Source organism: Emys orbicularis, chromosome 8 (genome assembly GCF_028017835.1).
Source record: "Emys orbicularis isolate rEmyOrb1 chromosome 8, rEmyOrb1.hap1, whole genome shotgun sequence".
Classification (NCBI taxonomy): Eukaryota; Metazoa; Chordata; order Testudines; family Emydidae; genus Emys; species Emys orbicularis.
Window position 1 is genome coordinate 64,724,244 of NC_088690.1, and position 288,358 is coordinate 65,012,601.

General features: G+C 45.4%; 2 protein-coding genes across 4 annotated transcripts; one reads left to right on the forward strand and one right to left on the reverse strand.

Annotated features, from left to right (window-relative positions):
• Positions 1-41,725: 41,725 nt before the first annotated feature.
• Positions 41,726-188,144, reverse strand: KIFAP3 (kinesin associated protein 3). 3 transcript variants are annotated; one of them, XM_065409644.1, is made up of 21 exons: positions 188,113-188,144; positions 178,934-179,065; positions 177,352-177,506; positions 174,220-174,275; positions 173,579-173,720; positions 172,773-172,872; positions 171,651-171,775; positions 171,074-171,172; positions 169,059-169,237; positions 166,432-166,594; positions 137,584-137,684; positions 132,650-132,758; positions 130,384-130,496; positions 128,994-129,159; positions 128,339-128,464; positions 127,800-127,898; positions 125,179-125,264; positions 103,987-104,176; positions 93,816-93,915; positions 50,196-50,245; positions 41,726-41,856 (listed from the first exon to the last, which is right to left on the reverse strand). In XM_065409644.1, exons 1-21 carry the CDS (start codon positions 188,142-188,144, stop codon positions 41,726-41,728), a joined length of 2,454 nt encoding a protein of 817 aa, XP_065265716.1. The 3 variants fall into 3 exon arrangements, with proteins under 3 accessions (XP_065265716.1, XP_065265719.1, XP_065265717.1); XM_065409647.1 differs by lacking the exon at positions 50,196-50,245 and adding an exon at positions 175,102-175,104 and having other exon boundaries at positions 41,748-41,856; XM_065409645.1 differs by lacking the exon at positions 50,196-50,245 and having other exon boundaries at positions 41,748-41,856.
• A 40,089-nt stretch (positions 188,145-228,233) lies between these two features.
• NTMT2 (N-terminal Xaa-Pro-Lys N-methyltransferase 2) lies at positions 228,234-251,389 on the forward strand. Its single transcript, XM_065410110.1, has 4 exons — positions 228,234-228,387; positions 233,649-233,824; positions 247,110-247,359; positions 251,115-251,389. The coding sequence occupies exons 1-4, from the start codon at positions 228,234-228,236 to the stop codon at positions 251,387-251,389; spliced, it is 855 nt and encodes a 284-aa protein (XP_065266182.1).
• Positions 251,390-288,358: the final 36,969 nt, after the last annotated feature.

Genomic DNA, 288,358 nt, shown 5'->3' on the forward strand with positions numbered 1-288,358 from the left:
TGGTAATGTCTACACTTACCAAGGACTGATGCTGCTGCGATCGATGCAGTGGGGGTCGATTTAGCGGTCTAGCGAAGCCCTGCTAAATCAATTGCAGAGCACTCTTTGGTCAACTCTGATACTCCACCAGAATTAGAAGATTAAGGTAAATTGATGGGAGAGTGTCTCCCATCGACACAGTGCGGCGTAGACACCACAGTAAGATGACCTAAGCTATGTTGACTCCAGCTATGTTATTCACGTAGCTGGAGTAGCGTAACTTAGATCGACTTACCCCAGCAGTGTAGACAAGGCCTATGTCTCAATCTCACCCTACAGGGTAATTCAGTTTCCATTCAATCTTTGGAGTCTCTGCCAAAAGGTGGCCCCCTGGTGATGGTGATCTGTCATGTGACTAACTGCCTATTGGATCTTCACCAAAGGCAACAACTGATATAGCTTTAAGTCATCTGACAGTCATGACTTTTGGTCCCCACCGATCTAAACCTGATTTTAAAAAATACAAAACAAAAAACCCCAAAACAAATCAGGAATCTCGAGGTGAGGGGCTCCTCTTTCCATCACCAAATCCCCTGAGCCAACTATCTCCCTAGATCTAAATATTTCATTAGGTAAAGCTACAATGAAAATTAAATGGAATTAGAAAGGTCTGCTACACCACCCTGCTGGTGCAGTACTGACAAATGAAGGAGTTCCTTAATCTCTTTGGTGTTGTCTTATATACTTGGTATATCAAGCAAAATTCACCTCCACTGCTGCTCAGCTGTAGCAGGTGCATCATCACAAAGTGTTGACAGAACGGCAGTCGCAGGAGACACCAGCACTGAAGGATTGATTGGACACAACTTTTAGTTTCTACCACCACCACCCCAATTCGCCTCTTTTTGTATTTGTAGCTTGCTCTGACACGCCTTAGAACTGAATGTATTTTCCTCCTGACTGCTTCCCTCCATCTGGCTAATGTTGGCAGGCAGGCAAACCTAATCCTCCTCCCCCCACCACCATATTTATAGTGGAGATAAAGTTAACCTGAATTTTTGTTTTACTTCCTTGCTTGTGAACCAGCTCCAGAAGATAACAGTGGAACACACGCAAATATTCTTCTGGGGGGCAGAAGCCCTTTTAAAAGTACTGGTAGGATAGGCCTGTGCTCTATAATCAGTGTCGTGCTGGCAGGCTACCTCAGGCTATGAGCAAACCTTTCTCCATGATATACCCAAAACTTTGGCCTCTCTTAAATTATCAAAAACTAAAATATGTAGAAATGCCGGCGAAGGGAAGGGAAATCATGTCTCATCTTCAGGCATCTAACTTTTCTAAGTGATTTTTAACTTGTTCTTTTCTTATTTTATCTGCTAAACCTACCCCCTTCCCATTAGCATTCACGATGTTAGGCATTCCCTTCAGACTTCTCGGTGAAGACCGAAACAAAGAAGTCATTAAGCATCTCTGCCATTTCCAAGTTTCCTGTTACTGTTTCTCCCTCTTCACTAAGCAGTGGGCCTTAGTGAAGAGGGAGAAACAGTAACAGGAAACTTGGAAATGGCAGAGATGCTTAATGACTTCTTTGTTTCAGTCTTCACCGAGAAGTCTGAAGGAATGCCTAACATAGTGAATGTTAATGGGAAGGGGGTAGGTTTAGCAGATAAAATAAGAAAAGAACAAGTTAAAAATCACTTAGAAAAGTTAGATGCCTGCAAGTCACCAGGGCCTGATGAAATGCATCCTAGAATACTCAAGGAGCTAATAGAGGAGGTATCTGAGCCTCTAGCTATTATCTTTGGAAAATCATGGGAGACGGGAGAGATTCCAGAAGACTGGAAAAGGGCAAATATAGTGCCCATCTATAAAAAGGGAAATAAAAACAACCCAGGAAACTACAGACCAGTTAGTTTAACTTCTGTGCCAGGGAAGATAATGGAGCAAGTAATTAAGGAAATCATCTGCAAACACTTGGAAGGTGGTAAGGTGATAGGGAACAGCCAGCATGGATTTGTAAAGAACAAATCATGTCAAACCAATCTGATAGCTTTCTTCGATAGGATAACGACTCTTGTGGATAAGGGAGAAGCTGTGGATGTGGTATACCTAGACTTTAGTAAGGCATTTGATACGGTCTCGCATTATATTCTTATCGATAAACTAGGCAAATACAATTTAGATGGGGCTACTATAAGGTGGGTGCATAACTGGCTGGATAACCGTACTCAGAGAGTTGTTATTAATGGTTCCCAATCCTGCTGGAAAGGCATAACGAGTGGGGTTCCGCAGGGGTCTGTTTTGGGACCGGCTCTGTTCAATATCTTCATTAACGACTTAGATATTGGCATAGAAAGTACGCTTATTAAGTTTGCGGATGATACCAAACTGGGAGGGATTGCAACTGCTTTGGAGGACAGGGTCAGAATTCAAAATGATCTGGACAAATTGGAGAAATGGTCTGAGTTAAACAGGATGAAGTTTAACAAAGACAAATGCAAAGTGCTCCACTTAGGAAGAAAAAATCAGTTTCACACACACAGAATGGGAAGAGACTGTCTAGGAAGGAGTATGGCAGAAAGGGATCTAGGGGTTATAGTGGACCACAAGCTAAATATGAGTCAACAGTGTGATGCTGTTGCAAAAAAAGCAAACATGATTCTGGGATGCATTAACAGGTGTGTTGTGAGCAAGACACGAGAAGTCATTCTTCCGCTCTACTCTGGTTAGGCCTCAGCTGGAGTATTGTGTCCAGTTCTGGGCACCGCATTTCAAGAAAGATGTGGAGAAATTGGAGAGGGTCCAGAGAAGAGCAACAAGAATGATTAAAGGTCTTGAGAACATGACCTATGAAGGAAGGCTGTAAGAATTGGGTTTGTTTAGTTTGGAAAAGAGAAGACTGAGAGGGGACATGATAGCAGTTTTCAGGTATCTAAAAGGGTGTCATAAGGAGGAGGGAGAAAACTTGTTCACCTTAGCCTCTGAGGATAGAACAAGAAGCAATGGGCTTAAACTGCAGCAAGGGAGGTCTAGGTTGGACATTAGGAAAAAGTTCATAACTGTCAGGGTGGTTAAACACTGGAATAAATTGCCTAGGGAGGTTGTGGAATCTCCATCTCTGGAGATATTTAAGAGTAGGTTAGATAAATGTCTATCAGGGATGGTCTAGACAGTATTTGGTCCTGCCATGCAGGCAGGGGACTGGACTCGATGACCTCGCGAGGTCCCTTCCAGCCCTAGAATCTATGAATCTATAAAAAAAATTTCAAGGGCATCTGCTCAGCACTGTGGGGATCAGAAAGGAATTCTTGCCCCACCCCATGTATATTATTTTGCACAGCTGGATGATTGCATTATGGTAGTTTTCGCCTTCCTCTGAAGCATGAGGCACAGACTATTGCTGAAAGCAATATACCACACTTCTTGACCTCTTGGTCTGATTTTTATAAGGCAAAGCTTCCATTCTGGCTTCTCTCTATTAGTCTGGATATGTTTGGGGAGATTTTTCGGTTATAGGTTCTTGGTTTTCTTCTCACTTATTGCTTCAATTAAAAATTAGTTATCTGGTTGCCTTGAAAAATATGGTGCATTACAGTCTAAATGTTTCATATTAAATGGATAAATTCTTATTAATTATGCAATAAACCAGTTGTGCAATCCATATAGTCAGTGTGAACTTTGGGAATGAATTTTTTTTTTTTTTTTAAACAGATGTAGCTAGGTATGAAAGTGTGTCATCCGAAGCTAGAAGCCCAGCAGGGGGCACCCACAATAGTGGGGTATTGATTTTATACAAATCTTACATAAACACTATCATCTTTTTATGCCTGGACAGCAATGGAGAGATGGCTGTTCTATAATTAACAGATAGTTAGAATCCTGCATATGCTTCCCAGTAGGATGTATCTATTTTAATAAAGGTCAGATGTGGGGACTGAACTGTTTGTCTCTCTTTGAAAACTGGAATGTAGTACAGCTTCTTATCTCTCTTCTCTGACACACAGCCCACCAGCTTGTAGCAACTAAATGGATGCAGGATGCCATGAAGGAGATGGACTGAAAGGCCACTTTATATGCAAAAAGGGGCCAAATTTCAGATCATGCTTATATCTGACATTAAAGAGAGTGAAACACTTTCTACAGAAACAGAAAAATTCACTTTCAAACAGGAAAGTACTTCTTTTAATGGGGGACTCAAGTAATTTAGGACACTTGTTCCTTACCTTCAGCAGATGGCTGGTAGTGTGTACGTGCGCATGCACAGGAGAGCGTGGGGACTGAGTCCATTGAATTCAAGAATGGTGCCTATAGAATAGCTCCTCAAATACCTAAACAGTCCTCAGTTAAACAACCTCACTGTCTAAAAGATCTCTTGCACACATTTCATGGGTCCAGACTTGTAGGTTTAATCCTGAGAAATTATGTTTTTACCTAAATTTGACATTTGAACATTAACATGCAACAAGCTGTGGTCATCTTGAATTGTGTTGGAATGTTTCATGTAACCCTCTATTGGGGGCTGGGGAATGGACAGATTTCTATTACCTAACCACAAATAATTTGAGCACACTGTCTTAATTGTCATCAGAGCTGCCAGTCTCAACATTAGCTTCAACTTGGGAGTGATATGTCCCTCCCTGGATCACCTGAATCACTTGGCATCCAGATTGACAATGGCCCTATTACTTTGGGATCTGATAGCTAAACAAGACTGCTACCATGTCAAATCATTACAGAGAGCTTATCAAAAATTGTTGATTTATTTGAAACAGTTTATTCAATCTGATAATGACTTGATTTTATTACCGACTGATTTTATATTAACCCACTTTGTTCCAATTGAATTTGCTTATATCTACTTTATTTTATGTTTTTGCTTAAGTAGTTGGGCCTAGATTTTTTTTAAAGGTATTTAGTCATTGCTCCATTCAGCGTTTCAACACCTAACTGACCTAGGAGCCTAAGTCTCATTTTCAAAAGTAACTTTAGGCACTAAATCTCTTCGTATCCTACGTGCTTAGGTCACTTTTGAAAGTGAGACTTAGGCTCCTAAATCAGTTAGGCATTAACATGTTAAGGGGGCAAAAATATCTAGGCCTTAGTTAATAAAATAGATACAATTGGAAATCTGTGTGGTTTGGATTTTTTTATCCTCAAAGACATCAAGATTCTGGACCTGAGGGATAAATACAAGAGGCATCTCTGTGGCCCAGCTAGCGGCGGTCCACACAACTGCTCTATAGTCCTCTCGTAACTGGTGCCTGAACAAAAACACTGTTACCTTTTGAAGGACAGTTGATTACATATTGATTATTTCTTTCAATAAGCAATGTTGGTTCCAGAACCACCTTGGAGGTCATGGGGTGGTGGATACCAGCTGATCATCCTAACAGCTGACCAATTCTCCACAAAAAGTCTATGCTCCCCACACGGCACAAATTTAAGATAACCTGTGTAATTCATGTGCGGCTTTGCCATTTAAGAGTAATGCAGACATTTCAAATTCATGCTGATAATACCCCACACTTCAACACAAAAGAGGCAGATAAACACATTTCTTTCTCCAGGACTGTCAAAGGAGCATCTTTTACAAGCACTAAAGACATTTCTTTTTGTTTGAGTCCTTCATAACTAAAAACCTGCAGCTAGCAAGCTGTGTGTTCATCCTTTAGCTGCAAAGCCAGAACCACTGAGTACCCGTAACTTTCTACCTTTGTGGTAGAAGGGGATTGCCCAGTGAATCCAGCTTCTTGAAATTCTTGCTTTTGGACAGATCTAATTTTATTACATGTCCCTCCAGCCAATTGTCTCCTGGCAGCTGACACAATAGGCTGCATGTACTTCATGTCACTGCCACCAGAGTCAGGAGAGCTCTTCTCTCACCTGACTAAACACCAAGCTCACTTCATGGACTTAGACAAAAATGCTTGGCATGGAGTTTTAGGGAAAAAGTCATATGTGTAAACATCAGCTCCCTTCATCCAAGGGAAAAGCACTTTTGAGACTAAGCATAGTAGGGGATGAATGAGTGGAAAAAAACAGGATATTTCATATCTTGGTTTCACTGATCAGTTTACCATAGAAAGAGACGACCATCTTCAACAAATCAATTCAAACAAAAAATAGTGACACAGAACGTCATCACCTTTCATGCAAGGAATTCCAAACATATAATTGCCCCATGGAACATTCTCTCGCACCCCAAGATAGAGATACTGAAACAGAAGCTAACCAACCTTTTTCTGGTGAAGGTCCCCATCCCCCTTTGATGGATTGGGTGCCCGTTCACACTGCGTTACCCATATCATATCCTGGCACAACTACAACCTCTCCATTTTCCTCTGCCCATTCACTCATTCTGGCTCTTTTCCATCTTTTTTCCTCCCCACCTTGTTTCCCCTTTTTTCCATTTTCTTGCTCCCTATTCCCTGCTTGCTTCCCACCTTTCCCTTTTCACCAGAAGGCTGTATAATCCTTGGGATTGAGGGTTGATTTGTAGATCCATGGAGGTGGGCATCATGCCCTCTTGTGGTGGAGCCAAGTAAAGAGTAGGCTGCTGCCTGAGTCTGTAGCCCTCTACATATGAACTACCACCACAATCAAAGATGCATTCAGCGCTGCCTTGGGAGCAGATGAGTAAGGCGTCATGCAACTTTATCTCCACTCATCCAACATTATGCAGCTTTCCATTCATCCCGTCCTCCACCCTGCAACTTCTTAAACTAGTCTGATGCCCTGCCCAGGCTAGTGCAGTGTTTCCCAACAGCAATCATCCCAGTGCCTCTTTTGGGTGTAGTGCACAGAGTGAATTTCTAAACTTATCACTCACTGCATGGGTCAAACTGCCATCCTGCAGTTTGCACAGACAGCTCATGAACAACCTTACAACCAAATATAGTATGTGAACAATGGAAAATGGCATCTTTTGGCAAGAAAGGAAATTTCCATTTCAGCCTTCCTTGAGGACAGCTGAAACTTTGGAGGTTGGGGATTGGAAAAGATATGTTTTAAAGTTATGGAAGGTACTTTGAAAGCATCCAGTCTGCCCATTACCCAGTTTCAAATTACAAATTATTTATTGACAAGTCACCCATAACAATTCCAGGGTACCGAGTGAATGTATACCCGGGAAGTATTGTTCCCCAGACTGGATTTTTGGTACCAGGGGATCAAATATCTGTGCTGCCGAGTTATAAATAACTTTAGTCATCCAGGGGCCTGGTAAAGTCAAGGGGAGTTGTATCACAGCCCAAGCATATTTGTCCCCACAAAGCACAAAACTCCCACAGGGTGACTGAACTGCAATGTCATATTTGCACTAGAAATAAACACCCATTGAAACCCCCTGACAAGAAATAAACATTCATTGAGATCTCCTGACAAAGTTGCTCAGACCCAGCAGGTGCCCTTGGGAAGGAGGTCAGTGCACCTGGCTCCCGTGATCTTGCCTCGGTGCCATCACAGGGACATGGGACGATATCCCACCCTGTGCCCCAAAGTCACCTGATAGACTCGTGGGTCCTGGCAAGCTGCCACTGGGATAGCCCAGGGAGAGATTAGTGACCTCTGGGGGCAGCCAGCCAGTGAGCTGCCAGGCAGAACCCTAGCCCTGAGCGAGGAAAGGATCTACCTCCTATCACACACCCGCTACCTCTCCCACCGATAACCCCTGCCTCTCCCCCACATTACCCCTCCTTAACCCTGCCCCCATTAACCCCACCTGCCCCACCGATAATCCCTGCCTCTCCCCCACATTACCCCTCCTTAACCCTGCCCCCATTAACCCCACCTGCCCCACCGATAACCCCTGCCTCTCCCCCACATTACCCCCTTAACCCTGCCCCCATTAACCCCTGCCTGCCCCTCCCTTCACCCCCACATTTCCACTCCCCATTACCCTCTGCCTGCCCCATCAATAACGCCCCCATTCACCCACTCCCTAACCCTGCCCCCATTACCGCCTGCCTGCCTCATTGATAACCCACCACCCTCCCCCAAATTACACCTCCCTAACCCTGCCCCCATTACCCCCTGCCACCAACGGCCCCCCTCCCCGGCCCCACTGGCCCCGTGGTGGGAGGGGACACGGAGCCCCCCTCACCTGCCTTGCCCGCTCCGCTGGGGGAGGGGTCGGGGCTCGAGTTTCCACGCCGGCCTCAGCCCCGCCGACAGCCGCCGCCTCTCCCCACAGAGCCGCCGCCCGCCTCTCCGGCTTCCGGCCCCGCGCCGCACCATAGAGTCACTCCGCCGGCGGTAGGAACGCCTCCCGGACAGGCAGAGCGGCAGCGGCCATCTTGGGCCGGGGTAGGGCGGCGGAGGCACAGGGCGAAGTTGAGGCTGCGGGCGGAAGGGCGGAGCCCTGCCAGCGCCTGAGGCTGGAGGCGGCCATTTTGGATAGGGGCAGGGAGGCAGGCGGGGGAGAGGGGGAGGGGGTGTATGGCCGGCTTCAGGGCTGCACCCAGCTCCTGAGTGACGTAGGCAGCCCCGCTCCCCCGACCTCAGCATCCCCTCAGGGGTCGCTATGGTCACCGTGCGGGGAGACCGCAGTGCCTGCTGGCCATGAGCTGGAGGGGGCAGCAATGCCCTGCACCTCCCCCGGGTGACGTGACGTGACGTCACCCCCCCCCCCCGCAATGTGGCTTCAAAGGCGGCGCCCCCACAGCAGCCACTGCCCAGGGTCCTGGGGCACATCTGAGCCCCCCAGCACCAGCCACTCACAGCAGAGCTGAACCAGCACCGTCGCTTTAGTGCCCAATGACCCCAGGGCGGGGATTCCCACACTCTGCAGGGGTGGGCAGGCCTGATGAGAGAAATTAGTACATCATGTTCACTGGGCCCCACCACCTCCCGTTTCACCCCATTTACACAGACATTAGTGGGGGAACTGACCTCAGGCCCCCAGGACGAGAGTCCGCTCTCGTCAGCCTTGGGTGCGGGAGAGCAGTTTGGTGGTCCAACAACAGCTGTCATGGCAACAAATTTGTTTGACATCATGATCAGGACATGAATTTTGCATCCATTGTTCCACCTCTGGGGCAGCCTCACATGAGCAAATGGTGTCACCTGAATCCTCATTGAAGAGGAGAGCAGCCTCCAGGCATAGCAGAAAACAGTTGGCCTATAGCACTGCTGTGCTGTTTTGAGTCAGGTTTTGTAGAAGTCCACCTAAAATCTGTCTGGGCCTAGGCTTTCACATGCCCCAGAGATTTAACGTTGTTGTCTAACGTCTTCATTCCATAGTGTCCAGCATATCTGGCTTCTGTCAGGAAGCTTTGAACTGTAGTGGCAAGGTCAGGGGGTTCCCTTTGGTTAACTGTAAAGTTTTATATAGTAAATCTGGTGTTCTATGAATTTACAAGTCCCCCATTACTATAGTATTTGAACATCTCTCTACCTTTAATGTTTATAATCTTCACAACCTGCCTGTGAGGCAGGGCAGTTCTATTATCTCTGTTTTGCAGATGGGAAACTGTGGTACAGAGTGACTAAGTGACTTGCCCAAGGTTACACATGAAGTCTGTGGTAGAGCAGGGAATTAAACCCAAGTCTCCCAAGTCTGAGGTTTATGTTCCAGACACTGTCCTTCATTCTTCTGGAAGGCTGAGATATGACTCCCTAGGAATTCTGATTATCAGTTGTGGACCAACTCCCTTACCCAGACATCTGAAAGGGTGTTAGCAGTGAGCACCATTCTACCTGCAAATGCAAAAAACAAACACCTACTAGAGGGGAATTGCCAAGGGAGGAAGGGGGTTGACCTGGCTTCAGTACAGTTGGTTGGAGGTGAAGGGAACGAGGATAGGAGAAGGCTGACAGTGGTTCCTAAAGCAAACTCAGAAGAAGGCGGAGCCTTGAAAATGCAGGATACACAGATCAGCATAGAGCTAGCAATAATGCAGATATCCACTTCCTTGCTGTTACACTCAAATGCAGAATCGGAACTCTCTCTGATCTTGTGACATATTATAGAATTCACCTCCACAGCTAATAAATAGCCAATTAAATATATACTAGGGCTGTTGATTAATCAGTTCACTCACGCAATTAACTCAAAAAATTAATCGTGATTAAAAAAATTAATCGTGATTAATCACAGTTAATTGCACTGTTAATAGAATATCAATTGAAATTAAATCTTTTTGGATGTTTCTACGTTTTCAAATATATTGCTTTCAATTACAACACAGAATACAAAGTATACAGTGCTCACTTTATATATTTTTTTATTACTGTAACCCTTCTGCCCATCAGAGTTAGCAGCAACAAGGGCCGGGTTCAGTATCTAGGGGTTCCTTTTCAATAACACAATGCAAAACCGGCTCAAGCCCCCACCCAGTGACCTGGGACAATTACATACCACCCCCCGGGGCGCCTCTAAGAGGCAATATTTCCCCTCTCGCAAGCACAGAGTGTGAGTGCAGCAAAAGCCTTTTAATAAACGAGGGAAACCCCACAAACAGGATGCATAACACAAACCAAGAGCAAAAGACCCACCTCCAAGTAAGTTTGGCAGTGTCCTTTTCCCATCAGGGTCTTAAGTCCAGCAACCCAACAGTCACCCCACCCACGGTTTCTGCCCTTGGTCAGTGCAGCCCCAGAGTTCAGAAGTTCATCTGCAGAGCTTACCTTCCAGCTTGAGTGGAAAGGCGGGGGAGGTAAAGGGGCACCTTACATGCTCCACTGCTCCGGTCGATGGCCAATTGCCATGCCTCTCTGTGGGGTTCTGCTGCAGTCTTTACCACCAGCCGCACCTCTCCGCCAGCCATCCTGCTATCCGCACCACTCCACCAGCCATCCTACTAGCCACTCACCAACATGTCTTCAGGCCCATCCCCGCTTAACACAGCTCTCAGTAACTTCAGCTCTTTAGTGATGTCAGCTGTTAGTAGGGGAGCCTCAGTGCTGGCACACTCAGAACCACTAGCCCAAATTAGGTCTAATGCTTAGACCTAGGAATCAGTGATTTCAGCTCTGCAGCACATAACAAGACTCCTAATGGAGTCTCAATTAGCCCTGTTATTACACCAGAAGGAGGGGAGGGATGGGCTGGGCTGGGATGAAAGTGGTGTTTGGTGCCCAAGCTGCCAGGTACACATGCCAGTGCCCCCAACCTCTCTCAATTCACTGGGAACCCATGTCCCTTGCCTAGCGAGTGCTACTTAGTTGAGGACAAGTCCCTCCATCATAAAATGCCAAGTACAGTTCTACTGTCCTTGATTCACATAACCAGGATAACAACACTTTATTACTCCTGCCCCAATAACAAAGAGACTGGGGATCCCACAGCAGCCAAAGTGAACATATGGGCAAGTAGTCCCATCGTGCCAGGCAGGGTGGGTGTGCCCATGCAAACGAGATCAGCCCCTGAAGTCCTTTTCCACAGTTCACCACCAGAGCTCATTCTGACTCTGCTTACATTACAAATATTTGCACTGTAAAAATAATAAACAAAAGAAATAGTATTTTTCAGTTCACTTCATACACGTACTCTAGTACAATCTATTTATCGTGAAAGTGCAACTTACAAATGCAGATTTTTTTTGTTACATAACTGCACTCAAAAACAAAATAATGTAAAACTTTAGAGCCTGCAAGTCCACTCAGTCCTACTTCTGTTCAGCCAATTGCTAAGACAAACAAGTTTGTTTACATTTGCGGGAGATAATGCTGCCTGCTTCTTATATACAATGTCACCTGAAAGTGAGAACAGGCGTTCGCATGGCACTTTTGTAGCCAGCATTGCAATGTATTTATGCGCCAGATATAACTTAGAGAATTTTTTCACTTCAAGGTCCCAGAAACAAAGACAAGGTTTTCATCTCGAGGCCAAAAGACCAAAAACATCAAAACACTTGATCACGGCCTTGGATAGACCAAGAGACTACTGACACTTGACCAGAGCTCAGAGAGCCTACACTTTGATCTTAGAACATTGTATGCCCCTTCATGCTTTGGCCACCATTCCAGAGGACATGCTTCCATGCTGATGATGCTTGTTAAAAAAATAATGCGTTAATTAAATTTGTGACTGAACTCCTTGGGGGAGAACTGTATGCCCCCTGCTCGGTTTTACCCGCATTCTGCCATGTATTTCATGTTATAGCAGTCTCAGATGATGACCCTGCACGTTGTTCATTTTAAGGACACTTTCACCACAGATTTGACAAAATGCAAAGAAGGTACCAATGTGAAGTTTCTAAAAATAGATACAGCACTCAACCCAAGGTTTAAGAATCTGAAGTGCCTTCCAAAATCTGAGAGGGACAAGGTGTGGAGCATGTTTTCAGAAATCTTAAAAGAGCAACACTATAGAACCTGAACCACCAAAAAAGAAAAGCAACCTTCTGCTGGTGGCATCTGACTCAGATGATGAAAATGAACATGCGTCGGTCCGCACTACTTTGGATCATTATTGGGCAGAACCTGTCATCAGCAGGGGCGTATGTCCTATGGAATGGTGGTCGAAGCATGAAGGGACATATGAATCTTTAACACATCTGGCTCGTAAATATCTTGCAACACCAGCTACAACAGTGCCATGCAAACACTTGTTCTCATTTTCAGGTGACATTGTAAATAAAAAGCAGGCAGCGTTATCTCCTGCAAATATAAACAACTTGTTTGTCTGAGCGATTGGCTGAACAAGAAGTAGGACTGAGTGGACTTGTAGGCTCTCAAGTTTTACATTGTTTTATTTTTGAATGCAGGTTTTTTTGTACATAATTCTACATTTGTAAGTTTGACTTTCATGGTAAAGAGTTTGCACTACAGTACTTGAAATGGAGGAATTGAAAAATATTATTTCTTTCATTTTTTACAGTGCAAATATTTGTAATTAAAATAAATATAAATCAGTGTTTGAAAATGTAGAAAACATCCACAAATATTTAAATGGTATTCTATTATTTTTTAACAGCACGATTAATCACATGATTAATTGCAATTTTTAAAATCACATAATTAATCACGATTTTTTAAAATCGCTTGACAGCCCTAACATATACACAAATTTATATATAGGTAATTTAACTCCACCTGAGTTTGGAATTCAGGCTGTGCATATGAATGTTTGTGAGGAACTGGATGTGTGCATTGTGGCTGGTTAAATAAATATTTCTATTATGGGGGTATGCACAGACCACAGACAATATCACAGCCCCATTTTTCTGAGCACTGTGCAAACATAGAAAAGATACAATCGGAAATCTATATTGTGATCAAACCAGAAGGGAGTGTGTGGTGGAGCTGAGGAGTCTGTGAGCATGTTTGGGTATTTACAGTATTTGGCTGGTATGGAACATGAACGTAGACGTGAATTGTAGCACAATTGGTGCCTTCCTGGATTTGTAGTGTTAGTATTGGTAAGGAGTGCAGTTGAGCAACTCTGAGGCAGGTCTACACTACACACCTAAATTGGTATAGCTCAGGGATGTGAAAAATCCATACCCGAGTGACGTATACTGACCTAACCCCCTTTGTAGACAGTGCTATGTCAACAGGAGAGCTTCTCCCATCAACATAGCTACCGTGTTGGCATAGGAGCATCTTCACTAAAGTGCTACAGTTGCACTGCTGTAGTGCTGTACGTGAAGACAAGCTCTAAGTTAAAATTTTAGGGAGCAGATGAGGCCACTAAGGTTCATTATAGAAGAATATTGTCTCAAGGTAGAGTTTTGTTTAGCCAGTATAGTTATACTAGCAAACCTTTCTAGTGTAGACTCAGCTTATACCAGCGAAAGAGTGCTTTTACAATAAAACTTATACCAGTTTCCCAAACAAAAAAGCTGTACCAGCAAAAGTTTTTTTTTTTTTTTTGCCAGTATAACTGCATCTATGCTAGGCTTTTTGCCAGCATAGAAATGGTGTGAAAATATCAGACCCTTAAGCCACTTGGCAAAAGTTTCAAGTGTAGACCAGGCATAAAAACCCTCTGTTGCTACAGAAGTGGCCAAATGAAACTCAGGCATTTATTTTAGAAGGAAGAGACATCAATCATGCAATGAGAATGTTCTTGAGCCACAACTTTACCTTTACTGGAGGAATACTGGTACAGGAAAACAACAGTGGCCCCTAGTCTCAGGGGTTGATCTGATTGGCATTTAGAGAACAGCCCTATGTGCTATAATCTATAAAAGCAGAGCTGTTAGAAAGCATAGATCTCTATGAATCAGCTGGGTTCTAGGTTCATTTATTTATTTACCTGTTATCAGTGAATTATGATGAGGCCTCCTATAGTCTGACTGCTTGCTAAGCTTCTGTTCACTATAATCTAAACTTTATTGCTAAATGTAACACTTACTCATACAATAATACCATGGTGTTTAATCAGTTCAATTCAGTGAGACTTTATTGGCATGACACGGTATGCAAGTGTTGCCAAAGTGTAAAAAAGAGGCAGAGCCCTCATTTCTTTGTTAGAAGTAGCAGAGAGCCGTCCAGGATATGGCTACATATTCTGTTTGAGGCTTGATCCTCTGTGTTCATTTCTGATCTGCTGGCAGGTTGCTGCATAGTGTGATGTCATCTCTCTTTTTTCTCCCAGGGTCAGGAGTGCCGCCAGCTTTTCTGCTGCCCTAGGCGGCAGAAGGTCCCGCCCCGAAATGCCGCCCCCCAGAGAGGTGGCGGAAGGTCCCGCCGCCGAAATACCGCCGCGGTCGCTGCCCCCCAAATTGTAGTGCCCTAGGTGACTGCCTAGGTCGCCTAGTGGGTTGCGCTGGCCCTGCCCAGGGTCAGGAGTGGTTTTTCATCATTACTTTTTGATGGGACACTTTTTGACTCCTGATTACTTGAGGAAGTCTCTTTTCAGTCATATTTCAGACACTGATGCAGAAAGTGCCTCCTGTCTCAATTTCTTCTGTCTCTCATTGGTAGTATAGTCTATCTTCTGTGGGTATGGATAGCAAGATAGTTGAGGACACCAGATGGTGAACTTTTTCAGAGGTTATGTTAACAATAATTTCTCCCATAGGCCAGAATGGACCATTATGACCATCTAGTCTGACCTGCATAACACAAGCCATAGAATCTCACCAGTAATTTCAGCATCATGCCCATAACTTCTAGGCGGGGTAGAACATCTCTTTAAGAAAGGCCAACAATCTTGATTTAAAGACTTCAAGTGATGAAGAATCTACTACATCCCTAGGTAAATTGTTCCAGTGCTTAATTACCCTCATTGTTCAAATTTGCACCTTATTTCCAGTTTGAATTTGTCTAGCTTCAATTTCCAGCCATGCGATCTCATTACACCTTTGTCATCTAGATTAAAGAGCCCTCTGCTATCAGAAATCTCTTCCCCACATAGGTGCTTGTAGACCATGATCAAGCTTTTGTGATTTTTGTTTTGTTCAGTCCAATGCACTTCAGAGGAACAAGAAATTCATGGTTGTGGTTTGAGTTGTACCCAGCAGAAGACAACAGAACTTGCATGGGCCTTTAACAGGAATGGCTTACCTGCTTGCACACAATGTACACGCTGCATTCAGCCTCTTCCCAGGCTTTCTAATCAAACTCTAGCTTGGACCATACCCTGTAGATCACTAGACTGGTGTACAAAGTTTGCACTGATAATTCATATCCTCTATTTACTCTTCCGTTGCTCTCTGAATTACGTCATGGGCAAAAGAGGTTCCCTGCAGGGGCTGCTCTAGCTATAGGCAAAGCAGGCAGCTGCCTGGGGCAGCTGGTGCAAATCTGAGTGACACTGCAAGCCAGGTCACAACGCCACTCACTCAAATTTGAGTGAATGGCACTGAAACCTGGTGCTTGCCCCCCCACCCCACTTCTACGAACCATCAGAAGGCTCATCATGCACCCCAAGAAAGTCCAAGACCACCCACAGTTGACAACCTCTATTCTAGAAGGTTGAAGATGGCACAATGAAGTTTTGCCTTGGCGGCAGATTGTTGAGTGGCCTCTACTCCCTAGTCTAAATTCCCCTTCACCCTATGTGAAAACTAGTTTTGCCCATGTCATTTAGGGGCTTGAGGAATAGGTGTCTCCCCTCCTAACTATATATACAAGCTTCCTCTGACTGCCTTTAGTGAGCCAATTTCCTTCCCCAGCTTGCTTGTCAGGACTGTGTGTATTCAGTCTCCCACATAGGCACTGCAGAGTGGCAGGGAGTCTAGCAATAGCTGCTAGACTAGTCTAAACAGTGTGGGTGACTAGGTGAAAACTACATGCACAAGGCAGGTGGTCTGTGTGAGTTTCCCCCCATAAATACTATGCATTTTCTTTAGTGACATAATGTGTGTATCATAAGGAGATCTTTTCAATTCCATTAAAACTAATAGCTCTCTGTGTTTCATAGTAAAATGACTCAGGGGAGAGATTTCATTAGAGTATTTTGGACAGAAGAATGAGCATTAAAAGGAATTACTATAGTACAGTGGGAGGTCTGGGCTTTTCATACCTCAAAAATGTTATCCCTGTTCCATATAGCACGGGGGCTTTAGGATGTGGTTTGCTCAGTCATTATGAACCTAAAATATAGTATAAATCAAGGTACACACCAACGCACCCACCCCCCCGGCCTCGTCTAGATTAGGATTTAAAGGATGTTAGCACATGTAACTAAGATGTTCCAAACTGTGCTAATACCTGGGCTCCCCTCTAGGCATTTAACGCGACCAGTTTAACATGTCAGAGTATACACTGCCTTGTCTGCACTAGCCTTTTAGAATGTGTTTGCTGGCAACATGCCTTATATCCTATTCTAGACAGTTTTCAATCTGTGCCCAGAACTCAGATGTGGCCACTGCTGGGAAGCAGACCAAGGGCTGAGATCCAAGAAGGTATTTATGTGCCTAACTCCCATTGTATTGACCTGTAAATGAGCACAGCAAGCATCACACTTTGCTGCAGCATCTGCAGCAAATCCATAGTCAATAGGAATGGTCAGAGCCATTTGGACAAAATAGTCAGCTTGAACCTTTACCCAAAATTCACACTGCTTCCTGAAGAGAGAAAGTATCAGGGGGGTAGCCGTGTTAGTCTGTATCTACAAAAACAACAAGGAGTCTGGTGGCACCTTAAAGACTAACAGATTTATTTGGGCATAAGCTTTCGTGGGTAAAAACCTCACTTCTTCAGATGTATAGAGTGAAAGTTACAGATGCAGGCATTATATACTGACACATGGAGAGCAGGGAGTTACTTCGCAAGTGGAGAACCAGTGTTGACAGGGCCAATTCAATCAGGGTGGATGTAGTCCACTCCCAATAATAGATGAGGAGGTGTCAATTCCAGGAGAGGAAAAGCTGCTTCTGTAATGAGCCAGCCACTCCCAGTCCCTATTCAAGCCCAGATTAATGGTGTTAAATTTGCAAACGTATTTTAGTTCTGCTGTTTCTCTTTGAAGTCTGTTTCTGAAGTTTTTTTGTACAATGATAGTGACTTTTAAATCTGTAATAGAATGACCAGGGAGATTGAAATGTTCACTTACTGGCTTATGTATGTTACCATTCCTGATGTCCGATTTGTGTCCATTTATTCTTTTGCGGAGGGACTGTCCGGTATGGCCAATGTACATGGCAGAGGGGCATTGCTGGCACATGATGGCATATATAACATTAGTGGATGTGCAGGTGAATGAGCCCTTGATGGTGTGGCTGATGTGGTTGGGTCCTCTGACGGTGTCGCCAGAGTAGATATGGGGACAGAGGTTTGCTACAGGGATTGGTTCCTGGGTTGGTGTTTCTGTGGTGTGGTGTGTAGTTGCTGGTGAGTATTTGCTTCAGGTTGGGGGGTTGTCTGTAAGTGAGGACTGGCCTGCCTCCCAAGGTCTGCGAGAGTGAGGGATCATTTTCCAGGATAGGTTGTAGATCGTGGATAATGCGCTGGAGAGGTTTTAGCTGGGGGCTGTATGTGATGGCCAGTGGTGTTCTGTTATTGTCCTTGTTGGGCCTGTCCTGTAGTAGGTGATTTCTGGGTACCCGTCTTGCTCTGTCAATCTGTTTCCTCACTTCCCCAGGTGGGTATTGTAGTTTTACGAATGCTTGATAAAGATCTTGTAGGTGTTTGTCTCTGTCTGAGGGGTTGGAGCAAATTCGGTTGTATCTTAGGGCTTGGCTGTAGACAATGGATCGTGTGATGTGTCTCGGATGGAAGCTGGAGGCATGTAGGTACATATAGCGGTCTGTAGGTTTCCGGTATAGGGTGGTGTTTATGTGACCATCGCTTATTTTCACTGTAGTGTCCAGGAAGTGGGTCTCTTGTGTGGACTGGTCCAGGCTGAGGTTGATGGTGGGGTGGAAATTGTTGAAGTCCAGGTGGAATTCTTCAAGGGCCTCCTTTCCGTGGGTCCATATGATGAAGATGTCATCAATGTAGCACAAGTAGAGGAGGGGCACTAGGGGACGAGAGCTGAGGAAGCGTTGTTCTAAGTCAGCCATAAAAATGTTGGCATACTGTGGGGCCATGCGGGTACCCATAGCAGTGCCACTGACTTGAAGGTATAAGTTGTCCCCAAATCTGAAGTGGTTGTGGGTGAGGACAAAGTCACAAAGCTCAGCCACCAGGCGTGCTGTGGCCTCATCAGGGATACCGTTCCTGACAGCTTGTAGTCCATCCTCATGTGGAATATTGGTGTAAAGTGCTTCTACATCCATGGTGGCCAGGATGGTGTTTTCAGGAAGAACACCGATGGATTGTAGTTTCCTCAGGAAGTCGGTGGTGTCTCGAAGATAGCTGGGAGTGCTGGTAGCGTAGGGTCTGAGGAGAGAGTCCAAATAGCCAAATAATCCTGCTGTAAGAGTGCCAATGCCTGAGATGATGGGGTGTCCAGGGTTTCCGGGTTTATGGATCTTGGGTAGCAGATAGAATACCCCTGATCAGGGTTCTGGGGGTGTGTCCATGTAGATTTGTTCCCGTACTGTAGCTGGGAATTTCTTGAGCAGATGGTGTAGTTTCTTTTGGTATTCCTCAGTGGGATCAGAGGATAGTGGCCTGTAGAATGTGGTCTTGGAGAGTTGCCTGGCAGCCTCCTGTTCATAATCCGACCTGTTCATTATGACTACAGCACCTCCTTTGTCAGCCCCTTTGATGATAATGTCAGAGTTGTTTCTGAGGCTGTGGATGGCATTGCGTTCTGTACGGCTGAGGTTATGGGACAAGTGATGTTGTTTGTCCACAATTTCAGTCTGTGCACATCTGCGGAAGCACTCTATGTAGAGGTCCAGTCTGTCATTTCGACCGTCAGGAGGAGTCCACGCAGAGTTCTTCTTCTTGTAGTGTTGGTAGGAGGGTTCCTGTGGGTCAGTGCACTGTTCAGTGGTGCGTTGAAAATATTCCTTGAGTCGGAGACGATGAAAGTAGGCTTCCAGATCACCGCAGAACTGTATCTTGTTTGTGGGGATGGTGGGACAGAAAGAGAGTCCCCGAGATAGGACAGACTCTTCTGCTGGGCTAAGTGTGTGGTTGGAAAGATTGACAATGTTGTTAGATGAGTTGAGGGTACCACTGTTGTAGCCCCCTGTGGCAGGTAGGAGTTTAGATAGCTTACTGTCCTTTTTCCTCTGTAGAGAAGTGAAGTGTGCATTGTAAATGGCTTGTCTCATTTTTGTAAAGTCCAGCCACGTGGAAGTTTGTGTGGAAGGTTGGTATTGTATGAGAGTCTCCAGTTCTGAGAGCTCATTCTTGATCTTCTCCTGTCTGCTGTACAGGATGCTGATCAGGTGGTTCCTCAGTTTCTTTGAGAGTGTGTGGCACAGTCTCTCACCATAGTCAGTGTAATATGTTGATTGCAATGGATTTTTTACCTTCAGTCCATTTGGTATGATGTCCATCTGTTTGCATTTGGAGAGGAAGATGATGTCTGTCTGTATCTGTGCAAGTTTTTTGTTGAGGTTGATGGATTTCCACTCCATACGGCTAAATTTAGTGCCTTGCATGGTGTCAAGTATCAGGGGGGTAGCCGTGTTAGTCTGTATCTACAAAAACAACAAGGAGTCTGGTGGCACCTTAAAGACTAACAGATTTATTTGGGCATAAGCTTTCGTGGGTAAAAACCTCACTTCTTCAGATGTATAGAGTGAAAGTATAGAGTGAAAGCCCTAAGATACAACCGAATTTGCTCCAACCCCTCAGACAGAGACAAACACCTACAAGATCTTTATCAAGCATTCGTAAAACTACAATACCCACCTGGGGAAGTGAGGAAACAGACTGACAGAGCAAGACGGGTACCCAGAAATCACCTACTACAGGACAGGCTCAACAAGGACAATAACAGAACACCACTGGCCATCACATACAGCCCCCAGCTAAAACCTCTCCAGCGCATTATCCACGATCTACAACCTATCCTGGAAAACGATCCCTCACTCTCGCAGACCTTGGGAGGCAGGCCAGTCCTCGCTTACAGACAACCCCCCAACCTGAAGCAAATACTCACCAGCAACTACACACCACACCACAGAAACACCAACCCAGGAACCAATCCCTGTAGCAAACCTCTGTCCCCATATCTACTCTGGCGACACCGTCAGAGGACCCAACCACATCAGCCACACCATCAAGGGCTCATTCACCTGCACATCCACTAATGTTATATATGCCATCATGTGCCAGCAATGCCCCTCTGCCATGTACATTGGCGAAACCGGACAGTCCCTCCGCAAAAGAGTAAATGGACACAAATCGGACATCAGGAATGGTAACATACATAAGCCAGTAAGTGAACACTTCAATCTCCCTGGTCATTCTATTACAGATTTAAAAGTCACTATCATTGAACAAAAAAACTTCAGAAACAGACTTCAAAGAGAAACAGCAGAACTAAAATACGTTTGCAAATTTAACACCATTAATCTGGGCTTGAATAGGGACTGGGAGTGGCTGGCTCATTACAGAAGTAGCTTTTCCTCTCCTGGAATTGACACCTCCTCATCTATTATTGGGAGTGGACTACATCCACCCTGATTGAATTGGCCCTGTCAACACTGGTTCTCCACTTGCGAAGTAACTCCCTGCTCTCCATGTGTCAGTATATAATGCCTGCATCTGTAACTTTCACTCTATACATCTGAAGAAGTGAGGTTTTTATCCACGAAAGCTTATGCCCAAATAAATCTGTTAGTCTTTAAGGTGCCACCAGACTCCTTGTTTTTGAAGAGAGAAAGGACTTCTTCCCCTGCACCACCCTCTTCTCTCAGATTGGCAGATTCAGATGGCAATGAGCTGGATCATCAGTGCTAGTGCCTGAGCTAGGCACTGCAGGGGCTGACACATTGGCAACAAGATGATTGTTACCATTTAGATCAAGCAGGGTAATGGGAAGGGAAAGGGCCAAGTACAGCAGGTGTTCACACCCCTCATATGTCTCGTGCGTTGGCTACATAACAAAGTGGGACATCAAATAAGGTCCACAAGTGTGGACTCCCTCAGATGAAGAATGCAGAGGTGGGCAGCTCAGAAGCCTTAAAACAAGACTGGATAAACAGTGGTGCCTAAAAGTTAAGCACAAAAACTAAAATCCAGGGGAGTTGTGGGAGCTCAGCACCTAAGAAAATCAGGACATTTATTCAGGTGCTTAAGTATAAATTTAAGTGCCTAACTTTAAGCATTCATTCACATTTGAAAATTTTGGCCTCGGTGCATATTTTTGCAGAGTAATGATGGAAACACCTTTCAGCAACAGGCATGGGATGATTTCTACTTGCACTATGTACTATGGCTACAGAATGGAATGGAAATCTATCAACCTCATGAAGAAACTTGCACAAATACAGACAGATATCATCTTCCTTTCCAAATGCAAACGGATGGACATCATACCAAATGGACTGAAGGTGAAAAATCCATTGCTATCTACATACTGCACAGACCACAGTGAGAGATTATGCCATACACTATCAAAGAAACTGAGGAACCACCTGATCAGCATCCTATACAGCAAACAGATAAACATCAAGAAAGAGCTCTCCAACCTGGAGACTTTCATAAATAACCAACCCTCCACACAAATGGACTTTACTAAAATAAGACAGGAGATCTACATTACACACTTCACCTCTCTACAAAGGAAAAAGGACCGTAAACTGTCTAAAATCCTACCTGGCACATGGGGCCACAACAGGGGTACCCCTAACTCACCCAGCAATATCGTCAATTTATCCAGCTACACACTCAACCCAGCAGAAGAGTCTGTCCTATCTCGGGGACTCTCTTTTTGCCCCAGCACCCCCACGAACATGATACAGTTCTGCGGTGATCTGGAAGCCTACTTTCGCCGCCTCCGACTCAAAGAATACTTTCAAGATAACACTGAACAGCGCACTGATACACAGCTACCCTCCCACCAACAACACAGGAAGAAGAACTCCACATGGACTCCTCCTGAGGGTCGAAATAACAGTCTGGACCTATACATAGAATGCTTCCGCCGACGTGCACAGGCAGAAATTGTGGAAAAACAACATCGCTTGCCTCATAACCTAAGTCGTGCAGAACGCAATGCCATCCACAGCCTCAGAAACCACCCTGACATTATCATCAAAGAGGCTGATAAAGGAGGTGCTGTTGTCATCATGAACAGGTCTGACTACCAGAAGGAGGCTGCCAGACAACTCTCCAATACCAAATTCTACAGGCCACTTTCCTCAGATCCCACTGAGGAATACACTAAGAAACTGCACCATCTACTCAGGACACTCCCTACACTAACACAGGAACAAATCAACATACCCTTAGAGCCCCGACCGGGGTTATTCTATCTACTACCCAAGATCCACAAACCTGGAAATCCTGGACGCCCCATCATCTCGGGCATTGGCACTCTCACTGAAGGACTGTCTGGATATGTGGACTCCCTACTCAGACCCTACGCCACCAGCACTCCCAGCTATCTCCGTGACACCACAGATTTCCTGAGAAAACTACAATGCATTGGTGACCTCCCAGAAAACACCATCCTAGCCACCATGGATGTAGAGGCTCTCTACACAAACATCCCACACACAGATGGAATACAAGCTGTCAGGAACAGTATCCCTGATGATGACACAGCACAACTTATTGCTGAGCTCTGTGACTTTATCCTCACGCACAATTATTTCAAATTTGGTGACAATATATACCTCCAGACCAGTGGCACCGCTATGGGCACCCGCATGGCCCCACAATATACCAACATCTTTATGGCTGACCTGGAACAACGCTTCCTCAGCTCTCGTCCACTCACGCCCCTTCTCTACCTACGCTACATTGATGACATCTTCATCATCTGGACCCATGGGAAGGAGACCCTGGAAGACTTCCACCATGATTTCAACAGCTTCCACCCCACCATCAACCTCAGCCTGGACCAATCTACACGGGAGGTTCACTTCCTGGACACCACAGTACAAATAAGCAATGGCCACGTTAACACCACCCTATACCGAAAACCCACCGACCGCTATGCCTACCTTCATGCCTCCAGCTTCCACCCCGGACACACCACACGATCCATCGTCTACAGCCAAGCACTGAGGTACAACCGCATCTGCTCCAACCCCTCAGACAGAGACCAACACCTACAAGATCTTCACCAAGCATTCTCAAAACTACGATACCCACACAAGGAAATAAAGGAACAAATCAACAGAGCCAGACGTGTACCCAGAAGCCTCCTGCTACAAGACAGGCCCAAAAAAGAAACCAACATAACTCCACTGGCCATCACCTACAGCCCTCAGCTTAAACCTCTCCAGCGCATCATCAGTGATCTACAACCCATCCTGGACAATGATCCCTCACTTTCACAGACCTTGGGAGGCAGGCCAGTCCTCGCCCACAGACAACCCGCCAACCTTAAGCATATTCTCACCAGCAACCACGCACCGCACCATAACAACTCTAACTCAGGAACCAACCCATGCAACAAACCTCGATGCCAACTCTGCCCACATATCTACACCAGCAGCACTATCACAGGACCTAACCAGATCAGCTACAACATCACCGGCTCATTCACCTGCACGTCCACCAATGTTATATATGCCATCATGTGCCAGCAATGCCCCTCTGCTATGTACATTGGCCAAACTGGACAGTCACTACACAAGAGGATAAATGGACACAAATCAGATATCAGAAATGGCAATATACAAAAACCTGTAGGAGAACACTTCAACCTCCCTGGCCACACAATAGCAGATGTTAAGGTAGCCGTCTTACAGCAAAAAAACTTCAGGACCAGACTCCAAAGAGAAACTGCTGAGCTCCAGTTCATTTGCAAATTTGACACCATCAGATCAGGATTAAACAAAGACTGTGAATGGCTATCCAACTACAGAAGCAGTTTCTCCTCCCTTGGTGTTCACACCTCTACTGCTAGCAGAGCACCTCACCCTCCCTGATTGAACTAACCTCGTTATCTCCATACTGATTTATACCTGCCTCTGGAGATTTTCATTACTTGCATCTGAAGAAGTGAGGTTCTTACCCACGAAAGCTTATGCTCCCAATACTTCTGTTAGTCTTAAAGGTGCCACAGGACCCTCTGTTGCTTTTTATGGCTACAGAGTTTGTGGTGTTCTATAACCATGTGGCTATTATGGGGAATTGAGTTTCTTTCTTGATTGCTGGCTGCTCTGTGGTGTTTTGGACATATTGATTTAGATTGCTGGCTCTTATTGCTTGCCTGCACTACTCTGAGGCTGAGATACAGGTGTTTGCATCACCTTTTGCCCTTATTTATCATGTTTATCACTGTAATATCTAGCGGGCAACCGTGAAGAGGACCCCATTGTGCTAGGAACTGTACGCACACATAGAGAATAAGACATTTCCTGCCCCAAAGAGCTTACAATTTAAATAGACAAGACAAAGGGTGGAGGCTGGAGGAAAAGGTAAGTACATTGAGTGAACAATGAGATGGCAGCAAACATCATGTTAGTTTTGTAATTGGTGGGTGTTTATTATTTAAATCCTTTCCCTGCGGTTATATTGTGAGGGGATTAGCTAGATGGAAATATAGGAAAAGACAGGGCTGGAGATTGTGAGGGAGCGACTGAAGCAAAAGCCCGTTGGCACAGGGCGAGAATGTTCAGCATGAAAATGACAGAAATCAGTCTGATGACAGCACTGTCCATTGGTCCCTGCTTGAACCATGGTCCCTTTGTGCAGCTGCTGTGCCAGCTTCAGGCTCTGGCTGGCTCCTCCTTGCCATTTCTTTCCCAATCCCATATGGCTGAGGGGAGGGAGACAATGAGTAGCCCCCCCCCCCAACTCTAGGTCCAGAGGTGATGGGGAGGGGTTACCATGGCAGGGCCTCATTTTACCCTCTCCCCCTGGTGCAGCCGTGCCTGCTTGAAGTGCAGTTGATATCCCTCTCGATTACATTTCTTCTCCATCCCTGCTGGGTGCTTGATTTTTCTCATTTATTGTTACATTTTGGTAAATTTCTGCTGCCATGGTCATGTGTGTAGTTCTCAAATCATTTCTGTTTCTTACATAAATCCCTTATATCACCCTAAAGAATTTTCTTGTTATTACACCCCTTAATATATTAACAGACAGGATTTGAAAAGCCTTGTCAGCTTTTACCTGCCAACAATTTCAACAGAATAGGACAGTTGCCTGTTCCGTAACTGGCATTCTTCGAGATGTGTTGCTCCTGTCTATTCCACAGTAGGTGTGCATGCTCATCATGTGCACCGGTGCCGGAAGTTTTTCCCTTAGCAGTACCCGTACTGGGGGAGCACCATGGCAACCCCTGGAGTGGCGCCTGTATATTGCGCTATAAGGGGAGCCGCGGGCTCCCCCCACCCTCGGTTCCTTCTTGCCGGACAACTCCGACAGAGGAGAAGGAGGGCGGGGTGTGGAATAGACAGGAGCAACACATCTCGAAGAACGCCAGTTACGGAACAGGTAACTGTCCTTTCTTCTTCGAGTGACTGCTCCTGTGTATTCCACAGTAGGTGATTCCAAGCAATATCTGTTGGAGGTGGGTAGGAGTTCACGATGGTTCGGGACGAAGTACTGCCCTGCTGAACCCGGCGTCATCCCTAGACTGGGAGACGATTGCGTAATGCAAAGTAAATGTGTGAACTGTGGCCCAAGTGGCCACCCTACAAATGTCCTGGATGGGGACATGGGCGACGTAGGCAGCTGATGAGGCCTGAGCCCTCGTAGAGTGTGCCCTGATGATTGGTGGTGGGGGAATCCCTGCCAGATCATAGCACGTGCGTATGCATGAAGTGATCCAGTGGGAAAGCTGCTGGGTAGAGATAGGCTGCCCCTTTGCCCGCTTGGCCGAGGCAATAAAGAGCTGAGAGGATTTCCGGAACGGCTTAGTCCGATCCAGATAAAACACCAACGTCCTACGCACATCGAGCGTGTGGAGGCGGTGTTCCTCGTTAGAGGAGTGGGGCTTAGGACAGAACATGGGAAGAAAGATGCTCTGCTCCATATGGAAGGCAGAGACCACCTTCAGGAGGAATGCTGGGTGTGGGCGGAGCTGGACTTTATCCCTATGGAAAACCGTATAGGGGGTTTCTGAGGTTAAGGCCCTGAGCTCCGAGACACGTCGGGCCAACATGATCGCCACTTGGAAGGCCACCTTCCATGAGAGGTGCGACCAGGAACACGTGGCCAGGGGTTCAAAGGGGGGCCCAGTGAGACGGGACAAGACCAGGTTGAGGTCCCATTGCGGCACGGAGGGCCTAGTGTACAGGAACGAATGGTCAAGACCCTTCAGGAACTGGGAGGTCATCGAGTGGGAGAAGACCGAGTGGCCTTGCACCGGCGGGTGAAAGGCCGATACGGCCGCCAGGTGCACCTTGACTGAGGCAGGTGCCAGTCCCTGGGCCCTAAGGGATAAGAGGTAGTCCAGGATAAACTGGAGAGGTGCAGCGGAGGAGGACACTCTCCGCTCACTCGCCCACCTGGCGAACCTGGACCACTTCGCCACGTACGTCCGACGCGTGAACGGCTTCCTGCTTTCCAGGAGGACTCGCCTTACCTGCTCCGAACACCTGTTCTCCTCCTCATTCAGCCAAGGAGCAGCCACACTGTCAGGTGGAGAGCGGCCAGATTGGGATGGAGGAGGCGCCCCCTGTCTTGGGAGAGGAGGTCCGGGCAGAGTGGTAGCGCCCTCGGGGGGGGGAGGGGGAGGGCCGCTAAGAGGCGTAGGAGGGGCCCGTACCAGTGCTGGCGGGCCCACACCGGGGCTATGAGAATGAATTTCGCCTTGTCCGTTTTCACCTTCTGAAGGACCTTGGCGATGAGGGGGAATGGCATAGAGGAGCTGGCTCGACCAGCTCAGGAGGAATGCGTCGGAGATCGCGCCTTCCCCCACCCCTCCCTGGAGCAGAACCGGGGGCAACGCCGGTTCTGTCGGGGTGCAAACAGGTCGATATGGGGAACTCCCCACTCTTGGAAGAGCCGGTGAGCGACCTCCGAGTGGAGCGACCACTCGTACTGGGGGGAGAAGACCCTGCTGAGGCGGTCTGCTTGTGTATTGCAGACGCCCGGGAGGTGAACCACCCTCAGGGAGATATCGTGGGCTATACAAAACTCCCATACGTTCAGGCCTTCCCGTAGAGGGCTAGGGAGCGAGTCCCGCCTTGCCTGTTGATATAGTACATTGCGGCGGTGTTGTCCGTGAGGACTCTGACCACCCTGCCGCGGAGGTGCGTGAAGAAAGCTATGCACGCCAATCGTACCGTCCTGAGCTCCTTGACGTTTATGTGAAGGGACAAGTCCGGGGTTGACCACGTTCCCTGGGTTTGCAGGTCCCCCGTGTGGGCTCCCCAGCCGAGGTCCGAAGCATCGGACATCAGGGCTATGGACGGGTTGGCCTCCCTGAAGGGAACCCCTTGCAGCATATTGCTCAGGCAGGACCACCATAGAAGGGAACCCAGTATCGGGGACGGAACCGTGAGAACCTTGTCCAGACCGTCCCGAGCATGGGAGAATTGGGAGGCCAGCCATATCTGGAGGGGCCTCATACGGAGTCTGGCATTGCGGACCATGTAAGTGCACGCCGCCATGTGCCCTAGAATCCAAAGACACGCCCTCGCCGTGGTCACCGGGAAGGCCGTGACCGAGGCGATGAGATCCCTTAGGGTCTCGAACCTGTCCAGGGGGAGAGAGGCTGTGGCCCTGGAGGAGTCTAGCAGGGCCCCAATGAACTCTATGCGCTGAATGGGCACTAATGTTGATTTGGTCTCGCTCACGACCAGGCCTAGATCAACGCATGTCGACAGGAGCAGCTCCACGTGGGACTCCACTTCGAAACGCAACTCCCCCTTGAGGAGCCAGTCGTCCAGGTAAGGGAAGATTTGTACCCCCTCCCGCCTGAGGTAGGCCGCCAGCACGGACATGCATTTCGTGAAAACTCTGGGAGCCGTGAATAGGCCAAAGGGAAGGTGTGCAAATTGGTAGTGGTCCATCCCTACCATGAATTGGAGGAAGCATCTGTGCCCCTCGAAAATATGGATGTGAAAATATGCGTCCTGAAGGTCCAGGGCCGTGTACCAGTCCCCCAGGTCCAGGGAGGGGATAATAGAAGCCAGGGACACCATGTGGAACTTGGAATGGGTTAGGAACCTGTTCAGGTCGCACAGGTCCAGAATGGGCCTGAGACCCCCTTTCGCCTTCGGGATCAGGAAGTATCGGGAGTAGAACCCTTTGCTCTGGAACTGAACTGGTACCCTTTCCACCGCCCCCAGGTGAAGCAGCCGGTCCACCTCCTGACGCAGGAGGCGGACATGGTCCGGATCCCCCGGGGCCATCATGGAGGGCGGGTGATTTGGCGGGGGTGAGGTGAACTGCAACACATAGCTCTTAGAAATGGTACTGAGGACCCACTGGTCCGAAGTTATGCGGGACCACGCCTTGAGGAAGGCAGACAATCGGTTGCAGAACACAAACTTTATTAATCGGGGGGTCTCCCTGGCAACAGGACTGGTGCCCCCCTGCCAATAGTCAAAACCGCCTCTTTCCCTGCCTCTTGCCCTTAGAGGGTCCAGGCTGTGGGGCAGAGCGGGACTTCCACTGAGACCGACGCTTTTTATCTCTGGGTCTTTTGTACGGGGGCTCATATCTGCTCCTCGCAAGTTGAGCCGCCAGAAGCAATTTGGCCTTGTCCTTAGCCGGAGGGACGTAGAGGCCCAAGGTCTGCAAGGTGGTGCAGGAATCCTTCATTCCATGCAGCCTGACGTCCGTCTGGTCCGCTAAGAGCGCCTTGCCATCGAACAGGAGGTCCTGCATCAGAGATTGGGCCTCCGTCGACAGCCCAGACAACAGGAGCCACGATGCCCTGTGCATGGCGATCGCGGAAGCCATCGAGCGGGCCGCCGTGTCAGCAGCATCGGACGCCGCTTGCAGGGCCGCTTTAGCCGCCGACGACCCCTCTTCCACCAGAGCCTTGAAGTCCTTCCTGTCCCGGTCCGGGAGGAGGGGCTCAAATTTAGGCAGAGACTCCCACAGGTTGAAGTAGTACCTGCTCAGTAGGGCCTGGTGGCTGGCTACCCGAAGCTGGAAACTAGCCAACGAATAAAATTTTCTGCTAAAGGAGTCCAGTCTCCTGGTGTCTGTTTTTGGGGGTGGGCGCAGGCTGGCCCTGATGCTCTCTGTGGTTTACCGATTCCACTACAAGCGAGTTGGGTGCCGGGTGGGAATAAAGATATTCGTGGTCCTTCACCGGCACAAAGTATTTCCTCTCAGCCTTCTTCGAGATTGGGGCCAAGGATCAGGAGTTTGCCACAGTGAGTTCGAAATGTTGGCAATACCTTGGTGCAGAGGCAGGGCCACGCGGCCCGGTGCCGAGGGAGACAGGACGTTAAAGAGGGAATCAGACAGACCCTCCATCTCCTCGGCCTGCAGCTGGAGGTTGGATGCCACCCGCTTTAGCAGGTCCTGGTGCGCCTTGAAGTCCTCCTGCGGGACTGATGGCGGAGACGCCGCTATGGTGTCGTCTGGTGCCGGGGAGAGGGCCTGCATGGAGCCGGGCGCCTCGGTCGGTGCCGGGGTGTCGAGACTGAGATCAGAGTCCTGGCGTGGGTCCGCCGACTTGTGACCCGTCGACTTGTCCCATGGGCAGCCGGAGGAGGCCGATAGAGCCTGGGACGCTCCGGCGACCGAACGGGCCTCCATTTGGGCTGGCACCGATGGAAATGGTGCCCACTGGCACCACTGTCCTTGCCATGGGGTCCCATGCCTTTGGGTTGGCTGAGTGTGCGATGGCAGTATGTGTCCTGGCGGAACGGTGCGTACCGAGGATGGGTGGATGGGTTCCGAGGCCGAGGTCGCCGAAGAACGCTCGGTGCCCCAGGAGCGGTGTCTGTGACGTTGTTTCCCTCGGGACCGGGATCTCGACATCGAGGAGCGGTACCCACGCGACAAACTGCTTCGGTACCCGTGATGGCGATGCGAAGCCCAGTGCCCTGATGCCGAGGTGCCCCGTGGGGAGCCTCTAGCATGATGTCTAGTGGAGCGGGAGCTGGAACGGGAACGCCGACGTCTGTCCCGTCGAGAGCGGCTCCGGTACCCATGCCTCGCAGGTGAGCGTTCCCGGTGCCTATCTCGGTGCCTATGCTCGCTGGCAGGTGGCGTAGAGGGTCCCCGTGACTCCCGTCCCAACGGCGGCTCGGACGGTCTGGCCAGCATCGAGGGTGGCCGGGAGCTATCAGAAGAGCGGCCGCTGCGCGCAGAGCGGTGCAGGGAGCAATCCTCGGTGCGGGAACTGCAGCTGCCCGGAGAGGTCTGGTGGACACCCAAAGGAGGCTTGCCTCGCGACCTAGGGCCCGTATCCATTTGCAAGCTCGGGACGGGCAGAGACATAATGTCCTTCGCAGCTTGCACCGCCTCTGGCGTTGACGGCATCCGTACGGTGGGGATGCTTGGGCCGACGGTACCGGGCTGCTCCGCTCCACGCGAGTTGGAGCTCTTGAGCCCGGGGGGGACCGAGGGCTGCTCAGTACGGGACCAGCCTCCCCCTTATCCTTATCACGGCGGCGTTGCGAGGCTGGGCCCTTCCCTTGCTTTTTGGAGGGAGAGCAGCGCTGACTGGTCGAAGGGGCCTCGCTACATACCGACAACACGGTGACCGGCGCCGAGTCCGATCTGCGTACCGGCGTTGGGGCCAGCGCCAACTCCATCAGGAGAGTTCGAAGTCTGAAGTCTCTCTCCTTCTTGGTCCTTGGCTTGAACGATCTGCAGATCTTGCAACGGTTGCTAATGTGAGTCTCAGTCAGGCAGCGAAGACACTCAGCGTGAGGGTCGCTCCTGGGCATAGAACGGCGACAAGAGTTGCACGACTTGAAGCCTGGGGCACGGGGCATGCCCTGAGCCCACTCTAACAACTGAAGGACGATCCACAAATGGTACCACTAAGGTCGAGAAGAAGGGCTACAGCAGAGCTGGAGCACAAAGTTCTGACTACCTGACTGGTGGCAAGAAGGAACTGAGGGTGGGAGGAGCCCGCGGCTCCCCTTATAGCGCGATATACAGACGCCACTCCAGGGGTCGCCGCGGTGCTCCCCCAGTACTGGTACTGATAAGGGAAAAACTTCCGGCACCGGTGCACATGGCGAGCATGCACATCTACTGTGGAATACACAGGAGCAATCACTCGAAGAAGAACTTTGTGTTAATCTGAAATACTTTCTAACTTGAATACTTGCAAAGGTAGCCTTCCAAATGTGCTCTGAGTGCAAGACAATGCAATGTAGTCTTCCACAGTCACTGCCAGCCACTCCAGTGTCTCTTCTGCTGTTCAGAGCTTTCCCAAAGTGATCCAGTGAAAACCTTGGACCAGGGTCCTGTCAGCTTTTGCTGCTGCTTCTGGGAGGCCTGTGGGGAGCAGTCATGCAGAGTCAGGCTTTAAGGCCAGTTTTACTACACTGTTTCTTGGGAAATTTCATGGGCAGGAATGGAGCTATTCACCCAGGACTAGGACCTAAAAATAGATGCTGGTAAAGTATCAGATATCCCATCCCCTTCTACAACAGTCAAGAGGATTTGGGTAGAAAGGTAGAGAAAATGCTCTTCCCTTTCTAGCAGCCAGAGGTGTTTGGGAGTTTCAAAACTGATCACATTATTATTTATATTGTGATAGTGTTTGTAAGTCTCTAATCAGAAACCATAAAACATAGACCCATTAAGAAAGGTTGAGCAGCAACAACTTAATAATAATCTGATTTATCACCCAGGCGTTTTCCTTTGATAATTTCAGTTTAATTCTCTGGCTGTGTCATAAACATTTCTTCAAGTCCCACATATGGTGGATGACACTATAAGTAGAAGAGAACGAGTGTTGTCTATAACACCCACAAGTAACCTAGGCAGTTCCAAGGATATTAATAAAGATAACTCCCTGCACAGAGGGGTTTAGAACCAAGTGCTTTTCTACACTCAGAGTTGTTCCTGATTAATTCTATCTGTAGACGCTCTTACTCCAGAATAAGGGTACGTCTTCACTACCCGCCGTATCGGCGGGTAGCAATCGATTTATCCGGGATCGATATATCGCGTCTCGTTAAGACGCGATATATTGATCCCCGAACGCGCTCACCGTCGACTCCGGAACTCCACCAGAGCGAGCGGCGGTAGTGCAGTCGACGGGGGAGCCGCGGCCGTCGATCCCGCGCCGTGTGGACCCCAGGTAATTCGATCTTAGATACTTCGACTTCAGCTACGCTATTTGCGTAGCTGAAGTTGCGTATCTTAGATCGATCCCCCCCCCCCCCAGTGTAGACCAGCCTTAAGAGTGCCTTGTTCTTGTTTAGATTAACTCAATTTGGAATAAGTGTCCACACATGGAGTTAATCAGGAACAACTTCATGTGTAGACAAGACCTAGGGCATGGCTACACTTGCAGATGTAGAGCGCTGTGAGTTAAACCCGCCTTCTGAGAGCACAGTAGGGAAAGCGCTGCAGTCTGTCCACACTGACAGCTGCTTGCACACTGGCGTGGCCACATTTGCAGCACTTGCAGTGGCACTGGGAGCGGTGCATTATGGAAAGCTATCCCACAGAGCACCTCTTCCCATTCTGGCACTGTGGCTTGTGGGAAGGGGATGGGGGGTGCAGGGCACTCTGGGTCCTGTCCCAACGCCCCGTGATGCATTGGTTTGCATCCCAGTATTCCCTGTGCTTCCGTCCACATTTGGTGCCATCTTTCAAAGTTATTTGTACTGCGCACTCTGTCTTCTCTTTTGGTCTGCAGGAATGGAGCCTGAACTGCTGAGGAGTATGCTGACGAGTCTCGCCAGCATGTCATGTTTGGCAGTCGAGTTATTCCTTAGGATCGAAAGTGACAGTGAGGGCTCCAACGATATTGACTCGAGTAACGCATACGACACGAGTTTGCTTGTGGCATTCACAGACATGCCCACCACCGTGGAACGTCACTTTTGGGCTCGGGAAACAAGCACTGAGTGGTGGGATCACATCGTCATGCAAGTCTGGGATGACGAGCAGTGGCTGCAGAACTTTCGGATGAGAAAAGCCACTTTCATGGGTCTGTGTGAGGAGCTCGCCCCCACCCTGCAGCGCAAGGACACAAGATTGAGAGCTGCCTTGACGGTGGAGAAGCGGGTGGCTATTGCAATCTGGAAACTAGCAACTCCAGACAGCTACCGATCGGTCGCTAACCAGTTTGGAGTGGGAAAGTCGACCGTTGGAATCGTGTTGATGCAAGTTTGCAGGGCCATTAATTGCATCCTGCTCAGAAGAACCATGACTCTGGGTAACGTGCAGGGTTACCAAGGGTTCTTTCAACCCAAAGCTCTTGGCAACTTTTACTCTGTGTGAGGTGGTGTCAGGAAATAAATCAGGGGAGACACGGCCGTCCGACCGATAGATGGCTGGCACAAACAGGACAACACAAGAGTGCTTTCACTTAAAGCTAAACTTTACTTCATCTCAAGCACTTACAGACGTCCACAACAGATTAGTAAAACACCCCCAACCCTTGATAATTACCAAAGCTGAGTGTGGCTCTTGAGTGACACAGCGGCAGGATGCTGGTGGCCAAATCTTCCGTCTGCCGGTGGGGACCGCAAGATGTATCCAGAGGGAGAGTCCCAAAAGAGTCCAACTACCTCAAACTTTTCCCCCTTATTTATACATTAGTAATAGAATGACATGTCCCTTAAAGAAAACTTGTTAAGTAAGCAGTTTCAATGGTCAAGCAAGAGGTTCCTTCTGATTATTGATTAACCAGGTCTGCGTTTTTCCAGAGTTTGCAGCCTTGAGACCCCAATAGACCTTCCTGGGGCACATCCTGCTCTTTAAAAATGCATGTATCAGCAACTTCAACACAATTCTTATCAGGAAGGACGCGAGGTCAAGCTGCCCTTTCTGTGGCACCCCAACCTCCCCTCCCCTCCTGCCTTGGTCAAGCTGAGACTGCTGAATAGGCTGCTTTTAACAATAAGCCATAGTGATTTCAGGCACTTTGCTGGTTTGCCAAAATCTCCCCGTACAGCAGGACATTGTGGATGGCTTTGCACAAATGGGTTTCCCTAACTGCGGAGGGGCGATAGATGGCACACATATTCCAATTCTGGCACCAGCCCACCTAGCCTCCGAGTATGTTAATCGGAAGGGGTATTTCTCTATGGTTCTCCAAGCGCTTGTGGATCACCGTGGGCATTTCATTGACATTAACGCAGGCTGGCCTGGAAAGGTGCATGACGCACTTATCTTTCGGAACACTGGCCTGTTCAGGAAGCTGCAAGCTGGGACTTTCCCCCCCAGACCAGAAGATCACCATAGGGGAAGTTGAAATGCCCATTGTGATCCTTGGAGACCCCACTTACTCTTTAATGCCGTGGCTCATGAAACCCTACACAGGGAGCCTGGACAGCAGCCAGGAACGGTTCAACTACAGGCTGAGCCGGTGCCGAATGACTGTGGAGTGTGCTTTTGGCCGTTTAAAGGGCCGCTGGCGCTCTCTGTATGGGAAGCTGGACTTGGCCGATGACAGCATCCCCGCGGTTATATCTGCATGCTGTACCCTCCATAACATTTGTGAAGGGAAGGGTGAAAGATTCACTCAGACATGGAACTCAGAGGTTCAACACCTGGAGGCTGAATTTGAACAGCCAGAGAGCAGGGCTATTAGAGAGGCCCAGTGTGGGGCTGCAAGGATTAGGGATGCCTTGAGGGAGCAATCTGAGGCTGAAAGCCAGCAGTAATGTCTGGTGCCCTGCACAGGAGTGAAGTGCAGTGGTTCCAACGTTAGTAGGAATCTGTGTTTGCTATGCTGACTTGCAGGGCCTGTTTCTTTCCCGGGCTAAGTTATCTTTTACTTTATGCAATAATAAAGAATGTTTTCAAAGCCAAAAAATCCATTTATTGAAAAGAAAAACAACTGCTTGGGAAACAGAAAGGGCAAGGGGGTGGGGTGGGGAACGGTACAATCACAGATTTGCATATGTCCTGTCTGGAGTGCTGGGCAATGAGTGCTGCACTTCAGAATGGCTATACTGCATAGTGATGGGGGTTGAGTGCAGTGGGTAAGGGTCGTAGTTTTCAGGGCTGGGTGGTGAAGCTACAGGTGTTGGAGGCAGCTGGTGGCGATAAGAACCCAGATGTTGGGGAAAGTGGGTTGGAGGGCACAAGAGAAAGAGTTTTGGGACAAGGGCTGCAAGGGGCTGGGGGGGGACGGGGACGCGGTAGTGCTCCGCCTGCATGGCTACGAGCGCCTGGATAGAGTCTGCTTAGCGCTCCATTATGCTTATCTGTGCTATTCTGCTGGAGCACCGCACTTTTGTGCCAGCGCTCCTCGTTCTGTTGGTGGATCCTCCTTTCACTCTCCCGCCACTCCTGCACTTTTTGATTTTCATTACTTGAATGCTGCATTACTTCATGCAGCATGTCTTCCTTGCTTCTACGTGGCCTCTTTCTGATTCTTTGGAGTCTTTCGGCCAGTGATAACACGGATGGGTGAGATCTCAAGGTTGCATCTGTAAAGGCAAAAGGCAAGGCAGCATTGTTCACACCAGATAGAGGAATGATTCCCCCATACTTAAGGGCAAGCACAGTCTACACAATAGCATAATTTGCCCGTCCCAAAGCAAACGCACATAAACCCACAGGAGCCCCAAAATGGTAAGCACAGGGTAAAAAGTGACTGATTGTTTCACGGCTGTAGTGTCCTCTGGGTTTCTGTGCCTTGGGGAGAGACAACAGTGGCAGGGGGCCCCTATACAGAACACCGTCCCCACATTTTCCACAGGAGTTTGTCCTGGAAGATATCTCTCTGCTGAGGGTGACCTGGGAAGCAAGGGAGGTCTTCTACTGCAATGTGGCTTCCGCCCTGGCCCATATGCAGCTTGCCTGTGTGCAGCAATGGTCTCCCCACCCCTCACGGCACAGTGGCGCGGACAAGTTAGCCTTACTGGGACAAGGACCACAGTGACTCTCCCGAGAAACCTGCGCAAGCGCATTGCCCAAGTTCTGGATGAGACCTTTGAAGAGATCACTGAGGCCGATTACCATGATGTGAGAGAGCACATCAACGCCCTAGCTAGGCATGCATGCAGCCCTAATCCTCCTCGCCCCAAGAGCCTGCACCAAATAACTTCCTTCCCAAAATAAAAGCCATTTACTGGGAACCTCCTCTGGTGTTTGGCCTTCCCCAAGCACCGGCCGCCACGACTGGCTACCTTCCTCCTGGTTTGAGAACAGCTCCTGGCTGCATGCATCTAGGGATTCCGGGGTGTCTTCCTCCTCCTCAGCACCCTCGCTCCCGCTTTCCTCCTCCTCCTGCCTTGTTGAACTGGGCTCTGAAGTGTCCATGGTGGTACTCGGAGTGGAAGTGGGGTCACCCCCAAGTATCGCGTCCAGCTCTTTGTAGAAACGGCAGGTCGCGGGGTAGCACCGGAGCGGTTGTTTGCCTTGTGGGCTTTGCGGTAGGCATTCCACAGCTCCTTCACTTTAACTCTGCACAGCAGTGCGTCCCAGTCATGGCCCCTTTCCATCATGTCCCTTGATATCTACCCAAAGGTATCGTAATTCCTATGGCTGGAGTGCAGCTGGGACTGGACAGCTTCCTCCCCCCAAACACTGATGAGGTCCAGCACCTTGCCATTGCTCCATACTGGGGATCGCCTGGCGCGTGGAGGCATGGTCACGTGGAAAGATGCGCTGAGAGCACTCCATGCCTTGCTGAGCAAACAGGAAGGGGATTTTCAAAATTCCCAGAGAATTTAAAGGGCGAGTCTGACGGTTGGTCACCTGAGGGCAGGGCAGTAGAGTTCAAAGTGATGACCAGATTGGCTAGAACAGGCATTGTGGGACACTTCTGGAGGCCGATCAAAGCGCATTAACAGGACAGGTCGTCCACACTGGCGCTGTGGTGCTCCAGCGGGGGCGCAGCAAACGTTATTCCACTCGCTGAGGTGGAGTACCAGCAGCGCTGTAGCCGTGGCATCATAGCGCTCTACGTGCCTTGCCAGTGTGGACGGGTAGTGAGCCAGTGCGCACGGGGCTCCTTTATTGCGCATTAACTCGCAAGTGTAGCCAAGCCCTTAGAGTCTTTGTATCAGGCTTTCAACATGGAGCTTTAAGTAGGGAGAGGTGTGAGAGAGAAAATAGGGCAGACAGGGGAGAAGACCTTGCAGAATAAGAAGAAAGAAAAGAGAAGACCCTGAAAATCAAACGTAGGAAGAGATACACAATGAACAAGAAGTAGGGCAGAGCCAAGCAGAGCAAGAAGGTAGACTGTAAGCTCTTTGGGGCAGAGTCAGTCTTTTTGTTCTGTGTTTATCAAGCGCCTATTATTTTGGGGGCCATGACTGGGTCTCCCAGGTACTAGCAAAATACAAATAAACCAAAAGCAAGGGAGATGGAAGAAGTATTAAATAGGAAGCTGATTGATAACACACTGCAATTAAATACACTACATCACGATAAGCACACAACTGATTTATTTCTTTACATTGCTGGGGTTGTGGCTTTAGTGCAGAGGTATCAAACATACAAACTACAGGTTGCACAGACTGTTTGTAGCTCACATGGCATATTCAGGATCAGCAGAATCTCAGCTTTCATTATTAAAAATAAAGTTTCTTGCTTTCAGGGTTCTGAAGAAAATCTTCCAACTGCAAACCCAATGTTACTTGTACAGTATTGTCTGTGTCTGCAGAGAGCTTGAAACACTGTCTCAGAGATGTGATCTTCTCTGCCTACTATTAATCTCACTGTAGTGTTAACTCTGCAAACTAATGAGACTTTAGACACTAGTATTAACTATATCTTTGTTTAATTTAGCAGTGGAATGGGGTAGGAATTGACCCCAAACTGGAAGATATTACAGGGAAAGAAACACTGGGAAGGAAGGAGGAGCAACCTAAAGCCAGGGAAGAGGGAGAGAAAGAGAAAGGAGGATGAGAAAGCAAGAACAACAAAGGGCAGAAATAGCAAGGCTCCTAATGAGGAGCAGAATTTTCCTCCAGTTGATGCAGAATATGCCTCTAAGGGACTGAACACAGTAAATAATGAGAATAACTAAAAAGTTAGTTTATAGGCCAGACTCCCAAATCTCCCACTGACCTCCATGGTTGATCTGCTGTGGGTTGAGAACATATGAGGTCATGCATTTTTACATGGCCCAGAGACCATAATTAAAAAGGGATTTTGTCTCTCTCCCCAGAATGATTTTGACACCCCTGCCTTGGTGAACGTAGCAGCATAGCTGTTTTCCATCCTGGCTAGCAAGCTCAGTCCTCGGGCGAGTTTTTACCAAGCCCTGCTTGTGGATAATGATTCCTTTCCCTTAGTTGCTCTTAGCCAAGCTGTGAACATTTAGTTCTTTCATTCTTTTCTCATAAAATTTCCAATATTTGATATTAAAATGCAGCCAGAGATTTTCCATTGCTATTTATTTTGGGACTGATCAGATGTAGTACAATTACAGGCACACACCATACGCCAGGCCTAGCTATAGTCCTTGTTAACCTGAAACTCTCAATTAAATGCAGTTTTAGTTTCCCTAGTACTGTGCGGAGCCTTTAAGAACCCACTCTTAACTGCTTTCAAAGCAAATTCAAAAAGGAGGACAACTGCTTTGAAAAATGTAATGCTAGTTCTCTGAAGATCTTTTAAAATAACAGAGGTGAATGCAGAGTTCTCCAAATGAAAAGCCCGGGTGTGTGCAGTTCCAGGAGTTTCCCTTGCAGCTGTAACTATGTCTACATCTGAGATATGGCAGGCAGATGTGGCATGGCCTCCGTGCACACAAACATGGGCCCAGATCAGTAGGAGGGATCTAGAAAGGGGCAGTATTGTGAACAAAAAGGCATCAAGAGTTTAATAGATTTGTTAAAGGTTGCTTTAGAAATGTACAATAGATTTGGAGGATTAAAAGGGGGTTTTAGTTGTAGCAGCAGCAATGCTAGTAACTGTCCCATCTCCAAGAATAGCGTTGGAGGCAGCATCTGGGAGGAAGTCTGGTTTGGTATTATGGCTGTTTTTAAAGTCCCTTCCATTCTCTCTCACCCACAGATGCATAGAATGCTATGTGTAGCTTGACTAACTGTAACTGATCACATGAAGTTTTGAAACATCACACAGGGTTTTTCAGGCAATGTCATATTTTAGGAGAGATTTTGAGGTACACATGGCAGTTAGATGCCCAACTCCCTAACTTTCCTTTGTGCCTTTGAAATCTTTCCCTTGGCATATACATTGGTCTTAGGTGAGTGAGTTTAATAATACAGGACTTGGATCCCAGTAAATCAAAAGGGATGAGATTGAAAAAACATTCTGTAAATCAAACAGCCACTTTTAAAAAAAGGGATTTTGAAGTAATTCTTGTTTTGGAAAATGAGTTCTTCAGACACCCTCTTCGCCATCAGTCTGACATGATGTGGTGAGAGAAAAGGCAGCTGGCAGCATGCTCTCCCACACCCACTGGGGACAGGGAATCTATTATAGGATTCATGCTAGCCCAAACAATGCTGCACTCACCCTAGACTAGGGCCTAGATTTTTAAAGGTATTTAGGTGTTGCTGTGTTCATCACTGCAATGCCTAATAATTTAGAAGCTTGAGTCTCATTTTCAAAAGGGATTTAGGCACTTACAAGCCTAAATCCTATTCAATCACTTTTAAAAATGAGACTTGAGCTTCTATATCAGTTAGGTGTTGCAACATTGAGTGCAGCAACCTTTAAATAGCTTTAAAAATCTGGGCCCAGGAAAACAATTGTATCACTGCAAGTATGTTAGTTTCAAGTGGAGACCTCTTGGCCCTGTAACTGCTAGTCAACAGTTTACAGTCTGTGCTTGTGAGCTAATGGGGTGGTTCTCAGGTTTTGGGATGGTGCAAAATTGGGTTGGACAGCTTAAAAATCATGCTCTAGCGTAGGTCCATAGTTAGCTACTGCATACGTTGTTTTAACACTGCACAGCCTCATACACAAAGGCTAGATGAACTCTGTTAGAACGTTAAAGCATTCTTTTTAAGCATGGTTTCTAATTGTGGTCATTTAGATAGTGGAGATGGCTCTTACTGTAACTGTAGTAGGCTGTAACTCAAGGGTGGGCAAACTACGGCCCGTGGGCTGGATCCGGCCTGCGGGATCGACACCCCCATGGTACCACAGGGCTAAGGCAGGCTTCCTGCCTGCCCTGGCCCCGCGCCACTTCCGGAAGCAGCAGACACCGCCCCTTTCCCATCCCCCCCCCCCGAAGCTGGGAACGGGGAACTGTGGTCAATGGGAGCTTCGGGGGAGGTACCTGCAGGCGAGGGCAGCGCATGGAGCCCTCTGTCCCCCCCGCCCCAGGGGCCGCAGGGACATGGTGCTGGCAGCTTCTGGGAGTGGTGCAGGACCAGGGCAGGCAGGGAGCCTGCCTTAGCCCTGCTGTGCGCCGCTGCCACCCCGGAGCTGCTAAGGTAAGTGGTGCCGGGCCGAAGCCCGCACCCCACCCCCTTCCTGCACCTCAACCCCCTGCCCTGAGCTCCCTGCCACACCCTGCACCCTTCCTGCATCCCAATCCCCTGCCCTGAGCCCCCTCCCGCACTCTGCACCCCTTCCTGCACACTGCACCCCCTCCCACACCCCGACTCTCTCCCGCACCCCAACCCCCTGCCCCAGCCCTACAATCACGGCCCTGCATGCAATTTCCCCACCCAGATGTGGCCTTCTGGCCAAAAAGTTTGCCCACCCCTGCTGTAACTGTTTGAAAATTGTTTCAAGCTCAAGATGAGTGAATCTGCATCTACCCTCCAATGTTACAGCTGTAAAGTGCCATACCCTCTGGGCTGTGTGCTGTTGGGATGCTTGAATCCAGTGCTGTATTTCAGTAACAGTATTCCAGCCATTGGATGCCAGGCACTAGGCATTTCCAGTGGGTGGCTTACTCAACTACTTGTACAGTACATGTACATCACTTAAAATGCTCCACAAGAGGCAATTACAAAAATCCCCCATGAACCAGAGAGAAAAATGGAGCTCAGGCATTCATCAGCACTGATTGAATGGTTTTTCTTTTTAATAGAAATTAAATTACTTGCTTAATATACATAATGTAATGTTTACTTTCCAGTCTAGTAGCTTTTCAATACTTGCTTTCAAATCACATGGCAAACACTGTACAAAAATTATAATAAAGAGAGAAACTGAGGGGTGAACACAGTCTGTGTTTGAAACGCTAGAACCAGAAAGGGTTAGGTTTATCTAGAGCTAACACATACCAAAGGATACATATCACGCAGACCCATTCCAGTATAACCATGCATTACCAGGGAGTGCTCTAAAGTCAGCTACATACAACTGGTTTCTAATGGAGCAGGAAGACAGCACCCTAACGTATGCAGAGGGCTGCTCTATCGGGTACCATAGCCATAGTAGAAAGATTCATCAGGACGGTATCCATACGCAGTCGCAGGACGGCCAGGAATACCAGCTGGCTGACCAAATCCATCCACTCCAATGCTGGGGGGAAAAAAAGAAAAGAAAAGAGAAACTGGTGTTGATACTTGTGTTTCACATACAGGAAGTGTACTTTAGGGCTGTTGCTCTCAAACTTTTTCCATAGTGTAGACCACATTAAGAGGTACTATCTTGAGCACCACCCCTCTTTGGACTCGAGATTCTCCCAGTCATGATGAGGTAATATCTCTGTAGAGATTAAGGCAGCCCCTGAAAAGGAAAAGTAACGCTAGGAAAGTATTTGATGGATTGCTGGAGTCTTTTAATAAAATGTTACCAGTTGGGAACAGAAGAGCCTGCATCACGTGACTAGCCAACATTCTGTGGACTACACTTTTGGAACTTCTGGTCTAGTGGGCAGTGCAAGGGACTGGGTAATGGGATTCCTAGATCCTGCTATACTATTAATTCAGTAGCAAGTCACTTCACTATGACTCAATTTCCTCGTCTATAAAATGAGGATAATACTTCCCTGTCTGAGAGGATTTAAATATATTGTTATAATCCAACATTGTTAAAAAACTGCTATTGATGCAAAGCCCTCTGCTAACTGTATACAACAAACCAAATAGTCAAATTATCTTCTGACCAATGGAGAGAAACCCCAAAGTTATTGGGGAAATACCAACTGGAAATATGGCACTGATTATATACTAGGTCAGAAATTCACACCATGGTTTCTGACATCCAAAGGGCAGATAGAGGGCTTTAGTACATGATAAAGCCTATGTTCTATCCGGACTGAATGTTAATTTGGTCTTCATATACAGTATCAATTTTCACCCTCTAGCTGTCCCAAAGCAGTGAGTTAGATACAAAGGTAACAAATATTCCACATTCTGAGGTAGGAGATAGAGGCAGAGGAAAAAAGTGAATGTTGGCCAGGACACTGGATTATTAGACTCATAGACTCATAGACTTTAAGGTCAGAAGGGACCATTATGGTCATCTAGTCTGACCTCCTGCATGATGCAGGCCACAAAAGCTGACCCACCCACTTTCCCTTAACTCAGCTGTTGAAGTCTCCAGATCGTGATTTAAAGACTTCAAGTCGCAGAGAATCCTCCAGCTTGCGACCCCTGCCCCATGCTGCGGAGAAAGGCGAAAAACCTCCAGGGCCTCTGCCAATCTACCCTGGAGGAAAATTCCTTCCCGACCCCAAATATGGCGATCAGTAGAACCCCGAGCATACAGGCAAGATTCTCCAGCCGGACCCTCATTTTACCAGCGATGGCACGTTATTGCCTAATTGACTAAAATCACGTTATCCCATCAAACCATTCCCTCCATAAACTTATCTAGCCTAATCTTGAAGCCAGAGAGGTCTTTTGCCCCCACCGTTTCCCTCGGAAGGCTGTTCCAAAATTTCACCCCTCTGATGGTTAGAAACCTTCGTCTAATTTCAAGCCTAAACTTCCCCACGGCCAGTTTATATCCATTTGTTCTCGTGTCCACATTAGTACTGAGCTGAAATAATTCCTCTCCCTCCCTGGTATTTATCCCTCTGATATATTTAAAGAGAGCAATCATATCCCTCCTCAGCCTTCTTTTGGTTAGGCTAAACAAACCGAGCTCCTCGAGTCTCCTTTCATAGGAAAGGTTTTCCATTCCTCGGATCATCCTAGTGGCCCTTCTCTGTACCCATTCCAGTTTGAGTTCATCCTTTTTAAACATAGGAGACCAGAACTGCACACAGTACTCCAAATGAGGTCTCACCAGTGCCTTGTATAACGGAAGCAGCACCTCCTTGTCCCTACTAGAAATACCTCGCCTAATACATCCCAAGATCGCATTTGCTTTTTTCATGGCCACGTCACATTGCCTACTCATAGTCATCCTGCGGTCAACCAGGACTCCGAGGTCCTTCTCCTCCTCCGTTACTTCTAACTGATACTTCTAACCCCAGCTTATAACTAAAATTCTTGTTAGTCATCCCTAAATGCATCACCTTACACTTCTCACTATTAAATTTCATCCTATTACTATTACTCCAATTTACAAGGTCATCCAAGTCTCCCTGCAGGATATCCCGATCCTTCTCCGAATTGGCAATACCTCCCAACTTTGTGTCATCCGCAAACTTTATCAGCCCACTCCTACATTCGGTTCCGAGGTCAGTAATAAATAGATTAAATAAAATCGGACCCAAAACCGAACCTTGAGGAACCCCACTGGTGACCTCCCTCCAACCTGACAGTTCACCTTTCAGTACTACCCGCTGCAGTCTCCCCTTTAACCAGTTCTTTATCCACCTCTGGATTTTCATATTGATCCCCATCTTTTCCAATTTAACCAATAATTCCTCATGCGGTACCGTATCAAACGCTTTACTGAAATCGAGGTATATTAGATCCACCGCATTTCCTTTATCTAGAAAGTCTGTTACTTTCTCAAAGAAGGAGATCAGGTTGGTTTGGCACGATCTGCCTTTTGTAAACCCATGTTGTAATTTGTCCCAATTGCCATTCACCTCAAGGTCCTTAACTACTTTCTCCTTCAAAATTTTTTCCAAGACCTTGCATACTACAGATGTTAAACTAACAGGCCTGTAGTTACCCGGGTCACTTTTTTCCCCTTTCTTGAAAATAGGAACCACATTAGCTATTTTCCAGTCCAACGGTACCACCCCCGAGTTTACAGATTCATTAAAAATTATCGCTAAGGGGCTTGCAATTTCTTGCGCCAGTTCCTTCAATATTCTAGGATGAAGATCATCCGGTCCGCCCGATTTAGTCCCGTTTAGCTGTTCAAGTTTGGCTTCCACCTCCGATACGGTAATATCAATGCCCCCTCCTTTATTCCCCTCTGTCCTGCTGCCTCTATTCCTAAGCCCTTCATTAGCCTTATTAAAGACCGATGCAAAATATTCATTTAGATATTGTGCCATGCCTAGATTATCCTTAATCTCCACTCCATCTACATTCTTCAGCGGTCCCACTTCCTCTTTCTTTGTTTTCTTCCTATTTATATGGCTATAAAACCTCTTATTGCACACTCTTTGGCATTATGCCATCTTTCACACTTGCACCTGAATAGACAGAGATGGACAAAAAGGACCTCAGTGTAGTGTCTGACTAGAACCACGGGGGGAAGGAGCTGAACTTCTCACACAAAGACATTAAAGGGCTAGTGGCCACTAGTGCTTAAGAGTGGGGAAGAAATGCACTTTATTACTGCTGCCATTATCCTACACATACTGAACACAGTTGTTGTAGACCACAACAGCATGAACCTGTAATGGAATGGGATACCCAGGACACAGAGACTGGTAACATCACAGGCCCTGATTCAGCAAAGCACTTAAACACCTTTAACTTCAAGCCCATGCTTGAGCTAAACTGGCATCATGATCAACAGAGCACTGAGAAGACCATGTTCCCGCACTTTATCTCCACACAGAGACTGCTTCCAGCAACATGAAACCGTGCAGGACCTAGAGACGAACATGAGGAGTTTGGTGCTTGACCAGTCAGGAAACCAGTGTACCTAAAGGATGCTACAATGATAATCCAGAGAATGGAGGATTTAAGAGTGCCAGACCCGCTTCCCCAGGGAATGGCCAATAGAATGACAATGACAGAGAATGGCCAATAAGCCAAACTGCAAAGGAGATGATTCCTCTTGAGATAAGCCACCCGAGAGGTTACAGCCAGATATACACCTAAAGGCTTTGTTAGTATGTCTATACTGGTATACTACGCTAGTAAAGCCCTCCTAGTGTGGATGCAGTTTATCCCAGCTCCCCTAAGCAAAATAAATTATACCAGCAATTTTGCCAGTATAACCACGTCTACACTAGGGGCTTCTGCCGGCACAACTGTATCAGTCTGGGATCACACCTCTTCATGCTTCTGACAGACAGCTATGCCAGCATGAGTTTGTATTGTAGACCTGGCCTACTAGTGCTCTGCCCCAAATCAGGATGCAGTGGTTCTGAGAGGAGCTGTTTGTTTCTCCCTGAACCAGGCGTGCTATTGTCACACTTCATTAATTCACCAAGGCCCTGGGGAAGGCCTGTAATGCCATGCTGAACAAATTCCTCAGCAGGGCTAGGAGTCAAATAACACTGGTACACGCGTACACACTCTAGTGTCCTGTCTGCTTAGGGTGGGGGCGAGCTAACGAGCATGCTCTGCGGCCTGCACTGGCTCCCCCTTCCTTACTGGAACCACTCCAAAGTTCTGGTATTCTTTTACAAAGCCCTTGGGGAACGGGCATTAGATCTTCTAGACTGCCTCATTTGCCAGGTCTCTCTGCAGCAGCTGCGGTCATCCAGCAGACTACCAGGGAGCACTAGGTATGGGCTTCTCAACAGCAGGTTTGAGCCAAATGAGGGTCATACCCTCACCATCTCCAGTCCCCAAAGAATCAAAGACAATCAAACACTGCACTCAAAATTAACAACTCATGATTACAGTCAACGTAGGCCAGAGAATGGATTTCCCTTCCAGCCTCTCCCTCCTTTCCCCAGCATATAGCACCTTGATCCTACTGTGACAGGCCCTTGGGAAAGAGCAGGGGGGAGGGATAGCTCAGCAGTTTGAGTATTGGCCTGCTAAACCCAGGGTTGTGAGTTCAATCCTTGAGGGGGCCACTTAGGGATCTAGGGCAAAATCAGTACTTGGTCCTGCTAGTGAAGGCAGGGGGCTGGACTCGATGACCTTTCAAGGTCCCTTCCAGTTCTAGGAGATAGGATAGGATATCTCCATTAGACGGAGGGCTCTTCTCAGGCCTAATTTTCTGTGTACAGGTCATAGAGTGACTGAAAATAATAGACTGACTAGTCCATTTTCAAGAGGAAAAAGTAAATAAACTGGGGAAATGGTGAAAAGTAAAGTAGATTTTCAGCTTTCAATTATGATAATCTCAGGAGTTACTAACATACTGTAGGTAAGGGAAAATGTGTCTGAATACGCCTGATTCTCCATCCGTTATGATAATGTAAATCCATGGATGTCAGTGGCATTACACAAGTGTAAAACTGGGGTGATAGAGTAGAATCAAGTCCATACTTTTTGTTAACGAGTGTCCCTTTAAGTCAGAACTTCAGTTTAGGAATACTTTTTTTTTTTTCTTTCCTTTCACAAATTCTCAAAATATTGACTTATCCAGTTCAAGTTCTAGAGTCAAATAATTTATAATTTAAAAAAATAACTTGTTATATTTTGCAGTGTTGGTCCCAGGATATTAGAGAGACAAGGTGGGTGAAGGCTCAAAAGGTTCTCTCTTTCACCAGCAGAAGTTGATCCAATAAACGATATTCCCTCACCCACCTTGTCTCTCTAATTTGTTATAGGAAACTCAGTTCTTCATTTTATTTATTTTTTACAGTGGTGTTTTGTCTGTGATTGATGTAACATCAGTTTTCGATAATTTACTATTTATTGTTGTGGTAATAACTAAAGCCCCATCACATTTGTGATGGTGACTCACATTCCTGAAAATTTTAGGCTGGGAAGACACTATATATATGGCAGGGGGACCACACTATGGCCAGCTGAAGGCTGAAATCCAAAGACCACACCTATTTTGCATAAAACAGAATCAGGTGCAGCCCCTTTCAACTTTAATGTGGTGAAATGGGGAGAGGAGACTGCAGGCCCCAAATGGCTACTTAGTTCAAGACAAAACTCAGCATCCTCAGACTCAGATTGCCTATGGGCAGATTCTCTTAATTAAATACAAAAGTGGCTACACCTAGCATTGCAGAAATGTGTGGGTTTCTTCTGGCCTTTGTCCGCCCTAATACAGTATAGGATACCAAAAAAAGGTGTGGAATATTGTGCTGGCCACAAGTACTATTAACCACTAGATGGCACTCTCTCCTCATTACAGAATATTGCCAAGTACTTCCAACTATTTCCAGTTTAGTAATCCTTATTTAAACAACTTCTAAATGTATCTAAATGGATAAAAAGCTAGGCAAAAAAACATGGTTTCAATTACATTCTCAGCAAATCAATTTCCCCCCCTTTTTGTAAATGTGTAAGTAATTAGGTACAGGTCCCTACAGGTTAAACTTTGAGCAGCATCAGTTATTTCCAAATGGTTCCGACATATGGTAGTGTCCTGAAGAAAAATGCAAGAGATGGATCAGCTGATAACTACTTCAGACACTGCATTAAAAAAAAAAAAAAAAAAGAACAAAAAATTATATTAAACTCACCACCCTCCAGAAAATGGTGCATTATCTAAATATTTTCCTTAGGTAAATGAATCCTTGTCTATGCCTCAGAAAATATTGGTTTTGCTTTCAAGTGAGTTTAGTGCTCTTGAAAATTCCCAGCCTACCCACTTGGATGATTGGGATTGGTGGGCAGAGTCCACCTGAATGAAAGCCTCCCTGTCCCTCCATCCCCTCAGCTGAGGGAGGGGCCACAGAACCCAGAAAATTGAGTACCAGGGACAAAAAGTGAACAATCAAGGGGCGGGGATGGCTTGCCAGCACTGCAGACTGACGTTCTGGTGGCACCCAGAACAGCTAGACCAAGAGCAATGACAGCATAAGCATGCCCCATGCCTGCGTTCTGCCGCAATCTTGACCTGGAAAGGCCACCTTGATGGTGGAGAAAGGAGTTTAGTATCTATGTCCCACGGAGTCTTTCCACACCTCTGCCAAGGATGGAGCCAGTTGTGATGGTGGGGTTTAAGATGTCCACTAGTGACCGGACTCAGGGCAGGTCTTCACTACAGGGGGGGGTGTCGATTTAAGATACGCAAATTCAGCTACGCGAATAGCGTAGCTGAATTCGACGTATCGGAGCCGACTTACCCCGCTGTGAGGACGGCGGCAAAATCGACCTCCGCGGCTCCCAGTCGACGGCGCTTACTCCCACCTCCGCTGGTGGAGTAAGAGCGTCGATTCGGGGATCGATTGTCGCGTCCCGACGAGACGCGATAATTCAATCCCCGAGAGATCAATTTCTACCCGCCGATTCAGGCGGGTAGTGTAGACCTAGCCTGAGATAACTTGCTTCATGGGTTCTTATTTCTACCTTAGACCATAGATCATCCCATGCTTTGCTGCACATTGGGCTACCCACATTTGCCATCCATGCCTGTCAACTGCCTTTCTCTCCAAATCTTCCCATTTCATGTTGAGATGCTTGATGTGGTTCAGAACTGTTTGTTTCTATGTTATTCGCGGTCTTCCTCTCTTTCTTCTTTTGTTTTCTGGCTTCCCTTCAAGGGTGGTATTTCGTAAGCATTCTTTTTCCAGCACAGGTCCCAGTCACTGATGTCTTCTTTTGTAGATTATTTGTTAGAGGGTGCCTTGTCCAGTAATTTTTCTGACTTCTTCATTCGTCTTCCTATCTCTATATGTTATTCCCACTATTCTTCTCAGACATGTGTAATGAAATGCATCCAGCTTTTGCGTATCTTTCTTGGTAAGTTGCTCTAGGTTGTGATGGCGATAACAATTGCTTTTATTTCTACACTAGCAATCAAATTCAAACTTACTCTTAACTAAAGAACTGGGGTTAGTATTATTGATACAGCACCTAAAGGGATGCTGGGCACTATACAGACCCCTGTTCTGAAAAGGCAGTGACATATCTTAATGAAATCAAGCAAGTAACCCCAATCCGCCACCTCCTCATCCCCCTAAAAAAAAAAATCCATCATTTTCACTTCCCATTACACAGTTCAAATTGATACCTAATGGGAGCTCATTCATACCACATACAGTTATCTAATAGAAACCAATTGCACAGCATTGTAGTGAGTCTGGAGCAAGTGAGTTTCTGAAATTGCCCTAATCTGTAAACTGTTAAGGCATCTTTCTCTTAAAAATTCTTTTACTTGATGGTAGACGTTAGTGACTGTGCTCACCATACAGCAAAAGCACCACTGGTTTCTCACGGATGGTTTACCAACAAGTCTGGGACTTATGGAGTTAAACAGGGAACACATCTAATTATTATGTAATGCTAACCTCAGCTGCTGGTTCATTTTGAGACCCTTTAAAATATGAACTGTGTATTTTACCCCTATGCACTCTCTTAATGATTTGTTTTTTTTAGACTGAAATCACTTCCAGCCATCAGTTATACTCGCAGTCTCTACACATGCACTTCTCCAAGCACAAATATTTCTTTTTCCTATTGGTCTGCCAACCCCTGTCAGAGCAAATTTCACTTTAAACTAAATGCAATGATACTTAAAACCTCTTGGATTACTCAGGCTGTTGGCATGATCTATGACCTTCCCAGAATGACAGCTGAACTTTCTAATTTGCTTGTACGGCTGGGGAACCGAAGAACACATGCCAAGGGGGAAAGTGTTCCTAATGTGCATGAGTGAAGAGAGATTTCTTAACAGCTTTATTTATTGATATTTACCTTGATTCATAATGTACAAAAATAATGTGCCTGTCCTGGGTCCATGGTGCCTAGGAGACATTTTAAAATACAATCAAACAAAACTAGCAATGTCACCCTTATCCAAGCCAGGAAATGCCAGGCAGTATCTCCCTTCCTCACATATACCTGCTCTCATTGTACCTGTCCCTCGCTCAAAGCCTGAGAGAACAGACAGGCTTTGTAGTAGACCTGGAAGATTGGGCTGTTTCAGACCAGGGGTGAAGGGGGAACACCCTGTGCCAGCGCTCTGATGGTATTCCAGTTCATGGGCCCGCACTGGCTGTAACTCTATGGTGCAGGCAGAGAACAGGGCTCTCTAGGTTCTTCCACATTAGGAAAATTAGTACCCGTATTACAAAAATGGTGCACAACTGCTCGCTGTAGATTTTCATGACAGTGGTAAAGACACCTCAGCCCCGTTCAGAGCACTGGTGCTGACAGTTGCAGTAATATGGGTGCTAATTTCTCAGGTGTAGGCAAGCCTTCAGAAAGGCAGCTCTCAGGGCATTTGGGACTTTATGGGTCAAAAGTAACACTTTGAAATCTATCTGGAAATCCACAGGTAGCCAGAACAGAACCCAGAGCACCGGCATTGTGCGCTCCCAGCAGGAAATACTGCTGAGGACGCAGGCAGGCTCACTATACACCAGCTTCAGTCTCATACTGTATTTAAAGATACCGTATAGCCCCATGCAGAGTGCACTGCAATAATCAAACTGTGAGGTGACACAGGCATGGATGAGGGAAGCCAGGTCCACATCTGAAAGAAAAGGTTGCAACCTCCTGATGAAGTGGAGATGGACATAGGCCTTCTGGTGACTGCTGATACATGACCCCACAGCAGGTGGGGAAATTGTATTTCAGAACTTGAATATGGATTTAAGGGATTTTTTTGGTCTCTGTTTCATGTTTGGCACCCACAAATGCAGGGACAAAAAGAATTGGCCACTGAAAACAGGAGGTCAAGATCACATACAGTGTTAGTGTCAGAGCCAGGATTAGAAGCCAGGTGTCTTCAAATCCTAGTCCTACTCTGAAGACCAGCCAACCCCCACTACCTACATATTTTGCATGAATCAGATTGATGCAAGACCCACTTGTAATTTTAAGAGGCACTAAACTAGTCAATGGGAACACATTTTAAAAAGATCTCCATTTAGTACAAGTGCAAATGCTTATCCCTACATGCAAGGTGGGGCCTTGAACTTCAGTTGAGCAAAGCACTTATGTATGTGCAGAACTTCTCACTCACGATAGCTCCACGGACTTCTGTGGGACTACTCAGATGCTTAAAGCTACTCATGTGCTTAGGTGCTTTGCTCAACTGAAGTTCACTTGCATGCATAACTATGCAACACATATGTACGCACATGGGATCCGATCTTGCTCCCACTGACTTATAACTGTGATCTGGCAAAACTTCCATAGACGTCAATGGAATGAGGATTAGGTCCATGTTTTTGGGTGTGCAGGATCCTTTGAAAACTTGGCCTCAGTGCTGCCCACAGACATAGAGCTCCCTCTTTGAGAATCATTTGCATACCTTATGATGATGAATATTTTAAGAATACAGTTTAAAATGTGCAAGGTTCCCCCCCCCCCCCCAGCCACACAACTGGTATTCACAATAATCTTATCCTCAGAGTCCTATCATTTCACTTCTGAAAGAGACTCTATTAGTCAGTGACAGTATGGTTGATAACATATGGTACTGTTACTGTTCTAGCCATCCTGCTGTAAAATCCTATGCCATAAAACTTTGGAATGCATAAACTGTATCAGGTTCCTGTGTATAACAGAGGATGAATTATGTTCAATACATGGTAGAAGACTGTATTTTTCCCTCATGGGGTACCCAAGCCATGAAAATGAAACACCACTCACCATAACTTTGAGACATAAGCCCAGCATTATAATACATAAATAATACATAATAAATCTAAATTGTATCATACTTGAGTGCCAACAAGAGACAGGACTGGATAGTGTTTAAGTCTGTATTTTCTCTCCTCTCTTGGTAGCTCTCATTTTTAAGTGTTGATGAAAGGTATTAGATTGAAAGCCCAAGAGCCTTTATCTGCAGGTAAGATACTACAAGTTTCTCAGTGTGCTTCCCCCCCCCACCCCCCCATGACCACCTGTAGAGTTGGGAGGATCAATCAGTAGCCTGAGGCCATTAGTTCCCTGGACTTTCTGCTGAGACTGCCAATCAAGTGCCAGCTAGGATGATCATTTTGTGATGGACCCCTGTCCACTAAGTAATGGATCGAGGCCACTATGCTAATGTCACACAGGTCACTTAGCATTCAGATGGTAGCTACTCATGGTTGCTTGGACTCTGGTAACCAAAGAGACGAAAGATTCCATAGACCCACTATATAATAGTCTGATGCAGCTACTTCTCTGTTTCTCCTTAATTGTCCACTAATTTGTTCTGCCCTTCAGCTTGTGACAGCAAATCCTGGGAGACAGATTAGAAATTTTTTAAAAAGTCAGAGGTTTTTATATGTAATAACATATCCTGTAACTATAGTCATGACCTGTAATGGTATGATCATTGCATGATAAATCACAAATATTTTAAATTCTGTATCTCATGGCCCCACCTTCCTTCTTCCCCTTCTGTTTATCTTTCCCATACTTTGTCTCTCTCAAACTCAGCTTGGATGGAAGCTTTGGGGCAGGAACTGTGCAGTTATTGCTACATAAAGTACCATGCATATCTGCATACTATTAAATATTAATTACACAAAGAATTATATTAACATTAACGTTGCAAAGTCAAGCACTCAAAAATTAGGAAATGCCAGAATTGAGGTTTTCTGTGCTCCCTTGTGCATATGCTTTTTGATATAGTCTCTAATTAATCACTAGACCCACTAAATCGACCCCCGCTGCATTGATCGCAGCAGCATCGATGCCTGGTAAGTCTAGACATGGCCTGACTTACAGCTGTAGCTGTGAGTGCTCAGCACTTCTGTAAATCAGATTAAGGGTCTCAAGTCAGGTGGCCAAAGTTTGGTGTAAGTGACGTGCCCTGCATCACACAGGAACTCTGTCAGAGGCAGGGATGGAATCTAATGCTCTAGGGTACCGTTCAACTGCTTTAACCATGAAACCATCCATTCTTTTTCTGCAGTCTCCTGCCTCATTCACTATAAACTTTCCAACTTCTGCAACAAATGAGGCAGGGGTCCTATAGACATCCTCCTTAACTACACAGCTTTGATTTCTCCTGAGTGAGCCAGGGGCCCTGAAGGAAAAAGTAGTATGTGATCATGTAATTAAAGACTGTACCATAATGCATATGCACAAGAAGTCTCAATTAAGGTTGCAGAGACCTTAATTCCAGCATGTACTAATTTCTGAGTGCTTGATTTTGCAACTTTAAGGTTCTTTTAATGTAGGCTGGTGGGTGGCTGTTTTTCCCCCCATGTATTATTTATTATTCAATTTAAAAAAAAAATTGAAAATACAAATTCCATCATGTGGCATCACAGCCTCCTTGCTTGCGGTTCAGGTGCCTTGACCTGCACCCGGAATGGCCTGCAGTAGCCCAGAGCTGCAACTGCATGGAAAGTCCTGTTCAGCTCTAGGCCGGAGCATGCAAAAAGTGGAAACTAGGTCAAATTACAAATAGGGCTGTCAAGCGATTAAAAAAATTAATTGCGATTAATCGCACTATTAAACAATAATAGAATACCATTTATTTAAATGTGTTTGGATGGTTTCTACATTTTCAAATATATTGATTTCAATTACAACACAGAACACAAAGTGTACAGTGCTCACTTTATATTTATTTTTGATTACAAATATTTGCAATGTAAAAAATAAAAAATAGTAGTTTTCAATTTACTTAATACAAGTACTGTAGTACAATCTCGATCATGAAAGTTGAACTTAGAAATGTAGAATTATATACGAAAAATAACTGCATTCAAAAATAAAACAATGTAAAACTTTAGAGCCTACAAGTCCATTCAGCCCTATTTCTTGCTCAGCCAATCACTCAGACAAACAAGTTTATTTACATTTGCAGGAGATAATGCTGTCACTTCTTGTTCACAATGTCACCTGAAAGTGAGAATAGGCATTCGCATCGCACTGTTGTAGCTGGCATCACAAGATATTTACATGCTAGATGCGCTAAAGATTCCTATGTCCCTTCATGCTTCATCCACCATTCCAGAGGACATGCATCCATGCTGATGGCTTCTGCTTGATAACAATCCAAAGCGGTGTGGACCGACGCATGTTCATTTTCATCATCTGAGTCAGATGCCACCAGCAAAAGGCTGATTTTCTTTTTTTGGTGGTTCGGGTTCTGTAGTTTCTGCATCGGAGTGTTGCTCTTTTAAGACTTCTGAAAGCATGCTCCACACCTCAGCCCTCTCAGATTTTAAGAATTTGAAATGCCTTCCAAACCTTGGATCGAGTGCTATAGCTACCTTTAGAAATCTCACACTGGTACCTTCTTTGCGTTTTGTCAAATCTGCAGCAAAAGTATTCTTAAAATGAACAACATGTGCTGAGTTATCATCCGAGACTACTATAACATGAAATATATGGCAGAATGCGGGTAAAACAGAGCCAGAGACATACAATTCTCCCCGAAGGAGTTCAGTCACAAATTAATTAACACATTTTTTTAACAGGTGTCATCAGCATGTTCTCTGGAATGGTGGCCGAAGCATGAAGGGCATACGAATGTACAGCATGTATATCTGGCATGTAAATAACTTGCAATGCCGCCTACAGAAGTCCCATGTGAACACCTGTTCTCACTTTCTGGTGACACCGTAAGTAAGAAGTGGGCAGCATTATCTCTTGTAAATGTAAACAAACTTGTTTGTCTTAGCGACTGGCTGAACGAGAAGTAGGACCAAGTGGACTTGTAGGCTCTAAAGTTTTGCATTGCTTTGTTTTTGAGTGCAGTTACGTAACAAAACAATTCTACATTTGTAAGTTTCATTTTCATGATAAAGAGATACAGTACTTGTATGAGGTGAACTGAAAAATACTATTTCTTTTATCATTTTTACAGTGCAAATATTTGTAATCAAAAATAAAGTGAGCAGTGTACACTGTGTTCTGTGTTGAAATTGAAATCTATATATTTGAAAATGTAGAAAAACATCCAAAATATTTAATAAATGTCAATTGGTATTTAATAACAGTGTGATTAAAGCTGTGATTAATCATGATTAATTTTTTGAGTTAATCACGTGAGCTAACTGCGATTAATCAACAGCCCTAATTACAAAAGATGAATATAAACAAATAACACAAATATGCAGGGACAAAATTAGAAAGGCCAAGGCACAAAACGAGATTAAACTAGCTAGACACAAAGGGTAACAAGAAAACATTTTACAAATATGTTAGAAGCAAGAGGAAGGTCAAGGACAGGGTAGCCCCGTTACTCAATGAGGAGGGAAAAACAACAGAAAATGTGGAAATGGCAGAAGTGCTAAATTACTCTTTTGTTTCAGTTTTCACCAAAAAGTTAGTAGCAATTGGACATCTAACATAGTGAAAGTCAGCGAAAATGAGGTTGGATCAGAGGCTAAAATAGGGAAAAAACAAGTTAAAAATTACTTAGACAATTTAGATGTCTTCAAGTCACCAGGGCCTGATGAAATACATCCTAGAATACTCAAGGAGCTGACTGAAGAGATTTGAGTCATTAACGATTATCTTCAAAAACTCATGGAAGATGGGAGAGATTCCAGAGGACTAGAAGAGGGCAAATATAGTGCCAATTTATAAAAAGGGAAATAAGGAAAACCTGGGGAATTACAGACCAGTCAGTAACTTAACTTCAGTACCCAGAAAGATAATGGAACAAATAATTAAGCAATCAAAATTTGTGAACATCTAGATGATAATAAGGTGATAAGTAACAGTCAGCATGGATTTGTCAAAAACAATTCATGTCAAACCAACCTAATAGCTTTCTTTGACCGACTAACAAGCCTTGTGGATAGGAGGGAAGTGGTAGATGTGATGTATCTTGAGTTTAGTAAGGCTTCTGATACTGTCTCGCCTGATCTTCTCATACACAAACTAGGGAAATAGGTGGGTGCATAACTAGTTGGAAAACCATTCCCAGAGAGTAATCATCAGTGATTCACAGTCAAGCTGGAAGGGCATATCAAGAGGGGTCCCACAGGGATCAGTTCTGGGTTGGTTCTGTTCAATATCTTCTTCAATGATTTAGATAATGGCATAGAGTACACTTATAAAGTTTGCGGGCAATACCAAGGTGGGAGGGGTTGCAAGTACTTTGGAGGATAGGATTACAATTCAAAATGATCTGGTCAAACTGGAGAAATGATCTGAAGTAAATAGGATGAAATTCAGTAAGAAGAAATGCAAAGTACTCCACTTCAGAAGGAACAATCAGTTGCACACATACAAAATGGGAAATGACTGCCTAGGAAGGAGTGGATCTGGCCATTATAGTGGATCACAAACTAAACATGAGTCAACAATGTAACACTTTTACAAAAAAAGCAAATATCATTCTGGGATTTATTAGCAGGAGTGTTGCAAGCAAGACATAAGAGGTAATTCTCTATTCCATGCTGATTAGGCCTCAACTGGAGTATTGTGTCCAGTTCTGGGCACCACATGTCAGGAAAGATGTGGACAAATTGGAGAAAGTCCAGAGAAGAGCAACAAAAATGATTAAAGGTAGAGAAAACATGACCTAAGAGGGAAGATTGAAAAAAAATGGGTTTGTTTAGTTTGGAGAAGAGAAGACTGACAGGGGACATGATAACAGTTTTCAAGTATATAAAAGGTTGTTACAAGAAGAAGGAAAAAAACTGTTCTCTTCAACCTCTGAGGATAGGATAAGAAGCAACAGGGTTAAATTGCAGCAAGGGCAGTTCAGGTTGGACATTAGGAAAACTTCCTGTCAGGGTGGTTAAGCACTGGAATAAATGGTCTAGGAAGGTGGTGGAATCTCCATCATTGGAAATTTTAAAGAGCGGGTTAGACAAACACCTATCAAGGATGGCCTGGATAATACTTAGTCCTGCCATGTGTGCAGGTGACTGGACTAGATGACCTCTCGAAGTCCCTTCCAGTCCTACGATTCTATGCTCAGTGTGAACAGACTCTTCAGGTAATTTAGCCATTAAAATCTGTCCCAATCTCTACACTGAATTTGTGTGAACTGCAATTACCATTTGTAATTTTTCAAAGGTTTATAACTTGGCCAGATTAGAGTGGGTTTTCACAGGGACAATAAAACGCATATCCCTGACACAAAGGGCCTCCCCACACTGCTAATTTGAAATCCCTGCTCCAAAGCATGGGGGTGCTAGAGCTCTTTAAAGAAAAGGTCACCAGAATTTATTTCAACATGGGCAAAACAACATTTTTATTTAGTCTTGTTCTCAGAAATGACTAAATCATTTTGGCCGAAGTTTTCAAAAAACATTCAGCCTGAGGCAGACACCCAGCATGGAAAATTTCGGCCCAAAGAGAAATTCTGGCAAAGTTATAAGCCACTGAAGACAGGGTCTTATAATGGGAAGTGACAAGCAACCATAAGAATAGGCTGCACTATCAGCCCCACCTATAATAAGGAGCCACATCATCTCCCCTACTTTTCTGCATGAATGGGTAGGACAGAGGGCTGTAGTGAGGGAGGTAGAAGAGAAACTCAAGCAGCATTACCCTCCTCCCCTGCCACCAGATCCCACGGAGGTCCCCCATGTAAATGTGTGTGGCTTAGACTCTACTCACTTTGGGGGCAGGACAGAGTCCCATCTTATGCTCCTACTTTGCCCCCAAACTTGCAGTGTTCCCCATTGAAGTGAATGAAGTCTATTACAGATATCCCACCGATGCTCAACCTGGGCCTGACTCACCACTTTTATGCTGCTGTAATACCGATGATTTCAATGACATGACACTAACCAGCCCCCTATCTCCTCCCTCAGAGGCAGCACACTGAGGTGGCAGCTAACCAATGGCAGCAGGGGTCCTGAAAGAGCAGTAAGCTAGGAGTCTGGAGGACCCCACTCAAATATTGCGGGTCCCCAGTGCGCACATATTCCAAATGCCACAACCTTGTCCAATTCCTGGAGAGAAACCCCCTCTCTGGTACACTCTTGGGAACTCCACAAGTTGTAACTCTCCAAGTGTCCAGAGTACAATACCTGTTCCATGGTGGAGGGGGTGATCAGAGCCTCTGCACACACCTCATTTTGGTGTTACCCACTGAAGTCAGGGGTACGAGACACCCCTGTTGCCGCCACCTCGAACAAGCGACCAAAGCTTCAATTGACATTACTTCTCCAATGTTACAAGATAGAGCAGACAGCCTGGAGTTTAGCTAGTCATAGATGCGGTTCATCCATTTTCCAGATCAAAACTCCTTCTGGATACAATACAGTGGATCAAAGAGACCACTAATGTAACTGACATACGTTAGCAGTCATAGCAATGTGTGCATGCATGTGTTGATGGGGATTGTGTGAAAATACACTCAGTTCTAAAAAAAGAACAGGAGTACTTGTGGCACCTTAGAGACTAACACATTTATTTGAGCATAAGCTTTCGTGGGCTTTAGCCCACTTCATCAGATGCACAGAATGGAACATATAGTAAGAAATATATATACATACAGAGAACATGAATTTGAATCTATTTCCCCATGTTAAGTATCCTCACACCTTCCTGTCAACTGTCTAAAATGGGCCATCTTGATGATCACTACAAAAGTTTTTTTCCCCTCCTGCTGATACCTCATTTTAATTAATTAGCCTCTTACAGTTGGTTTGGCTACTTCCACCTTTTCATGTTCTCTGTATGTATATATATTTCTTACTATATGTTCCATTCTATGCATCCGATGAAGTGGGCTATAGTCCACGAAAGCTTATGCTCAAATAAATTTGTTAGTCTCTAAGGTGCCACAAATACTCCTGTTCTTTTTGCGGATACAGACTAACACGGCTAATACTCTGAAACCTGTCAGTTCTGAAAGCATCAGTGAGCTGCTGGGCTGGACTTCTTGGGCCAAGCTGCCAGAGCATGGTTGGGAAGTCTCAGCTGGAGGAAGTGAATGATCAGGCCATTAAACAGAAATGTTTTATTAGCTCTCTCTAGTGGTACTGCAATCCTGATTGACAGGCACAGATTCACACAAAACTCTGCAGCATTACCTGTTATTCTCCCCCTTTTCGCCAAGACAAGCTACAACAAATCCTAATTAGATCATGCCTGTGCTGCCAGAGAAAAGAGTGCAGACCTGTGCCTGTGTGAATGTAATGGGCTCATGAATGACACCATGCTAGTCACAATGGCCCTGGAAGAGCCATTTTAATTACTGAAACGTTATATTGTGTTGCCTGCTGAAAAAAAAATCCACAAACTGACTGTAAGAAATCACTCTAATAAAGATCTGTCACCAGCCAGAAAGATTTTATTACACTATGCTAATTTATTTTCTCAGAGAAGGACGAATTGCATTGAATATTCGGCAGCTTTTTGTGGCCCCCTTTTTAGGTGCATACTCAGGGTGGAAGGTATTGAGGGAAGGGTTTATAACTAGGCAGAATCAACTGGCTAAAAATCCTGATCATGTGGCTTTGAAGAGCAGACCCAGAACTTAGTATGAACTCTCTTTAAATATGGTTAATGTCGTCAGCCCTAATTGTTAAATCAGCCAAAAGAGAAAGATGCTGTGTAAAGCAACCAGACAGAACCCATAACTAATACCTCACCAAGCTATTTACCATGTGACAGAATCCCTTCCACACTTGGGCACACTTTAGAAAGCACAGATTTAAGTTTCATGTATTGACCTAATACAGGGCTGACTTTATGCCCTAAGCAAAACAACTGACTTCAGTGGAGTAGAGTGGGAGGTATGAGACCATTAGATTTGGCCGACTAACCTTTGAACGGAGGAGGCGCATCAGAGAAACCTATCAAACCTATTCCTGTCACTCATTAAAACAGGTTAACCCCAAGGAGGCCATATGTCCGGCTTTCACAACACTGGATTAAATGGAGTTTCCAGATGCCATTTGGCAAAAAGTCCAAGAGCATCTTAACAAAATTCTCTTGTTCCAGCCATTTAATTATAGGCCAACAGCAAAATCTGAGAACTGTGGAAAAATGAGCATTGTCTGCGACATCCAAGTCCAGCTACGTATCCAGGGAAAAGAGCTCTAGAGTTCACTGCTGAGAAGTGATTCTTAAATGTTTCACAACTGAATGGTCTTAAAACAAAAGCTCTGAATTAAGAAATTCAGAACCCAGTATGTCTTGTTGAAAAGTAGCATAGCCTATTATCTCTGCTGAGTGATGGAAGATGGTTCAGTGGTGAGGGGGTAGCCTGGGACTTGGGAGACCCAGTATAAATTCCCTGCTCTGATACTGATTCCAAGTGACCTTGGGCAAGTCATTAGACTCTCCGTGCCTACGTGCCCCCATCTGCACAATGGAGAGAACAGCACTTTCCCTACCACACAGGGGTGCTCTGAGGATAAATACATTGAAGACTGTGGGTAGTCTACACTGGCAAAGTTACAGCGCCGCTCAGAGAGCGCTGAAGGGAAATCATTGTTGTTTGTTCATACTGTCAGCTGCCGGCGCAATAACATGTTCACACTTGCAGCGGTATTCGGAGCGGTGTACTATGGGCAGCTATCCCACAGAGCACCTCTTCCTGTTCTGCTGCTAAGAGTTGTGGGAAGGTGGAGTGGGTCACGGAGCATCCTGGGTCCTATCCCAATGCCCTGTGATGCATTGCTTCGCATCCCAGCAATCCCTGTGCTCCCATCCACATTTGGCGCCATCTTTAACTGTTTGTGTACTGCACGCTCTGCCTCTTCAGTCTGCAGGAATGGATCCCGCACTGTTGACCAGTATCGCTCTGACTAACACGTCTTGAGTGGCAGTGGAGTTATTCCTTAAATTACAAAGGCAAGAGGAGTGCAACATTGATCTCGCCACACGTAGTAGCTACGACATGAGATTGCTTGTGGCATTCACAGAGGTGCTGACCACAGTGGAATGCCGCTTTTGGGCTCAGGAAACAAGCATTGAGTGGTGGGATCACATCATCATGCACGTCTGGGATGACGAGCAGTGGCTGCAGAACTTTCTGATGAAGAAAAAGCCACATTTATGGGACTGTGTGATGAGCTTGCTCCAGCCCTGCGGTGCAAGCAAATGAGAATGAGAGCTGCCCTGCCTTTGGAGAGGCGCGTGGCGATTGCACTGTGGAAGCTGGCTACTCTAGACTGCTACCAGTCGGTCGCTAACCAGTTCGGAGTGGGAAAGTCGACCATTGGACTCGTGTTGATGGAAGACTGCAGGGCCATTAATCACATCCTGCTCCGAAAGACCGTGACTCTGGGCAACATTCATGACATTTTGGATGGCTTTACACAAATGGGATTCCCTAACTGCAGAGGGGTGATAGATGGCACGCATATTCCAATTCTGGCACCAGACCACCTAGCCACATTAATCAGCAGGGGTATTTCTCTATGGTTCTCCAGGCACCTGTGGATCACCGTGGGCATTTCACGGATATTAACGCAGGCTGGTCCGGAAAGGTGCATGACGCACACATCTTTTGGAACACTGGCCTGTTCAGGAAGCTGCAAGCAGGAACTTTCTTCCCGGGCCAGAATATCACCATAGGGGAAGTCAAAATGCCCACTGTGATCCTGGGAGACCCCGCTTACCCCTTAATGCCGTGGCTTATGAAGCCATACATGGGGCACCTTGACAGAAGCAAGGAGCGGTTCAACAACAGGCTGAGCAAGTGCAGAATGACTATTGAGTGTGCTTTTGGCCGTTTAAAGGCCCGTTGGTGCTGCCTATATGGGAGGCTGGACCTGGCCATTGACAATATTCCTATGCTTATAGCTGCGGGCTGTATGCTCCATAATATTTATGAAGGGAAGGGTGAAAGCTTCACTCAGGGGTGGACCACTGAGGCTCAGCGCCTGGAGGCTGAATTTGAAGAGACCAGGGCTATTAGAGGGGTGCAGCGTGGGGCCATAAGCATCAGGGATGCCTTGAGGCAGATATTTGAAGCTGAAAGCCACTAATATTTGTTGCTATGCTCAGGAGTGCAGAGCTTGTAATGCTAGGTGCAGATGATGCACTATGAAGGTTTAAGAAAATTACCTGTTGCTTTGCAGGGCTCTGTTTGCTTTCAATTAATAGAATAAAGATGGCTTTCAAATCAAAACAATTCTTTTATTAAAAAATTGTGTCCACTTTGTGCTCCATAACATTTAAGAGCCACTCCGTGGCTTCATTCTGGCATGCTGCGTTCTCCTTTCGGTCCCTCTTTTTGCTGTCCTGCCACTCCTTCAATTCCTGTTTTTCGGCCGCGGAGTGCATCATGACCTCAAGCAGCAAGTCGTCCCTAATTCTTCGTGGCCGCTTTCTAATTCTGTGCAGCCGTTCAGCCGGCGATAACAAAGAGGGAGGCTGGGCTCCTAAAGTCATATCTGTGAAGCCAAAACGAAACATTTTACAGAAGCAGTATTGTTTGCAACACACAGACCACTGATTCAGTGATTTTAAACACAGCCACTATTCACATACCTGTCACTAACTGGCTGACCCCAAGCAAACACACATGAGCCACAAGACCCCCAAAATGGTGAGTAGCCACAGGGGCAGGGGAAATCAGTGTTCCCAGACCTTACTGTACACTGGGCACATGGCTCTTGGGGAGAGACAGCACTGTAGGGGGGGGACAGGATGTGATCATTATGGAAGATATCTCGCTGCTGAGGGTGAGCAGGGAATCAAGGGAGGGTCTTCTCCAAGACTGTGGTTTCCTCCCTGGCCGTTATGCGGCTCGCCCGTGTGCAGCAATGGTTCCCCACGCCCAGAGACGGCAGAGTGGCGTGGGGAAGTTCCCTTAATGGGGCAAGAAACAAAGCAGCTCTGCCAAAGAACCTACAGCAGTGGATTGCCCAGTATCAGCATGAGCGTTTCCTGGAGATTTCTGAGGCAGATTCCTGTAAGTGAGGGAGTCAATCAACATCCTGTTCCACTGCTCAGACTAGGTATGTGGTGGTACGTTCGTCATACAGACACAAGCCTACTTTCTGCAACCGTCCTGTCCCCAACAACTTGCTTCAGTGATTCACAAAATCAAAGCCACTTACCAGGGGCCTCCTCTCCTGTTTGCGCTTTGCCAAGATCTGACAGCTGTAACTGGCTAGCCTCCTCCAGGGTAGAGAAGAGCTCCTGGCTGCATGTCTCTCTGGCCTCCGAGTCGTCCTCGGCCTCCGAGTCCCCCTCCCTCTCCACAGCCTCGTCCAAGATTTCCTCCTCCTGGCTCAGTCCACTCTCGACTGGCACGTGAGCCGATGAAGTATCCACAGAGGACTTCACAGTGGAGGTGGAGTTGCCACCAAGTATCGCGTCCAGCTCTTTGTAGAACCGGCAGTTCGTGGGCGCAGCACTGGAGCGGCAGTTTGCCTCCCGTGCCTTGTGGTAGGTGTTCCGCAGCTCCTTCACTGTGACCCTGCACTGCAATGTGTCCCGGTCATGGCCCCTTTCTGTGATGCATCATGAAATCTGTCCGTAGGTATCATAATTCCTATGGCTGGAGCACAGTTGGGACTGGACAGCCTCCTCTCCACAAATGCTGATGAGGTCCAGCAGCTCAGCATTGCTCCAAGTGGGGAATCGCCTGTTTGGAGCAGACATGGCAACCTGGAAAGATGCACTGAGACCAGTGCACGTGTCATCAAGCAAACAGGAAGGGGACTTTCAAAATTCCCAAGGAATTTACGGGGTGGGGATGACAGTTGGTCACCTGAGGACAGGGCAACAGAGTTCAAACCAATGACCAGAGAGGCAAGAACAGGCATTGTGGGACACCTCCCGGAGGCCAATCGCAGCGCTGTAATCGACCATGGTGTCCGTGGTGCTGTAGCCCTGGCACAGAAAGCTGTTCGCCTCTCGTCGGGGTGGTTTTTTTTACAGCACTGCAACTGTGCAGTTTCTGCGCACTAAGTGGCTTGGCAGTGTGTACCCCTCAGGAGTTACAACGCAGAAAGTTGCTTTACTGCGCAGAAACTTGCCAGTGTAGACAAGGCCTGTGAGGCGCTCGGATACTATAGTAATGGAGAGACAATAAGTACCTAAAATAGATCAGCCCAAGGTAGATTTGAAAACCCCAATCTGATCCTGCTGTAATATTTTTAAACACCAGAAAGACTAAACAACAACAATTTACCATCATGCAAAAGGACAGTCAACAAAATTCAAAAGAACCAATGTATTCACAAATATTGGCTAAATACACAGAGTAATCTGGCACCAAGCACAATAATGCCTGAGCAAATCTACAACCACTTTCATTTGAGGATTACAAAAGTATTTTACAAAAATTACTTCACAAGCCTCACAGTTCCCCCTTGTGATAAGTGAGCATTACACCCATTTTACAGACTGGGAAACTGGTTCAGAAGCTAAATGATCTACAAAGGTCACAAACTGAGTCAAAGCTATAACAGAATCCAAGAGCTCTGACTTTCAAGTCTGAGCTCCACTCCACAGAAAATGCTCCCCTTCCAGTTGGCTCCGAGAACCGTCATCCCACCAAGCAGAGGTATCCATTTCTAAAACTAATAAAACAGTAGGACAAAAAACATGAGAAGCAAGGGGGGAGTTCCCCAAAATGGCTAAGGATAGGCCAAAATATTTCATATCAATACTGAAAATGGGTGAAGTTCATATCCCAATATTAAACTAGTATTACAGCTGGTCTGACCATCTCAATGGACTCCACTAATGGCAGTTTTATGCTCAGTACGGCAGCCTCAGGGAAACAAAGGGTGAGATCCTCAGCTAGTGTAAATGAGTGTAGCTCCCTGTACGTTAGTGGAACTATGCTGTTGGGTAGAACACGGAATCTGGCTCAAGTTTTTAATTCAAAGTTTTACTTTTGACTAGCTCTTCCATTTTCCACATGCTTCTCACCACATGTGCTGGATTATGCACAAGATGCCCTGAGCAAGATGTGCTCTTGGTAGGAAAGGTTCTGGGAATGCAATTTTCACTGTCAGGAAGCTATCCCTGTTGTGCAGTTGGTGTATTCTGAACTCCCATCTCATTTACACATTTACTGCAACTCCCAGGGACCAGACACAGCTGATGCCCCAGGATCAGAGCTATGCTGAAAAGTGAGTGGAGAAAAAAAAGCAATTCTCCCCAGATATGTTTTGAAAATGGCTCCCTAAGAGAATAATGCCATCATGTCCCTAGCTAACAGTGTTGTCCCCAGTTGTCAGCACCAAGGAGCTGGCAGCCTGGTGCCAGGGGCTCCTTGCTAGCTAACCAGTACATCACAATTAGTCTTTCCTATCACATGAGCCCTGCTACAGCATGACAAAACATGGCATGAAAAGATTGGAAGACAATCGAAAGCCCAGAAAAATGCTGAAAAAAACAGTCAGTTTTGCTTTGACTTACACTGCATGTGAAGAAGAGCTTTAAAAACTGCTTTCTGTACGTAACCATTACCATGGGATTTGTAGTATTCAGTATTTGGAGCATGCAGCAAATACTGTGAGAACGTTATTGATCATACAGATCACGGACCAAATTCTACTGGCTACACACCAGGGCAGGCTCCAACAAAGTCTGACCCAAGTCATCCAAAATTTTAGTGTAGTTTAAATGAATAATTGACACCAAACTTTGCTCGTCCAGAAGTTATCCCTATTCTGAATGCTTTTTAAGGGAACGTATCAAGGATGAGATGTGCACACATGGAATTTTTTCTTGACTCCAGGGCCCTGGATCTTTATTATGCAGGAATCTCAGCTTTAAATACATAAAAAGGTTTCTCATTCTCATGATTGTGCAGAAAGCCTTGAAAATAGTAACCCCAGAAGACAAATAAAAAGAAATCCAAATTTATTAATTTAAAAATCTCATGGTATCTAAAAACTAATATCACTATCTTGGGGCCTGGCTCACATTTGAATACCTCAAGGTTGGCAAAACAAACTCCAGTAGTAAAATTCTACTACCAATAAAATTCTGTCGAAAACTGAAATATAATTAATTTGGTATGTGAATTTGAATATCATGCACTGAACATGCGCTGTAACCTTGAAGAAATATCCTTACTAACTTACTGCACAAAAAGGCTGGGCTTTTTAGGCCTAAATTTTAATTTTTAATCCTGCGAGCATGCTTGCACATAACACCCAAAACCCCCTTTGGTTTATTACAGTTTTAAATCTTTCTTCCAGGTCTGGCCTTGCAACCACTTGTCTTGGTAAAATAGGTCACTTAAAAAAGGAAAGCTCAATAAAATGAATTACAAAGACAACAAGATTAAACTGATTGTACTGTTTTTGTACAGTGCAGCTGAGTTCTGCAAATATGCTGCTGGCTGTGGTTTGGCATTTAACAGCATGCGATCAGTGAGAAGGAGGAAATTTTATTCTCATTAACTGTTGCAGATTTACTGCAGTGAAAAAGGGCTATGTAACCTGAGTAGTGACAGAAAAGAGAGATCAAAGCCACAGTCTGGAAACTAAATAAACCTTCTGGCTACTTCCTGCTAGGAAAATTCACTCTGGCAATGTAAAACAGAGTCCAGTTAAGAACTACTCTCAATTTTATGAGCTGTCACAGCAGCTCGAGTGGTTTGGACTAGTCAAGTTTAGAACATTATATTTCCTTGGTTTTGTCTCAGATACTTCTGTAAGCAGTTTGATTTTTTTTTTAAAAGGAGAAAAATAAAACTAAGAAATTCTTTTCTTTTGGTGAAAATGAAGGTCAGAGCTAAACTCATTAAAACCAGGCAGGTCTTCATTTGCACATTCCAGTTTTATTTACTACATTTTAATATTTTACTTGGAGATTTATAGGCAATGTACATTTGCTTTAATAACTCTTCCACATTCTGTTCACTTATTGTTTAATGTAAGTGCAAATCAGTTTACAGAACCCAGATGGCTTGTAACCCAGGAGCCAGTCTATTCCTTGCAGCACATCTGGAAGGGCTATGAGCAGCAGACAGAACGTGGGAATTAATTAATGCTACATTTCAAAAGAGACAGACCCAGATTTGGGGAGGGCTGTAAGACATTCCAAGGGACTTGATCTTACTGCTACAGTGTTCTGATATTCTTTCAAATTATTAATAGACAACTAAATCTTATTGGTTAAGTCAGTCAGAATGTAGGTGGAATACAGTAGACTAAGTAGTAACTGAAAACAGTTAAGAGCCACCACAAGTCATAACTGGCCCAAACAATCCATTGATCTAAGAGCTGAAATGGATTAAAAGCTCAATGCCAAGTCTCTTCCCAAATGGAATCTGCATCTCGCTGAAAAGATTACAAATTACAATATTCATGACCAAGCTATTTCATTTATTACAATGCTACTCAAATTATTCAGAGTAATAAACAAAACACATAAAACAATTGCAATATGACCCCGCACGATTATGGGCCATACAGTGTGGTCCAGCAGATAGGGCACTGAACTAGGCGTCAGGAGTCCTGGGTTGTATTCCAGGCCCCACCACACAGACTTGGGCCTGGTCTACACTACGAGTTTAGGTCGACTTTAGCCGCGTTAAATCGAATTAAGCCTGGACACGTTCACACGACGAAGCCCTTTCTTTCGACTTAAAGGGCCCTTTAAACCGGTTTCTTTACTCCACCTCCGACGAGGGGATTAGCGATAAAATCGGCCTTAGGGGGTCGGAATTGGGTTAGTGTGGACGGAATTCGACGTTATTGGCCTCCGGGAGCTATCCCACAGTGCTTCATTGTGACCGCTCTGGACAGCACTCTCAACTCAGATACACTGGCCAGGTAGACAGGAAAAGCCCCGCGAATGTTTGAATTTCATTTCCTGTTTGCTGAGCGTGGAGAGTACAGGTGACCACGCAGAGCTCATCAGCACAGGTAACCGTGATGGAGTCCCAGGATCGCAAAAGAGCTCCAGCATGGACAGAACGGGAGGTACGGGATCTGCTCGCCATATGGGGAGATGAATCAGTGCTGGCCGAACTCCGAAGCAGTAAACGAAATGGCAAAATATTAGAAAAGGTCTCCAAGGCCATGAAGGACAGAGGCCATAACAGGGACGCACAGCAGTGCCGCGTGAAAATTAAGGAGCTAAGGCAAGCCTACCAAAAGCCAGAGAAGCAAACAGAAGGTCCGGGGCTGAGCCGCAAACATGCCGCTTCTACGCGGAGCTGCATGCCATTCTAGGGGGTGCAGCCACCACTACCCCAACCGTGTGCTATGAGTCCCTCACTGGAGAAACACACAGGGAAGCGGGTTCGGGGTACGAGGAAGATGAGGATGAAGATAATGTAAATAGCTCACAGCAGCAAGGAAGCGGAGAAACCGGTTTCCCCAACAGCCAGGATATGTTTATCACCCTGGACCTGGAACCAGTAACCCCCGAACTCACCCAAGACCCTGTGGGCACACAGGGGACCTCTGGTGAGTGTACCTTTGTAAATATTACACATGGTTTAAAAGCAAGCGTGTTTAATGATTAATGATTAATTTGCCCTGGCAATTGCGGCCAGTACAGCTACTGGAAAAGTGTGTTAACGTGTATGGGGATGGAGCGGAAATCCTCCAGGGACATCTCCAGAAAGCTCTCCTTCATGTACTCCCAAAGCCTTTGCAAAAGGTTTCTGGGGAGGGCTGCCTTATCCCATCCGCCATGGTAGGACACTTTACTACACCAGGCCAGTAGCACGTAGTCTGGAATCATTGCATAACAGCGTGGCAGCGTATGGTCCCGGTGTTTGCTGGCATGCAGACAACATCCATTCCTTATCGCTCTTTGTTATCCTCAGGAGAGTGATATCATTCACGGTCACCTGGCTGAAATGGGGCAATTTTATTAAGGGGACATTCAGAGGTGCCCCTTCCTGCTCTGCTGAACAGAAATATTCCCCGCTGTTAGCCACGCGGTGGGGGGGAGGGGTGAAGTGATCATCCCAGAGAATTGGGTGTGTGGGGGAGGGGAATTAGTTGGGTTTGTGCTGCACGTTAACCCTGAAACCGCAGCCCCTCCTTTTACATTGCAAACCCATTTTAAATGGCCAACCCAACGGGTGCTTGGTATGGTTAATGAGAGCAGTACTGTTTTAAACCATCCCCACATGTTAACAAGGTTAAAAAAGCCAAAAGACTGTCTTACCATGGCTGCTTGCAAGCTGAAATCTGTGGCCTGGCACTGCGTGAGTGATCTCTCACACCAAACCGGCAGGCCCTCAATATAAGAGGAAAAATGCGACCTTGTAACGAAAGCACATGTGCTGTGTGATGTGAACAGCAAAATTTAATGTGAAAGAGTGTACCCATTGTTCTCTAAAATGTATCTTTTTTAACCACCTCTCCCTTCTCCTCCACCAGCTGCAAATCTTTCTCCTTCACAGAGGCTAGTGAATATTCGAAAGCGGAAGCGAAGGACGTGTGATGAAATGTTTACAGAACTACAGACTGCCTCCCACGCTGACAGAGCACAGCAGAATGCGTGGAGGCAGTCAATGACTGATTATAGAAAAGCCCAATATGAGCGAGAGGAGAGGTGGCGTGCTGAATCGCGGGCTGAAGAGGAGAGGTGGCGTGCTGAATCGCGGGCTGAAGATGAGAGGTGGCGTCAGCTTGCACACAGAAGGCAAGAGTCGATGCTCCGGCTGCTGGAGCATCAAACTGATATGCTCCAGCGTATGGTTGAGCTGCAGGAAAGGCAGCAGGAGCACAGACCACCGCTACAGCCCCTGTGTAACCAACAGCCCTCCTCCCCAAGTCCCATTGCCTCCTCACCCAGATGCCCAAGAACACGGTGGGGGGGGCCTCCGGCCACCCAGTCACTCCACCCCAGATGATTTCCCGAGCAATAAGTGTTAAAGTTTTAAAGTTTTAAACTGCAGTGTGTCCTTTTCCTTCCCTCCTCCCCCACCCATCCCGGGCTACCTTTGCAATTATCCCCCTAGTTGTGTGATGAATTAATAAAGAATGCATGAATGTGAAGTAACAATGACTTTATTGCCTCTGCAAGTGGTGCTCGAAGGGGGGAGGGTAGAGGAGGGTGGGGTAGTTGGCTTACAGGGAAGTAGAGTGAACCGGGGGGAGGGAGGGGCGGAGGGTTCATCAAGGAGAAACAAACAGAAGTTTCACACCGTAGCCTGGCCAGTCACAAAACTCGTTTTCAAAGCTTCTCTGATGCGCACCGCGCCCTGCTGTGCTCCTCTAACCGCCCTGGTGTCTGGCTGCGCGTAATCAGCGGCCAGGGGATTTGCCTCAACCTCCCACCCCGCCATAAATGTCTCCCCCTTACTCTCACAGATATTGTGGAGCGCACAGCAAGCAGCAATAACAATGGGGATATTCTTTTCGCTAAGGTCTGAGCGAGTCAGTAAGCTGCGCCAGCGCGCTTTTAAACGCCCAAATGCACATTCCACCACCATTCGGCACTTGCTCAGCCTGTAGTTGAACAGGTCCTGACTCCTGTCCAGGCTGCCTGTGTACGGCTTCATGAGCCATGGCATTAAGGGGTAGGCTGGGTCCCCAAGGATCACGATAGGCATTTCAACATCCCCAACGGTTATTTTCTGGTCCGGGAAGAAAGTCCCTTCCTCCAGCTTTCGAAACAGAACAGAGTGCCTGAAGACGCGAGCATCATGTACCCTTCCCGGCCAGCCCACGTTGATGTTGGTGAAATGTCCCTTGTGATCCACCAGGGCTTGCAGCAGCATTGAGAAGTACCCCTTGCGATTTATGTACTCGGTGGCTTGGTGCTCCGGTGCCAAGATAGGGATATGGGTTCCGTCTATCGCCCCACCACAGTTTGGGAATCCCATTGCAGCGAAGCCATCCACTATGGCCTGCACGTTTCCCAGAGTCACTACCCTTGATATCACCAGGTCTCTCATTGCCCTGGCAACTTGGATCACAGCAGCCCCCACAGTAGATTTGCCCACTCCAAATTGATTCCCGACTGACCGGTAGCTGTCTGGCGTTGCAAGCTTCCACAGGGCTATCGCCACTCGCTTCTCAACTGTGAGGGCTGCTCTCATCCTGGTATTCTGGCGCTTCAGGGCAGGGGACAGCAAGTCACAAAGTTCCATGAAAGTGCCCTTACGCATGCGAAAGTTTCGCAGCCACTGGGAATCGTCCCACACCTGCAGCACGATGCGGTCCCACCAGTCTGTGCTTGTTTCCCGGGCCCAGAATCGGCGTTCCACGGCATCAACCTGCCCCAGGAACACCATGATTTCCACATTGCTGGGGCCTGTGCCTTGTGAGAGGTCTAGGTCCATGTCCATTTCCTCATCACTCTCGTCGCCGTGCTGCAATCGCCTCCTCCTCGCCTGGTCCTGGTTTTGCTTTGGCATGTCCTGGCTCTGCATATACTCCAGGACAATGCGCGTGGTGTTCATAGTGCTCATAATTGCCGCGGTGATCTGAGCGGGCTCCATGATCCCAGTGCTAGCTATGGCGTCTGGTCTGAAAAAAGGCGCGAAACTAGTATCTGACGGATCAGGGGAAGGAGGGAGGGAGGGAGGGAGGGGCGAGTGACGACATGGCGTACAGGTACAGGGAATTAAAATCAAGAAAGGTGGCTTTGCATCAGGGAGAAACACAAACAACTGTCACACAGAATGGCCCCCCCCCAGAGATTTAACTCAAAAGCCTGGGTTTAGCAGGCCGTTGATTTGACGGAGGGAGGGGGGAAGGAAATGAATACAGAACAAATCTATTTTTTACATCTTAAGACGACGGTGCAGCATGACTGATAGCCCTCGGCATTTTCTGGGCGCTTGGCAGTTAGCCTTCAGGCCTATTGCACGATCTGCTGCTCAGGGAAGACTCAGCTAACGTGCGATGAGCCAACAGGGCGCGTGGCAGAAAATGGCATACTACGACTGATAACCATCATCATCAAGACAGTTCCATAGGACTGAGCATGTCTGCCCAGGTGCCCATGATTGACAGCCACTGCTGTACGACGAGGACGGTTACCAGTCGTAATAAACCATCTACTGCCAAAAGGCAAGGGGGCTGGTGCAATGCAGCCCCACGGCTGCCAGCCCCACGGCTGCCGGCACCCAGATCGCCAATGAAGGCTACCAGTCATGCTGCACCGTCTACCGCCAAAAGGCAGTTAGCTGCTGCTGCTGTGTAGCAAAGCAGTCCCACGGCTGCCGGCACCCAGATGACATATGGTGACGGTGAGCTGAGCTGAGCAGGCTCCATGCTTGCCGTGGTATGTTGTCTGCACAGGTAACCCAGGTAAAAAGGCGCGAATCTATTGTCTGCCGTTGCTCTGACGGAGGGGGAGGGGCCTGACGACATGTACCCAGAACCCCCCGCGACACTGTTTTGCATCATTCGGGCATTGGAATCTCAACCCAGAATTCCAATGGGCGGCGGAGACTGCGGGAACTGTGGGATAGCTACCCATAGTGCAATGCTCCGGAAGTCGACGCTAGCCTCGGTACTGTGGATGCGGTCCGCCGACTAGAGCACTTAGAGCATTTTATGTGGGGACACACACAATCGGCTGTATACAACCGATTTCTATAAAACCGGCTTCTATTAATTCGATCTAATTTCGTAGTGTAGACATACCCTTGGATCAGTTACTTCACTTCTCTTTGCCTCTTTCCCCTTCCACCTTTTGTCTGCCTCTCTCTAGACAATCAGCTCTTAGGTGCAATGACTGTGTAATAAGGTGGCACCTGTGCTTTTGAGGTCAGACTAGATGATCTAATGGCCCCTTCTGACCTTTCCTAAGTGCTTGTCTACACAGGAAATTTCACTGCATTAGGACACCACTGAGTTGGTTCTTTCTTGTTTGGATAGCACCAAACTAGAGTCAGTACTGGGGACCTGATCCTGCAACGAGCTCTGTATGGTCAGACCCCTGGGCCCTTGGGGAGCCCCACTGACTCATGCAAAGATTCTTGTAGGATCAGGGCTCTGGTCTTTAAAAGGCTGTAAAAACATCCACACTGTAATAACATGGTTTGGTCCTATCCATACAGGTGAGAGCAAACTGTGTTATAACATGATCAGGGCACTATTACCAATTTCTATCAATGACTAACTTTAGCTTCATAGACAGGCTCTAAAATCTAAATCAGAAGCCTACTACATTGACAATATAACAAGATCACACTAGATGCCACATCTGAAAGATCCCCTTCATAAATCCAAGATAGCCTGAATTGTCACACTGAGTACAATTCAATATCCACTGAAATCAACGGGAGTCTTTCCATTAACCTTTCATGAGACACACTCAGAATCCCAACAATGGACCAAGTCCCTTGCTGGTGCTTCTAGGAACAGGCTAGCTGTTAATGTCACAAATTTACAATACCCAGTCAGACCTAAGGAAATATGAAAATGTGTCAAACTTAGTGCGGCCTCGTGATCCCACTCAGCCGATCTTATACTAGAATATGTTAAATATGTATTTGACTTTAATGTTAACACTAGAGTATTTTTCCAGGATAAATACCTTTTACTCCAGAAACTTCACTGGTTCTGGGCCTCTCTTTAAGGCCTTTTTCTTGTTCATTTGAGTGGGATTTACAATTTGCTAATGCTGATGTGTGATAAACTAATAAAACCTGGCTACAATGTTATGGGCCCAATTTACTAATAAAACCTAATTCAGTTCTCCTTGGGAACTGCAAATTGAATAGTGTCCAAATGTAGAAACTGAATATCACTCTGCTGAATGCATTTCAAGGGCAAAGAGGTGTCACTTGTTAATCAAGTTTAAATGAAGCAAAAAAGGTAACATGGAAATGTAAAAAACAAACACCACCATGGTAAAGTCATATAATTAATATAGCTTTAGTTTATTCTATCCAAGGACAATTTTTTTAAGACCATTAATACATGCAGCCCTACACCCCACCTGCAAGGCAGGTAAGCATTAGCCCTACTTTATAGATGGGGAAACAAAAGGCACAGAGAGCGTATGTGACTTGCCTCAGAGCCTACAGATTCACTGTGTTGTCTCCTCCTGACTCCCAGTCTTAGGACTACAGTATAAGACCATCTACCACCCCAGTTTACAGCTATGCATCATCCCTCTTTCTCATGTGGTAAAGGAGGCTTTAGTTAATGACGTAACTACTCTACATGCAAGATTTCCACAATGTCCACAGCAGCAGCATAGGAACAGAGGCCATTTTTATATTTACTTTCTATTTACATGCAGATTTTAGCAATTTATAACAATCTACCCTCTTTAGAAATTAAGGGAGGGATTTTCATAAATGCTCAGTGTTGGCTTAACTCCGCTTCCACTGAAATCAACTGAAGTTTTATCACTGACTTCAATGGGAGCAGTTTGAGGTCATTGCTTTTCAAAATCTTAGTGCCTTGGCATTATTTCATAGATCTTAAGGCCAGAAGGGACCATTAGATCATCTAGGCTGACCTCCAAAACACAGGCCAAAGAACCTCACCCAGTAATTATGAGACCACCCCACCCCCAAAGAAAAGAAAATGCATGCCTGATCTTAGTACAACTGCTTGCATCCACAATCATGGCTACTGTTATTCCTAATGGACAACAGGTACATCAGACTATCGCTGGTGCAGATCCGGCTTTAAGTCCGGCTTTGACCACAAGTGCTTGTTAATTTTAGGAAGTCTACAATACACAAGACCATGTCACCAAACCACATCCAACGGGGCAGCCTCTGCTTAGGAAGGCTGCCAGTCAGGCCTGCAAGTACACTGGCTAAGCTGGGTGTGGCAGCTTGCTTTGCCTGCCCATACTAAACCAATGTATTAGCCCGTCACTTTCAGAAGTAACCTGTAACCTTCTGGTCAGTTGCTGAATTGACAGGAAGAAGACCCCAAGGGGAAAAAAAAGTAATCAAACTCAAAAACCAGAATATGACTGAAAAGTCAGTGCGTCAATAGAGTAGGCTTTACACACAAAAGATAAAACCATTTTAGAATGATCCCCCTTCCGGCCTCCATGGGTGTGGCTCCCCTGCTTCAGAAACTGATTCTGCAGGACAGAGACTGAAGCAGAGCTCCTCCTTAGAGGCCAAATCCAAACTATAGTGCTGTGTAAATGTATGGTGCAAGGAAGGTGTGACTGTCCTGCATAAGTCTAACAAACAAAAGAATATAGCTACAACTGCCAGGGCTAAAAGGAATTAAATGTGGGGGATATTTGTGTATGCACATGTAGGGATGTACTATTTAGTTATCATTTTCAAAGCACTTTTACAGACATTTAATAAGTGACTCTTTACTACACACCCTTAAAAAAGGAGGCAGAGTTTAAGGGTATGTCTATACTATGGAGACTACACCAGCATAGCTATGTCACCGTAGCTATGCTGGCACAACCCTGTAATGTAGACACAGCCTATGTCAACAGAAGGCGTTTTTCCCTCTGTGTAGAACGCCACCTCCCATTTACCTTGATGGAAGAATTCTTCAGTCATCATAGCTGCGTCTACACTGAGGGTTAGAGGTTGGAATAGCTATATTGTTAGCGGTGTGGATTTTTCACATCCCTGACCCATGTAGCTATGTCAACCTAACTTAAGTGTAAACCAGGCCTGAGCGAAGTCAGTGCTGAGTGGAAGAGTTTCTGGCTCCCAGTCTTCCACATGATCCACCAGAGCAAGGGAAAAAACAGAGCTACAATTCCCTGGCTTTAAATCTAGGCAATCGTCCCACTTAGGTATTGGGATAGATGGCCACCCCATGAAACTACATTTGTTTGACCCTCACTGCTTTGTGGGAAGAGGCTACAGTTAGACCTCTGTTAAAAGGACATGTTAGTGCACATACAGGATCAACATGTATACAGAAATCCTTGTCTCAATGAAAAAGAAAGGGAAGGCTGTGCACTGGCAGCTCTACTACATTCTGTCCAGGGTTACAGGAGCTTGTATTTGAGAAAGGGGTATTTCAAAGTTTTTCTGAAAGAAAAATTGAAAGCTTGGGCTACTTTCAGCATTCCTAGTTGTTATTTGTCTAACATTACAGATAGCTTAGTCAGAATTCCCAGTTTCTCAATATTTACAAGCAACTGGCACTTACTAAACACTAAGTTTGTGCTATACCTAAGCTTCGTCAGGATAAGTTAAAAAGTTGTCTTTTCCTGCAGGGAAAAAAAAATCCTGTGGAAGTCTCAATTACAAGATATTTAGCTATGACAATTTTGCCTGGAACCAGAAAGTCATTAATCTCTAGTGCGTTATTAACATATGAATGCAGATAAATGAACAAATGGCATATAATCCTGAACATATCTTTCAGATGTCTTCTCTCTCCTTCAACTGAGACACTGCATTGTCACCATATTAGTCAAAGGTGAGTTTTTTTTTGTTTTTTTTGCTGCTGCAATAAGCTCTTAATACAGAGTGAAAGTTTTATCAGAACCAAGAGTCCTGAATTTAGATTTAACAACATGAAAATTTCCAATTTCTGCCTAATGCTCATCAGTTTCTGGAAGATGGTATTGAGATTCAAAGCTGGAAATCTAAATCACAAAAGGGGAGATTACTTACCCGTAACTGGAGGTTATTAAAAATGTTTGGCCCCATCTGTATTCCGCTATGGGTTACGTATGCACACTATGCACCCGGAGCCGGAGAATTTGAAAGTAGTGTCCACTGGTCTGCCCATGTTCACCTTGTACTTTCTACAAAGGGGATAAGGGTGGGACAGATCAACCTCCTCTCCAGTTCCTTCTCTACCACGATTCAAGAGGCGATCCAAAGCAGAGGAGGAGGAGGGCAGGTAGAGACATACAGATAGGGACCACGCATCTCAAAGAATCTCCAGTTACTGGTGAGTAACCTCCCCTTCTTCGAGTGATGATCCCTATTGTATTCCACTGTGGGTAATCAAGCAGTAGTTTAATAGTAGGATGCGAGGATATAGATGACAGGGCTGAGTGAAGGACAGCTGTTCCAAAGGAGGCATCAGCAGAGGAGTCTTAGACTATGGCATAGTGTCTCGCAAAGGTGTGAATGGGGACCCACATGGCTGTTTTATAGATATCAAGGAGGGATACCTCCTGAAGCAATGCCATAGTGACTGCTTGTGCTCTCATAGATTGAGCTCTTACTCTGGGGGGAGGACGACACAAGGGGGAAGGTTCAATAGTTGATAGAGTAGACTGCAGCCAGAGATCCATTTGGAGATCCTCTGGGTAGAGGTTGCTTATCCCCTGATTCTTTCTGTTACAGTGATGAATAGTTTCTGGGACTTCCTGATTGGTCTTGTTTTGTGTAGGTTAAAGGCCAAAGCCTGCCAGACATCAAGGGCATGGTGTCTGTTGCTCTGAGGAACTGAGAGATTTAGGAAAGAACACAGATAAGTGAACTGATTGGTTCAAGTGAAATTCCAAAAGAACCTTGGGGGCGAATTCAGGGTGTAAACGTAACAAAATTTTATCTTTATGGAATACAGTGCAAGGAGGATCTGCCATCATCGATCAAAGCTCATCACCCTTCTGGCTGAGGTGATGGCTTCGTGGAGAGAAGGGACATGGAGCAGGAAGCTAGAGGTTCAAAGGATGGCCTTGTGAGTGCTGAGAGAACAAGATTCAAATCCCACTGAGGGGCAGGCTTGTGAATAGGTGGAAAGGTTCTAATTAGGCCTTTCCAAAATCTGGTGATCAGTGGGTGAGTGAAGATTGGGTAACCCTGGGAAGGAGGATGGCATGCACTAATCACTGCCAGGTGGACTCATAAGGAGCTGATGAATAGGCCCGATGTCTTTAGAGAAAGGATATATCTAAAATGAGAGGGATATCTGCATTTTCTGGGGGGGAAAATGGTCCTTAAATGCTCCCAAGAAGAAAAATATCTTCACTTAGCCAGGTAACACTGTCTAGTGGAATCCTTCCTTCTATTAGAAAGTATGTCTCGTCGGCTGTGGAACATGAGTGTTCTAAGGATGATGCCCATCCAAAAACCAAGCCCTGAGGTGAAGTTAATAGGGATCGGGGTGCTTGATCTTGCCATGGGTCAGAAACTCACAAAATGTTGGGAGGGCGATTGGTAGTCAGGAGGACATGCACAGGAGATTCAGGAACCAAAACTGTCTGGGCCAGTAAGGGGCAATCAGGATAATCCATTCCCTGTTCTGCTGGATTTTGCATAGAACTCTTGTCAGAAGCAATAGTGGAGAGAATGCATGGTTCAGGTGATCTGACCAAGGAAGAAGTAGAGCATAACCTTGGGAGTGGTAACCTAGGACTCCTCTTGAGCAGTATGTGATACATTTTCTGTTCGTTATGGAGGAGAATCCCTGGTTGGGGTTCCCCATAGATTAAAGATATTGCATAGTACCGAGTCATGGATTTCCCACTCATGGTTGGCTGAAAAATGCCTGCTGAAGGAGTCTGAGTGTATTTCATTTTCTGGGAAGGTAGGTGGTTGATAGGTTGATTTGGTTGCTGATGCACCAGTTCCACAAGCTAACTGCTTCCGCACACAGGCAGACAGATCTCACTCCTCCCTGCTTGTTGAGTAGAAAATGGTCGGCATGTTGTTCGACAGTATTAGGATGTGGTGAGCGCATATGAACGGAAGAAAAGCCTTGCATGCCTTCTGGATTGCTCGTAACTCCAGAATGCTGATGTGCATCCTGGACTCTCAGGGTATCCAGGTGCCATGTATTGTATGGCTGAGCATGTAGGCTCCCCAACTGAAAAGAGATGTGCTTGTGGTAATGGTGCTGTCTGGAGAGGAGGGAAGACAGGAGATGCCCACACATACCTGTCGAGGATTTGTTCACCACAATAGGGAAGAAACCACCTTGGCAGGAATTGTTACCATGAAGTTCATCGGGTGGTAGTTTGGAGAGTATAATGACTGAAGCCACGCTTGAAGGCAATGACGATGGAGTCTTGCGAATGGAGAGACATGAGTGCATGAGGTCATATGACATAGGGGAGAGAGGCATGTCTTGACCGGTACTCGAGGGCTTTTTGTGATCTGGGCTATAATATTGTTCATGGTCTGAAATCTGTCTGTGGGCACATATACCCTTGCAGGGACCAAATCCAGGGTGGCCCCGATGAAGTCCAGAGACTGTGGGGGTGAGAACAGATTTGTCGGCATTTAGACTGACCCCCCAGGGAAGAGAGGAAGTGTAGCATCATTATAGTCGATGCATGGGCCTTCTGGCATGACTTAGCAACAAGGAGCCAATCGTCAAGGCAGGGGAATACAAAGAGATTGAGGTGTCTGGCATGAGTTGCCACTATCGAGAATACTTTGGTGAAGACTCTGGAGGTGGTTGCCATGCTGAAAGGGAGTATTCTGTACTGAAAATTATTGGAGCCCACCATGCATCTGACGAGGCATCTGTGAGCAGGATGAATATCTACATGAAAGTATCCAGAGCTGTAAACTACGTGTCCTTTTCTAGGGAGGGTATTATAGAGGCCAATGTAACCATATGAAACTTGTAAAAAGCAACAGAGGGTCCTGTGGCACCTTTAAGACTAACAGAAGTATTGGGAGCATAAGCTTTCGTGGGTAAGAACCTCACTTCTTCAGATGCAAGTAATGGAAATCTCCAGAGGCAGGTATAAATCAGTATGGAGATAACGTTCTCCATACTGATTTATACCTGCCTCTGGAGATTTCCATTACTTGCATCTGAAGAAGTGAGGTTCTTACCCACGAAAGCTTATGCTCCCAATACTTCTGTTAGTCTTAAAGGTGCCACAGGACCCTCTGTTGCTTTTTACAGATTCAGACTAACACGGCTACCACTCTGACATATGAAACTTGAATTTGCAAATTAAGTGGTTGAGGTGGTGGAGGTTGAGAATTGGTCTCCCTCTGCCCTTCTTTTTGGGTATAAGGAAATATGTCAAGGAAAAGCTGCTCACTTAGTATTGAGGGGGAGATGTTCTATTGCTCCTTGCTCTAATAGGGAGTCCACCTCTTGCTTGAGAATTGTCTCGTGAGAGTGATCCCCAAAGGGAGAAGGGGAAGGGGCTTGTGGAAGAGATATGGATGCAAACTCAATCGTATAGTCAGAATGGATGATATTCCGCACCCACTAGTCTATTGTTATTGCACTCCAGGTGTTGAGAAAGAATGCTAGAGGACATCCAAATAGCATGTGAAGATTGGGCAATGTTGGGCTTAGCGACTTGCAGCACTCAAGGTCCCATCAAAAATAGTGCCTCATCGGGGGTTGAGATTAGATGCCAAGCCTGTTGCTGAAGGTGCAGGGAAGTGGGTCCTTTGAACCTTCTGCCTTGTGTGTGTGAAAATCTGAGTGCCTCCTTCTAGGGGAGGCAAGGAGTGATTCTCTAGCAGCCCTGATCGACTCTGCAGTGGGGTGCTGGTCCCAGGGTCCTTAATGTGGCCAGTAGGAAGTGTCTAAAGGGAGATATGGAGGTCCCCCATGGCATGGGGTGCCAGCAGCTCCAAGCTCAATGCAGAGGTTGGTCCCAAGCTGGTGTAAGTCTTTTGGATGGCAGAGGATATGTAGGGTGGTTCAGAGTCTTCTGATGAAGAGAAAGTGGATTCCTGTTCCAGGGGTGGTACAGTCGGTGACGCTGAAAGGAAGTTGTATTTCAAGAAAGGAAAAGGCGATAAACTTCTCCAAGTGGTCGATTCTCCAGGTGGTGTTATGACATCTCTGGAAAGGAACGGACCCGATCGAGGGGATTCCAGATCCAGGAGTGCAAAGATGTCCTGTGGAGTGGCATGGGACCCAGTTCTCATCGCTGTGAGAGGGGATGTCTCTGCCCAGACCATCGGAGCCTGAAAGGGTGCTGTTGAAGATGGTGCCACAGATAGGTTTTGAACCGTCTTCATCAGTGACAATGGATCCCAAGGTTTGGGAGGTGTCGACGAGGACAGTACCGACGGGTTGTGTTCCAGCACTGATGGAGCCCGATGTTTACATGGGCTTTATTGTCAAGCCTCTTGGGCTTGAGGAGCTGGGCTTGCTCAGAGCCAAATCAGACTTTTTTGCAGTGGATTTCAAGGAAGACTTATCCCTATGAGAGTGCTTCCTGTGTTCCCGAGAAGATCCTGCCAGGGGATTTATGGGGGTAGATTCTCTGGCACCAGTGTTGGACTTAGCAGCAGGAGACTCACTCCTTGCTGAATCAGGTCAATGTAGGAAGGGAGGGGTGGAGAGGGAGGAGGGTTCCCTGGGCGGGTCCGATTGAGGCCTCATGACCTTTTCCATGAGGTGTTTTCGAAGTCAGAGTTCCCACCCTTCTCAGGTACAGCTGGGGAACAAACAGCAGATACCTTGCCTTGTTGCAATGTGAGCTTCCCCGAGGCAGTACAGGCAGAGCTGGTAGACATCACTGACTGAGAAGGATTGAGGGCAGGAAGTGCAAAGTTTGAAGCCTGGAGTCCTGGGCATAGTCCAGTACCCGTACAGGATAGAGGAGAAAGGGTTCCCCCAAAATATTAATCTAACACTAAAATCTATGAAAAATACTGTAACTATAAACTGTACAAGATACTAAAAACTATTTAGGAAGCTAAATCTTATCTTAAGGGATGAAGCCGAAGCTACAGACACAGAAAGATTCCGACCCAGGCCATGCAGCGGTCAGAAGTAACTGAAGAGGCGGTCAGTCCACCCTACCCTTTATCCTCTCGGTCAGAGACACGAGGTGAGCCAGGGCGTATGCACGGACCAATGGATACTACTTCCAAATTCCCTGGCTCCAGGCACACAGTGCGCTTGGGTAACCCATAGTGGAATACAATAGGGACCAGCACTTTAAGAGGAAAAATCTATTCGCAGCAAATGAAAAAACCTGGATACAAGCTGTTAAAACAACTTCCTTCAGTCAAAATCCGAAGAAGTGGGTTGTAGCCCACGAAAGCTTATGCTCTAATAAATTTGTTAGTCTCTAAGGTGCCACAAGTACTCCTGTTATTTTTGCGGATACAGACTAACACGGCTGCTACTCTGAAACCATTCCTTCAGTCATGTATTTTCAGTTGAATGGAAAACACAGCCCTGAGATGTTTGCATTCTGGCCCACCAAAGCTTGGAGGAAAATGTGCATGCAGCAACTCTAGGTTTGTCACTATTTTATTGTGCTATATTAAAAATATTCCTTAAAAATATGCACCATGCACAAGGACATAATTCCATAAAAATGCTTGTATATCTGGGTCTCTCTTATTTAATCAAGTCCCTGCCATTTCAGGGGCCTCTGTCTTTGGTGCACCTCAGCTCCTCCTGTTCTCTGCCCGTGGCTCACCATACTTTATTCTTCTGAGGAGTGTAACACTTAGGGCACATCTTCACTACAGAGCTAAATCGACACTGCTGCAATCGATGCAGCAGCATCGATTTAGCAGTCTAGTGAAGACGTGCTAAATCGATGGGAGAGTGCTCTCCCATTGATTTCTGTACTCCACCTCCCTGAGAAAGGATAGTTACCTGTTCCGTAACTGGCATTCTTCGAGATGTGTTGCTCCTGTCTATTCCGCAGTAGGTGTGCATGCTCGCCACGTGCACCGGTGCCAGAAGTTTTTCCCTTAGCAGTACCCGTACTGGGGGAGCACCGCTGCGACCCCTGGAGTGGCGCCAGTATATCGCTCTATAAGGGGAGCTATGGGCTCCCCCCACCCTCGGTTCCTTCTTGCCGGACAACTCCGACAGAGGGGAAGGAGGGCGGGGTGTGGAATAGACAGGAGCAACATCTCGAAGAATGCCAGTTATGGAACAGGTAACTGCCCTTTCTTCTTCAAGTGATTGCTCCTGTGTATCCCACAGTAGGTGATTCCAAGCAGTATCTGTTGGAGGTGGGTAGGAGTTCACAATGGTTCGGGACGAAGTACTGCCCTGCCGAACCCAGCGTCGTCCCTAGACTGGGAGACGATCACGTAATGCGAAGTAAATGTGTGAACTGAGGCCCACGTGGCCGCCCTACAAATGTCCTGGATAGGGACATGGGCGACATAGGCAGCTGATGAGGCCTGAGCCCTCGTAGAGTGTGCCCTTACAATCGGTGGCGGGGGAATCCCTGCCAAATCATAACACGTGCATATGCACAAGGTGATCCAGCGGGAGAGCCGCTGGGTGGAGATAAGCTGCCCCTTAGCCCGCTCGGCCGAGGCAATAAAGAGTTGAGAGGATTTCTGGTACGGCTTAGTCCGATCCAGATAAAACGCCAACGCCCTACGCACATCGAGTGTGTGGAGGCAGCATTCCTCGTTAGAGGAGTGGGGCTTGGGACAGAGCACGGGGAGGAAGATGCTCTGCTCCATATGAAAGGCGGAGACCACCTTCGGGAGGAACGTCGGGTGTGGGCGGAGCTGGACTTTAACCCTATGGAAAACAGTACAGGGGGGTTCTGAGGTTAAGGTCCTGAGCTCTGAGACACATCGGGCCGACGTGATTGCCACTAGGAAGGCCACCTTCCACGAGAGGTGTGATCAGGAACACGTGGCCAGGAGTTAGAATGACCAGACAGCAAACGTGAAAAATCGGGACATGGTGGGGGGTAATAGGAGCCTATATAAGAAAAAGACCCCAAAATCAGGACTGTCCCTATAAAATCGGGACATCTGGTCACCCTACCAGGAGTTCAAAGGGGGGACAAGACCAGGTTGAGGTCCCATTGCGGCACGGGGGGCCTAGCGTACGGGAACGAACGGTCAAGGCTCTTCAGGAAACGGGGGGTCATCGAGTGGGAGAAGACCGAGTGGCCTTGCACCGGCGGGTGAAAGGCCGATATGGCCGCCAGCTGCACCCTGACCGAGGCAGGTGCCAGTCCCTGGGCCCTAAGGGATAAGAGGTAGTCCAGGATAAACTGGAGAGGTGCGGCGGAAGGGGACACGCCCCGCTCACTTGCCCACCTGGCGAATCTGGACCACTTCACCACATACGTCCGACGCGTGGACGGCTTTCTGCTTTCCAGGAGGACTCGCCTTACCTACTCTGAACACCGATTCTCCTCCTCATTCAGCCATGGAGCAGTCACGCTTTCAGGTGAAGCGCGGCCAGATTGGGATAGAGGAGGCGCCCCCCGTCCTGGAAGAGGAGGTCCGGGCGGAGCGGCAGCGCCCTCGGGGGGGAGGGGCGTTAAGAGGCGTAGGAGGGGCCTGTACCAGTGCTGGCGGGCCCACCCCGGGACGATGAGAATGACTCTCGCCTTGTCCACTTTCACCTTTTGAAGGACCTTGGCGATGAGGGGGAACGGGGGAAAGGCATAGAGGAGCTGGCCCGACCAGCTCAGGAGGAACACGTTGGAGATCGCGCCTTCCCCTACCCCTCCCCGGAGCAGAACCGGGGACAACGACGGTTCTGACGGGTTGCAAACAGGTCGATCTGGGGAGCTCCCCACTCTTGGAAGAGCCGGTGAGCGACCTCCGAGTGGAGCGACCACTCGTACTGGGGGGAGAAGACCCTGCTGAGGTGGTCCGCTTGCGTATTGCGGACGCCCGGGACGTGAGCTGCCCTCAGGGAGATATCGTGGGCTATACAGAACTCCCATAGGTTCAGGGCTTCCCGGCAGAGGGAGCGAGTCCTGCCTTGCCTGTTGATATAGTACATGGCGGCGGTGTTGTCCGTGAGGACTCTGAGCACCTTGCCACGGAGGTGCGTGAGGAACACCACGCATGCCAACCGAACCACCCTGAGCTCCTTGACGTTTATGTGAAGGAGCAAGTCCGGGGCCGACCACATTCCCTGAGTTTGTACGTCCCCAGTGTGGGCTCCCCAGCCCAGGTCCGAAGCATCAGGTCTATGGACGGGTTGGCCTCCCTGAAGGGAACCCCTTGCAACATATTGCTCGGGCAGGACCACCATAGGAGGGAAGCGAGTATCGGGGACGGGACCGTGAGAACCTTGTCCAGACCGTCCCGAGCTTGGGAGAACTGGGAGGCCAGCCATAATTGGAGGGGCCTCATACGGAGCCTGGCATGGCGGACCACGTAAGTGCACGCCGCCATGTGTCCCAGAATCTGTAGACACGCCCTTGCCGTGGTCACCGGGAAGGCCGTGACCGAGGCGATGAGATCCCTTAGGGTCTCGAACCTGTCCAGGGGGAGAGAGGCTGTGGCCCTGGAGGAGTCCAGCAGGGCCCCAATGAACTTTATGCGCTGAACGGGCACTAATGTCGATTTGGTCTCGTTCACGACCAGGCCTAGATCGGCGCATGTCGAGAGGAACAGCTCTACGTGGGACTCCACTTCGAAACATGACTCCCCCTTGAGGTAAGGGAAGGGAAGATTTGTACCCCCTCCCGCCTGAGGTAGGCCGCCACCACAGACATACATTTCATTAAAACCCTGGGAGCCGTGGATAGGCCAAAGGGGAGGAACGTGAATTGGTAGTGGTCCATCCCCACCATGAATCGAAAATATGGACATGAAAGTACGCGTCCTGGAGATCCAGGGCCGCGTACCAGTCCCCTGGGTCCAGGGAGGGGATAATAGAGACCAGGGACAGCATGCGGAACTTGGAACGGGTTAGAAACCTGTTCAGGTCGCGCAGGTCCAGAATGGGCCTGAGACCCCCTTTCACCTTTGGGATCAGGAAGTATCGGGAGTAGAACCCTTTGCCCTGGAACTGAACTGGTACCCTTTCCACCGCCCCTAGGTGGAGCAACCAGTCCACCTCCCGACGCAGGAGGCGGATATGGTCCGTGTTCCCCGGGGCCATCGAGGATGGCGGGTGATTTGGCGGGGGTGAGGTGAACTGCAACACATAGCCCTTGGAGATGGTACTGAGGACTCATTGGTCCGAAGTAATGTGGGACCACGCCCTGAGGAAGGCAGACAGTCGGTTGCAGAACACAAACTTTATTAATCGGGGAGTCTCCCTGGCAACCGGCCCGGTGCCCCCCTGCCAATAGTCAAAACCGCTTCTTTCCCTGCCTCTTGCCCTTAGAGGGTCCAGGCTGCGGGGCAGAGCAGGACTGCCACTGAGACCGATGCTTCTGGTCTCTGGGTCTTTTGTACGGGGGCTCATATCTGCTCCTCGCAGGTTGAGCCGCCGGAACAGATTTGGCCTTGTCCTTAGCCGGAGGGACATAGAGGCCCAAGGTCTGCAAGGTGGTGCGGGAATCCTTCATCCCATGCAGCCCGACGTCCGTCTGGTCCTCAAAGAGCGCCTTGCCATCGAACGGGAGGTCCTGCATCAGCGATTGTGCCTCCGTCGACAGCCCAGACAAGAGCCACGACGCCCTGCGCATGGTGATCACGGAAGCCATCAAGCGGGCCGCCGTGTCCGCCGCATCGGATGCCGCTTGCAGGGCCGCTTTTGCCGCCGCCGACCCCTCTTCCCCCAGGGCCTTGAAGTCCTTTCTGTCCCAGTCTGGGAGGAGGGGCTCAAATTTAGGCAGGGACTCCCACAGGTTGAAGTAGTACCTGCTCAGTAGGGCCTGGTGGTTGGCTACGCGAAGCTGGCCGACGAATACAATTTTCTGCCAAAGGAGTCCAGTCTCCTGGCGTCTTTATTTTTTGGGGTGGGCGTGGGCTGGCCCTGACGCTCTCTGTGGTTTACCGATTCCACAATGAGCGAGTTGGGTGGCGGGTGTGAATACAGGTATTCATGGTCCTTCGCCGGCACAAAGTATTTCCTCTCGGCCTATTTTGAGATTGAGGCCAAGGAGGCGGGGGTTTGCCATAGGGAGTTTGAAATGTTGGCAATACCCTGGTGCAGAGGCAGGACCATGCGACCCGGTGCCGAGGGAGATAGGACGTTAAAGAGGGAATTGGACGGACCCTCCACCTCCTCGGACTGCAGCTGTAGGCTGGAAGCCACCCGCTTTAGCAGGTCCTGGCGCGTCTTGAAGTCCTCCTGTGGGACCGAAGGCGGAGGCGCTGCTATGGTGTCATCCGGTACCGGAGAGATGGCCCGTACGGAGCCAGGCACCTCAGTCGGTGCCGGGGCATCGATACCGAGGTCAGAGTCCCGGCGCATGTCTGCCGACTCGTGGCCCGCCGACTTGTCTCGTGGGCGGCCGGAGGAGGCCGATGGAGTCCGGGACGCTCCGGCGACCGAACGGGCCTCCATTTGGGCTGGCACCGATGGCCATGGTGCCCACTGGCACCACGGTCCTTGCCATGGAGTCCCTTGCCATTGGTTCGGCTGAGCACGGGATGGCAACATGTGCTCCAGCGGGATGGCACGTGCCGAGGATGGGTGGATGCATGCCAAGGCTGAGGTCGCCGAAGAACGCTTGGTGCCGCGGGAACGGTAGGAGCGGCATCTGTGGCGTCGTCTCCCTCGGGACCGGGATCTCGACGACGACGAACGGTACCCATGCGACAAACTGCTTCGGTATGCGTGGCGGTGACGCGAAGCCCGGTGCCTTGACTCCGAGGGGAGTCTCCGGCGTGGTGCCTCGACGACCGGGAGCTGGAACGGGAGCAGTGACGTCTGTCCCATCGAGAGTGGCTCCGGTACTCACATCTAGCAAGTGAGCGTTCACGGTGCCTCCCTCGGTGCCTCCGCTCGCTGGCGGGGGCGTGGAGGGTCCCTGCAACTCCCGTCCCGACGGCGGCCCTTCCGGTCTGGCCAGCGTCGAGGGTGGCCGGGAGCTGTCCGAAGAGCGCCCGCTGCGTGCCGAGCGGTGCGGGGAATCGATCTTCGGAGCGGGAACTGCGGCTGCTTGGAGAGGTCTGGTGGGCACCCAAAGGGGGCTTGTCCCGCGACCTAGGGCCCGAACCCGATTGCGAGCTCGGGACAGGCAGGGACATAATGTCCTTCGCAGCCTGCACCGCCTCCGGTGTCAATGGCATCTGTACTGGTGGGGATGCCTGGGTCGACGGTACCGGGCTGCTCCGCTCCACACAAGTCGGAGCCTTAGAGCCCGGGGGGGGGATCGAGGGCTGCCCAGCGCGGGACCAGCCTCCCCCTTGTCCTTATCACGGTGTTGTTGCGAGGCCAAGCCCTTCCCTTGCTTTTTGGAGGGAGAACAGCGCCGACTGGTCGAAGGGGTCTCACTACGTACCGACGATGCAGCGGTCGGTGCCGAGTCCAATCTGCGCACCGGCGTCGGAGTCAATGCCAACTCCATCAGGAGAGCTCGAAGTCTGAAGTCTCTCTCCTTCTTGGTTCTTGGCTTGAACGACCTACAGATCTTGCAACGGTCGGTTATGTGAGTCTCACCCAGACAGCGTGAGGGTCGCTCCTGGGCATAGAGCGGCGACAGGAGTCGCACGACTTGAAGCCTGGGGCATGGGGCATGCCCCGAGCCCGCTCTGACAACTGAAGAACAATGTACAACGGTACCACTAAGGTCGAGAAGAAGGGCTGCAGCAGAGCTGGAGCACAAAAGTTCCGACTACCTTCACTGGCGGCAAGAAGGAACTGAGGGTGGGGGGAGCCCGTAGCTCCCCTTATAGCGCGATATACAGGCGCCACTCCAGGGGTCGCAGCGGTGCTCCCCCAGTACGGGTACTGCTCAGGGAAAAACTTCCGGCACCGGTGCACGTGGCGAGCATACACACCTACTGTGGAATACATAGGAGCAATCACTCGAAGAAGTAGTATAAGTTAAGTCATTGGCAGACCATCCCCTGGTCGACACTGCGATAAGTGGATCTCGCTACATTGACTTCAGTTACATTATTCCCGTAACTGGAGTAGCATAGCTTAGATCGATTTACCACGGTAGTGTAGACCTGGCCTTAGATTCAATTCTGGTTGTTGGCTTGGTGTGGGGGTGGCTGGGTGGTGCTAGTGGCCTGTGGTATGCAGGATGTCTGATGATCTAGTGGTCTCTTCTAGCCTTGACCTCAATGACTATGGAAACACAGGTCTTTCAACCGGATGTCAAGCTCTCAAACTAACTTACCTGAAATGCACCATCTTTAGTTCTAGGCTGCTCTTCCAAAATGTACTGGATCCCTATAATCAGGGCTGTCACATTGCTAAGATGCCAACTTCTTAGCTGGGTGACCTGCCACATGTTAATGTGGACTGAGAGTTCCTTTACAATGGCGACACAAGTGAATAGATGCTGTGCTGTCCTGACACTGTCTCCTCCAACCTGACAGGCACTGAAATTGACAAAGGTTCTGCTTGCCAAAGCTTCTGGATGGAGACAGAGACAGAGAGGCCAGCAGGTGACCAACCCAAAATACAGCGGAGGTGGTGATCCAATTTTAGTCTATGAGCATTTACAACATCCCTTCAAAGAGTTTTATACTCTGACATAGGAATTGATCTATCTAGCCCAGTATTCCTGTCTGTGACAGTGGTCAGTATCAGATGCTTTAGAAGAAAGTACAAGAAACCCCATGACAGTTTATGCCCTTAACATTTTTCATCCAATCTAATGGATCTGTGGCTGTCCTTATTCATATTTATTTCTTGGATTTACATTAGAATGAGACATGCCTGTCCTATGCTTTAGGGCACACAGGCCAGGTGTCTATAAGTATCTAATCCAGTTTGGATTCCAGTGAAGCTCTCGGCTCAATAACTGAACCTCAGCAGCTGTAGGTCTGCAGCCCCAGTGTCTCCCGTAACAGAGCCCAGACCACAGTAGTTGAGTACTGAGAGGAAGTCACTTGTTTTATAGTGGCTATTTGTTTGGCTGCGCTCATCCTATGTGGCTGCAGCATTGGGCCCTGCTTTGACTTACAAGTTTCCTCTTGTGTTTTCTCATGCAGTACTGATGAAAATTTATTGATGATACTCCAGAGGCAGAGGCTGCCCTTGACCCTCAGCTGGAGTGTGCTACAGCCTCAAACTGTTGTCAGATGAATGCTGCTTTGCCTCTGGTTGCTCTCTGTAACGAGGCTGGTCTAATGATTTGATACAGCGCAGCCGGTGTAGGTTGGGTCACCTTCTGCAGTTATCAGATACTGTTTATGCTGGAAACTTTTGGTGCAGAGGTGGCAGCTTGAGCCCAGCTGTGCCCCTTTGAACATTTCATGGTGGGCCCATTTCTTTGGCCATGCTGCCACCAAATCCCTTGGGCCAGGTGTAACTGTTGGCTACCACAACTCACTTAAGCCCTGGTAGGGCCTTCCTTTGCAATTACACCATGGGCACCGATACCAATTGGGCCTGTTATCATGCGTGCAAGCGCTCATTAGAGGTGCAAAATCATGGAAAAATGAACCCTTTGTATCTGATTTGTACGGTTTATATAGATTACAAATTTGTTGAGGCAAGGACTTTGTCTATGTCCTGTACACTTTTGTACAGAATGCTGTAATTGTAGGAAATAACAGCCTCATGGTAATAGGACATGTAGAATTTTAAGAGTCTCCGTGATATTACTATAGAAAGGAGAAGGAAAATGTGGATTCTTAACAGCCAAGTGGTATTGACTCAGTTTCAGCTTAATGTTGTCACTTGCTTCAGATTTCACAGGATGGTCTTAATTTTGATAGATCTGGACCCTTCCCTCAGCACCCCCCATCAAGTGAACTGAACTCTTCCTATTCATTCTAGAACATCTAAACCAGTCAGAAAGTACAACAAATAAAAATATATTTCATGCAAACAGACTCAAAGCACATGGAAATATGTAGCATTTCAGCAGCTGGCCATTCCTTCTCCTAGCAACTAAACACTGACGATTTAAAAAAAGAAAAGTTGGACCGTTATAATATTCACATCCTAGTTGCTAAACTAGTTTATGAAAACTATCCAATAATTAGTAGAAAAATGAACCATTTTTATAACAAGAAACTCTGGTTTATTAAAAGCTGGAACTGGTGTCTAAAAAAATAAATAAATAAATAAAAATTCTTAACATAAGGTTCTTGTTAGCTTTAAAATGCAAGCATAAAAATACTACAGAATTATGTTATGGTATGGATGAAATGTACACTATATAATACATGAAAAGAACCCTGACTAGCTGCTATTATTTTTAATTAGGCTCTATAGCAAATATGGCTTTACCTTCCAACACCAGTTAAAATTTGGGGAGGCTGAAATCTCCAAACTCATGGGACTGGCAATTCTGTTGCTCATGCCTCGGAGCACTAATGCATTTTACATTAGCTCTAAGCATCAGGAAATCCTGGCTCCTGGTGCCAAGAAGTTCAAAACGATAATGACACGTCTGAAAACTAGGATTCTCTGTCCAACTGCCTGTGTCTATGCTAGCAAACAATCCTGACCCTCCTTATTGTAAATGGGACAGAACATTTCTAACAGGACATGCTGTTTCCAATTAGGTTGTCTCCCTATATGGCGGATAATTCCAGGGACAATCATATTGAAAAGCACTCCCAGAAAGAGAATTCTAATTGGAAATCAGAATGTATTTGCCTGCGCCCTGCACAAAGGGCTGTTACCAAGTTTTGCAAGTTGTATTTATTCTTTTCATTTAAATGGGTCCCCAGACTTTAATGCGTTGTGGTTACGAACAAGGACGTTCTACAAATATTTTTTATTTATTTTATGTATTTTACCATTCCTTTTAGCTGGAAGGAGACCAGATTCAAAGCCTTAAAAACTTACATTTTTGACAGAAGGTTGAAACTCAAGGTTCAGCAATCTAATGTAGCTCAAGGATGCTCAAACTTTCCTCAACCAAGGGCTTCATTGGCAAAGTGACAGGATATTGATGGGGCTATTCCTAGTTTCCCAAAAACAAAGCAGACCGCAGACATCTTCATCTTTAATAGGAACATGCAGCCATTGGGAATTGTCTCCCTCTGACATTCCATCTAGATCCCAGATGTTCAAGATGGATAATTGCACCCTGTCATCTCCAAGGGCCATACCTCCATATTAAAGTTGAGAATGGCTGTGAACCACACTCCATGAGTGCGTCTACCCTCCAATCAGAGATGTGATTTCAACTCGTGTAGCACATCCAAGCTAGCTTTAATCTAGCTAGCTTGGGTGTCACAGCAGTGAAGCAGCAGCAGCACGTGCTTCTGTGCAGGCTAGCTGCCCAATTACCCAGGATTCCCGGTGGGCTTGTCCATGGTACTACAGCTTCACTGCAACAGGTACCCGAGCTAGCCATATTAAAGCAAGTCAGGTATGCCTACATGTGCTGCATGCAATCATGCCCCCTGATAGTGGTATAGACATACCCTAAGACTCCAGGGGTTGCACCTGGCTTCCTTTTTCTTCAGTTTCTCCATCACACATGGGCTTTAATAGACAAATACATTTTAAAATAAATAAATAAATCACAACAGTCTATCACAAGTGCTTTCACTTTTAAAAAATATATAGTAAAGAAGTCATCACTACGTAAGAAAGATTTTGCAAAACAGTCTTAGCAAAGCCAAGCTTGGGAAGTCATTTAATTGTCAACCCTTGTGTGTGCTGGGCTTGCTGACATTTCTGTGGTGAGAATCCCTCCCCCAGTCAAGCTGCAAGGAAGCAGAAGAGGCTAGCCCTGAACTGGAGTGCTCCTTAAAGAGCAATGTCAAAAAGCCATGCAGGTTAGGTTTCAGATAGGAAGGTGTATAAAGGGGAAAAAACCCACATGCTTTCTAAGAGGTTCTCCTTGGGAAAGGAGAGCAATTACGTAGTCCAACTCAACTGTTTCTCAACAGATGATTTTAGGTAGTAATCACAGAATTACCCAAAACAGATTACACCACTGCCCTACATGTTGGGATTTGTTCAGACTTTACATAAAGCTACTAAAGTTATTAGTTATTATTGGGGGGGGGGGGGAAATAAAAGTCACAAAAGGGTGGAAGCATGTCTCAATAACTTCTTGTAGAAGGGAATTCCACAGGATTACCATACATTGTATGAAGTATATCCTTCTATTGGAGCGCACTGTCACACATGCCTATCTGTCATAATTTGGCATACATGTCACATAAAATAAAGCCTTTCCTAAACCCTACAGATGCCTTGAAGGACAAGGAAGGATCATCTTCTCTGAAATGAGAGTTTTCCTATTTAACCTTGTGAGCAAAGTCAGTCCAGAGATCCAAATTGGAACAGCTTGCTAAGATGACATAGGAGAAAAGGTCAGAATAGAAGGGCAATTTAAACAAATGTCTCCAATAGCTCCAGGAATCTACTAGTCAAGCCAAAAGGCAGACGTCTTTCACCCATCCACAAGATTTTCAAAGCATATGACATCATCAATCAAGCTGAGTGTTAGCTGGGAAGATTGAGTAAAATCAGGAAACAATCCTGACAGCTGAGAAACTTATTTTTAACAGCTTAAGAATACTGGAAACAATTCTGCTAGTTAATCAAATCCCCTAGCGTCTCCTTAGACATTTCCAAACAATGATGCCTGAATAGTGTTTGAATAATTGTCATAACATGTAATGAGTTGTGTGCTCTAGTTTTCTATTCCATTTTTATTGCCTTTGGAAAGCTATCAGGAAATACTATGCGTACATTAATGTGTTAAAATAAATGTATAATTCAAAAGGCAAACTGGATCCTCCAGTGTGACAAAACACCATGAAGTTTTGATCTATGATTTCCATAAACCTGCTTTCTTGATGTAAATCATTCCCCTAAGTATGCTTTTAAAATGTAACCCTATTAAAGCTTGTGTTTTGGAACGGAAAAAAAGTTACTCAAGTTGAAAAAATGTAAATCAAGCATTAAAAAGAAACCGGAATGAGTAATTTTCTGATTACATAAATTCTTTCCAAAAAGAGAGCTTTACCTGCTGGAGAAGGGATGTTGCCCGACTAAGTCTCCATTTTGGAGATGATAATCACTGAAGAAATCTGGACTCACTGCTCCATCGGGGGCTATCATGCCATCTATGAAGAGACGAGAAATGTAGAGGTTGAGAGACAGTGGCATGTTGGGGGTGCCAGAAAAGCAGGCCACACAGCGAGTGCTGCTTTATCCCAGGCACACTCCAGTCAGCAATCTGTGTCATTTTAGGAATCAATGACAAGCAGCAACAAACAAGGCCAGCTCCTGGCTCAATAAGACAAGAAACTCGCCAGGGCCTGAAGTAGACTTCACCATTCACAGCCCAATTCACAGCTCCTGTGATGGGCCACAGCTCAGAGCTGTATCCCTCACATCTTTGCCAGCAGGACTGGAAGAGATGTAGAAGGTCCAATCCTGCCCATTCCATCACAGCAGTGGGACCAGAGGAGAAGTAAATAAAGAGCCAAACACCAACTTCCAGGTCAGTGGAATAAAAATGGCGAGGCAACCTATGGCTTGATTCCTCACCCTCTCATTACCCTTCCCCACCCTCTTGTTGAGGCTGTTCATGGAGGCAAGTTCATGACATGATTTTCCCCATCTTCCCAGTAGTTTAATGCTTCATAAGACTAGCCTAAATACAAAATAATTTTCATATGACAGGCTCCTGGGGAACTCTAGGAAATGGACAGTTCCTTAGCTAACAATAATTTCTCTTTGTTCCTTTTACATTCACCATTGGCAAAAGTAGTTGCATGTGTTTATAAAGTCACTAGGACTCCTTAAAGGAATCACAGCCTTACCTGGTTTATAGAAGAGAGCAGGATATTATGGGCTAAGCTTTACTCTCAGTTACACCATCAATGTGTCAAAATCCCCAAATGAGAAACATGTCAGACAAGTCTATGACGAATGGTGACAGTTCCATCACAGAAATGCCACTTGGCAATACAGCCATTCACAGGCACCAAGTTAGACAAAATTCTGAGTGATATTAAGAGCAGCACTGCTCTGACTATGACAACATATCACCAGAGTTCTTGAAGCACTTCAAGGCTTGTGCTCACCAGTGGCTGGCACAGTTCTTCACCTGTGTGATCAACGAAAAGCAACTTCTGAAGACATGGTGAATATTAAAAATCATTGCTCTCCTGAAACCAGGGGAAAAGCCTACATAATGTTGCAAATTATCGACCCATATCTCCATTGTCTGTGCCATTCAAAGTTCTGAAGCATCTCATCCTTCCCCAGAAACAGACTCAATACTCAGCGTGGATCAAGCAGGCTTTTGGAAAGGTTGGAGCACCTGCGATCAAGTGCTGTTTTGACAACATTGATCAGAAATTGTCTTCGGAAAAACCTCAAGACAGGAGCCATATTTCTGGATCTGACAGCAGCATATGACATGATGTGGAACACATGGCTCTTAGTCAAATTGTCAAGAGCATTCCCAGCATGGGTAATCAACATTGTTGATCTTTTCTGCAACAGAGGTTTCCATATGGGAGGCAGAGTTCGCGTGTGGAAAAGAAACCAACAATTTACCACAAGGCTCTGTACTGGCACCGATGCTTTTCAATCTGTTCACAAAATAACCTTCCGCTCACCCTGTCCTGCATGTTCACATATGCAAATGACATTTGCTTAGGCGTCCAAGCAAGGTCATTCCTAGAACTTGATGTCCTAAACTCTGACTTGGGCCAAATACTGTAGTCAGTGGTGTTTACAGCCAAGTATGATCAAGACATTTTCGAGTGTGTTCCATCTTCACAATGCCAGAGCAGACCAAGAACTGAATATCTTTCTCGATGGACATCGCCTGAAACATGAATTCCACTCAATCTACCTCAAAGCACCCTAGATAGATCTCTCACATATCTCAACCATCTGAGGAAAACTGCAGCTAAGGTGAGGACACTTAACATTCTAAAAAACCCTGGCTGCCACTTCATGGGGAACAAACTTTCAAACTCTCCAATCATCCAGTTTAGCCCTATGTTACTCTGCAGCAGAATACTTTGTTCTGGTCTGACCCCATTCATCCCATGTCAAGTTGGCTGACACACATCTACACTCAACCCGTGCATTGCAACTGGGATGATTCAACCCACACCAGTACCATGGTTCCCTATGTTAAGTAACATCACTCCTCCATACATCTGCCATGAGGATGCTACAGCCTGAAGATTAGGGCAAACCCGAGCCTACTGCTATACACAGACCTCTTTGACGAATCCAAGAACGTGCTTGTTGTCAAAGCATCCGCTGTGGGCCCACCTACGCTGCCCAGATTTCTCTGCAATGTCAATGTGGTGTGAAGAGTGGTTTCTGATGTCAACTGCAGACCAATCTCTTATAACTGAACCGACCATGTGTGTACCTGGCTTTGATTTACCACACCATTCATGGGTCCTTCTGAATCAATTTTGAGTAGGCCAGGCCCAATGTGCAGCCAGCCTTCACACCTGAGGCCAACAAGAGGATCCCACATGTGGCTATGGCCAAAGACAGTGTCACACATCACTGACGACTGCCCTCTGACCAGATTGGATGGTGGTCTGAGGTCTCTAAATCTGGCTGATGAGGCTGCTGCAAATTGGTTTGGCAAGCTCCGCACCTGATAAGAAAAAGCTGCACAGTGTAAATCCAGAGTCACTTCACTGCTCCAGATTTATTTTAGTTAAAATGAAAGCACTGTTTATCATTATCGCTATTCTTACACTCTTGGTACATTAGTTGTTAATAAAAAGGGCACAGTTCATTACCTGGTAAGAAGTGCCAGGCTTTATTAGAGAAAACAAGGCTATCTCCATTAAAATATATAGTAACAATGAGAGTCTGAGGCAGCGTTTAAAAGTGAGTCCCCAGCCTTACAGATCAGAAAGCATTCCAATAAAAAAAAAAAACCCAAGGAAGAAACAGATGCATTCTGGCTGATACTTTAATAGTTTAACAGACGACAGAGAGATTCCTAATGACTAGGAAGTAACAAATGCCATTCCACTTTAAAGTAAAAGAGATAAGATCCAGGGAATCACAGGCCACTTAGCTTAACCTCTGTGGTTTCAAAGCTACTAAAGTTGCCTAAGCAGGAAGCAGTGGAAAGTTACTTACAGACACAGGGGCTTAAAGAGGACGACTCAGGCATTCAAACAAATCTCTCTTTGCATTACAAATTTACCTGATTTTTTTTTTTGAAGATAATGTAGCGACAAATGATAAAAGGAATAGAGCTGACACATCTAGATTTCCATGAGACATTTGATGAGGTGCTACAGAGATTCATTTAGAAGATAATAGCGTATGGGAAAGTGATTGAAGACAACATAACAGATTGTAAATGAAAAATGCTAGCCATGATCAGACAGCATTTTTAGAAGTGTAAAATGCGGTGGAAGAGTGTACTAATTGCATACATGTGTGTACAGCATGAAATAAAATAGAACCTGACAAGAAAATATTCTGACAAATAAATAATCCTGTCTTTTCACATTGTTCAGATGGAGGCAAAAGGCAAATGTACTATATAGAGCAGGGATCAGCAACGTTTGGCACGCGGCTCGCCAGAGTAAGCACCCTGGCGGGCCCGGCCAGTTTATTTACCTGCTGACGCGGCAGGTTCGGCCGATCGCGGCCCCCACTGGCCGCGGTTCGCCGTCCCGGACCAATGGGGGCGGCGAGAAGCCGCGGCCAGCACATTGCTCGCCCGCGCCACTTCCCGCAGCCCCCATTGGCCCGGGACGGCGAACTGCAGCCAGTGGGGGCCGCGATCGGCCGAACCTGCCACGTCAGCAGGTAAATAAACTGGCCCGGCCCGCTAGGGTGCTTACCCTGGCGAGCCGCGTGCCAAACGTTGCCGACCTCTGATATAGAGTAAAATATTTCAAAGGAAAACAGATTTAATTGTATTAATACTTATATTAAGTCTCTTTCTCTCTATTTGAATTGTTAAACAAAAAAATAAGATGGAACATAAGCATCTTTGCACTAAAGGTATTTTCAAATTTTAAATATGCAAATTAAGTAATTTCATATTGTAAATATTAAGTTTTATGTTAGATTTTTATCTCAGAACCAGGATTGTTAAATATCTAAATACTTTTTTCATCCTTATCAATGGAAAAAGCATTACATTTTAACTTTGATACTGAAGTAACCACGCACTGCTTAAGGTTTCTTCAGTCAACCGCACTAGCATTCAAACCATAAAGCTCAGAGTTATGGACAACAAATGCATGAATTTGTAGGAAAATAAAAGTACAGTGTCAGTTGAATAGAATGCTATTACAGGTTAATCAATATCGGTTATTACATATATTCAACATAAGTTTAGAATGTGTACATTCAAAGCTGAGGGAACATTGAACTCATGGAAAGTTTCTTTAGAGTCTTCTTTAGATTCTGATGTAGGCGTAGTCATTTTATGTGGTGGTGTTGATGCAGCACCACAATAATAACTCATGTTATTTGTGATTTGAAGAATTCTTACTGGTTGAGAGAGGAGATGAGTATTTTGCTTCGGCCAATCAGAGAGCAGGTCATCCATAGAAGTATCATACTTAACTTTCATAAATAAGCTGGTTCTGACCGAATGAAGTTTTGATTTTTGAACTTATGAACAAATAGTCCTTCAGAAATCTATATAACTGCAAAAAAAGATTCCAGTTGGTATAATAATCCATAGTCTTTTCAAAGTTATACTGTGTGTACGTTGACCACATTTCAAAAATATAAATTTAACAGAGTTCAAGAACACACCCTTAGTGGCCCTTGCCAGAAGGAAACTGAAAAGTGAATATGTATTTTGAATATAATCACTTACTCTTCTATCTTAAAAAAAACAACCAAGACTTCTCAAACATCTGCAGAACATATAATTGGAAATCTGCCCTTCCTCCCCTGGTCAAACATCAATTCCAACACAAAAATCTTTGTTCAAATAATGTTACGTCTGTAACACGAATGATTGAAAGCCAGGAAATTGTTCTCACCCACAACTATTTCAGATTTGGGGACAATTTATACCTTCAAGTCAGCGGGACAGCTATGGGTACCCGCATGGCCCCTCAGTATGCCAACATTTTTATGGCTGACTTAGAACAACGCTTCCTCAGCTCTCGTCCCCTTACACCACCCCATACCAGAAACCTACTGACCACTATACTTACCTACACGCCTCCAGCTTTCATCCAGACCACATCACATGATCCATTGTCTACAGCCAAGCTCTAAGATACAACCGCATTTGCTCCGATCCCTCAGACAGAGACAAACACCTACAGAATCTCTATCAAGCGTTCTTAAAACTGCAATACCCATCTGGTGAAGTGAAGAAACAGATTGACAGAGCCAGAAGGGTACCAAGAAGTCACCTACTACAAGACAGGCCCAACAAAGAAAGTAACAGAACGTCACTAGCCGTCACCTACAGCCCCTAACTAAAACCTCTCCAGCGCATCATCAAGGATCTACAACCTATCTTGCAGGACGATCCCTCACTTTCACAGACCTTGGGAGACAGGCCAGTCCTCACCTACAGACAGCCCCCCAACCTGAAGCAAATACTCACCAGCAACTACACACCACACAACAAAAACGCCAACCCAGAAACCAAACCCTGCTACAAACTACGGTGCCAACTCTGTCCACGTATCTATTCAAGGGACACCATCATAGGACCTAACCACATCAGCCACACTATCTGGGGCTCGTTCACCTGCACATCTACCAATGTGATATGTGCCAGCAATGCCCCTCTGCCATGTACATTGGCCAAACCGAACAGTCTCTACGCAAAAGAATAAATGGACACAAATCTGACATCAGGAATCATAACGTTCAAAAACCAGTAGGAGAACACTTCAATCTCTCTGGTCACTCAATAACCGACCTAAAAGTGGCAATTCTTCAACAAAAAAACTTCAAAAACAGACTTCAACGTGAAGCTGCAGAACTGGAATTAATTTGAAAACTGGATACCATCAGATTAGGCCTGAATAAAAACTGGGAGCGGTTGGGTCATTACAAAACCTAAACTTAATTTCCCCAATACTAATTTCTCCCTACTGTTACTCACACCTTCTTGTCAACTGTCTGTAATGGGTCACTCTCTTACAACTTCAAAAGTTATTTTTCCTCCCTTGGTATCCTGCTGTTAATTGATTTATCTTGTTAGACTGACCTCACACTCGGTAAAGCAACCCCCATCCTTTCATGTATTTATACCTGCTCCTGTATTTTTCACTTCATGCATCCGATGAAGTGGGTTCTAGCCCACGAAAGCTTATGCCCAAATAAATTTGTTAGTCTCTAAGGTGCTAAGGTGTGTGGTTTTTTGTTTTGTTTTTAAGGAAATTCAAAGTTACTGGTCACACACTGTCCTTAAGTCATGTTACCGGGAAAAGAAATGATCCACTGAGACAAGCAAAGGTCTATTATAAAACTCTGGAAAGGGGAGATTACAACGGGCATGCAAAGTACAAAAAGCTTTGCTATAATAAGAGATCCTTGTAACATCCTATCAGGGATCGGCAACCTTTGGCGTGCGGCCTGCCAGGGTAAGCACCCTGGCGGGCCAGGCCGGTTTGTTTACCTGCTGCGTCCGCAGGTTCGGCCGATCGTGGTTCCCACTCGCCGCTCCAGGCCAATGGGGGCGACGGGAAGCGGTGGCCAGCACATCCCTCGGCTCAGGCTGCTTCCCGCAGCCCCCTTTGGCCTGGAGCGGCGAGCCGTGGCCAATGGGAGGGTGCTTACCCTGGCGGGCTGCGTGCCAAAGGTTGCCGAGCCCTGTCCTATGAATTGCTCAAAGAGTTTGTCATATAGGTTCAGTGCAATTAGATAAAGTGTTCAAAAAGGAAAAAAAAAAATCTATAAAGCATGAATATTGCTATGGCTAACATATATCATCAACTCTGTACATCAGCACAATATAGTGCTGACATACTTTGAAAGTTACCATAAAACTGGCATTGGGGGCTTCGATATTTATTTTCTCAATAACTTCAGATAAAATGTATCCAGTTTACAACAGAAAGGTTTTTGGGTTGTCTTTTAAATTGTTACCCTTCTTGCAAATTCTTCTTGTGATCTGAAACCCAAACTGAGCTCATGCATCATCAGCAAAGGACTGCATATTTATATAGAAGGTAAGATAACCAGGCTTCCCCTCCCTGCAAGAGCTTTTTCAGGGATATAAATCTTCAGGCTCCAGGGTGTTAGCCAGCCTCTAACTAAACAGGGTTAGGAAGAAACTTCTCCTGTGGGAAAGTTACTCTAAAACTGCCTCCTGCAGGGTGTCTTGCACCTTCTTCTGAACCAGCTGGCAATAGCCATCACTGGAGACAGCACACTGGACTGGATGGACTGGTCAGATCCAGTCCAGCAATTCCTGTGTTTCTAACTAAACTGCAACTGCAAAATCTTTAGTGATGCACGAGACAGAAGAGAGTCCGTTTAATCTCCCAGAACTTTTGGCTGGGCATTACTGATATGAGTAAAAATTAGAAAGCACTTATTTTTTCTTTAAAACCTCTGACTGCATACACATAGGGACCAGGTCTATTGAGTAAGAAGGTGCCACTTTTACATCATTTTTTGTGACCACAGCCACTCTAATTTTCAAGTGACAAAATACTTTTTCTTAAGGAAAAAATTATAAAAAATGGAAACCAGAAAGTGTAAAAAGATAGCTTTTAAGCAAGGTTTTACTCAGAAGGAAACCACAGGAATCCCTAGGATATATTCTCTGTGTAGGACATTTATATCAAATCAGTTATTTGCAGTGTTGTAGCTGTGTTGGTCACAGGATATTAGACAAATGAGAGGGGGTGAGGTAATATCTTTTATTGGATCAACTTCTGTTGGAAACAAGCTTTAGAGTTTACACAAAGCTCTTCTTCAGATCCTGAAGTCAAAATATGATTTTTCTGGCTGCCAGCAAAGCAGGGATCTGCACATCCAGATGGGTTCTTTTTAAGTCTTACATCACCCTCAGAAACAAATACGTCATAGTTGGATCTTAACTGACACACAAGGCAAAACAGAATCCAGCTTCAACTCCCATAGCTGCATTGCTCCAGGAGGTTAACAGGGATAAAAACTTATTTGGTTTCATTTGCAAAGCAAACCAGCTATAGGCACAAGAAGAGGGTGTGAGGCATAACAGAAAATGTGGAAATGGCAGAGGTGCTTAATGACTTTGTTTTGGTTTTCAACAAGAAGATTGATGGTGATTGGACATCCAACATAGTGAATGCCAGTGAAAATGAGATAGGATCAGAGTCTAAAATAGGGAAAGAACAAGTAAAAAATTACGTTAGATGTCTTCAAATCACCAGGGCCAGATGAAATGCATCCTAGAATACTCAAGGAGTTGACTGAGGAGATATCAGAGCCATTAGTGATTATCTTTGAAAAGTCATGGAAGACGGGAGAGATTCCAGAAGACTGGAAAAGGGCAAATATAGTGCCCATATATAAAAAGGGAAATAAGGACAACCCGGGAAATTACAGACCAGTCAGCTTAACTTCTGTACCCCTAAAGATAATGGAGCAAATAAAGCAATCAATTTGCAAACACCTAGAAGATAATAAGGTGATAACAGTCAGCATGGATTTGTCAAGAACAAATCGTGTCAAACCAACCTGATAGCTTTCTTTGACAGGGTAACAAGCCTTGTGGATGGGGGGGAAGCAGTAGATGTAGTATATCTTGACTTTAGTAAGGCTTTTGATACTGTCTTGCATGATCTTCTCATAAATAAACTAGGGAAATGCAACCTAGATGGAGCTACTATAAGGTGGGTGCATAACTGGTTTGAAAATTGTTCCCAGAGAGTAATCATCAGTGGTTCACAGTCATGCTGGAAGGGCATAACGAGTGGGGTCCTGCAGGGATTAGTTCTGGGTCCGGTTCTGTTCAATATCTTCAGCAATGATTTAGATAATGGCATAGAGAATACACTTATAAAGTTTGTGGATGATACCAAGCTGGGAGGGGTTGCAAGTGCTTTGGAGGATAGGATTAAAATTCAAAATGATCTGGACAAACTGGAGAAATGGTCTGAAGTAAATAGGATGAAATTCAAAAAGGACAAATGCAAAGTACTCCACTTAGGAAGGAACAATCAGTTGCACACATACAAAATGGGAAATGACTGCCTAGGAAGGAGTACTGCGGAAAGGGATCTGGGAGTCACAGTGGATCACAAGCTAAATATGAGTCAACAGTGTAATGCTATTGCAAAAAAAGTAAACATTCTGGGATGTATTAGCAGGAGTATATTGTAAGCAAGACATGAGAAGTAATTCTTCTGCTCTACTCTGCGCTGATTAGGCCTCAACTGGAGTGTTGTGTCCAGTTCTGGGCGTCACATTTCAGGAAAGATGTGGACAAATTGGAGAAAGTCCAGAGAAGAGCAATAAAAATGATTAAAGGTCTAGAAAACATGACCTATGAGGGAAGATTGAAAAAATTGGGTTTGTTTAGTCTGGAGAAGAGAAGACTGAGAGGGGACATGATAACAGTTTTCAAGTGCGTAAAAGGTTGTTACAAGGAGGGGGGAGAAAAATTGTTTTTCTTAACCTCTGAGGATAGGACAAGAAGCAATGGGCTTAAATTGCAACAAGGGCGGTTTAGGTTGGACATTAAGAAAAAACTTCCTGTCAGGGTGGTTAAGCACTGGAATAAATTGCCAAGGGAGGTTGTGGAATCTCCATCATTGGGGATTTTTAAGAGCAGGTTGGACAAACACCTGTCAGGGATGGTCTAGATAATACTTAGGCCTGCCTTGAGTGCAGGGGACTAGACTAGATGACTCATCGAGGTCCCTTCCAGTTCTAGGTTTCTATAATTCTATAAGATCGGGGCAGTTTTACGCACATATGTATGAGCCTGCTGAATAAGCTAGTGTGAAGTAGATAGCCTATTTCTCCTACTCTCCACTACATTTTCAAGAGCTCCTGTAAAGATCTGCCAGATCATGAATGTGCTGTTCAGAGTTCCGCAATAATGCAACACACACTACAACATAACATGAGGTAACATAACCATACCCAGCTAGTGTAAGTCACCACAGCTACACTGCAATCAATCAGCTGAGAATCTGGTCCTATGTACGGATATGTTAAAACAGGAGGTGTGGACACATGCTGAATATATTCTATCATCTTACCTGAATTATAATAAAGGTCAGGTCTTTCTAGAATATCCCCTTCATGGATGTAGGGCTCAATGCAGTCATCCCCATACAGGTACTGCTCACTCTCGTCCATCTGTCGAGACTCTACCATCTCCAGCCACTGAGAGTTGTGCCATCGGAATTTCTCACTCTGGATCTTCTTAGCCCACTCCTCATCATATTCCTGTAAAAAATGCCAAGCAGGTTTTTGTAGGTAAATGCGAGTGAACTTTATGTTAGTGAAAGACACAAGCTTGACAGTCTTGGAGACTGAAGTCCTTTGTTTAACTTGACGGTGCATTGACTGTATAAAGCAACATGTTGCAAGTATCATGTGACACATTAGCAAACCAGGTGCCAGCTCTTGCCAAGTCTGTAGGCATCAGCTGAGCACTGACAAATTCATAGCTGGAAACCAGACCAGCTCACCTATATATTATTGTTCAAGATAAGTGTTAGACTTGTAAGAATGTGTTTAGTCTCTATAAAATGCTTGTATGTTGCTGCATGCATTAATCTTACTTTTATGTCTGAATCCCATGCTATAAGATAGCTTTACAACTGTAAAAATGCCTACTCTGAACTTGTGAACCTAGGCATGAAGAGGGGCTCCCCATCCACCAAAAAGGACTATCAAGACTAAATGGGCCACTGTAGAAAAACTTCGTTGATTGCACCATCTACCCATGGAGAAGTTGCATGCAGGAGCCCTTGTCCCATAGTGTCAAGGCTGATTCCCCACTCTGGCACTTCAAGTGCAGAAGGTGGGGGCTCCGCAAGGATTTAAAAAATTAATACTGGCGACTCCAGGCTTGTATTAAACTCCCAAGGTTACAGCTTCTCTCTGGCCTTGGATGGGTAGATGCTGCCACCACCCAAGTGCAAAAAACCCCTTTGGACCCAGGAAGGAGCACTTGGGAATTCCTCCCTGTGGTGTACCCTCAAGTCCTTTCACCCTCTCCCCTCCGCTCCCCCCCCCCCGCCCCCCAGGAAGAGCGGAGAAAGAAAACAAAGGAAATCAGCTGTTAGAATCACAGAATATTAGGGTTGGAAGAGACCTCACAAGGTCATCTAGTCCAATCCCCTGCTCAAAGCAGGACCAACACCAACTAAATCATCCCAGCCAAGGCTTTGTCAATCCGGGCCTTAACCTCTAAGGAAGGAGATTCCACCACCTCCCTAGGTAACCCATTCCAGTGCTTCACCACCCTCCTAGTGAAATAGTGTTTCCTGATATCCAACCTAGACCACCCCCACTGCAACTTGATACCATTGCTCCTTGTTCTGTCATCTGCCACCATTGAGAACAGCCTAGCTCCATCTTCTTTGGAACCCCCCTTCAGGTAGTTGAAGGCTGCTATCAAATCCCCCCTCACTCTTCTCTTCTGTAGACTAAATAACCCCAGTTCCCTAAGCCTCTCCTCATAAGTCATGTGCCCCAGTCCCCTAATCATTTTCGTTGCCCTCCACTGGACTCTCTCCAATTTGTCCACATCCCTTCTGTAGTGGGGGGGGACCAAAACTGGACCCAGTACTCCAGGTGTGGCCTCACCAGTGTCGAATAGAGGGGAATAATCACTTCCCTCAATCTGCTGGCAATGCTCCTACTAATATAGCCCAATATGCCGTTCGCCTTCTTGACAATGAGGGCACACTGCTGACTCATATCCAGCTTCTCGTCCACTGTAATCCCCAGGTCCTTTTCTGCAGAACTGCTGCTTAGCCAGTCAGTCCCCAGCCTATAGCGGTGCATAGGATTCTTTCTTCCTAAATGCAGGACTCTGCACTTGTCCTTGTTGAACCTCATCAGATTTCTTTTGGCCCAATCCTCCAATTTGTCTAGGTCACTCTGGACCCTATCCCTACCGTCCAGCGTATCTACCTCTCCCCCCAGATAATTAAACAACATACGCACAAACCTCTTAGGACACCAAAAATCCAATCCTGTCCTTAAAAAGGGTAAAAACAAAAAGGAAAAATACATCTGGAACTTAGACTTTTTGCTAGACAAAAAAAAATTATTACAAAAATTAAGCATCAAGATAGTTCTCTTGAGGTTCAGCTTAAAAGTTACAAGCAAAACAAAAGCACCTGGGGTTAGCACAGAGGAGTCCACAAGCCAATAAGAAATAAATAGAAATAAACCTAATCTCATCTTCCTAGACATTCCCTAATTTACTTACATATTTGGCTGGCTCATTACAGAAGCAGCTTTTCCTCTGCTGGAATTGACACCTCCTCATCTATTATTGGGAGTGGACTACATCCACCCTGATTGAATTGGCCCTGTCAACACTGGTTCTCTACTTGCGAAGTAACTCCCTCCTCTCCATGTGTCAGTATATAATGCCTGCATCTGTAACTTTCACTCTATGCATCCGAAGAAGTGAGGTTTTTACCCACGAAAGCTTATGCCCAAATAAATCTGTTAGTCTTTAAGGTGCCACCAGACTCCTTGTTGTTTTTGTAGATACAGACTAACACGGCTACCCCCTGATACTTTACATATCTGGGGTTTCAGATAAGCAATGACCGTTTTTCATACCTGGCTTAAAGCTTCTCACAGCCTAATTGCCGCCCTGTTCCCTTCTTCCCCGGAGAACCACAACATACAGACAAAGGGAAGTTTTTTCCCATTTTTAAAAAGTTCTAGCCCTCCCATTGGCTCTTTTGGTCAGGTACCCGCTCCTTTCCTTTTACCTGTGGGCTTGTTAAATCCTTTACAGGTAAAGCAAGTAGAGAACAGCTACTAAGAGGAATATTATACTAACTGGCTGGGTGTCCATAAAAGGAAGCTGCCCCCGGCCTTCATTTATCACTCATAGGTTTGAACTTTGGAGGAAGGACATATAAAGATGCTCACAAGAAGAAATGGTTCTCTTTGCTATTTGGATTCTTATAAAGGCTGGAGCTAAGAAACAAAAGCAGAGATCCCCAGGCTCAACGTGGGTTAACACTAAAATGGACAGATTACAACATCTCTGTCAACTTTTGGAACGAGACTCATTTGTGCTTATAGGTTGCCTGCTTTAACCTGAAAACAACACATTTCTTTTTCCTAGTTAATAAATCCTTAGTTTACCAGAGGATTGGCTCCCGGTGTTGTCTTTGGTGTGAAATCTAAGGTACAAATTGAAATGGGGTAAGTGACTGGTCTCCTGGGACTGGAAGCAACCTGAATATTTTGTGGTATAAATGACCATTTATCACTAAGTCCAGATTGACTGGGTGGCAAGATGGACTGGAGTGCCCAAGGGGACTGTGTGTGACTCCATGGTAAGACTGTTACAGTGATCCAGGAGGGTCACATTTGTTACTGGGTTGGTGAAATCTAATTATAAAACATACCACCAGTTTTGGGGGGGTCTGCCCTGCTTTTTGACAGTTTGCTCTGAGGTTGGCGCACACGGTCATAAATCATTCCAGGCAGCGTGACATCATATATTATTATTCTCTTTCTCCACAGCAGGTACAGCACAGGTGGCAGCAGTACAAGTTTCCCTTAACCCTCATTGCACCATGTGAAAGAACCTTGTTTAGGAGCAAGACAGTTCAGTCTTCACAGTTTTTGATTAACCTGCTGACAAGGAGCCAGTCATGCCAATTGCAATGGAGATTTTTGTGATTATTATAATAAAAATGTATAGGGCATATTTGCTCAGTGTTCCTGTTTAAAATTGACTAGAAGGGAGTTAATTACTGGAAAACAAATAGAGGTTCAAAAGATTTTGATAAAAATTACCAATACATATTTTGCTGCACCCTAATTTGTAAGCAATTTTCTGTTTAGCATCCCTGGAGTCTATTCCAATAATTTAAGACTCATTTGCAATCTGTGGCCTCACTGTACAACTGCTTTCTATGTTTAATACTGGGTGTCCAACAAAAACAAACAGCAATACTGATTCTAGAAGATGAGTCCAAGATACAAAGTTCAAGCCTGAACTGAACTTCAAGTTTGGAAGTTTAAGAGCAGCCCTTTATGGAACTGAAGGTCAGTTATTAAATTTGGATCTGGTTCAAAATTTTTTTGAAGTTTGGTGTGTTCAGATTCTGAGCTAAGATTCACGATCATCTCTAGATTATTTAATGAAAAGCCTAGTAAAACTTGATTTCCTCACAATAGTAATATGATTCCCAAAGCTGGCTACACAGGAGGATTACAAAAAAGTGACAGTCTACCGATGCTGAAGTTAGCTGCAAGATAGTGCTGGTTTAGAGGAAGCAACAGAACAGTCTTGTACACGTCTTCCCCTACAGTGTAAAGCTGGCTTTACAAGTGCCCTTTCAATGCCAACATGTTTGTGAGAGACAAAGTAGATGAGGTAATACACCTCTACCTCGATATAACGCTGTCTTCGGGAGCCAAAAAAATCTTACCGCGTTATAGGTGAAACTGTTATACTGAACTTGCTTTGATCCACCGGAGTGCGCAGCCCCGCGCCCCCGGAGCACTGCTTTACCACGTTATATCCGAATTCGTGTTATATCGGGTCGCATTATATCGAGGTAGCGGTGTATCTATTATTGGACCAACTTCTATTGGTGGAAGGTACAAGCTTTTGAGCTGAAGAGTTCTTCTTCTGGTCTGGAAAAAGAAATCATAGTAGCTAAGCTAAATCCAAATTGGGACAGATCGCGTCTGTGGTCATTCTTCAGTGATAAACCGCAAGCTGAAACTTGCTAACACTACTGGAAAGAGAGGCCTCGTGGCAGACTCAAGAAATGTGTGTGCGCATTTCCAAAGCCAGCTATCACATCTGTGCACAGGTTCACAGCAGAGTCTAAATGATACACAGTGGTTAGCACCCATCTTAACAGAGGCCTGTCAACTGCAACATACATGCAGCAATAAAAGAAGATGATAAATAATATTGCATGACATTCCTTCTCCGAAATGGAAGCATGTCCTAATGAGTCCTCTCCACACTCTAACAGCCTGATTCACTGATTTCAATAGGTGCTGGATCAGTCTCTAAGGGTACGTCTACAGCAATTAGACACCCGCTGCTGGCCTATGCCTGCGAGGTGGGAGGGTCCCAGAGCTCGGGCTCCAGCCTGAGCCCAGAAGTCTACACAGCAATGAAACAGCCCCACTGCCCGAGCCCTGCATCGGCTGGCATGGGCCAGCAGTGGGTTTTTCTTTGCTATGTAGACATACCCTAAGAGAAGAGACGTGTTCCTTCCGCCACATCAGGTGGCTCTCTGAAAACAACCAATCAACTTACCTTGAGCCTCTGAGGCTTCATGGGGAGTTTACCACTGTGCAACATCAGAACCATTATTCCACTGGAAATTGAGAGGTTAGACCTTTGTTTTACTTGGAAGAATGGCAGTTTGTTTCTCTTGGTATGAGGCCGGACATGGACTTTCCATTCTAATACAACATCAATACAAGCACCTGCCTGCATTAGCCTCTACGGACATATCTGTGGTGCAAATTTGCAATTTGTAAAATATACATCTAAGATTTTTATCTGAGTCTGCATGTAAACTAACCACACTGGAATTCTCCTCCACTTGGGGAGCAAGAGATCAGGATTTCAACCCAGGTCTCTCACATGGCTTTGTGTGCATATAGCACTGTGGTCACCAGGCGGGATCTCAAAACACTTGCAGTCCCTGATGGCCTCAATCATGAGACCCCAAGACTGCAACCTGAACTCCTGATCGCTGCATAAAAATGCCACATACTTAGGTGAACGAGCACTGGGCTGGGCTGAGTTCTTCCTTCTCGCCCCCCTCTCACTTTTAATTAAAAGAAAAACTAGAACTAGCAGTGAAAAATAAACTCCTTGGAAAAGGTAAACTCATCTCTAAGAAGATTTATAAACTGACCTGTGAAAAATGAAAGGGTGTAACTTTCAGTGATGACATCTGACCAGCATCTTGGAAACATTTCCTTTGCTGTGTCTGCGTGGGCTATCTATTATGTCAGCCCTCAGCATGCTTAGGTTCCTTTCAAGCTTTAGAGAAACACCTTGTAACTGCCAGAGACCATTCTGTAAATCCCAAGAAAACTATTCCCAGAAACGATGATTACAAGAAGGGGAAAAACTAAACAAATAGCAAATCAGATTAATTTGTAGGAGAGTTGAATACTTTTTACACTGGCTTGTTTACTTTCAAAAGGTCCCAACAGCCATCACCATTGCTCCTAAGTTCCCAATTGCAGATTTAGCAGGGTGCACATAGAAAAATCTAATGCCTTCTAAAGAACATTGATCTTTGGGGAGACTCACTTGCATGATTTTTTAGTTCAATTCCACACTATCATCTGAGCTGACTGAATTCACCATGCCATTTATAAGATGTAACAGGGGAACATGTGGACTTTTATTAATCATCCTAAAGATATCATCAATTTAAATTCCCCCAACCCTGACTACCCCCTTATTGTAGTAAAAAAAGAACATTATAATCTCTTGGTATGCTTCTTTCAGAAGAAGTTCAACACTCCACATGTATTGCAACAAGTTCCATGAGATGAACTACATGCTACCCTATATACTCCTCTTTAAACCTCAGAGTAGACAAAAGCTGGCAGATAACTGGTGAATTAAATTGGCATGGATTTTGTTGTTTCTTGGGTGAACTGTGTGCGTTTTTTAATCATCTAAACCCCACTTTTCCCCACCTGCCCTCAGGTAATTTTGGTGCTTTTCTAATATTTTCTAATATTTTCAAAATCAGTTTAAGTCTATTGACTTGGAATTACCATACCAGATAAGAGCAAAGGTCCATTTTGTCTAGGATCCGCGTTGGGCAGTGGTCATAGATTTTAAAGCCAGAAGGGACCGTTATGATCATTTAGAGAGAAAATTCAGTACCATAAAACTAGAACTAAAGAAGAAAATAGGTAACAAACTAAAATAAATATCAAGGAAAAGCAACTCCCTGCAAACCCAATAGTCCTAGTGTCTACAATGTCCTTGAAGGGATTAATTTTGAGCCATTAAAAGCCTTCTTTACTTGAAGGGCATCTTCTTTACCCAGTGAATTCCCTCAGAAATGAAATACAAAAACTATGAAGGTTATGGCACAAACCAACAGCCACTAGGATGTTCTAAGTGAAGTCTGTCAGTCTTCTTGAATATCAGACCATTGGGTAAGCAGGGGTGAAGTCTGTCTCTCTGATGTTTTTCAAATGCTGCAAGTTTAGTTATATAATGAGAGGAGTGCTTAGAGGTTGATTTTATTCTCCTCTGAGCCCCCTAGACATCACTATCTTAAGCATTCGGTTTCCATAAATCCTGGAGTGTCATGGAAGATGTATGGTTTGATTCTGCATGGAATGTGCCATCCTTTTTGAAGTCCTACATCCAGCTTTGTTTACTATTGAACCACAGAAACATTATGAAGCGTTAACTGGCCTATTATCAGAGCATGCCTGTTCCCTATCAGGGGTCCCCTTTGTCACTGGCTTCCGTCACACCTTGTATCTGATTAACACACTATAGGATAACATAGAGCTACACAAATCTGTTTTGTGTTCTATCAAGCTGATGGAAAACAGATTTTCCTTTTCACTTTAATGTGGCTGCCCTCTAATTAGGTCTTTAATATGGTTCATTTAATGTGATTCCCTGTACTAAATTAAAACTGCTGTATAGTAAATTGAATCCTTGTTAAGGTTAGGATTGTAGCTGGTAAAGTGATACATTGTGTTGACTGTTGCCTGAATGTACACTTGCTGCAACAAAATGCATAGTCTACATAAATGGTTAGATTAACAGCCTATCAGTCATTGCTTAACAGGATAGAGTTTTTCTGGTTAGCTATCTTTAGTGGCGTTTCTGTCCAGTCCCTAAAACAAACTACCTCCAGCACATAATGGGCCAAATCCTGCCCTCAGTTACATCTGTGTAACCTTCAATGATTTCAATAGGCTTGTACAGATGTAACTGAGAGCACAATTAGGCTCACTATTGACAGAAACCAGCTTTTGCCATGGCCTGTAATGTAAAATCAATGTAATGTGCAGTAAATGTAAATTAGATGTTGGAAAAGATGCATCTGTTTTAAATCTGAGCACAAGCTATCTCCCATCTTTCCTTAACTGCTTTGTGATGGTCTCCGAAATGGTCCTCTGCAGAACAAAACCACCACGATAAATATTTTCAAAGCAATAGACAAGAGTCCTATATTATATATATATTGCCTCTTAATAAAAAGGAACCGTGTATAAAAAATAAATATAGAGCAATAAAAGATCCCAACTGCTATGGCAACCAGCTCAAAAGGGAGAAGTGTTGCAGTAACTTCTGCCCTGTTTTGTTTTACCTTGTGTTCAAGGAAAACTACTACAATCAGCACTTTAGAGACAAGCCATAAAACTAACAGATTTTATCTGCTAGCAGAAATAACCACTATAGTTCAGCTTGTCTAACAGTTTCTATTCTAACCCCCAATTTTCAGTCCATAACAACTTTCTGAAACATTCACAGCTTTCCAAACTTGATCACTCCCCCGAGGTGGGTGAGTCTATGTGTTGTCTAATCCCATACACATACACAGAGTTCAAGCAAACTTGATCAGCTGATTTCCTTAGGAGGAGGAAAGAGAAAAACCAAAATTTCTTCTCCATTATGATATGTCCCAGGCTAAATTCAGAGGGGTGGGGCAGCTGTGACTCACTGTCCATATGTGATGATAGAAATAGGGGTTCATTAGCGGGTCTAGGTTGCCTGGCCTGTCATCCATATCTTCATACTAGAAGTTGAAAGCCTGTGCTGTTGCACGAATGTAGTTTGTAAAGTAATGTGTAAAAAAGCCAAAAATGGCTGAGAACTTAAAAACTGGACAGAACAGACTAAATCCCACGGATGATTGAACCTGGTGATATTCTAAACAAAAAGAGCTCTGTTTCCACTGCTTCATTATGACTCCACAGATATTCTAGGCTTCAGAGTGAGGTTTGGAGTTATTGTGTGTGCTGGATTTTTTGTGTGTGTCTGGGTATGCATGTGTTAGAAGAGTTGTGTTGATTTGTGTGGATAGTAGTTGGGAGCACTGGTATGGCAGCAGCTGGTCAAGTTATCCACCATCTGTGCAGTCTTCCTCTACAACCAATGAAACTGTTGCACACAAATTAGCTGTAAAGGAGATGATTGGTTGAGTTACCTCTGATATCACAATGGTCCAGGACTCTTGGCATAGCATAGATACATGCCTTATTGTAGCTGGGCAATTCATAGGGCCAAAATGGCTGAGAATTTAAAAACTGGACAATAACAGATCATGAAACCCAGTCATGATTCAATCTCGTGATATTCTGAACAGAGAGAGCTCTCAACCATGCTTGTCGCTGTTGCCATCACTTCACACTGCCTCAGTCATTTTAGGCTTCAAAGGATACAAAGAGTGACATTCTTGGAAACTTATTATGTAGCCTGAGAAGCAGGGACACTGGGAGCTGCTTGCAGAAAGCAAGCAAAATGATTGTGAAGGCTGCAGCAAAGAGATGAGGGAGTGTTAATGGAGAGTGCGAGGGTATCCCAATTCTTTTTCTGTGCCCTCCCAGCTCTGTTACCCATCTTCACAGCCAGGTGATGGCCTCCCCAGCAGACCACTCTCCATATCCACCACCAAATCAACAGTGGATCATCACAGTGGTTGCAAGCCTAACAATGCACCAGTGGGTCACCGATAAGATTGATTCCAACAGTGAAGCTCTTAGTGCTTCTCCCCAAGCTGGTCCAACCATTTTTCTTGCCATTTCCTAGCATGTTGGAGGGAGAGAGACATGGAGAAAAGCAGGTGGACTGCCTTGATGAGTGAAGGCAGGAATTCCCCTCCTGCATCCAATACTGCACCCTGCACTGAAAGAGGAGGCCGAGCTGGAACCAAAGCAGCTGACACTAAGATTAATCTCCCTTGAGGCTAAGCTCACATTCTAAGCAAAACCCTCACCAGATCCCTATAGTCTGCGCTTCCTTGCTTCCCAGTGAGATCTCAATGACCTCTTGGAACAGTGGGAATGCTTCTTTTTCTTGTGCAGCTCCGACTCAAAATCCCAAAAACACTCTGGAACCATTCCTAAGGCTTCTTAGACTCATTTGGGACCTGACATGGTGGATTGGTCCCTAGTTCAAACAAAGCTGTTAGTGAAACTGACCAGATAACGTGGAAGGGGGAAAACTGAGTGGTCCACAATATGGACCCTAACACTATATTAGTTTGATTTACACAAAAAATTAAAAGTAACCAAGAATAAATAAGAAAACAATTTAACTACATAGCAAGCCCTAATACAGCGAGGAAGAGAAAAGGAGGAGGAGCCTGACACTTCAGAGACCTCTCTCTTTAGTGATGGAAAAGGAACTGGTATGGGGTTGAGCCCACTGATCTTTAAACAGCCCTGATCTGTTTGATGCTATGAGCAAGTATACATGTGGTGCCAATTGCCACTTCTTTCCAAAGGCTTCCAACACAGGTGTCAAGAGTGCATGATCGCCGAAAAGTGGGGTAGCTAAAACAGTCAACGCTCAATGGAAAACTTAAGATCTATTAGTCTGAATCTGACAGAATGCACTATACATGCAGCTCATCTCAGTCCCCAAACTGAGACAGCCAGTGTGTGTCCAGATTATGGGGTTAGTAAATTAGCTCTTTCACACCAGGACTCAGCACCACATCCAGAAATTTGAAGCTATTCAAGAACAGCCAGAGACTAGTTTTCCTGTTGATGAAAGAGGTCGTTCACATCCTCCAATGCAGACTGCCCATATGACTCCATAGTACATACCGTACTAAAGCAACACATCTGTTTCAATTCACCAATGGCGGAATCAAGCCAAGCTGTATTAAACAAATCATCACTAGTGTAACATTTCCATAATTTCTGTGACAATTACTTTACAGCAGAAAGCATATTTCCCCCAAGGCTTGCAAGGCCTCTAATTTTCCTCAATGTTGTTTCAATCACACTATGTGCAGCTTCTTGATGACTGAAAAACGTGTTTGTCTCCTTAAAAAGAAATTAGTTTTAAGTATCAAAAATTTCTCTCCCCACATTTATTTTCTGATTTCTCATCATCATAGCAACTTGCTTATGTTAAATACATACGGGCAAAAAGTCTGCACAATTATTTAATTAATTTTTGTTGTTGTGAATTTAGTACTGATGAAGAAAGCTGGCCTGACAATCCTGGAGACTGAAATCTTCTATTACCTGCTACACAGGCACCTTACAGGCTCTGGCAGTGCAAGCAAAGTGCATAACCAAGTGTGCCTTGATGCTGATCTGGATGGGTGGCTTTATGGGCTGCTCCACCATGGCGTCTGATCTGGGTAGCACATCCCATCAGGACCTCTGATGTTTTGGCCCCTCCAGCCTCATTGCTGCTATTCTTCCTTCACCAGTGTGAGATAACCTCCACCTGACATGGATGCTCAGGACTTCAGAGAAGCCTCCATTCTGGAGCAGAGAAAAGATGATGCCATCATGTGGTGATTCCTCCTGCCCCTCTTGATACGTGGGTCTCTACTGCCCAACCTCTCAAGGAAAATACAGATCAGTGGGTTTCAGCTTTTCTGTACGGGCACCAGGGAGGAAACTGTCTATGTAGGAGCTAACACCACTTCTAACTGGCAAAGTAGCAAGTGTCTGAAAAAGAGGGGGGCAGAGAGCTCTCCCAATATATACCAGTAAGATCCGTTCATCCATTTGTGGCAAGCTTCTGACAATAGAAGGCACTGGGAACTAGGGATAAGTTCCCTGCCATCGGCACACTCCCATGGCTACTGTGGGCTTCCCACAACCTCTTCATCACCAACTCATCTTGGTGCTACTGTTCCTCTTCTGGATCCAAGGTCTCATTCAGCACTGCCAGCATGCAAGGTGAGCCACTCTCCCATCCACCCTCACAGCACTTTTCCTTTCCTCTCCCTCAGCACTTCACAGGAATTACATCTGAAAACATGCATCAGTAACATTGAAATAAAATCTACAGAACATGGAGTTGTGTTTTCTTGCATCTTTTTTCCTTTTCTGTCTCTTTATTCCCCTCTCCATCCACCAGAACATCCCTTCCATGCCAATGCTAGTTGAAGAGAGAGAAGGGATTTATTCTCTACACTGTCAATAGGCCTCCTCTGGCTGCCCTGAAACACTGGAGTTGTGCTCTCAAGAACATGGGGAGACATCTTCTAGACTGTAAGCCTCCTCTTAGTTTCCCCACAGTAGAGGAGATTTCTGGGTCATCAGCCCATGGAGAGTGGAGAGTCAGGCCTGGTCTCCACTAACGAGATAAGTCAATCTTAGTTACACTAGTTAAGTTACGAATGATACATAAAAAACGGTTACTCACCTTTGTAACTGTTGTTCTTCGAGATGTGTTGCTCACATCCATTCCAATTAGGTGTGCGTGCGCCAGGTGCACGGCTGGAGAATTTTTACCCTAGCAACACCCTGTGCGGTTTTGGATAAAAAAACGGGAGAAAAATGTCCTGGCTGATATGGAAGGCCGACATCACCTTGGGAAGAAAGGCTGGGTGAGGCCAAAGCTGCACCTTATCTTTATGGAAGATTGTGTAAGGTGGTTCCGAGGTAAGGGCTCTCAGCTCGGAGACCACGCCGCGCCAACGTGATAGCGACAAGGAAAGCCGTTTTCCAGGAGAGGTAGTGGTGGGAGCAGATGGCCAGCTGCTCGAACGGGGGGGGGCCCTTGAGTCTGGAAAGGACCAAGTTAAGGTCCCACATGGGGACTGGCTGTCGAACCTGGGGGTAAAGACGGTCCAGGCCCTTGAGAAACCTGCCAACCATGGGATTGGCGAAGACAGAGCAGCCATCCACACCCGGGTGAAAAGCCGAGATGGCCGCAGGGTGAACTCTGACAGAGGATGCCGCCAGGCCCTGCTGTTTTAGGTCCAGGAGATACTCCAAAATTAGAGGCACGGGCGCCTGGAGAGGGGGCATGTTGCGCTGAGCGCACCAGCATGAAAACCACTTCCACTTAGCCATATATATGGCTTGAGTGGAGGGCTTCCTGCTGCCCATCAGTACTTGCTGCACAGATTTCGAACAGAGAAGCTCTGAAGGGTTTAGCCACATAGCATCCATGCAGTGAGGTGGAGCGATAGTAGGTCAGGATGGGAGAGGCGACCGTGATCCTGAGTAATCAGGTCAGGAAAAAGAGGCAATGGGACTGGAGCGTCCACAGAGAGCTGCAATAGCGTGGTGTACCAATGCTGCCTGAGCCATGCCAGAGCCACAGAATCACTTGCGCCCTGTCCCTGTGCACCTTGAGCAGGACCTTGTGTACAAGGGGGATCGGGGGGAAGGCGTAAAATAGTTGACCCATACATGGGAGCAGGAAGGCATCCGAGAGCCCGGGGAGCTTGGAGGGAGCAGAAAGCTGGGCATTTCCGATTGCTGTGGGAGGCAAACAGGTCGACCTGGGGAAACCCCCACCTTTGGAAGATGGGGTGGATGACAGCTGGTTGAAGCAACCACTCATGGGAGCGGAAGGACCTGCTCAGATGGTCCGCCAGCATGTTCTGGACCCCAGGTAGAAAGGACGCCACCAGGTGAATGGAGTGGGCTATGCAGAATTCCCACAGTTGAACGGCCTCCTGACAGAGGGGGGAGAAGCGGGCCCCTCCTTGTTTGTTGATCTAGAACATGGTCGTGGTGTTGTCTGTGAGGACCACCACACAATGACCCTACAGCTGCTCCTGGAAAGCTTGACAGGCAAGGTGCACCGCCATCAGCTCCCGAACATTGATATGAAAGGAGGGCGCAGACGGAGGCCATAGGCCCTGCATCTGAAGGTCCCTGAGGTGGGCGCCCCGTCCCAGGGCTGATGCGTCCATGACCAGGGACAAGGAGGGCTGCGGGCTGTGAAAAGGGACTCCTTCGCATACCACCTGGGGATTTAGCCACCAGCGGAGGGAGGCCAGCACCCGCTCCAGGATGGTGACCACCAAGTTCAGGCTGTCTCGACCTGGACGATAGACTGATGCTAGCCAGGCTTGTAACGGGTGGAGTCAAAGTCTGGCGTGGCTGGTCACGTATATACAGGAAGCTATGTGGCCAAGAAGACTCAGGCAACTTCTTGCCGACAAGGTTGGGAAGCGCTGAAGGCTCCGGACAAGGCCCACTATAGCCTGGAAATGATCATCTGGCAGGAGGGCTTTGCCTGCATGGAGTCCAGAACCACCCCGATGAATTCTATTCTCTGGGTTGGCTCTAGGGTCGACTTTGCCACATTGAGGAGGAGGCCCAACCGAAGAAACGTGTCCGTGACCAAGCGGAGGTGGGACTGCACCTGTTCTCTGGTGTGTCCCCGGAAAAGCCAATCGTCAAGGTAAGGATATACCTGCACCCACTGTCGAAGAAGGAAGGCCGCCATGATGGCCATACATTTGGTGAACACTCGGGGGGCCATGGAGAGACCGAAGGGGAGGGCCGTGAACTGATAGTGTTTGCGTTTGACCACAAAGCGGAGGAAACGTCTGTGCACCAGATGAATCGCTATGTGGAAATACGCATCCTTCATGTCGAGGGCAGCGTACCAGTCTCCAGGGAAGGTATAATGGTGCCCAAGACCACCATGCGGAACTTCAACTTTACCATGAACTTGTTGAGTCCGTGCAGGTCCAGAATGGGCTGAAGCCTGCCCTTTGCCTTGGGGATTAGGAACCTCCTTGATCGCCCCCATGGCGAGGAGCGTCTGAAACTCCTGAATAAGGAGTTGCTCGTGAGAAGGGTCCCTGAAGAGGGACGGAGAAGGTGGGTGGGAGGGCGGGGAGGAAGAGAATTGGAGACAGTATCCTGCTTCCACCGTGTGGAGGACCCAGCGGTCTGTGGTTAGCTGAGACCAAGCACAGTGGAAATGGGATAAATGATTCAAGAAAGGTGGAGTAGGATCCTGAACGAGGTCCAGGACACCGTCCTTGGGGGTCCCTTCAAAAGGCCTGTTTTGAGCCCGACGAAGGTTGGAGGGCTTCCTCCTGCCATTACATCCCCGCTCCTATAGAAATCCTGCCTCGGCCGAGGAGGAGGATAGGAGCGTTGTTGCGGCTGCTGGGGTTTGAAGGGTTTCTGCTGGGTAGCCCGTGTGTGCAGGCCCAGGGACTTCATTGTCGCCCTTGAATCCTTAAGGCTATGTAGCCTTGAGTCGGTCTTTTCCGAGAACAGGCCCTCTCCATCAAAAGGGGAGGTCCTGCAGTGTTTGCTGAAGCTCCGGTGGCAGGCCAGAGGCTTGTAGCCAGGAGATACACCTCATCGTGATCCCTGAGGACAAAGTACATGTGGCAGAGTCCGCAGCATCCAGCGAGGCCTGCAACAAGGTCCATGTCACTGTTTTGCCCTCATCCACCAAAGCCCCAAACTCCTCTCTGGACTCAGGAGGTACTAACTCCTTAAACATTAGCATGGAGTTCCAGGAGTTAAAATTATAACAATTCAGGTGCCCCTGCTGATTAGCGATCCTGAGCTGAAGTCCCCCTGAAGAATAAACTTTGAGCCCAAACAAATCAAGGCGCTTGGCGTTCTTTGATTTGGGCGCTGGGGCCTGCTGGCCATGCCATTCCTTTTCGTGCACGGACGCAACCACGAGCGAACAGGGCTGTGGGTTGGTGAACAGATAATCATAGCCCTTCGAGGGGACAAAGTATTTCCACTCCACCCCCTTAGCAGTCGGGGGGGATGTGTCTGCCAGATTGTCCTGGCGTTAGTTTGGATGGTCCAAATAAGGGGCAGGGTCACCTTTGATGGAGCTTCCACAGTCAGAATATCCACCATGGAGTTCTCCACCTCTACCACGTCCTCCGCCTGTAGGTTCATATTCCGTGCCACCCCGCGCAGGAGGTCCTGGTGGGCACGGAGGTCTATTGGAGGGGGACCTGAGATCGCAGTGCCTGCCACCACCTCATCGGGTGAGGAGGAGTCGGCAGCCACGGGAGGAAGAGGGTCACCTAGGGCCTCTTGTGGAGCTGGGGCCAGCTGTTCTGTGCCACTGACCTCGGGGCCCGGACCAGGATTCGGTGTTGAAGGAGGTCCTGTAGTGGGGAGAGAAGCCGTCACAGTCTTCATGCCCCCCGGGGCGGGCCGACTGGCGGTAGCCTCTGGCACTTGCGGCTCGGACGGGGCTGATCGGGAAGCCCCAGACGGAGTACCCTGGGCCTGGTGGTACGCCCAGGACGTCCAGAATGGCCATTGAGTGGGCCCCTGAGCGGGACCCTGCCGCTGCCCCTGCTAAGGCCCAGCTCCTGACTCCAGGCAGCTATGGTCCAAATGGCTGCGGTCTGAAAAATGCGAACCCGCCTCCGATCCCGAAGAGCGAGAAGCAGAACGTGAGGGCCACGGTGGTGCTGAGCATATCTGCATCGGGTCACATCGATGAGGCAACAGGGAACGGTGCCACGATGCTGGGGAGTGGTACTGAGACCTGGAACGGCGCCTGGATCTAGATCTGGGCCTAGATGATGATCGGTGTTGAGAGTGGCATCGGGTCCGGGATCTGCTCCTCGACGACGACCGGCGAGCAGAGCAGTGCCGCGACCGGCGATGGGAATCAGAGCGGCACTGTGAGTACAACTGGCACCACGAGTACGACCAGCGCCGCGAAGGAGAGCGGCGCCGGGATTGCGAGCAGCGGTGGGACTGAGAGCGGCGGCGGGAGCAGGATCGATGCCATGGCTCAATCGACTGTGCCGACAGGTGGATTAGGGCCTGCTTGCCCCGGAATGGTGCCACGCGTAGAGGCACCAGGGCCTTGGAGTGTGGCTGAGGGGATGCCAATGCCGTCATGCCAATAAGATCCCTTGCAGCCACAAAAGTATCCAGGGTAGACGGCAACTGGACCTCAACCACGCTGCGTGTTGGGGAGTCCAGCGGTACTGGACTCAACGGCTCTCCCCTTGGGGCTGGAGTCAATGGTGCCAAGGCCGTAGGCTGTGCTCCTAGATGCTCCCTTCTGGGACGCATCTCCACAGGCAGTTCCAGGGAGGCTGGTCTCTGTGGAGGCGGGCCACCCATTTCCGGCTTCTGGTGCCACTTCTGGCCAGGAGAATGGGAGCAGTGCCGGGCCGATGATGTCAGTTGCAGTGCCGGGGAACATCAGTGCCGTGGGTCTCGATCAGAGTCCAACCATGGTGCCGCTCCTACTGCTGCTGCCGGGGCACTGTGCACCGAGGCGCTAGGTGCTGGATCTTGGTGCGCTGCAGGAGGCTGAGGGCTAAGAGGAGCTGTTTTAAATGAAAGGCCCGCTCCTTCTTAGTCCGGGGACGAAACCCTTTGCAGATCCTGCACTTTTCTGCTTGATGAGACTCCCCCAGATACGTCAGGCAAGAGTCATGGGGGTCGCCCGTTGGCATGGGCTGAGAGCAGGAACCACGGGGCTTGAATCCCGGAGCCTTGGGCATGAGCCCGAGAGAAGAATCGGGGAGGAGGGGAAAGACCTCCCAACCCCACTAACACTAAGTAAACCAACTATAACTATAAACTATCAACTATTAACTATTAGGAATACACTAGGGAGAGTGGAGTGCAAGTGAAGCAGGACTCCACAGTTCTAACGACCACCACGGGCGGTAAGAAGGAACTGAGGTGGGTCAGCTGGGGTCTATATCGAGCGCCATGAAGGCGCCACTCCAGGGGGCTCCACAGCTGACCCACCTGGCGTTGCTAGGGTAAAAATTCTCCAATGGCCATGCACGCAGCACACACACACTAGTTGGAATTGATATGAGCAAGCACTCGAAGAAGAACTTAAGTCGACGTAGCTTATATCGACTTACAGCAGTGTCTACACCATGCTATGTCGATGGGAGACGCTCTGCCGTCGACAGTTTCTGCCTCTCGGGGTCATGGAGTACTGAAGTCGACGGGAGAGTGCTCTCGCATCGACTTATTGTGTCTTCACCAGACCCACTAAATCAATGACCACTACATCAATCGCAGCAGGGCTGATTTAGCCCTTACTGTAAAGGCTTCTACAGCATTGTGAATGCATTTTGCTGAATCAGAATATTGATATAAGAGACATCCAATCTTGGACCCCATGGTTGTGGAGTTGCTAAGTAATACTCTAATACAGAGATGTGACAATTTAACTAACACTGTATGTGCCCTGGTCAGTGAACAGAAGTTATTGTGTATTGGGATACAAGACTTTCCTGCATGAATGCACTGATCTAGCTTAATTGGAGCCTGTGGGAAGAACAAATAAGATGACGACAATGGTCCTAGAAAAGGACACCCAAGCACACACTTGAAAGACAATGGACAAAGTTATCAGCTTCAATGATCTTACATTCTGTCTCCAACAAGTTGCAAGCCTTATTCTGCCAAGGCTGGGAACTAACAGATCACAGAACTATAACAGTAAAAGTACTTGGTCTCGAGGTAGGTGACAGGTGACTAACCAGCAAAGGACTCCTTTCTTACAGGTGGGGGAGAAAAATGGCTTGTGCGTTAAGGCAACAGACTGTACCAGCCAGAACCTAGAGGTCTGAGGCTGGGGGGCTTCTACAGGAAGCTTAGCCCTACCAGGATCCCCATGCGGAAGATAGTTGAACACCTGCTATGCTAGACACATGTCTAGTCTGTTTTATTCTTAACTGCTTTTGTTCTAAAAAGTATTTTATTTTGCTTTAAGAAGGCTGTCCGGCCAGTGGGGACTACTGTCATTGCTCCTGGAGGGAGCAGAACAGCAGGGTGTGAGGCTAAGTCAGGCCTGCTGAGGTAATCACGGTTGATACACAGGGGACAGCAGCCAGGTCCCAGTCTAATTAGGAAAATCGTTTTTTCTGTCCCAAGAACAATTACTGCTTGAGGCCTGAGAGGCAGAGCACTCAAACGCAGTTAGTCCAGTAACTGTGATATGGCGCATGATGATACCTGGCCTATTTTCAGTGCTTAACAGCTAAGCAAAAAGGCTAATTGTACTCAACTGAACTCAAGTCTCTTGCTTTTGGGGTTGACATGGAAACTTTCTTGTCCCCATCACTTTCTTTTTAAGCATGACATGTATTGTAGAAGAATCTGATGTATAGGCTTGTGTGCTGTCACTTTTCCAATATCTACTGAACTTTGATTGGCTTTCATATCCTCAACTATATAAAAGTTATTGTTCCTGAGGTCCATTTTACTTCAACCCCTTATTAAAAGTTCCAAACATGTCTTCCTTTACGAATGGTATCTCACAGCTAAATTGAGATCACTAAGGCCTTTGCCAGAATGCCCTTGGATATTCAGAGAGGTCTGGAATGCAAGGAAAGAATATGTCAAACAACGCAGACCGATTGGCAAACATTGCAGGGCAGCAGAAAAACAATGATCTTATCTGGAACAACTCATACATAGTGGTCTCTCACATTTTCCTCAACTCTTTCCATTTAAGTAATCTTCAAAAATGCAAGACTAGAAACATTTCAGTACTGTAGAACCTTCTTAGCAACCAAAACATCTTCCCCCAGAAAAGTCTAATGCTCCCACTGGGGTTCTGTCTCACTAAACTAATTTTTTTTCTTGGTGTATTGACTCATGAGCATCTTACACACCAGGATTCAGGTGCGAATTCATCACAGGTGAAATCCTGACTCTACTGAAAGTCAATGGCAAAACTCAACAGAGCCAGGATTTCATATCATATCCCTGAATGAAACACAAGCAGAGCTTACAGTAGAGATTGATAAAACATACCAATGTCCTACAAAAATGTGTACACATATAAAACAATACTATTACTAATATTTTGCACTTCTCTAGGGCACATTTTAGCCAATAAGCATTGCTCATGATTATTACATAGAAATAAAACAGAAAATATAATATTATTGCATACAACAGAATCTATAGACTAACTCCACAACAGTTTTAAGAGCAAGCAAGCTTCTGTGGTATATAGCTTTCAACTGAAGAAGGCAGAGGGAGAAAATAGGGGAAAGTCCTGTTAAAACTGGAGAACAGTCATATCAAATTTTCAATACTACTATCAAAATTCACAGATAAGTTCTGTTCAGCTACGACAATTCACTTTTCATGATCACTATGGTACATTCAAACAGCATTATTCATGCAATGGATCTAAAAGCTTGCTATATATTGTAATTATTTCACCCACCACAGAAGTGAAGATATTACCCATGTGATGACAACTACTAAATCCACCTAAATTTGCCAAGAGGAATTTAGGAAGGTGAAAAGTAATTGCCTGAAAAGAAATATCGTCAGAATACTCCTATTCTTGGTCCCAAGCACAGACATTTTACATAAGAACGGCCATACTGGGTCAGACCAAAAGTCCATCTAGCCCAGTATCCTGTCTTCCGACAGTGGCCAATGCCAGGTGCCCCAGAGGGAATGAACAGAGCAGGTAATCACCAAGTGATCCATCCCCTGTCGCCCATTCCCAGCTTCTGGCAAACAGAAGCTTTAATGATCACTAGAAAAACAGAACCTCCAGCAGCATGGTGGCCCAACATCATTATGCTACGCACACTGGTTCAGTACCAATTCAGATGGAAGAGCCCCACCTGAGTTGCCAACACCCTTTCCTGCAGAAACCTAGGTTTTCTTTGGAGGTGCTCCATTCCAGCACTGACAACACTCAACGTTGCTCAGCTTGTGAGATCTAATGAGGTGGAATAGCTGCAGGCCTTTGCACTAAACATTTAAGATGAAATCATAAACTGCAAACTAATCTAAAGTGACATGAAAGAAGTTACCCACAAATCCTACTCTGATCATTGAACAAGACAGAACCAACAGTGGTTTCTAATATTTACAAGTTTAACGTGGCTAACGTTGTCATGTGCACTTACTTTTGTAAGATGGTAGATAGTTATATCTACTTGTTCAGGGACCTTTTCTCTGAGTGAAAAAGCTGTTGGTCAACCATAAAATACCTAAAACCTACAATCCTTATTAAGTATGGCCTCACACACCTCAAAGTGGTGCTAAATAAAGAGTGATATAAACATTTTAAAAATCCTATTAACCAGCATTGTTTTTTTAAGAATTTATGTGGTTTTGAAAGGGGAAATTTAGATACAGACTAGTATAACAAGTAAGATTAATTTTGCCATGCAAATGCAACTCCCTCTTATGTAATAAAAAGGTGTGTTTGTATAACAAATATTTTCACACAACAGGCCAGTGTTTACTAGTACTCTTTCAGAATACAAGCACGTCACATTCAAACAGGCTCTTAAAATGGACAAAGGAACTCAACTTACCGCTATAATATCCAGTGTGTTATCACAGACTTTGCGGATCTCAGCATTTTTGTCATGCATCAGGTCTATAAGATATGCTGGAGCCTCTGGGAAGAAATGGTTAAGGATGTAATGCTGGTTTTACCACAGGTTTGGACTCTTCCAACTGGCATGAGGAACTGAGTATCACACTGGGGAATTATCCACAGCATGTGAGAGCTCAGCCTTTTTTTAATGGTTCATGCGCTAAATAAAGAGATGTAAATTCACATACAACTTCTAATGAAAATGAATATATATTTGTTTTATTAAGAATATATTCTCAATTTTGTCATGGGAAATGCTGCCATTCGGACATCTTTTTACAGTTTACATTTTGTTCAATTTCTCTAATTGCTGTGGCATAGCATAGTATATTTTCAAACCTTAAAAAGCTGTAAAATTTAAAGACTGATTTGCAAATTATTTATCCTAGGTAAGAATGTTCAATTGAAACAGGTGAAGGAGGTAGAAAAGAGAAGGGAGAAGAAGAAGTGATAAAGACTGGCTGTTGTAATGACAATGGAGCATATCAGTAAGCTGACAATGAATTGTTCATGAAGCTGGGCAGAAGTGAGGAGAAAAACTGCAGATCAGTACCCATCATGTTTGTTCTGGAACAAACCAGCAGCAGCTTTATTTAGAATTTTCAGCAGAGAAGACAATTAAAAAGTTAATTCTGCCTGCCTGTGTATGTTGCTTTAGCTTTGACTCTTCAAGAGAGAGTCAAGGTTTGGATCCAAAAGAACCCAACTATATTTCCTATATATCATCTCTATTTCGATGTTGTACAACACAAATGATTTCGAATAGAAAATAATGTTGAGTTGTATAATTGTGGGAGATTTTGATCAGATTGATAGTAAATCAACTAAAAGACTTATCTACTTTTGAATGTAAATAAATTCCAGAGAAGACTGTTAATTTGTGGTCTAAACCTTAGTAAACAATGTGCGCAAGGAAATGGTTATGCTGGATGTCATAAATACATACACACAGGCAGCAGGTGTCAAGTTATAACACAGGCAGTGAAATCATTTTGTGAGAGAGTGAATGTCCTTTATCAGACTTGGATGTACGAGACAGATTTGTACACAGCTCAATGCCTAGGCTAGCTCTGAAAATGTTCTTCTTTCAACTTCCATCATCATTTTTACTTGCTATAAAAATGTTGACAGCTATCCCAAAATACAGGGTGCTACGTTTCTACAAGATTTCCAATTGAGTGGTTCATCATATGAAAAAACAATAACTGTTGATTTATATATACACACACACACACACACACACACACACAAAATAAAGTCTCAAATTCAAAAAACGATTCTGTTTTCTCTCAGCATGAGCCGACAGCTTCCTGGGGGAAAAGTAAAGATAAATATTTGGCAGACTTGGTCCAACGTTACCAAGCATGCAATCACTTCAATAAATCCCAGGACACCTCAAACTCTCCAGGCGGACTAAGCTAAGAAAATGTAACCTGGGTGAGTTAAGTAAGAGAAATGTGTGCTTAGGGGAAAACAGCTTTTGCAACAATGAAGTAGAGGATGATACTGGCCTGAGGGAATATTGTCCAAGTTTAAGAATTGGTATCCTGCAACTTTCTAGAACAAAAAACAAAAATTTTGATATGACAGAAAGGGGATTTTCCACTTAGCTCTGGAAGGGCCAGAAATATCAGATTTTAAAGCTGTGATATTATTATACCTGGAAAAGATACTGTAGGTACTACCATCAATTTTATATAGCACTTAGTGTGTGCTAGGTGCTTTATAAATATAATACAGAAAAGATCTGTGACACGAAGACCTGACTCTCAGGTTTTGAATCAGGCCCCAGTTTAAAACAAAACAAGAGAAAACAAAGAGTGAGAGATGATGATGACTGGAGAACAGGAGTCTAATTAAGGTCATGTAAGTTGAAAAAGGTAAGTGAAAAGGCAAAAGGTAGCAGAGGCAATGGGGCCATTAGCATAGAAAAAGAGGAGAGCCAGGAATTGAAATCAAAGAGGAGAGATGATGGGAAGGAACCAGGAGAGCAATACATGACAGCAGCACTGAGGATAAGAAGGTAAGAGTTGGAGGACACATGCTTCTAAGGGGGAAAAATGGGGATCGGGGAAAAGGGGAAGAAGAGATTGGAAGCAGCAGACATATGAAAGAACAAACACATTTTTCTTCTCCATCTGAACCCTCTAGAGGTAAAATCATGGTAACTAAGGCACCTGCCTTTACAGATGGAAAGTTACAAGAACTATTCCCATTAAAATATTTCAAACATTTATTAAATAATTTTCCTGTACAGTATGTGGCATATACATAATACAGTGTGGTGTGGCACAATCAAGTTTATCAACACTCATTTGGAATGGCCTATGTAAGACATGCCAATAAAACCTTTAAACTGCACTATGCCATCTTATGGTACTTGTATACCTGTCTTATGTCTATAGTGTTCAGCCACTGTTTCAAATTCAATTAATTCTAATTACAGAGAAATGGTGGTTTAGAAAACCATAGTAAAGCTTTGACACATGTACCAAATTCTAATTATAGTAAGTTAAGTACTGTAATTCTAAACGTCTGGCCTTTATAAGAGGATACGGGTCTCCTTGATGATGACGTCTCTGGTGGCTTGGTGGAAGACCATCTGGTAAAAGACATAGATGATTTGGCAGACAAACTCATCATCTTCCTGCTGAGCTGCAAAAAGAAAAAAGTATTTCCTCAAGTCTCCGAGACAGAGCACTTTGCTATTGTACATTAATGTTTCAAGAGTTGTGTTGGGCTCTCAGGAGAGCCAAGGACTCTGGGATCCATTTTTCTGGTGGCTTATATATACACCAGACAATCCCTGACAGTGTACACAGAACTTTTAGGACCTGATCCAACTTCCATCAGAGTCAATAGAAAGATTCCAATTGACTTCAGTGAGAATTAGATTAGGATGCGAGAAGCACAGAAAAAGTAAGTTCACTAGACCATGCTCATTGCCATTTTGCTATTAATGGAATGACATCACTGTGCTTTTCATTGGAGACTACCTACTGCTATCCTGCAGGCTAAAAAAAATGAATGGTGCCACCTGGGTCAATTAGAAACTACAGATGAAAATCAGGCCTGGAACAAATTCAGTAATATACCATTTAGAAGTTCAATGAGTGCTGGAATAATTCCAGATTTGGCCAGCATAGCAGCACAGGAGTCATCCATAGATACAGTTCCAATCATGATCACCACTTCCAAGACAAGGTCATCTTCTGCAGAACCTGGCAAACAAAACAGCAGAGAGCTGGGTATTTAAGAAAACACTTTGCTGAATCCTTGAATGTTCTTATTCTTACTTAAGGTATGTCCAGACTACCCGCCGCAATCGATCTATCAGGGATCGATATATCGCGTCTCATCTAGACGTGATATATCGATCCCCGAACCTGCTCCCATCGACTCCGGAACTCCACCAGGGCGAGCGGTGGTAGCGAAGTCGACAAGGGAGCCGCGGCCATCGATCCTGCGCCGTGAGGACAGGAGGTAAGTCGAAATAAGATACGTTGACTTCAGCTACGCTACTCCCGTAGCTGAAGTTGTATATCTTACATCAACCCCCCGCCCCAGTGTAGACCAGCTCTTATAGACAGTTCTAATTTTCCAACAAGCTAACATTATGCTAATTAATACACCCAAAAGATACTAAAGCAGCAAAACCCAATACTGCAATAGGATTAGAATATGATAGCAAAAGACACTACAATTGGAAAACAGAACATCACGGAAGACTAAACCACTGTTAGCACAGACCTGGTTTTAGTTTATCCTTGAGGTATGGAACCAGTTTGTACTCTTTCAGCACAAGCTCCCAGTCCAGGTCAGGTAAGGTCAGATTAGCCAGTGTTCCCAGGCATTCTATCACAAATTCTTCCTCTTCATCATTAGAGATTTGAGCTGCTAAGTCACCAACATAATCCTAAAAAAAATATATAGGTGGGTAATTAGTAAAAGTACTGCACATGAACAACATGGGATTTTGAAAGGTTCCCAACTCAGTCAAAGCAAAACTTATTTTCACCAGAACATTCAAAAGGCACATCTCCTGAATGAGGACTATTTTCAAGCCAAATTTAATTCAACACCTTAGTTGCAGACTAGTTTTAAAAAAATGACAATTTCCCCACTTCTAATTCTCTGAATCTTTTTGTTCAAGCTTTTCGAGAACATTTACTGTAGGTAGAGAAATTTAATTCAACACCTTAGTTGCAGACTAGTTTTTAAAAAATGACAATTTCCCCACTTCTAATTCTCTGAATCTTTTTGTTCAAGCTTTTCGAGAACATTTACTGTAGGTAGAGAAAAAACACCCACGTATGGAAAATTTCAGCCCCCAAAAGGTAAAAGTTTTAGAAAGCTACCACAAACTGAAAAAAGGGGGTTAGAATAGAAAATGTTATGGAATCTTAACCACAGAAGTGGTTTCTGCTCCCAAAACCCCCCTGAAAAGTATGTGAAGTTACCTTATGTGGTTTACAGCTATGGATTTTACTAACTAGTAGTGCATGACAGTTAAAAGATTTGATTTCATACAGTACCAACTTTATTAAGAGATTTGCCAATTAGAATTTTAACTCATTATTTAACCCAAATGTTTTTTTATTCTAAAATACAAATTCTTTTCCATATTTCATTTCAGTGAGTATGTGTAATTAATGCTCATGAGATTGCTGGACAAGCAGCGCAGCCTAGAGAATTAAGTCGCTCAAGAGTTATTAAGTAGCAAGAGATTCTTCACATTGCTCTTGAACCTTGATTTGAAGGAACCAGCTGTAACAGGGAAAGGATACTTCATTCTGTCCTAGATTTCTCTGTTGAGAACAAGGTTTAAGATTAGTGCTATCTGTTTTTGAGATGTGTATACTTGCATGTTTTTGTACCAGTGACCTAGACATAAAAAGATTCTACACTGTAACCAACCACCAATTCCTTGAGGCATCCAGAACCCCTTTAAAATACCAACTGAACCAGCTTTATAAAAACACGGAAATGCTAACTAATACATGAAACTCAAGGGTATAAAATTGTTTGTTTGTAAAGATAAAAGCCAACCCATCTTTCAAGCAGCAGCAGCAGTCTAAAGCCAAAATCCCTTCCAATGCAAAGGGATAGAGGGTACTGAGAACGTATAGCGAGTGCTTACAATAAACAGGTTTTTAGTTGGCTCATCATGTTGTGAAATGTTCCTGATCATCTTCATCAACAATGGATCCTTGAACTTCAGAGCTCTCTTCATTAACAGCTTCAATCCGTTTCCTGAAAAGAAAATGGTACGTGGAAAATCTCCCAGATCATATTAAAGCTAGAATCAAGTCTTTTGCAAAAAAAAAAATTAGAATTTTTTTCTTATTAACAAGGCTTAAAGGACAAAGGGAAATAATCCAGACAAAGCAGAAACTATTTTGTTCTTTCTGGCCATAATTAGAGGGACAAATTTCACCCGAATAAACTCCAAGATGAAATATAAAACAAATATATAATAGCCAATATCTCAATTATTGAATATTAGGACTCATCACCATAACAGAAAACTGAACTAAATAGTTCAGTTATCAATTATAACTGTAATAGAAGCAACCCACCTGCTAAGCCTCTGCTCCCACCACTACTATGACTACCCCAATTCTATGTAGCCATCACAAACTCCTGCTCTTAATTTTCATGTCAAATTCTCAAACAACACCTGTCCGTCTTAATATTGGTAGTTTGAGGAGATATGAGTCTGGATAGGTTTCTTGCAAAGGTATTTTAAATAGAGGTACTCATATATGACAGCCACTTTGCCCGGTGGAGCTGGCAAAGGCTATAAACCAAAGCACTCTTAGTACATGTCTAGGGAGCAAACAAGCCCTTAACCACACTTTGGACACTACAGGAATAACAGAACTTTCACCAGACTCAATCATTTGATATTGTGGGCCAAATCACTGTCTTACTGATGTGATTCTTTGGGACAACCTTGCCTGTCTGATATTAACAATTACTTTTTTATTTTTATACAAGTTTTTGTATGGACTATTTTTCTGTGACAAAGCACCAACAAAGGAAGCAGCCCTCAGGCTAGTCAATATATAAATAGCCCTACTGAGAATATAGCAAAGGGTTAGGTCTGATATGCTGAGCAAATCAGCAATGAAAGATGATTATGCAGCAGCAGAAATCCTGTTTTCATAAAAAACATCTCCAGTCAGAAAGAGAAAATGTGATGCATACACAAAGTTGTGTCTAAGTTAGTGAAAAAGTAAGTTTTCCATCGCTATAACTCTGAAAAGAAATTATGTAAAAATGGCATTATTGTACTGCTTGGTTATCTTTTACTGATTCCAGACCAAACAGGCTTAGTTTGCAAATAAAAAAAGGTTGTTCTCTAACTGTGAGCCCTGCCAATTTGGTCTGGGTTCTGAGTGTCAAACTGGGTTCTTTTCTTCTCATGTACACTCATCACTAAAAAACATCCTGCAAACTAAATTATTCCCTCAGTGACACTTGTGCAAGTCCACTGTCTTCTGTGTTGTTTGCACATGTATAACTGATTGGAATTTAGTAAAAATAGAGTTGTTGATGCACAAAAAGGAATAGAATCCAGCTTACTCTGTTTTAGAGGTGTTGGCTTTGAAGTGATAATAGGACTAAAAAGCAATTAAAAATTATTTGTTCAACTACACTTGACAGAGCTTGATGCAGAAATCACTGGGTAAATTCTATGGCCCATGCTATGCAGGGGAGCAGAATAAATAATTGTTCCTTCTGACCTTAAAATTTATGAAGCAGTTGCCACTGAAGTTAGTAGCTAGGATTCTGAATACATACAGGGAGCAAATGGTTGATTGAGAATGTGCCAGTTTTACTGTGTCATTTCAGAGAAGAACTGCACTTTAAAGTTGTGAATCAGCACAGGGAGTTCAGGAAAAGAGAGAGCAGCTTTGGAGCAATCGCATGAAAAGTAAGCCTGTTCATACTACGCAGCTTGTAAACACCAGCTTTGAGGGACATAATCTTAAAATAGGTCAAATTGTATCTTTCCATTAAAAAATAATAATAAAAGAGGCCCTGTGTTACTTATTCATGTCTGGAAACAGAACCCCAGTTGCCTGTAGGAAGATTTTGGGGTGAATTCCATAAAGAGTTATATTCATCCCACATAGTAAGGGTCAGGATAAGCATAAAGTTTTCAATACGCTAGTCATCAGTGATTTCATGGAACTGTTCACCACAGAATTGGAGATACTATGGCTCAATAGGGGGATGAGTGACATTAGGAGTTGACCCAACTGTGCACATACACAAATGTTTATTACATATGTGGTCTGAATGTTTTTCTGCTGTCATTAGTTGTATTACTATTACATTTGCCAACAGGGTGCTAGGCACTGACCCAAAGATATGCTATGAAGCTTCTGCACACTTACCTTCACAGATAAGCTGCACATTTCTCTTGTTAGCAGCAAGGTTAATGCAGAAGGAAATGAGCTCCAGGTCAATGCGTTCATCAGGGCACTCAAAGAGCATCTTCATTAACTACCAACACACACGAGTCATTAAACTTTCCAAAGCATGAGAAAAAAAACCAGAGCAATATTCTCAAGCCAACTATGCTAATCTGAATACTTTTCATATTCAGGATCTCTACATTTGCTGGCAACTTTTAATGGTTTTTAATTTGGAAGGACTAGGGTTTGATTATTTGTGGACAGCCAGAGTTACTAACAGTTAAGAATTGCAATCACTTGCCACCTTTTCTAAAATAAACTGAGTTTGTTAAATAAATTCCAGTGATAGGGAGATAATGTATTGTTTGTGAATGGTTAAATTCCTGTGAACAGTTTAAAATCTTGTGTACTAAATTATTCATCCCATGAATACTTCTGTTTGCTTAATGGAATAAAGCACTACAAATGGTTGTTTTATTGCATAATAATCCTACTCTTGCTATTTTGAACTGGCTAAGTCTACTCCGCTGCCTATATCTAAACTTACTCTGATCTATCTGCTACAATGTGTCCTTCCCTGTCTAAGCAAACCTACTATCCACTGCACTCATTGCTACTGCCATATACTGCAGTACTGAGCCAGTGTCTCCTTTACTACAGCCCCACTCCTTCAGTAGAGGAAAAAGGACACCTGGAGTAAAATATACATTTCCCACAGTCTGCTCTAATTGCTGTGGTGCATGTTAGTGACTCCGCTGATGATGCTACAAAGAACCAACAGCTAGCTGCCATTCCATATAATTTGTTCCTATATATTCACTGGTCTGTCACAGCTTACATATCAACCCTAATTTTGTCCATTTTAAGTCTGCCTTAATTTTTTACAAACAGCAAATCCAAAATATAAATAGCATCCAAACATCAGTCTATTTCTCAGTCTTCACTTTTCACACCATGCTGTAGATTTGGTTCAGTTACTGACTCAAAAGGTAGACCACCCCTACTGCAGCACCAACCCCAATTCTGTAGTGCATCAGTCTCCCATGTAAGCACTGACAAAGCCAGACTACTTAGCTTGCAAGACCTATCAGAATCACAATGCAAGGTAGCATGGGTACAAGACTGGATAAAACAAATGCACTTGAAAAGAGGACAGATACAGGGGCAGTAGATATAATGAGTAGATCTCAGTTTGCAGCAGGGGTAGGGGCAAGGAGAAAGAACTGAACTGTAACTGTCAAAGTAGTTGCACTCTTGCCCCCTAGTGGTAGCACCTTGGAATGATTAAGTACAAGATCGAGTGGGTATCTACCAAAAAATGTATTCAGAGAAAGGACAATTAGGAGGCATCAGTACTGCAGGTAAATCCTCCACACATAATCTGTTGGAGGAAGTTATCTGGCAATTTATCTATACACAATCAAGTTGTCATTCCAAAGAGGCTGCCAAATTAATAAAAACACATTTAGGTCACAATAGTGATTACTGTGCGCTCTCATTCATATATAAGAGCTGTCGATTAATTGCAGTTAACTCACGCGATTAACAAAAAATTAATTGCGATTAATCGCACTGTTAAACAACAGAATACCAATTGAAATTTATTAAATATTTGTGGACGTCTTTCTACATTTTCAAATATATGGATTTCAATTATAACACAGAATATATATATATATATATATATATATATATATATATATATATATATATATATATATATATATATATATATTATAAAATAAATAAATAAATGAATATCTTTTAGGGCTTTCATAAGGTGATGTAAAAGCCATTGTTGATTTCCTCCTTTTCTTAAGTAAAGGTTAATCAGCCCTGATACTCACATATTACAAACATGAATTAACCAGCAAAGTCCTATAGAAAGTTCAGCAAGTAGGGGATGTGACCTTTCAGAAATTACGCTCCAGAACTTTCATTTTAAAATCCCTTCAAATTATTTATATATATTTTAAAACTGAAACGTATTCTATGCTCACTGAATACAAAAATCTATGGAAATTAAATGTTGAACGTAGTGGGGTCAAATTGTCATTACTGAGCTACTTCTCTGTAAAAAGAAATAAATATACTCCAATTTCAATTAAACCAGTTCAAATTTTAAAATAATAGTTTTGTATGAACTCCATGTTTCCCATTATGTCTTCATTTAATTTGATTGCTCCTCGTGCCACTTCAAAAGGGAGCGTAATTGCTGCCAAATAGGAAATATTAAAATTAAATTTGTTCTGCTTTTACCATGTCCATTGTCATCTTTTACTGATTTAACAGGAAGGCAGTAAAAAGGCTGCAGCATGTGCAATGAAGAGGCAGTAGTGTTCAATCAGACAAGTCCCATATTGAGTATCAGATACCACAGACCCAGGACTGAAATCACTGTGTCTAGACTCTCTGGCACCTGACTTCACTTATTTACCAGTGACCAGAGGCCAACCCCCACAGCTCTCTGTTCACATACACCTCTGTCCAACCCCCTCCTCAACCCCAATTCAAACATCTTTGAATGATTATGCCAGAACTGCATGCCTCAGGAATCTCTTCTGACCGGTTACTCCCTAACTCTGCTGTTTGAAGTGATGCTCTGGTTTCTGAACTTCAGCAGATAATGGCGGACAGGAGCAAAGGGCGCTGTCAAGAGAGGACGTTTACCAGCATTAAACTAAAAAGAAGCTTATAGATCAAAGAGGAGCGAAGCAGGACAACCGTGGTGGAAAACATGTGGGGAGCTGAGGAGATCCTTGTACACCGCTCAGTGGTAAAATATTAAATATCACCATAACATCACTGCCTAATCATGCTCTTTGATTGGCCAGGCTATTACCAATATATGCTTTTATAAGCATCTGGATGGCATTTGCACCTATTTAAACAAAACACTCATTGCGCTAAGGTCTAAACAAGAATGAACTGTTAATACTCACTTTTAAGTGGAACTAGAATAATGCCCATTAACTCCTGAAATCCACAAGGATGCTTACCTGGGAGAATGCAGCCCCTTTCAGATAATTTAAAATGTTCAAAGGAAAGACATAGGCAAACAGACCCAATGGACCTGCAGACTGCAAATGTGACAGAACCAAGTCCCAACGCTTTGTGCAGATAGGATGCACTGGCAGCTCTGCAGAGGTGACACTCACCATGCAATGGAGCAGGATAGGGCTGTTGTGCCCTATTTTGGTCACATTCACTAGCCTCTCCTATCCCGTCCCAATGGGTCAGTAGAGGAGAACCTTCCATGAAGGAGAATTCAACTAACTCATCAGCTAGCTTGTGCTGTGATCTAGAGCTTTACTAGGGTGAAAGGGAGCGGATTTTTCAGTGAATGGGGGACTACGTGGGAAGGAGAAGTGTATTCTGCCACCTGAGATGTGCACCAATAGCCCACCAGTACACACCCAGATGTGGCCTACTGCTAATGGAGTATGGTTGGCTCCTTCATTTTACATTAAAACAGAGTTAAATACAATCTGGGGGAGTGGTAGAGTGACCAGATGTCCTGATTTTATAGGGACAATCCCGATATGTGGGGCTTTTTCATATACAGGTGCCTATTACCCCTCAACCCCATCCCAATTTTTCACACTTTCTATCTATTCACCCTAGGAAGGGGTGAGGGGCATTTTGAGGGGCAAAGAGGGGAGGGGGTCACTTTAAAATGTTCATTTCTCCCCTCCTGTCCCAACCTCTCTCCCTTACAATTAGCTCTACACACCAGCTGCAGGTGTACAGATGTTCATCACAAAGGACCAACTGGCAAATCACAGCGTGGCTTTGGATGAACAGGGTCTTCAGCCATAGTCTAGTATAGGATTTAATGAGCACGGTAACTGTTCATCATTATCACAGATGGCCTTAAAGTTTTGCTAGGCTTTATGAGCCGGATATAAAGAACAATGAAATTAATGGGAGTCTATTTACTACAACGGGCTTTGAACAAGGGTTACAGGCACAACTTTGAGCAGCCAATGCCTATCAAAACAAGCATGTTAGTTAAATATTATTGAAATTTCCATGGTTTTTATATTTGGCACTAGGGGCTTTTAAACCATGCCCATATTTCCCCAAAATCACATAATAACTGAGCCCTAAAGTGCAAAACAAAGCCTCTGGTTTTGGTGGGTGACAATTCAAAAGTAGTGGGTTCTCTGTATCATTTGGGCTTAGCATACAACTTCATCCTGTGGCAAACACAATCTACAGGATGTTTACAAGAGTATTTTGCAACATACACTTGCTATTCCCATCAGATCCTCCTTCCTCCCCCCTGACTTGGAAGAACATTACAACTTTTACCATGACAAGAAATGTTCTGAAAACTTTCCATGGCAACTTCCCATCATGGATATGCTTGATGTTAAAAAGATGTTTGGCAGGAAAGAGAACAGAGTGGTGCAATTCTAAAAAAAGCAACCAGAGACCTTTTTACACTTATGAGATGGAGACTCTATCCTCAACTCTAACCTTAAATCAGTACCCTGAGAAACTGACTCATATAGTTGTTTAAAAGATCCAGGAATATCTTTTGAAACTGCAAAAAGCAAAGCTCCCCAGGACATATACAGTAATTATATAGGGAACCAATTGTCATCTCCCTTTAACATGGCTAATCTTCTAGTGGTATTTTCTGGTTGCTTATACCCTTGGCAATAAGCTGATGTGCCTTATTTGCCAGCAGCACTGACAAAGTCTGTCACCTATTCCTTCTCAGAAAGGCTGCTTAAAGGTAGTCTGAATGGTTAAGCTGCATTATTAACAGAGGCTCACAGTTATTTGACTGGAAAGAAACATGGTTGTTCACATTATCACCTGAAGGTGTCACTGTGACCTCTGCTACCGGGAAGGCGACAAATAGAATGTTTGTGGTGGAATGCGTCTAGAAGGAAAACACATACCTGTGGTATACAGTCTGTGTACGCAAACATCGATTTAAAGCGGTCGTCCATGCTTATGTGATACAGAACACACATTGCTACCTGTCTGTAGCTTTCATTTGCTAGGGAGAATAAAAAACACAACATGAATTTATAGGTCAACTAAAATCCCCAACACTGTAGTTACTGTACATTCATTCCTATTTCTCCACTAAAGTCTAATTCTTTAATTAAGATTATGATAACACTTTTTAAATTCTCTGTTGCTTTAACAAGATTATTTTTTATTAAAATGTGTGACACACATTAGTATTAGCGAAAGATGCTGGACTGATGGCCCCTGAGGATTAGTCTTCTATTTATCCACCGATCATACACAGCATAGGCAACGGCAGTGCCAGCTTCCTGCACAATGTTATCGGGGAATGTACGTTCAATTCCTACTATGCAGGGATCCACCTTCTATGACTGAAAGGGAAATTCAGTCTCAATGGCCCATCCAAACCTTCTCTCTGCCAAGAATGTCAGCAAAGGAACAAATTAAGGCCAACTAGGGTGTTGATGTGGATGCCAAGCTCTGAGAACTAACTTTTTCCATATACATAACACTATCAGAGTTTTCTATCAGCGCTGGAAATAAAAGAATGTAACAGATGAACAACTGCAGTAAAACTGGTTATATAAAGTGTCATTTAAGCATTTGTGAGGTGCAGGAAGGCAACTGAACACAGGTTAGATAAACAACACAAAAGCTGCATAGAACACATTATAAAGAAAAGAAAATTGAGTGTTTTTGGATTGACAGGTGTGACATTTTGGAGATCACCCAGACCAATGAGGGGTTCCGTCACCGCCCGCCTTGTAGCTTTAACTGCCTTAATGCTGTGCTGCTATGGCTCAGAGCTCTGACACCAGTAGCCAGCCTTCAAGCATAAAGGTTTTACCTTGGCTTGCACCGGCCTAGTTACTCCTTGCAGGGTCACCTCAACCTCCCCTTTAGCTCCCGAGTCTCCCCAAGTTCTTAACTACCAGACACTTGGACAGTTCCCATCTGATTCATCACCCCTGAAGAGGTGAAACCAGCTCCCAGTCATCAGTTCACTTTGGGGGACACACTCCAGATGGTTTGCACACCAGCGATAGCCTTCACTTCAAACCCCTTCCCTTTTAACAAGGTTTGCAGGGTTTTTTTCCCCTTTCTTCCAGACTATATTAATTCATGGTTACACAGTGCAGGGGAAATTCCTTATGAGCTCAAGACAGGGATTTTATTTTCAGTTTCAATGACTTTCCATGTAGCAGTCCATGATTGTTCTTCCCTGGAATGTAGGACGCTTGGTGCTTGGAGTTAGTTTTGTGTAAACAACTACCCTGGGAGGTGCCCCTCCCTGCCTGATTGCTTCCCGACACTGTTGTGAGACGATGGTGTTGGTGCACCCGTGTTGCAATTACAATGTTGTACACACATATACATGCATATATTCATAACCATAACCTGTATACAGCTCTCCTAATGACCATCAAGTTCAGAACATTACAAGCTTTCTTAAAAGACTTTACTTGACATATCTTTATACACAAATAACATTGTATACAACCCATTGATTCAGTTGCTTATTCTTTGGGGTTCAGACCCCCTTTCTTCCCTTGGACTGTCTGGACCCCGATTGTCACAATGGGATACATACTTTATCAAGTGTAATATTGGTGATAGGCGGGATTAGTGAATTTATCTGAAAACTCCTATGGATTGAATCAGGATATATAGCAGCCACCATTATGAAATCAACATTTGCCTGCAATTACCACACAAGGTTATTTGAAATGCCACAATTCCCCCTATATTTAGAACAGGAAATAGAAGTGGGACCTATGCGATAGCTTGGCAACGTGTTGATGCTTTAAGACAACCATCATAGTTAAACTCCTCCCACTAAGTGTCATTATGAGGGACCTAGGTCTCCTTTATCAGATCAGAATATTGTGCCTCCGCTTAATGATTTGTCCTAAAGCAGCACATACATTTGCCATTACTTTTAAGATTAATTTATAAAAATAACATGAAATCCTGTCAGTGGTTGCTTTAAGAAACTCACCATTTGCCAAGAGACGCTGTGTTCTTTCCTCTGCTAAGCATAAGGGGAAATTGATCCCTCAGATACCATTGGGAGATAATTTAGCAACAGCTGTCTTACCTTGCAACCTCTGGCCCACTTTAGAAACAGTACTTTTCTATAGTAACTGGGGAAAGAATCATGTCCAGCTTTGGAAATAATTCTGACTAATGCTAAGATAACACAATGAATATGTTGCAGTTGCGAAGATGTAACCTATGCCATTTTAAAGCAAATATGGCAATTTCTTTTCGTCCATTTTTTATTTTTCTCTAGTAGAGACAATACATACCTCACCAACCCGTTTCCATGGAGTGAAATTGTAAAGCCAACTACAATATGAAAGGTGCAGGGCCAAACAGCTATAGATACAGCTAGAGGCTTTAAAAAGAGTGAGTCATGCTATCAAGTATCAGGGGGTCAGAATAAGGAGTTGTTTACACTGCGCTCAGAACTTCCTTCCCCATGTCAGCTTAGGAGTCGGATGTCTGACTTGTGTCTTGCTGGCCCACACAGGAACCTCCAAGAGAAGCAGAGGATGATGGATCCTCTAAACAAAGGCCTGGTCTACACTATGAGTTTAATTCGAATTTAGCAGCGTTAAATCGAATTAACCCTGCACCCGTCCACACAACGAAGCCATTTATTTAGAAATAAAGGGCTCTTAAAATCGATTTCTGTACTCCTCCCCAACGAGCGGAGTAGCGCCGAAATCAATATTGCCATTTCGAATTAGGGTTAGTGTGGCCGCAATTCGATGGTATTGACCTCCGGGAGCTATCCCACAGTGCACCATCGTGACCGCTCTGGACAGCAATCTGAACTCGGATGCACTGGCCTGGTAGACAGGAAAAGCCCCGCGAACATTTGAATTTTATTTCCTGTTTGCCCAGAGTGGAGAGCACAGGTGACCACAGAGAGCTCATCAGCACAGGTAACCATGCAGGCCGATAATCGAAAAAGAGCACCAGCATGGACCGTACGGGAGGTACTGGATCTGATCGCTATATGGGGAGAGGATTCCGTGCTAGCAGAACTTCGTTCAAAAAGACGAAATGCCAAAACTTTTGAAAAAAATCTCCAAGGGCATGATGGAGAGAGGCCACAATAGGGACTCAGAGCAGTGCCGCGTGAAAGTCAAGGAGCTCAGACAAGCCTATCAAAAAACAAAGGAGGCAAACGGTCGCTCCGGGTCAGAGCCGCGGACATGCCGCTTCTACGCCGAGCTGCATGCAATTCTAGGGGGGGCCGCCACCACTACCCCACCTCTGACCGTGGATTCCGAGGCGGGGATAATCTCAGCCACACCTGAGGATTCTGCGGACGGGGAAGAGGAGGAGGAGGAGGACGACGCGCTTGTGGAGAGCACACAGCACTCCGTTCTCCCCAACAGCCAGGATCTTTTTCTCAGCTTGACTGAAGTACCCTCCCAAGCCAGTATCCAAGACCATGACCCCATGGAAGGGACCTCAGGTGAGTTTACCTTTTAAAATATAAAACTTGTTTTAAAAGCAAGCGTTTTTTAATGATTACTTTGCCCTGAGGACTTGGGATGCATTCGCGGCCAGTACAGCTACTGGAAAAGTCTGTTAACGTGTCTGGGGATGGAGCGGAAATCCTCCAGGGACATCTCCATGAAGCTCTCCTGGAGGTACTCCAAAAGCCTTTCCACAAGGTTTCTGGGCAGTGCAGCCTTATTCCGTCCTCCATGGTAGGACACTTGACCACGCCATGCTAGTAGCAAGTAATTTGGTATCATTGCATGACAAAGCCTGGCAGCGTATGGTCCCGGTGTTTGCTGGCATTCAAGCAACATCCGTTCTTTATCTCGCTGTGTAATCCTCAGGAGAGTGATATTGCTCATGGTAACTTGGTTGAAATACGGGAATTTAATTAAGGGGACAGAGGTGGCCATTCCTACTGGGCTGTTTGCCTGTGGCTGTAAAGAAATCCTTCCCTGCAGTTAGCCAAGCGTGGGGGGAGAAATTGGCTCTGAGCTTTTCGCGTTTGGCTAGCAGGGATCTTCCCTGATACCAGCCATGCGGTGGGGGGAGGGATAAAGTGATCATCCAGAGAACTGGATGGGGGAGGGGAGTAGTTTGTTTTCTGCTGCTGACGGTTAACAGGAAAACCGCAGCACTCAACGGGCTTTGCTTGGTATGTGGGAAAGGAGGGTGCAGAAGCTGAAAGACAATGGCTTACCACGGCCGCATGCAAGCCGAATTCTGTTGCCCGGACCTGCGTCTGTGATCTCTAGCAGCAAAGCCACAGGCACTCAATATTAAGAGGCAAAATGAGACCGTGCACAGAAATCACATGTGCTATGTAATGTGAATAGTGTTTTTTACCATGAAAGAGTATAAGCATTGTTCTGTAAAATGTATCTTTTTAAAAACTTCTCTCCTTTTTCCCCTCCCTCCAGCAGCTGCAAATTTTTCAAGCCTCCCTCCTCCGTCCCGAAGCCTATCTCAGATAAGGCATCAGAAAAAGAGGACGCGAGACGAGATGGTCGCAGAAATCATGGAATCCACCCGCAGTGAAAGAGCTCATCTGAATGAGTGGAAGGACACGGTTTCAAAGTATAGGAAAGATGCCAGTGAACGTGAGGACAGGAGGGACCAACGTGAGGAGAGGAGAGACGCTCAAGATGAGAGGTGGCGGCAGGAAGATCAGAGGAGTCAGGATGCAATGCTGGGGCTGCTGCGTGAGCAAACAGACATGCTCCGGTGTCTGGTGGAGCTTCAGGAACGGCAGCAGAATCACAGACTGGCACTACAGCCCCTGTATAACCCCCCTCCCCATGTTCCATAGCCTCCTCACCCAGACGTGTAAGAACGCGGGGGGGGAGGCTCCGTGCACCCTCCCATTCCACCCCAGTGGACAGCCCAAGCAAAAGGCTGTCATTTTTTTAACCTTTTTTTAGTGGCCTTTTCCTTCCTGCCGATCCTCCTCCCAAACCCCACCCGGGTTCTCTCCCTCTTTTTATAATCAATTAATAAAGAATAAATGATTTTTAAATGATAGTGACTTTATTTCCCTTGAAAGCAAGCTGTGATCGAAGCGGGAGGGTGGGTTCCTTACAGAGAATGAGTCAATAAAGGGGGCGGGTTTTCATCAAGGAGAAACAAACAGAAATTTCACACTGTAGCCTGGCCAGTCATGAAACTGGTTTTCAAAGCTTCTCTGATGCGCAGCACTTCCTGGTGTGCTCTTCTAATCGCCCTGGTGTCTGGCTGCGCGTAACCAGCAGCCAGGCGATTTGCCTCAGCCTCCCACCCCGCCATAAAGGTCTCCCCCTTACTTTCACAGAGATTGTGGAGCACACAGCAAGCAGCAATAACAATGGGGATATTGGTTTGGCTGAGGTCTGACCAAGTCAGTAACAATCGCCAGCGACCTTTTAAACATCCAAATGCACATTCTACCACCATTCTGCACTTGCTCAGCCTGTAGTTTAACAGGTCCTGACTCCTGTCCAGGCTGCCTGTGTATGGCTTCATGAGCCATGGCATTAAGGAGTAGGCTGGGTCCCCAAGGATAACTATTGGCATTTCAACATCCCCAACGGTTATTTTCTGGTCCGGGAAGTAAGTCCCTTGCTGCAGCCGTTTAAACAGAGTAGTGTTCCTGAAGATGCGAGCATCATGAACCCTTCCCGGCCAGCCCACGTTGATGTTGGTGAAACGTCCCTTGTGATCCACCAGTGCTTGCAGCACCATTGAAAAGTACTCCTTGCGGTTTATGTACTGGGTACCCGGGTGCTCCGGTGCCAAGATAGGGATATGGGTTCCATCTATCGCCCCACCACAGTTAGGGAATCCCATTGCAGTAAAGCCATCCACTATGACCTGCACATTTCCCAGAGTCACTACCTTTCGTAGCAGCAGCTCAGTGATTGCTTTGGCTACTTGCATCACAGCAGCCCCCACAGTAGATTTGCCCACTCCAAATTGATTCCCGACTGACCGGTAGCTGTCTGGCGTTGCAAGCTTCCACAGGGCTATCGCCACTCGCTTCTCAACTGTGAGGGCTGCTCTCATCTTGGTATTCTGGTGCTTCAGGGCAGGGGACAGCAAGTCACAAAGTTCCATGAAAGTGCCCTTACGCATGCGAAAGTTTTGCAGCCACTGGGAATCGTCCCACATCTGCAACACTATGCGGTCCCACCAGTCTGTGCTTGTTTCCCGGGCCCAGAACCGGCGTTCCACTGTTAGAACCTGCCCCATTAACAACATGATCTCCAAAGCACCGGGACCCGCGGTTTGAGACAATTCTGTGTCCATGTCCATGTCCTCATCACTCTTGTCACTGCGCTGCCGTCGCCGCCTCCTCCTCGCCTCGTTTTTCTGGTCCTGGTTCAGCATAAACTGCACGAGAATGCGCGAGGTGTTTACAATGTTCATGACTGCTGTCTTGAGCTGAGCGGGCTCTATGCTTGCCGTGGTATGGCATCTGCAGTGTTTACCCAGGAAAAAAAGGCGCGAAACGGTTGTCTGCCGTTGCTTTCATGGAGGGAGGGGTGAGGCTGTACCCAGAACCACCTGCGACAATGTTTTTTGCCCCATCAGGCACTGGGATCTCAACCCAGAATTCCAATGGGCGGGGGAGACTGCGGGAACTATGGGATAGCTATGGGATAACTACCCACAGTGCAATGCTCTGGAAATCGACGCTAACCCCGGTACATGGACGCACACCGCCAAATTAATGTGCTTAGTGTGGCCGCATACATTCGACTTTATACAATCTGTTTCCAAAATTCGAATTCTGTAAATTCGGATTAATCCCGTAGTGTAGACATACCCAAAATAATGAACTAGACTAAAATTGGACCAGATTCTCAGCTGATGGAAACAGGCATCGCTCCAAAAAAGTCAGTCAATGGGACCTATACTGGTTACACCAGCTGAGGATCTGGCACAATTATGTTTAACAAAAACAACAAAGCTTTTCATTCTTGTAAAAAACTTTTACTTCTAGTAATCGAAATTATTAGCTGGGACAAACAGCCAGTTAAATCTTTGCTTTGAATCTCAAGTGCTATTAAGATAGTTGCAGCTTATTTCTAGACCAGTGGTTTTCAACCGGGGGTCCGCAGACTATGTCTAAGGGGTCCACAAAAGGTTGTCGGTACCACAGAACAGTGGTTTTCAACTTGTGGTCTGGAGACCAGAGGGTCCGCAAACTATGTCTAAGATTTCCAAAGGGGTCCGCACCTCCATTTGAAATTTTTTAGGCGTAGGCAAATGAAAATAGGTTGAAAATCACTGTTCTAAACAACAGAATATAGAGGTCTTGTATTCTTTCACTCCCTTTCCCAACTCCTGTTAAAGAGCCAGTAGAATGTGGAGGCAAAGGGTTTCTTGTGACTCAACACAGCCAGATTTACACAAACAAGCATCTGTGGCACAGAGAGTTTCATACCATGCCTATAGAGCATCTCAGGCAACATGTTGAATGATATTTCCAACCTGTCCAAAAATTCAAAATGGATCCAGCTATTCAACTTAAGTAGAAAGTGTCTAAGGTGCTACAGTAATGCCTACTGCACCTGATACAGAAAAGTTCAAAAGACGCATGGAGGTGGCAGCACTACACAAATGCAAGAAGCATGAAATTAACAATGGCTGAAGAAAAAGGAGAATTAAGGAGGAACCAATGCAACAAAACAAGGTTTACGGAATCCAGAATTCCAGGCTTATTAAGTATCTAGACATTGGGGGAGGGAGGCAGAAACCAAAAACTAACCACGACCATCTTACATTCTATGGCTACTTTAGCACTCTGCACTCACCAGTATTAGGAATTATCTTGGGGTTGGAAAGGAAGGTTTTTGGGAGCAAGACTTACTGTCTCTTTAATACTTTAATCCTTTGTATTTTCTTAATGCAAAAACCCTCATACATCATTACTGTTGCATGGTTAAACCTTCACTCTGTCCCTCTTGTGCACATCCATTTCAATACAATCTTTGATGATTACGTACAATTTCTCAAATTCTGGAATATAATGGGATATGATTTTTTCTACATCCTTATGTACAGTATGTAACCATGTCATTAAAGACTATTATAATACACATGCACAAATGGCTGGAACTACAGTTGCCTGTTGAACTTTAACTTTGTTGTCTTCTAGCTTTTGAGTTCTTAATGGTGCAACTGTAGAGGTGTGTGACCATAATATTTTGCATTTAATTTACCAGGTTTTCTTTTATTTACCTATATTTGTAAAGAAGGGACAGAAAAAAATGAAGGAAAGAATTTCAGTCTCCACAGCTTCAAAGCTCTGCTGGTTTGCCAAAAGTTTCCCACAGGTCCATCACAAACACTCTGAGTGCAGTTCGGTAGGAAGAAACAGAACCATTGACCACCTTACCACTGACCAGTATCGGTTCCCAGGCAAAACAGCAGCAGGTCAAGAATCAAAGGGTTGAATGCTGCAGGAAAGAGGCTGAGGAAGATTGTTTTGACTGGAGAGGTCATCCATCAACACAGCCGGCACAGTTTCAATACCATACTCTGATCCAATGCTTTATTAGGTGGGCTCTGGGACGCTGGCAAATCAGTTCAGGTTAGGATCAGCAGGCCAAGTAACCTGGGTATGAACCTTAAAGGCTTGAGAAGAGGCATTGCAATTGTAATCAGGACAATTCACTTGTGTGTGGGTATCAAAGAGATGTTAAAAGGGATTAATAGACTAGGCCAATTCATTTGTGTTGAAAAGAAATCAAGGAAGATGCTGTGTTTATGTCTATCTATATCTTGTAACTCTAATTACCTTTACATTAAATATGCAACTATACTCAATTGTTATTAGATCAAAGGCCTGTATTTAGTACTTGGTTGTATATTCACAAGATGTGTATATACTGCATGAATCAAATGAATATTCCTATATTATCTTCAGCTTATCTATCCCTGTTATAATGAATAACCGGGAATTGCCTTGTGTAAATCACTGTAGCTGGATTACCTGTGTATGCATAGGAAGTAGAATGTTACCCTCAAAGGGTGGGTTATTATGGGCTTAACAAAGAGGAATCTTCGGGCATGTGCTGTGCTCGAAACACTTGGCAGCCTGTTTCAACTATAAAAGAAAAACCTGGAGCACGATCCTGCCATCTCTGATCTGCTGAATTTTAAACAGGGAAAGTTTGAGCCACTGGACGGAGATCCCCAAGTAATTACTTGGGATGCCCCGAAAGATTCGTGGAAAGAATCTAACAGACGCTACATCTAAGCCACCATCTGGGCTCTAATCTTTTGATTAGAGAGATTTATTGCAAACTAGCAGAAGTTAACATCACTGCTATCATCCTGATCTACAGACTCTGAAATGGACTGTAATGTATATGATTCACTTTTCTTTTTTCATTAATAAATCTTTAGTTAATTTACTAAAGATTGGCTACAGCATGGAATTTGGTGAGATCCTGAAGTATATTTTGATCTGAGGTATGTGGCCAGCTCCTTGGAGTTGGAAGAACCTAACATGCGATTTTTGGATCATTTATCACAGAAGTCCAGTTTTTCTGGGTGGTAAACCAGGGACAGATTGCCAAAGGGGAGACACTTTGTGACTCCATGTTAAACTGGTGTAGCAATACAGGAATACTCATTTGTTGCTGGTTTGGTTAAATCTAATTGTAGAAGAGGGGTGAAAGCATTATATACTACCAGTGTGGGTGTAATCTGCCCTATTTTCTGTCCGTCTGTCCTAAGTTTGGCATTCTCAGCTGTGATCCACTCGAGGCCATCCAAATGTGACCACCGTAGCAGCATGTGGCCACCAGGGGCTTTTCTTACGGCCACAGCCTCCTGGGCTGTGATGAGGGGGGGAGGGGGGAGAAGAGTGGCAAAGTAGCGGCCCCTCCCTGTTGCTCCTGGATGTACCACCTTGGTGTTGGTTACTGGGGCTGCCAGTAGGGTTGGACCCTGCCCCCCTCCAGAGACACCTGTGGCACAATGCTTGGAGACAAACCAGTATTTGCCAATATGCTGATTGAGCCTGTCATGTTGCCTAGAGCAGGGGTTCTCAGGACAAATTTTTTGGTGGCCTCACTGTTGCTGATGGGGCTGCCAGTAGGGGTTGGACCCTGCCCCCCTCCAGAGATACCTGTGGCACAGTGCTGATGTTCGCGCTCGTATTTTTTCCTAAAATACTTGTGGGCTGGAGCCTGAAGGCCTGTGTGCAGATTCCGAAGCCCCATGGACAGGGGACGGGGCCTGGAGATGGAGCCAGAAGCTGTGCGACTGGAGCCTGAGGCCTGCTGCCCCACAGCCGGAGCCCAGGACTGGAGCCTGAAGCCCCATGGCTAGAGCCTGCCTGCCTGCCTCCCCAGGGCTGAAGCCCAAAGCCTGAGCCCCACTGCCCCTGGGAAGCTGAGGAACTCACAGGCTGCCTGCTCTAGCCACGGGGCTTCAGGCTCCAGTCCTGGGCTCCGGCTGTGGGGCAGCAGGCCTCAGGCTCCAGTCGCACAGCTTCTGGCTCCATCTCCAGGCCCCGTCCCCTGTCCATGGGGCTTTGGAATCTGCACACAGGCCTTCAGGCTCCAGTCCACAAATATTTTAGGAAAAAATATGAGCGCGAACATCAGCAACAGTTGGTGGCCGCACTGAGGCCACCAAAAAATTTGTCCTGAGAACCCCTGCTCTAGGCAACATAACAGGCTCAATCAGCATATTGGCAAATACTGGAGACAACCTTTAGCTATCTTCTTTTCCAGTGTCATTCACGGAAAGGAGATTCAACACATCAACAGTTTGCAAGTTCAACATCATCAACACTCAGTTTTTTGAGCATTTAGCCAGTAGAGTTTAAGGTAGGTGGCATAATTCTCTTCAAAGGAAATGTTGACAAACTGACAAGCCAGATGCCCTCCTTACTCAAAGGGACTAACTCCCTAAAATGGATATGCATAGATTACAAGGCCAGAAGAAACCATCTAGTCTGACCTCCTGTATGACCCAGGCCAGAGAATTTCCCTCAACTAATTCCTGTTTGAAGGGTCTCTGAGGAAAAAAAAAAAAAAAAGCAACGTTGATTTAAAAATCGCCAGTGAGTGATGGAGAATCCACCACAACCATTGTTAAGTTATTTCTATGGTTGATTATCCTCACTGTTAAAAACGTACACCTTATTTACAGATCGAATTTGTCTAGCTTCAGCTTCCAGCCATCGGATCTTGTTATTCCTTTGTCCACTAGATTGAAGTCAATTATCAAATTTTTCCCCATGGAAGTATTTATAGACTGTGCCCCTTAACCTTCTTTTGTTAAGCTAAACAGACTGAGCGCCTTGAATCTATCGCTATAAGGCTTGTTTTACAATCCTTTAATCATTCTTGCGAGTGACTGACCATTGTTTAACAGATTAATCAGAAGATACGCATCTTGTGTTTTGTTCTACTTTGAACATTGCTGAACGAAGCCATGAGTCAATCATAATTATTTGGAGATTCTGTTGAAGACCGACCCAGTCTCGACCCTCTCACTTTGAGCCAGGGTAAAGAACAGCTCTCTTCCTAGATGCAGAAGCCTTAAAGGAACAGGATGGGGTAACAGGATGCTATTTTTGATCACAACCCAGGGCCACACATGCAAAAGCAGGCACTGCAAAAGGAGTTCCTTATGACTTATTCAGAAGGCATCATTTTATTCCCCTAACTAGGAAAAGAAAGAAGAATCTCTGCCAACAGTTCGCATATAAAAAGTCACCAATGTTTTGGGGATATGCCAAAGCTGTGCCCTGCAAAGACTGGTAGTTTTGAGAATCAGGCACTTAATGACTGAAACTGGACTAGCCAAATTGCCTAAAGCAGTCAAGGCACCCATGGAAAAATAATGGCCTAGTCATTATGGATTCCTTTGGTATTTATGGTAATAAACATGAATCATGATGAACTCATTGGATATTAAATGTGGAGGTCATAAGTACTTTGATAGGATTTCCACAAGAATTTAACAGTAATTAACCAAATCATTATTTGAAAGTGTTATTGAATTATGCTTAGTACTTATACAACCATTCCAGAGAAATTGGTCATTCCCAGCTGAGGGCAGTTAATGCCTTAACAAACCGGTCATTAACTGCCGTAACTGATTTTGTGGGAATTATTGCTGTTATAAAATACACTCAACAGTTTATAGGAACAATACTTTTTTTTTTTTTTTTTTTTTTTTAATTTGCAGCTGTACTTTCTGCTGGAGCAGCTGGGATGGAAAAATATCAGGTCCCTTGGGCTGTTTTCACAACTAGTTTTCTGCAAATTAGAGGGGTGGGTTCTGAGTTCCAAACGGTTTCAGATTTTCAGTCTTTGAATGTTAACAAGGCATGTGCTGGTAACTATGACCAAAGCCTGAATTCCTTACTCAGGTCTTACTAAGACCACATACCCCTGGGCTTCAGTGGCAATTGTGCATCTGTAAGGACCGAGGAAAAACTATGCAATAATTTTCAGGATCTGACTCTGTATTTTGGACAAGTTTGTGATTTTAAGGCAGTGTTTCTCAAACTGGGGTCGCCGCTTGTGTAGGGAAAGCCCCTGGCAGGCCAGGCCGGTTTGTTTACCTGCCCTGTCCGTAGGTCCGGCCGATTGCGGCTCCCACTGGCCGCGGTTCGCCACTGCAGGCCAATGGGAGCTGCTGGAAGCGGCACGGGCCGAGGGACGTACTGGCCGCCGCTTCCAGCGGCTCCCATTGGCCTGCAGCAGCGAACCACGGCCACTGGGAGCCGTGATCGGCCGGACCTGCGGACGGGGCAGGTAAACAAACCGGCCTGGCCTGCCAGGGGCTTTCCCTACACAAGCGGCGACCCCAGTTTGAGAAACACTGTTTTAAGGGCTTGTCTATGTGGTGAGACAGTGTGTGGCAAGCAAGGGTGTGAATCTACAGCACTTTAGCTGGCCAAGCAGACCACCTGCAGTGTCCCACAAGTACCATAGTCCACTCTGATGTTCTCCCATTTGAAAGTGACTTTTGAAACAGTCCGAGGGGACTACGAACTTCTAGCGTGCTGTATATTCACACCCTGGCTTGCTGCGCATTAACTCACTTTGTAGACAAGCCCTAACATTAACGTCCTCTATTAGTCCCGCAATCAAGAAAAAAAGCACTAGTTCAGGACATATCTGGACATTTGAATTTCAAGAGCAGAATCAGCCCTGAACAATGCTGAAGTAACACACAGCAAGGATACAAGTTATGGACTACATTATCCAAATGGAATGGCATAACAGGAATTCAACATAGTCTCTAATGGAATCACCAACATCACCACTTTAAGTGTGAAATATATTCAACACAACCCATGTGGAAAACATTAAATACACTTCACTGAAAAATGAGCAATTCAAAGGAAGCCTCTGTATACGTATTAACTAGCAATTCTACATTTCAGCATCAAGCACAAACTATCAAAACTTACATTACATTTACTGTAAAATATTAGGTAAATTAAAACAAGGATTCTAGCAGGGTAAGAATTTCAAGAAGTTGGCCTTGGCTTTCTTATATACATATCTTGCAGTGCTGAATCAGGAAACCAGTTTATTAGATTACAAATGTTCTTCCATTAAGAAGCCCACACCATAATCAGCAGCGATCCTAAGAAACTATTATAGTAAAAGGGGCTAGAAAAAGTAGTGAAAAAGCTAAAGGAAAGTTACATTATTGTACCAAATCTGAGACAACTGGACCAGGTTATTCAGTGTATGGTTTAAATCCCATTCACTTTATTTACATATGGCAAAGATCAACCTTGTAGGACATAACTTAACTAATCAACAGAATCCTCAAAAAGGTTTGCAAACCTGTTCCTTTTGTAAAGACCACTGTATAAATACATTAAGTTGTTTATGAATTACTAAGCATTAATAATAAATCCCTAGCTCTGATGTATTACTTATCTTTATATCTCAAAGTGCTCTGCAAAAGGAGGTCAGTATCATTATCCTAAATTTGCAGATGGAGAAACTGAGGCACGGAGAGGGCAGTGACTTGCTCCAGATCACCCAACAGGCCAGATCCAGACCAGGAAGCAAACAGGAGCTGCGAAACTAACTATTGTTACTTACAAGAAATTAAGTAAGTTAAAAATTATTTGTCTTTTTAGCGTAGCCCAGGCTAAAAGAAAGCCCCAGCCCTGACATGGGTGGAGGCACATTATGCAAATCTAAGCATGCCGCAAAGTGTGAGAATGCAGTATTTTATCTACTTTCCTGTTATCCAGACACAAAGGTCAAAATAACAAATTACTAGGGGATTATAGCATCTCATTTCCTGTTCCTAGGATCTATTACCTGTAAGTACTATCACTAAGATACATACTACATTACTCACTATAAAAGAGTTACATAGATTAGTTACTACACAATATAATTAAAACACAAACTCTAAAAAGTGCATTATATAAACCCACTACCATATCACCACCACATTTCACAACACCAAAATATAATTCCGAAATGCTTAAAAATATCCTTGTACTCCAGCAACTCATCCCATTATAAGAAATTTTACAGGCCTCTGACATAACTTAATGCTCCTTGGAACTATCTTTCCTCGACTTCAATAGGAGCAGGACCAGGCACAAAGCCTTCTATGGCACCTGGCTTTCAAGGTACAAAGGAAGGAAATTCTGTTACTGAACTTCTAGGTTCCACATGAACAAGGCAGGAAAAACTCCCCTGCTCACCTGCCCAATTCCTGAGTACAGCAGCTTGAGGGCTTAAAGAGATCACAGAAATATAGGGCTGGAAGGGACCTCGATAGGTCACCTAGTCCAGTGGTTCTCAACCTTTCTAGACCACTATACTCCTTTCTAGAGTCTGATTTGTCTTGCGTATCCCCAAGTTTCACCTCACTTAAAAACTACTTGCTTACAAAATCAGACAAAAAAAAAAAATACAAAAGTGCCACAGTACACTATTACTCAAAAATTGCTTACTCTCTCATTTTTACCATGTAATTATAAAATAAATCAATTGGAATATAAATATTGTACTTACATTTCAGTGTACAGTATATAGCAGTATAAACAAGTCATTGTATGAAATATTTGTTTGCACTGACTTCACTAGTGCTAAAAATGTAACCTATTGTAAAACTAGGCAAATACCTAGATGAGTTGAAGAATCCCCTGAAAGACCTCAGTGTACCCTAGGGGTACGCGCACCCTGGTTGAGAACCACTGACCTACTCCAGTCCCCTGCACTGAGGCAGGACTAAGCATTATCTAGACCAGTGGTGGGCAACTTGCGGCCCATCGGGTAAGCTGATTGCGGGCCGTGAGACATTTTGCTGACATTGACCATCCACAGGCACTGTCCCCCGCACATCCCAGTGGCCGCAGTTCGCCATTCCCGTCCAATGGGAGCTGCGGGAAGCGGCGGCCTGTAGCCCACCGCTTCCCACAGCTCCCATTGGACGGGAACAGCGAACCGCAGCCAGCCGCTGCTTCCCACAGCTCCCATTGACCGGGAATGGTCAACTGCGGCCACTGGGACCTGCAGGGGGCCATGCCTGTGGATGGTCAACGTCAGCAAAATGTCTCACGGCCTGCAATCAGCTTACCCTGATGGGCTGCATGAGGCCTGCGGGCCGCAGGTTGCCCACCACTGATCTAGACTAGGGGTGGGCAAACTACGGCCCGAGGGTCATCCGCCTGGAGCCTGCACCCCGACCCCTTCCTGCACCCAAACCCTCTGCCTCAGCCCTGATCCCCCTCCCGCTCTTCGAACCCCACTGTCCCAACCTGAAACACCCTCCTGCACCCCCAACCCCTCATCCCCAGCCCCACCCCAGAGCCCGCACCGCCAGCCAGAGCCCTCACCCACCCCTGCACCCCAACCCCCTGCCCCAGCCCGGACCCCCCTCCCGCACCCTGAACTCATTTCTGGCCCAACCCCAGAGCCTGCACCCCCAGCCAGAGCCCTCACCCCCTCCCGCACCCCAACCCCCAATTTCGTGAGCATTCATGGCCCACCATACCATTTCCATACCCAGATGTGGCCCTCGGGCCAAAAACTTTGCCCACCCCGATCTAGACCATCCCTGACAGGTGTTGGGCTAACCTGTCCATAAGACCCTCCAGTGACAGAGATTCCACCACATCCCTAGGTAATTTGTTCCTGTGCCTTACTACGCTTACAGTAAGGAAGTTCTTCCTAATGTCTAACCTAAATCTCCCTTGCTGCAATTTAAGCCCATTACTTCTTTTTCCTGTCTTCAGTGGTTAAGGAGAACAATTTATCACCCTCCTCTTTAGTACAACCTTTTATGTATCTGAAGACTTATGTCCTCCTTAGTCTTCTCTTCTCCAGACTAAACAAACTCAATTTTTTTAAAGCTATCCTCATAAGTCATGTTTTCTAGACTTTTAATCATTTTTGTTGCTCTCCTCCAGACTTGGTCCAATTTGTTCACATCTTTCCTGAAGTGTGGTGCCCAGAACTGCACACAGTACTCCAGCTGGCGCCTTATCAGTGCTGATTAGAGTGGAAAAATTACTTCTTGTGTCATGCTTACAACACTCCTGCTAATACATCCCAGAATGGTGGGTTTTTGTTTTTTTGCTACAATATTACATTATTGACACATATTTAGTTTGTGATCCACTACATCCTTCCAGATCCTTTTCTGCAGTACTCCTCCCTAGGCAGTCATTTCCCATTTTGTATTTGCGCAATTGATTATTCCTTCTTAAGTGTAGTACTTTGCATTTGTCCTTATTGAATTTCATCCTATTTAATTCTGACCATTTCTCCAGTTTGTCAAGATTATTTTGAATTCTAATCCTGTCTCCAAAGCACTTGCAACCCCTCCCAGATTGCTATCGTCCGCAAACGTTGTAAGTGTACTTTCTCTGAAATTATCCAAATTATTTATGAAGATATTGAATAGAACCGGACCCAGGATAGATCCCTATGGGAACCCCACTCAATTTGCCCTTCCAGCTTGACCATGAACTATTGATTATTCTCAAAGTATGGTTTTCCAACCAATTGTGCACCCAGCTTATAGTAGGTTAGTCTATGCTGTACCTCCCTAGTTTATTTATGAGAAGGTCACATGAGACTGTATCAAAAGCCTTACTAATGTCACAGTATATCACATCTACCACTTCCCCTCCTAGCCACAAGTTACCCTGTCAAAGAAGGCTATTAGGTTAGTTTTACATGATTTGTTCTTGACAAATCCATGTTGACTGTTACTTATCACCTTATTATCTTCTAGGTGCTTATAAAATGATTGTTTGATTTGCTCCATTATCTTTCTGCTACCAAAGTTAAGCTCACTGGGTCTGTAATACCCTGGGTTGTCCTTATTCACCTTTTTATTGATAGGTACTATATTTGCCCTTTTCCAGTCCTCTGGGATCTCTCCCATACTCCATGAGTTCTCAAAGATAATTGCTAATGGCTCAGAGATCTCTTCAGGCAGTTCCTTAAATATTCTAGGATGTATTTCATCAACAGGCCTTGCCAACCTTAAGACATCTAACTTGTCTAAGTAACTTGTTCTTTCCCTATTTTATCCTCAGATCCTACTGCGTTTACACTGATGTTCACCAGGTTAGTCATCCGATCACTACTAACCTTTTTGTTGAAAACAAACAAAAAAAGGCTTTTAAAACTTTGGCCATTGCTGTGTTTTCTGTTATTGTCTTTCCCTCCTCACTGAGTAATGGGTGAACCCTATCCTTGGTCTTCCTCTTGCTTCTAATGTATTTGTAAGATGTTTTCTTGTTTCCCTTTATGTCCCTAGCTAGTTGAATCTCATTCTGTGCCTTCTAATTTTGTCCTTAACATGCTTGGTTTGGTTTGGTATGTATATTTATTCTTTGTAATTTGGCCTCGTTTCCACTTTTTGCATGACTTGCTTGAGTTTCAGGTTGTTGACCTGAATGGATCGACCCAAAATGAAACTGCCACTGGATCTATTGGTAGCGCTTTTGGGTTTCCCAGATAAAAAGACAGGCATTCCACAACACTAAACTGTGATCAGCTGCTACTGAACGTCAAGGCTCTCTCTGGCAATACTCTGGAGGAGGAGAGAACCACCTGATAACATTACAAGGATAGGGAGAATGTGGGATTTCCTGATAAAAATAAGCCAGCGATTATCTGAGATAGGGAGACAGTTTCTTACAGATCTGGTGACCATTTTTAGAATACAAAAAAAGCAAAGGCCCCGATCTTGCAAATGCTCCTGCATGCGAACAGTCCCATTGAAGTCACTGGGACTACACACATGCAGAAAGATAAGCATGTGCATATTTGCAGGATCAGGGCCTAAGATAAAAGAAGCAAAGACCTGGGAAATATAGAAATTATTTTACTGTAAAACTACAATTCTTTAGCTTCTGTTTTATGGAATTAACAGACTCAACGGATATTCAACTGCTACTCTTGTATCAGCTTTTACTCCAAAAGCCAATACAGCATGGAAATATAATTTCAAATATTGGAATGATTTCTCCTTGTATCAGCCCAAATCTTTTTAAAAATACTGATAAAAAACTAAGCCAAGTGTAAAGAGACAAAGTATACCTGTGCTGCTGTGAGGAAGGAGGACACTGCAACTGCTCGTCTGCACAGGAGCAGGGAGCATGGGGAACTCTGGAGGAGAGGCAGCAGACTTCCCCCTCCTGCAGCGTTCAGATGCTCGGTGATATAGCTGTCAAATTCTCCTTTCCCCAAAGTGCCTTTTAAAGTTCTTATGGCTGAGAGCCATCCCGCACAGCCTTTTTCCAGCTCAGGATCCCCAGGCTCATCTCTCCTGGGGAACTCTTCCAGATGCTCCTTTCTGAGGTTCCCAGAAGGCCATCTCTACATCCAGAAGCCTCTTAAGGTCTGCTTGAGAAGAGTACCTCTCCTAAGGTACTGAGCACCAAAGCCTCACCTTCAGAACAGCACCACTACTCTGTCCCTTAGGAGACTGCACTTCTCAGGCCAAGCTTACAGAGTGTGTGGCTGTACAGATCTGCCTCCTGTGAGCCTCTGAGGGTATGTCTATACTGCAATTAGCCCCAAAAGCCCAAGTCGTCTGGCATGGGCCAGCAGCAGGTGTCTGTTTAATTACAGTGTAGATGTTCTGGCAGCACAAGTTCTGGGATCCTCCCATCTCTCAGAGACCTAGAGCCTGAGCTCAAGCCCATGCCAGAACATCTACATCGCAGTTAAACAGTCCCTTGGCCCGAGCCCCGCAAGCCCGAATCAGCTGGCACGGCCCAGCTGCGGGTTTTTAATTGCAGTTTAGACATATTCTCAAAGGTTAGAAGGAGAAGCAGCAAAAACTTTACTCCCTTGCAAAGATCCTGAACTCCCTAGGAGATTTGTTGCTTCTCTCCTCTGACATTTTAGACATCCAAGTTTTGTCATCAAAAGCATTTCATGTAGCAAACTCTATTCATCATTCACTGATGAACAATTTTTAATCTGTCCACTTCTGTGACATACATAGAAATAGTTAAATGAAATTGTGCACTGATACAGTTTTGTAACTTCAATACTAGAGATTGCTAACTACAGATTTGAAAAATACTTGGGACTGGTCTACACTAACGCTGTAAGTCGATCTAAGTTACACTAGTTCAGTTGCATAACTTACATAACTGAAGGCGATGTAACTTAGGTCGACTTACAGCGGTGTCTACACCGTGCTATGTTGACGGGAGACGCTCTCCCACCGTGCCTCTCGGGGAGGTGAAGTACAGATATCAATGGGAGAGCGCTCTGCCATCAACTTAGTGTCTCTTCACCAGACCTGCTAAATCAATACTGCTGCACTGATCGCAGCGGTGCTGATTAAGCTGGTAGTATAGACATGGCCGTGGTTTCTAACTTTTGACCATGTTAAATTAAAGGAATAAAAAAGTATCAGACAGTAATAGTTTCCAACGAAGGAAGAACAAACACCCACAATGTGCAATGAATTTCATTCACACTTTCTTGGCAATTCTTTCCATTCACTATCGGCAAGCAGTGTGAGTTTGATGAACAAATATTTTATTATAAAGGCAAGGGAGTAGATCCCAGCCTCAAGTACCTTGCATAGTGCAATGTTAATCACGGTTTTGATACTGAAGCCTCTACTCTTTGATAGCTTTACATACAGTAAAATCATAGGCAAGTTTTAAAAAAATTCAGTATTAAAGTTAGGCTCCTAAATCTATATTTTGGTGTCTAAATAAATAGCCTGGTTTTTAAAATGTGCTGTGAACCCAAAATCCTGCTGAAGTCAGCAGAAAAAGGTGGGTTCTCAGTAGAGTTGAGCAAATAACTGATTTTTCAGTTCAGAGGCCGAACCAAAAAATCCCCCTGTAAACACAGTTCGGTTCAAAATGAAACCAAATTTTTCTTTTCAATTTTTGTCACTGAATCCAAAAACTCACTTTTTTTTGTTGTTTTGGTGTTTTTTACCCTTTTATTTTTTTCAATTGGCCAAATTTCTAAACGGAACACCATTTTGAAACACAGAAGTCAAACGAGACATTTCAAAATGGTCACAACAAAGTGCAGACTTTTTTCTTTTTTTAATCTTTTTTTGGATGAAACTATTCATTGAATTCAATCAAATTTGTGAACAGTTTGAGCCCTAAAAAATGCATTTTTTGGCGTGACTACTACTGGCTGACAAAATGTCACCCAGCTCTAGTTCTCAGTACTATTGAAAAACAGGCCATTTATTCAGACACCGAAATATGGATTTAGAAGCCTAACTTTAGGCTCTTATTTTTGAAAACTTTGGCCATACTCACCACCAATGATAAAAAAACACTCAAAATAAATCCCTTAATAATTACTGCTTTCCAACAAACTGGTCTCTAGCTGAACTATTACTTAAATGTGCTTGAGCCAGCATCTACTATAAAGAAATGGAGATACCCCAGGCAATGTTCACACACCGAGTATTAGAACCAGGTGCTGCAGAGCCACCTTAGGAAAAAAGGTTTCTCAATTTAATTGGGAAAACAGGAGGAAGCATAAATGTTACTGCCATTAATAACTTCAAGCAATCCCGATATGACTTTACCTCACCCTGACAGCTGGACATGTGCTTTTTGTTAGGGTCTTTGCCACATCTGACCCCTATTGTTTGCTCACTTGATCAGGTAGGAAAATGTATACTTCTTTATAGGATGAACGAGGCCCATTAAAATTGCAAAAACACTGCAGTAGCCTGTAAGAAGCTCCTTACTCAAACAGATGTGTGAAGCTCCATAATAAGTTCACTACAAAAAGCCTAAGCCAACTCATAAAGAGAAAACATCTACTTTAAACATTCTTAAAAGAAACCTTCATAAAAGCAATAGAATAGTTAAAAAACTCACAACCCTTTGTTAATTAGAAAACAGGCTATTTCTGGAGTTTTTAATCAGCAGTCTGAATACAACTCAGCACGGTTGCATAATGTACAATGAACTGGTCATCAAATACACAAAATTTGACTCCTTAGTTCTTCTTTGTTTTGCTCATGAAAACCTATGTATTAAAAAAGGAAAAAAATGTCAAATCACCATGGAAGATTTCAAAAAGGGCTTTCGACAGCAAGACACTGCCTGAACATCTGTCAAGGAAACCAGCAATGACAGGCAAAGGAAGCAATACTTGACTTCTGAATGATCAAAGCTGGTTAAAGTTGTAGCCTGATGTGAACAGCTCTGGCCATCTCTAACACTAAGGAAAAACCAGACTGCCTCATTCAAAAGAGCTCAAACTATCACAGAACTAAAGAGGCCTTCCTAAGGCAAGGTAGATGACCCTGTTCCTCACAGCATGTTGACATAAGGTCTCCAGAGCACAGAGGATGCTTTCATATCTAGAATAATGTTATGAAACCTAGATCAAGAAAGGTTTCAAAGTAGCAGCCGTGTAGATCAAGAAAGGATCATGTTCCCTAGTTGCAAGACAAACCCCTATAGCCAATTTGGCTTGATCAGATCATTGTACCCATGAAACATGGAAACTATTATATTGGAATTGTACACCCACCAAACAAATATCCTCTCAAACAACCCACCAGATGGATGCGTGCTTGAAGTTCTTTTAAGATGTACACTCACTGGTGAGATCTTTAGACTCCAACTCTCCAACACAAACCTTATAAATAACTGCTGACTGTGCCTTATTCTCTCTTGCAAAGTCAAAATTTGAAGGAAATGTATTACCTAAATTGCATCTAGCACAATACTTAAGGATTCCAGTTGCTAAGATGAGGCTAGGGATAGCTTATTATGAAGTACTGCAACTCAGTGACTCCAACACTGTCAGTAATTCACCAATTTTTCAGTTTATTCCAGCCACTTGTGTACAGTCAGACCTAGGTTTTTAAAAGTGACTAGTGATTTGGGGTGCCCAAATTGAGACAATTTAAAGGGACAATTTAAAAAGTTATGGCCACAGGCCCTCTGAAAACCAAGTCCCTTTCAGGTGTCAAGTTGAGCACCACAAAAGTGGGGCAATCAAAGTCACTACACTTAAAAATGTAGGCCTCATCCTATATCCCAAGGAAAGGAATATTACTTACATGTTATGGACCAAACCCTGTTCTCTGCACTCAGCCAGAGTAACTCTACTACAGCTCTCCATGCAGAAGGAGATCCACCCTCCAAGCATCTGCACAGTTGCTACTGCAGTAGCTTCCATGATGCCTGTGGCTCCTCTCTGCAGGGGACAAATGATAGCCAATTCATATACTGGTAGTGGATACACCAGCTATACTACTGACTTGGCATCCAAGCACATCAGAGTGCTGGGAGCTCCCAGTGCACCCCACGAGCAGCCTCCCACCACACACAAATGACAGAACACTGCTTCTGCTGTGCACGGCCCTCTGTTCTCATGGAGAAGGAGGCAGTATTTGTCTCCAAGATTACGACAGCTAAACACTTTTAAAAGCACATGCAGTGCTAATGACAGAGACACATGCAACTACATAGAACATGCTTATTAAAAGAGCGAGATACCTGCAGCGGTTGTGGTACAAACTGTGCCATGGGTGTTTCAGCAAGGCTAGCGACTGAAGAGAAAGTCCATTGTATGCCCATACTAATTTAATTGTACAAAATCAGCAAAGTCTCTGGACACATTCCCTTTGTGCAGCTTGTGCCTGGAAACCCCAACCATAACAGGGTGGCTCTTGTGCCTCTGTCCTGGCTTCTGGCTAGCAAGCCTGAGGCTACGTCTACACTACCCTACTAGACGCTTGTACTCCACCAGCGGAGGTAGGAGTAAGCGCCATCGACGGGGGAGCCACGGAGGTCGATTTGCCGCTGTCCTCACAGCGGGATAAGTCGGCTCCGATACGTCGAATTCAGCTACGCAAATAGCTGAATTTGCGTATCTTAAATCTACCCCCCCCCCAGTGAGGACGTAGCCTGAGTCTGAACTTTCCTGAAAGGAGCTAGCTCTTCTAGATTCTGAGCATAACTAAACTCTGCTGTACCCAATTAACTCAGGAGCACACAGTAAGCTGCAAGAGCAGTCGGTTTTCACTTCTTCAGAACACATAGGCTGCACTGAAAGCAACAAGTTTGGTTTCACACTGCTGCTGACTGGCAAAGCTATATGTGGAAGCAGGCACCAGGAACTATTTCGAACTGGGAGAATAACTAAAAAATGGAGGCCGAAGAAGAGCAAAGAACCTCCCACCACCCATACCCCTGATCTCCCTTGCATCAGCCAAGAGGCTCTGGGGTGAGAGAGGGGAACACAAAGAATAATCCTGCTCCTTCAATGTCTGTCACTCTATGTCCCCTCCATTCGCTCAGTTGTAGAATCCCTTCACTCTTTCTGCCTGCCTCTCACAGCAGAGTCCATCCCACCAACTCCCAGCCTTGGCACATGCCTAACCTCAGATCCCTCCACTCCTGCTCCCATGCTGCTTAATGGCTCTGGAAAAAGCCAAGGACCCTACAGACTTCCTATGCTACGTCAAACGCTACTTCTCCACCTCATGAGTCTCAATCCCCACATATGTGCCCACAATCCCTGCCCATTACCGATCTGCAACCTCAACTTCCTCCTTAAATGCCTACTGTATTTAATTTATACTCTCCTTTCATACCCACTGCTAAAGGCATGATATGCATGAATGTTAAAATGCAGTAGCCTAATGAGCTGACAAGTTTGACCCTGTGGTGTTAGGAACTGTATGGTTAACTTGTCAACAGCTGCTGAGATGCATTAGCACTTGAAGATGAACTGCAAATGTAAACCAAAGTGAATTTACTTGAGTAATATGCATTCAATGCCCTAGTAACCAGGATAAGAGGGGTATTTGACACTTAAAAATAATTTATTTAATACTGAAGCCCGGTTGGCCAGTTTCGCTCAGCTCTGATGTACAAAGTGATGTATTTATTACAGGTACTGCACCTAGGAAATCTTGTTGACGCCTGGAACTGGCATAGGGTGTAGGGAAAGTAGGCTACAGTATTTTGGTTATGGTTTCCAAATATAAAAGAATAATATTTTGAACCCCAGAAACTGCACCAGATACAAACATTAAAAAATAGATACGTGATGGCCATAGGCTCCAGCTCCATCATGTTACCCTAAAGAGTTGTGACATCTCAGAATAATGCCTTGTGCGTCATGACAGATTTTTTATATTGCAGTAGCACCTAGGCACTGTTCAAACACAGAACACAGTCTCTGCCCCAGCTTACAAGTTAAAGTTTCATCTGTACCGAAACCACAGGCTGTGATTGCAGTTTGTGCAGACATACCCGAGCTAGCTAGATTAAAGCTAGCTCAGGTTCAGAAGCAGTGTGCGCTTCAGCAAAGGCTGTACAAGCCCACTCAGAACCCTGGCTAATTACTTGCGGGGTTGGTTGATTTAAACCTAGCTTGGGTATGTCTACTCGAGCTGTATTCACATCCTGGACTACAGTCTAGACATACCAATAGTTGAACCTGCAGCACTTCATTGGATCTAAAGAAAATGACTTTTCTGTTTAGATAGCCTCCCTCATCCCAGTTATCGCTAAATGCCATTTACCCCACCACCACCACCCTTCATCTGGAACTGGGCATAAAGAGAAGGGATCCCAAATGCTGTGCACCCCCACCAAAAAAACCCACCTCTGTTTACAGCCCAGAGAGGAATGGTGTGAAATGCAGCACCCCGGCGCTGTTTGCATGCAAAAAAGTTTGGAAGAAATGATTTTTAATCATCACTGACATTATTCGCAGCCAGGATTAAGGATCACAGCATTAGATCCTGTGCTAGTGTAAACTGGTGCAGAAAACTCATGCATTCAGTTCAAGGTGCATTTCCTAGAAGACGTCCCAATAAAGCAGCTGTCATGGATTCAGTACATTCCAGTTACAATATATTGGGATAACATTTCACATAGCCCCTTTTTTCCCAAAGCACTATATGCATTATGGACCTAGTAATGCAAGAGCAAAACTCCCATTGAAAGCAGGGTGCTCAGCAATTCACAAGGCCAAGTTCAATTATAGGTACAGACTCTCTGGACTGCTGCAGCCTCTGGAGTGGAGGGTGGCAGCCAAATGATACACAGGATTCTTCACAGCAGTGTTTGGAGGGGAAATTCTGTGCAGTGATAGCAGGACAAACCTCCATACGTGCAAAACACAACAAAGGTAGAGCTGGTTGGGAAGTTTTCAGTGGAACGGTTTTGTCAAAAAATGTCAATTCATCAAAACCAGAAGTTTTTTGTAGGAAAGGGTCAGTTTTAACAAAACTTTTGTCAGAAAGGTTTCACGAGTCCAGGATGGACTTTCCACATAGACACAGAACCCCAGAATAGCCAGTAACCCAGTGGTTAGGGAACTCACCTGAGATGTGGGAGAGACCCAAGTTCAAATCCCTGCTCTGCCTGATTCAGACCAGGGACTTGAACCCAGGTTTCCCACATCCCAGGTGAGTGCCTGAACCACCAGGCAGGCTATTGTCTATTCTGGGGTCTCCCTCTTTTTGTTTTTTCGCAAAACATTTTGAAAGGTCTTGTTTCATCCCAATATGGGGGAAAATTTTTGAAACCTCAAATTTTCATGGGCTAGGACAACTATTCCCCACCCAACTCTAATCACAGGCTGCACTATTTACACATAGATAACAGAACTTTGTTTTTAAGTCTTATATGAAAAATTCACATGTATGGAACACAATCTATCTATCTTGAGGATAAGGGGCAAAGCCAGTCTTGCCTAGATTTGAATTTATCATTGTTGCATGGAGATTATTCCACACTTGATGTCTAGTGGATGGGGGAAAGCAGAAGACATGATATATCTTAATTTTAGTAAGGCTTTTGACACAGTACCACATGACAGTCTCATATGAAAACTAGGGAAATGTGGTTTAGATGAAATTACTAGAAGGTGGATGCACAATTGGTTGAAAGACTGTACTCAAAGAGTAGTTATCAATGGCTCACTGTCAAACTGGGAATGTGTATCTATTGGGGTCCCAAAGGGGTCCAGTAGTACTCAATATTTTCATTAATGACTTGAATAATGAATTGGAGAGTATGCTTATAAAATTTGCATTTGACACAAAGATGGGAGGGTTGCAAGCACTTTGGAGGACAAGATTAGAATTCAAAATGACCTTGACAAACTGGAGAATTGGCCTAAATTCAACCAGATGAAATTCAATAAAGACAAGTACTTCACTTAGGAAGGAAAAAATTAAATCCACCACTACAAAATGGGAAATAAGTGGCTAGGTGGTCGTACTGCTCAAAAGGATTTAAGGGTCACAGTGGATCGCAAATTGAGCATGAGTCAACAATGTCATGCAGCTGCACACAGGCTATCATCATTCTGGGGTGTATTAACAAGAGTGGCATATGTAAGACATGGGAGGTAATTGTCCTGCTCTACTCACTACTGGTGAGTCCTCCACTGGAGTACTGTGTCCAATTCTGGGCGCATACTTTATGAAAGATGTGGACAAATGGGAGAGAGTCCAGAGGAGAGCAATAAAAATATTACATGGTTTAGAAAATCTGACCTACGAGAAAAAGGTTAAAAAAACTGAGCATATTTACTCTTGACAAAAGACGACAGAGGGGGGGACCTGATAACAGTCCTTGAACATGCTAAGGCTGCTATAAAGAGGACTGATCAGTTCTTCTCCATGGACAAGTAGTAATGGGCGTAATCTGCAACAAGGGAGGTTTACATTAGATATGAGGAAAAACCTTCTAACTATAAGGATAGTTAAGCAATGGAACAGGCTTCTAAGAGAGATTGTGAAATCTCCATCATTGGAGGTTTCTAAGAACAGTTTGGACAAAGACCTGTCAGGGATGGTCTAGGTTTGCTTGGTTCTGCCTCAGTGCAGGGGGCCGGACTTGATAACTTTGAGGTGCCTTCCAGCCCTACATTTATACAATTCTATAAACCACTGTCATCCCCTTCAGCACAGCCTGAGGTTCAATTGCTACTCTGTGTACCCTTCTATTTTTCCATTTGTTTCATTCTGAAGAAAGTGTTTATGTCATACATTCCCGCCCCTCAATTCCTCTTCGGCTTATATACCCTGAGAATCTTCCATCTGTATGGAGAAACATCATCAAGCAGCCAGGACCCAAACTCCATCAAGCAGGAATTTTACCTTAAACATCACCTGGAAATCAACTGGTATCAAAGTGCTCCCTGTGGAAAATATTGTTTAGTAAGTGCGCAAACAAGTTCTGCTCTTAGTTGCAATTTCCAAGTGGTGTTAAGGTGTTATAGTGTGTACTGGGGTAATCCAACCTGCAAGTGACATAACTGCAGGAAAATTCACATCTAAAAGAAATGGACATAACCTTATTTGCTACTGACAAGAAAACACATTCTTGGCAACCACTATCTGGAATCCAACAAGACTCCCAGGTTACAAGCCTTAGCAACAACTGGTGGGCATAGCCATCCACCAAAGGCTCGGATATAACTGGCCATTTCCTCCATACTACAAGCATTGACAGTGTTCTCTCAGTTGATTCTCAGGCAGCTAGCTCTGATCACACCCCTATGTTAAGACACCTGGAAAGCTATCTAAACTACTCCACCATAAGAAACTGACACACAGAGCGGGATGTCCTCAGACACTACAACCCCGGCATTCTTAACTACTGGATTGAACCTTTCTGGCATGTCCCCTGTTACCTGTAATGGAACCTGTCTGCAGCCCCCCTGGGAACCGCGATCAGGCGCTGGGGCGTGGAGCAGGGCTGTGGCTGGGAGTCGGGGCTGCAGCTGGTGCCGGGCCATGGCTGGAGCCCGAGGCTGCAGCTGGGAGCAGAGCAGGCCTGGGTGATGCTCCCTCCCTGCCCCCCAGGGGGGCTAGCCTGGGCCCCGCTGCACTCCCTGAATGTTACTCCAGCCCACATCACAGTTTGGGAACCACTGCTCTAACAGGATTAGTATGGACACCAGAATCTTTGTTCCTCATCAGGTGGTCAGCAATCCCATCCTAGCAGTGGGGTCTCCATCCCACACCCAGGCATACAACCAAATTAACTAGGGTCAAAAAGACACTAGGACTCACATGTGTGTGTAACTTGCTACAATCTTCTTGATAATCTTCATCCAAAAAGAAGATTTGAGACAGGACAATAACCGGATTGCCAGTGGCAAGAGATGATTTCTTGATCAAGAGGTTAACAATTGCTTTTTTGAGGGAAGTTGATACCTTGTCCTTCCAAAGGAAGGGGCTGACAAGAGCTCAATAATAACAACAATGCTAACGCTGCTGGAAGGGCTGCACAGGGACAAAAGAAAACATACCTAGAAGTGCAGTAAGTTTGGGAAGCAGCCCAACTTGGACCATCTTGTTTCTCAGGCCCGTGTCAAAGGAGAGGTTCAGTAGAAGTCGAAGGGTGATATTCAGCAGGTCTTCATGCTCACATGGTACCATTTTCACCAGTTTTTCCACAATATCCATTTCAACCTGTATGAGAAGCATGAGAAGTCACTAAGCCCACAACCTACCCAAACTTTCACTTTTGTTAGCAACTATTTTTTAAATTATACTTATAAATGAAAGCAAAACCAAAGCCGATAGTTAAAAGTTACCACAGTGTCTCGATTCAAAGTGGCTTCACCTTCCAAAAGTTTGGCTTTGTGGCTAAAAATTTTCTAGGACTGCTCTCTGGCTAATTATTTTTTTAAAAGGAAGATTGAGCTAATGGACTCAGCCATCTTTGGAGTATCAGATGAATGGGGGGGGGGAAGAGGGGGGAAAGAGACCTCAATGGGGATTGGCGCAGGGATCCACTTGCAGAGTGACTTGCAGGATCAGGGGTCTAATTCAAACACAGATAACCTTGGAGTGATCTCCATTAGAAGTCAGATAGATACCCAACTGAGAGAGAGAGACAAAATTGCTATCCAAGGAGTATGAGCCCTTTCCTTGCATGTTTGAGTGAGTTCCTAGGCAGGATTCGGTACGTACTCTCATAATGTCATGCTGCCCTGTATTTTAATTTAACAGAAGCATTAAAGTGATCTTGGTAGGTGTAGCACTAAGATTACAGGACATAATCTAAGGACTGAGCAGCAGTATCATTTTCTGATAGGTTTTCCTTACCAGCCCAAGAAAAGACATCTGATAATTGACTGACAAGTCTTCAGAACGTTTTTCTCACCATCTTCTAAGCTACATCTGTCTGCCGTTACTGGCCATAAGTGTAAGTTAGTTTGAACCCTTTACGCTCTTACCATATGCATTAGGATTGTGTCTGCAGCCCATCTTTCAGTCAGAAACATGCAGAGAATGAACTCAAAGCAGCAAGAAAACTGTTAGCACCACGCTGGTGGTCGTCATAAATGTGCTATATTATCCAAATTATTTGCATTACACTAGATCTCTGAGTCCAAATCGACCAATAACAATTTCTGCCTCATTGCTTTAAACATAATTAGCAATGATGGCACTCAGAAGCCAAGGTGACAGACATGATACAAACACCAAGATAGATTAAATGATCACACCATTAGTAGTTTTGCCCAAGTAAGTAAAACAGGATAAAACCTGAAACAGCTAAACTTGGCTCATTTTGTCCCCAAAGGTTATTTAGACACAGCTAAAATGAGAGAAAACCTACAACTTTCAGAATCCTATCTCCCTCATCAGTAGCTTTCTCACTGTATGGGAAAAGTATTTTTTTCTAAAGTATTATCTGTATTATGAAAAAAATGCATGTGAAGATAGCCAAGCTAAGCTGTATGGTCTATCTGAAAAATGTTCAAGGCTGTCCAAAAAGTTCACAATAAAATAAACATTAATTTTGTTTTGTTTGTTTCCACACTAAATCAAATGGAATGTGGAAAGTATGCCAGCCAATCAGCTGGTGGGATAGCTAATCCTTATTAGACCAGTAAGGTGCTTCAGGGCAGTGCATGATTATAGATTGATCTCAAGAGCACATGACTTCACCACCTAAGAAATACAATAAATTCCCCAGAAATACATTCTTCAGGGTCTTACGAATAAGGGAAATACCCTTGTTCCTAATTGTATGTAAATACACAAGAGCATGACAGTCACTAAGATACAACTGTCTACAATTCTCAACTCATTTTTACTGCTTTTATATATATACCTTTTCAACTCAGGATCCAAAATGCATTAGAAGCAATCGTTAAGTGTCATGATTTCCCTTTGAGGTTGGTAGGTAGGTAAGTAAGGATCATTATCCCCATTCAACAGATTGGTGAACTGATGTAAACTGATAAAGTGACTTGCCAAAGCCACAAAGGGATTCAGTGAATGAGGGAGTGGCTGCATTTGTTGGCTCTCAGAGCCAAATAAAAAAAAAAAAAAGTCCTTCCATTTTCCCAAGGACATGAAATTTCTTACCACCCACCCAGGTTTATGGAGAAAGTCCCTGCATTAGGAGCCAGCAGTAGCAACATGAAGCACTTCTGGGCTGCATTCTACTACAGTATGGAAGATCCTGCTGGCTTGGGAAGGCAATAGCCCAGTCTAGCAGTCTGCTAAAGTGTAACCAGATCTCCTTCCCTGAGACAACAAGAGTTAGAGATGAATGTCAAAAAGAGGGTCTGGTTGCAGGCTGGTTTTGGGGACCTCCAGATGTTTGGATAAATACCCAGACTTTTGGATGCTTATACCAATCTTTGCAATTCCTCTCTTCGCCATCATATTTACATGTAATTTTGCTATGGTGAGGCTGGCTCCCTACATGATTCTATATGTAGTTTTCTATAGCAGTCCCTGCTGGGGCTTGCATTACATTTACTGTAGTCCCTTCATAGTACTAAAATCAGGGCTACAATTATTTTAAAAGGGGGTGGGATGCAAGAGGTTTATTTCACTTTCATTGGAATCCCTGACCCCCTCTGACCCAATGAACAACCACCATAGCATTTCTGTAGATTGCTACAAGACCTACCATGTCATTTTTGTTCTCCATAAAAATGCTAAGTTTCTTCAGGAAAGACACCACCAGAATAAGCAGCTCAAAGTTCTCTCGGTCCAGTGCTTTCACTAGCATGTGGACAATGTTCTTGTTCCTCATCTTCAGTTCTGTGCGTGTGTCCTCAGCGAGGTTCAGCAGCAGATAAAGAGCAACTAACATCAAAACCAATCATACCAATAGGTCAAAGATACTGGGACTATGTCAATCTACATCTACATTAAATGTTTAGGATGGGATTTTCAAAAGTGTTCAGCACCGACTGTACCCCACTGATTTTAAGCAAGGCCAAAGTTGAATGCTTTTGATCCCCATTTAGAAAAGAAAGTTAGAATTACAATCCATTTATTATTTTATATAGGTTTTGAAAATATAGTTTTATAAAACTTATGACCATCCGCAACCTTTATTTTTTTTTTTTACAAATTCCAGGGAAACTATTTAAAAAAAAAAAAAAACATTCCCTTGCGGTGATTGCAATCCAAAAATTTCAGCAGAATGCGAAATGCATTTGAAGTGAAATTAACTAGAAACTGTTGAATACTAGTCAATTACGCTATTTTTATTGTCCAAGCTAAGAAAAATCTATCAAAACAAAGAACAGCATTAATGCTAAAAATAAAAATAGGGGCCTAATTCTCCACTGCTTTGCACCTTGTGCAGACCCTTACACATAAGCACAGTAGGAGTAGAGTGTTACCATTCTATCACTTTAGACAGTGTAAATGACTACACAAGGTGCAAAGCAGAGGAGAATCAGGCCCTACATTTTTGCAGTTATTCCAGTTTTAATAATTATCTATGTTGCTAATAAAAGCTAAGAAGTTTCTGGAAATACGTAATTTTTTTAAATTTGACAGTGTTTTCTTCATTTACCTTTCTCCCAATTCTTTTGCAGATCTGCATCTGCCTGCCAGACCTCAACATGTTTTCTGGCTGCTACATGGACACACACTGCGTTAGCACTCACACTGCCTGATTAGAGTACTGTAAGCATAGTTTTTCCCTGATCGCTGCAGAGCTTCATTTTTAAAATGATGAAAATGTAAGATTATTACAAAGACCTCATTTTAAAAAATCATTACTTCACTTTTTACAAGTGAACTTAGTGCTGGTGTAAAGCACTAGACTGAGTGTCTTGGAAAAAGAACTATTCCATGCACAGAACAGACATAGTACAGCAGCAATGCAGGCACCTTCATAATGCTCCCTGCCAGTGATCCTCAATCCCTAATAAATGAATTATGCATACAGGTGAGAAGCTTGTCAGTCTCCCTGGCTCATTTGATGGTGGGCTTCTGTACTGAGAATACCAACAAAGGGGCCCATTGATACTCCTTGTAGTGGTAGAACTGGGCTAAGAACCATCTAGCGTGTTCTGAAGAGATAACTCAAAAGGAAAAGAAATACAATTTGCTTTATATACATATTCAAGTACTAGATCTGCAGCTTGTACAAATAGGCATCTTTATGGATTTCAGTGGAGCTATAATAGTTTGCACCAGCTGATGATCTGGTCCTTGCAAGACTCCAGCACTATTCAATGGCAGGAGCAATGTCACCAGCAGTATGCAGTGTTCTGGCAAACACACACCAAAGTTCTCTCTTTGAGATTGGCCGATTACTTAAATAATGTTTAAAACATTATAATTATAATTAATGGAGATATCCCATCTCCTAGAACTGGAAGGGACCTTGAAAGGTCATCAAGTCCAGCCCCCCGCCTTCACTAGCAGGACCAAGTACTGATTTTGCCCCAGATCCCCAAGTGGCCCCCTCAAGGATTGAACTCACAACCCTGGGTTTAGCAGGCCAATGCTCAAACCACTGAGCTATCCCTCCCCCCAAAGTATGCAGATTAAGACTATTTTTATTTTTCTAACTTGTTAGTAAACATCCTCCACACTAGTTAAAAGTTCTCAGCAAGTCCTGGCCCTTCATGCTGTGACAAGGATCTCCTTGCCTGTTGCTTATGTTTTAGGAGTTCATACCTCGCAGCAGCTGTTCCTGCTTGACAACCAGCCCCTGGTACTTTTTATAGGTTTTCTCATAATCCTTTTTCAGGGTTTGATTCTCAGGATCTTCATCAAGTAAATAACTGGAGTTAAGGATTGTATAGTAATAGAGCAAAAGACACAGGGAAATTACAGAGTGGGGACAAATATCAATCACAGATGTTATTTGATCACCAGCCGGGACTACATGTCTGTGTAATAATGAATAAGAGGATGCCCATGGGACAATGTTTCTATTAAAACGTGGTCCACACTATGAATAGGTTTAGGAATTAATGGTGTTAAGGATTCTACTAGTAGTAAAAATGTCCCATATAAGCCATACTCCTGGTAAATTAAAACACTTAGGTTAAAATCATTTTTAAGAACAAAAAACAATCCCTTCTCCAGCCCAAATTTTTCACTTTTGGTTTTCATCTGTTCTAGTCCTGCAACTAGATTTTGTGCTCTCTCACTCATCTTCTGTATTGACATGAGTTACTGCACATATAGTTCGTTTCAACCACTAGGAATCAGAAAAGCTGAAAGTTGCCCAGGCACAGAGAGAGGATATCAGCTTTCTTCTTCTTGGTGAGTTCCTCCTGCCAGAGCTCATGTCTCTTCAGCTCATGATCTATGATGTTCATACACAGAGCTCCAATTTTGTAGTGTGTGATTAGTCCATGAAACTGAGAAAAACTGTTAAAAAAAAGATATGCAGTGTATGAGAGAAATAAAGCCAAAAATGTGTGTTCAAAACTGGGGTAGTAAGATCTCATAGTATTGCACAATCTGACAGGTTTTCATTAGAGCTAGTCGAAAAAAAATCAGTGAAACAGTTTTCTATCGGAAAATGCCGTTTTGTCAAACTAGAAGCATTTTGTGAGAACGTGTCAATTTTGATGAAACTTTTGATAGGAACAATTCAACTCATTTCATTTTGATACAGAAAAAACATTTGTTTGACTTTGTCATTTCAATTTATTTTGTTTAATTTTTAATAGTTCATATTTTAATATGTCTAAAAAACAAAATGTCTAAGTCAAAACGAAATGTTACTATCTAAACTAAATGATTTGGTGGATGTGAACCAAATTTTTTTGAAATTTTCATCCACAGGAAATTTTGATTTTTTTTTTTTTTTGTTCAGATTTGGAACACACACACAAAAAATCTGATAAGTCAGAATTTCTCTTGGAACGAAAATTCCATTTTTCCAGCCAGCTATAGATTGTATGTTATAAAATGGTTCAGCCAGGCCACCCTCACAAAAAAAAAAGGGGGGCGGGGGGGAAGGGAAGGTAACAATCCACCTATGTGATAACTTCTTTTTCACCAATATTCTAGATGTAGTGAAGCTGTAACATTACTAACAATTGGACATTTCACATTTCAATTGAATACTTGAGTTTTGAATACTGTTTTCATTGATGGGGGAGTTATGTGGGAGATAAGGAAGACACCAAAGAGTCCAGTGGGATAGGGGACAGGACTGGAACTCAAAAACCATGGGTTCTGTGATCCTGGCTCTGCTGAGGCTCATGTCCCCATGGGTTTACTTCCTATGCCTCAGTTTCCCCATATGTAGTGATATTTCTCAGTAAAAGTGCTTTAAGATGCAATTCCAAACTATACTAGAGCAGAAAATAACTAAAAACTCAAGGCAACTGATAGAGCAAGCTCCTCTTGCACTTACCTTGAAAAGCAAAAGAAAATATAAATAATATTAGTAGCGAGTTCCACACTTTGTTTCCAGTCTTCTCTCAGCACTCTGGCTAATGCACCCAGGGCAGTTTCTAAAAAACCAAACAAGATTTAGATGAATGGCTGTAGTGCCTCTTTCTCTATGACCTGCTTGAGCTAAACAGATTAAACACACCTTTCACTGCATTCTTTCAGGCAGCAGGATCTGACAATTAGTACAAGGAGCAGGTGAAGCCATGTAGGCCCCTGCCACCAGAGTGACCTCAGCCTTCAGACACTTTCATTAACATGGCCATTTGACTGCCTAATGTTTTTTGCATCAGTCTCTCAGACTAATCCCATTTTATGACATGGGGGGGGGGGCAGTTGGAGAGGACACACTGGGGCATCAATGGTGAAACAGTTTGGCTGATGCGCCAGTGGAGAGAAGGGATTTCTGGAGAGGGGACAAGGGAAAAGAAAGGGAAAAAGAGCATCAACCTAGCATCACCACAAACCCTTAACTCGGATCTTGCTTATATAATGTGTGTCTTTATAGAGGGTAAGCTTTTTGGGGCAAGGAATGCCTATAACTCTCTCTCTTCTCCTCCTCCCCCCACATACAGAGCACCGAGCACATTTTGGGTGCTACAGCACTGTTGAGATATAAACAGTAAATGTTGTGTGCTGGCCCTATTTTGCTCTAAGAGCAAACTAATACTAGAACCCCATCCCATCCCAAATGAAAGATGTGGAAATAGCTCCACAGAGATGGGGAAAAAACCCCAGCATAACTTTATGAGAGGATTTGTAAGTTACCATTGAGCAGCAATTCTTCCAAATTATCAGGGTTCCTGGCGAGTTGTAAGATAAGGGCAGAGCCACGCACCTTATCAGGAATATCCTCATACAGTAACTCAATGTACTCATCCATGTCATTGATATTGGCTACTTCATCAATCTGAAAGCATCAAAGACATAGCTGGGCTTTGACACAGAGAAAAAGGAACCTGCTCAACATGCAACAAAAACGATGTTACTTTGCAGCAAAGCAGAAAAGAGTGCATAGCTAAGTCTTAAGATGTAAACGACAACAAAAACCAAACACCATGTACAGAACCATTGCTACTGACTGCTCAGAACACACAAGGAGATTTCATTACAAAAACAACTGACACTAAGTAGCAGCTTTGTGGTGTCTAGCCCCATGTTCCAGAATCTCACTCATATTAACCTCTAAGTATATAACCCAAAGACAAATGTGCAAGAATTTTACCACTTACGGAGAGGACTTTTATTTTATTATTTAATATTTTTAAACCAAGGTCTTTAATAAAAAAATCTTCAATATTTTACTCATCTGATTTGCATCTATATTTTTTCCTTTTAATATAAAACAGTTCTGCAAGAGTAAAGGTCTTCGTATTTAGCTTCCTTTAAATTCTAGCTTAGATTCCTACCTCCATTCCTTCAAAAGGTGGTGGATCTTTCGGTTTACTAGATTTCTCTTTCTTTTCTATAGTGATAAAAGACATGGTTATAATTAATGTTGTGCATATTCATTAACGATAGCATATTCAGTATTATCATAGTATCTAGGAGCCCCAAACATAGAACAAAAAGAGGATCCCAACCCCAAAGAGCTTACAATCTGAGTATATAACAAAGCTCAAGCGTTGTTTTAGCATTGTAGCTAGAGCAAGAAGGAGCCAAGAAGAAAATTTCGCCATGACTTTTTGACACTCAGAATAATGTACTGCGAGTTTTTTGTTTTTTTTTTAAATGAATCCATCTTTAGAAGTCTAACATTTTTAACTGCATAAGAACTGGAAAATTCAGAGTTAAGCCCCCTTATTTATTTATTTTTATATATATGTATATGTATATGTGCCTTGGAACAGAATATCATCCCATGATTACAAAATCATGGATACCCTCACTATAATGTAGGACTGGACCTTCAGGATAAAATTTTCCTCTGTGCAGAGGGCCACTAGAAAGCTTAGGTCAGACTTACAGTGATGTATATACTTTCTGTAGGTATATACGCTACAAGGGTGGAAAACAACTGCTTTCAGTAGGCTACTCGTCTAATCAGGACTTTGTAAAGTAGGCCTTTATTCAGCATTTCCTGTGAAGTGTGCATGATGGTAAATGATGGTTAACAAAACAGTTAAAAGTAAAGCATTCCTGGATTTTTGTTGCTGACAAGAAAAGTTTGTGATGTACAGATATAGTGAAAGTTTCTGACTTTCTCTGGGGAAGGCCTTGAGGCTATGGCTATGGCTTCGTTCTCATCAAGGCCTGCATGTAAAGACTGTTGCACCCTTTTATGGAGTGACCAGCTCTCAAGCATGCAACATATTGGTCCAAAAACGACATCTCTGTGGAGCAGGAAGAGCACTTTTTAAACCCTGTGTTCTGGCTCATGCTGTGGTATGACAGGAGTCCCTGTGGGCAAGTCCAAAATTCTACACACAAAAAAAGCATCCAAACAAACATTAAAGGTAACTGACAAATGGTAAAACATTGGACATGGGCCTGTTCTGCTTCTTTATGACAAAGGCCTGAAAGGCTTGGGGTTTTTTCGGGGGTGGGGGAAGGTTTGTTTGTTTCAAGAAAAGTTTGCTACTTGTTTGTTTGGGTTTTTTTTTTTTTTTTTTAAATCATAGCTAGGGCCCTACCAAATTCATGATTCATTTTGGTCAATTTCATGATTTCAGCTATTTAAATCTGAAATTTCAGTTAATTATAAGGATCCTGACCCAAAAAGGAGTTGGGGGGGGGGGTCAAAGGTTATTATGGAGGGGAGTTGTGGTACTGCTACCCTTACTTCTGCACCACTGAAGGCAGAGCTGCCGCCAGCAGCAGCACAGAAGTAAGGCTGGCATGGTATGGTATTGCCACCCTCTCCAGCCGCCCAGCTCTGAAGGCAGCAGTGCAGATGTAAGGGTGGCATGGTATGGTATTGCCACCTTTACTTCTGTGCTGCTGCTGGCGGGGCACTGCCTTCAGAGCTGGGCACCTGGCCAACAGTTGCCGCTCTCTGGCCACCCAGCTCTGACGGCAACGCACAAGTAAAGGTGGCAATACTGCAACCCCCTGCAACTCCCTTTTGGGTCAGGACCCCCAATTTGAGAAACTCTGATCTCCCCTGTGAAATCTGTATAGTATGGGTAAAAGCACACAAGAGACCAGATTTCATGGTCCATGACGCGTTTTTCATGGCCGTGAATTTGGTAGGGTCTTAATAATAGCATATCATATCTAATGTCAAGTGGCTGGTTTTTTTTGCTGCCACTCTCTATTGGAGGAGGCTTCAACAAGCCTTAGTGAAGAGATGGGGTGTTGAATATTTATCCAAAAAAAGCTTTTCTTCCTATTGTTTACTAGGCATTTAGCTCAAATGCCTAGTAATAAGACCAAGAGGAAAACAAGAGAGTTTTAAACCGTCTGAACAAAAAATCAGCTCCGTTCTCAATTAATCAGGTTTTGCTTCCTTTGAATCCATGATGTCATAAAGTACTAATTCTCAGGTCACCCACCTACAGAATTTTCCAGTAGACAAGATCTACATTTCTAATATATATAACAGGCAGAAAGGTACCATTTAAAAATAATGTAATTTCAGGTCTTCTTTAGACAGCAAGAAAGAAACAATTATAAACTAGCACTAGCCCAGTTTTTTTTGCTTTTGCACTAAGAACTATGCATTCTACTAAGAAGTGGCCACAAAAGAACACAGCAGAAAAGAGTTAAGAAAACCTAACCTATAATTGTGCCTATATAACGAAAGATCTGGGTTTGGAATCACACAGGAGATTGTTGGGGATTGGAAACTTTTATACTTTCTATTCCAGAACATGGGTTGGTAGATGTATGCCTGCAAGCCCCTAACAATTAACTGCTTTGAATCCAGGACTTGCGTAGAAATTTCTCCAGGATTTTTGCCTTCTGTGTGTTTTACCAAGAGACAAAGCTGAAAATGCTAGAAGTCTTTTAACATTATTAAATCTCAAAGTGCCTCAGGACTGAAGGCTGCTGAACCGGATGTTAAACAGAGGCTTAAATAAAGCTAGGGTGTAATAGTACAGCCCTGTCAGCAGACAAAGTGAGGACTTCTGGTACTATAAAGAACCTGTTGACTCTGCAATTTAACAGGCATTGAACCATAGCTTCCAGATAAAGCCATTAGAAAGCATCTATCCTATTAACTGGTTGTAACAGAAAAGAGAAGAAGTTGTAATTTTCATGGAAATAATTCCATCGTCATCTATATAACACTATCTGAAATAATCATTTCACCATTTAGAACAGAAAACTTTAACCGAGACACAAAAATTGAAAGAAGTATCAGTATTAAGTTTGACTAATCAAAATTCAAAATGTACTTTGATCATCAAAATGACAACTTTTCCCCCACAAGATTCTGTCAATTCTTCCATGTACAGCACAAAACACACACTCCCCTTCTCTCCTCAGGTTTCTGAGTATCAGGGAAAGTAGCATTTGAATTAGAAACCCCAAAATACAGAGTATCGCTATAGCTGCTACATTCCAGCTCTCCATTCCCCGTTCTCTCTATTGCTTACCTTTCCCGGAAGAGGCATCTCTACGGTTCTGCAGGTAGTACAGCAGCTGCTCCACTTCTGCTAGCTTGGAGGGGTGAATGAGCTTGCATTCTTCCACCACCTTTCGAGCCAGGGAAGCAACATCTGTGTTTGCATTAAGACTCTTCAGCCGAATGCTGCAAGACACAGGTCAGATTGTTTTCTCCCCAGTTGATAAGATTTTTGCATCTTCAACGCTTCAATTTAAACTTATATAGTCATGAGTTTGTCAAGGCAGAGATGATCTACAGATATCTGATGCTCATGCCACAATTTGGAACAGCCGAGATCAGAAAGCAGTGGCACCCTGGAGTTCAGAACAGCAAGCAACTGTCTGTCAAATGGACTTAACAGGGTAGGACCATTTCTCACCAACTAGTCAAACAGCAGCTTTAGAGATGGCTGCATTAGCAAATGCCTCCTATCTAGTCAAGATACAGCAGCAAATAAGGAGTCAGTGGTCTATTTCCAAAAAAGTTATCTAAAGGTAACTCTCCTTTATTAATATGAAACTCCCAGAGTATAGCATAGAAAAAATACCTTTCAGAAATAAAATCGGCTGTCAGTATTGATTGTGCAGAGTTTCCTCACACTGCATTAGGACAGCCATAGAGAGAAGTCTACTTTGCCATAAAGGACTCAAAAATCACAGATCATACCAGTGACAGAGAGTAAGCAAGAGCAGATATCTGTAAGCACAGACCGGGGGTGGAATAAAAGGATTTCTGTTGAGTCCTAGATGGAATAGCATGGATTCATTGCAAACCAGACAAACATTTTTAGTGTGTTCAAAAAATCTGCAATAGTAATATTTTCTTATACAATGAAATGGTTATTTTTTTCCTGTTCCTTATTCTTAAAAAAGAACCCCTGCACTCAGGCACATATGCTCGATCTTTCAACAACAACAACAACAACAACAATAAATTCGCCCTCAAGCAAAAAGCAGACCTGGAAAGTTTCACCTTCCAGGTGAAAGTCTGAGGAAGTTACTGGAAAAGGGCCTTAACTACAGAGGGCACAACAACTGTACCCTGTATAAAGAAAATGCAGATAACATAATGAAATTGCTAACATCAACCGGACATACACATACTCCAAATAAGGGAGGCAGTGTATCCCAATGGATAGAGCACCAGAGTAGGCTTCAGAAGATCTGGGTTTTATCCCAAGCTGTGCCATTGACCACTGTGTGACCATGAGAAAGTAACTTCACTTCTCCATGCCTCAGCTTCCCCATAGGTAAGATGGGGAGAATGATAATTATTTTCCTTTACAAAGTACCTTGAGATGGAAAACACTATATAAGTATAGATGGAAAACACTATATAAGAACTAAAGTTTAATATTACAATGCATATATGCTACAACACCACTGCAAACAACTATGCATATATGTTATTCCCAGACTTAATACTAATTTAATAAAATGTTCTGAAGTTTGAAAAAGTTTCAGTAACAAAGGTAATAATATAATAGAACACTAATTTTAAGAACTCATAGCCTAGAATTCCAGGACATTTTAACTTTAAGAAATAACCCCAAGAGTGTGCCATGAACTTACATTTTTTGACACTCCTTTCGCTCCCCCAACATGGGGTCCCCCATTTCTCCAAGAATGGTTGCTTCCACTTCATAATGAACAATAAGGGCCTTTTCGGAAGGGTGTACATCTATGTTACCTCCTTTCACCTTCCTACAAGGCAGAAAAACAAATTCATCACTGACTAAATGAGAAGCCCAAGAAATATCTGGGAAAACAGGTCAATGTGAATTGGACATCTCTGATCAAGTAGTTTGTATTACTGAGACAGATTCTACCTATATAGCATAAACCCAGCCTTGGTCTTCTTTGCATTAGCACATGGTCTCTCCCACATTCCTTCAATTTACACAAGAATCTTAGCACAAGAGTCACCTCTGTGTCTATCGGCTCTTGTATGTGCCAGGGTGGATAAAAATCAACGATTTTTTTTTAAAAAATAAAAAAATAATAATCAGATTTTTTTATTTAACTTGGATTTTTTTGATAAAATACTTTTTGAGGAAAAATGCTATCTAAAGATAGTTTTAATTAAGATACATTATAGCTCAAAGATATCTCATCGTGGAATAGGGATTATAAATTCTAATTCTATAGTGTGAGACAATATATTCATGTAATCTTTAAGAAAAGTTTTGTAAATGAGTTCCAATAGCTCATGGATTAGGGACCCAATTTTATGGGGTTCCAGGTGCTTCTGTATAGATTATTTTGGTTAATCTTTCTATCTACCCAATGGGACTCAGTGCTCAGTCTAGAAGATACCATCAGAGATGTTTAGTTTTGCAGTTCTCAAACTGTGGATTTGTGACTCCAGAGATAACATGCTTGTTAACAGCAAAAATGTTTTTAAATAAATACATAATATATAGAGGTGAGAAATAACAGACCTCAACCCTATTGTCCCTCTGCAAATTTGTGTACACAGAGTCAATCCCTTACCTCTCTCTAAAAGTGTAACATTTCAAAAAGTTCAATGAATAGAAGATTGTTGGGGGCGGAATAGATATGGACAATGAGAAGTCTGGAGATAAATGTGAGAAGAGAGGGAGAGGCAATAGAAACAAAAGTGAAACTGTTTGAGCAGCATACTCCAGAAGTCTTGAGGTCTTTCTGAGTGTAGCCTTCATAGATTTGAGATCTACCATACCATTCTCTCACTAGAAGGGAAAACCGATAATGGCGGCAGGCCATAAAAGAGACCCAGTTTGGGAATATTTAATGAAGTTCCTCTACCTGTGGGTAAGATAGGCATGCATGCAAAATGCAAACAGTGCAACAAAGAAATGCAAGGCCTGGTTGCCCAAATGAAACATCATGAGAAATGTTCCTTCTCAGGAGGAAGCTGCATTGAAGACGATGAAAGGAACATGTCTGAACATGCAGGATTTTCAGGTTGGTAAACTTTTTTATTTCATACTTCTTTCTTAAGGACTGCCTGTATTCCTTCTGGACTATTCTTGAATTCTCATGCTTGATCAATAAATATAGTTGTTACTCTATGGTACTATATTTTTTTATCACAACTGCATCTAAAATGAAATAGCTGAAATAGGCAGATCTCCCTTTTACAATTTCACCTTTAAAGGAGTACTGAGTGTCAATGAATGCAATGAGTAATACTAAATGAGCGGTATGGTAATAATTAAATAACTACATTAACTTATTTTGTTGAGGAGAATCCATCCTCAACATACAGGATTCTGAAGACTATCCACCTTCAAGATCACCATCATTTTCTATAGTTTCAGAGTTATCTGCCAATGATAGTGTTTCAGTCACATCACGTATGTCACATAGCCACAGTATATCAGCTATAGCGAAAAGAAAAAAAAAATATCCATCATCCAGAAACAACCATAGATAAGTCTGTGATAAGAACCAGCAGATTACAAAAAGAGGTAATTGACGAAAAAATTGCCCAGTTTGTTTATGCAACAAACGCTCCTTACTGTATGATTGAGAACCCACACTTCATTAACATGGTTCAGTCATTAAGACCAGGATACAGTCCACGCAACAGAGCAGATGTCGCAGGCAAATTGCTGGATAAAGTGTATGAAAGAGAAATTGAGCAGTGTGCAAAAGGTCTAGAAGGTAAAATTGTTAACCTGAGTCTTGATGGGTGGTGCAATGTCCACAATGATCCTGTTGTATGTGCTTGTGTGACAACAGAAGAAGGGAATGTCTTCCTTACAGAAACAATTGATACATCAGGAAATGCACACACAGCAGAATACTTACAAGAAGAAGCAGTAAAAGCTATAACAAACTGTGAAAAAAAATTCAAATGTCTAGTATGCAGCTTGGTCACAGACAATGCTGCAAATGTATCCAAGATGAGAAGAAATTATTTAGAAGAGAGGGAAGAGAGTCCCATGCTAATAACATACGGTTGCAGTGCTCATTTGTTGCACCTCATAGCCAAAGACTTTAGTGTTCCAGAAATAAAGGCTAATGTTGTTGAAATTGCAAAATACTTCCGTAACAACCACTTTGCAGCAGCTGCTTTGAAAAACATTGGAGGAACCAACCTAACTTTCCTACAAGACGTGCGATGGAACTCAGTAGTGGACTGTTTTGAGAACTATATCAAGAACTGGCCTAATCTGATGACAGTTGTGAACAAAATCGTGAAAAAACAGATGGCACTGTCACAGCCAAAGTTCTCAACATTGGGTTTAAGAGAAATGCTGAATACATGCTGAGTATCCTGAAGCCTATTTCTGTAGCCTTGAACAAAATGCAGGAAATAGCTTTTATTTTATTTTATTTAAATAGGTTTTATTGCTGACGCTGTTGAAATTTGGAAGGAACTGAGTGAGATCTTAAAAAGAGAAATATGCAATGACAGAGTTAAATTACAAGCATTGAAAAAACGAATGGGACAAGCGCTGTCTCCAGCTCATTTTCTTGCAAATATTCTCAATATATTGATGATTAACCTGTTGAATTGAAGATATTTATGAAGTCATTGGAAGGTAAACTATCTGCTTCAATTACCTTTGGTAAATGAAATAACCAAACAATCATTCATTTTCTGATATAGCTGTAAAACTAATCTGAAAAGTTTTCAAAATAAATCACTTTAAAAAATGTATAGTGTGTACCTTCTAAAAATGAAACCCACATCTATCTCTGAGTTGTGAAGGATATGTATTAAGGTTATAACAACCAACAAGAATGCACTTTTATGTAGGAATCCATGATTAAATCAAGTCTTCCCGAGTACCTGCCTAGATAAAGCCTATACCAGGGGTAGGCAACTTTTCAGAAGCGGTGTGCCAAGTCTTCATTTATTTACTTTAATTTAAGGTTTCGTGTGCCGGTAATACATTTTAACGTTTTTTAGAAGGTCTCTCTCTATAAGTCTATATATTATATAACTATATGTAAAGTAAACAAGGTTTTAAAAATATTTAAAAAGCTTCATTTAAAATTAAATTAAAATGCTGATCTTACGCCACCAGCCTGCTCAGCTCACTGCCAGCCTGGTGTTCTGTTCACCTAGACCGGCAGCGGGCTGAGTGGGGCCTGACCTCTGAAGCCCCCCACACCCCCAGAAGGGTGGGTGTGGAGGGCTTCAGAGGTCAGGGCAGAGGGCTGGGGGGGTGTGGAGGTGCAGGGCAGAAGGCTGGGGGTGTGGGGGGCTTCAGAGGTCAGAGCAGAGGACTGGAGGGGTGTGGGGGGGTGCAGGGCAGAAGGCTGGGGGTGTGGGGGGCTTCAGAGGTCAGAGCAGAGGACTGGAGGGGTGTGGGGGGTGCAGGGCAGAAGGCTGGGGGTGGGATGGGTCAGGGCAGAGGGCTGGGTGTTGGGGGGGAGGGCAGAGGGCTGGGGTGTGTGTGGAGGTGCAGGGCAGAAGGCTGGGTGTGGGGGAGGTTCAGGGCAGAGGGCTGGGGTGCTCGGCTCGTGGGGATGCTCCCAGCCCCCTGCCCTCTGCCCTGAGCAGCTCATGGCAGGGGGCTGGAAGGGATATGTCCTGTTCTACCCCCTGCCCCAAGGCCCGTCCCTACCTCTTCTCTGCCTCCTTTACCCAGGGCCGGCTTTAGCAAGGGGCTGCCGCGCGCCGGCTGGAGCTCCGGCCGGGAGAGCGGGGCCGCGGGGCTTTTGCAGAGCAGCGAGCACGCTGCCACTCCTCCCCCTCCCTTTGCAAGGGCCGGCGCAGGGAAGGAGAGGAGGAGGGGCAGGAAAGCAGGCTGCACCACGGCTGGGGGAAGGAGGGGGGGAGCTTGGCTGCTGCAGGATGGAGCTTCTGCCTCCTGCCCCAGCAGGGGAGAGCGGTGGGCGGGGGGGCTGAGTGCGGCTGGGGGTCGGAACCGCGGCAGGCAGCCGCGTGCCATTCAAAATCAGTTTGCGTGCCGTGTTTGGCACACGTGCCGTAGGTTGCCGACCCCTGGCCTATACTATCCAAAACTAAGAGGGATCAATCACGGAACCAGAAAGATAGGCCTCATATAGAAGTCAGAGGATCCGAAAAGGCGTTTAATTTTCTAAATATGCCCATGTTTTGAAAGTCTGCATTCCTAATCCTCAGCTTCCCCAGAGACTGATGCCATTAGCAATTAGCAGTTACTCATCTCTCTCTAAAGGAATCTTTCCCACAGATCCTGCTGATAGGATAAGACATGTCTTAGGCCTTGTCTACCCTACAACATTTTGTTGACAAAACAGTGAACTGAAGCACTACAAAAAAAAAAAAAAAAAAAAAAAAAAGAATGAAGAACTCCAAGATGTTCACAAATCCCTTCTGCTGGAGCACAAGCCTCTACACAGTAGCGTAGCTAGCGGGGTGCAGGGGAAGCAGCCGCTTCCCCCGCCTTTCCAAAAGCGGCCGGAGGAGCGAGGGAGGGCGCAGGCTGGTGGTCCGCAGCGCGGCCGGCAGCCATGGGGGAGCGGTGGGCACGGCCAGAGGAGTGGGGGGCGCAGCATGCGGCCCGCAGCGCGGCTGGCAGCCGCGGCCGGAGGAGCGAGGGGGGGCGCAGGCTGACGGCCGGCAGCCGCGGCAGGAGGAGCGAGGGGGAGCGCAGGCTGACGGCCGGCAGCCGCGGCCGGAGGAGCGAGGGGGAGCGCAGGCTGACGGCCGGCAGCCGCGGCCGGAGGAGCGAGGGGGAGCGCAGGCTGACGGCCGGCAGCCGCGGCCGGAGGAGCGAGGGGGGGCGCAGGCTGGCGGCCCGCAGCGCAGCTGGCAGCCATGGGGGGGGGGGGGGCGGCGGGCATGGCCGGGGGGGGCACAGCATGGCGGTCGGCAGCCGCGGCCAGAGGAGCAAGGGCGGGGCCACGGGGGTGGCACGGCAGGGCCGGAGGAGCCATGGGGGAGGGGGGGCGGTGCGGCCACAGGAGGAGCCAAGGGGGGGGCGTGGAGCGGCCGGAGGAGGAGCCAAGGGGGGCGTGGCCGGAGGAGGAGCCAAGGGGGGCGCCTTTTTTATGTTTGCTCCCCCTCCTCTTAGAAGCTGGCTACACCCCTGCCTCTACAGTACCTATTTTTCCAGAGCCTGAAACTTCAGTGTCTCAGGATGATTTTGATGGTTTGTTACTGGACTTGGCTGATTTTTACAATTCACCACCACCATGAGATATAAATCAAGCAAGTCCAAACCTGTTTCAATATATCTACAGATTTTTGCTAATACGCTACTTCAGGAAAGGTCTGTGAGCTTGATCTTATGAGAAACTAAGCATCCTCAGCTCCTGTTATAAACAATGGGAATTGAGGGTGCTCAACACCTTAAGGTATGAGGGCTTGCGTGAGGGAGTTTGGGAGAGGAATTGTAATTTGTGAGACTGTTTCACTCAGGGTAGAGGGAATTTGTAATAAGGCCCACCTAGTAGATTTGTTAAGGTTACTCAGGAAGCCTTAATTGTGTGCATGTCTATATAATCTTTAGTTACACAATCACACAAAATTTAAGGATAAAGGCCTTAGTAGTAGGATGACCGTCAAAGGTAGCCAGCTTTTTTATTCTCTTCCAATTCCATTTCCACCAGGCTTACATGCAGAGAAACTAATTAAATATTCATGCAGAGTCAAAAACTGTTTTAATTATCAAACTTGGTAATATTTATGAATAGGTTGAAGAGCAAGCCTGCCCAAATTAGTTGACCCACAATGAGTTTTAGCACTGCCTTCAAGTTTTTTCCTCATGGAACCTGCCCCTATGTAGGGTGGAGGCATGGGTGAGCACGGGACCTATTGCTGTGGAGATCTTCCGCTTTACTTTCTTTGTGCCAGGGGAGGGAACCACATAATGGGTCACAGGCTATGCTCTACTTATCAGGCTAGAGTAGCCTCTCCTCTGTGGCCTGGGGGCCATTTTCTTCCTCTTGCATCCGGATAGGCCCAATCATTGCGAGGGAAGTTGCTCTTTCATCTGTACCTCAGTGTTCTCATCTCAAAGCCTGAACTTTGAGATGTGCTTTGAGATTACAGCCAAAAAGCAATAAATAAGCTCTGAACATTTCTTTGCACTTAACATTTACTATCCACTAGAACAAATGTAGTATATATGGGTATCCAGTGCCACAAAGAAAATGTTTTTGTTTTTTAAATAAATGAAACATTTCTATTCTTATTAACTTTTGCAGCCATCCATCTACTTGAAAAAAAAAAACCCAAATGTTGGATGATCGTCAAGGTTTGAAGGACAAAGATTGTGCCAGGTTGCTGGTATGATACAGCCATGCCATCCTGTCCCTTCACTTCGCTTGCCTGCTTGGTTCTTGAAATTGACAAGAATCTCTATTAAGGCATAAAAGAGGAAAGTCTTGTCTATACACAAAATTTGCACCGATTTAGCTCTAGTGTCAACTGAATTAAGAGCATCCACATAGGGGTTTACTCCAGTTTAAATCCATTTTTTTAAAATCTAATTTTGTTAAACTGGTGCAATTTTTGTGCATATACAAGGCTAAAAATTCTTGTGATCCCCCATACACTAACAACTTACAACAGTGACCCAGACAGAAGGTTGGGGTGGGAGTCTGCATGGAGGATGGCAAGGGAAAAATCAGAGGAGAGCTATGCTTGCACATCTGCCCAGAGCCATGCCAAACAATAGGGCACTGGGTTTGTTTCAGCAGTTTCTCTAGAACACAAAAATTTAAAGTCTGCTGTTGAAAACGCTGGAAAAAAATTCCTCCGAGATCACAAAAGTGGCCTACATAGAATATACACATTAAGATAGGTACTACTTTGAGCAGGGCCATCCCTAGCTATTTTGGTGCCCGTGCGGGGGTAGGGGTGTGGACCCAGGCCTCAACGGGGGGGGGGGGGGGGGGGGCTGTGTGGGGCCCCACCCCAGGTCTCCATGGGGAGAAGAGGCGGGGGGCTGGCCCCAGGCCTCCTCAGTGGGGGCTGTGTGGGGCCCCACCCCAGGCCTCTGCGGGGGGGGGGCTGGCCCCAGACCTCTGTGGGGGACAGGCGGGAGGGGGGCTGGCCACTTCCTGCAGGAAGTGGAGTGACCCGGCCCCAGCCTGCTCTGTTCCCCTGGCTCCCAGGCTTGGGGGGAGGGGGGGAAACCATCCCCCAGCACTCGCAGGCGGCGCAGCTGGGAGCCAGGGGAGCGGAGCAGGCTGGGGCCAGGTCGCTCAACTTACCGGTGAGTGCAGGCCCAACTGCTTCAGGAGTCCTCAGGGGAATGGGGGTGGGAAGAGGTGGGGTGGAGACCCTGGGGAAGAGCCGGAGCAGGGGCTGGAGGAGCACGCAGGTGCCCCAAATTTCCTGGTGCCCTACGCAGCTGCGTACTTTGCCTATGGGTAAGGACAGCCCTAACTTTGAGATGGCCATTGCAACTTTAACACTAGATGACCACTCAATTTTCAGCTATGATCATATCTTCACAGCAGAATCAATGGCCATCAGAAATCATTGGTAGTTTTCAGTGCATTTTAAAATCAAGGATCTTAATAATTTGACAGATACAAGTAAACAATCTAAGCAACAACGGGGTAACAGAACTCTGCATGTGACTGGGGTGTCCCAACATATCCAATCAAACCTCTGCAAAGGCTGTTGAACAGTGCAGATAGGGTGACCAGATGTCCCGATTTTATAGGGACAGTCCTGATTTTTGGGTCTTTTTCTTATATAGGCTCCTATTACCCCCCCTCCCTGTCCCGATTTTTCACATTTGCTGTCTGGTCACCCTAAGTGCAGAAGATAAGCTGGGGGAGGGGGGGGGGAGATCACCAGGAGCTCAGAAGGGTTAAAAAATTATGGATAATGAGGAAAGCCAGAATTACATAGGGTAGGAAAAAATTATAAGGGCTCATGCTTATGGGATAAACCAGCCACTAACTGACAGGGGTTAAGAAGAAACTTTCCCAATGGGCAGAATATTCTATAACTGTTCTTGGGGCTGCTTGCATTTTCCTCTGAAGCAGCTGGTAACAGACATCGCTGAAAGACAGGATACTAGGCTAGATGGATCCTAATCTCTAACTGGGGCAGCTTAATCATTAAACAATGGTGTCAGTAGACAATCATCCACTCATCACTCCATCCCTCCCAAAAAGCCCAGCCATCCAATCCCTCAGATCCACCCTTCCCCTCCACAACCCTTCCCTATATCTACCTTGCTACTCTGCCATCCCACCTGCTCAGTGATCCCCAGCCATCCCTCCTTATCTACACCTCACCCGCACACTGCACACCCAGCTATACACTCCAAACCCAACCGAACATCCCCTATAACCCCAGGCAACCCTCCTATCCACCCCCCACCCAACCCAACCTCCCCCCATAACCCCACCCATCCACCCCCCACCCAACCCAACCTCCCCTATAACCCCACCCATCCTTCCTATCCATCCCCCAACCCCACCCATCCCAACCCCCTCCCCTAACATCCCCCATCTAGACCCCCTCCCCCCTCCCCTAACATCCCCCATCTAGACCCCCTCCCCTAACATCCCCCATCTAGACCCCATTCCCCCGACCCCACCCATCCCCCATCTTGACCCCATTCCCCCGACCCTCCCCTAACATCCCCCATCTAGACCCCATTCCCCCGACCCCACCCATCCCCCATCTTGACCCCATTCCCCCGACCCTCCCCGCAACCCCCATCTAGACCCCATTCCCCCAACCCCACCCATCCCCCATACCTCCCCTAACCCCACCCATCCATCCCCCCGAACCCCACCCGCCCCACTCCGGTGCTGCCCCGGCCTGACTCAGCCCCCCGGCACGGGGCGGGCGGTACCTCTTGAGGTATCTGGCGTCCTCCCCCTGCATGGTGCCGCGGGGGTGCCGGGCCGGGGGCGGCTCTGCAGCGGCCGCTGTTACCAGGGTGAGAGCAGCGCCAGCCCCGCCCGCACACAGCGCCCGGCCCGTGCAGCTCTCCCTAGCGCGCAGGCCCAGTGAGACCGCAGGCCGCGTCGTCGCCGCGGGACTGATTTGGCGCTGCCTGTGCAGAACGAGATTGGGCTTAGAGGAGCGGGACCTGCACATCGCCCCCTGGAGGCAGGGAGGAGACACTGCCTGAGCTCATGGCCATCCCTGGCAAGGTTGGGCGGGCTCCCTGGCTGAGTCTGTGCAGCAGCTTCCCTGCCCAGGGCCCCCCACCCAGGCTGCACCAGCCACAAGTTCCCCCTGTGGGTCAAGCAGGGGGCCAGCACGTGACACAGCATCTGGGGGCAGAACTGGTGTGAAGACCAGTTCAGCTACCCTAGTTCCAGACCCAGTCATAGGACTGACCTGATGTGGAGGTAGGGTGACCAGATGTCCCATTATTAGGGGCTTTGTCTTATATGGGCAACTATACGCACCCCCGCCCCCCAAAAAAGCGTCCCTATTTTCATACCCTATGTGGAGGCATCCTGATCTGTTTATACTGAACTGGTTTCAGTATAAACAGTCCAGGCCACCTTAAATTGCTTAGCACCAGGTCCATTGCTGTGATCAGTGTAAGTTGCACCCAGTATGGCCAACCTTAAGCATCCAACAGTCATGAGTCAGGCACCAAAAAAATCATGAAAACAACGAGGAGTCCGATGGCACCTTAAAGACTAACAGTTTTATTTGTGCATAAGCTTTCGTGGGTAAAAAAAAAAAGCTTATGCCCAAATAAATCTGTTAGTCTTTAAGGTGCCACTGGACTCCACGTTGTTTTTGTGGATACAGACTAACATGGCTACCCCTCTGATACTTGACACCACGCAAGAAAAAAATCATGAGACTTTTCATAAATAATAACATTGGGGCTCTTTTTCTTTGCCTTTTTGTTTTGAGACTCTACGTTACACTTGGGTCATATTTTCCAGCTTTTCTCCACAACATGAGGGCTAGGAAGTATCTTTTAATGAAAACCGAGATTCTCATACTATCACTTGTCTCCAGGAACTAGAGCTTGAGGGAAAACACCAAATATTACAAGACTTGTGATAAAATTGTGAGAGTCGGCAATGCTTGGAACCATTTTTAAAACTGCTTAGAAAACAACCCCATTGCAGACAGACCGCAGGGGCAAAGATGCTAGGACAAACACCCACTCTTCCTTGAAGTGTTATGGTGTCTGCCAGACCTGCACCTCTCCAGATACAGGTCTCCTACCTGCAGAGTAAAGTGAAGGAACTCAGTTTATCTGCCTTGGATGGTTTCAGCAAAGCATAAGTAAAAAACCTGATATTTCAGCCACGAAGCCACCATCTCTGATCTGTGCAGGGCTTCTTTAAAAAAATGCTCTGGGTGTAAATAAAAAATTATCCCAAACAAATCACATATGGGCTGAAATTTCCCACATTTATGCACAGTAAGGAAGAGAGTTTTGTGTGTTGCAGCAGTTTGGTAAAGTTTCCTTTGGGGATTATTGAAAGCTCCATGGTATATTTTGTTCATTTGCATTCAGATAACTAAACTCTTGCAATTTTATCAGAAGTCTCACAATAGCTAGTGTTTTTCTTAAAGCCCCAGTTCCTGGATGCATGTGATTAGGTGAGACTTTCAGCTTTCTCTTAAAAACAAAGTTTCTAGCCCTTAGGGTTGCAGAGAAAAGCTTGAAAATGTGATCTGTGGGCACCCTAAAGGCTCACAAACCTGTAGACAAAGAACTATATCTATCCATCTATATCATGATTTGTAAGCCAAACTCAGGATTTTTGGGTGCCTGGCTCATGATCTTTGAACTTTTGTGGTTGGAAATACTGAAACGGGTTCATTTTAAAATCTCAGAAGCATATGCAAACATAGGCCTGATGTTGCAAAACATATGCATGTGAGCAATTTTGATATGTAGTAATTATGTACGTATCTCTCTCTTACAAATGGAAAACTGACACATAGTGAAGCAATTTGCCTGTGGCCATCACATATGGTAAAACTTAGATTAGCACTCTGATTTTGCTCAGTCCACTAGGCCTTTCTGGCTCTCAATATAAAGAAACGCAACTGTTCTTAAATAGACAAAAAATAATGCACATTGCATGAACTATCTGCTTCCCCCTCCCATACCCAGTGTTTATAATCTTCTTGTTTCTCAACCTGACTATTTTAAACAAGGCAATCCATACTATTATTTGTTTTGTGGTAGCACCTGAGAGACCCTGTCATAAACAGGGAACCCATTGTGCTAGGCACTGTATAAACACAGCACAAAAAGATAGGGACTATAAGCCCTAAAGAGCTTACAGTCTAAGAAAGCACCATAGCCCCAATCTTACATAAGAACGGCCAGACTGGGTCAGACCAATGGTCCATATAGCTCAGTATCCTGTCTTCCGACAGTGGCCAATGCCAGGTGCTTCAGAGAGAATGAACAGAATAGGCAATCATTGAGTGATCCATTCCCAGTTATCCACTCCCAGCCTCTGCTGAACACCCAGAGCATGGTGTTGTAAAATATCTTGCAAAACATGTGGGCAACTTTACACAAACAAGGGCAGCTTGTAGATGGTCTCCTAGCGGGATTGGGAGAATCTGCTGTCACCCAACCTTGACGATGTGGCTATCTTTTCTGATTCATGGGCAGAACACCTGGAGCATCTGCAAAAAGTCTTTGAGCACATAAGGGAGGCAGGACTAACTGTTAAAGCAAAAAAAGTGTCAAATAGGCCTAAACAGAGTGACTTATCTTGGACACCAGGTGGGTCAAGGAACTATCAACCCCCGACAGGCCAAAGTGGATGCTATCCAAAAGTGGCCTGTCCCAAAGTCAAAGAAACAGGTCCAATCCTTCTTAGGCTTGGCCAGATATTACAGGCGATTTGTACCGCACTACAGCCAAATCGCTGCCCCACTGACAGACCTAACCAAAAAGAAACAGCCAAATGCAGTTCAGTGGACTGAAGAGTGTCAGAAGGCCTTTAACCAGCTTAAAGCGACACTCATGTCTGACCTGTGCTAAGGGCCCCAGACTTTGACAAACCGTTCCTAGTAACCACAGATGCATCCGAGCGTGGTGTGGGAGCAGTTTTAATGCAGGAAGGACTGGATCAAGAATTCCATCCTGTCGTGTTTCTCAGCAAGAAACTGTCTGAGAGGGAAAGCCACTGGTCAATCAGCGAAAAGGAATGCTACGCCATTGTGTATGCACTGGAAAAGCTACACCCATACGTTTGGGGACAGCGTTTCCAACTACAAACCGACCATGCTGCCCTGAAGTGGCTTCATACCGTCAAGGACAATAACAGAAAACTTCTTAGGTGGAGTTTGGCTCTCCAAGATTTTGATTTTGAAATACAACACATTTCGGGAGCTTCTAACAAAGTGGCTGATGCACTCTCCCGTGAAAGTTTCCCAGAATCAACTGGTTAAAAATTGTTCTTGGAATGTGGGACATATTGTTAGTTTTTATATAATCGGTAGTATGTCTAAAGGTGCATGTTTCTTATTAACTCTGTTTTCTCCTAGAGCTCCAGGAAGAAATCACAGCCAGTGTGGAACTGGCTGTCCAACACTATCTGTGATTTGGGGGGCGTGTCATAACTATAAAGGGAAGGGTAACAACCCTCCTGTATACAATACTATAAAATCCCTCCTGGCCAGAGGCACCAAAATCCTTTTACCTGTAAAGGGTTAAGAAGCTCAGGTAACCTGGCTGACACCTGACCCAAAGGACCAATAAGGGCACAAGATACTTTCAAATCTTGGGGGGGAGGCGGGGGGTGAAGGCTTTTGTTTGTGCTCTTTGTTTTGGTGGGTGTTTGCTCTTGGGACTAAGAGGGACCGGACATCAATCCATGTTCTCCAAATCTTTCTGAATAAGTCTCTCATATTTCAAACTTGTAAGTAATAGCCAGGCAAGGCATATTAGTTTATCTTTGTTTTTCTCAACTTGTGAATGTTCCCTTTGCTAGAGGGAGGTATCCCTGTTTTGCTGTAACTTTGAAACTAAGGCTAGAGGGGGTTCCTCTGGGCTCTTTGAATCTGATTACCCTGTAAAGTTATTTTCCATCCTGATTTTACAGAGATGATTTTTTACCCTTTCTTTTTAATAAAATCCTTCTTCTAAGAACCTGACTGATTTTTCCATTGTCCAAAGACCCAGGGGTTTGGGTCTTTGATCACTTTGTAACCAATTGATTAGGATATTATTCTCAAGCCTCCCCAGGAAAGGGGGTGTAAGGGCTTGGGGGGATATTTTGGGGGAAGAGGAACTCCAATTGGTCCTTTCCCTGTTTCTTGTTAAATCACTTGGTGGTGGCAGCGTACCAGGTTTTAACCTAAGCTGGTAGAAATAAGCTTAGGGAGCGTTCATGGGGGTCCCCACTTCTGTACCCTAGAGTTCAGAGTGGGGAAGGAACCCCGACCCGACAACAATCTTTTTGTTAATGTCAACCCTTTTAGATTCTGCTCTGGCTTTGCTCATACCACACGGGGAAAGGTGCCGATATTCATTTCACAGTGCTAATAATAGAAGATACATTTGTTTGGGAGGGTGCCAGTGTAACCCCAGAAACCCAGCTGCCTTTTCAGCAGCAATTTGTGGGTCAGCAGCTAGTATTAATTCACTTTCTTTTATCAAAAACTGCATTTGGACTATTGAGCTGCTCCCAATTTTGCTTTTACACTGACAGGACCACAATTGCTGCTGGAAGTGCAGCCTGGCAGTTTAAAGCTATCACTTGTTCCTCCTTCACTTTTCCCCTCAACTCCCTTCATGCCCACATTGTAACTTATTATCATCACAGTTTCTCATGTCACAATTTCACATCCTGGGTGAAAGTATTCTTGCTGTGGGAAATCAGTGATGAGTCCCAGCTGTGCGTCTTTGAGAGTGGGTTTACAGCTGTGGCATCATGAAATAGCCCCAGCTGATCAAACAGAATGCAACTTTGGATAATCAGTATCCCCAGCCAGACTCTAATAAAGCCTGGTAGATTGTTAGCGGCATAATTCTAGGTCAGTGTTTTTCCTTCCAACAAAGAAAAATTAACCCCCATTCTGCTTTAAGTCCAGTGCAGACTTACCAAAATTCACTGAGAAACGTTAGGCCCAGCAAAACAGAAATGCTTCTTAAAAATATCTATAAAATCAAAAGTTTCTGATTCAGTCTCCATCCCTGGCTACTGGCTGCAGTATGTGGCTATGGTCAAGCAGCAATGCTATTGGACTCTGGTGTGAGCTGTGTCCTAGTCCTACTTCCTTCCTAGCCTCTTCTCACCAATAGTCTTGCCACAACCTCCTCTACCTGTCCTGTTGCCCAATATCTTCTCCTATTCATCTCAGATTGTAAAGCCTTGTAAAGGTTATTATAATGTATAAGAACTGGTTGGTATCCCTTTATCTAGTTTGGGAGCCCTGTAATAGGCCTTCCTGTGTTTTATTGCAGAAGCCACCAGAACCCAACAGAGAAGCAAGGTATGCAGGTAACTAGACCTTGTATGTTTGTATATAGTTAGAAAACTATGACTATTTGAAACCCAACTGTGTCCCTACAGTTTCCTTTTATTCTTAATGTTGTGTAGAACAGCAAACACATAACAGGTCTGAGGCGTGTCTTGGTCTGTGTTGGTAAAGCACTATGTAAATTTATGCTGCTATGCCCTGTGAAATCTTGTCTCAGGGACCAACCAGGTTCCTTAGCTGGGGCGGTCTTCTAATAAACATGGAGTAGAATCATGTATAGTTGTGTATACTGTGAGGTGCTCTCCACAGGCAGGAGATTGCCTAATAAATATGATCTCTTGTACAGGTTTAATTGCAAAATTGATTAAAAACATACATAAATATAATTAATAAGTAACCAAAAATCTGTATAATGTAGAGGGCTAAAGATGGGAAGTGTGAGTCAAGGAAGAGAAATGACAGGCACCCCTGGAGCTCTGAGAGGCTAAAAGGAACCCTGCTGATGGGGGAGAAATCCCGTAAAACCACAAAGAGCATAGGATTGCCATGCAGGATCAGATTATTGGTCCGTCCAGTCTGGAATCCTGCCTTCAGCAATATTCTCCATCTGATGCTTCAGCGTAGCAGGAGTGAGCCAGCTTTATGTATGTTTCCACCCTGGCCATCCATTTAGCATTTCCCATAGGACTGGTTAGTGTTACCTGGTTACAATATTTGGGAGAGGATCCAGCGTCTCTTCCTGTCCTGGTATCGCCCCCATTATGGCCGGTTGTGCTGTCATCTTTCTACCAGCCTTTCGCTTTAGCTCTCATTGATGATCCCAGCCCTAAGACAGCCTGAGTCAGAAAGGCATCTTAAAGCAAAATCCTCTTCCTTGATTACCAGCACCACTGCTCATACCCAGCACACAACTGGCTGAACTGTGACATCACTATGACTCACAGCAGTGGCTGCAAATCTCAGAAGAGTAGTGGGTAGGATGGGGAAAGCGGCACTGTGGAAGCAAGTACTGAATTTTCCATTTTCTCTCCATACCTTCCCCTTCCCAGCCAATCTATAGAACATCCATACAGCATCATTTTTGGAACACAAATTTGGGTTACGTTGTTCTGATATGTCAGGAGATATTTTTAATGAGGATGTCCTCATGGAAACTGCCTTTAACTGAGCTTTGTTCCTATCAGAATTGTTTCCAATCCAGTTCTGGGGATCCCTTTGAGTTATTCCATCCTTGTCTTATATCTCTGTTAGAGATGGGCCTGTACCAAAGCTGGAATCCAGAGCTGAACTTCATAGCGCAGGCCCATGCTGTGGAGTATCGAGAATGTGTTGGAATTGTAAGCTACAATTTTAAAAGCAAGGGGTTTCCTGGTCCTGCTTCCTGGCTAGTGCAGGGGCTCTGTAGGAAAGCATGCGATCAGAGTGAGTCCAAAAAGAGCCAGTTTGAAGCAAAGTGGAGTGAATTGTACCTCACTGCTGTAGGGAGCAGCCTGTTTTCTATCTCATTTTTGGGTTCTGTGTTATCATTCTGAATTTTTAAAAATATAGTAGTATTACGTTGTTGACGTCACTAGGCATAGCTACCAGGTAACTCGGGAGAGTGGAAGACCATAAGTGTCAATGAAGCTCTCTTGCTCTGGGTCTAAGTGAGCCACAGTAACTCCATCTTGTGAACTTTAACCAACCTGAAATGCTGACAGCCTAAAAAGCAAAAGCATAGCATGTAACGCAGACAGCTGCAGTTTCGCTCACATTAACAAACGCTGTAGTGATAAGAGCGGGGGAAAGGGGGAGGGGGAAAGTTCGCATGTGTCTAAGCCTACAAGGCCACAGATAAACAGATGAACAAGAACTTTTCTCACATACCAATGTAGTGCCTATTGTAACTGTTGTCTGGGAGGGAGGGATAGGGGTGAAACCAAACAAAGGCTTGCACACAAACAGCTTGGAGTATAAAATGGGAAACTTGTTTGTATTTGTTGCGCTTCTGATTTGAGACATGCTGGTCTCCTGAGTGCCTTTTCGAGATCTCGAATAAACTTGGATTGCTTCTCCACCTCGGTGTGTTCATTGGTGCGAAGCACACCGGGCAACGAACCCCGCTGTTGCCCCCTCGGGCCCTTTGGGCCGGCAACAACGTTGCAACCCTCCAGAAAGAGCATTTGATATTTTATCTAACTTCTCTGTGCGTATTCTGCAAACATTGCACATCCCTCCATCTATGGATTTTGTATTGCTGCCCATCATCTTAGTATCTGAGCACCTTCCATGTAAAATCCATAGCAATAGCGAAGTCTCTAGTGGACTGCATGGAGTCTCTGGCCTTTCTGCCTTTCCCAGGTAGAAACCCCACTCAGAGTAGGATTTTTATTTCAGGTTGGTTCTTAATAATGTTACTAATTTACTTTTATTTGGGATTTTTGGAGGAAATTCATGGCAGAGTTTGTTTGGGTTATTTCAGTTGACTGGGGCTTGGTGGCAGAAGAGGGTGTTGGGCTCTGGTATCTATTAGCAAAGTAACAAATGTATAAAGTCCCAATCCTGCAAAACAAACTGGGTGGTGTCTGTGCAGTTCTTGTTGCAGTATCAGGGCCTCAACTGATAGACCTGGAACAAGCAAATAACTGGAAATAATATTCACACAGAGTCAAGTAGTTAATACAGAAATAGATAACAGGCATAAATAGACATTTGATCTTTTAGTAGCAGGATATTAAGAATAAAAACAGAACATCTAACAATATCGTAGAACATTACAGCTTTTCACTTTTCATTATTTATTGCTTCAGATTTATAAAAATATCTATTAGCATCCATCCTCTCCTCTGGGCATGTGTCCTATTAATGAAAATGCACCATATGATATAAAGGACTACCTTTGAACACCCAGCTTATAAAGCTTTGTCAGGACAAAATGTTGTTTTGTTATCATCATTCTCTTTAGCACAGTAAGATTTTCAGTTACCTTCTATTGCAGGGCAAAGTAAATTGTGTGTGACCACGTGTTCAAACCTAGGTTTGTTCAGTCAGTCTCAGTGATTACAAACAAGGGCTAGGATTTTTCAAAAGCAGGAGCCTAACATTAAGCACTTAGGCAGCTAAATAAGTCTTTAAATAAGCTTCCTTTTCAGAAGTGCTGAGCGCTCCAATTTCCATCGATTTCAGTAGGAACTGTGGGGTGTTCAGTGTTTTTGAAAATAGGGCCTGTCATAACTATAAAGGGAAGGGTAACAGCTCTCCTGTGTACAGTACTATAAAATCCCTCCTGGCCAGAGACTCCAAAATCCTTTTACCTGTAAAGGGTTAAGAAGCTCGGGTAACCTGGCTGACACCTGACCCAAAGGACCAATAAGGGGACAAGATACTTTCAAATCTTGGGGGGGGGGGAAGGTTTTTGTTTGTGCTCTTTGTTTAAGGGGTTGTTCGCTCTTGGGACTGAGAGGGACCAGACATCAATCCAGGTTCTCCCCATCTTTCTAAACAAGTCTCTCATATTTCAAACTTGTAAGTAAAAAGCCAGGCAAGGCGTCTTAGTTTTACTTTGTTTTCTCAACTTGTAAATGTAGGAGTGTTTATCTTTGTTTGCTATACTTTGAACCTGGGCTAGAGGGGGGTCCTCTGAGCTCTTTAAGTTTGATTACCCTGTAAAGTTATTTTCCATACTGATTTTACAGAGATGATCTTTACCTTTTTCTTTAATTAAAAGCCTTCTTTTTAAGAACCTGATTGATTTTTCCTTGTTTTTAGATCCAAGGGAGTTGGATCTGTATTCACCAGGAGTTGGTGAAAGGAAGGAAGGGGGGGGGGGGGAAGGGTCAATTTCTCCTTGTTTTAATATCCAAGGGATTTGGAACTGTAGTCACCAGGGAATTGGTGAAAGGTTTCTCAAAGCTTCCCAGGGAAGGGAATGGTGGCAGCAGACCAGAACTAAGCTGGTAGTTAAGCTTAGAAGTCCTCATGCAGGCCCCCACACTTGTACCCTAAAGTTCAAAGTGGGGATACAGCCTTGACATGGTGGCACAGCGGTGGAGATCGTTTTAAACCCAAAAGCCAGTAAGATTTTTTTTTCCTTCTAGCTGCTTGGAAAGCAGAGCTGAAGGTAGATACATATCTTATCTCTCCTTGCCCGAAGGCAGAGGTGTTAAGTTTTTTTAACAAGAGCCTTTGTTAAGAGAAGGGTTCAATTAATGAGCAAACTTTGACTGGTAAAAGGAATTTACAAGCTGAATTGTTTTTTTTTTTTCCTTTTTACATCCTCGGGAGTAGCTAGTTAGAAAGTCTCTGTTAACTCAGCAGCAGCCAGAGCTGAGTGCATCCCAGTTTCAGTCAACTGCAGAGGGGTGTGACCCAGCACAAGAAAACAGGAAAATGACTACCAAAGAAAAAAAAGCCAAAGAGGAGGCCCACAAAAGAGCTATGAAGCTGAAAGAAAAAGAGATAGAGCTGAGAGAAAGAGAAGAGAAAGCCAAAGAGGGGGCCCACAAAAGAGAGATGGAGCTAAAAGAAAGAGAAGAAAAAGCCAAAGAGGAGGCCCACAAGAAAACTATGGAGCTGGAAAAAGCCAAAGAGGAGGCGAGAGAAAAAGAAAGGAAGCATGAACTGGAAGTAGCAAGGGCTAGGGCGGATACAACAGCCCATCCTAACAACCCCTCTCCAGGTACCACTTCCCATCCCAGAAAATTCCCCACCTACAAGGCAGGCGATGATACTGAGGCCTTCTTAGAAAATTTTGAAAGGGCCTGCCTTGGATACAGCCTCCCTGCAGACCAGTACATGGTGGAGCTGAGGCCGCAGCTCAGTGGACCCTTAGCAGAGGTGGCGGCTGAACTGCCTAAGGAACACATGAACAGTTATGAACTTTTTAAAAACAAGGCCAGAATCAGAATGGGGCTAACACCCGAGCATGCCCGTCGGCGGTTCAGAGCCCTAAGGTGGAAACCCGATGTGTCATTTACCCGACATGCCTACCACATTGGGAAAAATTGTGATGCCTGGGTATCAGGAGCAAATGTTAAATCTCTGGAAGATCTGGTTTCCCTAGTAAAAATGGAACAGTTTTTAGAGGGTGTTCCTGAGGAAATAGAAAGGTACATCCTAGATAGGAAGCCCAAAACTGTAACCGAGGCGGGGGAAATTGGAGCCAAATGGGTGGAGGTGGCAGAAAAGAAAAAAACTAGTAGCAGTTGAAGCGAATATCAGAAGGGGCAAGCCGAAACAAAACCTTACCACCGGGGACAACCCAAGGCCCCACCCACATCCCAAGGGAAACCCCAGACGCCTTCTCACTCCACCACACCAGTCTCCACCAACCAACATCGCCCCGGTGATACCTTAGCAGGGCGATGTTTTAAATGTAATGAACTGGGACATATAAAGGCTCACTGCCCCAAGAACCCCAACCGATTACAGTTCATTACACCCCAATCACACCAAAGATCCCCAGACCCAGATGCCTCTCTCATACCCTCGGAGCGAAGGGAAACCTTGAGAGTGGGTGGAAAGAAGGTTATCGCTTGGAGGGACACTGGGGCACAAGTGTCAACTATCCACCAATCCCTAGTGGACCCCAAACTCATCAACCCGGAGGCTCCAGTGACAATTCAACCCTTCGTGTCACAGTCTGTAACCTTGCCTACAGCCAAGTTGCATGTCCAGTACAAGGGCTGGTCAGGAATGTGGACTTTTGCAGTCTATGACAATTATCCCATCCCCATGCTGCTGGGGGAAGACATGGCCAACCATGTGAAGCTAGCCAAGAGGGTGGGAATAGTCACCCGCAGCCAGGCTAAGCAAGCTTTCACCCCCATCCCTGTTCCTGAGCCGTCCACCAGGGCCCCGTCTGTGTTACCAAAGACCCAAACAAAGGTGGTGGAACCGGATCCCCTGCCAACGACTGCAACAGCCGTAGTGGATCCAATCCCAGAGACCCAGCCAAAGCCAGTCCCAGAACTGGAACTGGCAACGCAACCAGCACCAGAACCATTGCCCGCACTGAGTCCAGCGCTTGCAAACCCGTCTACAACTCCAATGCCAGAGGGCACCAGCGAGCCTGAACTGGCGAAAGCAGCAGATAACCCTACCCAAGAGGCTCAGCCAGAGCCTGAAATACCACATAGTGCACCAGCGGACAGCGGTTCACAGTCAATGAAAACAGCCCCAGCACCTGCATCGCTTCCAGAGGGACCAAGCCCCAGTCCACAGTCCAAGGAGGAACTGATGTCTCCAGCATCAAGGGAACAGTTCCAGGCCGAGCAGGAAGCAGATGACAGCCTTCAGAAAGCTTGGGCGGCGGCACGGAGCACCCCACCGCCTCTCAGCTCTTCTAACCAATCCCGGTTTGTTGTAGAACAAGGACTTTTATACAAGGAGACTCTTTCTGGTGGGCACCAGGAAGACTGGCATCCTCAAAGACAGTTGGTAGTTCCCACTAAGTATCGGGTAAAGCTCTTGAGCTTAGCCCATAATCATCCCAGTGGCCATTCTGGGGTGAACAGAACCAAAGACCGATTGGGGAAGTCCTTCCACTGGGAGGGAATGGGCAAGGACGTTGCTAATTATGTCCGGTCTTGTGAGGTGTGCCAACGAGTGGGAAAGCCCCAAGACCAGGTTAAAGCCCCTCTCCAGCCACTACCCATAATTGAGGTCCCATTTCAGCAAGTAGCTGTGGATATTCTGGGTCCTTTCCCAAAGAAGACACCCAAAGGAAAGCAGTACGTACTGACTTTCATGGATTTTGCTACCCGATGGTCGGAAGCTGTACCCTTAAGCAACACCAGGGCTAAAAGTGTGTGCCAGGCATTAGCAGACATTTTTGCCAGGGTAGGGTGGCCCTCCGACATCCTTACAGATTCGGGAACTAATTTCCTGGCAGGGACCATGAAAAACCTGTGGAAAGCTCATGGGGTGAATCACTTGGTTGCCACCCCTCATCACCATCAAACCAATGGTCTGGTGGAGAGGTTTAATGGAACTTTGGGGGCCATGATACGTAAATTCGTAAATGAACACTCCAATGATTGGGACCTAGTGTTGCAGCAGTTGCTTTTTGCCTACAGGGCTGTACCACATCCCAGTTTAGGGTTTTCACCATTTGAACTTGTGTATGGCCGCGAGGTTAAGGGGCCATTACAGTTGGTGAAGCAGCAATGGGAGGGGTTTACGCCTTCTCCAGGAACTAACATTCTAGACTTTGTAAGCAACCTACAAAGCACCCTCCGACACTCTTTAGCCCTTGCTAAAGAAAACCTAAAGGATGCTCAGGAAGAGCAAAAGGCCTGGTATGATAAACATTCCAGAGAACGGTCCTTCAAAGTAGGAGACCAAGTCATGGTCTTAAAGGCGCTCCAGGCCCATAAAATGGAAGCGTCGTGGGAAGGACCATTCACAGTCCAGGAGCGCCTAGAAGCTGTTAACTATCTCATAGCCTCCCCCACCTCCAACATAAAACCTAAGGTATACCATGTTAATTCTCTTAAGCCCTTTTATTCCAGAGAATTAAACGTTTGCCAGTTTACAGCCCAGGAAACAGATGACGCGGAGTGGCCTGAAGGTGTCTACTACGAAGGAAAACAGGATGGTGGCGTGGAAGAGGTAAACCTCTCCACGACCCTTGGACGTCTGCAGCAATAGCAGATCAAGAAGCTGTGCACAAGCTTTGCACTCTCCCGGGAAAGTTTCCCGGAGTCAACTGGTTAAAAATTGTTCTTGGACTGGAACATATTGTTAGTTTTTTAATAATCAGTAGTATGTCTAAAGGTACATGTTTCTTATTAACTCTGTTTTCTCCTAGAGCTCCAGGAAAAAATCACAGCCAGTGTGGAACCAAATGTCCAACACTATCTGTGATTTGGGGGGCGTGTCATAACTATAAAGGGAAGGGTAACCGCTCTCCTGTGTACAGTACTATAAAATCCCTCCTGGCCAGAGACTCCAAAATCCTTTTACCTGTAAAGGGTTAAGAAGCTCGGGTAACCTGGCTGACACCTGACCCAAAGGACCAATAAGGGGACAAGATACTTTCAAATCTTGGGGGGGGGGGAAAGGTTTTTGTTTGTGCTCTTTGTTTAAGGGGTTGTTCGCTCTTGGGACTGAGAGGGACCAGACATCAATCCAGGTTCTCCCCATCTTTCTAAACAAGTCTCTCATATTTCAAACTTGTAAGTAAAAAGCCAGGCAAGGCGTCTTAGGCCTGGTCTACACTAGGCGTTTATGTCGAATTTAGCGCCGTTACATCGAATTAACCCTGCACCCGTCCACACCACGAGGCTATTTAGTTCGACATAGAGGTCTCTTAAATTCGACTTCTGTACTCCTCCCCAACGAGGGGAGTAGCGCTAAATTCGACATGGCCATATCGAATTAGGCTTGGTGTGGATGGAAATCGACGCTAATTGCTCCAGGAGCTATCCCACAGTGCACCACTCTGTTGACGCTCTGGACAGCAGTCCGAGCTCGGATGCTCTGACCAGCCACACAGGAAAAGCCCCGGGAAAATTTGAATTCCTTTTCCTGTCTGGGCAGTTTGAATCTCATTTCCTGTTTGGACATCGTGGCGAGCTCAGCAGCACTGGCAACGATGCAGAGCTCTCCAGCAGAGATGGCCGTGCAATCCCAGAATAGAAAGAGGACCCCAGCATGGACTGATAGGGAAGTCTTGGATCTGATCGCTGTGTGGGGCGATGAGTCCGTGCTTTCCGAGCTGCGCTCCAAAAGACGGAATGCAAAGATCTATGAGAAGATCTCTAAAGCCATGGCAGAGAGAGGATACAGCCGGGATGCAACGCAGTGCCGCGTGAAAATCAAGGAGCTGAGACAAGGCTACCAGAAGACCAAAGAGGCATACGGATGATCCGGATCCCAGCCCCACACATCCCGTTTCTACGAGGCACTGCATTCCATCCTAGGTGCGGCCGCCACCACTACCCCACCACTGACCGTGGACTCTGAGGATGGGATATTGTCCACGGCCGGTTCCTCGGACATGTTAGCGGACGGGGAAGATGAGGAAGGAGATGAGGAGGACGAGGCAGTCGACAGCGCTTACCAAGCTGATTTCCCCGACAGCCAGGATCTCTTCATCACCCTTACAGAGATCCCCTACCAACCGTCCCCAGCATTTAACCCGGACACAGATTCTGGGGAAGGATCAAGCAGTAAGTGTTTTAAACATCTAAACATTTATTTTTAACAGAACTGGAATATTAACAATAAGAACAATGTGTTTTTCATGATTTGTTTGCCCTAGGCGCTTAACTATTCAGTCCCAACTATTTAAAAAAAATCTAACAATGTCCGGTTTTGCATGATTCTGCTGCCCAAGCCGCTCCACTCTTTAGTCCCTGCCAGTGCAGCTATATTAAAATGCGGTCTATATGTCCGGGGATAGAGCTGAAATCCTCCAGGGACATCTCGAGGAAGCTCTCCTGGAGGTAATTGGAAAGCCTGTTCATCAGGTTCCTGGGGAGAGCGGCCTTATTGGGTCCTCCGAAGTAGGAGACGTTTCCGCGCCAGGAGATCCTCAAGTACTCCGGGATCATAGCCTTGCACAGCATGGCGGCATACGGCCCTGGTCTTTGCAGGCTTTCCCAAAGCATTCGTTCTTTATCGCTGTCTGAGATCCTCATGATTGTGATGTCGCTCATGATGACCTGCTTTGAATTAGGTAGGGGACTGTTAGTATTGGGACTGCTTGCCCGTTCCTTTACAGAACTGTAACCACTGGTTTACAGCCACGCGGTGGAGGCGGGAGAGGGGCAGCATACAGGGATCTTTCCCTGGGACAGCCACGAGGGGGTGGGACAGGGGCAGAGTTCATGCTTGGCCGATTGCTGGCAGCAGAGACTGGCATTGCTTTCAATGTGAAAGGAGGCCAGTGCTACTATTAAAGTTTTAAGCAGCCACAAGTCTACGGCTTACCATGTCTGCCTGCTACAGAAATTCCGGTGTCCTGCCCCGCTTCCCAGATCGGCAGTGCAAGACCCCAGGCACTGAAGGCGAGGTCCGAAAATTCGACCTTGTCCTGAGTGCGCATGTGATAGGTGCAGTGCATGGTCTTGTTCACAGAGAAAGACTATGTTCTTTGTTCACAACTACATTTATCTTTCGGAGGAATTCACTACCTTTTTCTCATTCCCACAGCCACATCTGCGACTGTCTCCCAACCCAGCCTGGCATCACACTCCCAGAGGCTAGCGCACATTAGGCGGAGGAAGAAGAAGACGCGAGAGGACATGTTCTCAGAACTAATGGGCTGCTCCCGAGCCCAGGCAGCACAGCAGAACCAGTGGAGGGAGAATTTGTCCCAAATGCACCGGACACACATGGAACGTGAGGAGAGGTGGCGGCAGGAAGACCAGCAGGCGACTCAAACGCTGCTTGGACTTATGAGGGAGCAAACAGACACGCTCCGGCACCTTGTTGATGTTCTGCAGGAACGGAGGCAGGAGGACAGAGCCCCGCTGCAGTCTATCAGGAGCTGCACTCCCCCGCCACCAAGTCCCATACCCCCCTCGCCCAAAGTCCAAAGAAGGAGGGGCGGCAGAGTCCGTGAAAACTCTCACTCCACCCCTGCAGACTGCTCAAGCACCAGAAGGCTGTCATTCCCCAAAATTTGAAAAGTCCTTTCCTTCCCGCCTCACCCAAGCCCCCGTCCAAGTTTCACCCCCCAGTTTCATGTGTGGTTGTTAATAAAAAATACGTTTCTGTTCATTACTGTTTCCATCATGTTCTTTTGGAGGAGAGTCTGTCTGAAGGTGGGGAAGGGGCTTGGTAATTGGACAGGACAGTCACCTTTAGCAGGGTACAGAGGCGGGGGCAGGTCCAGCAGCAGGGCAAATACACAGTGCAGTGACTAGTTACCCTGGTCAGTCTGGGAGGTGGTTTTCATGTTCTGTGTGTGTGTGGGGGGGGTTGCTCTGTGACTTTGTGGCGGGGGAGGGCAGTTACAGATCTTATGCAGCGGTCCTTTTCCTGGATCACAGAGCCACGCAGCAGGGGATCTGTAACCCTCCTCCCCCTGCCATAAAGTCACATAGCCCCCATATACACGCAGTCCCGCTCAGGAGGGCTGGCAGGCTCCGTTGAAACAACCAGTCCACCACTGCGAATCCTGTCATTCCTGGAGTTTAGAAGCATCATTTGCATCAGTACACTACACCCGCTCCTCACCACAGTCTGCGTCCCAGGTTTAAAACATTCCTGCGAAAACAGTAATAAAGACAACGGTGTTCATTAACAAAATAAAACTGATTTTATTTTTTTGGAAGGGGGTGAAGGGGGTATGTAACTGGAGAGGATAGTCAACATTAACTGGGTAAAGAAACGGGGGCAGGTTCAGCTTCTCTGTACACAAACTGAAAAGTCACTGGTAACCGTGCTCACTCTGGAACCTAGCTTTCAAAGCCTCCCGGATGCACAGCGCATCCCGCTGGGCTCTTCTAATCGCCCGGCTGTCTGGCTGGGCGTAATCAGAAGCCAGGCTATTTGCCTCAACCTCCCACCCCGCCATAAAGGTCTCCCCCTTGCTCTCACAGAGATTGTGGAGCACACAGCAAGCTGCTATAACAATGGGGATATTGGTTTCGCTGAGATCACAGCGAGTCAGTAAGCTTCTCCATCTCCCCTTGAGACGGCCAAAAGCACACTCCACCACCATTCTGCACTTGCTCAGCCGGTAGTTGAACAGTTCTTTTTCAGTGTCCAGGGCGCCAGTATAGGGCTTCATGAGCCAGGGCATTAGCGGGTAGGCTGGGTCCCCGAGGATCACTGTAGGCATCTCCACATCCCCAAGAGTTATTTTGTGGTCCGGGAAGTAAATACCTTCCTGCAGCCGTCTAAACAGACCAGAGTTCCTGAAGACGTGAGCGTCATGAACCTTGCCCGGCCATCCGACGTTGATGTTGGTAAAACGTCCCCTGTGGTCCACCAGTGCTTGCAGCACCATTGAAAAGTAGCCCTTTCGGTTGATGTACTGGCTGGCCTGGTGCTCCGGTCCCAGGATAGGGATGTGAGTTCCATCTATAGCCCCACCGCAGTTTGGGAATCCCATCGCGGCGAAGCCATCTATGATGACCTCCACGTTTCCCAGGGTCACTACCTTTGAGAGCAGTACCTTAACGATTGCGTTGGCTACTTGCATCACAACAACCCCCACGGTAGATTTGCCCACGCCAAATTGGTTCGCGACTGACCGGTAGCTGTCTGGCGTTGCAAGCTTCCAGAGGGCTATGGTCACTCGCTTCTGGACAGTCAGGGCTGCTCGCATCCGGGTGTCATTGCGCTTCAGGGCAGGGGACAGCAACTCACAAAGTTCAAGGAAAGTCCCCTTCCGCATGCGAAAGTTTCGCAGCCACTGGGATTCATCCCAGACCTGCAGCACTATGCGGTCCCACCAGTCCGTGCTTGTTTCCCGGGCCCAGAATCGCCGTTCCACAACATCCACATGACCCATTGTCACCGTGATGTCCTCGGCGCTGGGTCCCGTGCTTTCTGACAGGCCTGTGCTACTCTCAGACTTCAGGCCCTCACCGCGGTGCCATACCCTCCTCGCCTGGTTTATCTGCATCTGCCTCTGGTAAAGGTGGATGATAAGCTGCGAGGCGTTGACAACGGCCACAACTGCAGCGATGGTCGCAGCGGGATCCATGCTCGCAGTGCTGTGGCGTCCGCGCTGTCACTGACCAGAAAAGTGCGCGAACTGATTTCCCGCCGGCGCTTTCAGGGAGGGAGGGAGGGCGGTAGTGACAGACGGATGACGACAATTACCCAAAAGCACCCTCGACACATTTTTTTTACCCAGAAGGCATTGGCGGCTCGACCCAGAATTCCAATGGGCAGCGGGGACTGCGGGAACTGTGGGATAGCTGCCCACAGTGCACCGCTTCCAATGTCGACGCTTTCCCCGTTAGTGTGGACTCAGAAAGTCGAATTACTGTCCTTAGTGTGGACACACACGTTCGACTTTGCAATATCGATTCCACATATTCGATTTAAGTGAAATCGAACTACCCTCGTAGTGTAGACATACCCTTAGTTTTACTTTGTTTTCTCAACTTGTAAATGTACCTTTTACTAGAGTGTTTATCTTTGTTTGCTATACTTTGAACCTGGGCTAGAGGGGGGTCCTCTGAGCTCTTTAAGTTTAATTTTCCATACTGATTTTACAAAAATGATCTTTACCTTTTTCTTTAATTAAAAGCCTTCTTTTTAAGAACCTGATTAATTTTTCCTTGTTTTTAGATCCAAGGAAGTTGGATCTGTAGTCACCAGGGAATTGGTAAAAGGTTTCTCAAAGCTTCCCAGGGAAGGGAATAGTGGCAGCGGACCAAAACTAAGCTGGTAGTTAAGCTTAAAAGTCCTCATGCAGGCCCCCACACTTGTACCCTAAAGTTCAAAGTGGGGATACAGCCTTGACAGGGCCACTTTTCCAGGGGCGTAAAAATGAACACAGGAGGCTAATTTTAGGCACTTATTTTTAAAAAAATGGCCAAAGATTTAGGACTCGGAAGATGTAAAATGGTATGAAATGTGAGAAATGCAAGGGAAGGAACATTCTAAAGGTGATCCGTAACACAAGTATTGCAATCCAAGTGTATCATCATGCAGGGGCTAAAGCAGGATATTTGTCATCTTGTTTGATAGGGGCTGCAATGGCAGTGAGCCTATCTCAGCCTGACAGAGTCTAGAATAAAATGACCTCAGCTTTGCCCTCTTTGTAGCACTAGAGCCACAAGTGGTGCTAGAAACCGATAATCCTCTCCCTGTGAATCAGATGATGCTGGGTTTGGATGACCACACTGTGCAAACACCAGAAACCTTACCTTGTAAGGCATGGGTAAGGAATGGTGTGCCTAGCCTCTGTTTGTCAGAGGGTGGAGATGGATGGCAGGAGAGAGATCACTTGATCGTTACCTGTTAGGTTCACTCCCTCTGGGACACCTGGCATTGGTCACTGTTGGTAGACAGGATACTGGGCTGGATGGACCTTTGGTCTGACCCAGTACGGCCATTCTTATGTTCTTATGTTTGGCAAGTTCTTTAACAATCATGCTGCCAGGCAACTGCTGCACCAGCGCTAGTTGCACAGACATTCTCTTGATTGTTCATGCTGCATTATATGGTCCCGGCTGCTCTGTTCGTTCTGGTGTGATATCATTCAGTTCATGGTGTATATCGACGGGACAAGGACATATGAGGCTGGATGAGTGAAATCTAATGGCATGTCTACACTTGCAAAGTTACAGCACCAGCAGTTACAGCGCTGCTCAGAGAGCGCAGAAGGAAAACCGCTGTTCTGTGTTCACACTGACAGCTGCCTGCACAATAGCGTGTTCACACTTGCAGCACTTGCAGCGCTATTTGGAGCGGTGCACTCTGGGCAGCTATCCCACAGAGCATCTCTTTCTTTTTTGCCGCTAAGACTTGTGGGAAAGCGAAGGGGGTCGCAGGGCATCCTGGGTCCAGTCCCAATGTCCCGTGATGCATTGCTTCGCATCCCAGCAAACCCTGGGCTTCCATCTGCATTTGGCGCCACCTTTCAAAAGTTTGTGTACTGCGCGCCCTGCCTCTTTCAGGCTGCAGGAATGGATCCCGAACTGCTGACCAGTATGCTGCTTGCTCTGACCAACACGTCACGAGTGGCAGTGGAGTTATTCCTTAAACTACAAAGTCAAGAGGAGTGTGACGTTGATCTCGCCACGTGTACTAGCTATGACACAAGATTGCTTGTGACTTTCACGGAGGTGCTGACCACAGTGGAACGCTGCTTTTGGGCTCAGGAAACAAGCACTGAGTGGTGGGATCACATCATGATGCACATCTGGGATGACAAGCCATGGCTGCAGAACTTTCGCATGAGGAAAGCCATATTCATGGGACTGTGTGATGAACTTGCCCCAGCCCTGCAGTGCAAAGACACAAGAATGAGAGCTGCCCTGTCTTTGGAGAAGCATGTGGCGATTGCACTGTGGAAGCTGGCTACTCCAGACTGCTACCGATCGGTCACTAACCAGTTCGGAATGGGAAAGTCGACCCTTGGTCTCGTGTTGATGGAAGTGTGCAGGGCCATTAATCGCATCCTGCTCCGAAAGACCGTGACTCTGGGCAACGTGCGTGACATTGTGGATGGCTTTGCACAAATGGGCTTTGCTAACTGCGGAGGGGCGATAGATGGCACGCACATACCAATTCTGGCACCAGACCACCTAGCCACTGAGTACATTAATCACAAGGTGTATTTCTCAATGATTCTCCAGGCACTTGTGATCACCGTGGACACTTCACGGATATTAACGCAGGCTGGTCCGGAAAGGTGCATGTCGCACGCATCTTTCAGAACACTGGTCTGTTCAAGAAGCTGCAAGCAGGGACTTTCTTCCCGGACCAGAAGATCACTATACGGGAAGTTGAAATGCCTATTGTGATCCTTGGAGTCCCCGCCTACCCCTTAATGCCATGGCTTATGAAGCCGTACATGGGGCAACTTGACAGCAGCAAGGAGTGGTTCAAGCACAGGCTGCGCAAGTGCAGAATGACTGTTGAGTGTGCATTTGGCCGTTTAAAAGCTCGCTGGCGATGCCTGTATGTGAAGCTGTACATGGCCGATGACAATATTCCTATGCTTATAGCCACGTGCTGTACACTCCATAATATTTGTGAAGGGAGGGGTGAAAGCTTCACTCAGGGCTGGACTGCAGAGGCTCAGCGCCTGGAGGCTGAGTTTGAACAGCCAGAGACCAGGGCTATCAGAGGTCATCTCTGTGAAGTTTAAATGCAACATTTTACAGAAGCAGTATTGTTTGCAAACCAGACAACACTGATTCAGTGCTTTAAAACACAGCCAGTACTCACACACCTGTCACTAACTGGCTGATCCCAGGCAAGCACACATGAGCCACAAGACCCCCAAAATGGTGAGTAGCCACAGGGGCAGGTAAATCACTCTTCCCGGACCCTGCTGTACACTGGGAACATGGCTCTTGAGGAGAGCTAGCACTGTAGGGGGGGCTTGATAATCATTCCTGTCCCCACACTTTCCACAGAATGTGATCATTATGGAAGATATCTCGCTGCTGAGGGTGAGCAGGGAATCAAGGGAAGGTCTTCTCCAAACCTGCGGCTTCCATCCTGGCCCCTATGCAGCTCGCTTGTGTGCATCAATGATTCCCCTCCTCACCCCCATGACAGCACAGTGGCGTGGGAAAGTTACCATTAATGGGGCAAGAAACAAAGCAGCTCTGCTGAGGAACCTGCGGCAACGGATTGCCCAGTATCTCCATGAGAGTTTCCTGGAGATCTCTGAGGGAGATTCCTATGAAGTAAGGGAGTCTATCAAAAGCCTGTTCTGCCGCTCAGAATAGGCATGCAGTGGGAGACAAGCCTGATTTCTGCAACCCTCCTGTCCCCAACAAATTGCTTCAGCAATTCCCAAAATCAGATCCACTTACCAGGGGCCTCCTCTCCTGTTTGCGCTTCACCAAGATCCGATTGGTGTGACTGGCTAGGCTCCTCCGGGGTAGAAAAGAGCTCCTGACTGCATGCATCTCTGGCCTCCGAGCCATCCTCTGCCTCTGGGTCCCCCTCCCCCTCTTCGTCCAAGATTTCCTCCTCCTGGCTCAGTCCACTCTTGACTGGCATGTGAGCCAATGAAGTATCCACAGGGGCCTTTGCAGTGGAGGTGGGGTCACCACTGAGTATCGCATCCAGCTCATGGGCGCAGCACTGGAGCGGCGGTTTGCCTCCCGCGCCTTGTGGTAGGCGTTATGCAGCTCCTTCACTTTTACCCTACACTGCAATGTGTCCCAGTCGTGGCCCCTTTCTATCATGCATCACGAAATCTGTCCGTAGGTATCATAATTCCTACAGCTGGAGTGCAGCTGGGACTGCACAGCCTCCTCTCCCCTAATTCTGATGAGGTCCAGCAGCTCGGCATTGCTCCAAGCGGGGAATTGCCTGGTGTGTGGAGCAGGTATGGTCACCTGGAAAGATGCACTGAGACCACTGCATGCACCACCGAGCAAACAGGAAGGGGACTTTCAAATTTGCAAAGGAATGTATGGGGTGGGGATGACAGTTGGTCACCTGAGAGCAGGGCAGTAGAGTTCAAACCGATGAGCAGAGAGGTGAGAACAGGCATTGTGGGACACCTCACAGAGGCCAATCGCAGCGCTGTAATCGCCACGGTATCTACACTGGCACCGTGGTGCTGTACCCCCGGCGCAGAAAGCTCTTCGCCTCTCATCGGGGTGGTTTTTTTAGAGTGCTACAACTGTGCAGTTTCTGTGCACTAAGTGGCTTGGCAGTGTGTACACCTCGGGAGTTACAGCACAGAAAGCTGCTTTACTGTGCAGAAACTTGCCAGTGTAGACGGAGCCTAAGGCAGAGCTGGCTGCAAAGCAGAGGTGCTGGATACCAGAGGTGTATTTCAATCAACATGCTCTCTGAAGGCCTGTGTTTTTTAAGATTTCAGGCCAGCTGGTTGTAAATAAAAACTGTGTTTGAAGGTAGCTAAAAGAAAAGAGTTATGAATGGGAGAAAACAGAGCAGAGTGGGAAAGAGGGTGGGCATTATTGAAAGAAACAAGGAAGGAAAGGAGGGAGAGAATTTAAAGTGGAAGGAAATGTTATGAGGGATGTATGGAGATGGAAAAATAAAAAGATGTGCAATGGTACGAAAGAGAGACTGGGAGAAAAGCCAGAATTGAAGAGTGATCTTGAATTAAGATAGGAGCTAGACAAGAATCCCTAAACTAACTACAGTTACAGATTATAGGTAAAGTGTGCTGTATGTAGCATTGATCTGTTTTCTATTTGTTATATATTGTTCCTTTAAATAGAGGGAAGTCCCCCAGCCTAATTCCTTATTTTCTTTCCTTCATCCCCACTTTTCCAGTGGAAGAAATAAAGTCAAGAGGAAGGATAAAAGGGAGAGCAAGTTGGACGGGAAATGAGCCAACCTATTTTTTTGGTTTTCAAAAACTGAAAACCAAAAATTTATTTGGCTTTCATGTAATCAAAAGACCAAAAGCTTTCACCAAACTTTCAAACAAAATGAAATTTTTTCATCCCATTTGAAATTTTTCATTTAAAACATAGAATTTCTCAGCCAACTCTTGCTCAGACACAGTCTGGTGTAGGGGAGACTCACACACTGTGCTCTCTCATGGAGACTTTATTTTTGGTCTTTCTTGTTTTGTTGTTATTTTCATGTAAAACAAAAGTCATCCTGACTGAAAGGATATGGATGCCCTTTGGGCATGATCCAAAGCCCGTTGAAGTCAATAGGAATCTTTCTGTGAACGTCAATGGCTCTTGAAGTACGAAAAAACATGGCAATAAGTGCTAGGACTGTGATTGCCTGCTGAAGATATTTTGGGATCTGATTTGCTTCAGCGCCTGACTGAATCCATTATAGTTATTTCAGGATCGTAATAAAAAATAAACGAAACCAACCCATCAGCATTGCTTTTCTCCAGAAAATAAAACTATTATAAATTTAATAGATTATTTTTTATCTTGTGGGATGGAAAAAGTCTGAGATTTATAGTCTCCACTTCTAAGATCTCTTCCTCTGTACCCATTTCTGCATGGTAAATCCAGGGTCTATCTCTCAAGGAAATAAGTCGCTGCATGTCTTTTCTATGACCCTCTTTTAAATCAACTGTCTGTATAAAAATCCTCATGGAACCTTATTGGCTAAAATAAAATAATGCCACCTGATAAGGTGACTGACTAAGCATAATAAGGGATTACACCAGGCCAGTCATTGGGGCAAAATTCTTGGTGTTCTCATGTGCAGTCTCATCTTTACTGATTGGATAGTAAACGCTCAGCTTAAATATTTATACTAGAAGGAAGTGAGAAAAGATGAAGCAAAATCTGATACTCTAAGGCAAGGTCTTGCCTTGATGAAATTAATCTTGGTAGACAGATCAGGAATGTAGCTGAATGCTTTTTTGGTCAGCAATAATTGCTACATCTGAACAGGAGGAGGGTGTTTTGAATATGACGTGGTCACAGTGGTAGCCAATGGCAGCTCCTGGTGCCTCCTTGAGAAGGACTGGGATATCATACAGGAAGATCTGGATGACCTTGTAAACTGGAGTAATAGTAATAGGATGAAATGTAATAGTGAAAAGTGCAAGGTCATGCATTTAGGGATTAATAACAAGAATTTTTGTTATAAATTGGGGATGCATAAGTTGGAAGTAACAGAGGAGGAGAAGGATCTCGGAGTATTGGTTGATCACAGGATGACTATGAGTCGCCAATGTGATATGGCCGTTAAAAAAGCTAATGCGGTCTTGGGATGCATCAGGCAAGGTATTTCCAGTAAAGATAAGGAGGTGTTAGTACCATTATACAAGGCACTGGTGAGACCTCATCTGGAATATTGTGTGCAGTTCTGGTCTCCATGTTTAAGAAGGATGAATTCAAACTGGAACAGGTACAGAGAAGGGCTACTAGGATTAGGGTGACCAGATGACAGAGGTCAAATATCGGGACGCGGGGAGGGAGAGGGGGGGGGCGTGGAGCAAAAAAAAAAACAAGCCGGTGGCGGAGCAAAAAAAAAAACAAGCAGGCGGCGGAGCAAAACAAAAAAACAAAAAAACCTTCCCGAGCACTGATAAACCACCTGCAGCTCCACGCCCTGCCCCCACCAGCTTGCCTCCGTTCCGTCTCCACCTCCCCCCCCCCGGGAGGGAGGGGGGCAGCACGCAGAGCCCCCCCCCACCAGAGGGACCTGCCAGGGGGCCAGGTGAGTCCCAGGCAGTGCTAGCCTTACCTGGAGCGGCTCCCAGGAAGCATCCAGCAGGCAGGTCCCGTCCCTCTGACTCCTAAGATCGCGCGGGTCGGGTCGAGGGGGGCAGGGGCAGGGGCGGGGGGCTCGCTGCCGGCGCCTACAAGCCCCACCCCTGCAGCACACAGTGAAGACCTACTCGCCATCTCTGTGCGTGCCTGGGGAGTGGGGCTGCAGCACTCTGCAGGCTCCTGCCGGCCGGCGGGCGAGCGCCGGGAGTTCAGCTGCTCTGCCCCAGGCCCAGGAAGAAGAGGTGAGAGGCGCCGGCAGCACTGGCTTGCGTCCTCCACCAGATGGTCTCCCGATATCGGGACAAAGTGCGTCACGACCGATGTAAGGTCGGGACGCGGGACAAGTCCCCTAAAATCGGGACTGTCCCGATAAAATCGGGACGTCTGGTCACCCTAACTAGGATGATCCGAGGAATGGAAAACCTGTCCTATGAAAGGAGACTCAAAGAGCTTGGCTCGTTTAGCCTAACCAAAAGAAGGCCGAGGGGAGATATGATTGCTCTTTATAAATATATTAGAGGGATAAATATCAGGGAGGGAGAGGAATTATTTAAGCTCAATACCAATGTGGACACAAGAACAAATGGATATAAACTGGACATTAGCAAGTTTAGACTTCAAATTAGACGAAGGTTTCTAACCATTAGAGGAGTGAAGTTCTGGAACAGCCTTCCAAGGGGAGTAGTGGGGGCAAAAGACATATCTGGCTTCAAGACTAAGCTTGATAAGTTTATGGAGGGGATGGTATGATGGGATAGCCTAATTTTGGCAATTAATTGATCTTTGATTATTAGCAGGTAAATATGCCCAATGACCTGTGATGGGATGTTAGATGGGGTGGGATCTGAGTTACTACAGAGAATTCTTTCCTGGGTGCTGGCTGGTGAGTCTTGCTCCCATGCTTAGGGTTTAGCTGATCGCCATATTTGGGGTTGGGAAGGAATTTTCCTCCAGGGCAGATTGGCAGAGGCCCTAGAGGTTTTTCACCTTTCTCTGCATCGTGGGGCACGGGTCACTTGCTGGAGGATTCTCTGCACCTTGAGGACTTTAGACCACAATTTGAGGACTTCAATAACTCAGACATAGGTTAGGGGTTTGTTACAGGAGTGGGTGGATGAGATTCTGTGGCCTGCGTTGTGCAGGAGGTCAGACTAGATGATCATAATGGTCCCTTCTGACCTTAAAGTCTATGAGTCTATGAACCAATACTCAGAAGTGGAGTTTCACTCCATAAAACCCACAGAGGAGTTTCTATGGGAGCAGGACTTGAACTACATTATGGGGCCAATTCATCACTGGCCTGAGAAAGCATACCCCCATTAACATCCATGGAATTGCTACCCACTTACACCAGAATTTTTGCAGTAGCTTATCAATTCACACTTAAAAAGAGAGGTTAAAGAAGTGAAAAGAAACAGAGTTCTCATACCCTGAAGCAGGATTTTGTTCTCAATAGTGACTATAACAAAAGAGCATCTTTTTCTTCAGCAAATCTGTCCCCCCTGTGTATTCGGAGTCAGATCTGCTCACTTTAATGACAACAGTTCTGACCTGTTAGTCCAGCAAAGCCAACATTGCTAGTGGTGTGTGAGCTGGACTCTCTTCCTTCTTGTGCCTCACCAGGAAAATTATTTATTCAATTCTAACCCATTATGGCTGTAAATTACCCACTGATGGCCGTAAGACTGCCATGAGGTGTCGGGGAAGGCAGAGTTTGGTCTGTGGGATCTTGATTGCTAGCAACAATATGAGTGAAAGAATCTGACAAGACTGACTTTCAAAACCCAGGCTGAGTTTTCAGGGTTGGCGGTTAGGAAGAATATCTATGTCCTTATAAACTGAGCATTGTTGATAGGAAGAAGCTCCATGTCTGCTTGAAAGCTTGTCTGGCTCATCAACAGAAACTGGGGCAATAAAAGATAATAGCTCAACCACCTTGTCTCTCCAATGTTGATAAAGGCAGCATTGAGAAACAATAAACAGATAACTACACAAAGCCCTTTTTACAGATTCACTTTTGAGGGTAGAACTAAACTTTAAGAAGGAATTATTATACTGTGAGAAACTCCCAGACATAGCAGACTTTGGGCCCAAGTCTCCTCTTGCTTATCCAGAGTAATTCCCCCGAAGTCAACAGTGGTACACTGGTATAAAGCCAGTGTGAATGAGAGAAGAACCAGATCTTTTAAATAAAAATCCTTTCCCTTAAGAGAGGTTCCCATAAGCAGTGGGATATTATTTTCAATATGTTCTCTGGACAGTGCAATAAAATGCATGCATCTCATTTGTGTTAGTTTTCTCACTCGGAACAACGTGCCATGCAATATATTTTTGTTACCCAAAGAGCAAAAATGTACTTTCTAGATTAATTTTATATTAGATTAAGGGAAACATAGAAATATCAAATATAAAATGAAATGGCTATGAGAGTCTCTCTTATTCTGTAACATCATCTCACAGCCCTGGGACTTAATAGACTAGGAGGTAGACTTCATGGGCCACTTTCTTCAATGGACTCAGTATTTCACCTCATATCTAAAGAGGCAGTATGCAGAAAACAGATGCATAGCCACAAAGGCCATGACATTTCATGGCCCTGAACCTGCAAAAGTTAAGCACGTGTGTGTTTGCAGGAATGGGGTCTGTTCCCGCTACCGAAACCTAAGACTGATCATAAAATGGGATCTCCTTTCCACAAAAAATTTCAAATGAAGTGAACATTTTTTTTTATTAAAATCCTTTCCCCCCCCCCGCCCCCCGCATTTTCTGAATTATTGAAGAAATAATTTAAAATCAAACATTTCCTTTTAAAAAGGAAGAAACAGAGAGAGTAAGGTTGGGAAGACCTCCCAAACCAAAATGAGGGTGTTTTGATTTCACTCGATTTTAATCTAACCACAATTGTTTGTTGTTTCAGATTCTTTCAAAATGAAATTTTTACTTTTGAATAATTTAATTTAAAAAAATCAGAAAATTTAGAATATGAATTTTTTTCACAGAAATGTTCATGTTATTCAAAAGGACATTCTTCATAAAAAAAACAACACGAAAATTCTTCATTGAGCCTTGCCTAATGCCAGACCTGTTCATTTGGGGCTTAAGTCTGTTCTCAATGCAGTCAATGGCAATCTTGCCTTTTATTCCCATCTCTTAACAATGGCGCATTAGAAACCTAGCAGAAAAAGGCACAATGAGATCCAATGGTTGGAAACATCAGCTAGACCAATTCAGACTAATTACTGGAACAACTCACCTTGGGATGTGGTGGATTCTCCATCTCTTGTAGTCTTTAAACCAGGTCTGGATCTCTTTCTAAAAGAGATGCTCTAGCTAAAACAGTAGTTATGGACATGATGGAGAGTTACTGGGTGAGGTTCTCTGACCTGGATTACTCAAGAGGTCAGACTAGATAATAACAATGGTCCCTTCTGGTTTTACAATCTCTGACTCTGTGAAGAAATCTGAGACAAGAGTGAGGAGGAGGAGGAGGAGGAGGGTACCACAGACACCTGTCATGCTTTTATTCTTTTGTTGCTCTGTTCTGGCCAGTCCAATGGTGAGCATATAATGGTGATGAGGGCATAATGATGATGGGAAGGACAAGTGTAGCAGAGATGGTGACCAGGATGAAGGTGGGGCTGTTGACCACAAGATTGGTGCTGGTGAGGATGAGAAAGGTGCTTAGGAGGAAGCAGAATGTGGAGATGGTAAGAATGAGGCAGTGACAGGGAAGGCTGAGTACAATGGTGATGAAGGCGATAGTGAGCAGGAGGATGCAGCTGAAGAAATGTGGTGGTGAAGATAATGGCGGGGATGAAGCAAAAGGAATCACACATAGTATATTTCTTCACTGTTCCAGGGGTGTTTTTCTGGGATTGAGGCCCAGATTCTCCTGTTCCTTACACCAAGTGAAGCCAATGAAGATAGATCTACCAGTGTCAGTGAGAGAGGAATCACTAATCTTACCCATACCACCTCAGGCAAATGCTTGGACCTGAAAGTTCAGCTCTTGCCGTGATCATTCCTCATGTGCTTCCATGTTATAATAACAAAAATTATACTGCTCCATGGAGTTGTGTGTTGAAAAAATGATCCTCATTTTTTCCCCTAATTCAGTTACCATCTGTGAATTGTTTGGGTACTTCCCCTCTTTTAGCCTTTCCTGTTTAATTTTAGCTGCTACATATGCATCCTGTTTGATATATGTTCTCCTCCTAGACATATATATGTATAGACATAGACATATATGTGCACACACTAGCTCATCTTCCGCACTAATGGGCACACCAGCCACATGCGCAACTGTGTGCCTGTCTTCACACACCAGTGAACATTAGACAGCTACCTGCACACATGTACCCCATACGCTTCCACATTAAAGCGCACATGAACTAAAGTTGGAGTTTGATTTGACGAAGGCCTTTTCATCTATATAGCACTTCTCATCCTTGGAGCTCAAATTTTAGAGGCAACATACAAACTCTGTCCTTCCCTCACCCAGTTCAGCCTAAGTATTGCAATTTCCCAAGGCTCTCAGAGACAGATCAATTGCCTTTCAAGGAGGTGAGTTGTTGGCTTTTCAGGACGGAAGAAGGAAAGACTGGAAGGTTGTCAGGTGCATTCTAGAAGAGCCAATCCAGAAATGTTTACTACAGCATCTCTTCTTGAATTTTTCTCATGCATATTATGCTGTCTCACTGCCAATCTCAAAGGCCACTGAAATAAAAAGCATTGCTCATAAAAAGACATTGGGACTAGTCAATGTCAAAGGGAGAAAACAGACTCAAAAACATAATAACTGAATCAGTGACGTTACCAAATTAAACACATTTAAGAGTTTTTTTAATGAAAAAGTGGGGGATGTCTCATTAGGAACCATAACAGCTTTCCTTTCCAGTAAGCACATTTTTAATGTTATCATTTTGTAATAGGGAACAAAACCCCCTAAATTTAAAGGTTGCCTCATACAAATGTCACTTGCTAGCTTTCTTGCTAATCCAGAGGAAATATTATCCTAGTAATCCCCAAGGCCCAATGTCTAGGTGTTGGATAAATGATAAACTTACATGAAGCTTTTTTAGTGAGATATAGTTCTCTGGAGACAGCTGGGGATTTAATTTCTCAAGGCTTAGTACGACCTAACCCTTTAAAAATAAGATTTAAGCGTCCCTTGTCAGGTCACTTAAGAGTTTCTTTTTCTTCTTTTTTATTTGCTACTTGCCCAGACTCCTAATCCCCAGCCTCTGGAGGAAGCCTTTAGCCATCTCAAACTTCTCATGTCTTGATTATGTTACAGTTCCGGAGGACTCTCTGCGCAGATGCTACTTTTTAACAGCCTTAGTCCTGGAATGGGATGGAATGCAGTTACTCAAAGCAAATTATTTCCAATATTGTTCTTTTAGATTCTACTTTCAGTTTTGAACTAAGGTGTTTTTCCAGATTGTGAGTTGTTCCTTTGCATGTGAGCCGTATTTCACAGGAGGTGGTATCTGGATTCCTTGGAATCCATGTTCCCATGTGTTATGCTGTCCATGGGTTGGTCTTCTTGCCCCTTGCTACATAGTTTTACAGACACTGACTGAATGTTCCAAGATGTGCATAGGATTTAACCGCAGAATTCCTGATGTCACTAAATCCCACACAACTCATAGAAGATGTAGGCATGAAGAATGTCCAAGCAAGGGATCTCCTAGGCATGCAGTACCAGTTCATCTGCTATGTATAGCGGGTATTATAGTAAGGACACTACTACTGTGATAGTAGTGGCACAGCCTGGTAACACTGACCTGTTGCCCAGGTGCCTGTCTGTAGTGGCTCCCCACTTTTACAAGCCTGATTCTTCTCAGTTTCATGCAAACATAGATGTTAAAGAAGGAAAAGACCTCTTAGATTAACTCATTGGGATTGTTCCCCACAACTGGTTTTTCCAATCTAGTTTTAAATGTCCATAGTAAAAGGGTATCCACCCTTGGCCTTACATACCACACTGCAGTATTATGTGCTTTTGAAAATCATACCTGTTGACTTCAATGGGACTTCAGCATCTGCTTAAAATTAAGCAGATGCTTAAGGGTGTTGCTGAATAGGGATGGACTTAAAGTTAGGCATGGGCTTAATGCCTTGCCAACTTGGGGACCATAGAAAAAAAGAAATCAAGTTTTATGCCAAAACCACCTCTCTACCTATATTGATCTCTATCCGTGAACACCTTTGTGTTTGGGGGTAAGATATGCAAAGCATGATGGGTAGCCTGCTATTCACTAAATTCCTCTTTCCTAGAAGAAATGCTTTCAAAGGAAACTGATAAATAACCCATCCCTTACTGTACATGGAGACACATATCACAGTGCTGGACCTGAAAACCTTCCAGACTCCATCAATTAAGCCACCACATAGAGGGGATGAAGCGTGGGGGTGCAGTGAGTGAGGGATTCTCCCTAGGACTCAATGGAAACCAGATGTTGTGGGCAGAGCTAGCATGCTTCTTATCAAGAGCTACGATGCAATTTCACATGGAAAGCCCTAACCAGAACCAAACAAACGACTCATCATTGCCAAGGCACTGACTTATCTTCCCCAAATATTTAATAATGAGCTCTTCAATCTAGCAGAGCAAGGTATAACATGCTCCAGTGACTGGAAACTGAAGCTAGACAAATTCAGACTGGAAATAAGGCGTAATTTTTTACAAGTGAGTAATTAACCTTGGAACAATTTACCAAGGGTCGTGGTGGATTCTTCATCACTGGCAATTTTTAAATCCAGATTTGATGTTTTTCTAAAAGATCTGCTCTAGGAATTAATTGGGGGATGGTCTCTGGCCTATGTGATACAGGAGGTCAGACTAGATGATCACAATGGTCCCTTCTAGTCTTTGAATTTATGAAAAGCTGTTATGTGTAGTATGGTAGTGCCTATAGACCTCAGCCAAGATCAGGGCCCAATTGTATTTGATGTCGTTCAAACATAGTCAGGGACAGCACCTACCCCAAAGAGCCTCCGACAATCAAGTTCCTTTCTGAAATACAAACCAAAAAGGATGCATGGCAGGTGCAGCTCTGGTGACGGGCAATAGCAATAACCTCAGCATATGACCGCGTTCATTTTTCACAGTTACAAGCTCAGACACTGTCAAATAATATTACCAGTGACTCATGGGTCAAATATTCCCTCTTCTTCTGGAAGTTGATGGCGCCACTTTGTCCAGCTGTGTATGAGCCTTATGCTCACTAGAACCAATACCCCCCTACACTGCAGTGCAGTCGTACTCTGAATAAGGCTGCTGTGAGAATTATCAGTCAACTTTCTTCCAATGGAAATATCAGGTTTTCGACAAAAGTAAGATTTTCATGGGACATGTCCACTTTCCTGAAAATTTTTTGACAGTTTGTTGGAAAACCAAAGCTTAAAAAAATTCAGCCAAAACTGATTTTTTTTGGGGTAGTTTCCAACCTTTTCTTTCAGATTTTGGCAAAACCCCAAAATTTTCCAATTTTTTTTAAACCAAAAGGCAAAATTTTCCATGGCAAAACATTCCCATTTTCTAAGCAGGGCAACTCCTGACACCATGAGCTGGGCTTTGGTGGGGAGAGGGATAAGGATGTCAACAGAGCCTGTTTTAAAATAAGGAGACTGCTAGAATAATCTGGAGTAGCTTTCCATCAATGCACATCAAGAATATTGTAGGCAGAGTGCAATTATGTAAAGGGGAGGGCCCCAGAAATTAACCATTTATACCCTGGGTGGCACAGAGTTACCCCACATGCTTCTCTTTATCAGCTATTTTTACATAATGGTTACAAATGTGGGCATATGGGGGCGCTGTTGTGGATCAAAAAGGTTATATGCAGCATCATCAAGCCATAAAAATGTCAGGTTGGAAGGAATCTTTAGAGGTCATCAAATCCAGCCTCTTGCACTGAGGCAGGACCAAATAAATCTAGACCATTCCTGACAGGTGATTATTCAACCTGTTCTTAAAATCCTCCAATGATGGGGATTCCACAACCTCTCTTGGAAGCCTGTTCCAGAGCTTAACTACCCTAATAGTTAGAAAGCTTTTCCTAATATCTAGCCTAAATTTCCTTTGCTGCAAATTAAGCCCATTACTTCTTATCCTACCTTCACTGGACATGGAGAACAATTGATCCCCATTCCCTTTATAGCAGCCCTTAACACATTTGAAGACTGTTTTCAGGTCCCCCCATAGTCTTCTTTTCTCAAGACTAACCATGCCCAAACTAAACATGAATTGTGCAGGTGTGTGTAGGTAAATCCATAGTAGGTAGATATTTAATATTGTGAGGGTACACTGTGGAGGTGTACTGCATGGGAACTGCATGGGATCTTGTAAGGACTCAACTGATCTCTTGGTTTAATCCTGTTACTCTCAGGTAGAGATGAGCTGCCAGAATTTTAACCAGAAACTTTCCCCAGTGACTTCCCCACCTTAATCTGTAATAACCTGCCGGTTCCAGGATGGCATAGACTCACTGAGAGGAGGAAGATGGTGGGATAAACTCATTTGTTTTCTCATTTAAACACAAACATGTTTTTTATTGTACACTCTTCAGGGCATGGATTGTCATTTATTTATGATGGTACAGTGCCTACCACAATGGGACCATCAGCTGGTAGAGGCCACTAGGTGTACTGATACTAGCCAAAACTAGAACAGAGGCAGCACCACTAGGCCAAAGTTATAGTTGATTGCACAATGTTTAGATTTTGTTCCTGAAAAAAATATGCGGAGAATCTTGCTGGTGTAGCAGCTGCCTGCTCTAATAGCACAATCTCACTCACTCACTGCTGTCAGTTCTCTCTGTCAACCAGGTCCATTTCTAATCTTGGGCAGCAACAGCTGGAACAGAGATGAAATCCCCAACACACTAGTATCATCTGCCTACTCTACTATGTTGGTATCCAGGGCCTTCGTGCAGCACAGATGTGAATGGTGTTGCTTAGATTGTAAGTGCTTCAGGGCTGGGACCAACTCTTGGTTAATATGTCTGTATAGCACCCGGCACAAAGGGGTTGTGGCCTCTAGGTGCTAATGCAATGCAAATAATAAACAGTGATGATAACTGTTTCTTCAGTGTTCTGTGGATCCTCAGGATCTCTGTGCAGGGCAGGACTGTTCCGATGCACAGCCATGCAAAGGACACTGTCTGTAGAAAGCCCCCAGCTTATCAGAAATTGCTAAAAAAAAGTTAAAAGAATTTTAAGAATACACAATAAAGGACTCAAAAGGTAGGAAATACCCTCACAACCTTAACTCTGCGCCCTTGTGAGTTTGCATGATGGTGTTGGGGTCCACTAGGCATAGCTACCAGGTAACTCGGGAGAGTGGAAGGCCAAAGTGTCGATGAAACTCTTTTGCTCTGGGCCTATCTGAAACCCCAAACCCCATCTTGTGAACTCTCACCTACTTCTATGCTAACTGCTTACATGCTCTGAAGCAGGCTGAAGCAGAAATGTAAGGGTCAGCTTTTCTAGCAGGCAGCTGCTGTAAACAGGCCTTGCAAGGCCAAAAGATAAGCAGACGAATGGGAATTTTTCTAATTGTAACTGCTAGAGAAGGGAGGGGGGAGGGGTAAGAGGGAGTAACAGAACAAAGGCTTACACAGAAACAGTTTGGGGTATAAAAGGTAAAAGTTGTTTGTATTTGTTGCACTGGATTTGAGACATGCTGGTCTCCTAGTGCCATTTCAGAGCTCTGAAATAAACTTGGCTTGCTTTCTCCCCTCGGTGTCTTCATTGGTGCTAAGCACACCGGGCCATGGACCTTTGTTGTCCCCTCGAGCCCCTAGGCGGCCAACAATGGTACCATCCAGATCCTCAGCTAGCGTAAATCAGTGTAGCTTCCTAGAAGTCACAGACCTTGGACCCTATGAAGAAGCTTCCATGGAGCCCAGAGGAGAGTGTAGGAACAACGCCTCAGAGGTGGCTGGATCTCACTTCCATGAGGAAGTGGGGAGAAGTGGCGTGTTGTGGGCCTATGAATTTAATGTCATAACAGATTTTATAGACTAAACTGTCCAGGATACTCTAGCTTAAGGTTCCCACAGGGTCAGTATTCCCCTGGGAAACACACAGCATTCTGCCCCGATGCCATTCCAAGCCTAGACTAAGCCTGGCAGGAACCTGGAAGTACCGTTATATTTAATGGAGAGGTCACCTTGCTGCACAAATGGACTTTGCCAATCCAGAGAGGCGTAAAGAGATGTGTCAGTTCAGAACAGATGAGCTCTGAGCTATTAAGTAGCTTCTTTTATCAGCTGCACAATGACCTTACCCAATGTCCCTCCAAGGCAGTAGAACTGCTGTCACCGGGACAGCATCCAATGCGGGGCCAAAAATGACAAAAAAATCCATGAAGAGTCTTTCATCCCTGGGATGGAGTCCAGGGAGTTACACTAGGGATGATCCTGGTCTGAGACGTTTGGGGCTACGTTACAGAGGGTCCCATTCTCCCTGAAGTGACACAAGTGCAATTCCCATGTAAACAGGGAACTGGATGTGAGCTGGGTTATTTCAGCAGCTGCCTACATATCAGAAGCCCATAAGAATACTCTCAGATGGGCAGCAAGGTTTCTGGGCTGGGCTGGGTAGACTGGTCCTTAATGTAAGCAAATGCAACTTCATTGAAAGCAGTGGAGCAGCATCTGCTTACACCAGGTCTAAATTTAGCCCATCCTGTTAAACACTGACTTCTGACTATGCCTCTTTCCTCTGAGGATTTCAAAGCACTTTGCAACCATTACATGAGTTGCATTGCATCCCTGGGCGGTAGGTGGTAGTATCCCACTTTTACAGACAAAATGAGGCACAGAGCTGTGAAGTAACTTGACGAAGATCACACTTCAAGACAGTGGCAGAGCCAGCAATAGAACTCAGCTCTCTTGATTGCCAGCCCCCTGACCTATCAACTACATATCAGAGCCTTGTTGCTGCAATGCCCACTTCTTTCCTTCCCTCAACCAACCAACAGTCCATCAATGATCTGGAAAAAGGGGTAAACAGTGAGGTGGCAAAATTTGCAGATGATACAAAACTACTCAAGATAGTTAAGTCCCAGGCAGACTGTGAAGAGCTACAAAAGGATCTCTCAAAACTGGGTGAGTGGGCAACAAAATGGCAGATGAAATTCAATGTTGATAAATGCAAAGTAATGCACATTGGAAAACATAATCCCAACTATACAAATAAAATGATGGGGTCTAAATTAGCTGTTACCACTCAAGAAAGAGATCTTGGAGTCATTGTGGATAGTTCTCTGAAAACATCCACTCAATGTGCAGTGGCAGTCAAAAAAGCAAACAGAAAGTTGGGAATCATTAAGAAAGAGATAGATAATAAGACAGAAAATATCATACTACCTCTATATAAATCCATGGTACGCCCACATCTTGAATACTGCATACAGATGTGGTTGCCCCATCTCAAAAAAGTTATATTGGAATTGGAAAAGATTCAGAAAAGGACAACAAAAATTATTAGGGGTATGGAACGGCTTCCATATGAGGAGAGGTTAATAAGACGGGGACTCTTCAGCTTGGAAAAGAGACAACTAAGAGGGGATATGACTGAGGTCTATAAAATCATAACTGGTGTGGAGAAAGTAAATAAGGAAGTGTTATTTACTCCTTCTCATAACACAAGAAGTAGGGGTCACCAAATGAAATTAACAGGCAGCTATAAAACAAGAAAAGGAAGTATTTCTTCACACAACGCAGAGTCAACCTGTGGAACTCTATGCCAGAGGATGTTGTGAAGGCCAAGACTATAACAGGGTTAAAAAAAGAACTAGATGAATTCATGGAGGATCGGTCCATCAATGGCTATTAGCCACGATGGGCAGGGATGGTGTCCCTAGCCTCTGTTTGCCAGAAGCAGGAAAGGGGCAACAGGGGATGGATCACTTGATGATTCCCTGTTCTGCTCATTCCCTCTGGGGCACCTGGTATTGGCCACTGTCGGAAGACAGGATACTGGGCTAGATGGACCTTTGGTCTGACCAAGTATGGCCGTTCTTATGCTATGTTCTTAAGTACCTTTACTGCTTTGTGGTGTGACAGATTTTGATGGAAAACCCATCCCGGCTCTGTGCGTGTGCGTGCACGCACACACATACACGTCTATTTTACTTACTGCTAGGGCTGTCAAGCGATTAAAAAAATTAATTGTGCGATTAATTGTGCTGTTAAACCATAATAGAATACCATTTATTTAAATATTTGTGGGTGTTTTCTACATTTTCAAATATATTGATTTCAATTACAACACAGAATACAAAGTGTACCGTGCTCACTTTATATTTATTTTTGATTACAAATATTTGCACTGTAAAAAAACCAAAAGAAATAGTATTTTTCAATTCCCCTAATATAAGTACTGTAGAGCAATCTCTATCATGAAAGTTGAACTTAAAAATATAGAATTATGTAAAAAAAAAAACGGCATTGAAAAATAAAACAATGTCTTGCATCGCAAGATATTTACGTGCCACATGCGCTAAAGATTCATATGTCCCTTGATGCTTCAACCACCATTCCAGAGGACATGCATCCATGCTGATGATGTGTTCTGATCAATAAGGATCCAAAGCAGTGAGGACCGACGCATGTTCATTTTCATCATCTGAATAAGAGGCCACCAACAGAAGGTTGATTTTCTTTTTTGATGATTTGGGTTCTGTAGTTTCCGCATTGGAGTGTTGCTCTTTGAAGACATCTGAAAGCATGCTCCATACCTCGTCCCTCATCAGATTTTGGAAGACACTTCAGGTTCTTAAACCTTGGGTCGAATGCTGTGGCTATCTTTAGAAATTTCACATTGGTACTTTCTTTGCATTATGTCAAATTTGTAGTGAAAGTGTTCTTAAAATGAACACGTGCTGGGTCATCATCCGAGACTGCTATAACATGGAATATATGGCAGAATGCAGATAAAACCGAGCAGAAGACACAATTCTCCCCCAAGTAGTTCAGTCACAAATTCAATTAATGCGTTATTTTTTTAACGAGCATCATCAGCATGGAAGCATCTCCTCTGGAACAATGGCTGAAGCATGAAGAGACATAAGAATCTTTAGCGCATCTGGCACATAAATATCTTGCGATGCCAGCTACAACAGTGCCATGCAAATGCCTGTTCTCACTTTCAGGTGACATTGTAATTAAGAAGTGGGCACCATTATCTCTCCTAAATGTAAACAAACTTGTTTCTCTTAGGAATCAGCTGAACAAGAAGTAGGACTGAGTGAACTTGTAGGCTCTAAAGTTTTACATTGTTTTGTTTTTTAATGCAGTTATGTAACAAAAAAACCTACATTTGTAAGTTGCACTTTCATGATAAAGAGATTGCACTACTGTACTTGTATGAGGTGAACTGAAAAATACAATTTCTTTTATCATTTTTACAGTGCAAATATTTGTAACAAAAAATAATATAAAGTGAGTACTGTACACTTTGTATTCTGTGTTGTAATAGAAATTGATATATTTGAAAATGTAGAAAAACATCCAAAAATATTTAATAAATTTCAATTGGTATTCTATTGTTTAACAGTGTGATTAATCATGATTAATTTTCTTAATAACAATTAATTTGAATTAATCGCGTGCATATAATGGTCATGAAATGGAAACCCCGATTGCTGGGCTTAATCCTGAACTCAGGGACAAAACTTTCCTTTGATGTCAAAGGGGCAGAACAAGGCCTGTAATGCAGGTGTGCAAAGGGGCAGAAATCATGTGGGCCCTGCAGCATCACGGGCTCCTAAAGGAAACTGGCTGGACAACTGCCTTCATTTTTGTGTATTTAAAATTCTCACCCTTCACTTGGTGTTAACTCCATTCATTTATTTTTTAATTAACTTGGGCACAGTAGCAAGGGCCTGATTCTCTTCTTACTTGCACTGATTTTACACCAGTTTAACTACTCCTGATTTACCCCAGTGTAGCTGAGAAGATGTATTAATTATATTATGGTGGAGCCTAGAGGCTCCAACTCAGATCAGGGCCCCATTGTACAAGGTGCTGTACATACACATAGTTAGAGAAAGCCCTTGCCCTGAAGAGCTTGCAGTCTAAATAGACAAGATGGAAAACGGAGGCACAGAAAGTGACTGGCCCAAGGTCACATAGCAGTAGAACTGGGATTAGAACCCATATTTCTTTAATGCCAGCCCACGACGCAGTCCACTAGACACTACTGCCTCTCCAGAGGCAGCTGCACTCTACCCACTTCGTGCGTTGCCAGGAAGACCTGGCTTCTCAGGGGAATGAATAGCAAACGTGGCTTGGAGGTGACCCGGCGCCTGAAAAACAAAAATTACCCTCCGATATGCCAAAGAGGGAGAGGGAGCCACTGCACAACAGCCATGGTCCTTTGAAGTAGAAGCTAAAGAGATTTTAAAAACTAATCAAATTAGAGTGATCCCTCTGGGAGCACATATACTTTTACCCTGGCTAAGCAATATCCCGTTTGGGTTTTTAGCACTTTCCAGCAGCTGCTAGTTTAGGAGGGTGACACTGGAGAGATTATTCTGAGCAAGTGCTAAGAGCCAGCACTTCTCCCTGCTCCATTCCCAGACACTCCCCCTCCCTCCAATATAGAATGACAGAGGACTGCCCCGGTTTAAATCACACTCTCAGCCTCTTGGAAAGCACAGGTCCCACTCAGAGCACAATCCAAGCAATTCCCTCTCCCCATCCCATAAACCATCATCACCATGGATGGTAAGGGAGCCCATTTAGCTTTTAAGTCACGCTGGCGCAAGACGGACGAGGAGCTCTGTCGACACAGCATGTCTTTTATCCTGCACAAGGCCATACGAACAGATTTCTTTCAGAGTTACCTCTACCTGCTGGAGCGGCTTCCCCTAGGTGAGTTATCTGTGTGTGTCTGTCTGTGGACAGTGCCTAATGCATTGTGCGAGCTGCCAGAATACAAATAAATTGATAATAACAATAAATAGCTCTGCGAAACCCTAGCACAGACAATAAGGTGCTATACAAGCCAGTCTGTTCTATCCTTCAGCTACCACTGATCTGGCATCACAGTTTATTGTATCTTGGTGCCACAATGGTAAGCATCACAGAAATAGGTGAATTGGCAGATGAGATCTACTTTGCTTGCAGATGCGGTTAATGCTATTTTTTCCCCAGTCACAGTAAAAATAAAAAATGTGTTGGGAGTTTAAGGGTGAAAAGCTGCATTGTGTGTGAGTGTGAAAGAGAGAGAAAGAGAGAGAGAGAAACTGGAGCAGACATGCTTTGCTTTCTGGCTGTCAAATGTCCATATTTGTTATCTTTCCAGATGTCCATATCTTTGATCCAAGTCTTGCTTTGCAGGGTGGAAAGGTGCTTGCGAAACAATGCTCTCCCACAATTCACCCAATCCAATTATTTATTTGGTTTCAAAGTACTTCTGGAAGGAAGGGTTAATTTATGGCCAGATTTTCAACAGGAGCTGCTGAATGCCAAGTGCTGAGCCACTTTTTTAGGAAATAGTGCTGAAATAGGATCTGAGCTCTACTGAAATGTCTGGCCCCGAATATGTAAATTTTAGGATGTCCTACTTCAATTCCCAAAAGCCACAATTGTCCTGATGACAATCAAAAAGAAACCTGGTTTTGACTTAGGGCTGTATTATTTTAAGATGGTCACTTTGTCAGCTGCATACTGCAAGCTACACTGAATGTTAGAATCACATCAGTTAGCGAGGGAAAGAACCTTTTAGGTGACATCTTGTTTATCTTATCGGCAGGGCATTCGTTCTTGAGGGTTTCCTCCACATTCACAGGCAACAGATCACCTTCACTGAACATGTGCACCTGCCTTTGACACCAGTGGGAATTCTGTTAGAGATCAAGGCATTTATAGGTCTCTTATAGAGTGGAAGCAGTTGTGTTTTGCACTATTTCTATAGAGCTGCTAAAAAGACAAACAAAATATGCAACCATCTGAAGTGTCCCATAGAAGATAAATTCTCTTCACCCTAGTCATTCTGTGCTCTTGTCCCAAAGTGTAGCAATGATTCATTAGCTATACCATCGAGACTAGCTGCCTTTCCACTTTTCAGGGTTTTCATGGCTGTGGTCAACTCCTCTGTGTTGAGCTGCTCATTGTGGACTTTGTTGTCTGAGGAGTTAGCAAAGTTCCTGCTTGATTTGTTTAGCTTTATACTTTGCTTTGTGGGTTGGTTTGTCAGTTGGGATGAGTTGGTGTGCAGCTTGGTTGGCCCATTCTTTTTTTTGCTATTGTTTCAATCAGCTCCCTTCAGCGGTTGTGCTGCTCATTTCCAATCTCTCTCATAAGCTCACTGGTTTCTTCACTGAATGGATCCAGGTCAAAAAATTCTGAATCTCTCTTATATTGTCGGCTTGCCTGTTCTGAAAGCCCAGGTGTACGTAATGTCCAACATCCCCTAGGGATGTACTTTTGGGCACTCTTTCACACCAGAGAGACAAGTTTGCCACAGTGAACATAGTGCTCAGTTCAAAGGTGAAGCCTTCCCAGGAAGCTTTTCTGAAGTAGAATCTTGGCAGGTGCTTTGTTTTCCTGGGTTGCACTGCAGCCTCTAATGTCACTTGCGCTGGTCTATTATTGCCATAACCTCCCTTCTGAAGTTACCGGCATTTTCAGAGGTCACAAAAGCTAGATTTGGGATAGTACCCCTTGTTCCATCCAGTGCTTTGGAAGGCACATTTGTCCTTGAAGTCGTAGAGCAAGGTCAACTTGTTAGTTGCTGCCCCCTTCTCAACTTCTTCCCCTTTGTTGGGGAATCCCCAGATGGTTTTGTGACTGTTGAAATCGCCTGTGACAAGACATGGTTTTACAGCAGTGGAAGGTCAGTTGGCCATGCAAACTGTTCACGTGGTGGTTTGTAAACAGAAATTGCTGCCCTGATAAGTGTTGTACCGTGGTGCTTCACAGCAGTGTTTTTCCACCAGTCTTTTGTCACGTCAAAGTATTGTGCCGCCATAAATGTTGCTTTTGATGTTCACAGCTATATGCATGCCAGGAGTGTTTGGTGCTGTTGCCTTGCCGTCTGTCAGTTGCAAGCACACAACATCTGTTTTCATGCCAGATAGCATGTCAGCCTTCTTCGCAGAGAACCCCTCCACATTGAAACGGACAATTTTTAGTGCCATCTTTGGCTGAGAAGTTTATGTTGAGATCTATGTCTGCGTCTTCTATTGTGGTCTCAGTGGGCATTGCCAGATTTGGTCTCTCTCATGTTTAGCTGCAATGGGAGTCACGATGTGAATGTATCTGACACAACTCCTGGTTGGCTTGATAAGTGGGCAAAAACATGAACTGCGCCACTCTGGGAGGTGGTGCCAGTGGCGAGGGGAAGCCAGAAGGTGGTGTGTAGCTAAGGGTCCATGAGAAATTCAGGGCCAGACTCCAAAGATCTAAGATCCTGAGCAGCATGTCACTCCCATGTGATCCCTTTCATTGGGGTCACACTTTGAGTGTTACTGCTCTGAATAACAGTAATATGTGCTGCCCCTTTCACACAAACCCCAGCCCTGAAGCACAAGCTGCACGTTCATTCCTCTCCTTTCCATCCATCAGGAGAATGTGAAACTCCATCTCTTGACAAGCCCAATAAAATTGTTCTAGAAATCATCAATGGAATCTCTTAAGTGAGATCTTGTAAAGCCAGCATCCTGGGCCTCAGTTCCACTAGCCTCATCAACAGTGGCTGCAGTATACAGAGAAAGGGGATACATGGGTAGAAGGGCAACAGTCCCTGGAGGAAAGGACAACAGCCAGTGGATCCTTCTATTTCCCAGGGTCTGACAATCACCATGGTCAAGATTTGCAGGGGATCAGCTGCTGCTCCCTTGTTTTTTCTTCCTTTAGTGAAATGTTTCTTTGGAGTATGGAAAATAACCAGTGGAGTGTGTCAAACCCGGGTTTGACCCTTGCTGGGCTCAGCACTCACCTGTGGTATAAATTTCTCAGGCATAACATAAATGTGTAATGGATTAAAGCTTTAATAGTATCCGCTCAGCAGTCGGCTTAAGCAGGTGATGACAAGAGGGGCTGGTAATGCTGCTTTTGTTGGATAAAGGATATCCCTGGCATGCTGCGTATACGTAATCCAGTAGCACTATTTTGCTCCTAGTGGTCTTTGGTGGTAATTATTCCCTATTTTACTTCCTTTGCCCCTCCCTCATTTGCCTCCAGGATGTCATTCTGGTGCTCAGGATGGGCAAGCACACACTTATTCCCCACTGAGCTCCTTGCCTTCAGTAAATACAGTCCATGCTCATTCATGAATTGTGGCCTACTCTGGTCTTCCACAGTGCAGTCTCACTCGCCTGTTCAGAGACCAGGCAATAATTACAGTCAATGACTCCTTAGAAATGTAAAAGTGCAGTACACCGAAGACAAAATCATAAGAGTTGCAAGCTACATAAACTGCATTCCTTTCCCATCATTTTATTTATTTAGTCTACAGGGAGGTCTGTGTTTACATTGTGGCTGAAGGTACCTAAACAGACGGACATTTGGCACTTGCTCACTTCCAGTGCTGCACGTGTATTGGAGATGCACGACCTATGGTAAGACTGGCCACATACTGCACTGCTCACGAGTACTTGTTGCAAATCCACACCAGCATTAGCTTCATCCCTGCCTCCTTGTTACTTGCTATTCACAGGCAGTCATGTGATTGGGTCTTCATTCACAGGAATGTTTGGGAACAGCTCTTTTTCATGCAAGGAAAAGCTACATTATCCGCTTTCAAAGCCCGCCTCAAAACTCTCCTTTGCATTGATGCCTACAAAAAAACAACTTGACAACACTTAGGTAGAGACCTCTGTCTCGCATGCTGACCAATGTTGTCTCATTGTTTCCTTATACTTCCTATCTGTCTGTCTGTATCTATCTGTTGTCTTTTACTTAGATTGTAAGTGCCTACAAATACTTAAAAAGGGTAAGGACAAAAAACCCAGAACATTTAGGACAGATCTCAGTTAATGAAAGAAAAAGGGAAAAGTATCAAATATCAAGTTGAGAATTCATATGTCTTAGACAGCTGCGAATCTACTATTCCTGGTCACCAGCAGACCATGTGATAGTAATATAGAGCCCAAACATTTAAAAACTAAACAATGAAAATAGAAACTCCAAACTCTGGCACCTATTGTGTCACCCTCATCAATTACATATCCCTCCTCCTTTTTGATCTGTGGCAGATGAAGATTTAGGGACTGATGTGCTACCACCTTGCACCGTATATAGTCATTTAGGACCGGACCTTGCAATTAACTCCACTGGTGCCAAGCAGGAAGAAAATATTACAGAAAGTCATAGAATTCTTCACTCAGTCACACTGGTGGGACCGTTTTACTCCTGCTTGGCACACACTTTGCACACTTATAATCAACTACACAAGGTGCTGGGCCTTGGACTCTACAAACCAATTAGCCTCATCTCGGGGTACCTGTACATTGCAATCAGAGGTGTGACTGCAGCACGTGTAGCCATACCAGAGCTAGCTTTGATCGAAGCAGCTCAAATAACAATAGAAGTGAAACTGCAGCAGCACGGGTTGTACAACCTGGGTACGTACTTGAGCAGCTGGCTCATACTGCTGGGACTTCTATGCTATTGTTATTCAAGCTAGCTAGATCAAAGCTAGCTCAGGTAGGTCCATATGTGCGCAGTCATCCTTTTGATTGCCGTGTAGACATACCCATAGTCTAAAACTGTTAATGCAACCCACGGTTTTGCTGTGTAGCAAACAGCTTCTGTGGCTCTAATTTGCATGCGTGTTTGCTCTCAAGTCTGAAATCTACAATTTTGAGTTAACATGGAGCCATCTGGGAAGGTAGGGATGTATTTACACAAATGGGGCCTGACCTTGGAAGGTGCTGAGCGGCCTCAGTTCCCATTGACTTTAATGTGAGTTGATGGATCTCAGCACCTTGCCAGAGCCAGTCCAGAATTAATCATCCTTTTTAATTAGGAAGAGAATTTTGCAAATTATTGGTTTATTCCCACATTCAAAGATCTTACGCGCGCACGCGCGCGCACACACACACACACACACACAATCCAATAAGACACCCAATCAGACCATGGAGTATCCCATTATAAATAAATAATAATACACTTTCTGTTTGCAGTGAAACTTTATGCTTTAACGAGCGAAGTGATCAACGGCGAGATGCAGTTCTATGCCAGAGCCAAACATTTCTATCGGGAGGTGCCAGCGACAGAAGAGGGCATGATGGGAGATTACATTGAGCTGTCCAGTACAGACATTGAATCCTCCAGGGAATTTCTTAGGAAGTTTATTGGGGTAAGTCGTCTGCTCCCATCTTCGGCAAGAAGCAGGGCACGTGTCATAATTCACATGCATCGTGCCCAGTCCTTCTTCAATTCTTAGGTCCTGATCCTGCAAAACACACCATGCAGGTGGACCCAAGCACTTGCACAGAACCCCAGAGTTCCACGGAGGTTAAGGGGTGGTTCTATTTGTAGGATTGGGGCCATACATAGGCAAAATTCTCACTGGCTTCAGTGGGAGTTTCACCTGTGTAAATGCTGCAAGGTCAGACCTAGTCTGTTCAGTGAAGTAGGACATGATATACCAAACCAGACTAATACTCCAGCTAGCCCCTACCCTGCCTCTCTCAGAGCCTGTTTCTAAATGTTTCTGAAGAAGTTGTGAGATACCCCATGTGAAAGGCTGGGCCTTTTTAGGGCCAGGGCTTTTTCAGAGACGCTTCCCTCTTAAAAGTCTTTCCAATTACAGGGGCGCTCGCTGTCTGAGTCATTCAAAAGAGTCTCTCCAGCATGGGGCATGGGCTACTTGCAGGTTTAAACTAATGTAAATGGTGGATTCTCTGTAACTTGAGGTCTTTAAACCATGATTTGAGGACTTCGTAACTCAGCCAGAAGTTAGGGGTCTGTTACAGGAGTGGGTGGGTGAAGTTCTGTGGCCTTCAATGTGCAGGAGGCCAGACTAGATGATCATCATGGTCCGTTCTGACCTTAAAGTCTATGAGTCTATAGAGGTCTGGCTTGTCAATGAAGGTTAAGTACAGTTAGACCTAGCTCAGGGCTTATCTCCAACCCCTCCCTGTTGTAGTGGGCTTGTACCTGGTCTGGAGGGCCCTTGCGTGTGGCAGAGGTTTGCAAGCCATCTTCCTCCTAGCAGCTCTGTTGCAAGCGTTGCTGCCTCTGAGGCCCAGCCACCTTCCTCTGGTTACCCCCCTTTCCAGTGACAGACTCTCCCTTTTAAGCTCATTTCCTACACATGGCACAGGCTCTGCAGGTGCACCTATTTAGTACTGGTTGAGCCCAGAGGAGCTCGTTAGTGGTTTCCTGATTGGGATAGGGGTGTGCCGCATCCCACCCTCTATTAGGCAAACATGGAATAAGCTGCCCATAGAGAATTTTTTTCCCTAACCTCAGTCACTTAGGGACAGATTTTTAAAGATATGTAGGTGCCTAAAGATGCAGATGGGTGTCAAGGGAGATTTTCCAAAGCGCCTCGCAGGGGATGTGTTCATTATCCATACTAATGTCTTAAATGTTTGTGCAACCTGCTAAGCTTTCGGCCTCAGTGATATCTCGGGGCAATGAGTTCCATGAGTTAATTAGGCTTTCTATAAAGAAATATGTTTCTTTATCAGGTTTAAATATATTGGGATGGAAAGTGGTGGTAGTTTAACAACACAGAACAACACTACATAGCAATGTAGGGCAGGAAGTGAGAAAGAATATTGTATCCAATAGAAACTACTGGGGGAATATGTCAGTGCAATAGAATTACCTGAACTAGTAAATCTGTATTAGTAATCATAATAATTAATTATTAATTAGTAGTAGTAGTACACTAGCACCTAGAGGTCCCAAAACAGATCAGGACCTGTACAAACACATAATAGTCCCTACCCTAAAGAGGCAAAGGATGGGAGGAAGCAATTTGCCCAAGGTTACAGAGGAAATCAGTACCAGAACCAGGAATCAAACCCAAGTCTCCTGATGCCCAGACCACTGGCCAAGTCACTAGACCACACTACACTTATATTGTTAGATGTGCTCACTTCATATTAAATAAATGTCTAACCAATGGTCATAAAATTGCAATTGAGAGCAACAAAATAATTTTTCACTTCAGTCTTCTCATGCTGGGTAGTGTTGCAGTGGGTTTGCTCCATCTCTGATCAGCATAAAATCTGATGACTAACAATGACTTTACTCCTTTGTACTTTAAAGTTCTCTGCTGCTTTGCACTGAAGGTAGCATCATACTTTGTCTGAGAGGCCATGTGCTCCAATTTACTGCTCACAGACCTGGGAGCCAAGGACCCCTGCATTTAAACTTCAGCTGTGCCAGTGACTTGCTGTATGACCTCCCTAGGCCAAATTCTGCCCTTTGCTACACCCTAGGCCAGTGGTTTTCAATCTGTGGTCCGTGGACCCCTGAGGGTCTGAAGACTATGGGTATGTCTACACTACAAAATTAGGTCGAATTTATAGAAGTCGATTTTTAGGAAGCGATTTTATACAGTCGATTGTGTGTGTCCCTACTAAGCGTATTAAGTCGACGGTGTGCGTCCACAGTACCATGGCTAGCATCGATTTTCGGAGCGTTGCACTGTGGGTAGCTATCCTACAGTTCCCACAGTTTCCGCTGCCCATTGGAATTCTGGGTTGAGCTCCCAATGCCTGATGGGGCAAAAACATTGTCGCGGTGGTTTTGGGTACATGTCGTCAGTCGCCCCTCCCTCTGTGAAAGCAATGGCAGACAATCGTTTCACACCTTTTTTCCGTGCCAGCGCCATACTGCTTTCAGCAGACAGTGCAGTAGGACTGCTAACGTCATCATCCAACCACTGCTTTTGCTGCAACTCTGCTCTCCTGCTCTCCTGGTGCCATGAATCCACCTCACAGGTTCTCTCGTCGTTCTTTATAAATATCTATTCTCGTGGCATCCCGTCGTCATCCACCACTTCCGCAGCAACTCTGCTCTCCTGCTCTTGTCTTGATAGTGAATTTCTCTAGGTTGTCTGTCATGGGCTCCCGGGAACGTGTGTTCTTCATCGGGAAATGTGCGCTATGCTAACCGTCGTCATCCACCGCTTCCGCTGCAACTCTGCTCTTCTGCTCTCCTGCAGACGCCATACCACAGCAAGCATGGAGCCCGCTCAGCTCACCGCTGCTGTTGTGAGCGTTGTAAACACCTCGCGCATTATCCTGCAGTATGTGCAGAGCCTGCAAAATCAGGTGAGGAGGGGATGACAGCGTGATCATGATAGTGATGAGGACATGGATACGGACTTCTCTCAAAGCACAGGCCCTAGCAATTTGGACATCATGGTGGTAATGGGGCAGGTTCATGCCATGGAATGCCGATTCTGGGCCCAGGAAACAAGCACAGACTGGTGGGACCGCATAGTGTTGCAGGTCTGGGATGACTCCCAGTGGCTGCAAAACTTTTGCATGTGTAAGGGCACTTTCATGGAACTTTGTGACTTGCTTTCCCCTGCCCTGAAGCACCAGAATACCAAGATGAGAGCAGCCCTCACAGTTGAATTACCGTTGGGGATGTTGAAATGCCTATAGTTATCCTTGGGGACCCAGCCTACCCCTTAATGCCATGGCTCATGAAGCCATACACAGGCACCCTGGACAGTAGTAAGGAGCAGTTCAACTATAGGCTGAGCAAGTGCAGAATGGTGGTAGAATGTGCATTTGGACGTTTAAAAGCTCGCTGGCGCAGTTTACTGACTAGGTTAGACCACAGCGAAACCAATATTCACATTGTTATTGCTGCTTGCTGTGTGCTCCATAATATCTGTGAGAGTAAGGGGGAGACGTTTATGGCAGAGTGGAAGGTTGAGGCAAATCGTGGCCAATTACGGGGTGATAGTTCTGTTTGTTTCTCCTTGATGAAAACCCGCCCCCTTGGTTGACTGTACTTCCCTGTAAGCCAACCAACCTCCCCCCTTCGATCACCGCTTTCAGAGGCAATAAAGTCATTATTGTTTCAAAATCATGCATTCTTTATTAATTCATCACACAAATAGGGAGAAAACTCGCAAGGTAGCCTGGGAGGGGCGGGTGAGGAGGGAAGCACCGGGTGGGGTGGTGGATGAGGGGAGGACAATGCCACACTACAGTTCAAAACTTATTGAATGCCAGCCTTCTGTTGCTTGGGCAATCCTCTGGGGTGGAGTGGCTGGGTGCCCGTAGCCTCCCTCCCCCATGTTTTTGGGCGTCTGGGTGAGGAGGATATGGAACTTGGGGAGGAGGCCAGGCGGTTATACAGGGGCTGCAGCGGCGGTCTGTGCTCCTGCTGCCTTTCCTGCAGCTCCACCAGATGCCTGAGCATGTCAGTTTGCTCCCACATTAGGCTCATTAGCCTCTGGGACGGAGATGATAGGGGGAGCGTAGAAACATTTGCAGCTGCGGGAGGAAAAAAAGGGAGAATAGTATTTAAAAAGATACATTTTAGAGAACAAAGGGAAGACTATTTCACACTGAATCAAGCGATTCACATTATATAGCACATGTGCTTCACCTGCCCCCCGCCCCCACTGCGTGGCTAGTATCAGGGAAGATCCCTCTCAGCCAAACGCGAACAGCTCAGCATGAACGGGCCTCCACCCACCACATGGCAAAGCCTTTCAGAGTACCTCCACGAGAGCTTCATGGAGATGTCCCTGGAGGATTTCCGCTCCATCCCCAGACACGTTAACAGACTTTTCCAGTAGCTATACTGGCCACGAATGCATCCCAAGCCTTCAGGGAAAATTAAACATTAAACATGCTTGCTTTTAAACCCTGTATTATATTTACAAAGGTACACTCACCAGAGGTGCCTTCTCCGGCTTCATGGTCCGGGAGCCCACTTTGGCAGGGTTGGGAGGGTATTAGCTCCAGGGTGATGAACAGTTCCTGGCTGCTGGGGAGAAGGGATTCTCTGCTTGCCTGCTGTGTGCTTGCCTGCTGCGAGGATTCTTCTCCCCATACAGCGATCAGATCCAGTACTTCCCATCCAGTACCTCCATGCTGGAGCTCTTTTGCAATTCTGGGACTCCATAGTCACTTGTGCTGATCAGCTTGCCATGCTGGCCAAACAGAAAATGAAATTCAAAAGTTCCCGGGGCTTTTCCTGTCTACCTGGCCAGTGTATCTGAGTTGAGAGTGCTGTCCAGAGCGGTCTCAATGGAGCACTTTGGGATAGCTCCCGGAGGCCAATGCCGTCGAATTGCGTCCACACTATCCCAAATTCGACCCGGCGATGTCAATTTCAGTGCTAATCCCCTCGTCGGGGAGGAGTACAGAAACCGATTTTAAGATCCCTTTAAGTCGACAAAAATGGCTTTGTCGTGTTGACAGGTGCAGGGTTAAATTGATCTAATGCTACTAAATTCGACCTAAACTCGTAGTGTAGACCAGGGCTATGTCTAAGATTTCCAAAGGCGTCCGCACCTCCATTCAAAATTTTTTAGGGATCCGCAAATGGAAAAAGGTCAAAAACCACTGCCCTAGGCAACCTATTGGAGTCAAGGGATTAGTTGGAGCACTGTGTCTCTGTGTAACATGAAACTAACAGCATTTACTTTCCGACCTCTCAGGGGTGTCATGGGCACAAATTAGTCAAAGTCCATACAGTGCTTGGAAAAAGTAAAGTGCTGACATTACTTGCTTTTTCTTTTAAAGGGGCTAAACACTTTGACAAAATGCGTTTGTTCTGAATGAAATTTACCCATGTGCACAGAGGTCACCTCAGGCTTCTGCATCACTTACGTCCTCCAGAAAGGACTTAAGTAGGACTCAAGCAGTGCATAAACCTGTGTCACCCTTCCTGGACAACATGTGGATTCACACGTTTCTGAGCAGTAAATTTATATCATGTTCTTACTCCCATTGTTTGTCTAGTGAAAATTCCTGGTGCTTCAACAATCTGCAGAATTTCTCATGGGGAGTCTTGATTCTGTCACAGAATTGTTGTATTCTGAAACCAAACCAGATTTTTCAGAATCTTACCCTCCCTGCTTCCATATGCTGTTTGTGTTTTTCGGCTCACTGTGGGTATGTCGACATTGCAGTTAGAGATGTGACTGCAGCACAACTAGAGATGGATCTAGATAGCTCAAGTAACAATAGCTATGAAGCCATAGCAGCATGGTCAGCTGCATGGACTATCCCCACCCAGGGCCCTGGGTACATACTCAAGAAACTACTTGGTACAGTGCTACTCTAGCTAGATCAAAGAGAGAAATCATATTCTGTGCATCAGGTATGATGACAGATACAAAATACCTAGAGATAGAGTTTTTGTTTCTGTTTTTAGCCAGGTCTGTCTGACATACTGTACTCACAGAACATGATGCAGAGATACCCTGAATGCCTAAGATCCAATGAGATGGAATCTTGCAGGGTTTGCTAGTTCTGATGTAGTTTATATGATCCCCTCTGTTTAGTTGATTGTAGTCCTGAGGTTTATGTTCTTTTCAGATCCCTGCAAGTTGAATCTAAGGGCAGGTCTACACTACAGGGTTAAGTGGACCTAAATTACGCAACTCCAGCTATGTGAATAACGTAGCTGGAGTCAATGTAACTTAGGTTGACTTATTGCGGTGTCTACATTGCGCTGGGTTGACAGGTCTCCTGTTGACTTACCTTACACTTCTTGTTTCGGTAGAATACCAGAATTGACAGGAGAGCGATCAGTGGTTCATTTAGCGGGTCTTCATTAGACCTGCTAAATTGACCCCCAGTGGATCGATTGCCACAGCATCGATCCATGGTAAGTGTAGACATACCCATAGTCACATACACTTATGTTCACTGGCTTTCTGTGGGGTGGTCTTCACTGCAGAGTTAACTTGTGTTATCTACATTCAAGTGACTCCTCTCAAGTTAGTCTAGCTGGAGTGAGAGTGGCCACACTGCAAAATAACACTCAAGCTGCTGTATCCACACCGGTATTGCACTAAGTAGGACTGTTGCTAGGACTTCTGGGGACACATCCCATGGTTCTTTCTGCTGCACTAAGCTGAGTCCCACTATGAACTCTTTTCCAGTATGGAGGTGAACTTGTATGTCCTATCTGGGCATACAAGGGGAATTTTGGGAAGGCATTGGAGGACTATCAGTAGCTCAGGAACACTAGACATTAGTCCAGTTGTGTTGCCAGAGTCTAGGTCAGCGTGTTACAATGGAATCCCTGCTGACCCACTGGCAGAGCCCTCTGCCACTGTCAGGGCCCTGGGCTGGGACCCGGTGGAGTAGGGTGGGCCCGGGTCCCCTTGCAGCTGCCTCACCCTTGGGATGACCACCTACCCACCTTAGGCTGGATGACCTGCGTTTGCTTACTTCTCTGCCCTGCGCCAGGGCCAGAGCCCTGAGACTGCTAATTCCCCTATTGAGCATTGCATTTATAGGTACAACATAATGAGGGGGTGTGGCCTCCCTCTGAGACTGATGGGGAGGGATGGCCACTAACCACTACATGATGTTATTGGCTCATTTGTTGGATCTGAACGCTGAAGGATAGGGCATGGTCATTATTTTATTATACAGTGAATGCCAAATAGTTTGGCCTAGTATTCGGTGTATAGTGAATCCAAAGCCAAATACTCTCATGCCCCAATCCTCTGCCTTCTCTCTGCATCCTGTTACTCCTAGAGCTGATTGAAGTCTTGTCATCAGAATGTTTTTTGACCAACAATGGCTTTTTGACCAAAATGATTTTTTTTTTGGTGTGGAAAATTTTCATTTGGGTTGAAGTTTTCCAATTGTTAGATGACAAAATGGAAATTGAGTATTTTGCGGTAAAAGTTTTCAATTCTCAGTAAAGTTTTTGGTGTCTGAACACTGAAAATTTTTATCAAAATTTTTTTTGATTAGTGAATTATTTTCCCTTTTTAATTTTGTGTTTGTCAACAAATTTGCATTGCAAATTTTGAAAAAAAAAATACAAACTTTATGATTTTTTTTGTGGAAAAATAACTTTTTTCTTTTTTTTTTTTTCTAACCAACTCTAGTTCCTCTCTCCTCACCTGCAGCTTTCCCCCTGAGACAGGAAGCAGTAATGGAAAAGTTCCTGTGTTCTAATGCCTTCTCTGCCACTGCCCTTCTCGGCATTCCTTTCCACTCCTCCAAGGCCTTGAGCAGTGATGCCATAAGCCTCTGCCGTGGCTGCCTGTGGTGGGCTTATAAACTCTGCACTAACAGAGAAGGAGCTTGGGAAGCTCTGTGCCCTAAGGTAACCCTGCCAAACATGCATGGTAAGCAGGAAAGCTTTAAAAGGAGGAAGCTGCAGTCCACAAGGGGGAAGCCTTGAGAAGGGGGCGGCTGGAGTAGCTCCTGAAACAGCAGGAAGAACCTTCACTCCAGAAACACCCCCAGCTCTTCAAGGAGTCCAGTGAACTTCAGGGACAAACCCGATAGGTAAAGACTAAGGCAGCTATCCAGGCACCTCTGAAGTAAGATGGTGCCTCTGCCATGTCTGCTTTTCACTGTTCTCAGAAAGGGCTTGTTTTGTGTTGAACCTGCACCTTTGCTTTCCCCCTACCCATCAACCAAGCAGGGCCCACAAGGGCAGGACCCACTGTGACGTTATTGATATAATCTGGGACCATATAGATCATTATTGCAACCAAGGTCCTGTAGTGGCACGCAAGTCTTGTATAAAGGGGGTCAAATGGGGTGTCTAAGACAAGGTTATGGTTTACTGGTTATGATTAGGCTGTCTATATGTGTGTATCAATTTTGTAGTTTAAGTTATGAATATTGGCTCTATACTGTCTGTATTTCAAACTTATGCTATGCTGCTGGGTGACATCCCAGACAAACTGGTGTTAGCTCTGCCTAGCCTGCTTGATGGCCCATTAAGGACCATCAGCTATACAATGGACCCATTGAGAGAAGGCAAATATGCCTTGAGACTCAGCAAAGTATGCAGGAACTTGCCCATGTGACTCCAGACTCCATTTTGCTGTAATTTTCCACAGTAAGAACAAAGAGGTGTTCTTACACCTGGAAAAGACTATATAAGGCTGATGCCTCATCTACATCTTGTCTTCAATCCTGCTTCATACCTCTGGAGGAACTTTGCTACAAGCTGAAGCTTTGAACAAAGGACTGAGGACCCATCCCAGCGGGGGATGTATTCCAGAGACTTGATTTGAACCTGCAGTTTATTCTATCGCTGCTGCAAGCCTGAACCAAGAACTTTGCCATTACTGTATGTAATTGATTCCATTTAACCAATTCTAACTCTCATCTCTATCTTTTTCCTTTTATGAATAAACCTTTAGATTTTAGATTCTAAAGGATTGGCAACAGCGTGATTTGTGGGTAAGATCTGATTTGTATATTGACCTGGGTCTGGGGCTTGGTCCTTTGGGATCAGGAGAACCTTTTTCTTTTACTGGGGTCTGGGTTTTCATAACCATTTGTCCCCATAACGAGTGGCACTGGTGGTAATACTGGGAAACTGGAGTGTCTAAGGAGATTGCTTGTGAGACTTGTGGTTAGCCAGTGGGGTGAGACCGAAGTCCTCTTAGTCTGGCTGGTTTGGTTTGCCTTAGAGGTGGAAAAGACCCCAGCCTTGGGCTGTAACTGCCGTGTTTGAGCAATTTGTCCTGAGTTGGCACTCTCAGTTGGGTTCCGCCAGAACCGCATTGTCACACCCACTACAAGGACTAAGAGGGTACGGCTTGTACTGGAGTAACCCCATGGTGGTAACTGGGCATGGCAAGAGTCCAGAGCCCCACTAGGGAGATGCCCCAGAAAGACTCGTTTTACACTGCCATATCTCTAAGGAGCTCCATGAGCCCCTCATTCTGCTACTTGCCAGAGCTTTTGAATATGTACATCTCCTACAGGATAGCAGCTTAGGGGCCGAGATGGCATGAGGGAACCAACCAGCAGAGTGCTTTCCATCCAAACACAGGGCTGGTCAAAAGTCTGTCTGGCAAAACTGTTTGACAATGGAAAATTGGGTTTTCAACTCAATTAAGGTTTTTTTTGCTAAAAAGTGTCTGCTCTCTGTGGAAAATTTTGATTTTTCATTAAAATACAGGGCACCCGAAATTCAGATGATTTCAGCTGAAAATCAAAATATTTCAATATTTTGATTAAAAATGGATTGAAAAAAACTGCAATGTCTCATGGGAACTGTAGTTCAAGTGGTTCATGCTCACATTCTCCCCTGTAGGCGGGCCTTCCAGGTCAGACTACATCTTCCATGATACACCACTTTCTCCCCTCTTGCTGAGGGAAGCGGGTACCTCATAGGGGGCTGCTGGCCATGGTGCATCATGGGAGATGAAGTCTGGCCAGACAGCTCTGCCTAACAGAGAATGGGAGCATAAGGTACCCAAACTACAACTCCCATGAGGCAGTGTGGTGCCATTTTCAATCAGAATGTTTTGGTTTTTGATAATGCACTGAAAAGCCAAAAATGAATACTAATAACGAATGCTCTTTGGCTAGTGAAGAGTTCATGGGACAGGCATTCTCCACAGGCCAAGGACATTCTTAATTAGCCAAAGAACATTTGTCATGTTCATTTACATGCTGTTCACTGGGTGCATGGACAATATCTAATCGTATGTAGATTAGTAGGTACATTTACAGAGGATGAGACAGTCCCCTTACAAGGAACCCTGGATAAGAGGCAGCCTAAGGAAGGAGTTTTGTGACCCTAACTTCTCTGATGTGAATTTCCATGTGACCTACTAGCAAGTCCTTACAGGCTGGGGACCGACTGGCTAAGTGGCAGTTTGGCAGAATAGGGCCTGGGGATTACAGTGGACGAGAAGCTGGATATGAGTCAGCATAGAAGAAGGCTAATGGCATATTGGGCTGCATTAGTAGGAGCATTGCCAGCAGATCGAGGGAAGTAATTATTCCCCTCTATTCGACACTGGTGAGGCCACATCTGGAGTATGGCATCCAGTTTTGGGCCCCCCGCTACAAAAAGGATGTGGACAAATTGGAGAGAGTCCAGTGGAAGGCAACAAAAATGATTAGGAGGCTGGGGCACATGATTATGAGGAGAGACTGAGGGAACTGGGTTTATTTAGTCTGCAGAAGAGAAGAGTGAGAGGGGGATTTGATAGCAGACTTCAACTACCTGAAGGGGGGTTCCAAAGAGGATGGAGCTAGGCTGTTCTCAGTGGTGGCAGATGACAGAACAAGGAACAATGGTCTGAAGTTGCAGTGGGAGAGGTTTAGGTTGGATATTAGGAAACACTATTTCACTAGGAGGGTGGTGAAGCACTGGAATGGGTACCTACAGAGGTGGTGGCATCTCCATCCTTTGAAGTTTTTTAAGGCCCGGCTTGACAAAACCCTGGCTGGGATGATTTAGTTGGTGTTGGTCCTGCTTTGAGCAGGGGGTTGGACTAGATGACCTCCTGAGGTCCCTTCCAACCCTAATCTTCTATGATTCTATTAAATATTAGATCTGGTCTGATGAATGCATCAGTAAAAAGCTATGATAGAACTGGTTGGAAAACAGGGATTTTTCCTGTGGAAAATTTTGGGTTTACCCTGTGCAGGACCGAGACATACTCTTGCAAGCAAGGTCAGATTAATCTTCAGAAATGGACAAAGCAGGACAAGTAGAGTGAGTGGCTGTGGGTGAGATCTTTCCAGGCCTCTGTGTTTATTCTACAGCTACCTCATGTAACTAGATGCACAGCCAGTATATTTATAGCCATGATGTCGTCCTTGGGACTGTCCTTTGACCTTAATAATCTGCTGAATTAATCATTGAAAGGGGGCCCAAGAAGTGATGATATACAAGCCTCTGACATGATTTATTCTTAGTCTTGTTGGAGGAGGTTGTTTAATAAGCTGATAGAGCCAAATCCTTCCTTGATGTATCTTTTTTGAAAGGTATGGAGTTACAGCAGGGATGACCTTGGCCCTTAGCTTTCATTTCAACACTGAGTTACATAGGAGAGGGGAGAAGGTGTTTACATTTGTCTCCAATGTGTTTTCTTTAAAGATAAATTAGCTTGGAGGAGTTCCAGTCTCACAGTTAATGCGTGCACACTGCTAAAATTCCCATTTTACAGCAAAACAGCGGGTTCTTAAGAGCCCTTGTATAGCTAGAATAGAAGCTGCTGCTATAATTAAGCGAGAAATACATCTATTAGAAAAATCCTTTTTCAGCAGATCATTGTTACTTTCTCATACACACACCTTTGGTGCTGAGATTGATCATGTCCAATCTCTGTACAGAGATGATGTTTTTAAAAAAATGTTCAGCAAAATCAATTTGTCCATTTTTGAATTCTATGTATCGGGGGTGTGGGGATACATTTTCCCCACATGATTCAATCCTTTGGGTGATCAGAACTCAACCATGCCTGTATTGCATTTGTTTAAGCACAGTGTGTTTTGCAGAGATTAAATGTATGCTTAAATCTACTGTTAAGGTTTAGCTGTCTTCAGAGGACCGTGGGGTGGGTTAGTTTTGGTGGATGGGCAGGTGTGAATAGATGAGAACTGAACTTGCAAGGACTTGACAAAATGGGTGAATGTTTTAGGAAGACTAAGGACTCGTGAAAACATTATGTTCACCATTGTGCCAAGCAAAAGACTCCCTGCTTTGTAGGAATGAGCACAGGTCTGGGAGTTAGGTGGTCCCAAGTTCTAGTCTATTGTCAGGGAACTTGTCACTTAAACATTCCTTAATTAGGCCTCCCAGCGTTCCTAGGCTGTATGCAAATATGGTTACCTACAGATGGGTAAACTGAGCCCAGACAGGTTGGGTGATTTTCCCAAGGCAGGGGTGTAGCGACTGGAGGGAGACATGTCCCCCTCCAACATTTTACTATCCCGTTGATGGACAAGGTGGGTGAGGTAATATATTTTATTGGACCATCTTCTGTTGGTGAAAAAGACACGTTTTTGAGTTACACAGGACTCAAAAGCATGTCTCTTTCACCAGCAGAAGTTGGTCCAATAAAAGATATTACTTCATCCACCTTATTTCTGTAATATCCTAGGACTAACACAGCTACAACAACACTGTAAATATCCTGTTGATGGTCATTTGTGGCCAATCTTGTCAGCTAACTTGATTCTTCCCAATCATGCCTGAACATGATAAAGTGCTATAATGAAGACAAGCCCCCACAGGGGAACTTGATAGAGCCATTCAAAGTTAAGAGTTTAGTACAAGACCCTGTCCCACTGACCAAAACCAAAAAGGCATGCCATGAAGTTAATGACCAGTAAATGCAGGCCACCTGTGAAACTCCCTGCCACTGGGGATCACAGAGTTAATCATCTGGATAATTTTCTGTCTGGTAATGATATTTCTAGGTTTGCATGTTAAACTTAGTCAGAGCTCATGCATTAGACTGTAAGCTGATTGCAGCAGGGGACAGGGGAGAATTTCCATCTGTGCTGACACTACCATCAAATTCTGTACAGCACTGCAAAACTGACTATGTGCACAATGAGGCGTTTCCTTTTCAGTGTCAAGTATACAATTGTGATGGAGACAAGAAAGTGGATTTGATGGACTAATGGCGTGATCCAGCGATCCTCCTGGTGGTGCTATTCCTGGCTTTTAAATGATTTTCTTGTACTCCGCAGGGCCCTGGGAAAGCTGGCACTGAGTGTGCCCTCGACTGTGGTTCTGGGATTGGACGGGTCACTAAGCATGTCCTCTTGCCAGTTTTCAAGAGTGTGGAACTGGTGGATATGATGGAGAATTTCCTGGCTGAGGCCCAGAACTATTTACAGGGCAAGAAGGACAGAGTAAAGATGTACTATTGCTACAGCCTCCAGGAATTCACTCCAGCCCCCCAAAAATATGATGTCATCTGGATACAGTGGGTTTCAGGTTAGCTCACCATGAATTTATATATATAATGAACCATACATATATTGCATTAAAATACATGTTCAAAGAATGTTGAGGTTGCAGAGTCAGGTACTCAAAAGTTAGGAAATGCCTGAATTAAGGTTGCCAGGGCATGGGCACTGGCAGAGGTGGGGCATTGAGAACACAGGAAATACAGTTTCCTTGTTTTCAGTTCTAGTGCACCATTGCAGTCCCCAGCTGCCAGGAGGAGCAACTGCAGGAAAATACTGCTGCACCCCAGCAGCCCTGGAAAGGAGCATGCTCAGTCACTGTGGGTATGGCACATTGTAGTCTGGTCGTCATGTTTATTATGGTAGTGCCTAAGGACCAAGCAAAATGGAGCTCCATTGTGCTAGGTGCTGTACAAACACAATGCATTAGATCAGGGGTCGGCAACGTTTGGCACGCGGCTCGACAGGGTAAGCACCCTAGCGGGCCGGGCCACTTTATTTACCTGCTGACGCGGCAGGTTCGGCCGATCGCGGCCCCCACTGGGAGGAGATGGCAAGAGGGTCTGTTTTGGAGTGAAGCCGAGTAGAAGAGCTTGGCTTGTTTAGCCTAACCAAAAGAAGGCTGAGGGGAGATATGATTGCTCTTTATAAATATATTAGAGGGATAAATATCAGGGAGGGAGAGGAATTATTTAAGCTTAGTACCAATGTGGACACAAGAATAAATGGATATAAACTGGACATTAGGAAGTTTAGACTTGAAATTAGACAAAGGTTTCTAACCATTAAAGGAGTGAAGTTCTGGAACAGTCTTCCAAGGGGAGTAGTGGGGGCAAAAGACATATCTGGCTTCAAGACTAAGCTTGATAAGTTTATGGAGGGGATGGTATGATGGGATAGCCTAATTTTGGCAATTAATTGATCTTTGATTATTAGCAGGTAATTAGGCCCAATGGTCTGTGATAGGATGTTAGATGGGGTGGGATCTGAATTGCTACAGAGAATTCTTTCCTGGGTGCTGGCTGGTGAGTCTTGCCCATATGCTCAGGGTTTAACTGATCGCCATATTTGGGGTCGGGAAGGAATTTTCCTCCAGGGCAGATTGGCAGAGGCCCTGGAGGTTTTTCACTTTCCTCTGCAGCGTGGGGCATGGGTCACTTGCTGGAGGATTCTCTGCACCTTGAGATCTTTAAACCACGATTTGAGGACTTCAATAACTCACATAGGTTAGGGGTTTGTTACAGGAGTGGGTGGGTGAGATTCTGTGGCCTGCGTTGTGCAGGAGGTCAGACTAGAATCATTAGATGATCATAATGGTCCCTTCTGACCTTAAAGTCTATGGGTCTATAAGTCTATGAGAAGAGACTGAGGCAGGAGGATCAGCCAATCGGAGCAGGGCAGAGAAAGAATGTCCAAAGGTCCCTGCTGAGCTGCCTGAAGATGGAGCAGGCTTGGTGCAGATGGACTCCGCAGAGAATTTAGCTGCCAAATTTCACGTTCCTGGAGGTATTAGGCTAGGCCCTCCTCAAGCGCCCTCGCAAGGAAGGAAGGTGCCCTGCAGATGCCTGGCCTCAGTTTCCTTCCCAACTAGGGTGACCAGATGTCCCGGTTATATAGGGACAGTCCCAATATTTGGGGCTTTCTCTTATATAGGCGCCTATTACCTCCCACCCCCTGTCCCAGTTTTTCACACTTGCTCTCTAGTCAACCTACTACCAACACTCCTCAAACACTCTCTTGGGCTGAGAACACCCTCGTCATGGAGTAATTTATCATTATACATGTCTCAAAGGCATATAGCAAGTCCCATATCGTAACTCCAAATACCTCTGGCTCTACTGCCTTTTGTCACACACTTCTCCCTCAGTCCCCAATCTCCCTTTAAGGGGAGATTTCCTGGGCTTGTCCCTATCATCCCCTAATGGAGTTCAAAGACTCAAACAAAGCAACAATCCAAACAACAGCCACTCACCCTGGGGTTAGGGAAGGGCTTATACCCCATCTGGGTTCTTTCCTTGCTCTGTGTATGGGACTGAAACCACAGGGCCCTCTAGGCCTTCCTTCACCCCAGCACTCACAGAGACCCTGGGGCTCTGGAGTTCCTACCATCCAGTACCCCCTACTTCTGGCCTGTCTCTCTCTCCTCCCTGGCTCTCAAGCCTCCTTATATGTCTTCTGACCCTAGGTGCTACCCTGCCCTCTAATCAGCCCTAGCCAGGGCACACCTATTTAGTCACAGGACTAAGGCCCTCTCCCTTAAAGGGGCTCATGCTATGGTGTGAATTCCATTAAAGAGGCCAGTTCAATTGGTGGTATAGTCAAGCACATAGCTGCCTTCCAACCAGTTGATCTGAGTTTGATTCCTCACCAATGCAGCAGTGTGGCTTTACCAAGGGTCATGGTGGATTCTCCATCACTGACCATTTTTACATCAAGACTGGATGTTTTTCTAATGGATCTGCTCTAGGAATTATTTTGGGGAAGGTCTCTGGCCTGGGTTATACAGAAGGTCAGACTAGATGACCACAATGGTCCCTTGTGGCTTTGGAATCTCTGTGAATCTATGAAAAACCCTGTGACTCTGGTTCACAGCATGGGGGCACTAGAGCTTTGTAACTAAACATTTGTACATGTTTTTAAACATGGGGGCGGAGGGGAATCAGATTTTTCCCTAAACTTGGTTTTGGAAACGGCTGAACCATTTTTGCAGAAACTTAAAAAAAAAAAAAAAATTCTTTATGAGGCAGATACATGACATGGACTATTTTAACCCAAATGGTTAAGTTTGGCAAAGTTTGAAGCAACTGAAAACAGGATCTTATAATGGAAACTCTTACGCTAGCTTAAGTATAGATGGCTCTATCAGCTGGACCTATGACACAAGTGATGGTGTTATTATCTTATCTGCAAATGCTGTGGAGTGAACCGTGCTTGCCAGGAAAAGAAGCCGTGGAGTCAGGCTTCTCAAATACCTGCTGTGTGTGAAATAAAGAGGCAGTAAGGTTGTCAAACTCTTTGGATCGTCCAGCTTCAAGTGCCCCTACTGGCAGCTGAGTGCAACAAGAAAATGGCAAATTCAAGGGTGTCCTTAACTGCTTACGGCCAAATCAAAAGCACAAGCCTGGGACATTAACATGCTAGCTACCGTGTCCCATCCCAAATCTGAGCAAAGTTAAGAAATTAAAGCTGTAGGGAGAACAATGTGGCTCATGGGCCAGGGAATCTAGATCCACTTCATTCTAAATGGGAACATGGCATGACTGTGAGCCTTTTAATGAGAAGTTTTGCTAAATGAAACAAAATGAAATAGGTTTAATCACATTGATTCATGTTTATGGAATGGGAAGTGACCTGTTTCAGGTCATCCCATACACTTGATGGTTGGGTGATTTCAGTGCATTTGGTGTACCCTTGCGTGTGCACAATTAATTCTTTAAAAACACCTGCAATGACATGTTGACCCAACGGCCTGCTCCCAAGCCACAACATCTGAGAGGCTAAGGCCTCGTCTACACTAGAAAAGGTTTGGTGGCATTGCTATACCAAACTTTCCTAGTGTAGATTCAGCTTATACCAGCAAAAGAGTGATGGTATAAGGAAGAAAACCCGGTGTCCTATGAGTCTGTCTCCTGCTCTCATCCTGGGAAACACTTCTATTAGTTACTTTGCCTCAAATAAGTGGAGTATAAATAAGCTGATGAAGTCAAGATCCAGCTGAGATGAGTCCAATCAGATGGCACTGGAATGGTGAACCACAACCCATTTCTGTCTCTTCATCTGTAGGATACCTGACGGATAAAGATCTCCTGGAGTTTCTTATCCGGTGTCAAAATGGCTTGAAGGATAATGGCATTGTCATTCTCAAGGACAATGTGGCCCGGGAAGGCTGTATCATGGACCCATTGGACAGCAGCGTGATCCGAGATCTGAGCATCCTCCAGAGCCTCGTTGAGAAAAGTGGACTCACCATCCTGCAGCAGGAGAGGCAGGAGGGCTTCCCTGAGCAGTGTGTCCCCGTCTGGATGTTGGCCATGCAAAAGGACCCTGGCCTACCCTGAAAGGGGTTGTGTGTGGATATGAAGCCCCTGAAACATGACTGATGCTCAGGACTTGCAATGACAGGAAGAAGAGAAAATGTCTGCTAAAATCCCACTATTAGTGTAGCTCTACTACTACAGCTACAGGGCTCTGCCCCCCCGAATGATCATGAGAGTAACTGCACCTGAACCAGGGCATGCCAGGAACTACCCTGTTCCCAAAACCAGGCTGCCTCGTCTTCACATCTTCTCCTAATAGGCCTTCTCTCTGTGAGATTTCTATTTTGTTAAAGGGATAAAACTCATCTGTGAGAAAATAATTAGGCTAAAGCTTTCCAAAGTGACATGAGAGTCTCAGATTTTGGGTGCCGCATTTGAGATGCCATAATGAAGCCTGTTTTTTTCAGAGGATGGATGCTCAGCTCTTCCTGGAAATCAGGGCCCCTTTAGAAGATTCAAGTTGGACATATACATTACTTCTCTTCTGAAAATCTCAGTTTAACTTCATTTCTGTGTGGCTAATAATACCATAGATTATTGGAACTGAAAATGTCAGGAGTGTCTAATCTATTTACTGTCAGTTATGCTGTTTGTTTATTTATTTATTTATTTTTGCATTTCACTCAGTTTGGATGGTGAAACTAATCTGGTCAATTTCATACTTTTAAGTCAATTTCACTTCCTTCTTCCCCTGCCCTAGAAGGATGCTGTTATATTAGGATTCTCAACACTTCTGGGGAAAGTGTCAATGACAAAGATCTACATTGTAAAAAGCTGTTTGCATTGAAAACTTTGCAAAATGGTTTCTACGTGTATTAAGTTGCGGAAAACATTTGTTCTAAAACCAAAAGCTACATTCACAGCAGAAACTGCTTGGGTTACATACAACCATGAGGTCCCTTCTTTCCCACTGTTGCGGGTTTCACTGAGAGGCCGGCAGGCCTAGTGGGCAGGTCGTGGCCTGTCAATTTCTCAGTGCCCCCAAAGTTCACCCACATGTACTGGGTTGGTATGTAGGGGGACCCAGCCCACCATCTCCATCAGGTCCCAGCCCAGGGCCCATGGGGGAGAGGTGTGGAACATGTTGGTCACCTCTTCCTGCTGCACTTGACTAGTCTCCCTTGGGATGCTTCCTACCTCCCTGCTCTCTGTCTGGTTTGGCGTGTAGGCACAGCCCACTTTCTCCCCAGTGGGGGTTCCCAGTCAGTGAACTAAGCACTTTGCAGCTCTCTTGGTAGTGTCCAATTATTCTCCCTCTGCAGAGAGTGGGGGAAACCTCTACCCTCCTGGTTGAGTCTAAGCCACAGTCCAGTTCCTCTCCCGTGGATCACTTTGTCCCTAGAAGCTTCAAATTTTCTTCCTCCCTTTGAACAGACTCCCTGCTTGACTATCCGAGTCCCCTTTTGAGCAGGGACAGGGTCCACTTGGCCCAGTACTGCTCCATCAGTCTCTGTGGGAGGGTGTCTCTAAATCCCATCACACCCATATTCAAAACAAGTCTGACATGATATGCAGAGCTAATGGCATTTCAAGGGGTGTTAACAGTGAGGCTAAGGGATATTACTAGTACAATATTGAATTAATTAACTGTACTAAGCTACGGAGGATGTTACTTTAACCCAAAGGCATCTATGATTTATATTTAAACAGCTTGGGTTTGACATTACTAGTAATCATATATCCCCTCGCCTCTGTGCTATCCAGAGATTATACACAGAATAGCTTCTTGTTTCACTTACACATGCACAAGGAGAGCTGTGTGGAGGACAGAAGTTCCAGTTCATGAAGGATTTTGAATTTTCAAAATTTGGCTTCATTACGAATCGGAGTGAAAACTGAACATTTCAAAATTCTCTGCAAAAGAAAATTCCTGGGAGAAAATAATTGGTGCAGGTTGATCAAAACATTTCATTTTGACAAAACATTTTGTTTTGATTTTGACTTTGACTTTTATTATAATAGTGAATATAAAAATTTCAAAGTGCAAAGTCATTTCAAAAAGAAAAATCAAAAATTTTGTTTACCTGGTTTTCTTCCAAAATGAAATTCCAGCAAAATCAGCCTGATTTCATGAAGTGTTTCAAGTTTGATGGCACTGCATTGTCCGACAGACTGTGGGGTCTCTGTCAAATATTATCAACCCCATATAGTGCTCTGGAGCCAGCGGGTTTAGCAAAACTCCTTTGGGTGTGTGTCTGTTCAGTTGTATTTTTAAGGAAAAGCACCTTGTGTCATTCTTCCATAATAACCCCCCAGATCTTATTTAATTGCATAACTCGGTTCTAGAAATATAATCACCTTTGTGTGTGAACTCATCTGTTTGTACAAGATGGCTTCTTACGTTAGTCCTTAAGCTGTAGTTGGGTGCTCTGTGCCCTCCTGCTATTTCTGGCATTAAGGGACACACAGCCCTGGTGCTTCAGTGAACATTCTGGAATATCATATGACACAACTGCTTGTAGATCACTTGGCGCTTCTAGATCACAGTGCCACATGACACAGCTGCTTCTAGAATGTGTTGGTAAATTCTTCCATTGGTGGCAGAAGATTAAATTAGAGAAGTAGAGAATGTTCTAGAAAAACCGAGTTGAATAGTCAAAGTCTGGAAATTTTGCCCTGAGAGCTAAGAGGGTCTTAGTGATCTTTTCATTCTCACGAGACTGCTAACAAATGCACCACCTGTGGTAGTGGTTGGTTAGACATAGAGATATATGTAGCATCCTCACTGTTCTCCATCAGGTGATGGTCCCTATGTGTATGCCACTATGGGTGAGCATGCACTCCATGTGCCTGCGACTGGAAAAATTTTACTAGCTGTGTTCAGTGTGTCCTGGGTCGCCTCATGTGCCAAGCCAAGGGCAAAAGGTGAGGCACAAATCACCTGCCTCTCCAGTTCCTTCTACTGATCATGGCAGCTTTGCTAGTGTTCCCACTTAGATTCTAGCCTTTCCTATAAATAGTTTACCTGTAGGTAGTTTAGAAGCATTTTGGTGCCTGGGGGTGCTCCCCACTCTGTTACCTCCCCACCTCCATATGGGGTTCTTGGTAAGCCTAAAATCCCTGGCTTCAAATCCTCTGTGGACTGCTCCCAGGTCTTCCCGGTGAGTGATCCTCACAACTCGTGCTTATATTGCCTTGGAGAATCTCACGTTCCCTCCAAGTGCAATGTTTGCTGTTTGTTTCTACCTCAAACCCGGCAGTGCTGAGAGCTCCAGCTCTAAAGACACCTAATGGAGCTGCTGATGAGGCCCCAGTCTGACCGTGGGTCGTCTGACCCCCTCTACATCAGCAGGAGGTACCTAGCAGTGCTCTTCCTGACAAGAAGCTCTTGAGTGCCAATTGTCAAAGACCAGGCCTAAGGACTAAGGAGGAGGGTAAAAACAAACATGCCTGTAAGAAATGGGAGACATCCTCTTCCAAGGCCTCTGAGAAGAGGATTGCCTCCTTCCACCTTCTAAATCAGGTGACACTTTGCACCCTGGGATGGGTGTGTCAGGACCAAAGGAGGAGCCTGGGTCCAAACCACCTGTACTGAGGGCCAAGAGCACCTGAAACATCCAGCTGTGGAAGGGGAGGGGCAGGCCCACGCCAGCAAAAAAGAAAAGAGAGCGATCACCGGCTGCATCCACGGTACTGCACTACAGCGGGAAGGAGGACTTGGCGGTACCGACATTCACTGCCTGACCAAAACTGGCACTGTTGGCTCCACCAAAGAGGCAGAAGTCCCACCCGCTCCCCACCAGCTAGACCTGGGTACACTGCCCTGGAGACCCTGGCTCTTTATTCAGAGTCACTGAGAGTTGAGGAACTGGTGGTCCATAGGGAGATACCCATACTGTCGGTGCACCATTCACCAGTGCCACCGTCAGCCAAGGTATCACAAGGCATACGGCACCAACAGCTCCGCCAGTGGAATCTGAACTTAGGGTCATGTTCCATTTTGGGTCTGGGGTCTTCATCCCACCCCTTTTGTACCCCATGGGAGGGGTAAGGAGTGAGGTTGTGCTGCAGTCAGGGACGGGCATTTCTTTGGTCTTTTAGTGTTTTATACCTTCCCCCCCCAAACCCCTTTGCCCCTCCCGACTGGTTGCTTGACTTTGCCTTGAGATAGGGGTTGAGGCAGTCTTAAAGTGTGCTCTCGAGTAACACTTTAACTGCTCTTATCTGTTCCCATTGTACTAACAAATCCAGTGGACTAGGCAGAAGCAACATCACACTGTCTTTGTCCTTTGTTTACACATATTAGTATAAGAGTATCAAAAAGTCAAACCCAAAATTCTATCCCAGGCTAAGAAACAGACCTATATACTAACATAAAGTAAGACATCATTATCTGTGAAATACATTTCTTTTTGGTAAAAATGTCTTTTGTGTGTTTTGTACTTGATTTTTCTCTGAATTTCCAGAATACACACACAAACACACCCACTTCCAGATCTTCATAGAGATGTATTTTCCCAGTTAATCGAAATGACCAAATCTTAATGTCATAGAAAAGGGCACATTTTGTGATTCTCACATCCTCAGAAATTCATGTGTCATGGTTGTTTTGCTTCCACAGTAAAATATCAAGGATTCTCTCGTGACATAATGAACCACAAGAGCAGAGATTCAACAACATTTTAGCAGATTCAATAACATTTTAGCTTCCTTCTTTTCTAAGGTGTATTTTAATTAAAGTAGTTAGCTAATGTGTGCCACTCTCTAGGGCACCTAAAAAATCTTAATGATTTTGGGACAGAGAACATCTCTGTCAGAGGTTTGCACAACACCTAGCACAAAAGGCAGGGTCTCTTGACTCTATCACACCAATAATAATTAATAATGAATAGTACCTTAATTTAAAATTGCAGCAGACCTTGCTTGGATAACCCTCTATGCAAGATCAATTGCTCTTTTGTGTTCAAAGGCTGATTCACAGACTCAGTTAAGCACTAACTTTTGTTACTCTTTCTCAACTCCTGTATTACTTAAGTTGTAAAACATTCATCTAGTGGTGTCATTGGCTTCACTGGGACTTCGAATCCTGTTTGCTTGATGCTCATTTAGGGCTAGATACTGCTCCATTGAAGTCAAGGAGAATTTTGTCCAGGAGCAAGCCTTAGACACAAATTCAGAAAAAGCGTCTCTACTCAGGTCCATGCTGAACAAGAAATTCCTTGTGAATAATTCATTAGACAGGTTTAGCCTCTTTTCCTGCTTGCGAACCAGCCACAAAAAAAGCATAAGTTTCCTCAGTTTTATTCATTATTAAAAAGAATTTGCTACAGAACTTACGTGGATAATTCTTTGGTGTTGGTGGGGACTTGACTTGATATTAGAAATTCAAAATCTGAAATGGGTGTGGATTAGTTTGGAATGGATATTTGTGTATAGTATCACATGAATGAGCATGAAGCTTAGAATGAAGTGTCCTAGGCAAATATTCACATATATAACATCAAAATTTGCTTCCTGTTAATATTCCCTAATGACATTTTTGGACCAGTCCTGCCAGTATATTCCTTTGCTAGAATACAAACGGAAAGCAAACACAAAAGCGGTATATATGAAGCTGAGGCAAATTCAGTTTTTTTATTCAAGTGAATATTCCTGGCAAATGTTTAAATGATCATCCACCTCTAATTACTAAAAACCCCAAACAAAATAAAATCCTCTCAAAATAAAATATTACTATATATACCTAATTCTCCCCCTGGACCGAGGAAGCTCAGAAGTTGTTAAAGTTGTTAAAGTTGGGTGAAAATGGCTGTTCTTTGTATTTTCAATGGAAATAAAAGCAATAATCTAGTCAATGCTTAATTTGTGCTGGGGTTTGCCAGGGCTCTAGGCTTGGCAGTTCATAGCCCTGGAACCTCTGGGTTTGCTGCCTCACTTATGAATGGAAAAAAAATTGCTTGAGCCCCTGCACCTCTTTCATTATAAATTAAGCACTGAAACTAGTATCAGAAAGATTACCAGTAAGAAATAATAAAAAGCCCAGATCTGACTAAAGTGGCACCACATACTAGACATGCTCAGCACATGGCCAGTGCTCAATAAATAAATAATTAACACTACTCTATTCCCTTTAGGTTCTCATACTGCCCTCCTCATTGTACATTAAGCACCTTCTAGTCGTACATTAACTGGTGTGAGTAGTATCTTGCCCCTAGTAAATGTCAAAATGCGATTGAGGGATAATAGATTGATCTAGAGAGAAGGTAAGGATGACTTCACCAGAAGTGATGCCACCAGCTACATCACAGGAAATGACGATGACATGAAAGTGACGATGTCACCGGATGTGCTGTTATGACCTCAACCCTGTCCTTCTGGGATCTGGTCCTTCCAGCCTCTGACTCCCAGTGGGAAGGCCCACCTTAGGGAGGGAAACCAATAGAATTTGTTGTTTGGCCCAGAACCTGTAACTCAGTCCCCAGTAAACAGTGCCACCCCTAAAAACGATAAAGAAACAACTAAAAGCATGAAAAAAATCTCAAATGTAAAAACAAAGATGTGTGCAAAGAGACTTGTTAAAGAAAACAATAGACGTTTGTACATCTAAATGGTAACAAAAAACACCCTGATATGGTTGCCCACATGAATATCTGGACATGGGCTTGACCCAAACCCCTAGGACCTCCCCAAGGGTCACTTTCCCTAGGGAGGTAAACAATGGGATTTGGTAGATGGCCCAGAACCCCTATACCAGTGACTGGTAAGTAGCGCCCCCTCTAAAAATGGTAAAGAAACAAAGAGAAAAACATGAGAAAAGCTAAACTGTAAAAAGGTGTTTTAAAATACTTGCAAGCTCATGAAGATCATCCTAATCCTTAATAGTTAGGCATTGTTTTAAACTCTGAAGCATTCGGTTTTATAACCCCTTTAATTTTCTTGTTAGCATTAACTATTTTAACTCTGGATATTCTTGTTATCCATTAACTGTCCAGTCCTTCTTAGGATCTTGTTAAGTTCTTGGCATGAATGATGTCCTGTGACAGTGATTTCCACTGTCCAATTACACATTGTGAGAACATTTCTTTGAACCTAGTCATTATCTAAAGTAGTCCATCATCAAGCAACCAGCTAAGGCACTGATCTTGCAGCTTCCTGAATGTGGGAGGACTACCACGCACCTTCACAGTCCCCTTGATTTCAATAGGACTGCTCATGTGCTCCAACTTCCTCACATGCTTAAAAGTGTTTGCTGGATTGGGGCCGGAGCTCTCAGCACCTCGCAAGCAACCTTCATTCACTATCTCAAAAATGCACCCCACAAGCAATCAAAGGTGCAATCAACTAATCATCCAACCAGCTCTAGCAGCCAACAAACCACTCCTCAACTAATCAGAGTCAAAATGCGTTAAAATTCACCTCTAAAGCATTTGGCAATGACTAGGTATTAGGTGCACTGTGATTGCTGCTTATTATATCAAATATGACACTCTTTTTTAGTTTGTTTATCTCCACCTGCTTTGTCCCATATGTTAAGACTGTACGTTCTTCAGGGACAAGGAGTGGACTGTCTTTTTATTATATGTCTGTAGAGGGTCTAGTACAGGCGTCTCTAGGCACTTCCGTAATACAACTAATAAACAATAAAACAACAGTTACAATTGTTATGACTGTTCCAAAAACAACCCAGCTGCACAGCCCCAGAGAACAATACTCAGCATTTCGGGCCTGCAGGAAGATCTGACATTTTGAAATTCCCTTGCATCCCTATTCAGAATGAAAAGTCTGAAATTTCAAAATTCTCTGTGAAAAAACATTCTGAAATATTTTGTTTTGGAAGCCTTGATAGGACTGTAGCAAAATGTTTCGTTATGATTTTATCATTTACACTTTTATATTAATATAACAATATAAGAATTCAACTATTTTGTACTATATTATACTATAAAATAATTGACTTACGATTATATTTGTTCTAATAATATAAAACAGTTGACTTATATTATATAGTTGGAAGGATAAAATCATAATTTCCTGCTGTAAATTTTGACAAAATGTTGCTATTTACTCAAATCAACATTTCCCAACAGAAAACTGTTCTGTTGGAAAATAATTGACCAGCTCTATTTACAATCATTTTAGCAGTATTAGTTGTGAATGACACCCAGAAATACTATGTTATCATACAGGTGTCAAAGCCACCTAAGGGATTTGAATGCCAAATTCTCATTGGAAATTAACGCCTTGGTCCTTGGATATTACACTAATAGGGTCAATATAGCATTAGTAATATGAATCCCATTAGGGAGAGGCTTTGTAGCTTATCCTGCAACGTATCCTGAATGCTTTTGTGTCACCATCTCCACTTTTCCACTTCCTTAATCCAGCTTTCTTGGAGCATTTTATATGGCATGTCAGACAGTAGGCCTGTCCAGAAGAACTTGACTGTTATATGTGATTAAAACCAGTTACGGTACTTCCCATTTCTGCTCTCTCCCTTTGATACTTCTGCAACCATGCCAAGGAAATACCTCCTCTGTTCGCCAGCACTGATTTGTTCTTCACTGGAATGCGGTGATGTCCAAGAAGGAAAACAGATCGCCTTTGATTTGAAGAGGAGGTAATTCTGTTTATCTGAGAGCAATAACAACACACTATATTTCAACTTGCAGGGCAATACTGTGTCTTTAAACTGATGTCAAGTGGGTGCTCTAAGACCCTTGGAGCAAAAAGCTCATAATACCCTAATAATAATAAATAACAACCCTTAGCACTTGTAGAGTACTTTTCAGCCACAGATCTTGAAGCATTTCACAAAAGTGGTTATTATTGCCACTTTGAGTGGGGAAACAGGCACACAAATTCATGCCAACCATTTTAAACTTGGGATACATTAAATTTAGATTTCATTAGGAAGAGCAGGTGCTCAGCACCTCTGCAAATTAGACTACTTATTTAGTAAAGCTGGTGGAAGAAATACTAGCAGAAATATGCAAAAAAAATTGGAAATGTTTTCTTTTTTCTCCCTATATTTGAAATTTTTCACATTGAAATTTTGAGACTGTTCTGGTGTTCCGGTAGCTAGATATGAAGGTAGGGCCAGTTTTATAAAGGTACTTTGGTGCTGTCACCAGGGGCTGGCCCATTAAGGGGAGGCAGCGCTCAGCCTGCCTGTGACAGGTTCATGTGACAGGCGCCTGTGACAGGTTCATGTGACAGGCTCCTGTAAGATAGAACAAGCCAACCCAGACCCACCTTGAAATAATAACTACATAAGAGGCTGATTGGTAGCTAGTTAGATAATGAAGAAGGGTTATCTGGACTCAGCTGGAGGTTTCCTTGAGACAGGAAGCTCCTGAGGAAAGGTGCTCCCAGGAGAGCTTACCAGAGCAAGGGGCCTAGAAGGTGTGATCCTTAGGCCTGGTCCCCACTAAGCCCCCACTTCGGACTAAGGTACGCAAATTCAGCTACGTTAATAACGTAGCTGAATTCGAAGTACCTTAGTCCGAACTTACCGCGGGTCCAGACGCGGCAGGCAGGCTCCCCCGTCGATGCCGCGTACTCCTCTCGCCGAGCTGGAGTACCGGCGTCGACGGCGAGCACTTCCGGGATCGATCCGGGATCGATTTATCGCGTCTAAACCAGACGCGATAAATCGATCCCAGAACATCGATTGCCTGCCGCCGGACCCTCCGGTAAGTGTAGACGTACCCTTAGAGAGTGGAGATTCCTAAGGGAAGAGCTAGAGCTGTCAGGTCTCCAGAAAGGCCTGGTCCCGGAAAAGGGACTTCCCAGGTAGTGGCTGGAAGCCCAGCCTGTTGGGAACTACATATTGCCCTAGAGAAGAGCTGCAGTTGACAGACCTCCATGGACCCCTGGCTCTGAGGCCTGGTCTACACTACGAGTTTAGGTCGACTTTAGCTGCGTTAAGTCGACTTAAACCTGGACACGTTTACACGACGAAGCCCTTTCTTTCGACTTAAAGGGCCCTTTAAACCGGTTTCTTTACACCACCTCGACGAGGGGATTAGCGATAAAATCGGCCTTATGGGGGTCGGAATTGGGTAGTGAGGACGGAATTCGACATTAGTGGCCTCCGGGAGCTATCCCACAGTGCTTCATTGTGACCGCTCTGGACAGCACTCTCATCTCAGATGCACTGGCCAGGTAGACAGGAAAAGCCCCGCGAACATTTGAATTTCATTTCCTGTTTGCTCAGCGTGGAGAGCACAGGTGACCACGCAGAGCTCATCAGCACAGGTAACCGTGATGGAGTCCCAGTCCCAGTCCCAGGATCGCAAAAGAGCTCCAGCCTGGACCGAACGGGAGGTACGGGATCTGATCGCCATCTGGGGAGATGAAGCAGTGCTGGCCGAACTCCGAAACAGTAAAAGAAATGGCAAAACATTAGAAAAGATCTCCAAGGCCATGAAGGACAGAGGCCATAACAGGGACGCACAGCAGTGCCGCGTGAAAATTAAGGAGCTAAGGCAAGCCTACCACAAAGCCAGAGACGCAAACGGAAGGTCCGGGGCTGAGCCGCAAACATGCCGCTACTACGAGGAGCTGCATGCCATTCTAGGGGGTGCAGCCACCAGTAGCCCAAGCGTGTGCTATCAGTCCCTCTCTGGAGACAGGGAAGCGGGTTCGGCGGACGAGGAAGATGAGGATGGAGAGAACATCATAGATAGCTCACAGCAGCAAGGAAGCGGAGAAACCAGTTTCCCCAACAGCCAGGATATGTTTGTCACCCTGGACCTGGAACCAGTAAACCCCGAACTCACCCAAGACCCTGTGGGCACACAGGGGACCTCTGGTGAGTGTACCTTTGTAAATATTACACATGGTTTAAAAACAAGCGTGTTTAATGATTAATGATTAATTTGCCCTGGCAATCGCGGCCAGTACAGCTACTGGAAAAGTCTGTTAACGTGTATGGGGATGGAGCAGAAATCCTCCAGGGACATCTCCAGAAAGCTCTCCTTCATGTACTCCCAAAGCCTTTGCAAAAGGTTTCTGGGGAGGGCTGCCTTATCCCGTCCGCCATGGTAGGACACGTTACCACGCCAGGCCAGTAGCACGTAGTCTGGAATCATTGCATAACAAAGCATGGCAGCGTATGGTCCCGGTGTTTGCTGGCATACAGACAACATCCATTCCTTATCGCTCTTTGTTATCCTCAGGAGAGTGATATCATTCACGGTCACCTGGTTGAAATGGGGCGATTTTATTAAGGGGACATTCAGAGGTGCCCCTTCCTGCTCTGCTGAACAGAAATATTCCCCGCTGCTAACCACGCAGTGGGGGGGAGGGGTGAAGTGACCATCCCAGAGAATTGGGTGTGTGGGGGAGGGGAGTTAGTTGGGTTTGTGCTGCATGTTAAACCTGAAACCGCAGCCCCTCCTTTTACATTGCAAACCCATTTTAAATGGCCAACCCAACGGGTGCTTGGTATGGTTAATGAGAGCAGTACTGTTTTAAACCATCCCCACTTGTTAACAAGGTTAAAAAAGCCAAAAGACTGTGTCTTACCATGGCTGCCTGCAAGCTGAAATCTGTGGCCTGGAACTGCGTGAGTGATCTCTCAACAGGCAGGCCCTCAATATAAGAGGAAAAATGCGACCTTGTAACGAAAGCACATGTGCTGTGTGATGCACGGCAAAATCTAAAGTGAAAGAGTGTACCCATTGTTCTCAAAAATGTATCTTTTTTAAACAACTCTCCCTTCTCCTCCACCAGCTGCAAATGTTTCACCTTCACAGAGGCTAGTGAATATTCGAAGAAGGAAGCGAAGGACGCGTGACGAAATGTTCACTGAACTACAGACTGCCTCCCACGCTGACAGAGCACAGCAGAATGCGTGGAGGCAGTCAATGACTGATTTTAGAAAAGCCCAATATGAGCGAGAGGAGAGGTGGCGAGCTGAATCGTTGGCTGAAGAGCAGAGGGTGCGTGCTGAAACGCGGGCTGAAGAGGAGAAGTGGCGTCAGCTTGTACTCAGAAAGCAAGAGTCGATGCTCCGGCTGCTGGAGCATCAAACTGATATGCTCCTGCGTATGGTTGAGCTGCAGGAAAGGCAGCAGGAGCAGAGACCGCCGCTGCAGCCCCTCTGTAACCAACAGCAGGAGCAGAGACCGCCGCTACAGCCCCTCTGTAACCAACAGCAGGAGCAGAGACCGCCGCTACAGCCCCTCTGTAACCAACAGCAGGAGCAGAGACCGCCGCTACAGCCCCTCTGTAACCACCAGCCCTCCTCCCCAAGTCCCATTGCCTCCTCACCCAGACGCCCAAGAACACGGTGGGGGGGCCTCCGGCCACCCAATCACTCCACCCTAGATGATTTCCACAGCAATAAGTTTTAAAGTTTTAAAGTGCAGTGTGTCCTTTTCCTTCCCTCCTCCCCCACCCATCCCGGGCTACCTTTGCAATTATCCCCCTAGTTGTGTGCTGCTTCCCTCCTCCCCCACCCATCCCGGGCTACCTTTGCAATTATCCCCCTAGTTGTGTGCTGCTTCCCTCCTCCCCCACCCATCCCGGGCTACCTTTGCAATTATCCCCCTAGTTGTGTGCTCAATTAATAAAGAATGCATGAATGTGAAGTAACAATGACTTTATTGCCTCTGCAAGTGGTGCTTGAAGAGGGGAGGGTAGGGGAGGTTGGGGTGCTTGGTTTACAGGGTAGTAGAGTTAACCGGGTGCGTGGGGGGGGGCTGCAATTTCATCAAGGAGAAACAAACAGAAGTTTCACACCATATCCTGCCCAGTCACAAAACTAGTTTTCAAAGCCTCTCTGATGCGCACCGCGCCCTGCTGTGCTGCTCTAACCGACCTGGTGTCTGGCTGCGCGTAATCAGCGGCCAGGCGATTTGCCTCTACCTCCCACCCCGCCATAAATGTCTCCCCCTTACTCTCACAGATATTGTGGAGCGCACAGCAAGTAGCAATAACAATGGGGATATTCTTTTCGCTGAGGTCACAGCGAGTCAGTAAGCTGCGCCAGCGCGCTTTTAAACGCCCAAATGCACATTCCACCACCATTCGGCACTTGCTCAGCCTGTAGTTGAACAGGTCCTGACTCCTGTCCAGGCTGCCTGTGTATGGCTTCATGAGCCATGGCATTAAGGGGTAGGCTGGGTCCCCAAGGATCACGATAGGCATTTCAACATCCCCAATGGTTATTTTCTGGTCCGGGAAGAAAGTCCCTTCCTCCAGCTTTCGAAACAGAACAGAGTGCCTGAAGACGCGAGCATCATGTACCCTTCCTGGCCAGCCCACGTTGATGTCGGTGAAACGTCCCTTGTGATCCACCAGGGCTTGCAGCAGCATTGAAAAGTACCCCTTGCGGTTTATGTACTCGGTGGCTTGGTGCGCCGGTGCCAAGATAGGGATATGGGTTCCGTCTATCGCCCCACCACAGTTTGGGAATCCCATTGCAGCAAAGCCATCCACTATGTCCTGCACGTTTCCGAGAGTCACTACCCTTGATATCACCAGGTCTCTCATTGCCCTGGCAACTTGGATCACAGCAGCCCCCACAGTAGATTTGCCCACTCCAAATTGATTCCCGACTGACCGGTAGCTGTCTGGCGTTGCAAGCTTCCACAGGGCTATCGCCACTCGCTTCTCAACTGTGAGGGCTGCTCTCATCCTGGTATTCTGGCGCTTCAGGGCAGGGGAAAGCAAGTCACAAAGTTCCATGAAAGTGCCCTTTCGCATGCGAAAGTTTCGCAGCCACTGGGAATCGTCCCAGACCTGCAACACGATGCGGTCCCACCAGTCTGTGCTTGTTTCCCGGGCCCAGAATTGGCGTTCCATGGCATGAACCTGCCCCAGTAACACCATGATTTCCACATTGCTGGGGCCTGTGCCTTGTGAGAGGTCCATGTCAATTTCCTCATCACTATCGTCGCCGCGCTGCAATTGCCTCCTCCTCCTCAGCTGGTCCTCCTGGTTTTGCTTTGGCATGTCCAGGCTCTGCATATACTCCAGGACAATGCGCGTGGTGTTCATAGTGCTCATAATTGCCGCGGTGATCTGAGCGGGCTCCATGATCCCAGTGCTAGCTATGGCGTCTGGTCTGAAAAAAGGCGCGAAACTAGTATCTAAAGACCAGGGGAAGAAGGGAGGGAGGGAGGGAGGGGTGGGCGACTGACGACATGGCGTACAGGTACAGGGAATTAAAATCAAGAAAGGTGGCTGTGCATCAGGGAGAAATACAAACAACTGTCACACAGAATGCCCCCCCCCTCAGAGATTGAACTCCTAAGCCTGGGTTTAGCGGGCCGTTGATTTGACGGAGGGAGGGGGGAAGGAAATGAATACAGAACAAATCTATTTTTTACATCTTAAGACGACAGTGCAGCATGACTGATAGCCCTCGGCATTTTCTGGGTGCTTGGCAGCAAATACTTGGCAGCAAATAGTATACTACGACTGGTAACCATCATTGTCCAACGAGGACGGTTAAAGGCAAGTATTGTCTGCCAGCACCCAGATCGCCCTCGGCCTTTTCTGGGTGCTTAGCAGACAATACTTGGCAGCAAATAGTATACTACGACTGGTAACCATCATTGTCCAACGAGGACATCTATGAGCATTTCAGGCAACCTGTAAATTTACTTGCTTTCAGACCTGAGGAAAGCTCTTCTTGCAGATCTGCTGAGCACCCAGATCGCCCTCGGCCTCTTCTGGATGCTCAGCAGACAATACTGACAGGACGGTTACCAGTCGTAATAAACCATCTACTGCCAAAAGGCAAGGGGCTGGTGCAATGCAGCCCTACGGCTGCCAGCCCCACAGCTACCAGCATCCCGAGCGCCGATGAAGGCTACTACTCATGCTGCACCGTCTACCGCCAAAAGGCAGTAAGCTGCTGCTGCTGTTTAGCAATGCAGTCCCACGTTTGCCGGCACCCGGAAGACATATGGTGACGGTGAGCTGAGCTGAGCGGGCTCCATGCTTGGCGTGGTATGTTGTCTGCACAGGTAACCCAGGTAAAAAGGCGTGAATCTATTGTCTGCCGTTGCTGTGACGGCGGGGGAGGGGCGTGACGCAATGTACCCAGAACCCCCCGTGGCACTGCTTTGCATCATTCGGGCATTGCGATCTCAACCCATAATTCCAATGGGCGCCGGAGACTCCGGGAACTGTGGGATAGGTACCCATAGGCACCCATAGTGCAATGCGCCGGAAGTCGACGCTAGCCTCGGTACTGTGGACGCGGTCCGCCGACTTCATGCACTTAGAGCATTTTATGTGGGGACACACACAGTCGGCTGCATAAAACCGGTTTCTATAAAACCGGCTTCTATAAATCCGACCTAATTTTGTAGTGTAGACAAGCCCTGAGGAAGGACTCTCTCCAGGTGGCAGCAAGGTGCCTATCTCTAGGAAAGAGGCCCAAGTCGAAAGAATCCTGCTGGTAAAGGGCCTGACTGGAGGGGAGTGGTGTACTCGGGTGGTTAGAAATAAACTAAGACTGACTCTGTCTGCCACCTAAGACGCTGGGGTGAAGGTTTGCTTATATACTTAAAGGGCATCAACAGGCGTAGACTTCTTAGAATGGGTGCTGTTCCCTATGTAAAGACTCATTGATCTTATTGACAGCACATTAGGGGAAATTGAGGCAGGGAGTGCTGCAGTGCCACACTTGCCCAGCAGGAGGTGATACAAGTCATGTAAGTTTTGTGACAGGTCCCTAAAGCTGCAGATCAGCACCTAGTGGGACTTTCCAAAATGCCTAGGCCCATGGAATTAGGTGCTTTTTTTTCAAGCTTTTCTCCACAGCCATGAGGGCTAGAAACTTCCTTCCCCCCCCCCCCCCCCCAGTGAAAGCTGAGTGTCTCACATAGTCACATGACTCCAGGAGCTGGGGTATTCAGAAAAAACACCAGCAGCCATGAGCCTCGTGATAAAATGGCAAGATCTGGCCGTACGAATGAGTCCACCGAGAGGGTGGATGAGGGACATTTATCCAATATAATTCTTGTTAGTTATTGTGTATTCCAGTAGTACCCATGAGTCTCCACCAGGCGCAGGGCCTGAGTGTGCCAGGTGCTGCACAGACATAGAATGGAAGACACTCCCTTTCCTGAAGATCTTATGATCTAAACAACAAAGCAGACAAACACAAATAGGTAGCAAATAAGTCATTTCCAGAAACCCAGGACCAACCATTTACAAACTCTCCCAGTCCCAACTTTCTGCTCCAGTAACATCCCTTCCCTTGTTCCCTGAGTCCAACTGCCACAGCCAATGTCCTGTCACTGAGTTCTCTCTCCCCACTCAGAACAGTGAGCCTCACTCTGGAGCCAGACACCGTTTTGTTTTTTTTTGGAAGGGTTAAAAAATGTATGATGCTATGCTCTCAGTCAGTTGCCAGCCCTGTATCCAGCTTGTGATCTATGACCTGAGTTTTTTAAAGATGTCTTCTTCACCTTCCCTTAAACAGAGCAAAATTAGAGACACATGGTGGGAAAGATACATGGAGAAGATATGCATATCCACCTATCCACCTTATGAAGAATAAAGGTCAGGGAAAATAACTTGTCACTGTCACCTCCAGTAAGCAGTAATCTGTTTTGTATCTTGGGTAATGATGCCATGTTATTCCTCATACTTTCTGAGGCCTCAGAGCTACCAAACTAGACTTGTCTCCAGTACTTTTTTATGATGATCCTATCACCAGACCAGATGTCACGCCCCTTGAAGATGCAGCTAGCCCTCCATGTGCCATCAGTTAGTGTGTGATTCCCCAAGCATGGAACTGCCTAGGGCCTCCACCAAGGTTGTGATCGCCGATCTGACTATAATGGATCTAAGTGGCTTGAAAGTACCAGCAGCTATTAAGAGGTAGAGGCATCCCCTCCGCTATGTCCCAGGTACTCCATTGTGGTGATGTACAGCTGGGAGGAGGAGAATTCCTGCACAGGATGTCTACAGACTGCCCTCACCAACACAGGGGATATGCTGTGGGTGGGGCTCAAGCACACACTGCTAAGTGGATTCTGAGCAGCTCCAGGCTGAAGTGCTGCCCATAGGCCACCAAGGCAGGGTTAACATAACTTAGAGCAACCCCCAGACTGCATAAATTACTCTGGGAGACATTTGTCCCCTCATCGGCCCAGAATCCTGGGGGTAGAAAGGTGGCTTAAAGACAGTTGCCCCGTTCCCCCCGGGCTGCAGCTAAGTATTTGCAATCTCGCCTAGCGTCTTTGTGTCCCACCCTTTGCCTGATCCACAGAGGCTGTGAGTCTGCTACAGCCCCCAGGTACAAATGTTTAGCTCAAGCTATAGAGGCTCAGGCGTGGCGCACTGGAGGTCCCCGGTGTCGTCACAAATCTATACTGTCCCTAGAGTGTCTTCCTCTAAGCAGGAGGACCACTGGCTCCTGCTCACCTGGGACCAGGTAAAGTAGAAATGGAATCTATTTGGTTTACAGCTCCCCTAGACACAGGTATTAGTATCTAGTTGGATTTTTCCACCTCCTGGGTTAATTGTCTCAGAGGAGAGCCAGCACTGACCCCCCGCTGAGCTAACCCAGGGCTAGATGACATGACACTAGGACTGATTGAAATGTGTGCTGAATGAAATATAAATGAGCGGTCCCTCCTAAGATCAGAGCGCCCTTGGCAAGCCTCTTAAAAACACAACTCATAAAATAAACAGACTCCAGCAATTACCCACCACTTGCTCCATCTCAGCAGCCACATCAATGCCACAAAGAGTTAATAAACCTCCCCAACAAAATCGCCACCCCAGTCCCTGCAGCTGAGGCTCCCAGGGCAGGGCGAGTTGTCAGTAGAGGCTAAGTGATTTAGTAAAACATTAATGTTCCCGGAGGAGTCGTATTTGGGCTGCGTGGGTTTGGCGAGGGAGGCTGCCCTGACCAGCTTCCCTGATTCCAGTTACCAAAGGGAAAACAGACTGTTGAAGAGGCCTCTGTTTTGACACCGGCTGTAGACTTACTCTCTGCCAATTTCCTTACTTCCTACTGTGACCTTCCCCTCTGCTGTAATCTGGACCGGTGATCTGCTAGGCCACTCCAATCCTTGACTTTGGGAGCCAGCCTTACCCTCTCTGCTATGAGAACCCCCACTCCTGGGCTGTTCACGCACAGCCTCTGGTATGTAAGCTGCTCCCAGCTACTTGCAAGCGAATGACACTAGCCAATATCTCCGGTCCCAGACACAACCCTGGGAACCTCCGTCTTGCAGTGTCCAGTTATGCCCGCTGGACGCTGCAAGCTTACATGAGTTTGTCAATTTAACAAAGAAATTGATATGTATCAGGCTTGTTCTCCCAAGGGGAGCCTCTGGCATGCTTCAAACCAAACGCACTGCTTCAGGTAGAATAAACAAACAGATTTATTAGCTATAATGATAGATTCTAAGTTATTATAAGTCAAAGCATAACAAGTCAGATTTAGTCAAATGAAATAAAAGCAAAACACGTTCTAAGCTGATCTTAACACTTTCAATGTCCTTACAAACTTTGATGCTTCTCACCACCGGCTGGCTGGTTGCTCTTCAGCCAGGCTCTCCCCTTTGATCAGTGCTTCAGTCGCTTAGTGGTGGTGGTGTCTGTAGATGTAGGTGGAAGAGAGAGAGAGCATGGCAAATGTCTCTCCCTTTTATCATGTCCTTTCTTCCCTCTTGGCTTTGCCCCTACCTCAGAGTCAAGTGAGTATTACCTCATCGCAGATCCAAACTGACCAAAGGAATGGGGTGACTCCCTCAAGAGTCTAACAGATTCTTTTGTTGCTGCCTAGGCCAGCGTCTTTTATTCCTGTGAGGCTGGGCTGGGTTTGTCCCATACCTGCCCTGATGAGATGTGAACTGCCTCTCTGCTCTTGGAGAGTTTTTGTCTGGGCTTGCTTTAAGCCATGAGGACACATTTTCAGCATCACAACTATATACATGAAATTATAACCTATAACATCACTATAACATCACTATAACAACAATGCTCAGTACATCATGAGCCTTCCAAAGACATCCGACATGACAAACTTTGCATTAGATACCACACAATCATTTTACAAGGATGAACATGGGGGTGCTGGGTGTTCCCCCAAGGTACAGAGCATCACACCTACCCAGGAATTAGAGATCTGATCACCTCTTCCCACCGGACTCTCCATGGTGAGGGACGCTGGAGGGGGAAGAATGCCCCGAGGACACCCTAGATCCCCACTGCGGAGGTGGGGTTTGCTTCCCCCTCAAGCAGAACAGGCAGTGGTTTGGCCCCCAGGCTCATAGATCGCAGGAGATCTGTAGGAGGCCAGAGCTATCTGTGTGGCACCCTTGCTCCTCTGCAGTGACTCCTGGCTCCTCTCTCCTGTTGAGTTCTCTCCTCTGCCCGGTAAGGTGCAAGGAGATCATATGGGGCTAGGCTGCTCTGGCGCATTCTGGCAACATGCAGGGCTGGATTTCCAATTAGGCACATGCCTAGGGGTGCCGGTGTTCTAGCTCTGAGCCGCCGCGGGCAGGCAGCAGGGACCCCCAGACCTCCGAGTCGCGGCAGCAGGGGACCCTGGAGCTCCGAGCCCCTGCGGGCAGTGTGGAGGGGGAACTCGGAGCTGGAGCTCCCGCAGCTGCCAAGCCGCTGGGGGTGCCTAGGGGTGGCCAAGGTGTAAATCCGGCCCTGGCAACATGGCCCTGGCAAGCTCAGCCATCACAATAGATGGCTTTTCACTTTCTGGGCTAGAGACTGATCTCAGCTACCCCCCAGTGCAAATCTGGAGTAATTCTATTGACTTCAGTGGATGGAGTTACCCAGATTTGCACTGGTGTGACTGAGATCAGAATCTAGCTCTCTCTCTTCCTCTGGGTTCTCCTAGGAAAGTGGATTTTGTCCCATCTCCTCCAGTAGGTTGTATTACCTCTCCCAAGGAGATAGAATACTGGCTGCTAAGAGAGATCAGTGCTGTTACTGACAAGATATAAATCATATTTGAAAAAGTCCTTCACCTGTGTTATGACACTGGAGAGGATTAAAATGGAAAGTCTTTTAGAACTCAGATTTACTTTTCTCCTTTGTTTCATTTTTGCACTTCACTCTGCTTGGACAGAGAAACTAGAAGGGTTGATTTATAGTCAGTTTTGCTTCCTATCTGTGGTACTTATATGGCCCTGTGATGGCGTGTGTACCCACACAGGTTAAATTTTTTTTTACTAGAGCTGAAGAGCTCAGTTATGGCATCTAGTTGCACCTGGAGGGTGGGCCAGGCCTAATTAAAGCAGGACCCCAGCTGGAGCAGAGCTGGAGGGTAGTATAAAGAGAGGAAGCTCAAAGTAGAGCGGGACTGCAGGGTGGAAAGCTATAGGCACTATCTTGGCCTAGAAAGTGGAGAGAATGGTAGGGGTCAAGGATGAAGCCCAGGGTGAAAGTTGGCCATGGGATCCTCTCCTGAGTAGAGAAGGGTGGCAAGAGGCCAGAAGAGACACAGAGCAGCCACTGGAGCAGACTCCAGTGATGAAGCATCCTAATTGAAGGGCAGGATCAGGACTTCCAAGGAGAGAGCCCTGGAAGGTGTTTGGCGGAGGAACTTAAGAGTCATGATAGGTTAAGCCTCGGGAGAACAGAAGTTGGGTTAGATTGTACTTCTGGTTTGAGATTTATTGGGGGATTCCAGGGAACAGCCTGGCCCTGAAAGAAGGGTGAACTTCGAGAGGTGTGGGAGAGGCCTGCTGATAGGCCATGGTGGAAGATGTCCAGGGAAGCAGCAGCAAGGAGGCTGATGGAGCAGACCTTGATTGCTGGTTAATGGGTCCCTGGACTGGAACCCAGTGTAGGGAGGCCCTGAGTTCCCCACCAGCCACTGGTAAGGTGGAATGAAGCCCCGGAGAAGGGGATATGGACTACTGGAAGCCCGGAGAAAAAGATGTATGGGCCCAGCATTGAGGGCAGCAGACCGGGCAGACGATTAGACGTTTTTGTTGGATATTGTTACCCTGGAAGGGGAGAGACTTTAAAGTGACCCAGCCAAAGGACTGAGTTACGAGATGAGATGTGACAGCAAGACTGAGGAAAGAGCTGCTATACCACGCCCAGCCACTCGAGGTGTTTCAACAGTGATTGCACTCTTCTACAAGCCTTCATCACTACAGTATCTGAGCCCCTTACGATCCTGAATAGATCTATCCTCATCATATCCCTGTGAGGCAGGGCAGTTATCCAAGGTCACCCAAGAAGCTTTTTATGGAAGAGTGGGGAATTGAACCCCTGGATCATCCTTTTGCCGGGGTCTCAGCACCTGGCACGACTGTGTTTGGGTCTCCAACATCGCAAGAAAAGGTTTAAATCCCCTACCTGGGTTTCACTGAATTTAAAAGAGCAAACAAAGTCCTTGCTCCCAGGAAACCATTTCTATTCAGCATTCTTTGTTGTAACCCCACTGAGAAATGGGCCTAAAGCTACTTGAATGTCTCTTAATGAGGATGGTACACACAGTATTGCCACCCCTAAATGATCAAAGAACAGGAGACAAGTCCCTAAAAATAACAAGATTGGCTTAAAAATCATCAGCATTTAGAAATTAATATTTCTGGATTCTTTTTAGTTGACTTTTGGCTTTTGAGCCATTAAGTTTCATGTTTTCAAGCTCTACTCTGCAATCAGGATGGCTAGAAATTTGTTTTTTCCCCCCTTGCCGTGAAAGCGGAGATTCTCACATAATCACGTGTCTGCAGGGGCTGGGGCTTGAAAATTAAACTCCAAATATTGGCAGGCTTGCGACCCAATCCAGAGGGCTGGCAACCCTATATGTGACTGATCTTAACATGTCTGTGCAGAGAGTAAGGGGCGGAGGGGGAGGAGGGGTAACACAATCCCAGATGCTCTTTCAGGAAGTGAGGCGGCAGAGCCCTGGCTGGATGCTGCACTCGCAGAAAGGAATGTTGCAAGATCCTTGTCACAGCACAGCAGAAGAGACTGAGCGGGAAGTGTGCTCCTAGGGGTAGGGTGTCGGTAGGGACAGTGCCGCCCTCCTTGGGGTGTCTCCTTCTCAAGGCTGCGCCTAAAGGCACAACCTAGTCCATAGTGTTTTCATAGGTCTCAAAGGGCTTTGCAGCGGGGAAGGGTTAAGTATTCTTACCCCTCTTATAGGTGGGGAAACAGAGGCACAGAAAGATTACATGACTTGCCCAACATCACAGGGCAAGTCAATAACAGAAGTGGGGATCAAACCCAGATCTCCCGAGTCAGTCCTGTGCCTGACAAACTGGACCATGCTGCTTTCCAGCACCATAGCTCCCCCCTGCGACAAATAGGTTTGTTCTGGGCTCCGTTTACTGCAGTGTATACCTTGTCCGCCATTCAGGAGGGAACCACGTTAGTGCAAGGAGAATGACGTGTAGTGACAGCTCCTCTAGATTCCATCCCCCTAAGGGCTTGCTCCCGTTGGAAGCTTGGCAGGGCCTGTGCTGGGAATGTCTTGGTCTGGTAGGACTGGCTCTCCAGCCAGGACTGCAGAGATGAAAATCCAACACAAATCCATACGAGACACCCATGCAGTCTGAGACAGCCATTAGCTAATCTTCCCTTTGGCCAGCGCCTCTACCTCACCATCAAGGGAGCTTGGATTACAGAAGCTGCTCACTTAATGAGATAGTCTCCAAAGGAAACTTGCTTCTCTGGCATGAAAATACAGAGGCAAATGAAATACTTGGCACTGTACAGATTCACATGTCTCTTAGGAACCATCTGCACTGGAGCTGGAAGGTGGAATTTCCAGCTTGGGTAGACTGATGGGCACTAGCTTTGACTGAGCTAGTATGCTAAAAACAGCAGTGTAGCTATGGCAGCATGGGCAGCAGGAGGGATTCACTGCCCAACTACGTACCTTGGATCTGGGACAGGATTGTACTAGGCATGGGTAGTCTGCCTGCCACCTGCACCACCATGGCAATGCTGCTAGTTTCAGCGTGCTAGCTCAATCAAAGCTAGTGCACGTACATCTACGCAGGCTGGAAATTACCTCCCCAGCTGTAGTTTAGACATACCCTTAGGAGCTCAGAGCACTTAACATGCATTGAGCCGTATAGAACACTGTGAGATAAACAAGTGCTAATCCTGCTTTACAGATGGGGAAATTGAGGATTAGAGAGGTGAGTTGTCTTGCCCAATTTGAGACAGCGAGTCAGTGGCAGAACGGGGAATAGAACCTGGGTCTCCTGGCTCCCAGTCTTCAGGATGGGCTGTAAAACCAGGGTCTTGATTGTTTGTAGTCATTAAAGATCTCACGTGGTTTTCTGGCAGAGTAAAGGTGTTAACTTTTGTTTCCTGGCCAAATACCAGTTTGGCTGATTATATTCTTGACTTTCTAAATTTCCCCTGCAGTTTCAACGGCATGCTCCATGCTTTACTTCCTGTAATAAGCTCTGTGTAACAGTGCTGTGTTTCATAGGTTCCAGCGCCAGAAGGGACCACTGTGATCATCTAGTCTGACCTCCTGAATAATACCAGAGAACTTCCCCAAAATAATTCCTAGTGTAGATCTTTAAAAAAAAAAAAACATTCAATCTTGATTTAAAAATTGTTAGTGATGGAGAACCCACCATGAACTTTGGTAAGTTGTTCCAATGGTTAATTATTCTCACCGTCAAAAATTTCGCCTTATTTCCAGTCTGATTTTGTCTAGCTTCAGCTTCCAGCCATTGGATCATACTATACTTTTCTCTGCTAGATTGAAGAGTTCACTATTAAATATTTGTTCCTCATGTGGGTACTTATAGACTGTAGTCAAATCAACCTTCTCTTTGTTAAGTTAAGTAGATGGAGCTGCTTGAGTCTATCACTATACGATATATTTTCTAATCCTTTAACCATTCTCGTGGCTTTTCTCTGAATCCTCTTCAGTTTGTCAACTTCCTTCTTGAATTGTGGCCATCAAAACTGGACACACTATTCCAGCAGCGGCTGCACCAGTGCCAAGTACAGAGGTAAAATAACCTCTCTGCTCCTAGTCAAGATTCCCCTTTTTATGCCACCCAGGATAGCATTAGCCTTTTGGCCACAGCATTGCACTGGGAGCTCATGTTCAGCTAATTATTCACCACAACCCCTAAATCATTTTCAGAGTCACTGCTTCCCAGGATAGTGTCCCCCATCCTCTAAGTATGGCTGTGATGGGATTCACTTGCCATTGCAGTGCCTCCTTGTGGTTGCATCTGGGGATTAGCTCCACTTAGGTCTGATGCTGCTCTTCTGATGGTTGCTCATATTACCCCTAGTTCTCCAGGATGCGGGTGCTCTCTTCTTCTCGAATCAGCCCTCCGCCCAGGTCGCTTATAGTCCTCCCCTTCTGGGGGTATCAAAGTCTGTATGCCGTTCCAGACAGTCTTCTGGTTGACGGCCTGGTCCTGCACCACTTTCCCAGAGCCTGGTAGGGAAACCTGGGCCCACCCACTTACTCCAGGTTCCAGAAACTATGGTCTTGCTCTCAGACCCTGTTGCTATTTTCCTGGACTCCTTCCAACTTCCCTTCTCTATCTTCTGCGCCCTTGCTCCTTCTGGGTGTGCTGGCCCAAGCTCCGCCTCCCAGGGAGTAACTGCAGACTACCTCCCCTTTTTTAACTTCTTGCCAAACTCTGTAGCCCCAAACAAACCTCCCTTCTCCTATGGCATGACTGCAAACTACTTCCCCTGCAGATCTCTTCTGTTCTCAGCTTCATCCCTTTATACGGGTCCTACCTGCTCCATTCCAGCTGAACATCACCTTCCATAGGCTTTATTGATCCCTGGCTTTCCCCAAGGTGCAACATATAAGGTTCACTGACTTAATTTAACCTGCTCTGCCTTTTGTGAGGTGAGCATTCCATCACAATGGCCTACATTCTTTGCTCCTAGATGTATACATTTACGCTTAGCCATTTCACCCTATAGGTACCTGCAGTTCTGTGGGGATAAGTGATTCCTACATAGCCAGCTGTAAAATGCTTTGGGATCCTTCTTGATGAAAGGTGCTTTAGAAATGTAAATTTATGATGGCTGCCTTTAGATTAGACACAGACTATTCCTCATGGAGGGAATTCCTAAATACATGCAGTCCAATTCCCAAACAAAGGCAGCAGACAAATTGCGTTTTCAGACAAAAATCCTTTCCCCCCCCCTTTGGTAACAGGTTAAAATGGATTCCTGCAAATGGGAGATAATGGAGTTCACCTTTAATCTCTTGCTGCTGGGGATCAAATTACCTCTTATAAATGACTTATTCTGGCCAAGCAAATGATTTGGAATTGATGTTCTTAATTGTTTTCTAAATTGCTATTCCCCACCCCCACCCCAACACAGCTGTTTTGTATCAGAGTCTAGTCTAATGGGTACCGTCAGTCACACAAGGGCGTTAAGTCATGCGGTCATAAAAGAGAAGAGGTTGGGGGGAAGGGAGGGAAATACCACCCAGGGTATTGACTAGCTGTAAGACGCACAAATTGAAATATTCCCTCCCAACAATAGACACAATTCTGTCCTGGGCTAGCAAACATGGAGATTTTTGCTTTTCTCCATTATTCAGAGAAGGAGAAAGGTTAAAGGTCTGGACTGGGATGCAGGAGACCAGGGATGAATTGCTGGCTCTTCCACAGACTTCTCTGTGTTACCGTGGGCAAGTAATTTATTCCAATGGAAGTTAGGACCCTAAATTCCTTTGAGGATCTGGGCCTTAACCTCTCTGTGCCTCAGTTTCCCATCTGTAACATGGAGATAAGAATACTCTCACTCTGTCTGTCTTGTCTATTTAGACTGTAAACACTTTGGAGCAGTGACAAATCCTGCTCCAAAGTGTTTACGGTCTAAATAAATGATGGGCCTCTGATCTCAGTTGAGGCCTTAGAGGATACTGTAATACAAATTAGTAGTAGTAGCCGGCAATCCCCCAGAGTTCAAGGATGACTGTCTTTCATAAAATGATAGCTGGTTATTGCTGATGGAGCCTCAGGTGACTAATGAGACCAATCTGGGATCCACAGATCTTGTCACGGTTGGGACAGACATTTCCCAGTTGAAGGGGCGGAATCTGGTTGTTGAGTCGGCCTGCAGCGTGTTCTTTCCCCCTTTCCCGTTTCTCCATTTCCTGTGGTCTCCATTGGGTCTTGAAATACTGGGATCCTTGCTGCAAGGTTCTGTTGCATTTTGGTCAGTCGAGGGCGTCTCTCACCCATGAGTTAATGTCAATATTCCAGGTTCTAAATTTCATTGCTCAGTTTTGACCGCAGTAAGGTGATCCTGCTGGATGTGGTTATCCAGTCGGGGGGAGGCGAGGCAGACTATGTTTAGGGCACCTTTTCTAGCCCCCTCCCCATGCAGGGTGAGCGAGCGGATCCTAAAAAGGGCTGCTCAATCGCAGCTGCAGCTGCCGAGTTGCACTCCTGCCTCTGTCCGAATGCAAAAATGACCATCAGATACCGGCCACCTGTGTGGCGGTCAGTGACTAGGAGTGTCCGGTGATCACTGTCCTACTCCCATCACCACTCACCAATTTCCACAGGACTTGGACGTAAATATGGAAGACGCCCGGGTGAGAATTCTTTTAACGTGGAGACACTGTTGCATACCAGTTTCAGCATGGTACTTGACAGGATGGGGATCATAGGCTACATCTTCACTACAGGGGGGGGTCGATTTAAGATACGCAAATTCAGCTACGCAAATAGCGTAGCTGAATTCGACGTATCGCAGCCGACTTACCCCGCTGTATGGACGGTGGCAAAATCGACCTCTGCGGCTTCCTGTCGACGGCACTTACTCCCACCTTTGCTGGTGGAGTAAGAGCGTCGATTCGGGGATCGATTGTCGCGTCCCAACGGGACGCGATAATTCAATCCCCGAGAGGTCGATTTCTACCCGCCGATTCAGGCGGGTAGTGTAGACCTAGCCTCAATCCAATGGCAAGGAAACCAAGATGGCTGGAGACCTTCATCCTGATGCAGCCCTCATCTGGCTTTACAGCCTGTAGCAGTGTGGCAGTCATCCCTCCCCTCTGGGTCGGAGGGAGATCAGACGGCCTCACTATGTCATTGGGATTGCCACCTAGTATCAGAGGGGAATTAGTAACCCAGGTGTTAGCGTCCCGACCAGTTTGACAGGGCTGAACCCCCGAGTGGGCAACCGGCTCTGGCCCCTATGCTGGGGCTGGGCAGCCCGTAGTCTATCGTTGAAGTCAAATGGGCATTCCTGAAAACCCACCCCTGATGACTTAGTGTTTGGGCAGTTCTTTTAAATGCACAAAAACACGATACACAAGGGATTAGAACAATAGCTAAGCAGGGTTTCTGACCCATTTTCCGGTTTACAAATCAAAGGATGATTTTTCTAGCTCTCACAGCTAGAAACTCAACTCCTCTTCTTTTTGCCTTTTACACTGGTACCACTAAGAAAGATCCTGCAACCAGCATTGTGCTGAGGAAGTGCCAGGAAGAATAGACTCCAACTTGCTTTCCTGTTGCTGAATGTACTGAACAGGGCTAACAGCTGTAAAAATGTATGTGTGTCAATGAAGCAAACAGATGTGACTCTCCGACACACGGGCCAGATTTTGCCACACTTGCTCACATGGAATTGTTCCTTACTGCCTGAATAGTCTCATTTAAATCAACAGGAGTACTCGTGGCAAAAGGATCTGCACAGTGGGAGTAAGGATGTCAGAATCTGGCCCATGGGGAACTAATATGTTGAGTAAGAAAAGGCCTTTTTATATAGTCTCTTTCCTTGAGTCCTAAATTTGCAGCTGGTTCCTATCTCAATATTGGGCCAAACCAACCCCCCAGATACAGACATACCTAGCCTTTGGGGGGTTCACTTCCAGATCCAAACTTCAGTCTGGTCCCTAGCCAATTGGTGTCAGTGGATAGCATCCCATTGACCTCAGTGAGTTTTGGATCAGGCCTTTATGGTAGGACTCACCTCCATCCAGCACAATACATCTCCCAGTAATGTCACTCCAGTTTCTTGGCCCATTCCTGTAGAACATTGTCGCTTTTCTTTTAAAATAAGGGTTGGTCTCGAGGAGGCAGAAACTCTCTTCTTTTCCAGCTGATGATTGAGTATCAAACTCCTCCACTGAGATTTCTCCATGGAGACATTGGGTTTTCCTGGCAGGGAAGGCTGCAAACTACTCAGCGGAATGTCTATAGCTCCGCAGTTCAAGAGCAGCCAGGAGGCCGGGCATCTCAGCCAAGGGAAACACTGCCTTAGTCCCAAGAATGCGCTCATGGAGCCTGAGGTGCACACTGGATTAGGAGGCGACTGACTGGGTTGTTGGTTATTCCCCCCGCACTAAAATCTGAAGTGCAGAGAAGACAAATCTGCAGACGAAAAATCTGGAAATCCTAATGGATGTGGGGGACTGTGGTTTGATGGTGGATTCTTTGATTCCTGCTACGTTGGGTTTTTGCAGGATGTGTAAAAACACACACACACAGAGCAGAGCATAACTTGGCAAGCGAGCGTTTTCATGGCAAAGCATCAGGAAATGGGAGTTCCCTTCTCGGTGGGGAGGAGATGGGCAATGAAGCAAAGGTGTGAATCAGACCCAGCCAGAGTCTCAGTGAAACCATGGCCTGGGCAGCTATTACACAAATAATCTCCGGGAGCTGTGAGCTCCTGCTCATTGGTGACACAGACGGCGCTGTAGAAAAACAGACTTAAATCGCTTCTTGTTCATGGCATCTGTAGTGTAAAAATGGTCTTAGTCCAAGCCCTTGTGGTTGGAGTATCCTGACACCTCATAAATTATCTGCAAGGCACAACCAAGCTTCCAAAGGATGAAATTCGATGCTGAGGTCAGCATGATTTTTCTTGCATCTCCTCCGGGGATGAGCCTTTTCATTCTGGGGAAAACCACCGAAGAAGCAGAAAGAAGAGGGAATGTTTCTTAGAATTAGAGCCTGTGTTCAGGGGGACAAGGCTTTTTCTATTTTCCTCTGGCCACCACTCTGCTCACACATCATCAGAGCAGGATGGATCGTGGAAGGCACCAAAGCCAGGTGGCACTTAGTGTCAGTTCCAAACCCCAGGGGGTCCTCCTGCATGTTATTCCAAGCCCTTTCAGATAATTTCCCTATTCTAAGACTTGGATCCTGCATGGTGCTGCTTCAACGCTCACTGACTTAAGTGGGAGCTGCGTGTGCTGAGCGCCTTGGAGGATTAATGCTTTTCAGACAAAGCAGAGCAGAGGATGAGACCAAGTTTTGGAAAATGATGCTGGGCTTAGGTCCCTGCCTGTAGTTTCCAGAGACCAGAGCACTGCATCCCAGGAAATAGTTTATGGTCTCTATTGTCTTATGTCAAGGCTCCTTCCCCACTCTGAACTTTAGGGTACAGATGTGGGGGCCTGCATGAAAACTTCTAAGCTTAACTACCAGCTTAGATCTGGTCCGCTGCCACCACTCCCAATGGGCTAATTCCCTTCCCTGGGTAGCCTTGAGAGACTCTTCACCAATTCCCTGGTGAATACAGATCCAAACCCCTTGGATCTTAAAACAAGGAGAAATTAACCATCTCCCCTCCTTTCTCCCACCAACTCCTGGTGGATCAAGATCCAACCCCCTTGGATCTAAAAACAAGGAAAAATCAATCAGGTTCTTAAAAAGAAGGCTTTTAATTAAAGAAAAAGGTAAAAATCATCTTTGTAAAATCAGGATGGAAAATAACTTTACAGGGCAATCAAACTTAAAGAGCCCAGAGGAACCCCTCTAGCCTTAGGTTCAAAGTTACAGCAAACAGAGGTAAACACTCTAGCAAAAGTTACATTTACAAGTTGAGAAAACAAAGATAAAACTATCACGCCTTGCCTGGATGTACTTACAAGTTTGAAATATGAGAGACTTGTTCAGAAAGATTTGGAGAGCATGGATTGATGTCTGGTCCCTCTTAGTCCCAAGAGCGAACAACCACCAAAACAAAGAGCACAAACAAAAACCTTCCCCCCACCAAGATTTGAAAGTATCTTGTCCCCTTATTGGTCCTTTGGGTCAGGTGTAAGCCAGGTTACCTGAGCTTCTTAACCCTTTACAGGTAAAAGGATTTTGGAGTCTCTGGCCAGGAGGGATTTTATAGTATTGTACACAGGAGGGCTGTTACCCTTCCCTTTATAGTTATGACATCTTGTATCCCCAAGTATCCTGCTGGCTTTTTTTAACTACTGTTGCATTGTCACTGCCAAGGGACAAGAGTGTCCATTGGGTGGTAGAGCCCATGCAGAGGGTATGGGGCAATGGCAGTTCAAGGGCCCCCTGATGTCATGAGCCATTGGGAAGAGGGAGGAGGGGACTAAAGTGCTACTGTAGTCCAGTGGAAAATTCACAGGACAGGGGACCAACAGAGCTGAGTTCCATTTCCGGTGCTTCTGCTGCATCACTATGGAAACTTGAGCAAGTCACTTAATCCCTCTGTGCTGCTCTTTAACTACTGTGGGTTTTTCACTGAGTACGAATGGGGACTGATGTCATTTTCATCCTGCTGGCTTTGCTTAGTCTCTTCTTGGGAATTTTTTATTCTCTAAACATAGGGGAATTACTCAAGACAAGGACATGGATGGGCAGAGAGGACCTGTGGGAGGATGTAGGAGGTAGCCCAGAGCCTTCTTTACACCAGGTAAATTTTGCAACGCTGCTCCATCTCCAGGGGTGAGAACCACAATGGAGACCAGCTGCTGACTGCTGCCAGTATTTTAGGCCCTGTGTTGCTCATACCTGCACTGAGCAGGGTTAGATAACATGGTGCTAGAAAAGGGGACACCAGCTAGCGGTCCATCTAGACTGGGGCTCCTAACACTAGAGAAGCTGAACCTAGCAACGGGAGGCAATTTATGCAAAATGTCCTTAGTTTAGAAAAGGCTGGGTTAGTGAGGGGCTGAGCCTATGGTGGGAAGGACTTAACATGAGTCAGTTAATTCACTTCCAAGTGCTTTTGTTGTATGAAAAGCTATAAAAATGTTACTGAGGAGTTAAAAGGGTAAAGCTGTGTGTGTGTGTGTGTGTGTGTCAGAAGTAGATAAAACACATCAAGCATCTGTCCCGGATCAGACTTTTTGATGTTCAACTCCTATGTTAATTTGTCAGAATACGTTTTCATATGACACCATCTCAGGGATAGCAGGGGGGATGTGCATTTCTGGGCTGGGGGACTTGAGGCATACAGTAAAATGCACTCTCTAGCGACAGCACGAGCAGCTTAATTTTAAGCTGTAACATCATCCACCACTTTGCTATATCTTATTTCGTCTAAAAATGTTAGAGGTTAAGTGGGAAACTGCCTTCCACTGATGATGATGGACACGACTTTCATATTTAAAATGTCTCCCCACATCCTGCTCCCTTTGAGTCCCTGGCAGGACCTGATCCCAGTTAGTAAATCAGTCATTTCTTATGAATGCGGAACTGATTTTATGGCAGCAAGATGCTTTTCACTAGATTTACGTTATTAAACTAGGGAGAAGAAAAGTCTCTGTTTTGCCCTTTATTTGGGACAGACCTTGAGTTTTACAGGCTTGTTTTAGTAAGTAATTATTTTGGTAATGCTGGGGCCTCTTTTATTGAATCGTAAATGCATCCTGGACAGCCCTGGGAATAACAAGGAGACCTTTCTGTTAAAGGCTGTGGATTGTGCTGATTAGCAGATCTGAACATTACTAGCGTATTCTAAGATTACTATTATTGCATAGGCTCTGGTACTGCAAATGCTTGTGCATACACTGAAATTCATGCACATGTAGAGCCCTATTGGCTTCAGTGAGACTACTCATATGTTAGGTTAAGTATGTGTGTTAAATGTTTGCAGGATTGAGGCTGTACAGGGGGGAAAAAGCCCCTCTCTCTGGAAACAACCTCTCTGACCATGTTAGGGGAAAGGATCAGATAATTGGGATCTTTATTATACTTATTATAAAAAATGTTCTGGAACCAATTCAAGTACCATTCAGAAACCACATTGTTCAGTTAATCACTTTCAGATGCCATTTCCGATACAGAATACAGTGTTACTCCCAGTTTAAAAATATAATGTATCCTTTATGAACCCCGCCCCCCTTATTTTAATTTATTTTTATCTGTCTTGGCTGGCATTCTCACCGATGATCTACTGACAGGCTTTGAAAAGCTCCCTTCCGACCCCAAGTTTGCAGAACCCACCATACTGTATCGAAAAGTTCCATGAAATGGGCATGATGACCATTTGCTTTGTATGCTGCAGAGATCCTGCAGAGTTCAGGGAGCTAAATTGATAAGCCCTGGGAGTGTGTGTCTTTAACAAAATAAAACAAAGATGCTGTCCAAATGTATTTAAATCTTATCTGGAATGCCTGAAGAGATATATGGCCCTGGCATTTTTTATTGGACAGATATCAGTTTTGTCAAACAAGTTTCTTTCCTTTCTTCCAATTCCCTACATGGCAACAGGATGCCTGTGTGCCTCCTTATCAGTAGAAAGGCAGATATTGGAGGATGTCCGACGAGGCCTCCTACATGGCCATGCTGCCTGATCTACAATACTAGGATGCCTCGTGGCTTCTTTAGAAAGAAGTTCGTCAGTTACAAGGATTGGAATGACCTTTTAACTGATGGCAAGGAGTAAAGTTCTGGCCTCTCTGAGGTCAACAGGAGATTTGCCAATGACTTAAATGGAACCAGCATGATTTCACCTGTAATGTTTTACCTATGGCATACAAGATCGCCTTAGCCTAGAACTCAGCCCCTGAAATTTACTGCTGGTGAAGTGAAATATTTGCTGCAAGCAAAATTCTTGGACAGGGCGAGCAAAGCCTGCTCTGCCTTCACATCCTGTATGAATGGTGGTGAACAATGGGTGAGAGAACAACAAGACTATTTCTGAAGAATGAATGCCCAGGCTCCCGCGGAAGTTGAAGATGCACTTTTTAGCAATCAGGAAAATACTGTTAGGGTGGGACTTTCAAATATACTTAGTGCTGATCTAACTCTGCTCCCTTATCAATGACCTCCGTGGGACTAGAGTTAGGGATGTGCTTTTGAACATCCCACACTTAATGCTTAATATTGTAACATGTTTCTTGTTTGAATGCACTTTTAGTATCTTTGCTAAACCACAGTTGTTATTATTAATTATTTGTGCCTAAGAGCCCCAGCCCTTTGTCAGGACCCCATTGTGCTAGGCATTGTACAATCACACAACAAAACGACAGTTCCTGTGTGACGGGGTGTATAGACCCCTCCCTGGCCAAGAAGGGGTTAAGGAATAGTTATGGGCTAAGGGGCGGGGCCTTGCCGAGCATGCTCAGACTGGAGGCGGGGTTTAAAAGCCAGCCAGCCAGCTCAGTCTGGGGCTGACCAGCCAGGGAGGAGGACGTACCTGGGGAGCTCCTGGGGAGGACCAGTGCAGAGCCTGCCTCGTGCCGGCAAGCAGGAGACACTCAGTACCCGGCAGCAGGGATGAGGGCTAGAAGCCCGAAGGTGATATTCCCCAGAGTCGGGGGGGGAGGGGGGCGGCCAGATGGGACCCAGACTGCAGTAGGACCAAGGAAGCTGACGAGAGGCGCACTGAACTCTAGCCATTGGGTGGGACCGCCACAGACGGAACTCTTGCCATTGGGCAGGGGACCCCTGAACCAACACCCCCTGATCACACCCGCAATGAAGACTTTCAGTCTAAATGGAACTGTGTGAATAATGGATTTTTCAGTTGCTGGCAATTTCAAAAAAGCAAAAACAAAATTTTGTTTCTGCTGAAATAGAAACATTTCCCCCCCCCTAAATTTTAGGCCAATTGAAAAGTTGGTGGACTCTCATTTATGTCATTAGACTCTCAAAATCATTTTGAGTCTAATGAAATGTTTCATTTCAACAAAATCTAAATGATTTTTCCCTATGTTGACCATTTTAAAATGTTTTTGTTTGTTTTTTAAATAAAGCAGAAGAAATTTTGAAACAAGTCATTTCAAACTGAATATATCCAAATGTTTTGTTTAGAATATGTTTAAATGAAATGTTTAGATTTTTCAGTTTTTTTAGTTTTTTTTAAACCAAAAACAATTGGATGAAATCAACACAAATTTGCAAAACATTTTGGTGTCACTGCATCTGCATTTTTAAGAGAAAAGTTTCAACTGAAACATTTTCTCCCAGCTCTTAATCTAAGTAACTACACAGTATGAGTAAATTGGAAATATTTTACAATCTAGATCACTGGTATTTGGTTTCCTAGTGTCAGAAATGACTTTGCTTTTCAGCAAGATGGTTGCCTCCAGCACAAGGCACAGATGTAGTAACTGAAATGAAACACTAAAAAAAAATCATATTGTATTCATGCTATGAAATGTTTCATACCTTGTGGACCTTAATCCTTTTGAGTAGACTGGACATAGTTATTCTTTGATTTCAGCAAAGAGGAGAGTTCCCAAACTCCATGTTGCCAACTCTCATTGCATTTGGTGTGTTTCTTAAAGCCCCACAACCTGGAGGCATGTGATTAGGTGAGACTCAGTTTTCAGTTATTAAAAAGTAAGTTTCTAGCCCTCAGAGTTGAAGAGAAAAGCTTGAAAAAAAATAACCCAAGTGGAATCTAAAGGCTCAAAAACCAGGAGGCAAATAAAAAGACCACATTATTATATTTTTAAATTTCATGATTTTTATGCCAATCTCACGATTTTTGGGGTCCTGACTCATAGTCACTTGCAGTTGGCAATGCAGCAAACTCCAGTGGCAGAACTTCAAAGTTGTTTGCTAATAAGAGAGGTCTGAGCTGTAACGTCAGGATGTGGCTGCAGACTCAGATCCAAACTTCTCCACAGTTGAAGGTTCTTTAGATCTGGGTGTTTGGTTTGGCTCTTCTGCACAAGCAAAACTTAACTGCCTGTCCTGAGGTGTGGAAATTCAAGTGTTGCTAGTTGTTAGCAGAAGCAGGACAAAGCTTCTATTTAAATGTATGCACCTCTTCTGGGGCACATGCTTGTTCCATGATAACAGAGAACATGTCAGAGGAAACTCAAGCAGCAGGCATCGTGTTAACGGGCTCAGGATGGTGCCAGATTGTATTCCTAATTTCCTTGCAAGGTGCCCATTGAGACGGCCAGTCAGAGTGGAGAAACTGTGCTATTTTTCACTTGCACACAAGAACATGGGATTGTTGTGGGAGGTGGCATGAGAAATGAGGCTGCATGGTCAGTGCTAACCCAATAACATGTATTCCCTTAGCTCCTGCAAAGAGAAGAGTGCTCTGGGAACCCTGCAGAAAAATAAAGCTAACCAGAGGACAAGCAGCAACAGTGTTAGTCAGTGTTTCTAAAGTAGCTTTGATCCACTTGTATCCACCACCATGGTGGGCTGTTTCTAGGGCTGGTTGGGACCTGGAATTCCTGTTCTGTGGGAAAACCTGAAATATATATAAAAAATCATTCCATGTTGGAACAAAACCTCAAAATTCTGAAATTTCCCATGCATAGGGAATTCTGAAATTCCATTTGGAAAAAATCAAAGTGACATTTAATTTAAACTTTTCTCAATGAAATTGTTGAGGCTTTCCAAGCTCTCTGCCACACAGCCAGCAGCCTGGTAACCCCAGCTGGAGCCAGGACTCAGAGTGTTGTAGGCTAGTAAGATAGCCGGAGGGCTGGCTGTGACTGTTGCAGGAATGGGCACAGGCTGGGGCAGCCTGTCAGAATGCCCAGGCAGGGGGGAATTCTCCCAGAAAGACGGCAACACTGAGCAGCCAGGAGTGGCTGTTTCCATTAGGAGTCTATATACCTGCCTTGGGGTCACCTGGTTAGGCCCTTGCTTATGGATTGGCTGGGTCCTGGTTGATTGGCATGGATCTATCATTGGAATCGCCGGTATTTATCTCAGATGACTCACCAGCTCAGGCTCAGGGATGACTCATCAGGCTCAGAATACTCATACCAGAGGGTCCCCACTCTAGTGCAGGGAGCCTGGAAGGGCTGAGAGCCATGGCTCGAGCTGGGGCTTCCAGGGTTGCCAGGCTCCCAGCTCTGTGGCAGCCTGCTAGGTGGGTTGCTCGGGAGGCAGGTGAGGTGATAGGACCCCAGGCAGATTCCTTGGGAAGCCTGCCTACTTTCCATTGGAAGATTCGACAAAATTAAGAAGTTCCCACAGAATGGTTCAGTTTTGTTGAATCAGCATTTTCCATTGGAAAATTCCTGCCCAGCTCTAGTTGTCACGCAGGATTGAACCGAGGCCCCCCAGGGCTAGAAGCCTGAGTCATGCCCAATTGAGCTAAGGCATAACTCCCACAGCTGTTAGATGTATACTCCTGGTGGAATTCTGTACCACTGCACATGTGCAGAATTCATGTCTCCTGCAGATTTTTTCTCCACAGAAAATGCAGTTACACCTTTTGCCCACCAGGGCTGCTGTGGTGCCAGAACAGCGGGCAGCTGGCTCAACAGCCATAGTAGTCAACAGCAGATAGCAAGCCGGAAAGGCTTCATTCCTCACAGCACCCTGCCCATGGGGCCAGGTGAGGAAGCATGGGACATTGGGGGGACAGACAGAGGGACTGCTGGGGGGTCACATAGACTGGGGTTCAGAAGGGCTAGTGGGGGACAGACTAGGGTGGTGGGCTGAATCGGAGGAGGGTGCAGGGCCACATGGGGATGGGAAAGGGGGGTGCAGGGCCACATGGATATGGGGGTGGGGGTGCACGGGGATGGGGAGAGGGAGTGCAGGAACACATGGAGACGGGGGAGAGGGTGCAGGGACATATGGGGACAAGGGAGGAGGGGTGGCTCAGTGTTGGTGCAGGGCCACATGGTGATGGGAGAGGGGGTGCAGTGCCGCATGGAAATGGGGGGTGAAGGGTGGCTGAGTGCGGGTGCAGGGACATGGGGACGACGGGGCGGGGGTGCATGGGGATGGCAGAGAGGGGGTGCAGGGACACATGGGGACAGGGGGTAGGGGTGCAGGGACATATGGGGATGTGGGAGGATGACTGAATGGGGGTGCAGGGACACGTGGGGATCGGGGGGAAAGGGATGGCTGAGCAGGGGTTCAGGGACACATGGGGACAGGGCAGATGTGCCTGACTGAATGGGAGAGGCTAGGGATCAGCAAGAATCTGCATGGGGGA

Coding starts and splice junctions, on each gene's coding strand:
- KIFAP3 (XM_065409644.1), bottom strand. CDS start 188,144: ATGCAGGGGGAGGACGCCAGATACCTCAAGAG. Junction 128,465..128,993: donor CAAGGATAAACTAAAACCAG/GTCTGTGCTAAC, acceptor TTTGTTTGCCAG/GTTCTGCAGAAGATGACCTT. Junction 125,265..127,799: donor CGTCATCATCAAGGAGACCC/GTATCCTCTTAT, acceptor ATTTCTTCCCAG/AGGCTCCAGCATATCTTATA.
- NTMT2 (XM_065410110.1), top strand. CDS start 228,234: ATGGATGGTAAGGGAGCCCATTTAGCTTTTAAGTCACGCTGGCGCAAG. Junction 228,388..233,648: donor GCTGGAGCGGCTTCCCCTAG/GTGAGTTATCTG, acceptor TTCTGTTTGCAG/TGAAACTTTATGCTTTAACG. Junction 247,360..251,114: donor CTGGATACAGTGGGTTTCAG/GTTAGCTCACCA, acceptor CTTCATCTGTAG/GATACCTGACGGATAAAGAT.